At 38.2% G+C, this 288,358-nt stretch overlaps 1 protein-coding gene and 1 long non-coding RNA gene across 2 annotated transcripts; one reads left to right on the top strand and one right to left on the bottom strand.

The window, feature by feature from the left end:
* Window positions 1-124,247: 124,247 nt before the first annotated feature.
* LOC309651899 lies at window positions 124,248-241,010 on the bottom strand. The gene is made up of 3 exons (XR_014258449.1): window positions 236,000-241,010; window positions 130,715-131,877; window positions 124,248-124,800 (listed from the first exon to the last, which is right to left on the bottom strand). It is a non-coding gene; the product is annotated as an uncharacterized lncRNA (long non-coding RNA).
* On the top strand, window positions 139,031-154,443 carry LOC309651847 (zinc finger X-linked protein ZXDB-like). Its single transcript, XM_082444932.1, has one exon. It carries the CDS (start codon window positions 139,237-139,239, stop codon window positions 141,709-141,711), a length of 2,475 nt encoding a protein of 824 aa, XP_082301058.1. The 5' UTR covers window positions 139,031-139,236; the 3' UTR covers window positions 141,712-154,443.
* Window positions 241,011-288,358: the final 47,348 nt, after the last annotated feature.

Raw genomic sequence — 288,358 nt, 5'->3', positions numbered from 1 at the left:
AGCTCCACAAAAGCAAGTACCTCAGGCCCAGGGGGAGCTTCTGCTTTCTCCAACCTCATACCATGTAGACTGCCCTAAGGAATGGGATCCCTTTGATGTCAGCACTCGGAACTATGGTTTCCCGAGAGGTCTTCTTTAGTGACAAGAAGCTATCCCTCGTGTTGGACACATGCTGTGATACTTTCGAAACTTCCAAACCCAGACACTGTAGCTCTTATGACTTTTGAACCTGAGCCAAGCTAACAAAGTGGGCTCAAGTTCCACAGTTGAAAAGGGGCTTATGCCTCTCCACAGAGGGCTTGCTGAGACCTGTTTCTCCTAAAAGGAGTGCAGAAGTCCGTTTATAGGATAGAAACGTGATGCAGGCTGATAGAAATCTCTAGAGTGGTCCAATACTGAAAGTGTCATGCACTGGGTAGTTTTTTCTACATACCTGAAAGGCACGTAATCGTATCAGACATGTGCCCCTGCACCTGGTTGGGTGTGTGAAGCCACGTGTTTGACAAAACCTTACTGATGGCCTGGCAAAAGTGTAACCCTTATGGAAATAGGTATGTGCCCTTCAATCTAGGTGAATTGTATGTTACCCATTTGGCCCTTCCTGGATTTGGAGTTTAGCCACGGAGTTCCAGAGAAGGAGCAAATTATTTGGGAGACCTGAAAATAGCACTTTCGCAGAGGTGCCTTCATGCTGCCCTGATCTCTGTACTCCATATTCGAAATGGAATAAAAGAAAACTTGTGTGGAAAGCACAGCCAGGTTCGTTCCCTAGACGGGATGTACATGGGCAACTGACAAGCCAGAGGAAAGCAATGTGATACCCACGATTCTTTCGGCATTGGCCACTTCTCATCCTGCTTGTTCCATGCAGGTTCTTAAAGGTTTGCTCCCCTTTTCCCAACACTCCAACCACCAGTTCATTCAAACAGTGTTATGCACTGTGTTTCTCAAGGTGATATGGAATGTCAGCCTTTCAGACTGCATAGGAATGAAGTTTCTTCCAGGGCAAATAGGACGTGTACCTGACAGGCTAGATGAAGATAATTTCACATGCATATTATGTTCAGTGTATGCGAAACAGGACCAAGGTCGTGTAAGGACATACTGTCTTTGTCAAAGACATCCTCTGGCACTGTGGTGCATTGGCTCCCTTAAAACGCTTGGCTCACACAGAGCCATCTAAAGAGAATAGCAGGAGAAAGCAGGTTGACGCACATCAAAAAGAAGCTTTGTAGATTTCCAATACGAAGGCCTGTGCCGGCCGATGTGTCTGCAAGCCTTTCGCCCAAATGGGTTCCTTGAACAATGGAAGGTCATATCGAGTGCAGTGGCACCTGCGGTGATGACTGCTGTGAGTTAAAAACCTATCATCTGTACATGCTTCTTGGATGTGGAGCATAGCAAATGGTGCTCAAGAGGACGGGAGGAGAAAGCCTTTCAAAAAGAAGTTGCAAAGTGCTGCTCCTATATTGAAGGCAGGAGTTGATTAATTGCTGCATGCGGGAGAGAAATCCTGGGTTCGTGTTTGTTCCATGAGTGTGAAAGGTCCTTATTCAGTGACGCTTGTGGTGACCTGTGTTCACATAAAGCTGTTCTGATCACAGGGGGGAACACTGCAAAATCTTCTTGGCGCTGTGTCCTCAAGCTCATTGCAAGGGCCACCTTCCCCATGGCATGGGATAAGAGTTTCTCCGCAGCTCAGAAATGCATGTGAGTGTGGTGGGCTGGAGGGTAGCAATGGTAAATGCATGTTGATTTCCATGCAGGAAACACATAGGCCAAGGTTCCAGAATGTAGTGACTTCATGCTGCCCCGAGCTCTGTGTTCCATATTTGAAATGGAATGAAAGAAACCTTGTGCGGAAAGCAAGGCAAGGCTTGTTCCCCAGATGGGATGTGCACGTGCAACTGACGAGACAGAGGAAAGCATTCTGATACCCACGATTCTTTCGGGATTGGCCAGTTCTCATCCAGCTTGCTCCAAGAAGGTTCATAAAGGTTTGCGACCCTTCTCCCTACACACCAACCACCAGTTCATTCAAACAGTTCTCTGCACTGTTTCTCAAGGTGATCTGGAATGACAGCCTTTCAGACTACATAGGAAGGAAGTTTCTCACAGGGCAAAAGGGATGTGTACCTGACAGGGTAGATGAAGAAAATTTCATATGCTGGTTTCTTTCAGTGCATGGGGAACAGGTCGTAGGCCTGGCCAGCACATAGTGTCTTTTGTCACAGACATCCTCTGGCACTGTGGTGCATCAGCTACCTTAAAACTCCTTGCTCACATAGAGCCATCTAAAGAGAATAGCAGGAGAAAGCAGGTTGACGAACATCACAAAGAAGCCTTTCAGATTTCCAATGTGAAGGCCTGTGGAGACAGATGGATCTGCAAGCCTTTCTCCTAAGAAGGTTGCTGCAACAATAGAAGGTCATATGGAGTGGAGTGACACCTTTGGTGATGAGCGCTGTGAGTTAAAAACATATCATCAGTTGCACATGCTTCTTGGAAGTGGAGCGTAGAATAGGGTGCTCAAGTGTCTGGAAGGAGAAAGCCTTTCAAAAACAAGTGGCAGGCAGGCTACGGTTCATTGTTGCGTGCGAGAAAGAAATCCTCCTTTGCGTTTGTTCCATGAGTGTGGGAAGTCCTTATTGAGTGAGGCTTGAGTTGACCTCTTTTCACACAAAGCAGTTCTGATCACAGGAGGAAACACTGCAAACTCATCTTGGCTCTGTGTCCTCAAGTCCATTACAGGGGACACCTTCCTGGCGCCATGGGAGAGGAGTTTATCCCTAGATCAGAAATACATATGACTGAAGTGGGCCATATGGAAGAAATGGTAAATCCATGTTGCTTTCCTTGTGTCTAGAACGTTGTGAAAACTATGTGAGATTGGTGGTCCCGGTTTGACCTGGGGCTACCGTAAGTCACGATACGGGCTCGGTTCTGAAGCCCACACAGTGCAAAAGCTCTTAAATGCACTTGGCCACGAGCTGGTTGCCCACCTCTGCAGCGTATGGTAATTTCACATGTAGGTGGCCGGCCCAGGTAGAACACAAATTTCGTTCACTCCTTGACCCCTGAGCCTAGTGGCAGAGGCAAAATCTGGGTCATTTCAGAGGGTTTTCAAATGAGCTTTTGGTGAGGTGCCCATCATTGACTTGAAGCTCCAAAAAAGCAGGGACCACAGGCCCAGGGGCAGCTTGTGCTTTCTCCACCCTCATACCATGAAACCTGTCCTAAGGAACGGGATCCATTTGATGTCAGCTCTTGGAACCACGGTTTCCCAAGCACGCTCCTTTTCTGACCAAAAACTATCCCTCGTGTGGGACATATGCAGCAATTACTTTCGAATCTTCCAAACCCTGACACTCTATCTCTTAGTTCTCTCCAAGCTGAGTGAAGCTAAAAAAGTGGGTTCAATACCCACAGGTGAAAAGAGGCTCATGCCACTCAACAGTGTGCATGCTGAGATGTGTTGCTCCTAGAAAGAGTGCAGAAGTCCATTACGGGCTGTAGGATAGAATCATGATAGAGGCTGATAGAAATCCCCGGAGTGGTCCCATACTTAATGTGTCATGCACTGGGTGGTCCCTTCTACATACCCGAACCGCACGTATTGGTAATGGACATGTGCCCCTGTGCCTGGCAGGGTGTGTGAAGCCACGTGTTTGGCAAAACCTTACTGATGGCCTGGAAAAGTGTCGCCCTTATGGGAAATAAGTATGGGCCCTTCAAGCTAAGTGGAATGTACGTTACCCATTTGACCCTTTCTGTATTTGGAGTTTAGCCACGGAGTTCCAGACAACAAGCAAATTATTTGGGAAACCTGGAAATAGCACTTTCAAGATGTGCCTTCATGTTGCCCAAAGCTCTGTGTTCCATATTCGAAATGGAATAACAGAAGAATTGTTCGGAAACCACGGCCAGGCTCACTCCACTGATTGGATGTGCACGTGCACCTTACGAGCCAGAGGAAAGCAGTGTGATACCCATGATTCTTTCGGGATTGGCCAGTTCTCATCCAGCTTGTTCCAAGCAGGTCCTGAAAGGTTTGTGCCCCTTTTCCCAACACACCATCCACTAGTTTGTTCAAATAGTGCTACACACTGTGTTTCTCAATGTGATATAGAATGACAGCCTTTCAGACTGCATAGGAAGGAAGTTTATCACAGGTCAAATGGCATGTGTACCTGACAGGATCGATGAAGAAAATTTTATACGCAGGTTTTGTTCAGTGTATGGTGAACAGGAACAAGGTCGGGTGAGCACGTAGTGTCTTTTGTCATAGACATACTCTGGCACTGTGATGCATCAGTTCCCTTAAAACGCTTTTCTCACATAAAGCCATCAAAAGAGAATAGCATGAGAAAGCATGTTGATGCACAGTACAAAGAACCTTGCAGATATCCAATATGAAGTCCTGTGGAGACAGATGTGTCAGCAAGCATTTCACCGAAGAGGGTTCCTTCAACAACGGAAGGTCAACCTGAGGTGATGAGTGCTGTGAGTTAAAAACGTATCATTTGTGCATGCTTCTTGAATGTGGAGCATACCAAAGAGTGCTCAAGTGGGCGGGACGAGAAAGCCTTTCAAAAACATGTTGCAAGATGCTGCTCTTACATTGATGGCAGGGGCTGGTTCACTGCTGCATGTGGGAAAGAAATCCTGGTTTCGTGTTTGTTCCTTGAGGGCGAAAGGTCCTTACTGAATGAGGCTTGTGGTGACCTTTTTTCACAAAAAGTGGTTCCAATCACAGGAGGGAACATTGCAAACTCTTCTGGGCTCTGGGTCCTCAAGACCATTGCAAGGGACACGATCCCCATGGCATGGGAAACGAGTTTCTTGCCAGTTCAGAAATGCATATGACTGAGGTGGGCCGGATGGAAGCAATGGTAAATCCATGCTGTTTTCCATGCAGGAAACACATAGGCAAAGGATCTAGAACACAGTGAAACCTATGCAAGAATTGTGGTACCCGATTTGCATATGGCTCCCATATGTCGCACTAAGCGCTCGGTTCTGAAGCCCACACGGTGCAAAAGCTTTTAAAAGCACTTGGTCACGTGCTGGTTGTCCACCTCTGCCATGTATGGTAATTTCACTCTATAGGTGGACCGCCCAGATGGAACACAAATTTCGTTCACTCCTTGACCCCTGAGCATAGTGGCAGAGGCAAAATCTGGGTCATTTCAGAGGCTTCTCCACCGAGAGTTTTGCGAGGCCCTGAACATTGCTTTGCAGCTACACAAAAGCAGGGATCTCAGGCACAGGGGCAGCTTGTGCTTTCTCCACCCTCATACCATGAAGATATCCTAAGGAACGGGATACCTTTGATGTCAGCTCTCGGGACCACGGTTTCCTGAGATGGCTCATTTAGTGACCAGACGTTATCTCTCATGTGGAACACATGCAGCGATTACTTTTGAAACTTTCAAACCCAGACACTCTATCTCTTAGGTCTTTTGAAGCTAAGCGAAGCTAACAAGCTGGGCTTAAATCCCTCGGGGGAAAATATGCTCATGCCTCACAACAGAGGGCATGCTGAAACGCGTTCCTCCTAGAAGGAGTGCAGAAGTCCGTTACGGGCTATAGGATAGAAACATGATGCAGGCTGATAGAAACCCCTGGAATGGTCAAATACTGAAAGTGTCATTCATTGGGTGGTTTCTTCTACATACCCGTACCACACGTATCCGTAATGGACATGTTCCCCTGCGCCTGGCAGGGTGCGTGAAGTCACGTGTTTGGCAAAACCTTACTGATGGCCTGGCAAAAGTGTCTCCCTTATGGGAAACCAGTATGTGCCCTTCAAGCTAGGTGAAACGTATGTTACACATTTGGCCCTTTCTGGAGTTGGAGTTTAGCCATGGAGTTCCAGACAAGGAGCACATTATTTGGAACATCTGGAAATTGCACTTTTGCAGAGGTGCCTTCATGCTGCCCCGAGTTCAGTCTTCCATATTCGAAAGGGAATAAAAGGAGCCTTTTGTGGAAAGCATGGCCATGCTCATTCCCCAGACGGGATGTGCACGTGCAACTGACGAGCCAGAGGAAAGCAATGTGATACCCATGATTCTTTTGCATTGGCCAGTTCTCATCCAGCTTCTTCAAAAAAGGGTCTGAAAGATTTGCGCCCCTTTTCTCAACACGCTTACCAGCTGTTTGTTCAAACAGTGCTACGCTCCGTGTTTCTGAAGGTGATATGGAATGACAATCTTTCAGACTGCACTGGAAGGAAGTTTCTCACCAGGCAAATGGGATGTGTACTTGACAGACTAGATGAAGAAAATTTCACATGCAGATGTAGTGCAGTGTATGGGGAAATGGACCCAGATCGGGGGAGCCCATTGTGTCTTTTTTCACAGACATCCTCTGGCACTGTCGTGCATCGGCCCCCTTAAAATGCTTTGCTCACGGGCTTCCCTGGTGGCACAGTGGTTGAGAATCTGCCTGCCAATGCAGGGGACGCGGGTTCGAGCCCTGGTCTGGGAAGATCCCACATGCCGTGGAGCAACTCGGCCCGTGAGCCACAATTACTGAGCCTGCGCATCTGGAGCCTGTGCTCGGCAACGAGAGGCCGCGATAGTGAGAGGCCCGCGCACCGCGATAAAGAGTGGCCCCCGCTTGCCACAACTAGAGAAAGCCCTCGCACAGAAACGAAGACCCAACAAAGCCATACATACATACATACATACATAAAAAGAATGTAAGCAGACAAGAATAGCATTAAAAAAATAAAAAAAATTAAAAATTAAAATGCTTTGCTCACATAGAGCCATCTAAAGAGAATAGCAGGAGAAAGCAGGCTGACGCACATCACAAAGAAGCCTTGCAGATTTCCAATATGAAGGCCTGTGGAGACAAATGTGTCTGCAAATGTATCGCCCATGAGAGTTCCTTCAAAAATAGAGGGTCATACCGAGTGCAGTGACACCTGCAGTGATGAGTGCTGTGAGTTAAAAACGTATCATTTGTACATGCTTCTTGGAAGTGGAGTGTAGCAAAGGGTGCTCAAGTGGATGGGACGAGAAAGCCTTTCAACAACAAGTTGCAGGGTTCTGCTCCTACATTGAAAGCAGGGGTTGGCTCATTGCTGCGTTCGAGAAAGAAATCTTGGGTTCGTGTTTGTTCCTTGAATGCGGGAGGTCCTTACTGAGTGAGGCTTGAGGTGAACTTTGTTCACACAAAGTGGTTTCCATCACAGGAGGGAAAATTGCAAACTTTTCTTGGCACTGTGTGCTCAAGTCCATTGCAGAGGATGCCTTCTCTGTCGCATGGGAAACGAGTTTTCCCCAGCTCAGAAATTCATATGACTTTGGTGGGCCGGATGGAAGCAATAGTAAATCTCTGTTGCTTTCCGTGCTGGAAATACATAGGCCAAGTGTCTAGAATGTAGAGAAATCTATGCGAGAATTGTGGTACCCGATTTCAACGGGGCTCCCATAAGTTGCGCTAAGGGCTTGGTTCTGAAGCCCACACAGTGCAAATGCTTTAAAAGGCACTTTGCCACATCCTGGTTGCCCCCCTCTGCAAAGTATGCTAATTTCACTCTGTAGGTGGTCGACCCACGGTGGAACAAAAATTTGATTCACTCCTTGACCCCTGAGCCTAGAGGCAGAGGCTGAAGCTGGGTCATTTCAGAGGCTTCTCCACCAAGCTTTTCGTGAGGCGCCAACCATTGACTTGAATCTCCTCACAAGTAGGGACCTCAGGCCCAGGGGCATCTTTTGCTTTCTCCACCCTCATACCATAAAGACTGTCCTTAGGAAGAGGATCATTTTGATGTCAGCTCTCAAAAGACTGGTTTCTCGAGAGTGCTCCTTTAGTGACCAGAATCTATCCCTCGTATGGGACACATGAGGCAATTACTTTCGAATCTTCCAAACCCAGACACTCTGAAACTGAGCAAATCTAACAAGGTGGGCTCAAGTCCCCCGGGTGAAAAGAGGCTCATGCCTCTCAATAGAGGTCATGTTGAAACATGTTTCTCCTAGAAGGATTGCAGAAGTCCGTTACGGGCTATAGGATAGAAACATGATGCAGGCTTGTAGAAATACCTGGAGTTCTCCCATACTGAAAATGTCATGCACTGGGTGGTTTCTTCTACATACCTGAACCACACGTATTGGAATAGACATGTACCCCTGGGTCTGGCAGGCTGTGTGAAGCCTTGTGTTTGGCAAAACCTTACTGATGCCCTTACAAATGTGTCCCCTTTATGGGAAATTGGTATGTGCCCTTAAAGCTAGGTGAAAGACATGTTATGCATTTAGCCCTTTCTGGATTTGGAGTTTAGCCATGGAGTTCCAGACAAGGATCAAATTATTTGTGAGACCTGGAAATAGCAGTATTGCAGAGGCACCTTCATGCTGCCCTGAGCACTGTGTTCCATATTCAGAATGGAACAAAAGAATCCTTGTGCGGAAAGCACAGCCATTCTCGTTCCCATGATGGGATGTGCACGTGCAACTGACGAAACAGAGGAAAGCAATGTGATACCCACGATTCTTTTGGGATTGACCAGTTCTCATCCAGCTTGTTCCAAGCAGGTTTTGAAAAGTTTTCACCCCTTTTGCCAACACGCCAACCACGAGTTCATTCAAACAGTGCTACGTACCATGTTTCTCAAGGTGATATGGTATGACAGCCTTTCAGACTGCATAGGAAGGAAGTTTCTCACAGAGCAAATTGGATGTGTACCTGACAATCTAGAAGAAGAAAACTTCATATGCAGATTTCGTTCAGTTAATGGCGAATAAGACCCAGGTCGGGCAAGCATGTAGTGTCTTTTGTCACCAATGTCCTCTCTCACAGTGGTGCATTGGTCCCTTAAAACGCTTTGCTCACATAGTGACATCCAAATAGAGTAGGAGGAGAAAGCAGGTTGACACACATCACAAAGAAGACTTGCAGATTTCCAATACGAAGGCCTGTGGAGACAGATTGTTCTGCAAGCTTTTTGCCCAAGCGGGTCCCTTCAACAATAGAAGGTCATACCGAGTGCAGTGACTCCTGCGTTGATGAGTGCTGTGAGTTAAAACTTATCATTTGTACATGCTTCTTGGAAGTGGAGTGTAGCAAATGTTGCTTAAGGGGACAGGTCGAGAAAGCCTTTTAAAAACAAGTTGGAAGGTGCTGCTCCTACATTGAAGAAAGAAATCCTGGGTTCGTGTTTGTTCCTTGAAAGAGATAAGTCCTATGGACTGAGGCTTGAGGTTACTTGTGTTCACACAAATGGTTCTGATCACAGGCGGGAACATTGAAAACTCTTCTTGGCACTGTGTCCTCAAGTCCATTGCGAGGGAGGCCTTTCCCATGGGCTATGGGAAACGATTTTCTCCCCAGCTCAGAAATGCGTATGACTGAGGTCGGCCGTGCAGAAGCAATGGTATACTATCTAGCTTTCCGTGCAGTAAATGCATAGGCCAAGTGTCTAGAATGTAGTGAATCCTATGTGCGAACTGTGGTACCCGGTTTGCACAGAGCATCCCATAGGTCACACTAAGGTCTTGGTTCTGAAGTCCACAGGGTGCTAAAGGTTTTCAAGGTACTTGGCCAGGTGTTGATTGCCCACCTCTGCAAAGTGTGTTTATTTCACTCTATAGGTGGACAGCCCACGTGGAACACAAATTTCGTTCAGTCCTTGACCTCTAAGCCTAGTGACTGAAGCAAAATGTGGGTCATTTCAGAGGTTTCTCCACCGAGCTTTTGGAGATGCGCCTGCCTTTGACTTGAAACCACACAGGCAGGGACCTCAGGCCCAGAGGCAGCTGTGCTTTCTCCACCCTCATACCATGAAAACTTTCCTAAAGAACGGGATTCTTTGATGTCAGCTCTTGGAATCAAGGTTTCCCAAGAGTGCTCTTTTAGTGACCAGAAGCTATCCTTCCTGTGGGACAAATGCAGCGATTACTGTCGAAACTTCCAAACCCAGACACACTATCTCTTAGGGCTTTGGAAACTGATTGAAGTTAACAAAGTGGGCTCTAGTCCAGTGGGCAAAAAGAGTCTCATGCCTTCAACAGAGGGCGTGTTGAAAAGTGTTGCTCGTAGAAGAGTGCAGAAGTCTGTTACGGGCTATAGGAGAGAAAAGTGATGCAGGCTGTTAGAAATACCTGGAGTGCTGCCATACCGAATGTGTCATGCACTGGGTGGTTTCTTCTACATACCCGAACTCCACGTTTGGGTAACCGACATGTGCCCCTGTGCCTGGTGGGGTGTGTGAAGCCACGTGTTTGGCAAAACCTTACTGATGGCCTGGCAAAAGTGTCCTCCTTATGGGAAATGGGTTTGTGCCCTTCGAGCTGGTGAACTGTAGGTTATGCATTTGGCCATTTCTGGATTTGGAGTTTAGCCACAGAGTTCCAGACAAGGAGCCAATTATTTGGGACACCTGGAAATAGCACTTTTTCAGAGGTGCCTTCATGCAGCCCTGAGCTCTGTATTTCATATTTTCTAAATGGATTAAAAGAAGCCATGTGCGCAAAGCCTGGCCAGCCTCATCCCCCTGACGGGATGTGCACGTGCAGCTGATGAGCTAGATGAAAGCAATGTGATACCCACGATTCTTTCGGGATTGTCCAGTTCTTATCCAGCTTGTTCCAAGCAGGTTCTGAAAGGTTTGTGTCCCTTTTCTCTGCATGCCAGTCACCAGTTCGTTCAAATAGTGCTAAGCTCCGTGTTTCTTAAGGTGATATGGAATGAAAGCATTTCAGACTGCATGCAAAGGCATTTTCTCACAGGGTAAATGGTTTGTGTACCTGACAGCCTAGATTAAGGAAATTCCAAATGCTTACTTCGTTCTGTATATAGGGAACTTGACCCTGGTTTGGGGGAACACGTAGTGTCTTCTGTCCAATTCTTCCCCTGCCAATGTAGGGGTATAGCCTCCCTTAAAACACTCTCCACACATGGAGCAATCTCCAGGGACTAGCAGCAATCTAGCAGGTCAATGCACATCACAATTAAGCCTTATCAATTTCCAATATGAAGCCCTATGTAGACAGATATGGGTCTGAAAGCGTTTCTCCCAAGAGGGTTCCGTCAGCAATAGGAGGTCATACCGAGTGTTGTGACACCTGCAGTGATGAGTGGTGTGAGTTTAAAACCTATCGTTTGTACATGCTTTTGTAAGTGGAGCTTAGAGATGCATGTTCAATGTGACGGCTACTTGGAAGATGCTGTTCTTACAAGGAATGCAGGTGTTTGTTTGTTGCAGCGTGTGCTAAGATAATCCTGGATGGAGTTTGTTCCTGGAGTGCAGGAAGTCCTTAAAGACTGAGGTGTGTGGTGACTTGTGCTTATACAATGCTGTTAGATCACAGGAGGGAACCTAGAAACCTGTTCTTGACAGTGAGTTGTCATGTCCTTTGCAAGGGTGACCTTTCAGATGGCCTGACAGATTTTACCCTTCCCAGGTAGCTGTTACTATTCTCATGTCTTTCAAACCTGTTCTTGAGCTGGTAGTAGTATTGTTTGCCGTATCTCCACCCCGCTGAACCAAATCAGTTATCATTTATAAATTTTTGTTAATTTCATTTTGTAAATTATTATGGTCCAATCTGTCTTAGGGACTACCTGAATTGGGAACAAACCACTAATAATTGTTTTGTATAATTAACCCTCCACTCTGGAAGTATGTGTAATGCCCTAAATAATACAAGATGCATACTGACCCATAGACAACTGAGTGAAGATTCCAGGTGAAGGCAAAGATTATACTACCTAAGTCTTAAGGAGAGGCTGGAATAAGCATTTTGTTGAATTTAGTCCATTCAGTAGCAGCCACACTTTTGATGGAATATGTACATGTCCAACAAATACACGTTTTAAAAAATACTTAGAAGAAGTTTTTTTTCACTGATAACATATTCCTAAGATCAGTGAACGCTTAGTGAAGTGCTGAATGAGTATCCTGAAACAGTTTTTCTCTAAAGACTGGAAGATGTGGCTGTTGTATCTCTCTCTCTCATTCTTTCTCTTTCATCTATCTATCTATCATCTATCAATCTCTATGTTGTATTCTTTTCTTTGTTTTCTTTTGTTTTTCTTGATTCCTTACCTCAGGGAAGTATCTGTCAAAAGAGTTGAAGCCAAGCTAATGAAACAGAGATCAGTGATCACCCTGATAAGAAAGTCTGTGTGAAAATGATAAAAATAACTGAGTACTACAGTCTTAAATGATCTAAAAAATATAAGAGTAAACTCAGGGGAAGAGAGAGAATCTTATTTCCAGATTTACCATATTATAATATTCTAATGCCCAATATTCAGGCAAAAAATTAAATTACAGGACATAAAGAATAAAAGAAAAGCATGGTTTACTCTAAAGAATAAAATACCTTTAACCCCATCCTGTATAGGTGGGGAACAGAAGCCCTCATGCGACCTACACGCAGAGGTGGGACCAAATACAAAGCTGAAACCCAGGAGCTGTGGAAACAAAGAAGAGAAAGGGAAATTTCTCCCAGCAGCCTCAGGAGCAGCGGATTAAATCTCCACAATCAACTTGATGTACCTGCATCACTGGAATACCTGAATAGACAATGAATCATCCCAAAATTGAGGTGGTGGAATTTGGGAGCAACTCTAGACTTGGGGTTTGCTTTCTGCATCTAATTTATTTCTGGTTTTATGTTTATCTTAGTTTAGTATTTAGAGTTTATTATCATTGGTAGATTTGTTTATTGATTTGGTTGCTCTCTTCCTTTTCTTATATATAGAGATATATATATATATATTTTCCTTTTTCTCTTTTTGTGAGTGTGTATGTGTACGCTTTTATGTGTGATTTGCCTGAATAGCTTTGCTTTTACCATTTGTCCTAAGGTTCAGTCTGTCGTTCTTTTTTTAATTTTTAGTATAGATTTTAGCCCTTGTTATCATTGGTGGATTTGGTTTTTGATTTGGTTGTTCTCTTCTTTCTTTCTTTCTTTTTTATTACTTTTTAATTTTTTTATTTTAATCATTTTTATTTTAATAAATATATTTTATTCTTTCTTTCTTTCATTCTTTCTTTCTTTTTCTTTCTTTCATTCATTTTTTCTCCCTTGTCTTCTAAGCCGTGTGGCTGACAGGGTCTTTGTGCTCTGGCAGGTGTCAGGCCTGTGCCTCTGAGGTGGGAGAGCTGAGTTCAAGACATTGGTCCATCAGAAACCTCCTGGCTCCATATTATATCAAATGGCAAAAGCTCTCCCAGAGATCTCCATCTCAATGCTAAGACCCAGCTCCACACAATGACCAGCAAGCTACAGTGCTGGACACCCTATGCCAAACAAATAGCAAGACAGAAACACAACATCACCCATTAGCAGAGAGGCATCCTAAAATCATAATAGATCACAGACACCCCAAAACACACCACTGGACGTGGTCCTGCCAACCAGAAAGACAAGATCCAGACTCACCCATCAGAACACAAGCATGAGTCCCGTCCACCAGGAAGCCTACACAACCCACTGAACCAACCTCACCCAATGGGGACATAAACCAAAAACAATGGGAACTATGAACATGCAACCTGTGAAAAGGAGACCACAAACACGGCAAGTTAAGCAAAATGAGAAGACCGAGAAACACACAGAAGATGAAGGAGCACGGTAAAAACCCAGCAGACCAAACAAATGAAGAGGAAATAGGCAGTCTACCTAGAAAATAATTCAGAATAATGATAGTATAGATGATCCAAAATCTTGGAAATAGAACGGAGACAATATAAGAAAAGTTTAACAAAGACACAGAAGAACTAAACAGCAAATAAAAAAGGATGAGCAACACAATAAATGAAATTAAAAATTCCCTAGAAGGAATCAATAGCAGAATAACTAAGGCAGAAGAAAGGGTAAGTTACCTGGAAGATAAAATATTTGAAGTAACTATTGCAGAGCAGAATAAAGAAAAAAGAATGAAAAAATTGAGGACGGTCTCAGAGACCTTTGGGATATCATTAAATGCACCAATATTAGAACTATAGTGGTCCCAGAAGAAGAAGAGAAAAAGAAAGGGACTGAGAAAATATTTGAAGAGATTATAGTTGAAAACTTCCCTAATATGGGAAAGGAAATAGTCAATCAAGTCTAGGAAGAGTAGTGTGTCCCATACAGGAAAAATCCAAGGGGAAACATGGCAAGACACATATTAATCAAACAATCAAAAATTAAATACAAAGAAAAAATACTAAAAGCAGCAAGGGAAAAGCAACAAATAACATAGAAGGGAATCCCCATAAGGTGAACAGCTGATCTTTCAGCAGAAACTCAACAAGCCAGAAGGGAGTGGCTGGAAATATTTAAAGGGATGAAAGGGAGAAACCTACGACCAAGGTTACTGTACCCAGGAAGGATCTCATTCAGATATGATGGAGAAAATAAAACCTTTACAGACAAGCAAAAGCTAAGATAATTCAGCACCACCAAACCAGCTCTACAACAAATGCTAAAGGAACTTCTCTAACTGGGAAACACAAGAGAAGAAAAGGACACACAAAAACAAACCCAAAACAATGAAGAAAATGGTCACAGGAACATACATATCGATAATTACCTTAAAAGTGAATGGATTAAATGCTCCAACCAAAAGACACAGGCTTGCTGGATGGATATAAAAACAAGACCCATATATATGCTGTCTACAAGAGACCCACTTCAGACCTAGGCAAATATACAGACTGAAAGTGAGGGGATGGAAAAAGATATTCCATGTAAATGGAAATCAAAAGAAATCAGGAGTAGCTATACTCACATCAGATAAAATAGACTTTAAAATGAAGACTGTAACAAGAGACAAGGAAGGACACTACATAATGATCAAGGGAACAATCCAATAAGAAGATATAACAATTATAATATATATGCACCCAAAATAGGAACACCCCAATACATAAGGCAACTACTAACAGCTATAAAACAGGAAATTGACAGTAACAAAATAATAGTGGGGGACATTAACACCTCACTTACACCAATGGACAGATCATCCAAAATGAAAATAAATAAGGAAAGCAGAAGTTTTAAATGACACAATAGACCAGACAGATTTAACTGATATTTATAGGACATTCCATTCAAAAACAGCAGCTTACACTTTCTTCTCAAGTGCGCACAGAACATTCTCGAGGATAGATCACATCTTGGGTCACAAATCAGGCCTCTGTAAATTTAAGAAAATTGAAATCATATCAAGCATCTTTTCTGACCACAACGCCATGAGATTAGAAATCAATTACAGGGAAAAAAACGTAAAAAACACAAACACATGGAGGCTAAACAATACGTTACTAAATAACCAAGGGATCGCTGAAGAAATCAAAAAATACCCAGAGACAAATGACAATGAAAACAGGACGATCCAAAACCTATGGGATGCAGCAAAAGCAGTTCCAAAAGGGAAGTTTATAGCTATATAGAAGTCTACCTCAAGAAACAAGAAAAATCTCAAGTAAACAATCTAGCCTTGATCCTAAAGAAACTAGAGAAAGAAGAACAAACAAAACCCAAAGTTAGCAGAAGGAAAGAAATCATAAAGATCAGAGCAGAAATAAATGAAATAGAAACAAAGAAAACAATAGCAAGGATCAATAAAAGTAAAAGCTGGTTCTTTGAGAACATAAACAAAATTGATAAAACATTAACCAGACTCATCAAGAAAAAGAGGGAGAGGACTCAAATCAATAAAATTAGAAATGAAAAAGGAGAAGTTACAACAGACACCGCAGAAATACAAAGCAGCCTAAAAGCGTACTACAAGCAGCTCTATGCCAATTAAATGGACAACCTGGAAGAAATGGACAAATTCTTAGAAAGGTATAACCTTCCAAGACTGAACCAGGAAGAAACAGAAAATAAGAACAGACCAATCACAAGTAATGAAATCGAAACTGTGATTAAAAATCTTCTAAGAAACAAAAGTCCAGGACCAGATGGCTTCACAGGTGAATTCTATCAACCATTTAGAGAAGAGTTAACACCCATTCTTCTCAAACTCTTCCAAAAAATTGCAGAGGAAGGAACACTCCCAAACTCATTCCATGAGGCCACCATCACCCTGATACCAAAACCAGACAAAGACACTACAAAAAAAGAGAATTACGACCAATATCACTGATGAATATAGATGCAAAAATCCTCAACAAAATACTTTCAAAGAGAATCCAACAACACATTAAAAGGATCATATACCATGATCAAGTGGGGTTTATCCCAGGGATGCAAGGATTCTTCAATATACGCAAATCAATCAATGTGATACACCATATTAACAAATTGAAGAATAAAAACCATATGGTCATCTCAATATATGCAGAAAAAGCTTTTGACAAAATTCAACACCCATTTATGATAAAAGCTCTCCAGAAAGTGGGCATAGAGGGAACCTACCTCAACATAATAAAGGCCATATATGACAAACCCACAGCAAACATCATTCTCAACGGTGAAAACCTGAAAGCATTTCCTCTAAGATCAGGAACGACACAAGGATGTCCACTCTCACCACTACTATTCAACATAGTTTTAGAAGTCCAGCCACGGCAATCAGAGAAGAAAAAGAAATAAAAGGAATACAAATTGGAAAAGAAGAAGTAAAACTCTCACTGTTTGCAGATGACATGGTACTATACATAGAGAATCCTAAAAATGCCACCAGAAAACTACTAGAGCTAATCAATGAATTTGGTAAAGTTGCAGGATACAAAATTAATGCGCAGAAATCTCTTGCATTCCTATATACTAATGATGAAAAATCTGGCAGAGAAATTATGGAAACACTCCCACTTACCATTGCAACAAAAAGAATAAAATACCCAGGAATAAACCTACCTAGGGAGACAAAAGACCTTTATGAAGAAGACTATAAGGCAGTGATGATAGAAATTAAAAATGATACCAACAGATGGAGAGAAATACCATGTTCTTGGATTGGAAGAATCAATATTGTGAAAATGACTGTACTTCCCAAAGCAATCTACAGATTCAATGTAATCCCTATCAAATTACCAATGACAATTTTTACGGAACTAGAACAAATCCTCTTAAAATTTGTATGGAGACACAAAAGATCGTGAATAGCCAAAGCAGTCTTGAAGGAGAAAAATGGAGCTGGAGGAATCAGGCTCCCTGACTTCAGACAATACTACAAAGTTACAGTAATCAAGACAGTATGGTACTGGCACAAAAACAGAAACATAGATCAATGGAACAAGATAGAAAGTCCAGAGATAAACCCACACACCTATGGTCACCTAATCTATGACAAAGAAGGCAAAGATATACAATGGAGAAAGGACAGTCTCTTCAATAAGTGGTGCTGGGAAAACTGGACAGCTACAGGTAAAAGAATGAAATTAGAACACTCCCTAACACCATACACAAAAATAAACTCCAAATGGATTCAGGACCTAAATGTAAGAGACACTATAAAACCCTTAGAGGAAAACTTAGGCAGCACACACTTTGACATAAATCACAGCAAGATATATTTTGATCCACCTCCTAGAGTAATGGAAATAAAAACAAAAATAAACAAATGGACCTAAAACTTCAAAGCTTTTGCACAGCAAAGGAAACCATAAACAAGACGAAAAGACCACCCTCAGAATGGGAGAAAATATTTGCAAACGAATCAACGGACAAAGAATTAATCTCCATAATATGTAAACAGCTCATGCAGCTCAATATTAAAGAAACAAACAACCCAATCCAAAAATGGGCAGAAGACCTAAAGACATTTCTCCAAAGAAGACATACAGATGGCCAAGAAGCACATGAAAAGACGTTCAACATCACTAATTATTAGAGAAATGCAAATCAAAACTACAATGAGGTATCACCTCACACTAGTTAGAATGGGCATCATCAGAAAATCTACAAACAACCAATGCTGGAGAGGGTGTGGAGAAAAGGGAACCCTCTTGCACTGTTGGTGGGAATGTAAATTGATACAGCCACTATGGAGAACAGTATGGAGGTTCCTTAAAAACTAAAAATAGAATTACCATATGATCCAGCAATCCCACTGCTCTGCATATACCCAGAGAAAACCATAATTCAAAAATATACATGCACCCCAATGTTCATTGCAGCACTATTTACAATAGCCAGGTGATGGACGCAACCTAAATGCCCATCGAGAGATGAATTGGTGAAGAAGATGTGGTACATATATACAATGGAATATTAGCCATAAAAAGGAACGAAATTGAGTCATTTCTTGAGACGTGGATGGATCTAAAGACTGTCATACAGAGTGAAGTAAGTAGAAAGAGAAAAACAAATATCGTATATTAACGTATGTATGTGGAACCTAGAAAAATGGTACAGATGAACCGGTTTGCAGGGCAGAAGTTGAGACACAGATGTAGGGAACAAACATATGGACACCAAGGGGGGTAAAACCGAGGTGGGGTTGGGATATTGGTGTGCTGAATTGGGCGATTGGGATTGACATGTACACACTGATGTGTATAAAATTGATGACTAATAAGAACCTGCAGTATTAAAAAACAAACAAACAAAATCAACTAATACTAAACTTTCTTTGGGTTATTTGTATGGAAATACATTAATATAAATGTTTCAGACATTACATGAAATTTCTAAAAATCTTATATGTTCTGGTATAATGTTATGTCATAATTCTATTTATTGCTTTAAAATGTATATCTCAAAAATAACTAAATTTCCTTGTCAATTGCATTATTATGAACTTTCCTCAAATCTTTAAGCATGGTCATTTTTAAGTCTTTTGTCATTTACAGACTGTTCTGGGTGTACTCTGATGCTTTTGCAAAAATGTTCCTATAAAAGTGTTTCATCTTCAAGGAATTCATGGAAAAGACTCTGACAAGTACAGGTTTCTGGTAACTGACTATACTGCTGAACTGAATGAATAAGCATTTTTAGAACTCTAATGGAAAACTGATGAATTCATAAAAGTGTTAACAAAAGATCAAGATAAAAAAATTTAATTACATGGGACTGAGTGAATTGATGAGGATGATTATAATTTTTGTGACTTTCTGTTTGAATTTTTAAAAAATCCCACAAGGACTCAGAGGCAAAAAATATACAAATCAATTTTCATTGCAAAGTAAAGGAGCTGTTACAGTGGAGGATTACTGGACTGAATGTTTATATTATGACATAGAAAAAAATATATATGTGTCATCTTGGGCATCTTACTTAACTTCTTGTTTCATATGTAAAATGGGATAGTAGTAGTATTGTTGGGAAATTATGTGAGACAGTATATGTAATCTAGAGCACTTAGAATGGTATATGGTTCAACCAAAGACTATATATGTGTTTGCTTTCTTCATGGTATTTTATTGTGTATATGCAATATAATTAATTTAGCTACTTTCCCATTGATCAATGTATAGCATTTTCAATTCCTCTGCTATTCCAATGTTGCTGTCAATATCCTTACATATCCATTACCATTGGCAAAAAAAAAAGATAGTCTCCTATTTTTCTCCTAAAAGATTAGCTTTTTCTATTTAGATTTCCATTATTCTTATGGTTGTTTGATTTTTGTATTTGGTTTGTATTAGAATCTATGACTATTCCCACTGCCACCCTTAAGTAAAATAAATCACCCTTAAATAAGAAAAAAAAAAGATCTTCCACAAGAATATAATTTTAAGACAGACACTTATCAACATACATTTTTATTATTTCTTGCTAAGGAGTAAGTATGAGAGAAACTTGGTGAGTAAGTAATTAATGTAAAGTAAAACTTAGTACAAGCTCATCTAAAATAACAAGTAAAAAATCATCCAATATTAAGTCAATAAGGATTTAAATAATTCAATGATGAGCTTCTATGACTACAAACCCCCAAATATTGTACTATAATAATTAATTGCAAGGAGAAAAATGATCTAGTAGTCATCATTTTCTTTGAGAGTTTCCCAATTTTTCACAAATTATACAACTAAAAGTAAAAATTTAGGAATTTTATGTTTATAGAATTGATTATAATGGTGGTTTCACAGGTGTATACTTATCTCCAAACTCAACAAGTTGTATACATTAAATGTGTACAGGTTTTTGTATGTCAATTGTAGCCTGAACGAAATTGTTTTTTTAAAAAAAGCAGGTGGTGGTGGTGGAAACATCTAAGCTCTTCCACGCACTTATGAATCACAGACCTATTTTATTCGCTAATAAAAGATTATTTAGAATAAAAAAATTTAAAAAATATGCTAAGAAAACAATTTCTAAAAACTATGGGAATTCAGGAAAAGCAATATATGAACAATATGAGAATATCAACAAAGATATAAATTTTTAAAAATTATATAAAACAAAAATTTTAGAGCTGTACATTTTAATAATGGAAATTATATAGAGAATATTAATAGAAATATGTAAATATACAGAAGAAAGAATCTGCAAACTTGGAATTAGAAAAGTTGAACTTATCAAGTGTGAAGACCAATAAGAAAAAGGAATGAAGTAAAGTGAACAGAGTCTAAGGGTCCTGTGGGGCAACAACAAGCAGAACATAATATACCTTATGGGAATTTCAGAAAGAGAAGAGAGAAAGGGATAGAAAGTAACTTGAAAATGAAATAGCTTCCAGACCCAGATGTGATCAAAGGTGAATTGTACTAAACTTTTAAAGAAGAAATTATACCAATTCTCTACAATTTCTTTCAGAGGATGAAAGCAGAGGGAATATTTCTTAACTCATTCTGTGAGGCCAGCGTTACCCTGACATCAAAACTAGACACAGACATTATGAGAAAAGAAAACTACAAACCGATATCTACTATGAACAAATCCTCAATAAAATGCATAGTAAATCAAATCCAACCATGCACAAAAGAATTATATACACTATGACCAAGTGTATCATGAATTTACAAAGCTATTTCAAGATTTAAAAACCAATTAATGTAATTTTATCACATCAACAGACTAGAACAGAAAAATCACATGATATGTCAATAACTGCAGAAGACGTATTTGATAAAATCCAACACTCATTCACAATCAAAACTTTCATTAATATGGGAATAGAAAGTAACTTCCTGAGGAACTTGACACAGAATATCTATTTTTTAAAAACTACAGGTAACAGCTTCCTTAATGATGAGGAATTAGAAGCTTTTTCTGTAAGATCAGGAAGAAGGCAAGAATGTATCATCTCATCATTCCTTTTAAACATTGCCCTGGAAGTACTAGCTAAGGCAATGTAACAAGAAAAGGAAATAAGGTATACACATTGGGAAGGGTTTGTTTGCAAACTGACCCTTGCACATGGAGGGCAAAGAGAAACTGAAAAAAGAGGCAGACCACTCCCAATGGTAGGTGGCAGACTTATTAAGCAAGAGAACTTACATACAATGTTTATCTTGTGTGGCTAAAGAGGAGTAGATCTCCACATCTGCCTGCCAGAACGTTAAAATTTTATATAGAGGCATTAACTATTTAGTCACATATACAGTACTATCAAGATGGTCTCAACAACACACTGCTCTCTTAAGGTTGCATCCTTGAAAATGTCTCACCCTTTCAGAAAAGTGGGCAGAACATATATTCCAAGGACTGGGGGGAGATGAGGAGTCTCTGATTGCCTGGGTCCAGCTAACAGGTCAAGTGGTGGTCATGTCTCTAGATGACCTCCTTTAACACTTTACCCACATGACTGGCTCTTATAATATTTTTTATATATATCTTTATTGGAGTATAATTGCTTTACAATGTTGTGTTAGTTTCTGCTGTACAACAAAGTGAATCAGCTATATGTATACATATATCCCAATATCCCCTCCTTCCTGAGCTTCCCTCCCATCCTCCTTTTCCCACCCTCTAGGTCATCACAAAGCATCGAGCTGATCTCCCTGTGCTATGCAGCAGCTTCCCACTAACCATCCATTTTACATTTGGTAGTGTATATATGTCAATGCTACTCTGCCACTTTTCCCCAGCTTCCCCTTCCCCCGCTGTGTCCTCAAGTCCGTTCTCTACATCTGCGTCTTTATTCCCACCCTGCCAGTAGGTTCACCAGTACTGTTTTTTTTTCTTTAGATTCCATATATGTGCATTAGCATACAGTATTTGTTTCTCTTTTTCTGACTTACTTCACTCTGTATGACTGTCTCTAGGTCCATCCACCTCACTACAAATAACTCATTTTCGTTTCATTTTATGGCTGAGTAATATTCCATTGTATATATGTGCCACATCTTCTTTATCCATTCATCTGTCAGTGGACACTTAGGTTGCTTCCACGTCCTGACTATTGTAAATAGAGCTGCAATGAACATTGTGGTACATGACTCTTTTTGAATTATGGTTTTCTCAGGGTATATGCCCAGTAGTGGGATTGGTAGTTCATATGGTAGTTCTATTTTTAGTTTTTTAAGGAACCGCCATAATGTTCTCCATATTGGCTGTATCAATTTACATTCCCACCAACAGTGCAAGAGGGTTCCCTTTTCTCCACACCCTCTCCAGCATTTATTGTTTGTAGAGTTTTTGATGATGGCCATTCTGACTGCTGTGAGGTGATACCTCATTGTAGTTTTGATTTGCATTTCTCTAATAATTAGTGATGTTGAGCATCCTTTCATGTGTTTGTTGGCAATCTGTATATCTTCTTTAGAGAAATGCCTATTTAGGTTTTCTGCCCATTTTTTGATTGGGTTGTGTTTTTTTTGATATTGGGCTCTTATAATCTTATACACCTCTCTTTTTCACTGTGCCCTGAGGGATTAGCAAGGGATTTCATTAACATGGAGGTGGCTCATTTGGAGGCTATCTGGCTGTTTGGGAGGCAGATACCATAACAACCATGTAGGTATATGCAAGATCAAAAAATATGAAGTTAATAATTCCCAAAATAAGTAACATTTTTTCTACCAAGAGGCTCATGGTTTGAACTATTGATGTATTAAGGCCCTTAGGCTGAGCTTAGGATTTTCAATTGTGCCTTTATGTGATTTAATAAAGATGATACATTAGCAGACTCATCAGGTATGACTATACAACATTCTATTTGGATAATGGCACAGGTGCCTCCTTTTGAGGCCTTAATAATATCCATCCATCCTATTTTGGAGGACAGCTTTCCTCATTAAAGACATTTCAGTGTTTAGTATGGACAAGCTTTGTCACCTATTATCTAAGGCTTGCTGGGTGAATTTAGTAATGGCTTCTATGTGTGCTATAATGTCCTCCAGGCCAATGGGGGAAACAAAGATAATGGCCAAATAATCATACCAGTGGAAAAGAGAATGTGACCTTGAGGAGTGGGAACTTGGCAATTTTTGTTACCATGGGACAGATTCTTCCCTGTGCCCTGAGAAAACCCAGGCTACTACAGACCAACCACCCAGGTGGAAGTCACAGCCCAAGATTTGTGCCACATAACTATTGGGACCCACTTGGGATTACAAAATAAATACCGGGGTGACGTGACCAGTCAGGGCCAAACCAATTGCTCTCGTTTAAAGTGACAATATGACTACACAGTTACAGTATTATCCACCGTAGTACAATTGGGTTAGTTCTATTTAGAGTAATTTTTCTTTTTCCAACATAAAGGTGCCCTGGTGCTCAAATATCGATAACTCAGGGTGAGCCACATGAACCCACCCCAAATCTGAGTATATCCACCAATGGCTCTGATGATCCTATATTTAGGAACCTTCCTGTCAGCAGTTTGATGGGTTACCTGTACAGTTTGACAGAAAAAGAATATACATGCCCAGTGTTATTGATAGCATGTGCCACAAACCAAGTTTCTGGATCAGTATTTTTAACATCATTTGGAATTAAGAGTACTAGCCCAAGCTTATTCTTTCTCAAAGTATTGCTTTAGTGCCTTCCAATCCCCTCCCTGGATAGGTGATACCTACCATGGTAATTGTCATGAGCCTCTCTTTAAGAGAGGCAGCTTTCCATATACCCAATAGTTGGATTGATTCCTTTTCTGGACTTATGAGTAGCCCCACTGTAGAACGGCACCTCCCTCAGGTGCCTATCCCATGACCAGGCACCATAGGAGCAGCAGGAGTCTAAGGTCTAAAAGGCAGATACTTAGTAGAAAGTTGTATGGAAAGGTCTTCCTTTTTTATGAGAATTATACTTGTGGCCTGATCCTTAGATATTAATGTGGGTACAGATTTAGGAATACGACCTGGTTGTGCATATCATACTTGTTTGTTTGGGGAGCCAACACTGGCAGACATGAGGAGATGGACTGAGGATGAGATAAGACAGGCCAGAATACCCAAATTCTTCCATTTCCAAGGTGCATGTTCCATTCCAAGCATAGTACATTTTAACAGGTCCAACTTGCTGCCGGACAATGGGATCCCAGTGGAGACTGAGTAGTTTCCCCTCACCCAGTGTTGTAACGTAATTTATTCACCTATTGGGAGATAACATTGCAAGTTACAATGGACAATGCCTTTCTCAGGTGTGATGGGACTTGGTGGTCTCAGCATTATAGCACAATGATCCAAAGCAAGAGTAGGGGCAATGGCTATCTCTCACGACTTCCATTCCTTTATGGTATTGGGTGTCTCAGCAGGGGTCCCTAGTCTGGCATATGGGGCAGGACGTTGATCATTCAAATGTATTAAAGCCTGAGATAGTAGTTCCGTCCACCTGGCCAAGGTAGTATTATCTCTTAGTAATTTAACCTGTTGCTTTTATATTCCTTTCTACCAACACTGCTAGGGGAGATAAAACTTTCATTCAGTCATGTTCTTTTGCTGAGTCTTGCATATAATGATCTTTGAAATGTGACCCCTGATCACTGTCTATTTGACAAGAGTATCTGTGCATAGTATTCAGATTCTCTAATCCTGTAGTGGTGGCAGCCTGGTTTGGGTGGTGATAGGGGAAATATTGGGTTAGGCCAGATGCAGTGTCCACACAAGCCAAGGTGTATTTAGAACTTTTACTCAGAGGGGTGGAGCCAATATAATCAATTTGCCAATTCCTCACCGGTTGGGAACTCCAGTGAATGGCTCAAGACTCCTTTAGCAGTTGTCTAGGGCATTGTTTAGAACACCCAGGACACGCTGTTACTGCATTAACCAAGTCACTGTATTTCAAAGGCTACCTGGTATCCTTGGCAATATACCGTTTTATCTAGGCACTACAGTGACTGCTCTTTCTATGTACCCAATATACTATACCTACTGAATGGTCCGTTGCTAGGGCTTATACCCGAGTTAGAGTATCTGCTTCCTGATTACTAAGGGGTGTCATCACCTTAAGAGCCAGGGTGTGGAGGACAGTTGAGAATTGTTTCAGACTCTTGCAGGCAAACCCAAATGTGTTTCCATATATCCCGACCCCATAAGAGCTTCATGATCATCCATCCCTTGGCTTCCTAATGTCCAAGCCATAAGGTTAATCCCTTTAGAACAGCCCAACTGCCAGTGTAAAGGATTAACAGCCAGGGCTCATGAGTAATCATCAGCTAAATCACTCAGAGTTTAACCTACTGGCTGCTGCAGTTAGTTCATTCCTGTTTCCATACAAATTGTGTCAGTGTTGGGCTGAAGAGTAACTGCAGTCCATGATGGATGGATTGCCCTGACTAGACCCATCTGTATACTAGGCATCAGTGGCAATCTCCCCCATTCCCTCTCTACAGGCTGCAGGGGCCATCACAGGAATAGGGGTGTGAGCATTTGGAGGATCTACATACTCTACAGGGTCTAATAGCACCCATATTTCTAAAGATAGTGGGCTGGTGGACAGGGTACTTCTCTGCTGCAAATAGGCATGCCACTTAGTCAAAGTGGAAGTTTAAATCATGGCAGAGATAGGCCAGTGGAACATATTCTCCACCCACCCTTGATATGAAGGGAATTTCTATCTGGAGGAGTGCTGTGTACACTGCTAGGACTTATTGCTCTGTGGGGCTCTGTTGGGTCTCTAATTCCTTCCAGAGCTTGGACCAAAATCCTAGGGGTACTCTCTTCTTTTGTTCTCTCTGCCAGTCCCAAATCTGTACCTGCTGGAGTCACAGACACATCTAACTCAAATGATAGCCCTGCTTGAGGGATGTCCAGGGATCTAATCTGCTTTACTTGTATTTTTGACTTCTCAAAGGCAGCTTGCTGCTCAGATCCCTAGTCACACACATGCCTTTTCTTTCTCAGGTAGTAGAAGAAATACAGGCATTGTGTCATATGGGCAATAAAAGTCCTCCAAAACACCAAAATTCCAACAAAATCTTGCATCTTTTTCATGTTCTTAGGGTTTGTACAGGCTTGCATCTTATCATTCATAGCTTCAGGGAAAATGCCAACTTTCCTGGCCAAAGAACTCCTCAAAACTTTATGGTGATGCCTGGGATTTGGATTTTCTGTAGGTTCACCGTCCATCCTATCCTTCATAGATGTTACAGCAAACTCTGCAGGGTGTCCTGTAGCAGAGGTAATTCTTCAAGTGTTAACATTATATCATCAGTGTAATGGGCCCATTTTACTGATATGGGGAAGGAGAACAGGGACAGCTTTTGGGCTACCGTCCCATGACATATTGTGGGGCAGTGCAGGTAGCCTTGGAGAAGTACTTGAGAAGTCCATTGTTGCTCTTCCTATGGGAAAGCAAATTGATCTTCTGACTAAGTGGCTAAGAGTGTACTGAAAAAGTTGTTGCTAAGTTCAGTATAGCATGGCACACTCCTTAGTACCGTGGTCAAGGTAGGGCACTATCTTGTTCAACTCTCAATACTCCACAATCATCCACTGTGAGCCATCAGTCTTTTTTACCAGCCATACTGGGCTGCTGAAAGCACTATGGACAAGACAATTAATACCCACTTGGTGTAGTTCTTAAATAGTTTCTCCTATTTCCTTATTACCACCCGCCCTCAGTAACTTATATTTTTTGAGAGTTACCACTCTGCATGGGGGCAGTAGACTTACTGGTTCTCAGTTGTCATTTGCCCTCAGCACTGGTTTGATTACTCTAACCTGGAGGTGGAATTCACTGATAGAAGTTTCCAGAGTTTGACTTTGTACGATATCAAAGCCCAATATATTCTCTGGTATTGGAGAGATTAAAACCTTATATTCATGTGGCTGAGAATGCCCAATTTGCAGTGTCAAAGGGACCTTGCTGACCATAACTGTTTGCCCTCCGTAACCATTGATGGAGCAATGGGAACCAGAAACCTTCTGAGTGTTCCTATGTATTAGAGCACATTCAGCCAGAGTCATCACCTTTTGTTTATTTGTGGGAGACAAGTGAATAATGAGCTCAACATGAGACCTCCAATCGCTTCTAAAGGCCCTCATCTGGAAGTAGTCTTTTCCTGCATCTTACACCGGGACACAAGAGAACTGTGTCCTACCCCAAATAGGACTGTATCATTGGGGCTTCTGCTGGAGCAGGTGGGGTATCAGGAATAGTATAGGGCAGGTGGTGCAGGTATGAACTGTTGTTTGTGTTTTAAGGCTGTCCACAAGCCTACCAACACAGTGTTGAGTTGCTGTTCTATATTTCCAGGTGCGGTCTCAGCAGCAAGGAGGTCAAACAACATTTGTTTTCAGGTTACTTTTACCAAACACTTTACAGCTGACAGGGATAGAGTTTTGGATTTTTGATCTCCCTCTCTGTCTCAGATATTTCCCACAGACAAAATTTATTCCTGAGATTTGTTAGTTTCCCCCAGATCAGCAATGGATCTGCGAAACATAAATGTCTTGTCGCATGACTGGGCTCAGAATGAATATCAACATGCCATGTCTGGTTCTGAGGGCTGACTGGAGTATGTTGGCTTTCATTTCTGTAGTGAATGTGGCCTAGTCAGGGACTTTAAAAACAGGAGCATGTCTTAGTTCCAATTTTCTAAGATTTTTTTGTAACTTCTCTATAGATTTCCAGGGTCTCTTGTGTCCAAGGAGATCACTGTCATTGGGTTGAGCCTCCCTGCAGGCAAGAATAATCTAATCTGTAAGGGAGTGAATTCCTTGAAGTTCCCGAACACTATGCAGGTTCTAATGGAAGGCAGGGTGTGTGTGGTGAGGTTCATTCTTTCTCCTTCGTGCCCAGAGAAATGCCATCACCTCCTATATCCTATAGTCGCACTAACCATGCTTGAAATCTTTCCCTGATCTTTTGCTGGAACTTGGCAGCTATATTAATAAACTGAGCAGAGTATATTCTCTCAGCATGAATGCTTCCTGAATTGGAGGCTGCCCTTCTGGCTGAGGGTGTTGTTGCTGTGCGTTTGTGGTCCTTTTTATTAGGGGTTGGATGGCACAGGGTATTTCATCTGTTTCACTGTCAATTACTATGACATCCTACACTTCTCTCTCCTACTTCCCCAGGAATTCAACCTCCTAGCCTAACTCACACTAAGATCTCCAACTTGTTATCCTGCTCTCCTACCTTCTTTGTCAGCTCCAAAGCAGAGTAGTGAACAACTTCACATCCTTCTCTAACCTCAGCATTTCTTCAAACTTTCTAACTCGAGCTTCAGCCTCTAGTTGGGCATCAGTGGCCAGCTGAACTGCCCACAGTAGAGGCCAGCTCACTGCAGTAACCATTATTTTCCCTTCTTTGCCATAGTGTACTATGTGAAATTCCTCAAACAAGTGCCTCAAACCAGGCAGCATTTTGGGTGGCATCCTCATACTCATGCTGTGATCCACATACATCTAACAAACTGGCCACCCGTCCCCACATAAAGAACAATGCCCAAATCAGGACTTTCCCCACAAATGTGTCTTCCTTAAAACCCATTTTCCCAGTCTTCTGGCTGTCTTGTGAATTGTTGGTTCACAAATTGGTCCACATGCATGGAAGGCAAGGAAAGACTGAATAAAGAGGCAGACCACTCCCGATTGGTGGTGGCAGATTTAATCACCCAAGACACACAAGGATTGTCTTGGGTAGCCACAAGATGAGTAGCTCGCCACACTCACCTGCCAGAATCTTAAAAGTTTATAAAAAGTCCTTAACTCGGTTCAGTCATGCCATCAGTTCATCCAGATGGCCTCAACATTCACGTTCACATTCAGTCCTCCAGATGGCCTCAACAACACATTGCTCTTTCAAGGCTGTTTCCTTGAAAACATCTCCTACTGTAGGAATGGTGGGTAGAACTTATATTTCAAGGGCAGGGTAGGTGGTGAGGAGCCTCTGATTGTCCAGGTCCAACTCGCAGGACAACTGGCAGTCATATCCTCTCAATGACCTCTTCCAACAGAAGAAAGATGTAAAATTGTTTTTGTTTATGGATGACATGATCATCTATGCAGAAAATCCAAAAGATTGAAAAAAACCTCCTGGAAACAATAAACGATTATAGCAAGGTTTCTGGATACAAGCTTACTATACAAAAAGTTGATTTGTTTCCTTTAAACCAACAATAAACAAGTGGAATTTGTAATTGAATACACATTGATATTTACAGTATTACCCCCAAGAATGAAGTACCGAAATATAAATCCAACAAAATATCTACAAGATTCATATGAGGATAACTACAAAACTCTGATGAACAAAGTCAAAGAAAAACTAAATGAATGAAGAGTTATTCCTCATTCATGGTTTGCAAGACTCAATATTGTCAAAATATATGGCTAAAAATGTCTCAAATTTGATGAATGTTATGAATCTACAAATCATAGAAGCTCAATGTACTTCAAGTATAGTAAACCCAAAGAGATCAACCATGGGACACATTCTAACAAAACTGCCAAAAAAGGAGAATATTGAAAGCAGCCAGACAAAAGATATTTGTCACATACAAGGGGTCATCAATAACAATATTAACAAATTTCTAAGCAGAAAGCTTATAGGGAAGAAGGCAGTGGGATGATATAACCAAAGTGTCAAATGGAAAAAATGTGTTAGTGAAACTTCTGTATCTAACAACAGTGTCCATCAAAAATGAGAAATCAAGACATTAGCAGATTTTTTAAAAATTTTTTAAAAAGCTAAAAATATTCAATATTATAAGACCTATTCTGCAAGAAATTACAAAGGGAGTCTTTCAGGTTGAAATGAAAGTACACTGTAAATTAATTAATTCTAGGCCATATAAATAAAGATTCTGCTAAAATTAAATACAGGGAGAATTATAAAACTTAGTATTGCAGTAATTTTGGTTTGTAACTCCACTTTTTACTTTCCACATGAGTTAAGAGAAGAAAATGGATAAAAGAACAATTATTAATCTGTGTTATTGGGTACCAAATTTAATTTCTAACATCGATAAGAAAAAGTAAAATGGGAATAGAGCTACATAAAAGCAGAGTTCCTGTATGCTATTGAAGTTGAATTCATGGAAACAATTTATGTTCTTAAAAATTTATGGTGTCAGGGACTTCCCGGGTGGTCCAGTGGCTAAGACTCTGCTCCCCCAATGCAGGGGATTTGGGTTTGATCCCTGGTTAGGGAACTAGATCCCACATGCCACAACTAAGGGTTTTCATGCTGCAACTAAAGATCCCACATGCCACAAATAAGATCCTGTGCAGCCAAATGAATAAATAAATAAATAAATATTTTTTTAAAAATTAGGGAGACGCAAGAGGGAAGAGTTATGGGGACATATGTATATGTACAACTGATTCACTTTGTTATAAAGCAGAAACTAACACACCACTGTAAAGCAATTATACTCCAATAAAGATGTTAAAAGTAAATAAATAAATAAATAAATAAAATACATGAAATGAAAAAAAAATTAGGGTGTCAAAAATAATCCTCATGGTAACTACAAAGAAACTATCAATAGAATATACACGAAATAAAAAGATAAGAGAATCAAAATATGTCACTACAAGAAATCAAACACAAAGGAAGGTAGTAAGGGAGAAAATGAGGGGCAAAACAAAAGTATAAGACCTATAGAAAACAAATGGAAATATGGGAGAAGAAAATCCCACCATATATCAAAATACAAATGTTGGCAGAATGTATTTACAAACATGAAATGAATATATGCTGTCTACAGAAGTCTCACTTTAGGTCCAAATAAAAAAAGTTGATAGTAGAGTAACAGAAAAAGAGACTCCACAAAAATAAAAACCAAAGGAGAATCACAATGGTTACGTTAATATCAGGCAAAGGGCAATTTAAGTAAAGACATCGTTTTGCAGCCAAAAACCTCCACATTATATACTGATAAAGGGTCAATTTACTGAGTGGTATAATAATTATAAACATATATGGGCCAAGCATCAGCATTCCAAAGTATATGAAGAAAATATTGACAGAATTGATAGGAAAAATAGTTCTGCCATAATAGTCAGAGACTTCAGTAACCAACTTTTATTAATGGGTAGCACAATCAAAGATTAGTAAGAAAATAGAGTACTTAACACAATAAATAAACTAGATCTAACAGATATATATACAGAAAAATACAGCCGAATATAGCGGTATACACAGTTTTCTTAGGGGACATTCTCCAAGATTGACCATATGTTAGGCTTCAGAAACAATTTCAATAGATTAAAAACTATGTATATATCATTAAACATCTCAACTACAATAAAATGAGGTTAAAGATATCAATGAAAGAACAAAAATTAGAAAATTAAAAAATATGTTGATATTAATCCACCCAGCTTTTACATTTATTTTATTTTGGTAAGAATACATAGCATGAGACCTAAACTTGTAACAAATTTTAAGTGTACAATACAGTATTGTTGACTATAGGTATAATATTTTACACCAGATTACTAGTACTTATTCATATTGCTTAACTGGAATTTTATGCCAGATGATTAGTAATTCCCTATTTCTTTCTTCCCCTACCCCTGGCCACCACAATTCCACTCACTGATTCTATGATTATGACTATTTTATATACCTCATATAAGTGGAATCATCCACTATTAGTTCTTACTAGATTATTTCATTTAGCATAATGTCCCCAAAGTTCATCCATGATGCATATTACAAAATTTTCCTCTTTTTAGGCTGAATGATATTCCATCATATGTGTATAGTACATTTTCTGTCATCTGTCAATGGGCGTTTAAGTTGCTTCTAAATATAAGCTATTATGAATAGGTTTGCAAGGTACATGGAGTGCAAATAACTCTTCAAGATCCTGATTCCAACTCTCTTCACTAAATAACCAGAAGTCGGATTTCTGGATCATATGGTAGTTCTATTTTTAATTTTTTAAGGAACCTCCATATTGTTTTCCACAGTGACTGCACCATTTTGTATTCCCAGTAACAGTATATATGTTCCAGTTTTTCCACCAACACTTGCTACTTTCAGTTTTAAAAAAAATAATAGTCATATGAAGTGACAGGTAACTCATATATGAAGTGATAGGTATCTCAGTGCGGTCATGATTTGCATTTCCCTAAAAGTTAATGATGTTGAGCACTTTTTCATATACCTGTAGGCAATTTGTATGTCTTCTCTGGAGAAATATTTATTGAAGTCCACTGCTATTTTTAATCAGATTACTTAGTTTTTGGTCATTGAGTTGTTGGAGTTCCTTATATATTTAACCCCTTAGGAGATAACAGTTTGCAAATAATTTCTGCCATTCCATAGATTATCCTCTCACTCTGTTGATCTTTTCCTTTGCTATAGAGAAGCTATAATTTTGATGTACTCCCACTTGTCTATTTTTGTTTTTGTTGCCTGTGCTTTTGGTGCATTTCTGTTTTATGCATCCCACTGTTCGTAGCAACATTATTTACAATAGCCAAGATATGGAAGCAACCTAAGTGTCCATCAACAGATGAATGGATAAAGAAGATGTGATATACATATATATATATAATATAATATATATAATATATATTTTATATTTTGTGATATAATCACCAAATATTACTAAAAGACATAAAAAATAATTAAATTGTACCATTTGCCACAACATGGATGAACCTGGAGAGTATTACGCTTAGTGAAATAAGTCAGACAGAAAGACAAATATTGCATGCTATCACTTATATGTGAAATTAAAAATTAAAACAAATAAACAAATATAACAAACAAGAAACAGACTCATAGATACAGAGAACTAGTGGTTGCCAGTGGGGTGAGAAGTGGAGGGATGTGCATGGTAGAGGAAGGAAATTTAGTGGTACAAATTTCAAGGTATAAAATAAATAAGATACAAAGATGTAATGTATGGTACAGGAATTATAACCAATATTTTATAATAACTTTATATGAGGCATATCTGTTAAAATATTGAATTACTATGTTGTACACCTGAAACATATATTGTAAGTCAACTATACATCAATAGAAAGAAACACGATCTTACTATATGCACTACACAAGAGACATCTTTAAAAACACAAACAATTTGTAGTACAGTAAAAGGATGGAAAAGGTATATCATGCAAGCAGTAACCATGTGAATGCTGAGTAGCTATGCTAATACCAGATAAAATAGACTATCGGACAAAATTTTTTATGAATGACAAAGATGGATATTTTACAATGATAAACCTTTCAATCTATTAATAAATCATAAGTGTTATGAACATATATACACATATAAAGGAGCCACATAATAAAAGAGTTATACATACACATAATAATTATATGCACATAATATAATTCATTAAATAAAACTGACAGCCTTAAGGGGGAGATATAAAATTCCACAGTAGTAGTTGGAGACATCGGTACACCAATTGCAATAATGATTAGAGCAACTAAGCAAAAAATTGACACAGATAGAGAATAATTGAACAGTACTATAAACCAACTAGACCTAATAGCACTTTATTCAACAACAACAGAATACACATTATTCTTATGTGCAAATTGGACATTTTCAGGGTACACTATAACTAAGGCCACAAAACAAGATGAATTATTTTTTAAAAAGAGAAAATATGCAAAGTATAGTTTCTGACCAAAATGAAATTAAATTAGAAACCAATAATATTTAGGAAATTCACAAGTAAGTGGAAAAGAAAAACACTCCTAAATAACTAATAGGTCACAGACAAAATCACAATGTTTTTTTTTTTAATTGAGATAAATAGAAACAAAAACAGACATGCCAAAGCTAATGCAATGCAGGAGTGATGTCATCAGGATAGCAGAATAGGAGTTTTAAGCCACTATCCCTCCATAGAACATCAATTCTCACTACCACCCACAGAGAAAAGTACCTTTGTGGGAGTCTAGGAGTCCAGTGGGTAAGTTTCAGCACACCATTGGAACAAAAATATCTTAAAAAAAAAAGATTCATTGGGGATGATAAGAATTTTCATTTTATCAGTGTCATCCCTCCCACAGGGTGGCACAGCTCAGGGCCAAGAGAAGTTCTCCACCCATGATCTCTCCCAAGGGAAAAGTTAGAACATAGTGAGTGATTGCCTGACTTCCCTTGCTGTGTGGGATACTATGTAAGAGGTCCACTTCTTTCTCACCTGACCTAGAATTATGAAGTGATTGGCATCTCTTATGGGTTGGGAGAGGTTGGGAGCACAGCAATCAGAGCTTGGAACTCATCAAAAGGCCATGAATCTTATTAACTGCTTGGTGGACTTCAACAGGAAACCTCTCCATAAGCAGCTTGGAACAGCTCACCTGCAGACACCCCAAATGGTCCATAACACTCCCAATGTTCCATGTGCCTTACCTCCCCCTCTGAACCATGGTCAGTTCTCTGTGCATACCTTCACAGGTAGCAATTTCAAGCCTTTGCAGATGGCTCATGAGTACATGCAGAAAGCTAGTCTGACTCTGCTGTAGGATTGAGAGAAAGCTCAAAACTGGAGCTTTCCGGACATTACAATAGGGAAAACAAACAGAGGTTCTCAATACCCAGTCTGGTTTCACAGAATTGAAGGAAGGCATAAAACCTTAAAAATCCCCTCCCAGGTCTAAACCTCCTCACAGAAATACGAACTAGCAATTATCCACTGACAAGAATACCTTTGTGAAAAATCCTAGAACACGGAAGTGAGGCTGAAGCACCTGCTCGGAGCACTAAAAAATCAGGAAAGCCATATTAAAAGAGTAAGAGGAGTAGTTTCACTTTGACTGTATTGCCAATATCCCAGGATCATACTGCACCACATAGAGAGGTATCACCTGGGCTTACAGTTCAATCAGTAGGGAAAAGAAGACATTGTGGACACCCAACTTTCCCAGGATTCTGGTGCACTTCCTGGGATGGCAACTTTTGTTTCATGGGGAACACTGGGGAAAATGTAAGGGCTAGACCACCTGAGGTCAGCAGGTAACAAAGAAGGGAGGCTGAATATCACAGCAATCAATGTGCAGATATTGGTAGTGGCACTACATCTCTGCCAGTGGTCTTGTCCAACCAGAGAGCCTTGCTAGTGACACTGATGACTGGTCACATCTGACCAGGAAATACAGTCAGCAGTTGTGCCAGCTTGGGTGTCGAGCCACTGATCTGACCCAGCTGCAGAGCCCACCATTTAGCTGCACCCAGAGGGCACAGTTTGCCATCTAACTTAACCGCAGAGGACATAGAGGCCCCATTCAGGCAGGAAGCCCAACCCGCAGCCTTGCCCAAGTGTAGGGCATAAATTGCAGCCCCACCCAAACAGAAAGACTGGCCAGAAACCACACCAGACTACAAAGCACAGTCAGTAATTCCACCCAAATTTTGGACAAAGCCTGCAGGCCCACAATTACAAGGATCTTAGCCAGCAACCATGCCCAGTCGCAGAGCATAGTCAGTGGCCCTGCCTGAAAATAGAGCACAGCTAGTGACTCCACCCAATTATAGAGCCCAGACAACTGCTGGGAAGACCCTGTGATCTCACACACATGCAAGTCACAGTCTGAGGCCCTTCCTGATGACAGGGCACAGATTGAAGCCCTGCCAACAACAGAGCACAGCCTATAGCCCCACAAAAATATGAAGTCAAGCATGTGGTCCCATCTAAATGCAGATAGTAGCCAGTTGCACCACCTGGCCATGTGAGCATATCCTGTGCCCCCAACTTCAACAGGAGGGATGGTAAAGAACAGTCTACAGTATTGCCCAATCCAAGAGTGCAGTTAGATTAACTGCCAAGCCAGGGAACCCAGCCTGTGACCCTGCCCAACCAAGGATCCCAGCTAGCAAATCCATCTGACTATGAAGCTAGTCAGTAGCTCCACCCAAACTCAGAACAAGGGCAGTGGCCCCACCAAACCAGAGAGACTAACAGCAAGCCCCACCCACAGGCACTTCCAAACTGGCCAGTCCAGAAGAAAATATGGGTTGAATGGTAACAGTCTTTCTCTGTTGATGCAAACCTGTAAAGACTGGAAGAGTTGACCACTTCCTCAAATGCACAGACATTACAGTAGGGGCATAAGTATCACAAAGAATCATGGAAACTTGAAACTACCACTGGAAACAAATAAAGCTGCAATAACTGGCCATAAATTAATACAAGTCAATGAACTGACTGACAAATAATTCAGAATAATCATCTTAAGTAATTTTGGTAAAGCACAAAAAACAGACATAATTTAAAGAAATAAGGAAAAGTACATAAAAATTAGTACAACAAAAACAGAAATCAAACAAATCAAACAGAAATTATAGAGCTGAAGAATAAAAAGAATAAAATAAAAAGTAGAGATCTTCAACAGGAGGCTCTGTCAAGCACAATAATCAGTGAACTCGAAGATAAGTGATTTGAAATTATTTTGTCAGAGAAAAAGAAGAAAAAGAGTAAAAAAGAATGAAGAGGGCTTATGAGACACTATCCAATGAAACCATATATGAATTATAGGAGTAAGAGAGAGAGAAAGTGACAGAAAGTCAATCAAAGAAACTATGGCCTAAATTTTCCCAAACGAGGCTTATTAAATTCAAGAATTAAGTCACATCAAGTATCATTTCCAACCGTAATCGTTTGTAACTAGATAGCAAAAATAGGAGACTATCTGGAAATGTCACATATATGTGGAAATTCAAAAACACACTTCTGAACAACCAGTGGAGCAAAGAAGAAGTCAAAAAGAAAAATTTTCATATGTCTGGAGAACATTATGGGATGCAGTGACAGCAGTTCTAAGAGGAAAGTTTATATAGATAAATGACTACATTAAAATTTCTCAAATAAACAACCTATCTTTACATATCAAAGATCAAAAAAGAGAGGAAACTACGTCCAAATTTAGTAGAAAGAGTGAAGTAGAGATCAGAGCAGAAATAATGGAGACACTAAAAAACAGTTGAAAATATCAATAAAGCTAAGAGCTGGTATTCTGAAAAGATAAAATTTAAAAACCTTTGGACATCCGCTGGTGGCACCGTAGTTAGGAGTCTGTTTGCCAATGCTGGGGACACGGCTTTGAGCCCTGGTCCAGGAGGATCCCACATTCCATGGAGCATCTAAGCCCGTGTGCCACAAGTGCTGAGCCCGCATGCCACACTGCTGAGGTCCATGCACCTATAACCCATACTCCACAACAGGAGAGGCCACCGCAATGGGAGACCCATGCACCATGGCGAGGAGTGGCCCCCGCTTGCCGCAACTCGGCAGGGCCTGTGCACAGCAATGAAGACACAACACAGCCAAAAATAAATAAATTTACCTAAAAAATTTAAAAACCCTTATGTAGGCTAACCTAAAGAGAGGGAAGGAGAGAGAAAGAGAAATGATAAATCAGAAATTAAAAAATGAGTCAGTACTACTGGTACCACAGACATACAAAGAATTATAACAGACTACCTGAACCAATAGGAAAACTTAGAAGAAATAGATGTATTCCTAGAAACATAAACTCTACAAAAACTGAATCTTGAGGAATTACAAAATCTGAATATAATAACTATGAGTTAGGAAATTCAAACCAGTAATCAAAGTACACCACAGAGAAAAGCCCAAGACCAGGTGGCTTCCCTAGTTAATTTCACCAACTATTTAAAGAATTAACACCAATTCTTCTCAAACTAATTCCAACACATGAAGAGGAGGGAACATTTTAAACACATTTTATGAGGCAAGGATTACCTTAATACCGCATCCAGAAGAGGACACTACAAGAAAAGAAATTTACAGGCCAATATCACTAATGAAAATAGTATCAAAAATTCTCAACAAAATATTAGCAAACCAAATTCAGCAGGACATTAGAAGGGCCATACACCGTGAATAAGAAGGTTTTTGTTCCCCCAGGAATGCAACGATGATTTAACATACAAATCAATAAATGTGATACACCACATTTAAAAATGAAGAATTTAAATCATATGACCATCTCAATAGATGTGCAAAATTATTTGACAAAATTCAACATCCCATTATTTTATAAACTCTCAATAAATTTATAGAAAGAATGTACCATACCATCATAAAGGACACATAAGAAAAACCCACAACTAGCATCACACTGAAAAGCTTAAAACTTTCCCCCTAATTTCAGGAATAAGTCATGGGTGCCCACTTTCACCACTTCCATTCATCATAGTTCCAGAAGTCCTAGCCAGAGCAATCAGGGAAGAAAAATAAATAAAAGTCATCCAAATCAAAAAGAAGGATGTAAAATTATCTCTGCAAATGACATGACTTTATATAAAGAAAATCCTAAAGACTCCACTTAAAAACTATTAAAACGAAGTATTTCAGTAAACTGGCAGGATACAAAATCAATATACAAAAATAAGTTGCATTTCTGTACACTACTAATGAACTATTAAAAGTAAAAATTATGGGAAAAAACCCATTTACAATAGCATCAAAAAATGCTTACAAAGAATTTAACCCTTGGTGAAAGAAGTTGAGGAAGACACAAATAAACCAAAGGCTATCCGATTGTATTGTGTCAGTCTTAGCTTATCAATAGTGATGTTTATTGGCTAGAAATGCCAGGGGGCACTAACTTGGGCCTATACTATTTGTAGCGAGCCCACAAAGAGATTTTCCCAATTAGAGCCAATCCTGTGACTTATGGTTCTTATGATTGCAAAATACACCCCAGCAACAATGATCAGGGAGTTCTATTTCTTAAAAAGATTTATTACTCACAAGTCTTGGAGGGTATACAGCACTCCTGGGGTGAAGGTTGCAGATAGAGAGAGTACAGACCTGGGGTTCTGTATTTATTGTGGTCAAGGATGGGTGTCTAGGTTTTCACGGGTTCAGTTTTTTTTTTTTTTGGTGAATATAAAACATAAAAGCATGAATTATAACACAGAAAGGGAAAAGCAGGGCCACAAAATGGTCAATTATCTAAGTCAAACAGAACTTTCTAAAAAGGGGAATTCATGAATGAGATGGCCTGGTTCTTTACTTAGTTGTGTAGCTAATGTGTTTATTTGAGGTGAATGTCTTTGAAGTGGATTCTTCATGACATTCAAATGATTAATATCAGACACTTCTGTTACAATCAAAAAAGCTAATTGTCATGTGTTTACATTACATCAATGTTCATGGATTGGAATAATTGATATTGTCAAAGTATCCATACTACTCAAAGCAATCTACAGATTCAAAGCAATCTCTATCAAAATTCCAAAGGCATCTTTCATAGAAATAGGGAAAATAATTCTAAATTTCATATGGAACCACAAAAAACTCCTGAGAGACAAAGCAATCTTCAGAAAGAACAGAGCTGGAGGCATCACATATTCTGATTTCAAAATATATTACAATATTATAATTATCAAAATGGTAAGATGATGGCATTAAACTAAACACATAAAACAATGCAACAGAATTGAAAATCCAGAAATAAATCCAAGCATATATGGTCAACTAAACTCCCACAAAGATGCCAAGAATATAAGGAAGGGAAAATATCCCTCCTTTAATCTGGGAAGTGCTGGGAAACTGGACAACTACATGCAAAATGATGAAATTTGTCCCTTATATTTACACCACTCAAAAATTAACTCAAAATTGATTAAAAGCTTAAACATAAGATCTGAAATCAAAATATCAGTTTATTTAGAAGAAAACAGGAAAAATGTTTCTTGACATTAGTCTTGGCAATGGTATTTTGGATATGACACCAAAATCACAGGCAATAAAAGTAAAAATAAACAATGGAACCATAAGAAACTAAAAATTTTCTGCACAGCAAAGGAAAAGATTAACAAAATAAAAAGGCAACCTACGGGTTCGGAGAAAATATTTGCAAAACATATATCTGATGAGGAGTTAACACCCAAATAGATAAGGAATTCATACAACTCGAGCAAAAAAAATGGAATAAAGAAAAACAAATATATAATCCAATTTAAAAATAGACAAAAAGCTTGGATAGATGTTTTCCCAAAGAAGACATACAAATGCCCTAGTACATGAAAAGGTGTTTAACATTAAAACTTATTAAGGAAATGCAAATAAAAAACATGAGATGCCACCTCACACATGTTAGGGTGACTATTATCAAAAACAAAAGAAATAACAAGTGTTGGTAAGGATGTTGAGAAATGGAAATTCTTGTAGAGGCATACCTTATTTTATTGCATCTTTATTGAACTTTGTAGATATTGCATTTTTTACAAATTGAAGTTTTGTGGCAACCCTGTGTTGAGTAAGTCTATCACTGCTGTTTTTCTAACAGCATTTGCTCACTATACATGTGTGTTACATTTGGTCATTCTTGTTACATTTCAATTTTTTAATTATTATTACATTTGTTACAGTTGTCTGTGATATTTGACCTTTGATGTTATGACTACAACTCACTAAAGGCTCAGATAATAGTTGGCATTTTTTACAACTGATTTTTTACAGTGATGGTCTGGAACTAAACCTGCAATATATCCAAGATATTCCTGTACACTCTTAGTGGAAATGTAAAATGGTACAACTATTATGAAATGCAGCATGGAGTTTCCTTGAAAAATTTAAAATATATTTACAATATGATCCAGCAGTTCCACTACTGTACATATTCATAGGAAATGAACTCAGTATCTCAAAGAGATATCTGCACCCTCATGTTCATTGAAGCATAATTCACAATAGCTATATATGGAAAAAACATAATTTTTCATTGATAGATGAATGGATAAGGAAAATAAGGTATATGTATACAGTGAAATAACCTGGCATTTGCAAAAGCATTAATGAATCTGGAGGGTATTATGCTAAATGAAATAAACCAGACGTAGAAATAGAAATACTGCATGATCTCACTTATAAGTTGAGTAAAAAATGTCGGACTTACAGACACAAAGTAGAGAATTTGCCTGTGGCTGTTGAATGGGGTAATAGGAAGCTGTTGTTCTAAATAAACAAACTTTTAGTTCTAAGATGAATAAGTTCTGGGGATATAATATATGGCACAGTGATGCTAGTTAATAACACAGTATTGTGTATTTTAAATTTGCTAAGATTATAAATCTTAGGTGTTCTCACATTTAATGGAAACGTGATGAAGCTGTTATTATGACAGTGGTAATCTTTTCACAAAATAAACATATAACAAACCATCACATTGTACACCTTAAATATGTGCAATTTTACTTGAAAATTATACATCCATAAGAGTGAGGGATAAAGGAGTTGAAAAAAAACAGAAATTCTGGAGTTGAAGAACAAAATGAGTAAAATTTAAAATGCAGTTCATATCATCATCATCATCAGACTGAACAAGTAGATTGTATAAAATTGTGAATTTGATTATAGGTTATTTCAAGTTACCTAATCATAAAAAAGGAAAAAAAAGAATAAAAAATAAAGCCTATGAGGTTTGGGGAACTTCCTAAAAATTATAAATATTATGGGAGGAGCTTCAAGATGGGGGAGGAGTAGGACGTGTAGATCACCTTCCTCTCCAAAAATACATCAAAAATATATCTACATGTGGAACAACTCCTACAGAACACCTACTGAACGCTGGCAGAAGACCTCAGACTTCCAAAAAGATATATATATATTTTTCTTTATCTTTTTTTGTGTGTATGTGTATGCTTCTTTGTGTGATTTTGTCTGTATATCTTTGCTTTTTTATTTGTCCTAGTGTTCTGTGTGTCCTTTTTTTCTTAGTATGGATTTTAGCACTTGTTATCATTGGTGGATTAGTTTTTTGGATTAGTTGCTCTCTTCTTTCTTTCTTTTTTTTTCCTTTTCTTTATTACTTTTAATTTTTTTATTTCTAGTATTTTCTCAATTTTTATTTTAATAACTTTTTCTTTCTTTCTTTCTTTCTTTCTTTCTTTCTTTCTTTCTTCCTTCCTTCCTTCCTTCCTTTTTTCTCCCATTTCTTCTGAGCCATGCGCTGACAGGGTCTTGGTGCTTTGGCCAGATGTCAGGCCTGTGCCTCTGAAGGGGGAGAGCCGAGTTCAGGATACTGATCCACAAGAGACCTCTCGGCTCCACGTAATATCAAACGGTGATATCTCCCCCAGATATCTCCATCTCAACATTAAGACCCAGCTCCACTCAAGGATGAGCAAGCTACAGTGCTGGACACCCTATTTCAAACAACAAGCAAGACTGGAACACAACCCCACCCATTAGCAGAGAGGCTGCCTAAAAACATAATAAGGTCACAGACACCCCAAATCACACCACCAGACACGGTCCTACCCACCAGAAAGACAATATCCAGCCACATCCACGAGAACACAGGCACCAGTCCCCAATACCAGGAAGCCTACACAACCCACTGAACCAACCGTACCCAATGGGGACACAAAGCAAAAACAACAGGAACTATGAACGAGAAGCCTGGGAAAAGAAGACACCAAACACAGTAAGTTAAGCAAAATGAGAAGATACAGAAACACACAGCAAATGAAGGAGCAAGGTAAAAACCCAGTAGACCAAACAAATGAAGAGGAAATAGGCAGGCTACCTGAGAAAGAATTCAGAGTAATGATAGTAAAGATGATACAGAATATTGGAAATAGAATGGAGAAAATACAAGAAAAGCTTAAAAAGGACATAGAAAAACTAAAGAGCAAACAAACAATGATGAACAACAAAATAGATGAAATTAAAAATTCTCTAGAAGGAAACAATAGCAGAATAACTGAGGCAGAAGAACAGATAAGTGATCTGGAAGATAAAATAGTGGAAATAACTACTGCAGAGCAGAATACAGAAAAAAGAATGAAAAGAACTGAGGACAGTCTCAGAAACTTCTGGGACATCATTAAACACGTCAACATGCAAATTATAAGGGTCCCAAAAGAAGAAGGGAAAACGAAAGGGACTGAGAAAATATTTGAAGAGATTATAGTTGAAAACTTCACTAATAAGGGAAAGCAAATAATCAATCAAGACCAGGAAGCACAGAGAGTGCTATCAATCAAACTACCAAAATTAAATACAAAGAAAAAATATTAAAAGCAGCAAGGGAAAAACAACAAATAACATAAAAGAGAATCCCCATAAGGGTAACAGCTGATCTTTCAACAGAAACTCTGCAAGCAAGAAGGGAGTGACAGGATATATTTAAAGTGATGAAAGGGAAAAATCTACAACCAAGATTACCCAGCAAGGATCTCATTCAGATTCGAAGGAGAAATTAAAAACTTTACAAACAAGCAAAAGCTAAGAGAATTCAGCACCACCAAACCAGCTTTACAACAAATGCTAAAGGAAATTCTCTAGGCAGGAACACAAGAGAAGGAAAAGACCTACAATAACAAACCCAAAACAATTAAGAAAATGGCAATAGGAACATACATAACAATAACTACCTTAAATGTAAATGGATTAAATGCTCTAACCAAAAGACATAGACTGGCTGAATGGATACAAAGACAAAGGCCATATGTATGCTGTCTACAAGAGACCCACTTCAGACCTAGGGAAACAGGCAGACTGAAAGTGAGGAGATGGAAAAGGATATTCCATGCAAATGGAAATCAAAGGAAAGCTGGAGTAACAATTCTCATATCAGACAAAATAGAGTTGAAAATAAAGACTATTAAAACAGAAAAAGAAGGAAACTAAATAATGATCAAAGGATCAATCCACGAAGAAGATATAACAATTGGAAATATTTATGGACCCAACATATGAGCACCTCAATACATAAGGCAAACGCTAACAGCCATAAAAGGGAAAATAGACAGTAACACAATCATAGTAGTGGACGTTAACAGCCCACTTTAACCAATGGACAGATCATCCAAAATGAAAATAAGTAAACACAAGCTTTAAATGATACACGAAACAGGACAGACCTAATTGATATTTATAGGATATTCCATCCAAAAACAACAGAGTACACATTCTTCTCAAGTGCTCATGGAACATTCTCCAGGACAGATCATATCTTGGGTCATGAAACAAGCCTTGGCAAATTTAAGAAAATTGAAATTGTATCAAGTATCTTTTCCAACCACAACGCTATGAGAGTAGATATCAATTACAGGAAAAAAACTGTAAAAAATACAAACACATGGAGGCTCAACAATACACTACTAAATAACCAAGAGATCCGTGAATAAATCAAAGAGGAAATCAAAAATTACCTAGAAGCAAAGGACAATGAAAACACGATGACCCCAAACCTATAGGACGCAGCAAAAGCAGTTCTAAGAGGAACGTTTATATCAATACAATCCTACCTCAAGAATCATCTCAAATCAACAACCTAACCTTGCACCTAAAGCAGTTAGAGAAAGGAGAACAAAAAAAACCCCAAAGTTAGCGGAAGAAATGGAATCATAAAGATCAGATCAGATCAGAAATAAATGAAAAAGAAATGAAGAAACCAATAGCAAAAATCAATAAAACTAGAAGCTGTTCCTTTGAGAAGAGAAACAAAATTGACAAACCATTAGCCAGACTCATTAAAAAAAAGGAAGAAGACTCAGATCAATAGAGTTAGAAAGGAAAAAGGAGAAGTAACAACTGACACTGCAGAAATACAAAGGATCATGAGAGATTACTACAAGTAACTATGTGCCAATAAAATGGACAAGCTGAAAGAAATGGACAAATTCTTACAAAAGCACAACCATCCAAGACTGAACCAGCAAGAAATAGAAAATATAAACGGACAAATCACAAGCACTGAAATTGAGACTGTGAATAAAGATCTTTCAACAACAACAAAAAATCCCAGTACCAGAAGGCTTCACAGGTGAATTCTATCAAACATTTAGAGAAGAGCTAACACCTATCCTTCTCAAACCTTTCCAAAATATATCAGAGGGAGGAATACTCCTCAACTCATTCTACGAGGCCACCATCACCCTGATACCAAAACCAGACAAAGATGTCACAAAGAAAGAAAACTACAGGTCATTATCACTGATGAACAAAGATGCAGAAATCCTCAACAAAATACAAGCAAACAGAATCTGACAGCACATTAAAAGGATCATACACCATGATCAAGTGGGGTTTATCCCAGGAATAATTCAGTGTGATAAACCATAGTAAGAAACTAAAGAAAAAAACCACATGATCATCTCAATAGATGCAGAAAAACTTTTGGAGAAAATTCAACACCATTTATGATAAAAACCTTCCAGAAAGTAGACATAGAGGGAACTTCACTCAACATAATAAAGGCCATATATGACAAACCCAAAGCCAACATCATTCTCAATGGTGAAAAACTGAAACCATTTCCTCTAAGATCAGGAACAAGACAAGGTTTTCCACTCTCACCACTATTGTTCAACATAGTTTTGGAAGTTTCAGCCACGGCAATCAGAGAAGAAAAAGAAATAAAGAGAATGCAAATCGGAAAAGAAGATGTAAAACTGTCACTGTGTGCAGATGACATGATACTCTACATAGAGAATCCTAATGATGCTACCAGAGAACAACTAGAGTTAAGCAATGAATATGGTACAGTAGCAGGATAGTAAATTAATGCACAGAAATCTCTTGCATTCCTATACACCAATGAAGAAAAATCTGAAAGAGAACTTAAGGAAACACTCCTGTTTACCATTGCAACAAAAAGAATAAAATACCTGGGAATAAACCTACCTAAGGAGACAAAAGACCTGTATGCAGAAAATTATAAGACTCTGATGAAAGAAATTAAAGATGATACAAACAGATGGAGAGATATACCATGTTCTCGGATTGGAAAAATCAACAATGTGAAAATGAATATAGTACCAAAAGCAATCTACAGATTAAATGCAATCCCTATCAAACTACCAGTGGCATTTTTCACAGAACTAGAAGAAAAAAGTTCACAATTTGTATGGAAACACACAAGCCCCTGAATAGCCAAAGCAAAATTGAGAAAGAAAAAAGGAGCTGGAGGAATCAGGCTCCCAGACTTCAGACTATACTACAAAGTGCATTAATAAAGACAGTATGGTACTGACACAAAAACAGAAATATAGATCCATGAAAAAAGATAGAGAGCCCAGAGATAAACCCACACACATATGGTCACCTTATTTTTTATAAGGAGGCAAGAATATACAAAGGAGAAAAGACAGCCTCTACAATAAGTGGTGCTGGGAAAACTAGACAGCTACATGTAAAAGAATGAAATTAGAACAGTCCCTAATACCATAAACAAAAATAAATTCAAAATGGATTAAAGACCTAAATGTAAGGCCAGACACTCTAAAACTCTTAGAGGAAAACATAGGTAGTACACTCTATGACATACATCACAGCAAGATCCTTTTTGACCCATCTCCTAGGGAAATGGAAATAAAAACAAAAATAAACAAATGGGACCTAATGAAACTTAAAAGCTTTTTCACAGCAAAGGAAACATTAAACAAGATGAAAAGACAACCCTCAGAATGGGAGAAAATATTTACAAATGAAGCCAGTGACAATGGATTTATCTCCAACGTTTACAAGCAGCTCGTGCAGCTCAATATCAAAAAAACAAACAACCCAGTCCAAAAATGGGCAGAAGACCTAAATAGACATTTCTCCAAAGAAGATATACAGATTGCCAACAAGCAGTTGAAAGAATGCTCAATGTCACTAATCATTAGAGAAATGCAAATCAAACTACAATGAGGTATCACCTCACACCAGTCAGAATGGACATCATCAAAAAATCTACAAACAATAAATGCTGGAGAGGGTGTGGAGAAAAGGGAACCCTCTTTCACTCTTGGTGGGAATGTAAATTGATACAGCCACTATGGAGAACAGTATGGAGGTTCCTTAAAAAAGTAAAAATAGAACTAACTACCATACGACCCAGCAATCCCACTACTGGGCATATACCCTGAGAAAACCATAATTCAAAAAGAGTCATGTACCACAGTGTTCATTGCAGCGTTATTTACAATAGCCAGGACATGGAAGCCACCTAAGTGTCCATCATCAGATGAAGGGATAAAGAAGATGTGGCACATATGTACAATGGAATATTACTCAGCCATAAAAAGAAACGAAATTGAGTTATTTGTAGTGAGGTGGATGGACCTAGATACTGTCATACAGAGTGAAGTAAGACAGAAAGAGGAAAGCAAATACTGTATGGTAACACATATATATGGAATCTAAAAAGAAAAAAAAAGTCTCTGAAGAACCTCAGGGCAGGACAGGAATAAAGACACAGACACAGGGAATGTACTTTAGGACATGGGGGGGGGGAGTGTAATCTTTGACAAAGTGAGAGAGTGGCATGGACATATATACACTCTCAAATGTAAAATAGATAGCTAGTGGAAAGTAGCCACATAATACAGGAAGATCAGCTTGGTGCTTTCTGACCACCCAGAAAGGTGGGATAGTGAGTGTGGGAGGGAGACGCAAGAGGGAAGAGATATGGTGATATATGTATATGTATAGCTGATTCACTTTGTTTTAAAGTACAAACTAACACACCATTATAAAGAAATTATACTCTAATAAAGATGTTAAAATAAAAAAAAATATCCTAAAAAATAAATAAATAAATAAATAAATATTATGGTAGTCTCAGAAGAAGAAAGAGAGCAAGGGGCAGAAATCTTTTTAAAAGAAATAGTCGCTGAAAATCCATTAGGAAGAGAAATGAGCAACCAGGTATATGAAACTTATAAGTCCCAAACCCATGGAGAACTTCACTGAGACATATTATAATCAAACTGTCAAAAATCAAAGACAAAAATAGAATTTTGAAAGCAGCATGAGAATAGAGAAAGTGCTAAACATAAGTACACCTACAATAATATGTTAATGGAAACACAATATTAAAAGTTGAAAATTGTGATATCAAAAACATAAGAACTGTATGAGGGGAATAAAAGTTAGAGTTTTTGTATGTAATTGAAGTGGTCACATAAAAATAGACAGTTATAACTATAAGATGCTTTTTGTAACCCTCATAATAACCACAAATCAAAAACTTATAGTAAATAAACAAAAAAATAAATAAATGAATCAAAACATAGCACCACAGAAAATTATCAAATTACTAATATGACAACAAGAGAAGAAGAAGGAAATAGGGAATGACAAAGCCAGGAAAAAAGCCTAACAAAATGGCAATATAAATTTCTTAACTATAAATGATTATCTTAAAGGTAAATGAATTAATTCTCCAATCAAAAGTCACAGAGTTGAGATCGATCAAGGTGACAGAGTAGGAGAACATGGAACTCACCTGTCCGCATGAACACTTCAAAAATACATCTACATGTGCAACAATTCCTCCTGAAATCTAACTGGAAACTGGTAGAAAGAAACCTGTATAACCAAGGCTGTAAGAAAAACCCACATGACATTGGTTAAGAAGGTAAAGAGAAGCAATCAATTAGTGACCTGAGCCCCTTGAGGGGGGACTCAGAGGGAAAGGGAGATTACAAGGGTGGAAAGCTCCCCTGTGGAGTGGGCAGTTTGAGCCACATATTGTGTGCCCCAGTCCTGGGGTCTGACACAGTGAAGACGAGCCCTCTTGGCTGGTTGAAGGGCTGCTGGGACTAACAAGAGGGCTGTGAGAAGCCTGGACTTGGCTTGTGAAGAGAATGCACACACTGGCTTTCTCCTGAGGCAGAGCAGAGAGGGCAGATTGAGGACTTCTCAAGTGGATGCCTGGTTTCCTGAAACCACCCTGGCCTGCGCCCCACCCTGAACTGAGCAAACATTCTAGCCTTGCTTACTTCAGGTTGAAGCTTCACACTGGACAGCGGGCTGCCATGATTGGAGAGAGAGCTCAACTATGGACTCAGAGGTGATGTTGACCAGGGATGGCATCTGAGTAGGACAGGGTGGCCATTGCTGGTTGCTTACACAGGCAGCACATCAGTGGTGGTCATAATTTCTGATGGAGGCTGGACTGCCACAGTATGTGCCCCAACACATGATGAGAGCTCATGCAGGCCCTGTCTGCCCTGCAGCATGGCTCCACAACAGGGTGGGGAGTGGAAGAGGCTGTAGAGGAGTGGGATGGGAGATCAGCTGTGAGGTACAAAAGAGACTCAGACCAAAGCTGCATCTTAGCACGGCAGGGGCAGCCATTGCTGGCAATCGCACAGGAACTGCATAGGAGGCAGTCCAGACCTCCTTCTATAACCAGCCATGCATGGCATGAACTGAGAGCTCACATGGGCACCTATTGTTCCATCACTGCCCCCCCTCAAGGGAGCAAAGGTGCCAGTGGTGAAAAAAGGGAGAACACACACTTAAAGAGAGCAAAGCCAACTTGGACTAGACCCTCATAGCTTCTGCAACAGTGTCTTGAGAACTGACCCCACTCCCAAAAGGGCAGTGATGGCCACTGAGCCAAGGGGAAGCACCACTTCACACTAGGCTCTGGTCCTACCCTTCTATCTCCAGCCCCACATCCTAACTAAGTGATAGCTAACAGCACACCCTGAGGAAAGACATCACTTGTGTCCATGTCAAATCCAGCTGTCCCCTCAAAGCCACTGGGCACAGAGTGTATAAGAACACTCCCACATAGGGACACCACTTTACCACATATGGTAACTGCTTCACAGAAATTCATAGAGAGAGAAAAAGTTAAGCAAAATGAGAAAACAGAGGAACAGATCTCAAAAGACAGATGAATAGAAGACCCCTGAACAATTAATAATGAAAGAGAAATTAAAAATTTACCAGATAAAGAATTAAAAACATTAGTACTAAGAATGGTAATTGATTTAGAGAAGAAAATAGATGGACACAGTGATAATTTTAACTAAGAAGTAGAAAATATAAAAAAAGTACCAGTCAGAACTGAGGAATACAATAAGTGAAACAACAACAACAACAAAAAAAAACGAGAAGGTAGTAATAACAGAATAAGTGATACAGTGATCTGGAAGACAGAATAATGGAAATCATCCACTCTGAACAGCAAGAGAAATGCAAATTTTTAAAAATGGGAACAGTTTAAGAGATATCTGGGATAACATGAAGCATACCAACATTCACATTATAAGTGTCCCAGAAGGAAAAGAGAGAGAGAGAAGGGTGTCAAAATGTACTTGAGGAAATTATGACAGAAAACTTCCCAAACCCGAAGAAGGAAACAGATATCCAGGTACAGGAAGCACAGAGGGTCCCAAACAGGATGAACCCAGACACACAACAAGATATATCATAATTAAAATGGCAAAAGTTAAAGATAAAGAGAGATTTCGAAAGACAGCAGGAGAAAAACAAAGAGTCGTATACAAGGGAATCACCATAAAGCTATCATCTGATTTCTCTGCAGGAACTTTGCAGGCCAGAAGGGAGTGGCATGATATATTAAAACTGCTGAAATGGAAAAACTTGCAACCTAGATACTCTACCAAGAGAGTAGTAGCAAGTTATTTAAAATTGAATTGGAGATGATAAAAGAATTTCTCAGAGAGGCAAAAACTACAAGAGTTCATCAATACTAAACCTAATCTAAAGAAATTTTAAAGGGTCTTCTCTAAGTGGAAAAGAAAAAGCTATAAAAAGAAGTAAGATTCCTTGGGAAAAGAAAAATCACAATACTAAAGGCAAATACATAGCAAGGGCTGAGTAACAACCACTTAAGTAAGCTAATAATAAGATCAAAAGACAAAAAATTGTAAAAGAAATTATAACTACAATAAATGGTGAAGGGATAAATATGAAGATGTAAAATATGACATGAAAAACGAAATATGGGGCAAGAGAATAAAAATGCAGATCATTTAGAATGTGTTTGAACTTAAACAACTACCAGTTTAAAACAGGTAGAGATGGTTATAGGTCAACATATATGAACCCCATGGTAACCACAAATCAAAAACCTACAATAGCTACACACAAACTAAAAAGAAAAGAGCACAAGCATACTAGTAAAGAATATAAACAAACCACAAAGATAGAAACAAAAAAGAGAAGAAATAAAGAAGGAGGAAATACAAAAACAACCAGAAAACAAGTAATTAAATGGCAGTAAGTACATACCTATCAATAATTACTTTAAATGTCAGTGAACTAAATGTTCGAATCAAATGTTTCTCAAGAACCTAGGGGCAGGACAGGAATAAAGACACAGATGTAGAGAATGGGCTTGAGGACATGGGGAGGGGGAAGGGTAAGCTGGGACGAAGTGAGAGAGTGGCATTGACATATATACTCTACCAAATGTAAAATAGATAGCTAGTGGGAAGCAGCTGCATAGCACAAGGAGATCAGCTCGGTGCTTTGTGACCACCTAGAGAGGTGGGATAGGGAGGGTGGGAGGGAGATGCAAGAGGGAGGGGATATGGGGATATATGTATACGTATAGCTGATTCACTTTGTTATACAGCAGAAACTAACACACCATTGTAAAGCAATTATACTCCAATAAAGATGTTAAAAAAAAGATATAGGGTGGTTGACTGAATTAAAAAAAAACCTCATCTATATTCTACTTAGAAGAGACTCACTTCAGAGTTAAAGACACACACAGACAGAAAGTGAGAGGAGAGAAAAAAATAGTTCATACAAAAGGAAGTAACAAGGAAGCAGGGGTCACAATACTCATACCAGACAAAATAGGCTTTATAACAATGTATAACAAAAGGGAAAGAAGGTCTCTAAATAATAATAATAGGATAAATAAAAGACGAAAATAACCTATATTAACCTCATTAACCTATATGCAACCACCACAGGAGCACATAAATATATAAAGCAAATATTAACAGACATAAAGAGAGAAATTGACAATAATACAATAATAGTTGTGGGCACTATCACTCAACTTACATCAATGGACAGATCATCCAGACCAAAAAAAAAAAAAAATCAGTAAGACAACAGTGGTCTTAAAAGGCACAATACATCCTTTGGACTTAATACATATCGACAAAACATTTCATCCAGAAACAGCAGAACACATTCTTTTCAGGTGCACATGGAATGTTCTGTAGGATAGATCACATGCTATTCCACAAAACAAGTCTCAAAAAATTTAAGAGGATAAAAACTATACAAAGCAATTTTTATGACCCCCGTTACGAAACTAGAAATCAACAGGAGAAAGAAAATTGGGAAAAACACAAACAGGTGGAGACTAAACAATATGCTACTAAAACCCCAATGGGTCACTGAAGAAATCAAATAAGAATTCAGAAAACACCTAAAGACAAATGAAAATGGAAACACAACTTTCCAAAATATATGGAATGCAGCAAAAGCAGTTCTAAAAGTAAAGTTTATAGTGATAAAGGTCTTTTTCAATAAGCAAAAAACTTCAAATGAACAACTTAACAGACCATCTAAAGGAGTTGGAAAAAGAACAAAACCTGAAGTCAGCAGAAGGAAGGAAATTATAAATATCAGAAAGGAAATAAATGACACCAAAATATTTACAGAGACGATCAATGAAATCAAGAGCTGGTTCTTTGAAAAGACAAACAAATTTGCTAAGCTTTTAGCCAGGCACACCAAGAAGAAAAGAGAGAGGATCCAAATAAACAAAATAAGAAATAAGAGAGGAGAAATAACATCTAATATCACAGAGATACGAAAAATCATAAGAAAATACCACAAACAGTTATACACCTCCAAATTGGGCAACCTATAAGAAATGTGCAAATTTTTAGAAATGTACAACCTGTCACTACTGAACAAAGAAGAAACAAACAATCTGAACAGACTGATCACTAGAAGTGGAACTGAATTTGTAATAAAAATACTCCCAGCAAACAAAGTCCAGGACTGGACAGCTTCTCACAGGAATTCTACCAAATATATAAAGAGGAGCTAATACCTACCCTAGTCAAACTACTCCAAAAAATTGTAAAGGATGGAGCAGTCCAACATTCATTCCACAATGCCACAATTACTTTGATACCAAACACAAAGACACTACAGAAAAAGAAATTACAGGCCAATATCTTTGATGATTATAAATGCAAAAACCCTCTGCAAAATATTAGCAAATCAAATCTGACAATATACAAAAATGATCATACACTATGATCAAGTAGGATTTATTCCATGAATCCAAGGATGGTTCAATATCCACGAATCAATTGATGTGAGAAACCAGATTAACAAAAGGAAGGATAAAAATGACATGATTCTCTCAGTAGACAGAGAAAAATCATTTGACAAAATTCAACATCCATTCATGATAAAAACACTCATCAAATTTGGTAAAGAGGAAACATATCCTAACATAATAAAGGCTATTTATGACAAACCCACACTTAACCTCACACTCAATGGTGAGAGGCTGAAAGTCTTTCCCCTAAAATCAGGTTGGAGAAAAGGGTGTCCACTCTCACCACATCTATTTAACATAGTATTGGAGGTCCTATCCATAGCAATTAGACAAGTAAAAGAACTAAGAAGCATTCATATTGGAAGGGAAGTAGTAAAATTATCACTCTTTGCAGATGACATGAAACTATATAGAGAAAACCATAAAGTGTCCACACAAAAACAATTAGAACTAATAAATGAATTCAGTAAAGTTGCTGGTAGAAGATTAATATACAGAAATTGGTTGCTTTCTTATACACTACTAATGAACCACCAGAAAAAGAAAGTGAAAAATTCCTGTTTAAAATAGCATCAAAGGGGAGACCTTCAAGATGGCGGAGGAGTAAGACGTGGAGATCACCTTCCTCCCCACAAATACATCAGAAATACATCTAAATGTGGAAAAACTCCTACAGAACACCTACTGAATGCTGGCAGAAGACCTCATACTTCCCAAAAGGCAAAAAACTCTCCACGTACCTGGGTAGGGCAAAAGAAAAGGGAAAAAAACAGAGACAAAAGAATAGGGATGGGACCTGCACCTCGGGGAGGGAGCTGTGAAGGTGGAAAAGTTTCCACACACTAGGAAGTCCTTTCACTGGAGGAGATGGGAAGCGGTGGGGGGAAGCATCGGAGCCACGGAGGAGAGGGCAACAATCGGGGTGCAGAGGGCAAAGCGTAGAGATTTCCGCACAGAGGATCATGCTGACCAGCACTCACCAGCCCAAGAGGATTGTCTGCTCACCCTCAGGGTCGGGTGGAGGCTGGGGGGTGAGGCTCAGGCTTCAGAGTTCAGAACCCAGGGAGAGGACTGGGGCTGGCTGTGTGAACACAGCCTGAAGGGGGCTAGTGCACCACAGCTAGCTGGGAGGGAGTACGGGAAAATGTCTGCAACTGCCTAAGAGGCAAGAGACCATTGTTTTAGGGTGCGAGAGGACAGGGGACTCAGGGCTCCGCCTAAATGAGCTTCAGAAATGGGCGTGAGCTGTGGCTATCAGCATGGACACCAGAGATGGGCATGAAAAGCTAAAAGTGCTGCTGCAGCCACCAAGAAGTCTGTGTGCAAGCACAGGTCACTATCCACACCTCCCCTCCCAGGAGCCTGTGCAGCCTGCCACTGCTGGGGTCCCGTGATCCAGGGACAAATTCCCCGGGAGAACACACAGTGCACCTCAGGCTGTTGCAACGTCATGCCGGCCTCTGCCACCGCAGGCTTGCCCTCCATTCCGTACCCCTCCCTCCTCCTGGCCTGAGTGAGACAGAGCCCCCTAATCAGCTGATACTTTAACCCTGTCCTGTCTGAGCGACGAACAGACGCCCTCAGGCGACCTACATGCAGAGGCGGGGCCAAATCCAAAGCTGAATCCCAGGAGATGTGCGAATAAAGAAGAGAAAGGAAAATGTCTCCCATCACCCTCAGGAGCAGCAGATTATATCTCCACAGTCAACTTGATGTTCCCTGCATCTGTGGAATACCTGAAAAGACAACGAATCACCCTAAAATTGAGTTGGTGGACTTGGGGAGCAACTGTGGACTTTGGCTGTGTTTACGGCATCTAATTTATTCCTGGCATTATGTTTATCTTAGTTGAGTATTTATAATTTATTATCATTATTAGATTTGTTTATTAATTTGGTTGCTCTCTTCCTCCAATTTTTTCATATATAAATATATATTTTTTCTCTTTTTTGTGAGTATGTATGTGTATGCTTCTTTGTGTGATTTTGCCTGTATAGCTTTGCTTTTACCATTTGTCCTAGGATTGTGTCTGTCCTTTTTTTTATATAATAGTTTTTAGTGCTTGTTATCATTGGTGGATTATTTTTTTTGGTTTGGTTGCTCTCTTCTTTTTTTAAAATTAATATAAAAAAATTCTAACAATTATTTATTTATTTTTTCCCACTACCTAAAACAGGATAGTTTATTGAAATTGAATAATATTAAAATCATTACTGCAATAATTACAGTGAAACCCACCTTTGCGTTGCCTCAATTTTTGTCCCACATGTCCACCTTGATTCCTGGGAAAAAAAAGTTTTACATGCACCCAGTATATTGATTCCTTATAATTTACAATGTCATATCAGAGTTATTGGTTAGGACTGCAGTGATTGCCATGAAGCTTGCTGAGAAGAGCACGCAGAGGCCTGATGCTTCGAGAAAATGCCTAGCATAGTTTTCTCATGGGCACAGGAGTCCTGGACAGGCATTGCAGGACCCAGGGACCTTCTGAGCCAAAGTACAAGTTCATTCCACAAAGGGATCTATAAAGATTTCCCCCCTTGAGAAGCTTTTGTTGATTGTCACACTTGTAAAATGTCCATGATGATTACAGTCCATATCTTTTTCTTTTAGTTCATTAAAAATGCTATTCTACTGTCTTAGGTTTGCATTGTTTTACTAAGTCATCAGTGGTAATTCTTACCATTGTTTTCCTCTATTGTGGATGTTGTGGGTGCCCTGTTCTCCCATCTTCCAGGAGAATGAGAAGTACTCATTCCTTCAGCTGCTGGGAGTTTCAGCAGCAGATAGCTTTCAGCTCATCCTTCTCTAGGAATTGTCCTCAGCTAAAGGGATGTATCTTGCCAACAGTGACAGCCTCTTCTTGAGAGTGGCCTGCATCTAATGTCTAGAGATTGAAAGGTTATAAAGGGCAGAACACCTTGTCTTAATGCAGGACAATTTCCTCAAAGCCATCTTAGCTCCAGAACTCTCCTTGGGATCACCTGGGGTCTGTATTGTGATTGCATCACAGTTTAACTTCTCCCTCTGCCTACTTCTGCATCCTTTACTACCCCAGAGCTTTTCATTCCAAGCACCCACCAGTAACTGCCAGCACATAGATCTCCATCTTTGCATCTTTTTTCCAGGGAAGGCAGCTGGTAACACCTTGTATGCAATGTCCTTTTTCCCTCTGACTGCTTTCAAGTTTTCCTCTTTATCTTTGTTCTTCAGCAATGATATGCCTAGGTGTGGATTTCTTTATGTTTTTTGTTCTTGGGGTACATTAAGATCCTTGGATCTATATGTTTAATATTTTCATCAATTTTGGACAACTTTTGGCCATTATTTCTTGAAATATATTTTCTAACCCAATTTCTCTCCTTCTGGGCCTCTAATTACACATATATCAGACAGTTTAATGTTGTTCCACAGGTCACTGAGGCCCTTTTCATTATTTTTACCTTATTTTCTCTCTATGCTTCAATTTGAATAATTTCTATTGTCATGGCTTCAAATTCAATGATCTTTTTTTTAAAATCAGTCATCAATTTTATATACATCAGTGTATACATGTCAATCCCAATCGCCCAATTCAGCAAACCACCATCCCCACTCCACCGTGGTCTTCCCCCCTTGATGTCCATACATTTGTTCTCTACATCTGTGTCTCAACTTCTGCCCTGCAAACCGTTTCATCTGTACCATTTTTCTAGGTTCCATATACATGCGTTAATATATGATATTTGTTTTTCTCTTTCTGACTTACTTCACTCTGTATGACAGTCTCTAGATCCAGCCACCTCTCAATAAATGACTCAATTTCGTTCCTTTTTATGTCTGAGTAATATTCCATTGTATATATGTACCACAACTTCTTTATCCATTCGTCTGTTGATGGGCATTTAGGTTGATTCCATGACCTGGCTATTGTAAATAGTGCTGCAATGAACATTCATGTGCACAAGTCTTATTGAATTACGGTTTTCTCTGGGTATATGCCCAGTAGTGGGATTGCTGGATCATATGGTAATTCTATTTTTATTTTAATAACTATTTTATTGTATTTTGTTTATTTATTTATTTATTTATTTCTCCCTTTTCTTCTGAGCCATGTGGCTGACAGGGTCTTGGTGCTCCAGCCAGGTGTCAGGCCTGTGCCACTGAAGTGGGAGAGCCAAGTTCAGGACATTGGACCACCAGAAACCTCATGGCTCCACATAAATTCTAACGGTAAAAGCTCTCCAAGAGATCTCCATTTCAATGCAAAGACCCAGCTCCACTCAATGACCAGCAAGCTACAGTGCTGGACAACCTAGGCTAAACAACTAGCAAGACAGGAAAACAAGCACACCCATTAGCAGAGAGGCTGCCTAAAATCATAATAAGGTCACAGACACCACAAAACACACCACTGGAGGTGGTCCTGCGCACCAGAAAGACAAGATCCCGACTCATCAACCAGAACACAGGTACTAGTCCGCTCCACCAGGAAGCCTACACAACTCACTGAAAAAACCTCACCTAATGGGGGCAGACACCAAAAACAACGGGAACTATGAACCTCCAGACTGAGAAAAGGAGACCCCAAACACAGTAAGTTCAGTGAAATGAGAGGACAGAGAAACACACAGCAGATGAAGGAGCAAGGCAAAAACTCACCAGTCCACACAAATGAAGAAGAAATAGGCAGTCTACCTGAAAAAGAATTCAGAATAATGATAGTAAAGATGATCCAAAATCTTGGAAATAGAATGGAGAAAATACAAGAAACATTTAACAACGACCTAGAAAAACTAAAGAGCAAACACACAATGATGAACAACACAATAAATGAAATTAAAAATTCTCTAGAAGGAATCAATAGCAGAATAACTGAGGCAGAAGAACGGATAAGTGACCTGGAAGATAAAATAGTGGAAATAACTACTGCAAAAAAGAATGAAGAAAAAAGAATGAAAAGAATTGAGGACAGTCTCAGAGACTTTTAGGACAACTTTAAACACAACAGCATTCGAATTATAGGGGTCCCAGAAGAAGAAGGGACAAAGAGAGAGACTGAGAAAATATTTGAAGAGATTATAGTTGAAAACTTCCCTAATATGGGAAAGGAAATAATCAAATCCCAGAAGCGCAGAGTCCCATACAGGATAAATCCAAGGAGAAACACGCCAAGACACATATTAATCAAACTATGAAAAATTAAAAACAAAGAAAAAATATTAAAAGCAGCAAGGTAAAAAAAACAAATAACATACAAGGAAATCCCCATAAGGTGAACAGCTGATCTTTCAGCAGAAACTCTGCAAGCCAGAAGGGATTGGCAGGACATATTTAAAGTGATGAAAGGAAATCCTACAACCAAGATTACTCTACCCAGCAAGGAACTCATTCAGATTCGATGGAGAAATTAAAATTTTTACAGACAAGCAAAAGCTAAGAGAATTCAGCACCACCAAACCAGCTTTATAACAAATGCTAAAGGCACTTCTCTAGGCTGGAAACACAAGAGAAGGAAAGACCTACAATAACAGACCCAAAACAATTAAGAAAATGGTAATAGGAACATACATATTGACAATTACCTTAAATGTGAATGGAATAAATGCTCCAACCAAAAGACATAGCCTGTCTGAATGGGTACAAAAAAACAAGACCCTTATATAAGCTGTCTACAAAAAACCCTCTTCAGACATAGGGACACATAGAGCCTGAAACAGAGGGGATGGAAAAAGATATTCCATGGCAACGGATATTCAAAGAAAGCTGGAGTAGCAATTCTCATATCAGACAAAATAGACTTTAAAAGAAAGACTATTACAGCAGACAAAGAAGGACACTACATAATGGTAAAGGAATCAATCCAAGAAGAAGATATAACAATTGTAAATTTTATGCACCCAACATAGGAGCACGTCAATACACAAAGCAAATGCTAACAGCCATAAAGGAGGAAATTGACAGTAACAAATTACAGTAGGGGACTTTAACACCCCACTTTCACCAATGGACAGATCAACCAAAATGAAAATAAAGAAGGAAACACAAGCTTTAAATGATACATTAAACAAGATGGACTTAATTGATATTTATAGGATATTCCATCCAAAAAGAACAGAATATAATTCTTTTGAAGTGCTCATGGAACATTCTCCAGGAAAGATCATATATTGGGTCACAAATCAAGCCTTGGTAAATTTAAGAAAATTGAAATCATATCAAATATGTTTTCCGACAACAGCCCTATGAGACTCGATATCAATTACAGGAAAATATCTGTAAAAAATACAAAGATATGGATGCTAAAAAGTACAGTACTTAATAACCAAGATATCACCAAAGAAATTAAAGAGGAAATGAAAAAATACCTAGAAACAAATGACAATGAAAACACGACGACCCAAAACCTATGGGATGCTGCAAAAGCAGTTCTAAGAGGGAAGTTTATCGCAATACAATCCTACCTCAAGACACAAGAAACATCTCAAATAAACAACATAAACTTATACCTAAAGCAATTAGAGAAAGGACAAAATAACCCCCAAAGTTAGCAGAAGGAAGAAATCATAAAGATCGGATCAGAAATAAATGAAAAAGAAATGACGGAAACAATAACAAAGATCAATAAAACTAGAAGCTTGTTCTTTGACAAAATAAACAAAATTGACAAATCATTAGCCAGACTCATCAAGAAAATAAGGGAGAAGAGTCAAATCAATATAATTAGAAATGAAAAAGGAGAAGTAATAACTGATATGTCAGAAATACAAAGGATCATGAGAGATTTCTAAAAGCAACTATATGCCAATAAAATGGACAACCTGGAAAAAATGGACAGATTCTTAGAAATGCACAACCTGCCAAGACTGAACCAGGAAGAAATAGAAAATATAAACAGACGAATCACAAGCACTGAAATTGAGACTGTGATTAAAATCTTCAACAAACAAAAGTCCAGGATCCAATGACTTCACAGGCGAATTCTATCAAACATTTAGAGAAGTGTGAACACCTATCTTTCTCAAATTGTTCCAACATAAAGCAGAGGGAGGAACACTCCCAAACTCATTCTACGAGGCCACCATCACCCTGACACCAAAACCAGACAAAGTTGTATCAAAGAAAGAAAATTACAGGCCAATATCACTGATGAATATAGATGCAAAAATTCTCAACAAAATACTAGTAAACAGAATCCAACAGCACATTCCAAGGGTCATACACAATAATGAAGTGGGGTTCGTCCCATGAATGCAAGGATTCTTCAATATACGCAAATCAATCAATGTGATACACCATATTAACTAATTGAAGGAGAAAAACCATATGATCATCTCAGTAGATGCAGAAAAATTTTGCGACAAAATTCGACACCCATTTATGATAAAAAAAAACCTTCAGAAAATAGGCATAGAGGGAAGTTACCTCAACGTAATAAAGGCCATATATGACAAAACTCACAGCCAACATTGTTCTCAATGTTGGAAAACTGAAATCATTTCCACTAAGGTCAGGAACAAGACAAGGTTGTCCACTCTCAGAACTGTTATTCAACATAGTTTCTGAAGTTTTAGCCACAGCAATAAGAGAAGAAAAAGAAAAAAAGGAATCCAAATCGGAAAAGAAGTAAAGCTGTCACTGTTTGCAGTTCACATGATGTTATACATAGAGAATCCTAAAGATGCTACAAGAAAACTCCTAGAGTTAATCAGCGAGTTTGGTAAAGTAGCAGGATACAAAATTAATGCAGAGAAATCTCTCGCATTCCTATACAATAATGATAGAAAATCTGAAAGAGAAATTAAGGAAACACTCCCATTTACCATTGCACCAAAAAGAATAAACTACCTAGAAATAAACCTATCTCAGGAGACCAAAGACCTTAAGTAGGTCTTTTGCAAACTTTATAGAAAACAAGAAGACACTGATGAAAGCGATTAAAGATGATACAAACAGATGGAGAGATATACCATGTTCTTGGATTGGAAGAATCAACATTGTGAAAATGACTATACTACCCAAAGCAATCTACAGATTAAATGCAATCCCTATCAAACTACCAATGGCATTTTTCACAGAACTAGAATAAAAATTTTCACAGTTTGTCTGGAAACACAAAAGACCCGAAATAGCCAAAGCAATCTTGAGAAAGAAAACCGGAGCTGGAGGCATCAGGCTCCCGGACTTCAGACTGCACTACAAAGCTACAGTAATCAAGACAGTATTGTACTGGCAAAAAGACAAAAATATAGATCAATGGAACAGGATAGAAAGCCCAGAGATAAACCCACACATATATGGTCACCTTTTTTTTGATAAAGGAGGCAGGAATATATAATGGAGAAAGACAGCCTCTTCAAAAAGTGGTGCTGGGAAAACTGGACAGCTACATGGAAAAGAATGAAATTAGAACACTCTCTAACACCATACACAAAAATAAACTCAAAATGGATTAAAGACCTAAATGTAAGGCCATGCACTATAAACCACTTAGAGGAAATCAAGGGAGAACACTCTATGACATCAATCACAGCAAGATCCTTTTTGACCCACTTCCTAGAGAAATGTAAATAAAAACAAAAATATACAAATGGGACCTAATGAAACTTAAAAGCTTTTTTACAGCAAAGGAAACCTTAAACTAGGCGAAGAGACAACCCTCAGAATGGGAGAAAATATTTGCAAATGAAGCAAGTGAGAATGGATTTATCTCCAAATTTTATAAGCAGCTCATGCAGCTCAATATCAGAAAATCAAAAAGCCCAGTCCAAAAATGGATAGAAGACCTAAATAGGCATTTCTCCGAAGAAGATATACAGATTGCCAGCTAACACATGAAAGAATGCTCAACATCACTAATCATTAGAGAAATGCACATCAAAACTACCTACCTACTACCTCACACCAGTCAGAATGGTCATCATCAAAAAATCTACAAACAGTAAATGCTGGAGAGGGTGTGGAAAAAAGTGAAAAAGTGAAAAAGTGAACCCTCTTGCACTCTTGGGTGGAATGTAAATTGACACAGCCACTCTGGAGAACAGTATGGAGTCTTGTTAGAAAGGTAAAAATAGAAACTACCATACGACCCAGCACAGAAATCCCATTACTGGGCATATACTCTGAGAAAACCATAATTCAAAGAGTCATGTACATAGGGACACATAGAGCCTGAAAGTGAGGGGATGGAAAAGTCAATAGTTTTCATTTCAGCTCTATTTACAATAGCCAGGACATGGAATCAACCTACGTGTCCATCAACAGATGAATGGATAAAGAAGATGTGACACATATATGCAATGGAATATTACTCAGCCATAAAAAGAAACGAAATTGAGTTTATGTAGTGAGGGGGATGGACTTAGAGTCTATCATACAGAGTGAAGTAAGTCAGAAAGTGTAAAACATATACCATATGCTAACATATATGGAATCTAGAAAAAAAATGCTTCTGAAGAACCTAGGGGCAGGACAGGAATTAAGATGCAGATGTAGAGAATGGACTTGAGGACATGGGGAGTGGGAAGAGTAAGCTGGGATGAAATGAGAGAGTGGCATGTATTTATAAATACTACCAAATGTAAAATAGATAGCTAGTGGGAGGCAGCTGCATAGCACAGGGAGATCGGCTCGGGGCTTTGTGACCACCTAGATGGGTGGGATAGTGAGGATGAGAGGGAGACACAGGAGGGAGGAGATATGGGGATATATGTATATGTATATCTGATTCAAAGTATATTTAAATAAGTTCCTATCAAAATACTCATATTTTTCACAGAACTGGAAAATATAATCCTAAAATTTATATGCAACCACAAAAGAACCTGAATCGCCAATCTTGAGGAAAAAGAACAAAGCTGGACATATTATCCTCCCAGACTTCAGACTATGCTACAACACTACAGTAATGAAAACAGAGTCATACTGGTTCAAAAACAGATACATAGATCAATGGATCAGACTAAATATCTCTGAAACAAACCCACAAACTATGGTTAATTAATCTGTCAAAATGAGGCAAGAATATACAGTGGAGAAAATAGTCTTTTCAATAAGTGGTGCTGGGAATAGTAGACAGCTCCATGTAAAACAATGAGATTAAAACATCTCTTCATACCATATGAAAAAATAAACTCTAAATGTAAGACCCAGAACTCTAAAACTCCTAGAAGAGACATAAACAGATGATTCTGACATAAATCATATCAATATTTTTTATATGTCTCTTAAGGCAAAAGAAATAAAAGCAAAAATAAATAAATGGCACCTAATTAAATTTAAAACTTTTTGCACAGCAAAGGAAAGCATCTACAAAACAAAAAGACAATCTACTGAATAGGAGGAAATATTTGTGAATGATATGACCTATAAGGGGTTAATATCCAAGATTATGAAAAGCTCATAAACAGAACTTCAAAAAGCAATCTACCAGATTAAAAAATGGGCAGAAGACCTGAACAGACACTTTCCCAAAGAAGACATACAGATGGCTGACAGACACATGAAAAACTGCTCAACATCACTTATTATTAGAGAAACGCAAATCAAAACCACAATGAGTTATCACCTCACACTTGTAGAGGATGGCTATCATCCAAAAGTCTACAAATAACAAATGTTGGTGAAAATATGGAGAAAAGGGAACCTTTGTACACTGTTGGTGGGAATGGAAATTGGTGTAATCATTATGGATAAGAGTATGGCGGTTCCTCATAAAATGAAAGTACACACACACACACACACACACACACACACAATGGAATACTACTGAGCCATACAAAGGATGAAATTTTGCCATTTGCAGAAATATGGATGGACTTTAAGGGTATTATGAAGTGAAATAAGTCAGACAGAGAAAGACACTGCATATTATCACTTATATGTGGAATCTAAAAGATAATACAAATAAATATATATAACAAAACAGAAGCAGACTCACAGATATACAAAACAAACTAGTTGATAACAGTAGGGAGAAGAAAGTATGAGGGGCAAGATAGGATTATGAGATTAAGAGATATAAACAACTATGTATATGATAGATAAGCAACAAGGATATATACTGAACATAAGGAAATATAGCTGTTATTTTTTATTAATTTTAAATGGATTATAATCTATAAAACACTGAATCACTATGCTGTGTACCTGAAACTAATATAATTTTTAAATCAACTATACTTCAATTTAAAAAGTCACATAGTTCATATACTAATTAAAAAATAATCCAACTCTATACTACCTACAAGAGCCTTACTTCAGGCTTAAGTATACATGTATGCTGAAATTTAAAGAACTGAAAAATATATTTCATGTTAATTGTAACCAAAGAGCATGGATAGCTATATGTACATGAGACAAATTGTGATTAAATTAAAAACTGTAATTGGAGACTAAGAAAAACATTATGTACAGACAACGGTGTTAATTAATCAGGAGGAATTAAGAACTGTAAATATGTAAGCCATAAATATTGAAGCAAAAATATACAAAGAAAATATTAACAAATATAAAGGAAAAAGTGGAAAGCAATACAATGATAGTAAGAAACTTAAATACCCCCTCTTTCAACAATGGATAGATCAATAAGAAAATATTGAATTTTAACTACACTTTAGGACAGACATAATTCGTATATATATATATACAACATTTCACCCAAGAGCAGCAGAATAGCTATTCTTCTCAATCACATAAGTTATACTCTCCAGTGTATGTTAAGCTACCCAAAAAGTATTAACAATTCAGCATGATTGAAATCATATAATTTCTTTTATGACAAAAATGTTATGAAATCAATAATAGGAGAAAAATTGGAAAATTCCCAAAAATGTATACAGTGCATAACAGTAAACTGAGCACCCAATGAATCAAAGAAAATATCAAAAGAGAAACCAAAAAATGCCTGGAGACAAAAAACAAATAAAAGAATGGAATCACAGCATAACAAAACTTATGGGGCTTCCCTGGTGGCGCAGTGGTTGAGAATCTGCTTGCCAATGCAGGGGACACGGGTTCGAGCCATGGTCTGGGAAGATCCCACATGCCGCGGAGCAACTAGGCCCGTGAGCCACAATTACTGAGCCTGCGTGTCTGGAGCCTGTGCTCTACAACAAGAGGGGCCACGATAATGAGGGGCCCGTGCACCGCGATGAAGAGTGGCCCCCGCTTGCCGCAACTAAAGAAAGCCCTTGCACAGAAACGAAGACACAACACAGCCATTAAAAAAAAAACTTATGGAATGCAGAAAAAGCAGTTGTAAGAGGAAAGTTTATAGCAATAAACATGTACATTACGAAAATGAATGATCTAAAATAACCATCCTAACTTTACATCACAAGTAACTTGAAAAAGTAGAATACACTAAGCCCAAAGTTAACAGAAGGAAGTAGAGAAAATCATATCAGAAAAAAAATGGAATAGAGACTAGAAAATGAATAGAAATGATTAATAGAACAGAGTTTCAGTTCCTCTCTTCATAAAGATATCAAAATTGACAAATCTTTAATTATACTAAGAAAAGACTCAAATAAGTAAAATCAGAAATGAATAAGGAGACATTACAACTGATACCAAAGAAATACAAAGGATCAAAAGAGACTATTATGAACAAACACCAAGAAATAGAAACACCTACAAGAAATGGATAAATTCTCAGAAGCAGACAACTTACAAAAACTGAATCACGAATAAACAGAAAATCTGAGCAGAACAATAATGAGTAAGGAGATATAATCAGTAATTGAAAATCTCCCAACAAGGGAAACACAGGAACTCCTGGCTTCACTAGTGAATCTACTAAACTTTTTATGAAGAATTAACATCAAACCTTTACAAGTTTCTCCAAAATATTAAACAGAAGGGATCTCTTCCAAACTAATTTAATAAGGGCAGAATTACTCCAATAAAAAAAAAAGAAAAGAAAATTACAGGACAATATTCCTGATGAACATAGATGGTAAAGTCCTCAAAAAAATACAAAACAACAAATTCAACAGCACCTGAGAAAGGTTATAAACTATGATCAAGTAGATTTATCACTGGGATGCAGGAATGGTTCAACATATGTAAATCAATAAATGTAATATGCCATATTAAAATACTGAAAGAAAAAATCATATAATTATATACAAGGATGCAGGAAAAGCATACAAGATTCCATGCCCTTTCCTGATGAAAACTCTCAACAAATTAAGTATAGAGGAAAAGTTCCTCAACTTAATAAATTATATGTATAATAAGTCTATAACAAATATCATACTAAACAATGAAAAGCAGAAAGCTTTTCTCCTAAGGTCAGGAACAAGACAAGTGTGTCCACTCTCACCACTTATATTCAACATAATTCTGGAAGTCACAGACAGAGCAATTAGGCTTAAAAGGAAATAAAAGCCACATAAGAAAGAAAAAAGTAAAATTGACTCTATTTTCAGATGACATGAACTTATAAATAGAAATCTTTAAAGATTCTACCAAAAAACTGATAAAACTAATAAACAATTTAAATAAAGTTGCAAGGTAAAACACCAATGTACAAAAGTCAGTTTTACTTCTATACACTAACAATTAACTCTCTGAAATAGAAATTAAGAAAACAATTTCATCTACAATAGCATCCAAAAATAAAATATTAGGAATTAATTTACCAGAAGTGAAAGATTTATACACTGAAATCTATAAATAATTGATAAATAATTTGTAGAAGCCACAAATAAATGTAAGAGTATCTCATGTTTATGATTTGGAAGAAATAATATTGTTAAGATGTCAGTACGACCAAAAGCAATCCATGGATTCAATGCTATCACTACCAAAATCCCAACTGCGTGTATCACAGAAATAGAAAAAAGTCTTAAAATTAGTATGGAACCACAAAATATCCTGAAAGCTAGTGCTATCTTGAGCAAGAGAAACAAAGCTGGAGGCATCAAACTTTCTGATTTCAAACTATATTAAAAAGCTATAGTAATCAAAAGAGTATAAAACTGGCATAAAAATAGACACATAGACTAATGGAACATAATAGAGAGTCTAGATAAAAATGGACACATATATGGTTAACATATCTTAAGTTGCCAAGAATACATAATGAGGAAAGGACCGTCTCTTCAATAAATAGTGCTGGGAAAAGTGGATAGCTACATGCAAAAGAATGAAATTGGAAACTTAAACATAAGACTTAAACAACAAAATTCCTAGAGAAAGTTTTCTTGATACTGGTCTTGGCAATTTTTTTTTTTTTGTATTTGACACAGAAAGCAAAGCAACAAAAGCAAAAGTAAACATTTGGAAGTATGTCAAACTGAAAAGTTTCTGCACATCAGAGGAAATGATCAAAAAGATGAAAAGGCAACATATGGAATGGGAGAAAATTTTAAACTATATGTATAATAGGGTTAATATTCAAAACATATAAGAAACTCACAAAAATCAACAGCAAAATATACCCCCAATAGCCTAATTAAAAAATGGAAATGTAACTGAACAGACATTTTCCCAAAGAAGACATACAAATGGTGAACACACATGGAAACTGCTCAACATTTCTAATCAGGGAAATGCAAAAAAAAAAAAGAGATATCACTTCACATCTGTTATAATGCCTGTAAAAAAGACAAAAGATAATGAATGTTTGTGAATATGTGGAGAAAAGGGAACCTCTGTGCACTATTGGTGGGAATGGAAATTAATAGAGCCATTATGAAAAACAGTACAGAGGTTCCTGGAAATTTTAAAGTAAAATTACTATGTGATGGAGCAATCTCACATCACCATATATGCAAATAAAATCACTCTCTCAAAGTGATATCTCTAGTCCCATGTTCTTTGTAACTTTATTCACAATAACCAAGATATGACAACAACCTAAGTGTCCACTGACAGAGACTGGATAAAGAAAATGTGGTGTGCCCATCCTGGATAAAGAAAATGTGTTATGCCCATCTATAAAATTCCCAAGAGTGAACAAGATATGTGTAGCAAGTACATCCATAGAAAAAGTCTGAGAAAGCCTGAGAATCCCCAGTTAGACTTACATGCAAAGATCATGGCTCTTGAAGCCTGTCAGCAAAAATTGGAGGAGGTGTCTGTTTCTTCATATGTAATGACGGCAATTCAACACATCAATGAACCTTAAACATCAAGGACACAAGTCACCAGCAGAAGAACACAATAATTTTCCAGTAACCAATCCCAAACAATTGAAGATCTATGAATTTCCTGACATAAAATTTAAAATAATTGTTTTAAGGAAACTCCGTGAGCTTAAAGAGAATACAGATAAAGAACTCAACAAATTCAAGAAAAAAATATACAGGGAAAAAATAAGGCATTCAACAGAGACAGAAATTTGAAAAAAAATAAAAAGAGAGAGAGAACCAAACAGAAATTATGGGGTTGAAATACAAAGAATGAAATGAAATATGCAATAGAGTACATCAACATGTGGCTCAGTCGAGCAGAAGAAAGAACCAGTGAACTTGAAGATGGGTTATTTAATCAAATGAGAGGAGGAAAAAGAAAAAGAGAATGAAAAAGAAGAAGAAAGGACTATGTGAATTAGGACATCAAGTTAAATAATATTCCCAGTATGGGAGTCCCAGAAGAAGAGAGAAAGGAGGAGAAAGCTTAAACAAATATAGGCTGAAAAAGTCCCAAATCTGGAAAGAGATTGGACATTCAGGTATATGAAGCCCCTAGGTCCCCATACAGAGTCAACCCAAAAAGGATTTCAACAAGATGCATTAAAATAAAATTGTGAAAATTCAAAGACAAAGAAAGAAGTTTGATAGCAGCAAGAGAAAAATAATCTCATCTTATCCAAGGGAAAATCCATAAGGTAACCAGCAGATTTTCAGCTCAAACCACGTATCGGAAGAGACTAGGATGATATATATTTACAGTGCTACAAGGGAAAAAAAATCTGTCAACAAACATTTTACCTAGCAAAGCTGTCCTTTAGAAATGGAGAGATAAATACTTTTCTAGACAAACAAAAACTGAGATAGTTCATATTTTTGATATTGAGCTCCATGAGCTGCTTGTATATTTTGGAGATTAATCCTTTGTCAGTTGCTTTGTTTACAAATATTTTCTCCAATTCTGAGAGTTGTCTTTTCGTCTTGTTTATGGTTTCCTTTGCTGTGCAAAAGCACATGAAAGAATGCTCAACATCACTAATCATTAGAGAAATGCAAATCAAAACTACAATGAGGTATCATCTCACACCAGTCAGAATGGCCATCATCAAAAAATCTACAAAGAATAAATGCTGGAGAGGGTGTGGAGAAAAGGTAACACTCTTCCACTGTTGGTGGGAATGTAAATTGATACAGCCACTATGGAGAACAGTATGGAAGTTCCTTAAAAAACTAAAAATAGAACTACCATATGACCCAGCAATCCCACTACTGGGCATATACCCCGAGAAAACTAGAATTCAAAAGGAGACATGTACCACAATGTTCATTGCAGCACTATTTACAATAGCCAGGACATGGATGCAACCTAAGTGTCCATTTACAGATGAATGGATAAAGAAGATGTGGCACATATATACAATGGAATATTATTCAGCCATAAAAAAAATGAAATCGAACTCTTTGTAGCGAGGTGGATGGACTTAGAGTCTGTCATACAGAGTGAAGTAAGTCAGAAAGAGAAAAACAAGTACTGTATATTAAACATATATATGGAATCTAAAAAAAAAAGGGTTCTGATGAACCTAGGGGCAGGACAGGAATAAAGACGCAGACGTAGAAAATGGGCTTGAGGACACAGGGAGGGGGAAGGGTAAGCTGGGACGAAGTGAGAGAGTAGCATTGACATATATACACCTCCAAAGGTAAAATAGATAGCCAGGGGGAAGCAGCTGCATAGCACAGGGAGATCAGCTCGGTGCTTTGTGACCACCTAGAGGGGTGGGATAGGGAGGGTGGGAGGGAGATGCAAGAGGGAGGGGATATGGGGATATATGTATACGTATACCTGATTCACTTTGTTATACAGCAGAAACTAACACACCATTGTAAAGCAATTATACTCCAATAAAGATGTTTAAAAAAAATACTGAGGTAGCTCATCATGACTAGATTGTCCTTAAAAGAAATGCTATGGGAAGTTCTTCAAGCTGAAATGAAACAATGCTAATTAATAGCATGAAAACATATGGAAATATAAAACTCACTGGTGACTGTAGTAAACAGGTAAATTCAGAATACTCTATATAAAAGAGAATGGACTTGAGGATATGGGGAGGGGGAAGTGTAAGCTGGCACCAAGTGAGAGAGTGGCATGGACATATATACACTACCAAATGTTAAATAGATAGCTAGTGGGAAGCAGCCACATAGCACAAGGAGATCAGCTCAGTGCTTTGTGACCAGCTAGAAGGGTGGGATAGGGAGGGTGGGAGGGAGGGAGATGCGAGAGGGAAGAGATATGGGAATATATGTATATGTATAACTGATTCACTTTGTTATAAAGCAGAAACTAACACACCATTGTAAAGCAGTTATACTCCAATAAAGATGTTAAAAAAAAGATCATAACCAGCTAAAAAAAAAGTGGTATATCAACAATAAATATAGTTACAATAATTTGTTTATATAAAAAGTGTGTACGTTTGTAAGATTGTGGAGAAACTGAAGCCTCTATGAGAATATAAAATGATGCAACTGCTCTGGAAAATATTTTCCTAGTTCCTCATGGAGTTCATGGAGTTACGTATTACCCAGTAATTCCTCTCTTAAGAGAAAGAGAGAATAGAAAACATAAATCCACACCAAAATTTATACATGAATGTGCTTATTAGCATTATTCATATTTGCCAAAACCTGGAAATAACCCAAATAGTCAATCAACTGATGAATAGATTGAAAAGTATATTCTTACATATTATGATTTTTTGACAATAAAAAGAACTAAAATATAGATACATGCTACACTATGAATGAACCCTGAAGTTATACTAAAATTTTCTAAAACCCACTGAGTTTTACACTTTAAATAAGGTAAAGCTTAAGTATATGAATTATATCTCTTTAAAGCTGTAATAAAATTAAAGTGGTGTGTGTGTGTGTGTGTGTGTGTGTGTGTGTGTGTGTGTGTGTGTGTGTCTATGTACCACTTACCAAAAGAATGCTGGAATATGTATATTCAAATGAAGATAATTTGACAAGAGAAAAGATATTACAGAAATAACAAGACTGTCTCATGGAAGTAAAGTTGTCAATTTATCAAGAGGTCATACAATTCCTAAAAGTATGCACCTAATAATAGCTTTCAAAATACATGAAATAATGATAGAATTGAAAGGAGAAATGAACAAACGTAAAATTTCATTAGATCCCTCAAAACCATTCTCAATAATTGATAGAACAAGTAGTCAATGTGTAATTGTATGGAAGATTCGACTCACACTAGAAACCAATTGAAGTATTGTAATTGAAATTTATAAAATACATAGTGAAAACAAAATACATATTCTTTACAATGCACTTGAAACAGATGATCATGTTCTGGGGCTTAAAAGAAGTCATACCAAAATGAAAAGTATTCAAATAATACAATACATATTCTCTGTTTTGATTAATATTGTTCAACTTATCTATTAAAGCATTTAAGGCTACTATCAATAGGATTCCAAGCAGCAAGATGAAGCCAACATGCAATATTAACTGCAACAATTCACCCCAGGATTCAGCTGAACAAATCTTACAAACCATCAATGTCCACCTTTAACTTTCTTAAGCTGCCTTAAGTTTCTCTTTAAATTTCCACTTGACCCAAGGCATTAATACAGGTACAACAGTATATATAAGCAATTGCACATACTCCACCTTGGCCCACAAGTAGGAAGTTTAGTGCAATTCTATCATCCATAATAACTCATGCCATTTAGATGAGTGTGACATGCATGCTTTCTAAGGACAAAGTAGTGTTTCCTTAAGCACTTAAGAGTCTCATTACCAAGTTTATGAGACAAATCAGTGTTTAGGAGAAGGATGTATATTATGCATGGCTTCTGTACAATAAGTAAAATCTCTAGGGTATACATGGTGCCCCTGGAAGGAAAGTGTTTGCAATTTTGGTGCCCCCCTATTAGAAGTTATTGGGTTGGCCAAAAAGTTCTTTTGGTGTTTTCGCAAACGAACTTTTTTGCCAACCCAGTGTATCAGTTGGAGGACACAGGTTGACTACCTCCAGTGTAGACTCCAAGTCTTAAGATTCCCCATTTATTTGAATAATTGCCTCTAGTCCTTGTTTTGGGAAGGACTGCCTGAGCATAGTTAGTCCAATCTGTCTTGTTTGTCCACACCATCAGATGCATAATATTTGTCTTCCCCATGGGGTAACTAAGATTTGGAATGGAAAGAGTTCTGGAGGTGTTTTATATGGAAGATATAGCTGAAACTATCCCCTTTTGCTTCTGACAGGATTCTTGGTAAGGTTAAGGGGAATGATGGTCAAATTTGGGAACAGCCTTCTGGAAGAGAATGACAGATCTGACAGATTGTTAAATTTAAGGTACTTACAACAGTTTGAGAGCCGCACCAGGATGGTTTTGTTGTTGTGGTGGTGGTGGTTTTGTTTTGTTTTGTTCTGGGATTTTTTTTTTTTGGGTGAGGAAGACTCCAGGGGTAGTTTTGAAAGGCAAAAGAGCAGTTCTTTCCCATATATTTCTGGTGTTCTAAGGTGTTTGTGCCCAAGTGCTGGGTTGTTGTTCTTCTTCCACCTCCATAAAATTTGGATGTCCCTTTCCAAAAACTATAACTCCAACTTTACCCCAAGCATTCTCTACTCAGCCCCAGACTTTTTATCTGGTAGGACCAAGTACAAGAGAGACAATTTTATCTATATAACCTTAACTAGCAAGTCTGAATTCTTCATTTGGCCAGACCTGCAGGTCTGTTGATTGCTGTTAGGGGAAAGTAAAAAACATCATGCCCAGGAATGATCAGGAAGGAAACCTAAATTTTCAAAATAAGTCTATATAACTTATCTGCTCTTTTTCATTCTGGTTACTACCCTGGAAGCAGACAAGAGGAGATGCTCTCTTTCTTGGAGCAACAACATCTAATGACCAAGCTGCTTTACTGAGGTGAGTAGACCAAGAGGAAGTGAGGGAGATGGAGTCAGAAACATGTGATTCAATTTTTGAGAAGGCAATACTAAAGCTCAATATTACTAGATGCTCATGGATAGTAGGATGCAAGGGAGTTCCATCAAATGTCTTGATCCTTAACTCATTGTTAAGTGACATTTGCAATAAAAAGCACACCATTGGCAGAATATAAGTAGTTTGGAAAGCCAAGAACATGACACAGATTAGTTTTAAGTAACACAATTATGTGTTTGGGGTCAGCTGTTCAGAATAGAACAGCAACATTGCAACCTGTGAATATCAACAGTAGTGAGACCCATTCAAAAGCCCCAAGAGGAGAGTCAAAGAATCAAAGGTTGGATATAGTCAATCCATCAGTTATGTGTATGCCACAGTTAATGCAGTGTGAGACAAATGAGGCAAATATATTGACTTTTGTTAAGAGTTACAAATCTGGCATGCACTAGTAGACTCTGCAAAAGAATGAGCCCTTACCATGAGTATCTATATGAGAGATCCTGATATATATTTTAATATTTTAATCAGTAACTAAGATTTGTATCTACATTTTGTGGCCCTAAAGAAGGGTGTCTTTAATCTGCCAGACTATAGTTTCCCAAGTGCCATACGAAAATGCTAGACCAGGGGTCTCCAACCCCTGGGCCATGGACCAGTACCAGTCCGTGGCCTGTTAGGAACCGGGCCGCACAGCAGGAGGTGAGTGGCAGGCAAGCGAGTGAAGCTTCATCTGTATTTACAGCCAGTCCTCATCGCTCACATTATGGCCTGAGCTCCGCCTCCTGTTAGATCAGCAGCGACATTAGATTCTCATAGGAGCACAAACCCTACTGTGAACTGCTCATGCAAGGGATCTAGGTTGTGCACTCCTTATGAGAATATAATGCCTGATGATCTGAGGTGGAGCTGAGGCAGTGATGCTAGTGCTGGGGAGCAGCTGCAAATACAGATTATCATTAGCAGAGTGGTTTGACTGCACGGAGACCATAAGAAATCGATTGCTTGCAGACTCATATCAAAACCCTATCAGTGTGTGGCAAGTAACAATTAAGCTTCATCTTATGGAGTAGACTGGACATAAGCAACACACTTTGGGTGTCACTGTCTATTGTCACCCCCCAGATGGGACCATCTAGTTGCAGGGAAACAAACTCAGGGCTCCCACAGATTCTGCATTATGGTGAGTTGTATAATTATTTCATTATGTATTACAATGTAGTAATAATAGAAATAAAGTGCACAATAAATGTAATGCGCTTGAATCATCCCCAAACCATCTCCTCCCCCACCCCCGGAAAAATAATTTTTCCACGAAATAGGTCTCTGGTTCCAAAAATTTTGGGGACCCCTGGGCTAGAGCATTGGTAATTTCTCCAAAGTAAGTTCTGCCCACTAACCAGAGAAGCCACACTACTTTCATTTCTGCATAGCTGATTCTGAGCCTAAACAGCCATACCAGCCAGTGAATACCATCAGTTTTCAGCTTAAGCAACTCTTTGTTGAGCCAGGCCCAAATACCTAGGGAAATCTTGTGAATATAGAGCCTTCACTGAGCTAGAAGGCTTTTTTTTTAAGATTTTTTTTTGATGTGAACAATTTTTAAAGTCATTATTGAATTTATTACAATATTGCTTCTGTTTTATGTTTTGTTTTTTTGGCCACGAGGCATGTGGGATCTTAGCTCCCAGACCAGGGATCAAACCTTCACCCACTGCATTAGAAGGCGAAGTCTTAACCACTGGACCACTAGGGAAGTCCCTGAGTTAGTGGTTTTACTTCAAGCAGTAGAGTGAGTGAAAGGTAAAGTTTCCACCAGGGAGATAGCTGCCACTCTTACATGTAAAGAAGAGATGGTTCTAGAACCAGATAAATATGTTCTTGACTTAGCCATTTCCATTTGATAAGTGAAGCTTGTTGTACCATTGCCACCTTGATAGTCATTGAATCTGAGTTGACCAACGCAAAGATGTGATTATAAGGCCAGATATGTGCAGGTCCTCCATGAATCTATTTAGTCAACAGAGTGAGTGATATTATGGCCCCTTTGATATATGGCCCTGGCTATCTGTAAAACTTGGTTTTATCTACCCATATGTAGCAAGATATGTCAGCAAGGATTTAGCCCTCTCCTTCAGCAGTCAATAAGTAATCTAGGGCTATCCAGTTATTTAGCAGCATGGCCTCTAAAGTACAGTGAGATTCATCCCAGAGTTCCTATCCTTGGACTATCTGTTTAATTTGTGTGGATAATTCCTTGGCCATAGCTTCTTTTAATAGTTGTGGATATATTGCACATATGTTGTTCTTACTGCTCCCCTAGTGATCCTTAGGTACTTATTACCAAGGAGATTATTGAGAAAGCCCATTTGTAACATGGGAGGGTTGGAGCTTCTGTAGTTTCATGGGGCAATTACTTGGGGAGGCTTCCACTCGTGACTAAAATTCTACTGCAATTTTAAGTCAAACCCAAGTGCAGGAAATATTCAGGATTAAATGAGAAGATTGTGATAGGGAAACCATTTGATTCCCTTACAGGACCATATGGCTCTCTCTGATGTCTGTATTCTTTTTGTTCCTGTGAAGGTAAGTTTGTGCGGCTTAATGTAATTCTGGGCCGTGTTAACAGGAGGACAAAATTTTATAATCAGACAGGCTTGTGTGTTATTTGTTTTGCATTCAGTTCCTGGATTACTTCATTATGGGCTCAGGTCACCATTGCCTATATATTTGTGTGAGATTAACCTTTGGATATCGTTGTTGGATGTCAGAGGTTAGGGGAATAGGCTCATCCTGATAAGTGAGGTTTTTAGGGGAACTTGCCCATGGGAGAAGTATTTGAAAATCTGGTAGTCAGAAGCAAGCCCAGCATATGGTTAGACTTATCATCTTATGTATTTCTCTTGCTAACGCTTTATACAGACTTGGTTTGGAGGTAATTGTATTCTCCTCTTTGCTCAGATTGATATACATTGTTCTCGAGTTTCCTGCAAATTGCCAATAATAAATATCATCGCTGTGTTCCCATGGGCATAGGATAGGTGTTATCGGTGCAGTTCAAAAAAAAGTTGTTAGTTTAGCCACTTACCAAATTAGATCCTTAACTATGGGGCACTCACCTATGAGATCCTCACAAGAGGACCAAGTTATTTCCAAAATAAACATCAATTGTATTATATGTTTGGCCCAATTTTGTCCCTTTATGTTGTGCCATTGCTATATTTCAGTGGGGAACCACCCACTCCACCAACTCCATTCTAGAGGAAACTTTTATAGGGAAGTCATTTGTATAGCTTTAATAGCCTCAGGGGTATCCCCTTTGAAGGTGGTGGCGTAACTACACCAATAATTTTCCTCCCAGGTTACATTCCCTACTAGGTTTCTCATTACTGTTTTTAGTTTCTGTAGGTTGGGATGTGTATATTTTTAAAGGGGTATCCAGAAATATAACACTGGGCAGCATCTCCCCTTAAATATTTTCAAAGTCCTTAATAATTGTGGTTTTGGCAGGCCTGGGAAATTTTATAATAGCTCTAAGTAAGTAGTTGTCAATTTGGGTGGAGCAACACTCATGCAGGGAGCATTAACGTAGAAACATGGGATAAAATTGGTTTTCTTAAGAATTTTTTTTTTACTATAGCCCTAACTATGTAACAGAGCTATGATAGTTCACTGTGGGCAACTGGCAATGTGGTTGCTGTAGAATCCTCTTCCATTGACTGTTATGTAAAACTTGCAGTTGGTATTTGTGAGATTAGGTTAGGGAAGAATTCCCAAGCTGGTTGCAGTCCCTGTTTTTTTGCACATGCCTTGGCTCAGGTAACATTATGTAGTATATATTGCCTTCCTTTTTTTGTTTCTCTTATTATTATTTTAATAGAATAGCCATCCATATATTTAAGTATACATTTTGGAATATCCACCCTGAATGTTACATGGAAATATGCACAAAGACTCCTTAGAAAAGTAACCTGTTCACTTTCCAACTCTTAGAAAAACTTGCTCTTTAACCTCATATACTAATAGTGCTTACACTGTGCTGGGCACCATTCTTTCTATAGATATGAACTCATTTAATCCTCGTCCTTAGCATTTGAGCTGAGAATCTCACACTACAGCTTGAGAAACTAAGGCCAAGAGAAACTAAGTACCTTGCCAATTCGAACTTGGGAGGCAGGCTACAGAGGCTAAGTTCTATTTATCCAATTTTTTTTTATTGTGGAAAAATATATGAAGCAAAAAATTTATAGTTTTAACCGTTTTAAAGTTTACAGTTTAGTGGTATTATGTATATTCATATTCTGCAACAATTATAACATCCATCTCCAAAATTCTTTCCTCTTATGAAACTTAAAACTCTGTACTCATTAAACAATAATTCACTACGATTCCTTCCCTCCACTACCTGGCAACATCCCTTCTGCTTTCTTTTTCTTTTATCTACTCTTTTCTCCCGTGCACCAGTCGCTGGTAACCAACATTCTACTCTCTTTTGCTATGAGTTCAGCCTTTTTCCCTCCCACAGATAAGTGATAGCATTCAATATTTGTCCATCAGTGTCTGGCTTATTTCACATAACATAATTTCCTCTGTGGTTCATACATGTTCTTGTAAATGGTGGGACTTCCTTATTTTTAAAGGCTGAATAATAATTCATTAGGTATACAATTTGAAAATATTTGCTCTTATTTTGTAGGTTGCCTTTTCATTTTGTTGATTGTTTCCTTGGTTCGGCAGGAACTTTTTGGTTTGATGTAATCCCATTTGTTTATTTTTGCTTATGTTACCTCTGCCTTTTGTGTCAAATCCAAATCAGACAGAAAACATTGCCAAGACAGATGTCAAGGATCTGTTCCCTGATGTTTTCATCTAGGTTTTATAATGTCAGGTTTTATGTTTAAGTCTTTAATCCATTTTGAGTTGATTTTTTTGTATGGTGTGAGATAAGAATTCAATTTCATTATTTTGCATATGAATATCTAGTTTTCCCAACATGTTTTATTAAGGAGACAATATATTCCCCATTGTGTATTCTTGCCACCTCTGACAAAATTTAGTTGACCATATATGTGTGGGTTTATTTCTGGTCTCTCTATTCTATTCCATTGATATATGAGTGTCTTTTTATTATAGTACCATACTGTTTTGATTACTATAGCTTTGTAATATAGTTTGAAAACAGGAAGTGCCTCCAGCTATGTTCTTCTTGCTCAAGATAGCCTTAGCTCTTCAGGGTCTTTTGTACTTCTATACAAATTTTAGTATAGTTTTTCCTATTTCTGTGAAAAAAGAGTCATTGGAATTTTTATAGCTATGGTATTGAATCTGTGTATCACTTTGGGTAGTATGGACACTTTAACAATTATAATTCTTCCAATCCATAAACACAGGACAGATTTCCACTTATTTTAGTTTCTTCAATTTATTTCATTATTGTTTTATAGATTTCAGTGTACAGATATTTTACTTACTAGGTTAAATTTAATCCTATGTATCTTATTGCTTTTAATGCTATTGTAAATGGGATTGTTTTCTTTATTTTTTTCAGATAGGTCATTGTTAGTGTATAGAAGTGCAACTGCTTTTGGTATGTTGATTTTGTATCCTACAACTTTACTGAATTTGTGTATTGGCTTTAACAATATTTTGGTGGCATTTTAAGGGGATATATATATATATATATATATATATATATATATATATACACAATCATGTCATCTGAAAACAGAGGCAATATTTTTTCCTATTTGGTTGCCTTTTATTTCTTTTTCTTGCCAAGTTGTTCTGTGTAGGACTTCCAGGACTATGTTAAATAAAGTAGCAACAGTAGTCACCCTTGTCTTGTTTGAGAACCTAGAAGAAAAACTTTCAACTTTTCAAGGATTAACATGATATTTGCTATGGACTTGTCATATATGGCTTTTATGACATTGAGGTACATTCCTTCTAAACATACTTGATAATTTTTATCATTAATGATGTCAAATATTGTCAAATGATTTTTATGCATCTATTGAGATAATCATATGATTTTTATCCCTTAGTTTGTTAATAGGGTGTATCACATTTATCAATTTGTATATATTGAACCATGTTTGCATTCCAGGGGTAAATCCCACGTGATCATGTTGTATGATCCTTTTAATGTGCTGTTGAATTTGTTTTCCTAGTAATTTTTGAGAATTTTAAATCTATGTTCATCATGGATATTACCCTGTCATTTTTATTTCTTCTTTTTTCTTGTCTGTTTTGATATTAAGACAATGTTGTCCTCAAGAAATTAGCTCAGAGGTGTTCCCTCATTTTTAATTTTGGAAGTGTTTGAGAATAATTGGTATTAATATTATTTAAGCGTTTGGTAGATTTCACCAGTAAACCTATGAGATCCTGCACTTTGTTGAGAGATTTTTGATTCCATCTTCTCACTAGTTATACGTCTATTCAGATTTTCTATTTCTTCATGATTCAGTGTCAGTGAGTTGTATTTTTTAGGGAGAGATCCATTTCTTTGTCCAATCTGTTGGCATATAACTGTTCACAGTACTCTCTTATAATCCTTTGTATTTCTGTGGTAACAATTGTAATGTCTGTCTTCCTTTATATTTCTTATTTTATTTAAATATTCTCCTTTTTTCTTAGTCTAGGTAAGTGTTTGTTATGTCTAAAAATCCTTTCAAAAAACCAGCTCCTAGTTTTGTTGATTTTTTTTTTATTGTTTATCTATTTCATTTATTTCTGCTCTAACCTTTGTTATTTCCTTTCTTCTACTAAGTTTGTTCCTAGTTTATTCTTCTTTGCTTATTTCCTTGAGATGTAAATTTAGGTCATTTATTGAGATCTTTCTCTTCTCTTAAATGTATGTGTTTGCTACTGTAAATTTCCCTCCTAGAACTACTATTGATATACCCCATAAATTTGTGTTTTGTGTTTCAATTACATTTGTTTCACGACATTTTTTGATTTATCTTTTGATTTCTTCTTTGATCCATAAATTTCTAAGGAGTGTGTAGTTTAATTTTCACATGTTTGCAAATTTTCCTGCTTTTTCCCTGTTATTTATTTCTAGTTTCTACTGCTGCAGTCAGAAAAGATACTTGATACGGCTTCTGTCTTCTTAAATTTGCTAAGATTTGTTTTGTGACTAACATATGATCTATCCTGGAGAATGTTCTATGTACACTTGAGAAGAATTTGTATTTTGCTGTTGTTGGATGGAATGCTCTCAATATGTTTGTTAGGTCAGTTATCAAACATGTAGTTCAAGTCCAGTGTTTGCTTATTTATTTTGCCTGTATGATTTATCCACTGTTGAAAATGAAGTATTAAAATCCCATACTATTTTTGTATTGATGTCTATGCCTTATGATCTGTTATTTGCTTTATAAATTTAGGTGCTCTGATGTTGGGTGCAAAAACATTTACAATTGTTATAGCATCATTGCACTGCCTTGTTTGTCTTACCACATCTTCTTTACCCATTAATCTGTCGATGAACATTTAGGTTTTAGGTTGCTTCCATGTCCTGGCTATTGTAAATAGTGCTGCAATGAACATTGGGGTACATGAATCTCTTCGAATTATGGTTTTCTCCAGACATATGCTCAAGAGTGGGATTGCTGGATCATATGGTAACTCTATTTTTAAGGAACCTCCATACTGTTCTCCATAGTGACTGCACCAATTTACATTCCCACCAACAGTGTAGGAAGATTGCTTTTTCTCCACACCATCTCCAGCATTTATTATTCATAGACTTTTTGATGATGGCCATTCTGACCAGTGTGAGGTGATACCTCATTGTCATTTTGATCTGCATTTCTCTAACAATTAGCAGTGTTGAGCGTCTTTTCATATGCCTCTTGGCCATCTGTATGTCTTCTTTGGAGAAATATCTGTTTAGATCTTCTGCCCATTTTCTGATTGGGTTGTTCATTTTTTTGATATTGAGTATGAACTATTAGAGGAAAAGAGGCAGAACACTCTTTGACATAAATAGCACCAATATTTTTTTGGATCCATCTCCTAGAGTAATGGGAAAAAAAACAAAAATAAACAGTTGTGACCTAATTAAACTTGAAAGTTTTTGCAGAGGAAACCATAAACAAAAAGAAAAGACAACCTACAGAATGGGAGAAAATATTTGCAAACAATGCAAAGGGATTACTTTCCTACATATACAATTGCCATTTTGTTTCCAGCTGTTTTGTAGGTCTTTTGTTACTTTATCTCATCCTGTCTTCCTTTGTGATTTGATGATTTTGTACATTTATTCCTTTCTCTTTGCTTTCACATCTATTATAGGTTTTTGTTTTGTAGTTATGAAGAGATTCACTAAAAATATCTTATAGATATTAGAGTCAATTTAAGCTGATTACTTAACTTCAACCACATACAAAACGTCTACATTTTTACTCTCTTCCCCCTAACATTTCATGTACTTGGTGTCACAATTTACATCTTTTCATATTGTGTATCCACTAACATATTATTGTATATAGTCATTTTAATGCTTTTTTCTTTTAATCTTTATGCTAGAGTTAAAAGTGCTTTATACTCCCCATTAAAATGATATTCTGAATTTCACTATATACGGACCTTTACCAGTCCGTTTTATATTTTATATGTTTTCCCATTATTAATTAGCATCCCTTTTATTTCAGCTTAAAGCACTCCCTTTAACATTTCTTATATGACAGGTCTAGATGTGATTAACTTCTTCATCTTCTGCTTGTTTGTGAAAATCATTATCTCTCCTTTAATTTTGAAGGACAACTTTGCCAGGTCAAGTATTCTTGGTCGGGAGATTTTTTTCTTTCAGCACTTTGAATATATCATCACACTTCCTTCTGGCATGCAAAGTTGTGGTTGTGTGAGCAAAAAATTTTCTCAAAGTTTTGTGGAGGTTTCTTTTTATGTAATGTCGCTTTTCTCTTGTTGCTGTCAAGGTTCTTTGTCTTTAACTTTTGAAATACTTTTCTTGCCTTGGGTCTCTGGATGTATCTTATTTGGTATTTGGGGGGACATCCTGGGCCCAGACGTCTGCTTATTTCCCCATTCTTGGGAAGTTTACAACCATTATATCTTTTAAAAAAATTATTATTGGCATACAGTTGATTTACAATGTTGTGTTAGCTTCAGGTGTACAGCAAAATGATTCAGTTATACATATACATATGTCCCCCCCCCTTTTTTAAGATTCTTTTCCCATATAAGCCATTACAGGGTATTGAGTAGAGTTCCCTGTGCTATACAGCAGGATTTTATTAGTTATTTATTTTATATATAGTATTGTGTAGTCAATCCCAATCTCCAAATTTATCCCTCCACCCCTTTACCCCCTGGTAACCATAAATTTGTTGTCTACATCCATAACTCTACTTCTAGTGTGTAAATAAGTTCATTTGTACCCTTTTTTTTAAAGATTCCACACATAAGTGATATTGTATGATACTTGTCTTCCTCTGTCTGATTTACTTCACTCGGTATGGCAATCTATAGTTCCATCCATGTTGTGGCAAATGGCATTATTTCATTCTTTCTAATGGCTGAGTAATATTCCATTGTATATATGTACCACATCTTCTTTATCCATATCTCTGTTGATGGACATTTACGTTGCTTCCATATCCTGGCAATTGTAAATAGTGTTGCAAGGAAAATTGGGGTGCATGTATCTTTTTAAATTATGGTTTTCATTGGATATATGCCCAGGAGTGGGATTGCTGGATCATATGGTAGCTCTATTTTTAGTTTTTTAAGGAACTGCCATACTGTTCTCCATAGTGTCTGCACCAGCTTACATTCCCACCAACAGTGCAGGAGAGTTCCCTTTCCTCCACACCCTCTCCAGCATTTATTGTTTGTAGATTTTTTGCTGATGCCCATTCTGACTGGTGTGAGGTGATACCTCATTGTAGTTTTGATTTGCATTTCTCTAATAAGTAGTGATGAACATCTTTTCATGTGCTTTTTGGCCATCTGTATGTCTTCTTTGGAGAAATGTCTATTTAGATCTTTTACCCACTTTTGGATTGGGTTATTTGTTTTTTTTGACATTGAGCTGTATGAGCTGTTTGTACAGTATAATTTGGAGATTAATCCCCCTGTCAGTTGCTTCATTTAGAAATATTTTCTCCCATTCTGACGGTTGTCTTTTTGTTTTCTTTATGGTTTCCTTTGTTGTGCAAAAGATTTTAAGTTTAATTAGATTCCATTTGTATATTTTTGTTTTTATTTTCATAATTCTAGGAAGTGCATCAAAAAAGATCTTGCTGCCATTTATGTCCAAGAGTGTTCTGCCTATGTTTTCCTCTAAGAATTTTATAGTGTCTGGCATTACATTTAGGCCTTTAATCCATTTTGAGTTTATTGTTGTGTATGGTGTTAGAGAGTGTTCTAATTTCATTCTTTTACCTGTAGCTGTCCAGTTTTCCCAGCACCACTTTTTGAAGAGGCTGTCATTCCTCCACTGTATATTCTTACCCCCTTTGTCATAGATTAGGTGACCATAGGTGTGTGGGCTTATCTATGGGTTTTCTATCTTGTTCCATTGATCTATATTTCTATTTTTGTGCCAGTACCATACTGTCTGATTACTGTAGCTTTGTTGTAAAGTTTGAAGTCAGGGAACCTGATTCCTCAAGGTACGTTTTTCTTCTGCAAGATTGCTTTGGCTATTTGGGGTCTTTTGTGTTTCCATACATATTGTAAAAATTTTGTTCTAATTCTGAGAAAAATGCCATTGGTAATTTGATAGAGATTGCACTGAATCTGTAGATTGCTTTGGGCTGTATAGTCATTTTCACAATATTGATTCTTCCAATCTAAGAACATGGTATATCTCTCCATCAGTTTGTGTCATCTTTGATGACTTTCATCAGTATCTTATAGTTTTCTCAGTATAGGTCTATTGCCTCCTTAGGTAGGTTTATTCCTAGGTATTTTCTTCTTTTTGTTGAGATTGTAAATGGGATTATTTCCTTAATTTCTCTTTCTGATCTTTCGTTGTTAGTTTATTGGAATGCAAGAGATTTCTGTGTATTAATTTTGTATCTTGCTACTTTACCAAATTCACTAATGAGCTCTTGTAGTCTTCTAGTAGTATTTTAGGATTTTTCTACGGATATTAGAAAAATGGTATGATAGATAGTATCATGTCATCTGTAAACAATGACAGGTTTACTTTTTCTTTTCCAATTTGGATTCCTTTTATATCTTTTTCTTCTCTGATTTCCATGGCTAGGACTTCCAAAACTATGTTAAATAATAGTGGCAAGAGTGGACATCCTTGTCTTTTTCCTGGTGTTAGAGGAAAACCTTTCAGGTTTTCATCATTAAGAATGATGTTTGCTGTGGGTTTGTCATATATGGCCTTTATTATGTTGAGGTAGGTGCCCTCTATGCCCACTTTCTGGAGAGTTTTTATCATACATGGATGTTGAATTTTGTCAAAAGCTTTTCCTGCATCTATTGAGATGGTCATATGGTTTTTTTTTCAATTTGTTAATATGGTGTATCACATTGATTGATTTGCATATATTGAAGAATCCTTGCATCCCTGGGATAAATTCCACTTGATCAGGTTGTATGATCCTTTCCATGTGTTGTTGGATTCTGCTAGTATTTTGTTGAGGATTTTTGCGTCTATGTTCATCAGTGATATTGGCCTGTAATTTTCTTTTTTTGTAATATTTGTGTCTGGTTTTGATATCAAGGTGATGGTGGGCTCGTAGAATGAGCTTGAGATTTTTCCTCCCTCTGCTATATTTTGGAAGAGTTTGAGAAGGATAGGTGTTAACTCTTCTCTGAATATTTGATAGAATTCTCCTGTGAAGCCATCTGGTCCTTAAATTTGTTTGCTGGAAGATATTTAATCACAGTTTCAATTTCATTACTTGTGACTGGTCTGTTCATATTCTCTATTTCTCCTTGGTTCAGTCTTATAAGTTTGTACCTTTCTAAGAATTTGTTCATTTCTTCTAGGTTTTCCTTTTTATTAGCATATAGTTGCTTGTGGTAGTCCCTTATGATCCTTTGTATTTCTGTGGTGTCCGTTGTAACTTCTTTTTCATTTCTGATTCAATTGATTTGAGTCCTCTCCATTTATATTGTAATGAATCTGGCTAAAGGGTTACCAATTTTATCTTCCCAAAGAACCAGCTTCTGGATCTTTGCTTTTGTTTTCTTTGTTTCTATTTCATTTATTTTTGTTCTGATCTTTATGATTTCTTTCCTTCTATGAACATTGGGTTTTCTTTTTTTTCTTCTTTCATTAGTTGCTTTAGGTGTAGTGTTAGGCTGTTTACTCGAGATTTTTCTTGTTTCTTGAGGTGAGATTGCATTGCTATAAAGTGTCCTCTTAGAACTGCTCTTGCTGTGTCCCATAGGTTTTGAATCATTGTGTTTTCTTTGTCATTTGTCTCTAGGTATTTTTTGATTTCCTCTTTGGTTTCTTCAGTGTTGTTTATTAACATATTGTTTAGCTTCCATGTGTTTGTGTTTTTTACAGTGTTTATTTTTTTAACTGTAGTTTATTTCTAATTTCTAATCTCATAGAATTGTGGTCGGGAAAGATGCTTGATATGATTTCAATTTTCATAAATTTACCGAGGCTTGACTTGTGACCAAAAATGTGATCTATCTTGGAGAATGTTCCATGTGCATTTGAGAAAAAGTGTACTCTGTTGCTTTTGGATGGAATGTCCTATAAATATCAATGAAATCTATCGGGTCTATTGTGTCATTTAAGGCTGTGTTTCCATCTGAATTTTCTGCCTGGATGATCTGTCCATTGGTGTAAGTGGGGTGTTAAGGTCCTTCACTATTATTGTATTACTATTGATTTTCCCTTTTATGGCTGTTAGAATTTTCCTTATGTACTGAGGTGCTCCTATGTTGGGTGCGTAAATATTTACAATTGTTATATCTCCTTCTTGGATTGATCCCTTGATCATTATGTAGTGTCCCTCCTTGTCTTTTGTAACAGTCTTTATTTTAAAGTCTATTTTGTCTGATATGAGAATTGCTACTCCAGTTTTCTTTTGATTTCCATTTTCATGGAATATCTTTTTCCATCCCCTCAATTTCAGTCTGTATGTGTCCCTAGGTGTGAAGTGGGTCTCTTGTAGACAGCGTATATACAGGTCTTGTTTTTGTATCCATTCAGCCAGTCTATGTCTTTTGTTCAGAGCATTTAATCCATTTACATTTAAGGTAATTATTATTCAAAAAAATTTTTTTAATTATTTATTTTATTTGTTTATTTTTGGCTGTGTTGTGTCTTCGTTGCTGTGCATGGGCTTTCTCTAATTGCGGCGAGCGGAGGCTATTCTTCGTTGAGGTGCGCAGGCTTCTCATTGTGGTGGCTTCTCTTGTTGCAGAGCATGGGCTCTAAGTGTGCGGGCTTCAGTAGTTTTGGCACACAGGTTCAGTAGTTGTGGCTCACAGGCTCTAGAGCACAGGCTCAGTAGTTGTGGTGCATGGGCTTAGTTGCTCTGTGTCATGTGGGATCTTTCTGGAGCAAGGGCTCGAACCTGTCTCCCTTGCATTGGCAGGCAGATTCTTAACCACTATGCCATGAGGGAAGCCCTTAAGGTAATTATTGATATGTGTGTTCCTATTGCCATTTTCCTAATTGTTTTGGGTTTGTTTTTATAGGTCTTTTTTCTTTCCTTCCTCTTTTGTTCTCTTCTTTTTCTTGCCTAGAGAAGTTCCTTTAGCATTTGTTGTAGAGCTGGTTTGGTGATGCTGAATTCTCTTAGCTTTTGCTTGTCTATAAAGCTTTTGGTTTCTCCATTGAATCTGAATGAGAGCTTTGTTGGGTAGAGTATTCTTGGTTGTCGGTTTTTCCCTTTCATCACTTTAAATATATCTTGCTACTCCCTTCTGGCCTGCAGAATTTATGCTGAAAGTTCAGCTGATAATCTTATGGGTATTCCCTTGTGTGTTATTTGTTGCTTTTCCCTCGTTGCTTTTAATAATTTTTCTTTGTCTTTAATTTTTGTTAAATTGATTAATATGTGTCATGGTGTGTTCCTTTTTGAGTTTATCCTGTATGGGACTCTCTGCACTTCCTGGACTTTGTGTGACTATTTCCTTTCCCGTGTTAGGGAAGTTTTTGGCTATAATCTCTTCAAATAATTTCTCAGCCCCTTTCTCTTTTTCTTCCTCTTCTGGGACTCCTATAATTCGAATGTTGTTGCATTCAATTTTGTCCATAGTTCTCTGAGACTATCCTCAGTTCTTTTCAGTCTTTTTTCTTTATTCTGTTCCATGGCTGAGATTTCCATCATTCTGTCTTCCAGATCACTTATCCATTCTTCTGCCTCAGTTATTGTGCTATTGTTCCCTTCTAGTGTGTTTTTCATTTCAGTTATTGTCTTCTTTGTCTCTGTTTGTTTTTTTAGTTTTCTAGTTTTTGTTAAACTTTTCTTGTATCTTCTTGATCTGTGTCACCACTCTTTTTTTGAGGTCTTGGATCATTTTTATTATCATTACTCTGAATTCTTTTTCATGCAGATTGCCTATCTCCTCTTCATTTAGTTGTTCTTGTAGGTTTTTATCGTGCTCTTTTGTCTGCAACATATTTCCTTGTCATCTCATTTTGTCTAAATTACTGTGTTTGTGGCCTCCTTTCTATAAGCTGCTGGATAGTAGCTCCTCTTGCTTCTTGTGTTAGCCCCCTGGTGGGTGAGGTTGGTCCAGATGCTTGTGCCATTATCCCCTTTATAGGGTGTTTGATTGGTGTTGTAGTGATCAGGGCCTGCCCTAGATAATGAGTGGGGCCTCCCCTTTGCTCTGTGTTTTTCACCGCCTTTTCAGGGGTGGGGTCTGCTCCTATTGAATATAATTTCCTTAGTTGTTGGTAGAGGCACCCAGATCTCTTTCTTAGCTTTGATTCTGATCTGCGTTTGAGGTAGGTGGGATTGGAGCACTCCTTCTGGGAGAGAAGCTACTGAGTATTCCTCCTCTGGAGCTGTTCACCTGTGATTGTGCTCTGTTGTGTCTCCTTTGGCCTGTTGTGCAGGCTCACAAAGTATATTGTTGTTGACACAGCTCTTGGTCCTACCTTAACTGTGGGTATGCCAGAAATTGGCCCTGGTGACTCTCAGGTTTTATTTTCACCCAGCTACCAGTGCAGGTCCACTGAGGTCAGGTCCCAGGACTGCAGTAGTCATGCACCTGGATCCGCTGTGGGGAATATGGAGGCAGCTCAGACTGTGGTCTGGCCCAACACCCACATTGACATGCTCAAAGAGCCCACAGCTGCTACAGCCAGACTCAGACTCATCTCAGCTGCAAGAGCACTTGTTGTCTTTTCGGATGTGTTACAGTGAATTCAGGAAGCCATGAATGAAGGTATAAATCCACAATTCTTGCAGCCACAAGGAGAAATTTCAGCTCTTCTTCCTTAGTCACACAGCCCCTTGGCCTCAGCTGTTTCAGCCCCTCCCCTGGGCAGATTTCCTAGTGGGATGTCCTGAGACCCACTCTCGGATTTTCTAGTGGGGGATGTATCCGTACCCTCCTGGGACAGTGGGGCAGGTCCTGGCACCTGCTGATGGATTTCCTAGCCTTGGAAGCTATCTGCCCCCTCCTGGGACAGCGTTGTGTGTCCCGGCACCTACTGGCAAATTTCCTAGTAGCAAGAGGTTTCTGTGAGCTCCTGGGACAGCGGGGCAGGTCCTGGCAGCCACTGTCAGATTTCCTAGCAGCGAGAGCTATCCTTGCACTCCCAGGACAGTAGGGTGCGTTCTGGCACCCACTGACAGATTTTGTAGCTGTGGAAGCTATTCTCACCTTCCTGGGACAGAATGGGCATGTCCTGGGGCCCACTGGCAGAATTCCTAGAGTGGGAAGCTGTACTCACCCTTCTGGGTCAGCAGGGGTGGGGCCTGGCTTCTGCCTGTCTAGAAGAGGCAGTCAGTGCCTGCCTCTGGAGCCCAAGATGACGGTGGGGGTGACTCACGCCCATGCCCGCAGCTCCTGTAGGCAGTGTCGTTTTCCGGGAGCACTCACAGGGAAAGGACTTCTTATGGTTGTCCCGCCTCTCTCCTCCTGTGCCTCCCAATAATGGTGCCTTGCCTCCCTGGCAGGCCCAGGCTTCTTCCCAGTACACCTCAGTTGCCATGGCCCAACCTCTTCAGGCTGTTTCTGCACCTAACCTGGTCCTCTCCTTGGGACTGAACTTTGGAGTCTGAGCTTCAGCACTCGACCCCCACCCTCACCAACAGAGGAGTGTCTCAGGTTGGCAGGCAGTGCTGACCCTCTGTGCAGTTTATTCTACATTTTGCCTTCCACAAACATGTTGCTGCTCTCCCCTCTTAGGCTCCAAAACTCCCCCTCCATCTCATCTAATTTCTCTGTTGGTGAGGAGCCTTCCCAAGGTGTGGGAACTTTTCCTCCTTACAGCTCCCTGCCCGGGGCACAGACCCTGTCCTGATTCCTTCTTTTTCCTTTTCTTTTTGTCCCACCCAGTTACATGGAGGTTTTCTTGTCTTTTTGGACATCTGGGATCTTCTGTCAGTGCTCAGTAGCTGTTCTGTGTGAATTGTTCCACTTGTAGGTGTATCTTCAATGTTTCTGTGTAGGGACGTGAATTCTGCCTCCTATTCCTCTGCCATCTTGATCCCGACCCCTCACTATTCTTATTAATAACACATTTAATGGAGGGAGGAATAGGAGAGCAAAAGTGCAATACAAACTTCACCCCAGACTTATGGTCTGCCTCAATCATGCATGGTCCACAGTCCTTCACATGGGGAAAGTGTAATGGGCAATTAAGAATCCAAAGAGTACAGCTTAGCAGTTAAGAAAGCCAAGCTCATTTTGTGAAATTCTCTGGATTCAGATTTCAGCTCTGCCACTTATTGGCTTCAAAACCTTTAATGAGATTCTAAATCCTTCTGTCTCTTCATGAGGCTTGCTTAGGTGGCCACAAGGCAAGTAGATCTTCATATCCTCCCACCAGAATCTTAAGTTTCTATAGAGGTCTTAACAGCATTCAACCACAAAGTCAGTTCAGATAGTCTTAACAACACAGTGCTCTCTCAAGGCTGTGTCCTTGAAAATGGGTTCCACTCGCAAACATTATCTTTTTGAATAGCCTTTCTGTCCTTTTCTCACTCTCTTTTCCTTCTAAGACTCCCATAATATGTATTTAATTTAATTGTGTCCTATAATTAAATTAATTTAATTAAATTCAATTTAATTGTGTCCCTTAAGCTATCTTCAGTCCTTTTCATTCTTTTTTTTTTCTCCTCTGATTGGATGATTTTCACTGTCCTATCTTTGAGTTCACTGATCTTCTTTTCTGTTTGATGTAGTCTGCTATTGAAATCTTCTATTGAATTGTTCAATTCTGTTATTGTATTCTTCAGCTCTATGATTTCTGTTTGGTGCTCTTTTATCATTTTTATCTCTTTGTTGAAATTTTCACTTTGTTCATGCATTTTTATCTTGACCATGGAGAATGTCTTTATGACCTTTATTTTGAATCATCTGTTGGGGAAATCATTTGCCTATATTTCATTGGGATTGTTTTCTTGAGATGTGTCATGTTCTTTTGTTTGGAACATATTCCCCTGTTTATTCATTTTCTTTGATTCCCTGTGCTGGGTTTGTGCATTAGATAAAACATTCACCCTTCTCAGTCTTGGTAGACTAGCCTCATGTAAGAGATGAACCTCATCAATCAGTCTGGCCCAAGATTCTGGGTGCCTCTCAAATCCTTGTTCTTGTTCAAACTTCTGTCTTTGTTCTTGGTAGTGTCCAGTAGATTAGGATGTTCCAAGTCCCATCAGTGTCCTGAAAACAGGGTAAATGCTCACACACCCTTTCACGTTCCCAGAAGACTATGTATTGCCTGCTTTTTCATCTCCCAGATGCAGGATAATTGGAATCCCAACCTTCAGGCAGCAGTTGGGAAAGTTGGGATGTTAAATATGCAGTCTATCCCCTGTCAGAGAAAAACTGGGAGCTCTTTGTTTTTTGCCTAATTGCTCTGTCTTGAGCCAGGGACAATAGCCATTGGAAGTGCTTGTGTGCCCACATCGAACCATATCTTTGTTCTCTGTGGTCCTGGGGACCCACAAATACCTAGCCCCATCAACTTCTAGAGCTAGGTGATCTGTGAGCTATTCCTTTGGTTGGCAGCCATAAAAGTTGAGGCAATGGATGTGTGGACAAGATCCTTCCAGAGGGGCAGCTGGAGGCTTGGTTTTGCTGTTGGGGAGAGCCACGGTATATGTCTTGGGAAGCGCCCACAAGCCCTTTCAGGTTCTGGATAAACCCAGTCATCTTCCAGATGTAAGCTAATTAGAAGTCCAACCCTCAGGCAACAGTTGAAAAAGTATGCAGTCAAACCCTTCTCGGGAGAAACTGAGCGCATTACTTTTTCTGCCTACTCTCTCTGCATTATGCGTGGGTGATAGATATGGGAAGTGTTCATACACCCCTTTAAAGACACCTTCATTGTTTATCCTGGGGTACTTGTGACTGTCAAGCCCTTTAGGTTCTCAGAGCTGTATGATTTCAGAGCCAGTCCCTTGGGTAGCAGCTCTGAAGGGCTCTAGATGTGTGTTCCAAACCTTTGCTCTTCAGGAATTTGTAGTTTGTAGTTTCTTCTTGATTGGAAGGTGCTGTGCCAGTGGTGGGGTTTATGATGTGAGTGTGTCTCAGCTTTTCCTACCTGTATAAATATGGGTATTTTCTCAGTTTCCTGATTAGTCACTCAACTAATTTCTCTCAGTCTGAGTTGATTCATGTGTAGCTATTTATTAAGTGCACCCCTGGGAGGAAGGAAAGTCAGGAGCCTTCTATTCTGCCATCTTACCTGCTTCCTTGTTTATATGGATTAGCAGACATGGAGGAGGTGTCCTTGCCACTGGGTTAATGTAATTTATTTTCACCTCAAATTGGGCTTCTCCTAGAGAGGGAGAAAAATAATTATAATTAATAGGAAAATGGTCCATAGTTGTAAGGATATACATTGTTGGCAGGGTTTAAATTTATCATATTTCCAGAGATTAGTAAGACCTGTAATTTTATCTGCACAATCTCTTAAGATTTGTTGGTATTGGATCTGGATTACAGCATTTTTAATCTGATTGCACTAATCACGAGCATCCTGGTTCGTAATATTTGGTACATACTATCTCTGGGTATTCCTTAAATGTGATTCAATAGATAGTGGTCCACTGATATATTTGTTCAGTGACACCAGTTGATAATAGTTGGTTTCATTTGATTTGAAGTAAGAGATGGCTAATAGAGCTTAGATGTCATCTATGAGTCAGAAATGATGTTATAGAGAGTAACCTAGATGAAAGGATGTTGCTAGTGGTAGTAAAATTAAGAGGAGTGCTAACTTTGCTGTTATTGTATGTGGATAGTAAGTATTGTCTGTGTGTTAGTAGGACTGACCAACTGAAACAACTATCAGCATGGTTCCCATTGTCCAAAATGTAACCTGTGTTGTGTCTCCCTGTGGTGTACATGTGGCATGCTACTTCCATACATACATTTTCTGCAGTATTGTGTGGATTACCTAGTGTGTAGATTACCATGGCTAGGTTGATCTATTGTTGGATGTATTATCAACATTAGTGAGAGTAGAAACTTCTCAGGTAAGAAAAATGCAGAACAACAGAGTAGTGGTTAAAGTTGGAGGTCATGTATGGCTAGCAGTAGGGGACCTGATCTTCCCCTGAGTATTACCTAAATGGTGCTACTCAGTCCAGGAGCAATTAGTTCCACCTGCTGGGTGACAGGAGCTGGTCATTGTTCGCTCCACAGTGCCCTTGATGGAGTGAAGTACATGGGTGGAAAAAGAGGACTGTTCTCTCTCCACAAAGTGGTGTGTGATTTGTGGATCAGATTATACTGGATGATGAGTAGATGCAGACTGAGAATGGACCCACAGTTAGTGGTCCATGCCAGATGCTTGTCAGGACTGATGAAGAAATGGCTATGCTCTGGATTTTCTATGAGGTAGAAGGAAAATGTGAAAGTACCAGGTAGATATTCCTTTGCACTGGGTGGTTATGTCAGGACTCCCATATACATAAAACTGGGTAATCATGTTGTGTCCAGTGTGCAGAAATTTCTGCACCAATATTTTGGTGATTTCCTCGTTTATGTGAATTTAATATGGTATAGCTATGGCATAGGAGTGTGGATTTAATGTAATCCTGACTATAAGCAGTATTTTTGGCCACTTGGGATGCTATTGTTCTAAAAATTCTCCCAATTGCCCTTGTTTTAAAAGCCCGTTATGTCATTCTATAATACCAGCTACTATATGACCACAGAATAGGTAGAAATATCCAAGCAATGTCCTTTTATAATGTCCATTGCTGTGTTTGCTTTGCAGAGAATTGGGAGTCTTGATTTGACTGTATAATTTTGTGTAACTTTGGTTCTCCTAAAGGCTGTAAAAGACATTTTGGTAACTCCTCAATAACATTAGCATAGGCTGGTGCCTTGCATGGATAAGCTGATAGTAGGTCTGTGTATGTATCTACCATAGTTAAATCATATTTAATAGCTTCTGCTGCTTCAGAGAGGTCCAATGAAGTTGATTTGACTGTTCAGATATGACCCTTCTCTGTAAATTTCTCTTCCATGTAACACTAGAGTCAGTGTCTAGATTTCTGGCATGTGGTAGATACCCTAATAGCTTTATGTAAATGTCTCTGCTGGGTTGATTCCTCTATGAACAACCAATTTTCATAATCCCATGATGCCCAAATGCCCTGAACTTTAATATGTCCACTGATAGGAAAGGTAGGGTGGCTCATTCCAAAGTTTTGAGAACTTCCCCTCCTTCAAGGGGCTTAACTTTGGTGGCTTAGTTTGTCAGTTTTGTTGTTGTATTGTGCCCCCTCCATGCCTTGTTTGGTATGAGCTGAGGTATGGTGTGCCAAGATGAGCAGAGTGGGGGCTAAGATGGCAACTTTTCTATATCTCCTTACCCCAAATGTCTCAGCCTTCTATTTACAGCCATAATTTGTTAAACTTTTGATCAGATAGTCAGCCCACTGAACAGGAGTCAATGAAAATACAAACATTAGAAAAATGTTGTCAAAGCCTTTCTCAATTTCTAGGATTATTGCACACAACGTGGCCCATTGGGAACATTGGTCTATCCCCTTTATGGAAATTGGAGTATTTGCATAAAGGTGAGAGGCTGTAGCTGTCCATTCTCAAGCCCCTTTATTCTCTGCGCTCACTCCATTGGTCAAGGAAACCATTGCTTTCCTTGTTTTGAAAGTACTAACCATTATCCCTCTGGTTCTTATTGAGAAAGAGCCAGAGGCATTTCTGGGGGTTTTGTCAACTTAACCTCAGTAGCAGGGCATTTCTTCATGGAGTAATAACACTTCAGTAGGGTCAGGTTTATCTATCCTATAGATACCATTTTAATAAAGAGGCTTCTGTGGTCAATTAAATTTTATGGGGAGCTTTTTCCACCACTTAGGTCATAATAAGAATATTGGTCCTTAGGGTAATTGGCTCTGTCTCAGTAAAGACTTCAGTTTCAATAAGTGCCCCATAAGCTGCCAGGAGGTGCCTCTCTAGTAGTGAATGCTTTAAGCTGAGTCTGGAAGCTACTTACAGCAAAAGCCCATGGGTAGACATCTACCTGTCCCTTTGGTCCAGAGGCTCCAGAAAGCAAATTTGGAGGTGACAGAACTTCTAATTGTATGTTTATCCTTGAAGACACTGGTGGGAGAGCCAAAGTAATAACCTCTTTTAGTTTATCTACTGCCTGTTGTTGCTCAGCTCCCCACTGAAAAGTGGATTTACAGGTGTCTCAAGAGACACCTTAATAGTGTTAGCAAATATTGGATGTGAGGAATGTGTTGGTGTCAGAATCAGATCATTCCTATCAAATGTTGGTGCTTCTTTGCCAATGTGGATGTTTGAGAACTAGGAACTTGTCTTTTAACAGACAGAATAGTTCACCCTTTTGTATTCCAGATGTAGCCACAAAATTTAAGAGAGTGGTAGGGGCCTTGTGTCACATGCAGTGTAATAGCTTATCTCTTCTAGTGAGATGTTTACTCAGGGTAGTTGTAATGAGAAAAGAACCATTTTGAGTTGCTGCCTTGGCATTTAACATTATGACAACCCTGATCACATCCAAAGTCTGGAAGTTTATGTAAGGACCTAAGCAGGAGTTCCGCCACAAGTTTCACCTTACTTTTCCTGGGTCATCTTTTAAGATGACCACTAAGTACTTGCCTTTACTAGTGGGATTTTTCTTTTCCTATAGATTCTTACTTCCTTTCCACTTAGAGAAGCCCCTTTACATTTCTTTTAGGGTAGGATTAGTATTGATGAAGTCTTTTATTTTTTGCTTGTCTGAGAAGTTCTTTACCTCTCCTTCTATTCTAAATGATAGTCTTGCTGGGTAGAGTATCCTAGATTGCAGGTTTTCCCTTTTCAGAACTTTTAATATACCATGCCAATCCCTTCTGACCTGCAAATTTCTGCAGAGAAATCTGCTGATAGCCTTATGGGGGTTCCTTTTTATATGACTGTTTTTCTCTTGCTGCCTTTAGAATTCTCTCTTGATCTTTAAATTTTGTCGTTTTAATTATGATATGTGGGTCTGTTTGTGTTCATCTTTTATGGGAAACTACCATATGATCCAGCAATTCCACTCCTGGGTATATATCTAGAAAACATTAAAAGAATAATTCAAAAGATACATGCACCTCAATGTTCATAGCAGCAGTATTTACAAAGTCAAAGGTAAGAAAGCAACCCAAGTGTGAATCAAAATACGAATGGAGATATATATGTGTATCTATCTATCTATCTATCTATCTCTATATATATAAAATGGAATATTACTCAACCATAGAAAAGAATGAAAGTCTGCCATTTGAAGCAATGGGGATGGACATACACAATATTATGCTTAGTGAAATGTCAGAAAGAGAAAGAAAAATATTGTATGATATCACTTATATGTGCAATCTAGAAAATAATGCAAATGGATGTATGTAGCAAAATAGACTCACAAATATAGAAAAGAAACTAGTGGTTATTGGTGGGGAGAGGGAAGGGGGAGGGTTACATTAGAGGCCTAGGATTAAGAGATACAAACTACTATGTATAAAATAGATAAGCAACAAGAATATATTGTATAGCACAGGGAATTTATAGCCAGTATCTTGTAATAAATTTTAATAAAGTATAATCTGTAAAATACTAAATCTTTATGCTGTACACCTGAAACTAATATAATATAGTAAATCAAGTATACCTCAATTTAAAAAATGACCAGTAAGAGTTAAGTCTGTGAAAATTAGTGACCATTACTACAACCACTTTATAAATAATAGGTGCTTGCTATTATGCTCGTTTGCTCTCTCTTTTCTGCTTGCTTGTGACCTGGGACAGAGGACTGACCACCCCTTGACTCACTGTACCCCAATTTGGCAACTGTATGTAATAAACCTTGTGACTTTATTTCTTTTATGTGACTGTGTGGAAACTGCACTTTTAATCAAAACATCCTATGGGTTTTCACTTCCTTAAATTGGGAGCCGAGATGCTGGTGGTGCCAACTGCCAGCCCCTTGTGTGTGGCTTTGTACATTCTCATTCAGCAGGTCATAACCTGCATGATTTTTGTTGAGGTATATTGGCATATAAATTTCAGTTGTGTGGGACTTCCCTGGTGGGCACAGTGGTTAAGAATCCGCCTGCCAATGCAGGGGACATGGGTTTGATCCCTAGGCCTGTATGATCCCACATGCCGCAGAGCAACTAAGCCCGTGAGCCACAAATACTGAGCCCACATACCACAACTACTGAAGCCCGCGTGCCTAGAGCCTGTGCTCCACAACAAGAGAAGCCACCACAATGAGAAGCCCACGCACCACAATGAAGAGTAGCCCCCACTCACCGCAAATAGAGAAAGCCCTTGCACAACAAAGAAGACCCAATGCAGCCAAAAATAAATAAATAAAAAATAAAATAAATTTATTAAAAAAATTTCAGTTGTGTAACATGATTTGTTTTATATATATATGTATATATATATATATATATATATATAAATGATTACCACAATAAGTCTAGTTAACATCTGTGAACATATATAGTGACAAAATTTTTTCTTGTGATGAGGACATTTAAGATATACTATTTTAGCAACATTCAAGTATGCAATACAGTATTATTGAATATAGTCACCATGTTGTACATTATTACATCCCCATGACTTATTTATTTTATAATTAGAAGTCTGTACGTTTGACCCCCTTCACAAATTTTGCCCATCCTCCTGCCTCTGGAAGCCACCAATATGTTCTCTGTATTGATGAGCTTGGTTTTTGTTTCTTAATTCCAGATAAAAGTGAGAAGTGAGATCATACGGTATTTGTCTTTCTCTGTCTGACTTATTTCACTTTGCATAATGCTCTCAAGGTCCATCCACATTGTCACAAATGGCAAAATTTCTTTCTTATGGGTGAATAGAATTCCTTTGTATATATGTAATGTCCACTGTCTATATAATATCCAGTATATATATATCCCACACCTTCTTAATCCATTCATCTGTTGATGGATATCTGTTATTTCCATATCTTGGCTATTGAAAAAAATGTGATGAACAGGGGGTTGCATATATCTTTTTTTTTTTTAGAAATTCACGTTCTTTTATTTATTTATTTATTTATTTATTTATTTATTTATTTATTTATTTATTTATGACTGTTGAGTCTTCGTTTCTGTGCGAGGGCTTTCTCTAGTTGCGGCAAGTGGGGACCACTCTTCATCGCAGTGCACGGGTCTCTCACCATCACGGCCTCTCTTGTTGCGGAGCACAGGCTCCAGTCGCGCAGGCTCAGTAATTGTGGCTCACGGGCCCAGTTGCTCCGTGGCATGTGGGATCTTCCCAGACCAGGGCTCGAACCCGTGTCCCCTGCATTGGCAGGCAGATTCTCAACCACTGCGCCACCAGGGAAGCCCTGCATATATCTTTTTGGATTAGTGTTTTCATATTCTTCGGATAAATACCCAGAAGTGGAATAGGTGGATCATATCATAGTTCTATTCTTAATTTTTGTGGAGCCTCCATAGTGTTTTCCATAGAGGTAGCACCAATTTATTTTATCATCAACAGTGTACAAGGGTTGCCTTCCCTCCACATCCTCACCAACACTCATTTCTTATCTTTTTGATAATAGCCATTCTAACTGGTGTGAGATGATATCTCATTGTGGTTTTGATTTGCATTTCCATCATGATTAGAGATGTTGAGCATCTTTTTACCTACCTGTTGGCCAACTATGTCTTTTTTGGAAACATATCTATTCAGATTCTCTGATCATTTTTAAATCAGAAATTGGATTTCTTTTTTTTTGCTATTGAGTTGTGAATTTTTTATATATTTTGGATATAAACTGCTTATCAGATATCTGATTTGCAAATATTTTCTCCCACTCAGTAGGTTGCCTTTTCATTTTATTGATGATTTTCTTCACTGTGCATAGCTTTTTAGTTCGATGTAATCCTACTTGTTTATTACTGCTTTTGTTGCGTTTGCTTTTGGAGTCAGATACAAAACACCATTGCCAAGACGTATGCCAAGGAGCTTACCACCTATGATTTCTTCTAAGAGTTTTATGGTTTCAGGTTTTACATTCTAGTCTTTAACCCATTTTGATTTAATTTTTGTGTGTGGTGTAAGATAGTGGTCCAGTTTCATTCTTTTGCATGTGGCTGTCAATTTTTTTCTGACATCACTTATTGAAGAAACTGTTCTTTCCCCATTGTATATTCTTGGCTCCTTTGTGGAAAATTACTTGAACATACATATGTGGGTTTATTTTCTGGATTCTCTATTCTGTCCTATTGATCTATGTATATATTTTTATGCCAATACCATGCTGTTTTGATTACTATAGCTTTGTAATATAGATTGAAATCAGAAAAAATGATAGTGCCAGCTTTGTAGTTCTTTCTCAAGATTGCTGTGGTCATTCAGGGTCTTTTCTAGTTATGTACAAATTTTAGGATGTTTTCTTCTATTTTGGGGAAAAAATGCCATTGGAATTTTGATAGGGATTGCATTGAACATATAGATTGTTCTGGATAGAATGGATATTTTAACAATATTGACTCTTCCAATCCGTAAACATGAACTATCGTTCCATTTATTTGTGTTTTCTTCAATTTCTTTAGTCAATGACATAGTTTTCAGTGTACAGGTCTTTCCCCTTCTTGGTTAAATTTATTCCTAGGGTTTTCTTTTTTTTGGATGCAATTGTAAACAGGATTTTTTTCTTAATTTCTCTTTCTGATAGTTTGTTACTGTGTTCTGAAATGCAACATATTTCTGTATATTGAATATTTATTCTGAAACTTTACTGAATTTATTAATTCTAACAGTTTTTTTGGTGGAGTCTTCAGAGCCTTTATAGATAATATTATGTCATCTACAAAGTGTGACAGTTTTACTTCTTCCTTTCCAGAATAAACGCCTTTCATGTCATTCTCTTGCCTAACTGCTCTGGTTAGGACTTCCAATACCATGTTGAATAAAAATGGTGAATGTGAGCATCCTTGACTTGTTTGTGATCTTAGAGAAAAAGATTTCAGCTTTTCACTGTTAAGTACGATGATAGCTGTGGACTTGTCATATATGGCCATTAGTATGAGATGTATGTTCTCGCTATACCTCACTTTGTTGAGAGTTCTTTTTTTTTAAATCATGAATGGATGTTGAATTTTGTCAAATGCTTTTTTTCTTCATCTATTAGGATCATCATATTATTTTATCCTTCATTTTGTTAGGTTTGTGTACCACGTTGATTCATTTGCTAACTTAGAACCATTCTTGTATCCCTGGCAAAAATCCCACTTGATCATGGTGTATGATCCTTTTAATGTATTGTTGAATTCAGTTTGTTAACATTCTGTTGAACATTTTTGTGTCTTTGTTCATTAGGGATATTGGTCTGTAATTTTCTTTTCTTGTGGTGTCCTTGTCTGGTTCTTGTATCACGGTAATGCTTGCATGGCAAAATTACTTAGGAAGTATTCTTTCCTCTTACTTTTTGAAAAATCTTGAGAAAGATTGGCATAAATCTTTCTTTGGAATTTGGTAGAATTCACCATTGAGACCATCTGGTCCTGGAGTTTTCTTTGTTAGGAGGTTTCTGATTACTGATTCAATCTCCTTACTAGTAAATGGGCTATTCAGATGGTTTTTTTCATGATTCAGTCTCAGAAGATTGCATATTTCTAAGATTTCATCCATTTTTTTCGAGATTGTCCAATTTGTTGGAGTATAATTATCTATAATAGTCTCTTATTCTTCATTGTAGTTATGTGGCATCAATTGTAATGTACCCTCTTTCATTTCTTATATTATCTGCTTGAGACCTCTCTCTGTCTTTTCGTGGCGAGTCTAGCTAAAGGGTCATCAAATTTGTTTATATTTTCGAAGAAACAGAACTTAGTTTGATTGATTTTTCTATTGTTTTTAGTTTCTATTTTATTTATTTCTGCTCTCATCTTTATTATTTCCTTCATTCTACTACCTTTGGGCATTGTTTCCTTTTCTTCTTTTTATAGTTCCTTGAAGTGTAAAGGTAGGTTGCTTATTTGAGATTTCTTTGTTTCTTGAAGTAGGCATTTGTTGTTTTAACTTTCTTCTTACACAGGTTTTGTTGTATCTCATAATTTTGGTATGTTGAGTTTCCACTTTGATTTGTCTCAAGGTATTTATTGATCTCTCTTTTGATTTATTGATTGACCAATTTTGGTTTAGTAGCATCTGATTGTCTCCACAGATTTGTGAAATTTGAAGTTTTCTTTCTATAATTGATTTCTAGCATTATGCCATCATGGTCAGAAAAGATGCTTGATATGAATTCAATCTTAGTAAATATATTAAGAATTGTTTTATGGTCTAACAGAAAATATATCCTGAAGAATATTCCATGTGAACTTGAAAATAAGATGTATTATGCTGCTTTTGGATGGAATGTTCTTTATATATATGTTCAGTACCCGTTGTCTAACCTGTCATTTAAGGGCAATATTTTCTTATTGATTTTCTGTCTGGAAGATGATACATCCATTGATGTAAGTTGGCATTAACGTACCCTACTATAATTGCATTCCTGTCAGTTTCTCCCTATAGGTCTGTAATAATTGCTTTCTATATTTAGATTCTTCTATGTTGGGTGCATAAATATTTACAAATTATATGTCCTTTTGTTACATTGACCTTTGTCATGATATAATGAACTTTCTTGGCTTTTTATAACAGTCTTTGGCTTAAACTTAATTTTGTATTCCATATGTATATATATATATATATATATATATATATATATATATATATATATATATATATATGAAGCTACCCCATCTTTCTTTCGTATCTACTTGCATGGAACATATTTTTCCTTCTCTTTCAGTTTGTGGGTATTCTTATATTTAAAGTGGGTCTCTTGTAAGCAACATATAGATGGTTTTTTGTGTTTTATTTTATTTTATTTTGTTCTGTGACTTTAATTTTTTTACATCTTTATTGGAGTATAATTGCTTTAAAATGTTGTGTTAGTTTCTGCTGTACAAAAAATGAATCAGCTATATGAGTACAGATATCGGTATATCCTCTCTCTCTTGAGCTTCCCTCCCACACTCCCTATCTCACTCCTCTAGGTCATGACAAAGCACTGAGCTGATCTCCCTGTGTTATGCAGCAGCTTCTCACTAGCTATCTTTTTTACATTTGGTACTGTATATATATATATATATATATATATATATATATATATATATATATATATATGACTCTCTCAATTTGGCCCAGCCTCCTCTTCCCCTCTGTGTCCTCAAGTCCATTTTCTACATGTGACTGTTTATTTCTGCCCTGCCACTAGGTTCATCAGTACCATTTTTCTAGATTCCATACATATGTGTTAGCATATAGTATTTGTTTTTCATTTTCTGACTTACTTCACTCTGTATGATAGACTCTAGGCCCATCCATCTCATTACAAATAACTCAATTTCGTTCCTTTCCATAGCTGAGTAATATTCTATTGTATATATGTGCCACATCTTCTTTATCCATTCATCTGCCAATGAACCTTTAGGTTGCTTCCATGTCCGGGCTAAAGTAAATAGTGTTGCAATGAACATTGTGGTACATATCTCTTTATGAATTGTGGTTTTCTCAGTGTATATGCACAGTAGTGGGATTGCTGGGTAGTTCTCTTTTTGGTTTTTTAAGGAACCTCCATAGTGTTCTCCATAGTAGCTGTATCAATTTACAACCCCACCAACAGTGCGAGAGGGTTCCCTTTTCTCCACAACCACGCCAGCATTTATTGCATAGAGATTTTTTGATTATGACCATTTGACTGGTGTGAGGTGATACCTCATTGTAGTTTTCATTGCATTTCTCTAATAATTAGTGACGTTGAGCATCCTTTCATGTGTTTGTTGGCTGTCTGTATATCTTCTTTGGAGAAATGTCTATTTAGGTCTTCTGCCCATTTTTGCACTGGGTTGTTTGTTTTTTTTAATACTGAGCTGCATGAGCTGCTTGTAAATTTTGGATATGAGTCCTTTCTCAGTTGCTTCATTTGCATATATTTTCTACCATTCTGAGGGGTTTCTTTTCATGTTGTTTATGGTTTCCTTTGCTGTGCAAAATCTTTTAAGTTTCATTAGGTCCCATTTGTTTATTTTTGATTTTATTTCCATTTCTCTAGGAGGTGGGTCAAAAAGAATCTTGCTGTGATTTATGTCATAGAGGGTTCTGCCTATGTTTTCCTCTAAGAGTTTTAGAGTGTCTGGCCTTATATTTATGTCTTTAATATATTTGGAGTTTATTTTTGTGTATGGTATTAGAGAATGTTCTAATTTCATTCTTTTACATGTAGCTGTCCAGTTTTCCCAGCACCACTTATTGAACATGGCTGTCTTTTCTCCATTGTATAGTCTTGCCTCCTTTATCAAAGATAAGGTGACCATATGTGCATGAGTTTATCTCTGTGCTTTCTATCCTGGTCCATTGATCTATATTTCTGTTTTTGTGGCAGTAGCATACTGTCTTGATTACTGTAGCTTTGCAGTATAGTCTGAACTCCAGAAGCCTGATTCCTCCAGCTCCGTTTTTCCTTCTCAAGATTGCTTTGGTTATTCAGGGTCTTTTGTGTTTCCATACAAATTGTGAAATTTTTTGTTCTAGTTCTGTGAAAACGTCCATTGGTAGTTTGATAGGGATTGCATTGAATCTGTAGATTGCTTTGGGTAGTATAGTCATTTTCACAATTTTGATTCTTCCCATGCAAGAACATGGTATATGTCTCCATCTGTTTGCAACATCTTTGATTTCTTTCATCAGTGTCTTATAGTTTTCTGCATACAGGTCTTTTGGCTACTTAGGTAGGTTTATTCCTAGGTATTTTATTCGTTTTGTTGCAATGGTAAATGGGAGTGTTTCCTTAATTACTCTTTCAGAATTTTCATCATTGGTGTATAGGAATGCTAGAGATTTCTGTGCATTAATTTTGTATCCTGCTACTTTACCAAATTCGTTGATTAGCTCTAGGAGATTTCTGGTAATGTATTTAGGATTTTCTATGTATAGTATCATGTCATCTGCAAACAGTGACAGCTTTACTTCTTCTTTTCTGATTTGAATTGCTTTTATTTCTTTTTCTTCTCTGATTGCTGTGGCTGAAACTTCCAAAACTATGTTGAATGATATTGGTGATACGGGGCAACTTTGTCTTGTTCCTGATCTTAGTGGAAATGTTTTCAGTTTTTCACCATTGAGAATGATGTTGGCTGTGCGTTTGTCATATATGGCCTTTATTATGTTGAGATAAGTTCCCTCTATGCTTACTTTCTGGAGGGTTTTTATCGTAATTGGGTGTTGAATTTTGTTGAAAGCTTTTTCTGTAGCTATTGAGATGATCATATGGTTTTATCCTACAATTTGTTAACGTCTATCACATTGGTTGATCTGCATATACTGAAGAATCCTTGCATTCCTGGGATAAACCCCACTTGATCATGGTGTATGATGCTTTTAATATGCTGTTGGATTCTGTTTGCTAGTATTTTGTTGAGGATTTTTACATCTATGTTCATGAGGGATATTGGCCTATAGTTTTATTTCTTTGTGACATCTTTGTCTGGTTTTGTTATCATGGTGATAGTGGCCTATTAGTATGAGTTTGGAAGTGTTTGTCTCTCTGCTATATTTTGGTAGAGTTTGAGCAGGATAGGTGTTAGCTCTTTTCTAAATGTTTGATAGAATTCGTCTGTGAAGCCCTCTGTTCCTGAGCTTCTGTTTGTTGGAAGATTTTTAATCACAGTCTCAATTTCAGTGCTTGTGATTGGTCTGTTTATATGTTCTATTTCTTCCTGGTTCAGTCTCAGAAGGTTGTACTTTCCTCAGAATTTGTCCATTTCTTCCAGATTGTCCATTTCATTTGCATACAGATGCCTGTGCCAATCTCTCATGATCCTTTGTATTTCTGCAGTGTCAGTTGTTACTTCCGCTTTTTCACTTCCAATTCTATTGATCTGAGTCTTCCCCTTATTTTTTTGATAAGTCTGGCTAATGGTTTATCAATTTTGTTTATCTTCTCAAAGAACGGGTTTCTAGTTTTATTGATCTTTGTTATTGTTTTCTTCATTCTTTTTCATTTATTTCTGAACTGATCTTTATGATATCTTTCCTTCTGCTAACTTAGGTTTTTTTGTTGTTCTTCTTCTTCTTTCTCTAATAATTGCTTTAGGTGTAAGTTAGGTTGTTTATTTGAGATGTTTCTTGTTTCTTGAGGTAGGGCGGTATTGCTATAAGCGTCCCTTTTATAACTTCTTTTCCTGCATCCCATAGGTTTTGGGTCGTTTTGTTTCCACTGTCATTTGTTTCTAGATATTTTTTGATTTCCACTTTGATTTCTTGAGTGACCTCTTGGTTATTAAGTAGAGTATTGTTTAGCCTCCATGTGTTTATATGTTTTACAGATTTTTTCCTGTAATTTATATCGAGTCTGATAGCATTGTTGTCAGAAAAGATATTTGATATGATTTCAATTTTCTTATATTTACCGAGGCTTGATTTGTGACCCAACATATGATCTATCCTGGAGAATGTTCCATGAGCACTTGAGAAGAATGTGTGTTCTGTTGTTTTTGGATGGAATGTCCTATAAATATCAATTAAGTCCATCTTGTTTAACGTGTCATTTAAAGCTTGTGTTTCGTTATTTATTTTTACTTTGGATGATCTGTCCACTGGTGAAAGTGGGGTGTTAAAGTCCCCTAGTGTAATTGTGTTACTCTCGATTTCCCCTTTTATGGCTCTTACCATTTGCCGTAGGTATTGAGGTGCTCCTATGTTGGGTCCATAAATACGAACAGTTGTTATATCTTCTTCTTGGATTGATCCCTTGATCATTATGTAGTGTCCCTCTTTGTCTCTTGTAGCAGTGTTTGTTTTAAAGTCTATTTTGTCTGATATGAGATTTCCTACTCCAGCTTTCTTTTGATTTCCATTTGCATGGAATACCTTTTTCCATCCCATCGCTTTTAGTCTTTATGTTTCCCAAGTCAGAAGTGGGTCTCTTGTAGACAGCTTATATACGGGTCTTGTTTTTGTATCCATTCAACCAGTCTATGTCTTTTTGTTGGAGCATTTAATCCATTTACATGTAAGGTAATTATCAATATGTATTTTCCTATTACCATTTTCTTAATTGTTTTGGGTTTGTTATTGTAGGTGTTTTCCTTCTCTTGTTTCCAGCCTAGAGACATTCCTTTAGAATATGTTGTAAAGGTGGTTTCGTGGGATGAAATCTCCTAGCTTTAGCCTGTCTGTAAAGGTTTTAATTTCTCCATTGAATCTGAATGAGTTCCTTGCTGGGTAGAGTCAACTTGGTTTAGGTTTTTCCATTTCATCACTTTAAATATCTCCTGCCACTCCCTTCTGGCTTGCAGAGTTTCTGCTAAAACATCAACTGTTAACCTGATGGGGATTCCCTTGTATATTATTTGTTGTATTTTCTTAGCTGATTTTTTTTAAACATCTTTATTGAAGTATAATTGCTTTACAATGGTGTGTTAGTTTCCACTTTATAACAAAGTGAATCAGTTATACATATACATATGTTCCCATATCTCTTCCCTCTTGCAGCTCCCTCCATCCCACCCTCCCTATCCCACCCCTCTAGGTGGTCACAAAGCATTGAGCTGATCTCCCTGTGCTATGCGGCTGCTTCCCACTAGCTATCTATTTTACATTTGGTAGTATATATATGTCCATGACACTCTCTCACCCTGTCACATCTCACCCCTCCTCCTCCCCATATCCTCAAGTCCATTGTCTAGTAGATCTGTGTCTTTATTCCTGTCTTGCCACTAGGTTCTTCATAACCTTTTTTTCCCCCTTAGATTCCATATATATGTGTTAGCATACTGTATTTGTTTTTCTCTTTCTGACTCACTTCACTCTGTATGACAGACTCTAACTCCATCCACCTCATTACAAATACCTCCATTTCATTTCTTTTTATGGCTGAGTAATATTGCATTGTATATATGTGCCACATTGTCTTTATCCATTAATCTGATGATGGACACTTAGGTTGCTTCCATGTCCTGGCTATTGTAAATAGAGCTGCAATGAACATTGTGGTACATGACTCTTTTTGAATTATGGTTCTCTCAGGGTATATGCCCAGTAGTGGGATTGCTGGGTCGTACGGTAGTTCTATTTTTAGTTTTTTAAGGAACCTCCATACTGTTCTCCATAGTGGCTCTATCAATTTACATTCCCACCAACAGTGCAAGAGAGTTCCCTTTTCTCCACACCCTCTCCAGCATTTATTGTTTTTAGATTTTTTGATGATGGCCATTCTGACCGGTGTGAGATGATATTTCATTGTAGTTTTGATTTGAATTTCTCTAATGATTAATGATGTTGAGCATTCTTTCATGTGTCTGTAGGCCATCTGTATATCTTCTTTGGAGAAATGTCTATTTAGGTCTTCTGCCCATATTTGGATTGGGTTGTTCGTTTTCTTGTTATTGAGCTTCATGAGCTGCTTGTAAATCTTGGAGATTAATCCTTTGTCAGTTGCTTCATTTGTAAATATTTTCTCCCATTCTGAGGGTTGTCTTTTGGTCTTGTTTATGGTTTCCTTGCTGTGCAATAGCTTTTACGTTTCATTAGGTCCTATTTGTTTAGTTTTGCTTTTATTTCCATTTCTCTAGGAGGTGTGTCAAAAAGGGTCTTGCTGTGATTTATGTCATAGAGTGTTCTGCCTATGTTTTCCTCTAAGAGTTTGATAGTGTCTGGATTTACACTTAGGTCTTTAATCCATTTTGAGTTTATTTTTATGTATGGTGTCAGGGAGTGTTCTAATTTCATACTTTTACATGTACCTGTCCAATTTTCCCAGCACCACTTATTGAAGAGGCTGTCTTTTCTCCACTGTATATGCTTGCCTCCTTTATCAAAGATAAGGTGACCAAATGTGCGTGGGTTTATCTCTGTGCTTTCTATCCTGTTCCATTGATCTATATTTCTGTTTTTGTGCCAGTACCAAACTGTCTTGATTACCGTAGCTTTGTAATATAGCCTGAGGTCAGGGAGCCTGATTCCTCCAGCTCCATTTTTCGTTCTCAAGATTGCTTTGGCTATTCGGGGTCTTTTGTGTTTCCATAGAAATTGTGAAATTTTTTGTTCTAGTTCTGTGAAAAATGCCAGTGGTAGTTTGATAGGGATTGCATTGAATCTGTAGAATGCTTTGGGTAGTAGAGTCATTTTCACAATGATGATTCTTCCAATCCAAGATCATGGTATATCTCTCCATCTATTTGTATCATCTTTAATTTCTTTCATCAGTGTCCTATAATTTTCTGCATACAGGTCTTTTGTTTCCTTAGGTAGGTTTATACCTAGATATTTTATTCTTTTTTCTGCAATGGTAAACGGGAGTGTTTTCTTAATTTCACTTTCATATTTTTCATCATTAGTATATAGGAATGCAAGAGATTTCTGTGCATTGATTTTGTATCCTGCTACCTTACCAAATTCATTGATTAACTCTAGTAGTTTTCTGGTAGCATCTTTAGGATTCTCTATGTATAGTATCATATCATCTGCAAACAGTGACAGCTTTACTTCTTCTTTTCCGATTTGGATTCCTTTTATTTCTTTTTCTTCTCTGATTGCTGTGGCTAACACTTCCAAAACTATGTTCAATAATAGTGGTGAGAGTGGGCAACCTTGTCTTGCTCCTGAACTTAGTGGAAATGGTTTCAGTTTTTCACCATTGAGGACAATGTTGGCTGTGGGTTTGACATATACGGCCTGTATTATGTTGAGGAAAGTTCCCTCTATGCCTACTTTCTGCAGGGCTTTTATCATAAATGGGTGTTGAATTTTGTCGAAAGCTTTCTCTGCATCTATTGAGAGGATCATATGGTTTTTCTCCTTCAATTTGTTAATATGATGTATCACGTTGATTGATTTGCGTATATTGAAGACTCCTTGCATTCCTGGAATAAACTCTACTTGATCATGGTGTATAATCCTTTTAATGTGCTGTTGGCTTCTGTTTGCTAGTATTTTGTTGAGGATTTTTGCATGTCTGTTCATCAGTGATATTGGCCTGTAGTTTTCTTTCTTTGCAACATCTTTGTCTGGTTTTGGTATCAGGGTGATGGTGGCCTCGTAGAATGAGTTGGGGAGTGTTCCTCCCTCTGCAATATTTTGGAAGAGTTTGAGAAAGATAGGTATTAGCTCTTCTCTAAATGTTTGATAGAATTCGGCTGCGAAGCCATCTGGTCCTGGGCTTTTGTTGTTGGAAGATTTTTAATCACAATTTCAATTTCAGTGCTTGTGATTGGTCTGTTCATATATTCTATTTCTTCCTGGTTCAGTCTCGGCAGGTTGTGCATTTATAAGAATCTGTCCATTTCTTCCAGGTTGTCCATTTTATTGGCATAGAGTTGCTTGTAGTAATCTCTCATGATCGTTTGTATTTCTGCAGTGTCATTGGTTACTTCTCCTTTTTCATTTCTAATTCTATTGATTTGAGTCTTCTCCCTTTTTCTCTTGATGAGTCTGGCTAATGGTTTATCAATTTTGTTTATCTTCTCGAAGAAACAGCTTTTAGTTTCATTGATCTTTGCTATTGTTTCCTTCATCTCTTTTTCATTTATTTCTGATCTGATCTTTATGATTTCTTTCCTTCTGCTAGCTTTGGGGTTTTTTTGTTCTTCTTTCTCTAATTGCTTTAGGTGCAACGTTATGTTGTTTATTCGAGATGTTTCCTGTTTCTTGAGGTAGGCTTGTATTGCTATAAACTTCCCTCTTAGCACTGCTTTTGCTGCGTCCCATAGGTTTTGGGTCGTCGTGTCTCCATTGTCATTTATTTCTAGGGAGTTTTTGATTTCCCCTTTGATTTTGTCAGTGATTACTTCATTATTAAGTAGTGTATTGTGTAGCCTCCATGTGTTTGTATTTTTTACAGATCTTTACCTGTAATTGATATCTAGTCTCATAGCGTTGTGGTCGGAAAAGATACTTGATATGATTTCAATTTTGTGAAATTTACCAAGGCTTGATTTGTGACCCAAGTTATGATCTACCCTGGAGAATGTTCCATGAGCCCTTGAGAAAAATGTGTATTCTGTTGTTTTTGGGTGGAATGTCCTATAAATATCAATTAAGTCCATCTTGTTTAATGTATCATTTAAAGCTTGTGTTTCCTTATTTATTTTCATTTTGGATGATCTGTCCATTGGTGAAAGTGGTGTGTAAAAGTCCCCTAGTATGATTGTGTTGCTGTTGTTGATTTCCCCTTTTACGGCTGTTAGGATTTGCCTTATGTATTGAGGTGCTCCTATGTTGGGTGCATAAATATTTACAATTGTTATACCTTCCTCTTGGATCGATCCCTTGATCATTATATAGTGTCCTTCTTTGTCTCTTGTAATAGTCTTTATTTTAAAGTCTATTTTGTCTGATATGAGAATTGCTACTCCAGCTTTCTTTTGATTTCCATTTGCATGGAATATCTTTTTCCATCCCCTCACTTTCAGTCTGTATGTGTCTCTAGGTCTGAAGTGGGTCTCTTGTAGACAGCATATATATGGGTCTTGTTTTTGTATCCATTCAGCCAGTCTGTGTCTTTTGGTGGGAGCATTTAATCCATTTACATTTAAGGTAATTATCTATATGTATGTTCCTATTCCCATTTTCTTAAATGTTTTGGGTTTGTTATTGTAGGTGTTTTCCTTCTCTTGTGTTTCTTGCCTAGAGAAGTTCCTTTAGCATTTGTTGTAAAGCTGGTTTGGTGGTGCTGACCTCTCTCAGCTTTTGCTTGTCTGTAAAGGTTTTAATTTCTCCTTCAAATCTGAATGAGATACTTGCTGGGTATTTTAATCTTGGTCGTATGTTTTTCTCCTTCATCACTTTAAGTATATCCTGCCACTCCCTTCAGGCTTGCAGAGTTTCTGCTGAAAGAGCAGCTATTCACCTTATGGGGATTCCCTTGGGTGTTATTTGTTGTTTTTCCCTTGCTGCTTTTAATATGTTTTCTTTATACTTAATTTTTGACAGTTTGATGTGTCTTGGCGTGTTTCTCCTTGGATTTATCCTGTATGGGACTCTCTGTGCTTCCAGGACTTGATTAACTATTTCCTTTCCCATATTAGGGAAGTTTTCAACTATAATCTCTTCAAATATTTTCTCAGTCCCTTTCTTTTTCTCTTCTTCTTCTGGGACCCCTCTAATTCGAATGTTGGTGCGTTTAACATTGTCCCAGAGTTCTCTGAGACTGTCCTCAGTTCTTTTCCTTCTTTTTTCTTTATTCTGCTCTGCACTAGGTATTTCCACTGTTTTATCTTCCAGGTCACTTATCCGTTCTTCTGCCTCAGTTATTCTGCTATTGATCCCGTCTAGAGTATTTTTAATTTCATTTATTGTGTTTTTCATCGTTGCTTGGTTCCTCTTTAGTTCTTCTACGTCCTTGTTAAACGTTTCTTGCATTTTGTCTATTCTATTTCCAAGATTTTGGATCATCCTTACTATCATTATTCTGAATTCTTTTTCAGGTAGACTACCTATTTCCTCTTCATTTGTTAGGTCTGGTGTGTTTTTACCTTGCTCCCTCATCTGCTGTGTGTTTTTTTGTCATCTCATTTTGCTTATCTTACTGTGTTTGGAGTCTCCTTTTCACAGGCTGCAGGTTCATAGTTCCCGTTGTTTTTGGTATCTGTCCCCAGTGGCTAAGGTTGGTTCAGTGGGTTGTGTAGGCTTCCTGGTGGAGGTGACTAATGCCTGTGTTCTAGTGGATGAGGCTGGATCTTGTCTTTCTGGTGGGCACATCCACGTCTGGTGGTGTGTTTTGGGGTGTCTGTGGCCTTATTATGATTTTAGGCAGCCTCTCTGCTAATGGATGGGGCTGTGTTCCTGTCTTGCTAGTTGTTTGGGATAGGGTGTCCAGCCCTGTAGCTTGCTGGTCGTTGAGTGAAACTGGGTCTTGATGTTGAGATGGAGATCTCTGGAAAGCTTTTGCCACTTGATATTAGGTGTAGCCAGGAACTCTCTGGTGGACCAATGTCCTGATCTTGACTGTGCCACCTAAGAAGCTCAGGACTGACATCTGGCCGGAAGACCAAGACCCTGTCAGCCACATGGCTCAGAAGAAAAGGCAGAAAAAAAGAAAGAAAGATAAATAAAATAAAGTTTGTAAAATAAAAAATATATTAAATATTAAAAATTTAAAAGTAATAAAGAAAAGAAAAGGAAAGAAAGAAAAAAAGAGAGCAACGAAACCAAAAACCAAATCCCACAATGATAAGAGGCACTAAAATCTATACTAAAAAAAAAAAAAAAAAGGACAGACAGAACCGTAAGACAAATGGTAAAAGCCATGCTCTAGAAACAAAATCACACAAAGAAGCATACACATATACACTCACAAAAAGAGAAAAAGGAAAAATATATATATATCTTTGCTCTGAAAGTCCACTGTCTCAATTTTGGGATTATTCTTTGCCTATTCAGGTATTCCACAGATACAGGGTACATCAAGTTGATTGTGGAGATTTAATCTGCTGCTCCTGAGGCTGCTGGGGGAAATTTCCCTTTCTCTTCCTTGTTTGCACAGTTCCTGGGGTTCAGCTTTGGATTTGGCCCTCCTCTGCATGTAGGTTGCCTGAGGGCATCTGTTCTTCACTCAGACACGACGGGGTTAAAGTTGCAGCTGATTGGGCGCCCTGGCTCACTCAGGCCAGAGGAGGGAAGGGTACGGAATGTGGTGGGTTGTCTGAGGCAGCAGAGGCTGGTGTGACATTGCACCAGCCTGAGGCACGCCCTGTGTTCTCCCGTGGAAGTTGTCCCTGGATAACAGCACCCTGGCAGTGGTGGGCTGCACAGGCTCCCGGGCATGGAGGTGTGGATGGTGACCTTTGCTTGCAAACAAGCTTCTTGGTGTCTGCAACAGCAACCTTAGAGTTTCATGGCTGTTTCTGGTGTCCGTGCTGATTGCTGAGCCTTGCGTCTATCTCTGGAGCTCCTTTAGGTGTTGCTCTGAATCCCCTCTCCTCGTGCACCTTGAAACAATGTTCTCTTTCCTCTTTGGCAGTTCCAGACTTTTCCCAGACTCCCTCCCAACTAGCTGTGGTGCACTAGCCCCCTTTAAGCTGTGTTTACCTAGCCAACCCTGGTCCTCTCCCTGGGGTCTGAACTCTGAAGCCCGAGCCTCAGCCCGCAGTCCACATCTGCCCCGGCGGGTGAGCAGACAAGCCTCTTGGGCTGGTGAGTGCCGGTCGGCATGATCCTCTGTGCTGGAATCTCTCCACTTTGCCCTCTGCACCCCTGTTGCTGCCCTCTCCTCCATGGCGCCGAAGCATCCCCCGCCACCGCCCCCCCTCCTCCAGTGAAGGCGCTTCCTAGTGTGTGGAAACTTTTCCTCCTTCACAGCTCCCTCCCCAATGTGCAGGTCCCATCCCTATTCTTTTGTCTTTGTTTTTTCTTTTGCTCTTTCCAGGTACGTGGGGAGTTTCTTGCCTTTTGGGAAGTCTGAGGTCTTCTGCCAGAGTTCAGTAGGTGTTCTGTAGGAGTTGTTCCACATGAAGATGTATTTCTGATGTATTTGTGGGGAGGAAGGTGATCTCCACTTCTTACTCTTCGCCATCTTGAAGGTCTTCTCCATATTGTATATTTTTCAGTTCAGTTACTATATTCTCCAGCTCTGTGACTTCTATTTGGTACTTTCTTATATTTTCTTTCTTATTCTTGAAGTTCTCCCTGTGTTCATCCATTCTTCTCTCAAGTTCGATTAACATTTTTATGACCATTACTTTAAACTCTTTATCAGATAATTACTTTCCTCTATGGCATTAAATTTTTTCTGAGGTTTTATCATGTTCTTTTGGGGGGACATATCCCTAGGTTTTCTCATTTTTCTTGACTCTCTGTGTTTGTTTCTATGTGTTAGATAAAAGAGCTACCTCTCCCAGTCTTGGAAGGGTGGCCTTGTATAGGATATAAAATATATCATTCAACCTTGCCCAACTATTTGTTGTCTTTCAAACCTTGGTGATTGTCCAAGTAGCCTATTTTGTTTTTAATATATCTCACTTGTTGAGGGTGTTCCAAGACTGTCAGAGTCGCAAAGGGAGGGATTTCTGCCGGAACTTAGTTTCAGGCTTTATGGAAGCTCGACTCTCATGAAGCAATGTTTAAAGTATGAAAATATATATAGTCCTCTGGGACCACAAGCACAAGTCCTGCTGACCACCAGACCAGGTGATCGGGACGTGTCATCTGTGGCTGCAGATGAGTGTATAAGCTACTTTCTGGGAGATACCAATGAGTTATAGCTAGGCATATGTATAGTGCAGAGATAGTGTCCTGTAACTTACATTCCCCAAGAGCATACCTGTAGGCCTCTAGATTTGTGCTAATTCTGAAGCCTGCCCCTCAGGCCAAAACATCAGGACAAGCAAATAGGCCTCTGTCACAGAAAAACTGTGGGGTGTGTTTCAGTCTGTTGTCTGTGTAGTACCCTGGGGGTGGTAACCTGACAAGAACTGTCTCTTCAATTGTTACAGTACTGTGAGACGCAGGAACACAAGCTGCCCTGACCATCAGAGCCAGGCATTAAAGGGGTGTCCGTTGGGTAGCAGTCACAAAAACCAGGGCACCAGTCATTAAAAACCAAAGCAGCAGATGTGTGTAAAACCTTTCCTCTGGGAGATACTGGCACCGTGAAGCATGGCAGAAGGAGAGTGTGAAGATGTCACCCACCAGGGTGGAAAAATCTAGTCAAAGAAAGGTGTTGGAAGGCAGAGGGAGGGCACAAAAATTGTGTCTGCCATCACCTCCATCCTCAGAGAGTATCCCTACAGGTCCCTGCCCTTCCAAGTGATGATTTAATTCTAGCGAATAAATATCTTCACATAAAGTCAGGGATCTTTTCAAAAGGTTGCTTCCGTTTTGGGGCCTGGGGTAAGTTAGTCTACATGCAAGCTTTTTAAGAGCAGTTTTCCAGTTCCCTACAACTCTCCGTGTCTCATGGACAGGAACCTCATTGGTTTTCAAAGTCAAATGTTTTGGGTGCTTGTCCTTCAGGTGCAGGTCTTAACATTTGGGTGTCTGATGTGGGATATAAACGCTTCATTCTTCGGAGATCCTTAGGATTTGTGAATTCCCTCTTAATTGGGGATTGCTACACTGAGGATGGGGTTTATGGCAAGAAAACACCCAGCCTCCCTTACCCATCTCAGTGTGGCCCTTTTCTCATTTGTTCATGTGAAGGAGCCACTCAGCTACTTTTCAGCTCTTTCTCAGAAGAAATTGTTCCATGTGTATCTGTAGATTTGGTATGTACATGGGAGGCAGTGAGTTCAAAATCTTCCTATATCAACATTTTAAACAGCTTTATGTAATCTACATATTCTTAAGATACCACCTCAGGGCTCTCCAACACATTAGTGATAGCCTCTGAAATATTCTTGGTCAGGTCTAATGAGGAGGAGGTCACTGACATAATTCCAAAACCTAGTTTCTGGTGAAATTGCAGGGCAGCTGTCTTTGTCTGTCCACAAAGCCCATGTGCAATTGGAGGGCTATTGAAGTATCTAAAAAGCAATTGGGTAAAGGGGTATTATAGATGCTCAAAGGTGAAGACAATGTGTGGTTGAGTCACCTACACATTTTACAGAAGAGCATATGCTAGCTAAGTTTATAACTCCAAATTCAAGAGGCCATAGATGTCCTGGATTTAATAAAAATTTGTTGTTGTTTTTAATGGCATCCATTAAGGCAACAATCTCTGATAAAGGTGCTCTAACAATGGGAACAGCATTGCTGAAGTCTCTATAGTCTGTAGTTAGGTTTCACTTATTATTGGTGACTTTTTTAGCACAGGCCATATAGGGGAATTGAAAGGTGAGATGGTGGGAATCAGTACTCCTTCTTTATCTAAGTCTCCTATGACAGACTGTACATTTTTAGTGCCTTGCCTTAGCTGGTACTGTGGTGTATTTATCACCAGCACTAGTAGAGGAAGGTTAACTGGTACCCAACAGGAAGTGCTCACCAGTAGTATAAAAGCCTTAATTTTGCTCCATGAATTTACCTCCGTATTGAGGAAGTCCATTCAAATAATAAGAAAATGGATACTCCTGGGGAGGGTCAACCAGGATAGCAGCATCATTTTAGCAAAACCTGGCTGATATTTTAAATTTGCACATTAGAGCAAAATGGTGACATAGGAATTTCTAGCTCTCTTTGCCCCCTTCCAAGAAACATCAATTTGAACAACTATCCATGCATAACAATACGTTAAAAGACTCGACAGGTTACAGTACCTGGGTGAGGCACAGAAATGAGAAAATAAAAGATGCATAGAAGAGAGTAAGAAATATAGATTCACTGTCCCCCTTTACCCTCCCCCAAGCCCAAGCAATCCAGTGCAGAGAGACACCTTCTCTATGGGAGGAGAGGGAAGTGAGCACCCAGCTTCACCATGGATGACGGATCCCGTCTGCCACAACACTTGGTTAACTCCTGCAATCCTAGGTAGCTCCCTGTGGGTTCCTGTTAAACAAGGTTCCTAGCTCACCTCAGCACCCTCGCTTCAGCAGCTCTAAGCAGTTCCATGGCCCTACCTGGCTACTGCAGCACCAGGCTCCTGGTAGGCTCTATGAATGCAGTCTCTCAGCTTAGTTTGGTACCTGCTGACTCTGGCAGTCCCAGACATCTCCTACAGCCCCAGGTGGCCTCATGGCACCAGGCAACTCCTGTGGGACCAGTCTCTCAGTGGAATCCCACAGCCCCAGGGTCTGGACCCACCCTGACGCTTGCTGACTCTCACAGCCCTGGGCAGTTCCCATGGCACCAGGCTCAAGGAAGGCTCTCAAGAACCCAGGTTTTTGGTTCAACCTATTTCCAGTCAGCTCCCATGGCCATTAGGTACTCTTATGGCAGTAGACTCCAGGTGGAAACCCTTGAATTCAGGCTCCTAGCTGATTGCAGCAACAGGCTGACTACCACAGACCCAATCTTTTGACCTATCTCAGTACCAGGCAACCTTGGGACCCGAGTGCACTCCAGTACCAAGCTGGCCCCTGCAGACCTAGACTCCAGACTAGCTCCCATGGAACCAGGTTCCCATCATGCCCCAGCATTAAGCTAGCTTCCAAGGCCCCAGACTTGAGGCTAGATCCCAAATAACCAGGTTCTCAACATGCCATGGCATCAGACCAGCCTCAAAGGATCCAACCTCTCAGCTGTCCCCTGAGGCCCCAGGTTACAAGTTAACTACTGTAGCTCCAGCCTCCAGGCTCACCCTACCACCAACTCCCATAGGCCCAGCCTCCAGGCCTGCTCCTGCTAAATCAGGCTCCTGTCCCATCCCACTAACAGACTGGCCCTTTAAGCTTTAAGAACCAGATGCCAGGCCCACTCCAGTGGTCCCTGGCACTGGGTTGGCCTCTGTAGACTCAGGATCCAGGTCTGCCCATGCAGAACCAGGTGTTCTAGGCTCATTAATGCAGACCAGGTGCCAGGCTCACCTCCAGTGAACCAAGGCTACAGGCCCAACCCTGTGGACACAAGCAGCAGGTTGATCCTCATGTGCCCAAGCACCAGGCCTCCCCATCAAAAGACTGGCAGTATTTTTGCTTGAAGACACCATTAGATGGTCCTCTCAGGATTTCTGGACAGGCTGACTGGTGAAGGGCTTTGCCTGCCAAACCAGTGTGTAAAGACTGGAAGAGCCGTCTACTTCCTCAAGTGTGCAGATATCTACAAAGGGCCAAACAGATCATGGATAATCAATGAAGCATGACATAACCAAAGGAAAATAGTAAAACTCCAATGACTAAGTCTTAAAGAAATGGAGATCTATGAACTATAAGAAAAAGAATTCATAATAATCGTCTTTTCAAAATTCAGTTAATTACCAGAAAACACTGGTGATTAAATAAAATTAGAAAAACAATGCATGAACAAAATGAGTGTTCAACAAAGAAATAGTAAAACATTAAAAATAAATTAATACTAAAGTTGAAGAATAAAATGACTGAAGAATTCAATAGAGAACTTCAACAGCAGACTCAATCAAAGAGTGAAAAGAATTAGTGAAGTAGCAGATGGGTCACTGGAATTACCCAGTCTTAGGAGCAAAAAGAAAAAAAAAGAATGAAAAGAGTAAAGAAAATTTATGTGAATTATGGGATACCATAAAAAGGAACAATCTGCTCATTATTGGAGTCCCAGAAGGAGAAGAGAGGGGGAAAGGGACAGAAAGCTTATTTTTTAAAAAAATGGCTAAGACCTTCCTAAATCTAGGGAAAGATGTGGACATCCAAGTTCATGCAGCTAATAGGTCCTCTCAAAATTTCAACCCAAAACAATATTTTCCAGGACAAACTATACTAAAACTGTATAACATAAAAAGAATTGTAAAAGCAGCAAGAAAAAAATTTTTACATATAGATAACCCCATAAGCTATAAGTATATTTCTTAGCAGAAATCTTGCAAGCCAAGAGTGTGGTGATATATTCAAAGTGCTGAAAGAAAGAAAAAAACACGGCCAACCAAGAAACAAAAGCAAAAATAAACATGCCAGATCTAATTAAAATTAAAAACTTTTGTACAGCAAAGGAAACCATTGACAAAACAAAAAGAAAACCTACAGACTGGGAGAAAATGTTTGCAAATGATGTGACCAACAAGTGGTTAATATCCAAAATATACAAATAACTCCTAGAACTCAATGTAAAAAACAAAAACCAAAGCAAAACAAAACAAAAATGATAAAACAATGGTCAAAAGACCTGAGTAGACATTTTTCCAATAAGTTGTACAGATGGCTAAGAGGCACATGAAAAGATGCTCAGTATCACTAATGATAATGATTAGATAAATGCAAATCAAAACAACAAATGAAAAAAAAATAAAAATAAAAATAGATCTACCATATGATCCAACAATTCCACTCCTGTGTACATACTTTGAAAAAATGAAAACACTACTTTGAAAAGTTACATGACCCCCAGTGTTCATAACACTATTTAAAATAGCCAAGACTGGAAACAACCCAAGTGCCTATCAACAGATGTTTGGATTAAGAAATGTGGTATATATATATATATATATATATATATATATATATAAAATGTGGTAGATATATTATATATAGATATGATGTGGTATATATATATTAAATATATATGTATATAATGTGGTATATATATATATACCACATTTCTTAATCCAAACATCTGTTGCTATATATATATATATATATATATACACACACACACACAGACACACACACACACACACACACACACATACACACAATGGAATATTATTCAACCTTAAAAATAGAATGAAATTCTGTGATTTGCAGCAACCTGGATGGAACTAGAGATTATGCTTACTGAAATAAGTCAAAGTAAAGCAAAAACTGTATGTATCACTTACATGTGGAATCTAAAGAATAACACAAGTGAATGTATATGCAAAACAGAAACAGACTCACAGGCATAGAAAACAAACTTGTGGTCATCCAAGGGGTGAATGGAAGTGGGAGGGACAAATCAGGAGCATGGGATTACAGATATAAACTAAACTGTGTAATATAAAGTTGATAAGCAAGTAGGATACACTGTATAGCACAAGGAATTATAGCCATTATCTTCTAATTACCTATAATGGAGTATAATCTGCAAAATACTGAATTGCTATGCTGTATACCTGAAACTAATATAATATTTAAATCAGCTATACTTCAATTAAAAATAAACATTAAAACGTATTTAAAACACTGACCATATGAAGGCTTCCTGAACATGTGATGGGAGTACATTTGGTTACAGATATTTGGAAACAGTTGGGCAGTTTCTTTTTTTTAAATTATTTTATTATTATTTATTTATTTATTAAAAAAATTTTTTTAACATCTTTATTGGAGTATAATTGCCTTACAATGGTGTGTTAGTTTCTGCTTTAAAACAAAGTGAATCAGTTATACATATACATATGTTCCCATATCTCTTCCCTCTTGCATCTCCCTCCCTCGCACCCTCCTTATCCCACCCCTCTAGGTGGTCACAAAGCACAGAGCTGATCTCCCTGTGCTATGCGGCTGCTTCCCACTAGCTATCTATTTTACATTTGGTAGTGTATATATGTCCATACCACTCTCTCACTTTGTCACATCTTACCCTTCCCCCTCCCCATATCCTCAAGTCCATTCTCGAGTAGGTCTGTGTCTTTATTCCCGTCTTGCCACTAGGTTCTTCATGACCTTTTTTTTTTTTCTTTGATTCCACATATATGTATTAGCATACTGTATTTGCTTTTCTCTTTCTGACTTACTGGGCAGTTTCTTTTAACGTTAAACATACACTTACCATATTGCTACTCTTAAGATTTTAACTAAGAGACATGAAAGCATAGTTTCACACAAAGACTTGTACATCAATATTAATAGCAGTTTTATGTGTAATAGTCAAGAACTGAAAACATCTCAAATAGCCATACAAAGAAACACTACACAACAAGAAAAAAAATGTTCATTGCTTTAAATAACAGCATGAAAAAAATCTGAAAATAATTATGCTGAGTTAAAAAAGACAAAAAGAGTATCTGGTGTATGAGTCTATTTATATAAAGTTCAATAAAATTCAAACTACTTTATAGTGAGAGAAAGCAGATCAGTGGTTGCCTAGGTGTAGGGATGGGGAGGTGTAGAGAGGAAAGCAGTAAAAAGGGGTATAAAGAAACTTTTGGAGGTGATAGATATGGTCACTCTTATGATTGTGGTAAGGGCTTCATGAAAATTTACGTAAGGATTGTCTTTATTTTATTTATTTATATATTTATTTATTTATTTAATTTTAAAAATTGAGTTATAGTTGATTTACAAAGTTGTGTTAGTTTCAGGTGTATAGAAAAGTGGTTTAGTTATATATATATATATATATGTATATATGTATATATGTATATATATTACTTTTCAGATTCTTTTCCTTTATAGGTTATTACAAAATATTGAGTATAGTTCCCTGTGCTACACAGTAGGTTCTTGTTGGTTATTTCATATATAGTAGTGTGCATATGTTAATGTCAAACCCCTAATTTGTCCCTCCCCCCTTTCCTCTTTGGTAACCATAAGTTTGTTTTCTATGTCTGTGGGTCTATTTCTGTTTTGTACATAAGTACACTTGTATCATTTTTTTTGTAGATTCCACATATAAGTGATATCAAATGATATTTGTCTTTGTCTGGCTTACTTCACTCAGTATGATTATCTCTGGGTTCATCCATGTTGCTGCAAATGGCATTATTTCATTCTTTTATATGGCTGAGTAATATTCCATCATATATATGTACCACATCTTCTTTATCCATTCATCTGTTGATGGACATTTAGGTTGCTTTCATGTCTTGGCTATGGTAAATAGTGCTGCAATGAACATTGGGGGACATGATACTTTTCGAATTATGGTTTTCTCTGGATATATGCCCAGGAGTAGGATTGCAGGATCGTATGGTAGTTCTACTTTTAGAATTTTTAAGGAACTTACATACTGTTCTCCATAGTGGCTGTACCAATTTACATTCCCACCAACAGTGTAGGAAGGTTCCTTTTTCTGAACACCCTCTACAGCATTTATTATTTGTAGAATTTTTCATGATGGCCATTCTAACCAGTGTGAGGTGATACCTCATTGTAGTTTTGATTTGCATTTGTCTAATAATTAGTGATATTGAGCACCTTTTTATTTGTCTCTTGGCCATCTGTATGTATTCTTTGGAGGAATGCCTATTTAGCTCTTCTGCTCATTTTTTTTATTAGTTTTTTTTTTTTTTTGCTATTGATCTGCATGAGCTGTTTTTATATTTTGGAGATTAATCCCTTGCCAGTCGCATCATTTGCAAATATGTTCTCTCATTCTGTAGGTTGTCTTTTCATTTTGTTTATGGTTTCCTTTGCTGTGCAAAAAGCTTTTAAGTTTAATTAGGTACCATTTTTTAATTTTTGTTTTTATTTCCATTACTCAAGGAGATGGATCCAAAAAGATATCACTGTGATTTATGTCAAAGAGTGCTCTGACTATGTTTTCCTCCAGGAGTTTTATAGTATCTGGCCTTACATTTAGGTCATTAATCCATTTTGAGTTTATTTTTGTGTATGGTGTTAGAAGATGTTCTAATTTCATTCTTTTACTTGTAGTAGTCCAGTTTTCCCAGTACCACTTATTGAAGAGACTGTCTTTTCTCCACTGTATATCCTTGCCTCCTTTGTCATAGATTAATTGACCACAGGTGTGTGAGTGTATTTCTGGGCTTTCTATCCTGTTCCATTCATCTATATTTCTTGGTTGTAGGTTTTTTCTTTTTATCACTTTAAGTATATTGTGCCACCCCCTTCTGGCCTGCAGAGTTACTGCTGAAAAATCAGCTGATAACCTTATGGGGATTCCATTGTATATTATTCGTTGCTTTTCCCTTGCTGCTTTTAATATTTTCTCTTTGTCTTTAATTTTTGTCAATTTGATTACTATATGTCTCAGTGTTTTACTCCTTGGGTTAATCCTGCCTGGGACTCTCTGTGCTTCCTGGACTTGGGTGACTATTTCCTTTCCCATGTTATGGACGTTTTCATCTATTATCATTTCAAATACGTTTTCTCAGGACCTTTCTCTATCTCTTCTCTTCCTGGGACCCCTATAATGCGAATGTCGGAGCATTTGACATTGTTCCAGAGGTCTCTTAAACTGTTCTCATTTCTCATCATCCTTTTTTCATTTATTCTGTTTTGCAGCAGTGATTCCCACCACTCTGTCTTCCAGCTCACTTATCTGTTCTTCTGCCTCGTTTATGCTGCTATTGATTCCTTCTGGTGTATTTTTCATTTCAGTTATTGTATTCATCAATATTGTTTCCTTATTCTTTATATTTTGTAACTCTTTGTTGAAAACTTCTTGTAACTTCTCTCTCTGTGCATCCATTCTTTTCCCAAGTTCTTGGATCATCATTATGATCATTACTCTGGACTGTTTCTCCAGTAGATTGCCTATCTCCATGTCACTTGGCTGTTCTTCTGGGGTTTTATCTTGCTCCTCCATCTTGAACATCTTCATCTGCTGTCTCATTTTGTCTAAATTTCTATTTGTATTTTTATGTATGTGGAAGATTAGTTATGTTTCTTGACATTGGTGAAGTGGCCCTATATAGGGGATGTCTTATGTGTCCCAGCAGTACACTGCCCCCTCGTCACCCAAGGGCCAGGGACCAGATGGCCTGAGGTTAGGTTCTGACCTGCATTTGTGTCCTTGGTTCTGCAGGCTGCTGGATCACAGTTTTCATGCTTCTGGTGTCTGCCCCCTGGTGGGTGAGGTGTGTCTGGAGGCTTGTGCAGGTTTCTTGGTGGAAGGGTCCAGTGCCTGCACACAGGTGGGTGGAGTTGGTTCCTGGCCCTCTGGTGGGCAGGGCTTCGTCAAGGGTTGTGTCTAAAGGTGGCTGTAGGTTCAGGAAGTCCTTAGGCAGCCTGTCTTCTGATGGGTGGGGTTGTGCTCCTGTCCTGTCAGTTGTTTGGCCTGAGGAGACCCAGCAGTGGCACTTACAGGCTATTGGATGGGGCCAGGTCTAGGTGCTAATTACCCAAGCAAGATGTCTGCCTCCAGCAAGAGTTCAAGTAGATGAACACTCCCCAATACTTCCACCACCAGCTTTTATGACCCTATAGAGAACCATAGCCACCCACTGCCTCCCCAGGAGCCCCTCCAAGACCAGTAGGTAGGTCTGGCCCAGGAACCTATGAAGTCACTGCATTTGCCCTGAGTCCCAGTGCATATGAGACCTTGTGTGCACCCTCCAAGAGTGGAGTCTCTGTTTCTCCCATTCCTATGGAGGTCCTGCAATGAAGCAATACTGGCCTTCAAAGTCAAATACTCTGGGAGCTTCTCTTCTTGATGCCAGACCCCCAGGCTGGGGAGACTGGGAGAATTTCTGTGATATAATCATTTTCCTGTTTGTGGGTCACCTACCCGGGGGGTATGGTATTTGATTATATTGCGAGTGCACCCCTCCTACCATCTCATTGGGTATCTTCTTTATGTCTTTGGTTGTAGGAGATAATTTTTGGTAGGTTCCAGTCTTTTTATTGATGGTTGGTCAGCAGTTAGTTGTGATTTTGGTGTTCTTATGAGAGGAGGTGAGCTCAAGGTGCTTTTACTCTGCCATATTTTCTCAAATCCCTAAGGGATTATTTTTAAATTTAAGGAATGTAAAAACATGTTTGGAGTCAAAGAACCTTCAAATAATTTAAGGCCTGCAAAGTGCTTGTCAACTTATTAGCCAATTAGCTTTCCTCTAAAGTGAACAATAAATCAAAATATTCAAGACTTTTTTCTATTTTTATTAATGTGATGTTGTTTTTTTGCATTCTCAGTCATATTTTACAAATATAAATAAATAAATACACTATAAATACACTTTTTTTCTTCACTATTAGTAATGTGCATCTCAAGTACGGTCCTGCTTTTCAGTTTGATGGTCCAGGAGCCTGTCCGATTTTGATGTGAACCACTTCTAGCCACAATTATGGGTCAGAAGTCTGATATTTAAGGAACACTCTGGACTAGGAACCTGCTGTTGGGAAAAAAAAGCGATGAGCAGTTATTGCAAATATCACCTGATAAGTCAACTACTCAAACACACTAACTGGGTTCTGTTACCAGAAAATTACAACCAATTCCTGTCCTCAGTTCTTTTTCCCAATATCTCTTCATCCCTTGAAATCCCACTCTAAGGTTGCATACCAGCCCAGAGTAGAATGTGGGGAAGTGCTTCTTCTTGGAAAGGTAAGTCATGTGCAAGACTTGCTGAGGCAAAATGCAGCCAGTGGTTGGGAACAATCCTCGGCCTGGGCATGGAGAGCCTGGGAGATGCTGAGGAGGAAGAAAACTTTTATTTTAGCATTTTTTACCAATAAAGTATTATTTATTTAAGGTATGTATATTTTTTAAGGCATATGCTATTGCACACTTAATAGACTACAGTATAGCATAAACATAACTTTTATAAGCACTGGGAAACCAACAAATTCGTGTGACTCACTTTATTAATATTTGCATTATTGTGGTAGTCTGGAACAGAACCTGCAATACCTCTAAGGTACACCTGTATATGGTAAGATAGATAGGTTTGCTCCCTGTTGAGTCAAAGATGGTCAGTGGCAGCTCTAGCCTCAGTAAAATTGTCACACATTACTCTGGAGATTCACTATATGAGTCCACTGAGCTTTGAAGCAAGCACGTTACGTCTGCATGTGGAGGATAAATGATGAGAAAACCAGTGACCCTCCTGCTGAGCAGGCTGCAAGGAAAAGTTTTCTTTTGACCAAAGTAGCAATCTGGCTTGTGAACCTCTTTTCACTCTAGGCCCTGCCCTCTGTGCTGAGCCTGAGTCCGAAGTTTACTTCACAGAGAACTCAAAGCCAAAGCCCAGACTCATGTGAGGCTGTCTAACTGTGTTGTGGGGTCCTGGGGAACAAACTCCTAAAAGAGGGATGAAGGAGGTGAGGACAACAGTGAAATGAACAGAAGTTGAAATAAATGTGGATAGATGGCGATTTCTTTTTTCTTTCCTATCGTCACCAGATCACGAGTGATATATAGCATGTATCGTTCTGAGAAGCTAAACCATCGTCAGGATATGAAGAGGGTTAAACTTCCAACAGATAAGGAAGGCAGAGGGTCAGGTCCTCAATGTTCCCTGCTGAGCAGATGACTAGGTCCCTCTCAGCCATGTCCTCTGTTGGCAGACAGTGAAAATTTTTCCAGAGGACCACTCAGGCCATCAGTCCCTGGTTCATTTTCTGGTCCCAGAGAGATCCTCTCTAGGGAGAGGATTGCCCCCATGAGTACTTTTCTTGAGATCAAATTCCTCTGAGACAGTCAGAATGCGCCAAGCTTGCAGATGGCAGAGAATCGGGACCTGGGCCAAGTCTTGGAGTGGCCATGCAATCCCTGAGTGTGGTTTGGGGTGTTTGTAGTAAGAAGAAAGGGAGAATGAATGAAAACTCTCTCACCCATACAATTCTTGAGGGGAAACTGGAGCTTAATGTAAGGAAGCCTGGGCATCCTCAGAAACTGTATTGTATTCTGAGAGCAGATGCAGGGCATGGGGAAGGTTTCTGTGGTTAAGTAGTTTTCAAGTTCGCCCAAAGCACAGCTGGCCCCCAGGAGTAAACACAGAGTTTACCCTGGCACCAACCTCTCTTCTCTCAGTTGAACCAGGGAGAAACAACTACGTGAATTTTCAGGAACTACTAAAACTCAGTTCTCGCTCTGCATCCTCTGCCAGAGCACGGCAGGTTGAAGCGAGGTACAAAGCGAATAAGAATGTATCTTTGTGCGGTTGACACAACAGGGGGACTTTTTTGCTGGGGTTCAGAAGTGGGGTCATTCTGGTTGTCAGTGGGAAGATGTGAGCCTTGATGGGTCCCTCCCAGCCTATGCCTCGTGGGGGAGCTCCCAAGTTCACCTTCCTCCTGCAGGGAGAGACACAGCAGCTTCAGCTACACAGCCTACCTTCAGAAACCTCAGGCTAGAGGTGTGTATCTCCACAAAACCTGGTTCTCAGTGATTTCTACCGAGAGAGTGCCTGTTTGGATGCCTGGTGCTGACAACTTCCCAAGTGGCAGGCCTAGAGAGCTGCTCCTCTTGTTAGTGAGCAGGTTTCAGATTTCACATTTGTGTCTCATCATTGTCAGGGTGGCAGTTAAGAGAGCCCGGGCAGCAGGTCTAACCAGCATTTAAAGGATAAACTTGCTGTTCATATTCAGGTCCTCTTGTTCAAGGTCTCAGGGTGCCTGGGATAGGAAGCCAGCCCAGTCCTGTGTGAGAACAGAAGGCTGTGGGTTAATTTGTCTTGTGTGGCTTCTGAACAGAAGTGAATATGCTTTTTACATTGGAAATACTAGGAGGAGAGTACAAGATTCCAAGGATGAGCAACTATTATTAGAAAAAATAATTATTATTAAAAAAATATTTTTTCCTCTGGATTTAGTGGTATCTTATTCTATCTATTGAATATGGACACACTGAAAGAAAAAGTTTTTTAAAAAATTAAATTGTCTCTCCTTCCCAGTATAAGATGCCAGTTCAACCACTAAAGAATAGATCATCTGTCACTTAAGAATGGCAAAATGATGTGCCATTTTCCCCCATCAATATTTGTCCATTTTGGAGCCTAAAGGCAATCGAGAAAAGTGCAATTAAAGCACTCAAATTGCCGACACTGGTAAACACATACACTTTGTAAGACTAACACAGGAATCTTTTGCCCTGCTCCTCCATGGACAGGGCTCTGATGAGCATGGCTTTAAATGGAATCCAAGTATCTTCATCTTGGTAGGTGCAGCTACCAAGAGAGTAGAGCAACATCTCAGGTATAAACTAGTCTATTCCTGAGGAGAACATGTGATATTCACACTCATGGTGGAAGATTCCCGAGGAGAACATGTGATATTCACACTCATGGTGGAAGAGGCAATCTCAACACACACCAAGGCTCTCCTTGCAGGTAGAGCAGACAAGCCCTGGGTAGGACTAGAATGCAGAGTTCACAGGCTCTCTCCCCTACCCCCATGACACCCTTTTGTGCCAGAGCCTGGGTTTTGCAGCAAAACTCATTTCAGGCCAGGGAACCATGGGTCCAACAAGAATTGTAAGCAGTCTATTAAAACTCTGGAAGTGGCCAGTCCTGCTGCTTTAATCATTAATTCACCAGAGAAACAATATGATGATAGATAGGGTACCTACTATTCATGCAAGGTAACAATAGAAGGGACCCCCCTAAATTGATAAAAGATATGAAGCCAGTTGTTAATGTTCTCCCTGTTCTAAATTCACCCTTTAATATATTCTCTCTGATAGTGGATGAATTACTTTAAGCATCTCTCCTTCAAAGTGATCAATGTTACTGAAGGAGAAAGTGGCTCTCCTGTGACTTCTGGCTGTCAGAAGTGTGGGTGTAAGGATATCCTAGGTGCTCGGCCCCAAGCACGTGCCCAGAACAACTGTCCTATCGAGTGTGCCATCCCAGTGTGGCCTGGTCATTGGCTTTCTGTGGCCCTCTTCATAGGGACATCCTGTGCTCCAAGCCAGCCACCTACCCGCTGATTTCCTCTACTTGATTGCTCTCCTGACCCACCCCACCTCACCACTAACGTTACCTCCTGTACTTCTCCCAAGGCTGCAGCCCTTACAACACCAAGGCCCTCAGGATCCTATGTATAGGACATTGTTAGCTCCAGGCCTCCAACTCCACCAGGACACTTGCTCCTACTACACGTCTACATGCTGGCCGCCAGCAGTGGCTTGTCCACACTGATGTGCTCCAGAGGGTACCTTCCTGCTTACCTTGCAACTGTAGACCAGCTCTGGTTCTGCAGACCTGCTCTGGCGCTGGCAAATCAGCAAACTTCTCTGCCATCCAGTAGGTTCTCCTACACCTTCTCCAATGAGGTGTGACCTCCAGTCCTGGGGAGGGGCCCATATTTCAAGTTTGTCTTTCCTTGGGTATGCTCCCTCAGGCCCAGGATACCATATAGAGTTTTCCTATATCTTATATATTCTACATTTGTCATAGTTTAATAAATCTTTATGTTAAACATTATGCTTCACTTTATGTTAAAATTCCCCTGTCCACTGTGTACTTTCCATCTCCTGATTGGATCCAGATTGCTACAGAACACAACACCTACAGCAAATATCATTCCTGGAATTACTGAAAGCCTTCTTTTGAGAGCTGCATCAAGTAAGAATGTCCACTATCACCCGGAAAGAGGAGTAAGGGGAAAAAGAAGGAACAAAATGCTTGGAATGGAAGAAGTAAGACTGCCATTGTTTGCAGATGACATGATTGTGTACACTATATTCTACAGGTATTTACAAATTGGTAGAATCAATAAAAGAGTTTAGATAGCTGTTTGTAGGATAAAATATCAACATACAGAAGCCAATTGTATTCTATTTACCAGCAACAAATTTACAAAATGAAAGTTTCAAAGGCAGTATTTGCGAAATATGAAGTACCTAGGATAAAATGTCCTCTTATAGGAAAATTATGAAATATTATTGGGACACATTAAGGAAGTTCTTATTAAAAGGAGAGATAGACCATATCTATTCAATAACATTCCATATTATTGACAAGAAGTCAAATCTAAAAGTTCAAAGCAATCCTAATTAAAACCTCAAACAAGATTTTGGTTGAACCTTTTCTGATGAATTGATAATTTAAGTGGAGTTGAGACAGGCCAAAAATAACCTAGACATTCTTGAAGAACAAGGCAGAATTGAGTGGCCTTATTCAAAGATCAGAATTGTTTATAGATCTGTAGTAATTAATATTGATATGTGGTATTTTAAATGGACAGATAAATAGAACCATGGTACTTAATAGAGAGTACACAAACTATCCCATACATAGGTAGATGCTTGATTTATGACACATGTGGCACTGCAAATCAATAGTAAAAGGGCAGACTTTTCAATAAGTGGTTCACTGAGACAATCAGATATCCACATGAAGAAAAAGAATGAAACCCTACTCAACACTATACACAAACATCAGTTGTAGGTGGATTATGACCTAACTGTGAAAGGCAAAACCACAAATATTTCAGAAGGAAATATAGAGAATATTTTCATGGCCCCAGGGCAGGGACAGATTTCTTGAAACAGAAAAGCACTAACCACAAGGAAAAGAATGACAAATTTGACTATGTTATAATTAAGTATGTTATATAATTAAGTATGTTATAATTAAGATTTGTTCACAAAGCACAGCATAAAACAAGAGAAAATACAAACAACAAAGCAAAGGACTATTTTGGCCACACATATAACCACCAATGGACTGGTATTTAAAACATATTAAAAACTCATTGGATCAGTAAGGACAAGATGGAAAATAGAAGAGAAAAATGGTGGAAGAGTTGAACATGAACAGGCTTTTCACAGAAGAGAAAATCCAAGAGGTTCATAAACATGAGAATGTGCCCAAACATAATAGTAGTGGTAAAAAACAGTAAATTAAATTCTGGCAATACTTGGTGTAGATGAAGACGTGCAGGAGCAGGAATTCTCTGTGTTATTGGTGGGATTGTAAATTGGTACAACCACTATAGAAAACAATTTGGCTTCGTGTAGAAAAGCTGAAGATACGCATATTCTGTGGGCCAGTGATTCTGTTCTTGCATGTATACCCAAGACTTTTAAACATGAGTCCCATGAAAAATGCCCAAGGATGTTCATTGCACCATTGTTCATAATAAAAAGCTAAAAACAACCCTGGATGAACCCAGTGTTCATCCAGTGTAGAATGATATAATCATATCATAATCATTTTGCTAAAATCATGCACTGCAATGCTAGTCAACAATGGAGACAGAGAGAGGAGAAGATGGCGGAAGAGTAAGACATGGAGATCACCTTCCTCCCCAAAGATACATCAGAAATACATCTACACGTGGAACTGCTCCTATAGAACACCCACTGAATGCTGTCAGAAGACGTCAGACCTCCCAAAAGGCAAGAAACTCCCCACGTACCTGGGTAGGGCAAAAGGAAAAAGAAATAACAGAGACAAAAGAACAGGGACGGGACCAGCACCAGCGGGAGGTAGCTGTGAACGAGGAAAGGTTTCCACACACTAGGAAGCCCCTTCACGGGTGGAGACTGCAGGTGGCAGGGGGAGGAGCTTTGGAGCCACGGAGGACAGAGCAGCCACAGGGGTGCGGAGGGCAAAGCAGAGAGATTCCCGCACAGAGGATTGGAGCTGACCAGCACTCACCAGTCCGAGAGGCTTGTCTGCTCACCCACCGGGCGGGCGAGAGCTAGGAGCTGAGGCTCTGGTTTCCGAGGTCGGATCCCAGGGAGAGGACTGGGGTTGGCTGCGTGAACACAGACTGAAGGGGTTAGTGCACCACAGCAAGCTGGGAGGGAGTCCAGGAAAAGGTTTGGAGCTGCCGAACAGGCAAGAGACTTTTTCTTGCCTGTTTCCTGGTGCACGAGGATAGAGGATTCAGATCACCACCTAAACGAGCTCCAGAGACGGGCGTGAGCCGTGGCTATCAGTGCCGACCCCAGAGACGGGCATGAGACACTAAGGCTGCTGCTGCCACCACCAAGAAACCTGTGTGCAAGCACAGGTCACTATCCACAGCTCCCCACCCAGGAGCCTCTGCAGCCCACCACTGCCAGGGTCCCGTGATCGAGGGACAACTTCCCCGGGAGATTGCACAGTGCGCCTCAGGCTGCTGCAACGTCACACTGGCCTCTGCTGCTGCAGGCACGCCCTGCATCCGTACCCATCCCTCCCCATGGCCAGAGTGAGCCAGAGCCCCCAAAGCAGCTGTTCCATTAACCCCGTCCTGTGTGAGTGAGGAACAGACGCCCTCAGGTGACCTACATGCAGAGGCAGGTCCAAATCCAAAGCTGAACCCTGGGAGCTGTGTGAACAAAAAAGAGAAAGGGAAATTTCTCCCATCAGCCTCAGAAGCAGCGGATTAACGCTCCACAAACAACTTGATGTAACTGCATCTGTGGAATATCTGAATAGACAACGAATCATCCCAAATTGAGGAGGTGGACTTTGGGGGCAAGATATATTATTTTTTTTCATTTTCCTCTTTTTGTGAATGTGAATGTGTATGCTTCTGTGTGAGATTTTGTCTGTATATCTTTGCTTTAACCATTTGTCCTAGGGTTCTGTCCGTCCATTTTTCTTTTTTACGTAAAAATTTTTTTTCTTAATAATTATTTTTTATTTTAAAACTTTATTTTATTTTATCTTACTTTATTTTATTTTATTTTATCTGCTTTCTTTCTTTCTTTCTTTCTTCCTTTCTTTCTTTCTTTCTATTTTTTCTCCCTTTTGTTGGGAGCCGTATGGATGAAAGGCACTCGGTGATCCAGCCAGGCATCAGGGCTGTGCCTCTGAGGTGGGAGAGCCAACTTCAGGACACTGGTCCACAAGAGACATCCCACCTCCACGTAATACCAAATGGTGAAAATCTCCCAGAGATCTCCATCTCAACACCAAGACCCAGCTTCACTCAACGACCAGCAAGCTACAGGGCTGGACACCCTATGACAAACAACTAGAAAGACAGGAACACAGCCCCATCCATTAGCAGAGAGGCTGCCTAAAATCATAATAAGGCCAGAGACACCACAAATCACACCACCAGACGTGGACCTGCCCACCAGAAAGACAAGATCCAGCCTCATCTACCAGAACACAGGCACTAGTCCCCTCCACCAGGAAGCCTACACAACCCACTGAACCAACCTTAGCCACTGGGGACAGATACCGAAAACAACAGGAACTACGAACCTGCAGCCTGCAAAATGTAGACCCCAAACACAGTAAGATAAGAAAATGACAAGACAGAAAAACACACAGCAGATGAGGGAGCAAGGTAAAAACACACCAGACCTAACAAATGAAGAGGAATTAGGCAGTCTACCTGAAAAAGAATTCAGGATCATGATAGTAAAGATGATCCAAAATCTTGGAAATTGAATGGAGAAAATAAAAGAAACTTTTAACAAAGACCTAGAAGAACTATACAGCAAACAAACAGTGATGAACAACACAATAAATGAAATTTAAAATACTCTAGAAGGGATCAATAGCAGAATAACGGAGGCAGAAGAACGGATAAGTGACTTGGAAGGTAAAATAGTGGAAATAACTACTGCAGAGCAGAATAAAGTAAAAAAAAGAAAAGAATTGAGGACACTTTCAGACATGTCTAGGATGATATTAAATGCACCAACATTCGAATTATAGGGGTCCCAGAAGAAAAAGAGAAAAAGAAAGGGACTGAGAAAATATTTGAAGAGATTATAGTTGAAAAATTCCCTAATACAGGAAAGGAAAAAGTTAATCAAGTCCTGGAAGCACAGAAAGTCCCATACAGGATAAACCCAAGGAGAAACACGCCAAGACACATATTAATCAAACTATCAAAAATTGAAAATAAAGAAAACATATTAAAAGCAGCAAGGGAAAAACAACAAATAACACATAAGGGAATCCCCATAAGATTAACAGCTGATCTTTCAGCAGAAACTCTGCAAGCCAGAAGGCAGTGGCAGGACATATTTAAAGTGATGAAGGAGAAAAATCTACAACCAAGATTACACTACCCAGCAAGGATCTCATTCAGGTTTGATGGAGAAATTAAAACGTTTACAGACAAGCAAAAGCTGAGAGAGTTCACCACCACCAAACCAGCTTTACAACAAATGCTAAAGGAACTTCTCTAGGCAAGAAACACAAGAGAAGGAAAACACCTATAACAACAAACCCAAAACATTTAAGAAAATGGGAATAGGAACATACATATCGATAATTACCTTGAATGTAAACGGATTAAATGCTCCCACCAAAAGACACAGGCTGGCTGAATGGATACAAAAACAAGACCCATATATATGCTGTCTACAAGAGACCCACTTCAGACCTAGAGACACATACAGACTGAAAGTGAGGGGATGGAAAAGATATTCCATGCAAATGGAAATCGAAAGAAAGCTGGAGTAGCAATTCTCATATCAGACAAAATAGACTTTAAAATAAAGACTATTACAAGAGACAAAGAAGGACACTATATAATGATCAAGGGATCGATCCAAGAGGAAGGTATAACAATTGTAAATATTTATGCACCCAACATAGGAGCACCTCAATACATAAGGCAAATCCTAACAGCCATAAAATGGGAAATCGACAGCAACACAATCATAGTAGGGGACTTTAACACACCACTTTCACCAATGGACAGATCATCCAAAATGAAAATAAATAAGGAAACACAAGCTTTAAATGATACATTAAACAAGATGGACTTAATTGATATTTATAGGACAGTCTACCCAAAAAGAACAGAATACACATTTTTCTCAAGTGCTCATGGAACATTCTCCAGGATAGATCATATCTTGGGTCACAAATCAAGCCTTGGTAAATTTCAGAAAATTGAAATCGTATCAAGTATTTGTTCCGACCACAACGCTATGAGACTAGATATTAATAACAGGAAAAGAACTGTAAAAAATACAAACACATGGAGGCTACACAATACACTACTTAATAACGAAGTGATCACTGACAAAATCAAAGGGGAAATCAAAAACTACCTAGAAATAAATGACAATGGAGACACGACGACCCAAAATCTATGGGATGCAGCAAAAGCAATTCTAAGAGGGAAGTTTATAGCAATACAAGCCTACCTCAAGAAACAGGAAACATCTCGAACAAACAACATAACGTTGCACCTAAAGCAATTAGAGAAAGAAGAAGAAAGAAAACCCAAAGCTAGCAGAAGGAAAAAAATCATGAAGATCAGATCAGAAATAAATGAAAAAGAGATGAAGGAAACAATAGCAAAGATCAATGAAACTAAAAGCTGGTTCTTTGAGAAGACAAAATAAAATTGATAAACCATTAGCCAGACTCATCAAGAGAAAAAGGGAGAAGACTCAAATCAATAGAATTAGAAATGAAAAAGAAGAAGTAACCAATGACACTGCAGAAATACAAACGATCATGAGAGATTACTACAAGCAACTCTATGCCAATAAAATGGACAACCTGGAAGAAATGGACAGATTCTTAGAAATGCACAACCTGCCGAGACTGAACCAGGAAGAAATAGAATATATGAACAGACCAATCACAAGCACTGAAATTGAAATTGTGATTAAAAATCTTCCAACAAACAAAAGCCCAGGACCAGATGGCTTCACAGGTGAATTCTATCAAACATTTAGAGAAGAGCTAATACCTATCCTTCTCAAACTCTTCTAAAATATTGCAGGGGAGGAACACTCCCCAACTCATTCTACGAGGCCACCATCACCCTGATACCAAAACCAGACAAAGATGTCACAAAGAAAGAAAACTACAGGCCAATATCACTGATGAACAGAGATGCAAAAATCCTCAACAAAATACTAGCAAGCAGAATCCAACAGCACATTAAAAGGATCATACACCATGATCAAGTGGGGTTGATCCCAGGAATGCAAGGATTCTTCAATATATGCAAATCAATCAACGTGATACATCATATTAACAAATTGAAGGAGAAAAACCATATGATCATCTCAATAGATGCAGAGAAAGCTTTCGACAAAATTCAACACCCATTTATGATAGAAGCCCTACAGAAAGTAGGCATAGAGGGAACTTTCCTCAACATAATAAAGGCCATATATGACAAACCCACAGCCAACATTGTCCTCAATGGTGAAAAACTGAAACCATTTCCACTAAGATCAGGAGCAAGACAAGGTTGCCCACTCTCACCACTATTATTGAACATAGTTTTGGAAGTGTTAGCCACAGCAATCAGAGAAGACAAAGAAATAAAAGGAATCCAAATCGGAAAAGAAGAAGTAAAGCTGTCACTGTTTGCAGATGATATGATACTATACATAGAGAATCCTAAAGATGCTACCAGAAAACTACTAGAGCTAATCAATGAATTTGGTAGAGTAGCAGGATACAAAATCAATGCACAGAAATCTCTTGCATTCCTATATACTAATTATGAAAAATCTGAAAGTGAAATTAAGAAAACACTCCCGTTTACCATTGCAACAAAAAGAATAAAATATCTAGGAATAAACCTACCTAAGGAGACAAAAGACCTGTATGCAGAAAATTATAAGACACTGATGAAAGAAATTAAAGATGATACAAATAGATGGAGAGATATACCATGTTCTTGGATTGGAAGAATCATCATTGTGAAAATGACTCTACTACCCAAAGCATTCTACAGATTCAATGCAATCCCTATCAAACTACCACTGGCATTTTTCACAGAACTAGAACAAAAAATTTCACAATTTCTCTGGAAACACAAAAGACCCCGAATAGCCAAAGCAATCTTGAGAACGAAAAATGGAGGTGGAGGAATCAGGCTCCCTGACTTCAGACTATATTACAAAGCTACGGTAATCAAGACAGTTTGGTACTGGCACAAAAACAGAAATATAGATCAATGGAACAGGATAGAAAACACAGAGATAAACCCACGCACATTTGGTCACCTTATCTTTGATAAAGGAGGCAAGCATATACAGTGGAGAAAAGACAGCCTCTTCAATAAGTGGTCCTGGGAAAATTGGACAGGTACACGTACAAGTATGGAATTAGAACACTCCCTGACACCATACATAAAAATAAACTCAAAATGGATTAAAGACCTAAGTGTAAAGCCAGACACTATCCAACTCTTAGTGGAAAACCTAGGCAGAACACTCTTATGACATAAATCACAGCAAGATCCTTTTTGATACACCTCCTAGAGTAATGGAAATAAAAGCAAAACTAAACAAATGGGACCTAATGAAACGTAAAAGCTATTTCACAGCACAGGAAACCATAAACAAGACCAAAAGACAACCCTCAGAATGGGAGAAAATATTTGCAAATGAAGCAACTGACAAAGGATTAATCTCCAAGATTTACAAGCAGCTCATGCAGCTCAATAACAAAAAAACAAACAACCCAATCCAAAAATGGGCAGAAGACCTAAATAGACATTTCTCCAAAGAAGATATACAGATGGCCTACAGACACATGAAAGAATGCTCAACATCAGTAATCATTAGAGAAATGCAAATCAAAACTACAATGAAATATCATCTCACACCGGTCAGAATGGCCATCATTAAAAAATCTACAAAGAATAAATGCTGGAGAGGGTGTGGAGAAAAGGTAACACTCTTCCACTGTTGGTGGGAATGTAAATTGATAGAGCCACTATGGAGAACAGTATGGAGGTTCCTTAAAAAACTAAAAATAGAACTACCGTACGACCAAGCAATCCCACTACTGGACATATACCCTGAGAGAACCATAATTCAAAAAGAGTCATGTACCACAATGTTCATTGCAGCTCTATTTACAATAGCCAGGACATGGAAGCAACCTAAGTGTCCATCATCGGATGAATGGATATAGAAGATGTGGCACATATATACAATGGAATATTACTCAGCCATAAAAATAAACGAAATGGAGTTATTTGTAGTGAGGTGGACGTAGTTAGAGTCTGTCATACAGAGTGAAGTAAGTGAGAAAGAGAAAAACAAATACAGTATGCTAACACATATATATGGAATCTAAGGAAAAAAAAAAGGTCATGAAGAACCTAGTGGCAAGACAGGAATAAAGACAGAGTCATAGTTGAGAATGGACTTGAGGATATGGGGAGGGGGAAGGGTAAGATGTGACAAAGTGAGATAGTGGTATGGACATATATACACTACCAAACGTAAAATAGATAGCAAGTGGGAAGCAACCGCATAGCACAGGGAGATCAGCTCTGTGCTTTGTGACCACCTAGAAGGGTGGGATAAGGATGGTGTGAGGGAGGGAGATGCAAGAGGGAAGAGGTATGGGAACATATGTATATGTATAACTGATTCACTTTGTTATAAAGCAGAAACTAACACACCATTGTAAAGTGATTATACTCCAATAAAGATGTTAAAATATATATATATATAAATAAAAACAAACAAACAAAAGACAATGGAGAGAAAAGATCTACGGCTACAAGGAACAACATGGATGAGTCTCTCAAATAAATATGATACACAGTGAAAGAAGCAGGCCATAAAAGGGAGCATGCAGCATGATTCTGTTGATATAACTTCATATAAACTCTATTGTTTAGGGATGCATACAAAAGTTGTAAAGTCATATTAAAAAAACAAAAGCACTGAAATGATTATCACAAAGTCAAGATAACGACTATATCCATAGGGGAGGGTATGGTTTGTGATTGGGAGGAATCCGGTGGATGTATTCTGGAAGGCTGGCAATGGTCTATTTCTTGACATTGGTGCTGGTTACACGGGTGTTTGCTTTTATAAATTATCTAAACCTGGCAGATATGTTTTATGCATTCTACTATACCTCAGATTTTAAAAAAATGTTTCCTCCAAAAAATGTAATAGAAAGAAAAATATGTGATGTAGAAATTTTGATGAGGTTTGAATTGTTATGGATGAAAAACTTATCTTTTAATCAAGAGATCAGCAAGTGTCCATTATCATTAAAAGAGGGGAAAGAAGGGATTACTTAAACTATAGGTATCCCATAATCTAGTCATCACTCTAATCCTTTCTCTTGCCAGATTAATTCACCCTGTATTTATATCAATTCCCAACTCACTGATGACAGACAAATTGGAGGATCACCATCAACATTAATAAGATCATTAGGCATCACAGGCCAAATCCATTACAGTGAGACTAGGCCACCACACTTAAATGCAAGCAGGCACATTGGGGCTATTGGGCATGCAAAAGGCATCTGTGCCTTGTTCTCAGGAGAGTCCACTGCAGTAACTTAGTGTTTAACCTTATCACATTTAACTAGTACTCTTGTCCAGAGACTTCCATGTGCTGGAGAATCTAGAGTAAGCTGAGGAATGTCCTCATCATGCTGTGAGATTGGACATAAAATTTACCATGGTGCAACCAATGGTGGAAGAGCAAAGAGTTGGTTTAGGTTGTGCACCTTATAGGGAGAACCCAGGAGTAGGTTGGGTTCTTCAGATTTCAGTATAAATTGTTTCATCCTCCAGGCTTTGCATTTCTAGGCTGAACAGTGCTAATCTGCTTTGGCCCCACCTCTTACTCATTCTAGTCTCTGCACCAGCAGGACAAAAAATTTAACAATGCGACAAATTTTCCTGAAGACATTGCTCAAGACAGTTCTGGATATGGAAGCTGTCCAGGAAATTTTTTTAAAAGACAACCTTTTCAGTAGGAATTGCTAGCACTATGGTTGTTTAATCTTGACACATAGCGTATTCTCTCAGGAATTTTCTGGCATCCATTAATCCAGCCAGCCACCCAGTAAACAATGTTTAATACAGGATAAGTGCTAACCACCATGTTTAGCACTGGGAGGGGCTGGGGGTGTGCTTATTTTGGTACATAAATCGGTAGTGAGGTACCGATTTATGTTGCATTTAGCAGATAGATACCTAAGGTATTCATTCCAGCACCATTTCCCCTGTATCTGGGAAGACCTCCTTGATTTCCTACTGTGGAACTTATTTATGTATACGAGGCTCTGCCCCTGGGCTTTCTATTCTGTTCTAGAGACCCAGTACCAGAATATTTAAATCACGGTGGCGTTAAACACGTTTTAATATCTGATAGGGCCAGTTTCTGCGCATTGCACATTTTTTTTTTCCTTTCAGGAACGTGTTCGGGCCCGCGGCAGGGGGCGGGGTCGCGCCTCCTCCGCGACTCTGGTTCCAGCGGAGCCTCATGGACGCGGAGATGGAAATCCCGAGGCTGCTCCCGGCTCGCGGGTCGCGACAGGGCGGCGGCGCTGGCAGCCCCGGGGGCGGCGGCCGGATCCACGGAGGTCCTGACCCGCGGGCCGGCCAGGCCCCCGCGCGCCGCCTCCTGCTGCTCCGGGGCCCCCAAGATGGCGGGCCCGGGCGGCAGCGTGAGGAGGACCGCGCGGCCTCCCCGGGCCCGGGCCCTAGCCCGTTGGTGCCGAGGCCCGATCACGCTGGTGGCGGCGGCGGCGGCGGCGGCGGCGGCGGCGGCGGCGGCGGCGGCGGCGGCGGCGATGACTTCTTCCTGGTGCTGCTGGACCCGGTGGGTGGAGACGTAGATTCCACGGGCGCCGGCCAGGCCGCAGGGCCCCTATGGAGGGAGGAGGCCGGGCTGGGCCCACGGTTCCAGGGGCACGAAAGCGGCGCGAACCCCGAGGGCCGCCCTTCGCTGGGCCCCAGCTGCCTGTCCGCTATCCGCGCCCCAGTCCCGGCCCTGGCCCCGATCCCCGCCCCAGGCATGGGCCCCGCCGCGGCCTTCGCGGGCACTGTCACCATTCACAACCAAAACCTGCTGTTGCGCTTCGAGAACGGCGTCCTCACCCTGGCCACGCCCCCGCCGCCAGCCTGGGCGCCTGGGGTCGCCCCTGCCCCGCAGCCCGGGGGTCTGATCGCCCCGCAGGCGGGGATCCTACACGCCGCGCAGCCTGGAGACTGTCCCGAGCTGCCGCCCGACCTCCTGCTGGCCGAGCGGGCCGAACCCGCGCCCACCCCAGCGCCCGAGGAGGAGGCGGAGGGCCCGGTTGCTGCTGAGAGCCCCCGCGGGCCGCTAGGCCCGGGCCAGGGCCTGGTGCTGTACCTGTGTCCTGAGGCGCAGTGCGGACAAACCTTTGCCAAGAAGCACCAGCTGAAGGTGCACCTGCTGACGCACAGCAGCAGCCAGGGCCAGCGGCCCTTCAAGTGCCCCCTGGGTGGTTGCGGCTGGACCTTCACTACCTCGTACAAGCTCAAGAGGCACCTGCAGTCACACGACAAACTGAGGCCCTTTGGCTGCCCGGCAGAGGGCTGTGGCAAGAGCTTCACCACGGTGTATAACCTCAAAGCGCACATGAAGGGCCATGAGCAGGAGAACTCATTCAAATGCGAGGTGTGTGAGGAGACCTTCCCCACGCAGGCCAAACTCAGCGCCCACCAGCGCAGCCACTTCGAGCCTGAGAGACCCTACCAGTGCGCGTTTTCGGGCTGCAAGAAGACGTTTATCACAGTGAGTGCCCTGTTTTCCCATAACCGCGCCCACTTCAGGGAACAGGAACTCTTTTCCTGCTCCTTTCCTGGCTGCAGCAAACAGTACGACAAGGCTTGTAGGTTGAAAATTCACCTTCGGAGCCACACTGGTGAGAGACCATTCCTTTGTGACTTCGAGGGCTGTGGCTGGAACTTCACCAGCATGTCCAAACTCCTAAGACACAAAAGGAAGCACGACGATGACCGGAGGTTCATGTGTCCTGTAGAAGGCTGTGGGAAATCTTTCACGAGGGCCGAACATCTGAAAGGCCACAGCATAACCCACCTGGGCACAAAGCCTTTTGTGTGCCCCGTGGAAGGCTGCTGTGCCAGGTTCTCTGCTCGCAGTAGTCTCTACATTCACTCCAAGAAACACTTGCAGGATGTGGACACTGGTAAAATCCGATGCCCAGTCTCCACTTGTAATAAACTCTTCACATCCAAGCACAGCATGAAGACCCACATGGCCAAAAGGCACAACCTGCGCCAGGATCTCTTAGCTCAGCTAGAAGCTGCAAATTCTCTTACGCCCAGCAGTGAACTTACCAGCCAGGGGCAGAATGACCTCGGTGATGCAGAGCTTGTGTCTCTCTTCTCTGATGTGCCCGGTAATAGTTCTGCTGCAGTATTGGACACCGCATTGGTGAACTCTGGGATCTTGACTATTGATGTGGCTTCTGTGAACTCAACTCTGGCAGGGAACCTCCCTGCTAATAATAATAATAATTCCTTAGGGCAGGCGGTGGACCCTCAGGCCTTGATGGCCACCAGTGACCTTCCTCAAAGTGTGGATACCTCACTCTTCTTTGGAACGACAGCCGCTGGTTTTCAGCAGAGTCCCTTAGATACGGATGATGTCTCAAGTCTAAGTGCGGGGCCATTGGGATCTCTGAGCTCTTTGGCTATGAAAACCTCGAGTCAAGAGCCCCAAGCTTTGACCCCCAGCAGTAAGCTAACAGTAGACACAGATGCTCTGACTCCTTCGAGCACCCTTTGTGAAAACAGTGTCTCGGAACTACTGCCGCCAACCAAAACGGAATGGAACGTACATCCGGACTCTGACTTCTTTGGACAGGAGGAAGAAACCCAGTTTGCATTCTCCAATTCAGCAGGAAACCATGGGTCTCAGAAAGAAACAGATCTTATCACAGTGACTGGCAGCTCTTTTTTGGTATGAACTAAACTCTATTCATTCCTTGCCACATGGCTTACTTTTATTGATGACACTCAATTTTAAGAGTATTCTGGACTAAATATTTAAATGCAGTCATTTCTTATAGGTTTGAAAAAGAACAGAGCCCTGGACTACAAGTTTGGAGATTTAAATTCTGATCTTGAGTCTGGAACTGACAGGTTGTGTGACCCTGAGCAAGTCACTTATCCTATCTGAGCCTTAATTTCCTTATTTATAAAATGTGGTGGTTTGAATAGATTGTTTCTAAGGTCATTTCAGCTCTATTTTCATCATTTTGTGCTCTTTCTTGAAAATTTTAGGACCTTTTACAATGATTAACAATTTCATGTGCTCCTAATGTAGCGAAAAATGCATTGAGAGTTAATGATCTGAGAACATGGAACTGGTGTTTAACTTTCAAAATTTAATGGAAATTTTACGCAGTGCTAAAATATTTCTAAAATCTTGTGGTGAGCTTTAAAAAGAAGAAAGCTGAAAATCTGGGTTGGTTCTTTTTACCTATTTATCTTTGTAGCCTCTTTTTTTTTTTTTTTTTTTTGATGGAAGGCTGTGTTGGGGAAAGTTCCAGGAATTTGATTAGACTCAGACTCAGAAATACTGATGACTTTGTGGTGTTGAATAAGTGGCCTTATTAAGTCATTTCCTCTCACTAACCCTCAGTTCCCTAGGTGTAAAGCTGTCATTGTAATTTACACATACCTGATGCATTGTAGACATCTTCTATCCTAGTAGTTAGGTATGGAGGGAAAAATGTTTTGTATTTTGGCATGTTTTATTGAATTTTTACACCTTTCCTGCCCCTCTTATTCCCTTCCTCAAAGAAATTAGCATAATTTAACACCATGTTCGTGTGCAGGCAGTAATGCTTTATGCAGGTTAAGAAACAGAAAAGGGAATCTCTTTCTTCCACAGATTAAGGATTTTTCTCCACACAATTCTGTGACTTTGCCAACCTGTCCATTAGACCTGGACAGTGTCTTTACTCTTGCATTCAAAGCCATCCTATAGTGTCCGGAGAGCCTGTGGTTCCAAGGAAATCTGGGACTAGGCCAGAGTAAGGTTCTTCTACCCTCTGTGCCCTGGAGAGCTCATTGTTTGCCTTCTCCCAGAGTTGGAATGAGAGTTTTACTTTGCATTTTGAGTAAATATTGTCTGTCTTACTTGAGTATAGCATTTTACAGTTTATGTAGCACTTTCACAACTGTTATTTTGATCCTTACAATATTTTGAGATAGTTATGGCAAAATTTCAACTATAAGACATATTAAAATTTACCTAACTCTTGCTTAGTAACTCTTAATTGTGTGTGTGTGTATGCACATCAACTTTCATTCTACTCTTCTGAGTTTCATAATGACTTTTGTTTATAACCACTTGTTCCATTCCACATTAATATATGTCTCTTATCTTCTGCCAGCTCTGCTCCCTCTCCAACCTATTCTCTAGCATGTCCACTCCATTCCTTGCCATGATCTCTTTTTTTTTTTAATTAGGTAAGTCTTTTTCATGGTCATCATCTCTCAGCCATTCAGAACATGGCCCATGTTTCAGTCCCAATATTTACTGCAAGTCTGAGTGTGCATTAAGAAATTATTTTCTGGATTTAGAGGTCAGTGTGTTTATATATGAATCAAATTATAATGGAAATGTTTTATATAAGGTTTTATGAGACATGTAGTTCTTCTATTCTTCTAAAATTTTTCAACATGTAGTTCTGCTAGCAAACACTATTAGTTGCTGTGAAACATTCTAATCCAGTACTGTTTGTATGTACATTTGTCGATAACAATTATAGCACTTTGGCAGTGCACTTTATAATTTGCTATTTTTAAATGCATCTGTACTGTCTAATTTTTAAATTGGTTGTACTCATTCAGTGAAAAAGCAAAAAGTATACATAAATTTGTAATCCAAAGAAATGGTCAGAGTGTGATTGTTTGTTACCATTTAACAATTCTCCCTCAGCATTTTGGAAGGATTTTTAAGCCCATTTTAGAAATGTGTTGTCATTAGTTAAGTCCTCTTAAATAAGTTATTCTTCCTTTCCTACAGATAGGAATGCAGAGATCCCAGGTGAACATGCAGGTCTTAAGCATCTGTTAATATATATAACCATAAGAATATTTTAAAATCCTGTCATTTTGTTTCTTCAATCCCTCATTAAAAACAATCATAAAATATGCTTTTGTTCTATTCTGTGGAATTGTCAAAGGACAGATTTTACTTTTCTTGAAGATAAAAATCTTTTAATTATTTATGGGCCCACATGGTTTCTTTCAGTCAATTTGTTCAAAAGATTTCTCATTCAATACCATTTTTCCAACATGATGGTGAAAATAGCATGAAATTACAGTCAAAAGTATCAGTACAAACATAATGGTTACATTTTTGTTAGTGTTGGCATAAATTTGCCATTTAAAAAAATGGGATATGATTTAATGTTATCTCATTTGCTTTTTGTGCTTCTTCAGTCCTTGGTTTTTTAAAATTTTGCCAATTGAAAACACAGTAACAAAATACTTTTTTTTTTATAAACATGGCCCCTTTATCTTTTATTTATTTATTTATTTATTTATTTATTTATTTATTTATTTATTTATGGCTGTGTTGGGTCTTCGTTTCTGTGCGAGGGCTTTCTCTAGTTGTGGCAAGCGGGGGCCACTCTTCATCGCGGTGCGCGGGCCTCTCACTACTGCAGCCTCTCTTGTTGCGGAGCACAGGCTCCAGACGCGCAGGCTCAGTAATTGTGGCTCACGGGCCCAGCCGCTCCGTGGCACGTGGGATCTTCCCAGACCAGGGCTCAAACCCGTGTCCCCTGCATTGGCAGGCAGATTCTCAACCACTGCGCCACCAGAGAAGCCCCAGTAACAAAATACTTTGCAGGAAGGTTTGCATCCAGGGGACTCTGTTGAACATATTCACCATGAGTTAAAATACGTTTATTTTGACATTTTTATCCTGGTCTCATTATAGTATTACATAATTGAAAGGCTTGAGTAGTAGAAGTGAAACTTGATAGAATATGAGGGTCATTTTTCTCTGGATTAAATACTTCATATTCCCATCCAGGAAAAATAAGAAAAGGGTATTTATGACTATTCCTTGATTCCAGATAAAGCATTGATTAATTGCCAGTTTTGGGAATATCCATAATCCCTTAGTAATTACTGATATCAAACAGATCCATTTGATGATTCGGTAATAATAAAACCTAATTTAGATGCAGCTCTTTCAAAATATTGATAATAGTGATAATTGAAATATAAGGCTGAGCTGAAATTTATGTAATTTACACTTTTGAACAAAAGATTTGTTTAACAATTTTTTAGAAAGTGAAATGTGTTTTGCACATTTAGAGAACAGGTTATCAAGTACTTTGTAAGACCACAACTAAATATTAAAAGCAAAGCACTCATTACAAATGAATTTTTTATATTTTTCAAATCTGATTTGATTTGGTAACAGTTTTTAAGCTAGGGACCTCATTGTATATTTCGAGTTAATTTACTGACTATATACAAAAATACAAGGTAGAAGAGTACTAGGGATGTAGATTAGAGGTATAAAATATGAGCTACTTCTTAATTTTGGAGAGGACATAGGAATTAAATATTTCACATCTAAACAATATCAACAAGCATGTTTTTAGACACTAAATTAATGGCTTGGAGGGAAAGGAGGGGCAGTAGCTATGCTTTAATGGATGGTTAGATTTAGTTACATAGATAAGAGACTAGGTGAATTCCAGCCTGGAAAAAAAGCACAAGGAAAGAATTTGAAATGGAATTGGCCACACAACACGGAAAGACAACCTAGCTCAAATGCAGGACGCATGTTTGATAAGTGCTAAGTGTTAGGGTTAGACTGCCAATATGGAGCCAATCTGAAGAGCTAAGAAAACCAGTCACAGTGGATAGGACTTTATTCTGGACATGGTTAAGAGTCAGTGAAAATATTTAAAAAGAGAAGTCAAATGATGAATATATAGAAAGTTTAATATAGTAGACATGTACAATGTGAATTTGATGAGGGGAGATGATAGGAAAATCATTTAGGAGTCTATTGTAATAATTTCAGGGTTCTGTGATGAAGGCTTGGACTAGGGTTGTGGCAGAAAAGGACAGATTGGAGATGTTTCTAAATTGGAGAAACAAATATAACTTGGTGACTGAAACATCCATGAGAAAAAGGAAGATCAGAAATGACTAAGGATTTTTTTTTTGAAACTAAAAATTACATTTCATTAACATGAAAAAGAGATTGGGTATTGAAGTCTTTTCAGGAATATATATTGAAAGATAATTAGTTCAGGGCATGTTTAATTTATTGGGAAGTGATAAATCAGTTATCCCTGAATAAACTATACATATTGTGGATTATACACACCACTAGACAGTGAGTGCCATTTCATCTCCCTTGGCTCCCTCATGTATTCTCAGATTTATATTCAACGTTTGTACTCTTGTTTGCCTTTGAGTATTTACAGGCCTCTTCAACCTCATACAATATCCTCCCAGAATACACTGCATCAAAATGAGCTATGTCACCTTTGTCTGACAGTTCTTTCTTACTACTACTCTCTTCCCTACTATGGATATTCAACGGATGTTTTATGTGGTACTTAGTAATATAATAAATCATTTCTCCAGAATTTGGGAGATGCTGCTTAGTCATTAATTTCAATAGTTCCTCAATATAAACTCTGCAAAATTGAATTTTACCTGTATTTTTCTCAGATTGGAAGTGATAGGACTAGAATCGTCCAAAAATAACTTCCATGTGATCCTTGGGTCTCCTTACTCATAATCCCCTCTGTGACTAAGTAATGTGGTGTGGGAACTCAGTCACAGGGATCACATCCTCTCTTATTTACATATCTTAGCATATTTTCTCCTTTTTCTTGTTACCCTTACCACTAATGGTGATAACTCAGGAGGAATGGAGTCCAAAGAAAGAGTGAGAGAGTAAATAAGTAGCATAAATAACTACCTAACAATTACATTTTGTTTGATGGTGAATTTTGCTGTCCTGCATTGTCAACAGAAGACTTCATCTCATTCTAATTTTCTGCTGACATTTATGGACCTGAAAAACACTTGGCCTACAGAAAACAATTCATTGTTTTAAACAAAGCAAGACAATGATTCTTAAGAACACTAACAAAGTGTGAATCCCTTAGGAATATCTCGTATTGTTATCGGCTTATTAAGAAGCTAGTAATTATTGAGTGCCTACTCTGTGTGAGATACTATAAGGTTTAAAACAAAAGCATATTTTATCAATTCATTCAAACAAACATTTTTGAGCACATATTTGACAATTTCTGTTGTTATGCTCACAAACATTATTATCCAGACAGAGAAAGAAAAACTCAAGCAATGAAAAATAATATATAATCAAGTTCTAAATGGTTACATTTTGGAATAATAAAGGATTAAATATCAGCTGTCATTCATAGAGTATGGACTAAAAATCGTGATAAGGAAAAATTCAATGCACAGATTATCAAAGGTATTTCCAAAAATTCTAAGAATCTAAAATTTAATCTGGCATACAGCAGTTAGATTAAACTATCTTAAATTAAAATTTAAACAAAAATTTGAGTGGTAGCTTAAATAATTATCGCAAAATTCTTTGGTAAATAACTTTTAAATTATGCTTTATTTTTATTTATTCTAAATTGGAATCCTGGATGTAGTGTTATATATGAAAGTGATCTTTTGTAAATCGTATAAAATAAATATGTTATTTTGAAAGAGAAAGCTATAGAATATAAATAAATGGTATTAAGATAAATAAAATTTCCTTTCCTTATATTAGACATAATAGCAAATTTTAATTTTCTGAAATAAAAAAACAATGACTTTAATTTGAATGTAACTATTTCATATAGATACACTAGTTGAAAAGAAGAGTATATACATTTCATGTGATATTTAGGACTGAGAACTGTAATTTAGCATGGCGAATCCTGAGAATTCACCAATTATGTGGTGAGGGTCAGGTTAGTCATCAAGCAAGAATTTAAGAATATGAATAAAATATAAGTAGCTTAACATATTTGGAAAGGGGAACAAAGTTCACCATAGCAAAATAAAACTCTCTTTAGTGACAAGCAACACTACATTTCCACGACGCAAAGCAATTACAAATGGTAGTAAAAACAAAGATATTTCAACTCTAGGCATTCTCACTTTGGAATGAAACCAAGAAATTATTAATCTTTATCAGGACCTACTTCCCTTTCCTGTTTACACAATACAATGGAGGGATATAACTGCAGTGTGAGACTACATTACACTGGATGTGGAAGAAGGAAGCTGGTCACATATCTGTTTGTGGGGAAATTAGCCAAAACAGAGAGCTGAAGTGGAAATTCCTCAGGCAATGACTCAGTGAATAGAGCAGCAGTTCATTCCAGGCTAGTTCCAATTTTAGAATGTGTGCTGCTGGACAGATATTTTTTCCTCCTGATTCATGTTGGCATTAATTAATTAATGCCAAACATAGCACTTGGTGTTTCTAAAGAAATGCAACATTTTTCCCCCTTAAAGTCACCTTATGTTCCTGTGCTTCTTAGAGCTAATTATTTTTTTTGTTAATTATCAATAATAGCAATAAGAAGTGTCGTCAGATGCCATGACATACTAATAGAAAAAAAATGTCATATATTTATTATTTTTGCCTCACTTTCCAAAATGTTGATTAAGTAAAACTTTTTTCTATTTTTTTTTTTCTTTGAAGATTCACTTTCCCATGGGTATGTCATTGTTTATGTACTTAGAAAGCAATAAGACTTGGGAGCATTGTTAAATAAGTGTTTGCAATTATAACCTCAGTAATTTGACTACCTTGAAAATGGATAAGCCTAGGCTAGATGTACTACTTTCCTAAATAACAGAGAGGGCTTATGGAAAGAAATGAAGGACAAATTCATTGAGAAAAAAAGAGATTCATTTCTGTTATTAAATCAGACTTTGTATTTATCAATCTTACTGATTAATCTTGTACATTTTACAGCATATTATAGTCTGCTTTTAGAAGACTCCATATACAGCACTGAGTCTTTCTTTAGATGAGACCTTAAAAAATTGATTTGTTTTATATTTAATTTTTATCGAATTATATTTGACATAACAATATAATGTTGGTTTCAGGTGTACGGCATAGTGATTTGATACTTTTATACATTATGAAATGATTACCACAATAAGTCTAGTTATCATCTGTCACCATACAAAGTTGTTACAATATTATTGACCATATTCGCTATGCTGTGCATTACATCCCCATGACTTATAGTTAGAAGTTTGTACCTCTTAATCCCCTTCACCCATTTCGCCTGTTCCCCCAACCGCCTCCCCTCTGGCAACCACCAGTTTGTTTTCTGGATCTATAGTAAGCATTGGATAGTCCTTTTCACTACTAAATCTATGTACCAAATCTACTGACTATTGTAAAGACTTGCTGCATAGGATCTTGTTTGCAAAGTGATTCTGGTTGTCCTTCACTTTAGACTCTTTTAGGGCAAAAAATTCCTCAAAGATAAAATGTTACCTGGATTTACACAAATTGTTAAGGATTCTTCCCCAAAACAGAAATGAAAATAAAATTTAAACAACAAAAAAAGAAGATAAGTTTTCTCTATAGCCAAGTGTTTTGGCTTTTCCTAAGTGTCTCTGGTCTCCAACATCTGTAAAAAAGCACAATGGCGATTTTAAAATATGCCCAGTATTTTCCAGTTACAGTTAGCAATATAAAACCTTCAAATAGATGTTATTGTAACATTGGTCATCTGTCTATCTAATACTATCTGGCTTTCAGAAATTCCATGAGGATAGTAAGAAGTGAAGAGAAAAGTTTTCCAAATTTAGGCTTGCCTATTGAAATGCCAAAATATGGTCAAATTAGATGCTGTTTATTTTACAAGTTTGACGTTTTAGTGTTTGGTGCTTTCAACTATTTCTACTCCAAATAGTTGAAAAAGTATTTTAAAACTAAATGTGAGTATTTGATTCATGACATTAAAATTGATAATTCATTTTTATTGATTTTACTTTGCAAGATTGATGCATTGTTGAATTCAGTAAACATTCAGATAACAAACTATAGGTTATCTTTTTTGAAACTGCATTATATATTTTAATCATTCCTTGCTTTAAATTTTAAGCTACGATATATTAAATCACAACTGGGTCTATGAAGCATTTTATTTGTAAAATTTATTGTTTTTTATATTTTAATTGAAACAACATATATTACAAACAGATCATAAGAATATGTAGCTACATGAATTTTCACAGAGTGAGTACATCCATGTAACCACTACCCAGATCAAGAACTAGAACACTACCGGAATCTAAAGTTCCTTCATGTCCTCTTCCAGACACTATTATCCTGAACCAAAAAATATCTTGGCTTCTAAAACCATAAATTCAGGCCTTTGTTTGTTTTTTTGTTATTATTTATTATTATTATTGAGATAAAATTCATGCAACATAACATTCACTATTTTAACCATCTTAATGTGTACCATTCAGTGGGTTTTAGTACATTCACAATGTTGTGGAATCATCACGGATGGCCATTTCCAGGATATTTCATTATTCAAAAAGAAACCCTATACCCACTAAACAGCAATCCCCCATTCCTCCCACCCCCTAGAAACTATGAATTTACTTTCTGTATCTATGGATTTGCCTATTCTGCATATTTCATCTGAATGGAATTATACAATATGTGACCTATTGTGTCTGGATTATTTTACTTACTATAATACTGTTTTCAATGTTTGTCTGTGTTGTAGCATGTACCAGTAATTCATTCTCTTTGTGGCTGAATACTGCTCCATTGTATGGGTATACCACATTTTGTTTATTCATTCATCAGTTGATAGATTTTTGGGTTGTCTCCACTTTTGGGGTATTATGAATAATGCTGCTATGAACATTTGTGTACAAATTTTTGTATGAATATATTAAAACGATAGATTAGTTTTGCTTATTTTTAAGCTTTATGGTGTGTATTCCTTTTGTGTTTGACTAATAAGTCAAAATAAGTAAAATATTACTCAACAGTTTGTAAGATTCAGCCATACTTTTGCATGTAGAAATAGTTCATTTTTTTCTTGTACAGAGTTTTATTGTATGCCTATATCATAATTACGTTTACATTCTGTTTATGGGCATTAATGTTGTTTTCAGGTTTGGGCAAGTATTAATTATGCTGCTATGAACATTCAAATATACCTTTTTTGGTGAGGACATGTATTCATTTCTATGAGTTATATACCAAAAAGTGAAGCTTGATATGTCTAGTTTTAGTAACTACTGTCAAACAGTTTTCAAAGGTTCTTGTACTAATTTACACTCCTACCAGCAGTTATGAATGGTCTACTTATTCCTCAACCTGACCAGGACCTGGTAATGTTTGACTTTTTCATTTAACCATTCTAGAGTGTGTTTACTGGAATAGCATTGTAGTTTTAATTTACATTTCTCAACTAAAATCAGGAATTGTTGCATAGGTAATTACAGAAGAAAGCTTAAGCATATTTTAATTTATTTATAGTGAATTTTCTGGAAGTTTCTGTGTTTGAGAGAAATAGAATGTCAAAGAAATGCATATTATGTACCTTTAGTAATTAATAAAAATCACGTTGTAAATTGACATAGTGACTTTTTATCTGTATCTCTGTATATTGCTGCTATTAATTCATATTGGTAAAGTGTTTAGACACAAATTATTGGAAAAATATGGAGATAAAATTGAATTTGGCTTGTGATTTTAAATTTACTTCTCAGATTAGGAGAAAAACAGCAATTTTTATAGAATGGTTGAAATATGCGCATAGGTCACACATGTTTCTTTGTGATGGAAATGTTTCCCTGTTAGTATACAGCACATAGTTTGCCTGAAAACATTCTATGCCATCTATAGATGAAAGCCCCTAAAAATACAGCAAGGTAGAAACCAAACACAGTCATAAATTGTAAGACAGATGTGAAACAACTTCAGACGTCAACTTTTAAAAAAGAAACGTAACCTAAAAGTTGAAAGTTATGTTTTATTCAGGACTTACTGAGGACTATAGCCCAGGATACAGCTGCTCATATATTTCTGAGAGGTTGTTCAAAAGAGTTATAGGAGGAGCCAGGATATATAGTTTATGCTGAAAAACAAACCCGTAGATGAAGATCAAGACTACTGCTAATCACAGAAAACAGACATCTCAAGTTAATGATTTTAGTGCCTGTTTATGTATAGTAAGATGCGAGAGTCTGGGGTCATTGAAATTATTCCTTTTATTTGCATCTTTACTATCTAGGGCCATCCTGAATTCCTCTCAGGTCACACCTTCAAGGTTGGCTGCAGTGGCTGATGGCTTGATGACAGGCAACATTTGTTGTTTACCAGAATGGCAGGCAGCATTCTTTGTTTACTGAAATGGCAGGCAACACTTTTTTGTCCACAGCAACTCCTCTTGGTCACAAATTCAACCAAGGTTTGAGACATTTCCTGTCCCATTTGCCCCACAGCACTAGGAAGGCTTATTCTTAGATCAGGTGAGGCTTCTTTTGATAGACACTATGTGCTAATCATTGGATTAGGCCCTATTGATAACCTAAAATTCTCTGGATTGCCAGTTTTACTAGCCTATTATGATCCAGAAAATGTTTTCCCTTGTTGCTTCTTCTCAAATCTAGAGTTGCACTATTATAATTATTCTATGTAGAGTTATATATATAATTGACTGCCTCAAGATGTTTAGCCATCAATAATTTTGTTGGAGGCCTGGTTACACATTGGGTAATGCAAGAGGTAATAATCATAAAATAGACAGGATATAAGTAATACAGCTGGTAACATTAATAAAGTCATAGTACAGCAGAGAGAGGCACAAAGCATAAATAATTTGAAAACAAGAGAGAACAAACTAAAACAATGATTAGTATAACTAGTTGTAATCTAGTCACAATAAGCCATTAAGTCCACAGGGGAGCCAGGTGCAGAAGCCAAATTATGGAGGGATCAGGTCAAGAGAAAGAGGTAAATGTTCCATCTTCATTTACAAAGGCATACTTTATCAACTTGTTGTAGGTTGGTACATTACCTAAGGTTGGATGGGCCAGATGGACACACTATTGGTCCCCAAGGTTAAAGGGCCCCAAACAAGTCCACTCTATCTACCCCAGTTTAATATATATATTTTCAAAGGGTGGAAGAAAATTACACTGAGATACCTGACTAACAAGAGTATCTTCTTGAAGATACTCATTTTATAAAAGCATCAGAGTAAAATAATGATTGTATATAAAGTAAAAACTTAAAATGCCATGGTTAAAGATCTGATTACAATGCAATTGACAAGAAACTTGGTTATTTCTGTAACATATAACATTTTAAGATACTAACTAGAGTGATGACTGATAACATTATACCAGTACATATCAGATTTTTAGGAATTCCATATAACTTTTGGAATATCTGTATTAATGACATTTACCCATACGATATAACCTAAGAAGGTTTTATCACTCTTTATTTGACAATGTTTTCCATGTAATTTAACATACCCAATAAACCTAATTAGTTTAATATTTCTCTTTGGGATGTTTCAGGGGCCCTTTGAAGCATCCCAAAGTTAGTTGGAGGTCAAAATAACCTTAATTAGAATTTGATATTTGGGAAATTTGTCAAAGGTATAAAAATGTTTTAAAACACTTGGTCAAATAGGATCATGGGTCCTTGTGAAACAATCCAATACTTATTCATTCAACCAAAGTGACAATAAAATATTTTTTAAGGCAGATACAGATCATTTAGAAGGCAAAGAAATTCACAATCTGTTATTAAAAGTAGCTTAACATTCCAAGAAAACTTTGTTCTTGTAACAGAGAGCGAAAACCAAACTCCAATCCTGCACCAGTTCACCCTCAATAACAAAAATCATTTACCTAATTAAATTCAATCCAATCCCAGCTTGACTTTGTACAAAGCTTTTTTCAGGGTTCCCTTTTACAAACCTTCTACAACTTTCTGTATCTGTATTAGTTTATCCCTTATTTTCTTTCCCATCCAGAAACAACAAGCTTTAAGACAAAATCATTTTCCTTTCCCTTAACAAAGTTCATTTCCATTCTTTATACCTTCTTTTGATGAAAATACACATCCTACTTTCCTTGCACACTTAAATGTTTCCCTTATTATCCCAGTAGCTTTAATTATTGGGTTGGCCAAAAGTTCCTCTGGGTTTTTCTGTAAGATGTTACAGAAAAACCCGAACTAACTTTTTGGTCAACCCAATACCTATATCACAATTTAATTTCTTAAAAACCTTAATCTCCAGTGAAAACTGACTAGCAAGTAATTGTGAACTCTTTGTCATATCAGAATTTCCTGATTGGCAAACATAGGACTATTCCACAACCTGTAGAAACATATATTTTCTCATAGCACATTTTTCCCTCGGTGTGGTACAAACTATGGGTTTAATAAACCCAAACATCTTTACTTTCCCTCTCATAAGGAGACAAAAGTAGGTAAACTTAGACGTGTTTAGCAGTCAATGTTTCAGTGTCTTATCTTATTTGAAATGAACTGATATTTAATGAATTCCATAATTTAACTTAGCAAAACTCTAAAGTTTCAAGTTACCAAAAATCTTGAGAAACTATTTTAGATAGACATACCCAAAACATAATTATTCCTAAAGAGTTCACTTGAAAACTCTTATCTCACTTACTTTTTTTAATAACTTATGAAAATATCATCATACCAAGTTGATTTTCCTTGCTTACAGTCTACAACACAAATAACATAAACTTATTGACCTTCAGTAAACCTAGTTACAATAAAAGACATGTCTGTACTGATTAAACCAAAAAACTTAAGCTAGCTTTAATACCAGATATTAATTTAATATTGAATATTTCCTAGATCATGTGAACCTGAAATTCATTCTTGCCAGTTTTCTTTATATTTAGAAATATTTAATTAGTAAGTGCTTGTTTTTCAGTCAATTAAATGGAGCTTTTTCATAAATTTAATTTTGATAATACTATCCAGAGGTAGAGACGTATTATATGTATAATGTACACACAGACATATAAACAGACAAAACTAAGGATCTCATGGCTTCAATTTAAGACTTAGTTATGAATCAGGTATTACAATATAAACTTACTAGTTTATAAATAACAGTTGGAATAAGTTAAATTTATTTGCTTAGATGATTAAGGCTTTACTATTTGTGGAAAAGACTTCAAGATTTGTATTTGTCCTTGAAAAATCCTTAAGGAAGCTGTGAATTAGATTTTAGGTGAAGGAGCCTATCCAGTGGTTTGAGGGTTAAAAGGCCACTTTATTCCTTTATTCCCCCCTCCCCATTTTGATTTCAGATTTTACTTGATTGGGCTAATTAGGCACAGTCTCAGGTCATTATCGGCTGTTAGTTACATTTCTGGTTTGTAGAGATTTGTAAGACACAGACATTTGCTTTGAATTCCCCAATTGTACAATCCTACCTCAAGAAACAAGAAACAATCCTACCTCAAGGAACAAGAAACATCTCAAATAAACAACCTAACCTTACACCTAAACCCATTACAGAAGAAGAAGAAGAACAACAAAAAACCCCGAAGTTAGCAGAATGAAAGAAATCATAAAGATCAGATCAAAAATAAATGAAAAAGAAATGAAGGAAATAATAGATAAGATCAATAAAACTAAAAGCTGGTTCTTTGAGAAGATAAACAATATTGATAAACCACTAGCCAGACTCATCAAGAAAATAAGGGAGAAGACTTAAATCAATAGAATTAGAAATGAAAAAGGAGAAGTAACAACTGACACTGCAGAAATACAAAGGATATTGAGAGATTGCTATAAGCAACTCTATGCGAATAAAATGGACAACCTGGAAGAAATGGACAAATTCTTAGAAAAGCATAACCTTCCGAGACTGAACCAGGAAGAAATAGAAAATATAAACACACAAATCACAAGCACTGAAATTGAAACTATGATTTAAAATCTTCCAACAAAAAAAGCCCAGGACCATATGGCTGACAGGCGAATTCTATCAAACATTCAGAGAAGAGATAACACCTAACCTTCTCAAACTCTTCCAAAATATAGCAGAGGGAGGAACACTCCCAAACTCATTCTACGAGGCCACCATCACCCTGATACCAAAACCTGACAAAGATGTCACAAAGAAAGAAAACTACAGGCCAATATCCCTGATGAACATAGATGTGAAAATCCTCAACAAAATACTAGCAAACAGAATCCAATAGCATATTAAAAGCATCATACAACATGATCAAGTGGGGTTTAGCCCAGGAATGCAAGGATTCAGTATATGCAAATCAATTAATGTGATAAACCATAGAAACAGACTGAAGGAGAAAAACCATATGATCATCTCAATAGATGCAGCAAAAGCTCTTGACAAAATTCAACACCCATTTATGATAAAAACTCTCCAGAATGTTGGCAAAGAGGAAACTTGCCTCAACATAATAAAGGCCATATATGACAAACCCACAGCCAACATCGTCCTCAATAGTGAAAAACTGAAACCATTTCCACTAAGATCAGGAACAAGACAAGGTTGCCCACTCTCACCACTATTATTCAACATAGTTTTGGAAGTTTTAGCCACAGCAATCAGAGAAGAAAAAGAAATAAAAAGAATCCAAATCGGAAAAGAAGAATAAAACTGTCACTGTTTGCAGATGGCATGATATTATACAAAGAGAATTTCAAAGATGGTACCAGAAAACTACTAGACCTAATCAATGAATTTGGTAAAGTAGCAGGATATAAAATTAATGCACAGAAATCTCTTGCATTCCTATACACTAATGATGAAAAATCTGAAAGAGAAATTAAGGAAACACTCCCATTTACCATTGCAATAAAAAGAATAAAATACGTAGGAATAAACCTACCTAAGGAAACAAAGGACCTGTATACAGAAATCTATAAGACACTGATGAAACAAATTAAAGATGGTACAAAAAATGGAGAGATATACCATGTTCTTGGATAGGAACAATGAACATTGTGAAAATGACTTTACTACCCAAAGCCATCTGCAGATTCAGTGCAATACTTATCAAACTACCAATGGCATTTTTCACAGAACTAGAATAAAAAATTTCACAATTTTTATGGAAACACAAAGACTCCAAATAGCGAACGCAATCTTGAGAAAGAAAAACAGAGCTGGAGGAATCAGCCTCACTGACTTCAGAATATACTACAAACTAAACTAATCAAGACAGTATGGTACTGGCACAAAAACAGAAATATAGATCAATGGAACAGGATAGAAAGCCCAGAGGTAAACCCACCCACATATGGTCACCTTATCTTTGGTAAAGGATGCAAGAATATACAATAGAGAGAAGACCTTCTCTTCAATAAACGGTGCTGGGGAAACTGGACAGCTACATGTAAAAAATGAAAATAGCACACTAACTCCATACACAAAAATAAACTCAAAATGGATTAAAGAACAAAATGTGAGGACGGACAGTATAAAACTCTTAGAGGAAAACATAGGCACAGCACTCTGTGATATACATCACAGCAAGATCCTTTTTGACCCACCTCCTAGAGAAATGGAAATAAAAACAAAAACAAACAAATGGGACCTAAGGAAACTGAAAAGTAGTTGCACAGCAAAGGAAACCATAAAGAAGATGAAAAGACAACCTTCAAGAAGGGAGAAAATATTTGCAAACGAAGCAACTGACAAAGGCTTAACCTACAAAATATACAGGCATCTCATGCAGCTCAATATCAAAAAACCAACAACACCATCCAGAAATGGGAAGAAGATCTAACTAGACATTTCTCCAAAGAAGACATGTAGATGGTTTAAAAGCACATAAAAAGATGCTTAACATCACTAATTATTAGAGAAATGCAAATCAAAGCTACAATGAGGTATGACCTCATACCTGTCAGAATGGCCATCATCAGAAAATCTAAGGACAGCCTTTAACACTTGGCCAGCCCTTTTGCCTTCCTCAATAAACTTCAAAGAGACTTCCTTCTATCTCGGTACTTTTCAAAAAAGGGTTTATATAAACTCTAAAATGCAAATCCATAGGAAAATTATTTCCAGAATCCTAGCTAGCTTCCAATAAAACGTATTTTCTATGTGGTACCCATGCTTATTGGTATCTGCCTGTTAACTGGATTGTATCATTTTATTGATCTAATCTTATTAGCCCTTACCATATATTTAATCTAGTGCCTCCCTTTTCTCACCTTAACTACTCTATTAACCCTGATTTAAGTTTTTCAGATACTAGATGACCCAAAAGTTCTGGTAAAGCATGGTATGACAAGTTCAGGTACAGAATACTAGCACAGGAAGGAGGTTGTGATCTTTATTTCTCACAAGGTTCTCAAGAAACTTTGAACAAGAGTTTAAAATATTGGAAGTAGACCAAAAATATTTGACTGGTTCAACAGATCATGTCTGGGCAACCGCTATGCCTAAAGCTGGTGATTTGTAAGCCACTCAAAAATTTCTCTAGAACTCCCACAATTTCTATGCTCTGCTCCAGAAAATAACCAGGACTGTGGACCATCACGCCAAAATCACCAACATTACTGTCAAAGGACTACAGAAATTGCAGTGAGCAGTTCTCTAGTATTATGTGACATTGGACATGATCTTGGTTTCCAGAGGGGGTACAGTAGTCTAAAGTGATTGCTGTGCATATGTTCTCAGAAACCTCTCTAATATGTATACCACCACCAAAAGTTTTCAGATTTCAGAACAATAAATCCATCAGATCACCACTTCTGTCTTTATTCTACCATGTAAGGATTCTTCAAGTCCAGTGTCCAGGAATCTCCTCGATTGACTCATTTAAACCTCAAATCTTGGTTTAACTCCTTTAGTCAACCTTTAATAATTATTATTTTACTATATTCGAATGTATACTTCTCATTAAATGTCTGGTCTCTAGGACTCTCCAACAGCTGTCAGTCTAACAGCACACTCAAAGATAACAAAGCTAGTTCTTTAAGGTCAATAAGGACTTGAAGGCTAATCCACTGCTGAAAACTACTTGCACAAACCTCAAATTTGCAATGACTCTTATTCCACCCCAAATAGTGTTTAAGGGTAGACTTTACCTGTCTTAACAACAGGGGAACTAACCACGTGTTTACAATTACTCATTTCTTACCCTCTGCTTTGTCTTGACCAAACTTGAGTCAATCTTCTCTCCTTCTTTCAGACTCCTGAGCTCTGCTTGCTCTCAAGGCTGAGCAAGCACTAAAAAGTAGAATATTCTCCCTTATAAGTTTATCCTAATAATCAGCTGACTACAGTGAGACACTTCCTGTCAGATCCCACTGGTCATTTCCCCTTGTTTGCTCAAATTTTCTTTAAAACTTTCTACTAATCTTTGTTTACTCTTCCTTAACCTATAAAAGGAAAATATTTTTCTGTTTGATTTTGAGACACTTTTAGATTTCTGAGATTGGAACATTCCTCTTATTACCATAGACATTCTTCTGAATAAAGTAACTCCCTATCAAAGTCTAAATTTCTTTTATTTGACAAATTACAGGCCATCTGACTTCTTGGAAGCACAAGCTCATCAAGTTGTGCTCATAGACTTATTTTAGATCAGTGGCTGGTATAAATAGAGTCTTAAGATAGAGATGGTTCCTATAACCTACATGAAGTTAAATATCCAACCTCTGAGTTTGTTTCAATGTTAACATTCAATATTATCTCAAGTAATTAAAAGATAATTCTATGTAGAAAAGTATGAATCAAAGTATAGGGGAGTAGGGTGAGCCATCTTCAATTAAACTTTGCAGATTTACAAAGCTGTTTTCACTTTGAGATACCAAAGAAATATGTCATCCTTAAGAATAATCTATTTAAAAGATGCCAACGATTATTCTGAGTACAGTTGTTGACTAAAATAATGATAGCTTGAGAATTTGTGTTGTGTTCAATCCCTGCTTTCACTCTCTCTCTCTCCTCTACCTTTATTTTATCTCTCCCTCTTTCTCTATCTGTCTGTTTTGTCTGTTTCCTTCTTTCTCTACCTTCCTCTGTCTCTCCTCCCTCCCTCCCTCCTCTCCCTCTCTTCCTCCTCTCCCCTCCTTCCCTCTCTTCCTTCCTTCTTCCTTCATTCCTTCCTTTCAGTTAGTTTGGGAATTCTCTCATGAACAATTACATGTTTTCTCAAATATAGCAATGAACATCACATGTGGAAGCTAATGATCTAAGAAAAAGATTACTTGAAATGGCCCAATACCCCACAGAAGTTTAGAAAATGCTATTTTAACCATTATTTTCTTGAATTGTCCATGAGGAAACATCAAATTACAAACAATCCTCTAAAAAATTATGGTCTTGCACTCTCCAAAAGTGACAACATTAATTAAAGACAAGGAAAGACTGTGTCACAGACTGGGAGAGAATAAGGAGGCATAACAACTCTCATTTTAGCCTCAGACCTGAGGAGAATCCATCTGTAAATTCATATGAATCTTAATCTTTATTTTATGACAAGAGTTATTTTCAGGTCATAATCACATCACTGGTGTGTTAAAGTATTTTTTTCTTATTTTTTGTTTGTTTTTGTCTGCAAGAAGCTGACTTTACATTTTTTGTGGGGTTATTTTTGACAAAAAATTGTATATATTTAAGGTGCACAATGTGAAGTTTTAAAAATATGTAGATATTGTAAAATGATAAACACAAACTAATTAGAATAGCCATTATATACCATAGTCTATAATAATTTATATAAAAATATACAAATAATTGTTATATAAATTATTATAGACTATAGTCATCTTCTGTACTTCTGTACTGTACACTTCTGTACTGTACTGTCTACAGTATTTGTTAATCTTATAATTGAAAATTTGTACCATTTGATTAATACCTCCACATTTTCCCACGCTACCCCCAGACTAAGGTAACCACCACTCTGTTAGTATGAAGATCCCTCATGAGATCATGTGATATTTATCTTTCTGTGTGTGGCTTATCTCATCTAGCATGATGTCTTCTAGGTTTATCCATATTGTCACAAAGGCAAGAGTTCCTTTTTATGGCTGAATAATATTCCTGTATATGTGTGTGTGTGTTTATATATATATTCTTTATTTGTTCATTGCTTGATGGACATTTAGCTGTTTCCAAATCTTTTCTACTGTGAATAATGCTGCAATGAACATGGATGTGCAGATACCTCTTGGAGATGGTGATTTTATTTCATTTGGATATACACACAAAAGTGGGATTACTAGATCATATGGTAGTTCTATTTTTAATTTTCTGAGGCCCCTCCATACTGTTTTCCATACAGGCTATACCTTTTCCATCCTCACCAACAGTGTATAATGGTTCACTTTTCTACACATTCTCTCCATCATTTGTTATCTCTTGACTTTTTGATAATAGCAATCTTAACAGGTGTGAGGTGATTGCTAACTGTGGTTTAGAGTTGAATTTCCCTAAATATTAGTGATGTTGAGCATATTTTCAAATACTTGTTGGCAATTTGGATATCTTCTTTGTTTATTGTTGTTGTTGTTGTTGTTTTACATTTTTATTTTTAACATTTTTTTAACATCTTGATTGGTGTATAATTGCTTTACAATGTTGTGTTAGTTTCTGCTGTATAACAAAGTGAATCAGCTATAGGTATACATATATCCCCATATCCCCTCCCTCTTGTGCCTCCCTCCCACCCTCCCTATCCCACCCCTCTAGGTGGTCACAAAACACCGAGCTGATCTCCCTGTGCTATGCAGCTGCTTCACATTAGCTATCTATTTTACATTTGGTAGTGTATATATGTCAATGCTACTCTCTCACTTTGTCCCAGCTTCCCCTTCCACCTCCCTGTGTCCTCAAGTCCCTACTTTATGTTTGCATCATTATTCCTGTCCTGCCACTAGGTTCATCTGACCATTTTTTTTTTAAGATTCCATATATATGTGTTAGCATATGGTATTTGTTTTTCTTTTTCTGAATTACTTCACTCTGTATGACAGACTCTAGATCCATCCACCTCACTACAAATAACTCAGTTTCCTTTCTTTTTATGGTTGAGTAATATTCCATTGTATATATGTACCACATTTTCTTTATCCATTCCTCTGTTGATGGACATTTAGGTTGTTTCCATGTCCTGGCTATTGTAAATAGTGCTGCAGTGAACATTGGGATGCATGTGTCTTTTTGATTATGGTTTCCTCTGGCTATATGCCCAGTAGTGGGATTGCTGGGTCACATGGTTGTACTATTTTTAGTTTTTTAAGGAACCTCCATACTGTTCTCCATAGTGGCTGTATCAATTTACATTCCCACCAACAGTACAAAAGGGTTGCCTTTCCTCCGTACCCTCTCCAGCATTTATTGTTTGTAGATTTTTTGGTGATAGCCATTCTGATTGGTGTGAAGTGATATCTCATTGTAGTTTTGACTTGCATTTCTAATAATTAGTGATGTTGAGCTTTTTTTTTTTATGTGTTTGTTGGCCATCTCTGTCTTCTTTGGAGATATGTCTATTTAGGTCTTCTATCCATTTTTCGATTGGGTTATTTGTTTTTCTGATATTGAGCTGCATGATCTGTTTATAAATTTTGGAGATCAATCATTTGTCAGTTGCTTCGTTTGCAACAAAAAGCATAAAATACCTAAGCATAAACCTACCTAAGGAGGTGAAAGACCTGGATGCAGAAAACTATAAAATACTGATGAAAGAAATCAAAGGTGACACAAACAGATGGACAGATCTACTATGTTCTTGGATTGGAAGAATCCAAGTCATTGTGAAAATGGCTATACTACCCAAAGCAATCTACAGATTCAATGCAATCTCTATCAAACTACCAATGGCATTTTTCACAGAACTAGAACAAAAAATTTTACAATTTGTATGGAAACACAAAAGACCTTGAATAGCGAAAGAAATCTTGAGAAAAAAAAAGAAAAAATAAATAAACGGAGCTGGAGGAATCAGCCTCCCTGACTTCAGACTATACTACAGGGCTACAGTAATCAAGACAGTATGGTACTGGCACAAAAACAGAAATATCGATCAATGGAAGAGGATAGAAAGCCCAGAGATAAACCCATGCACCAATGGTCACCTGATCTATGACAAAGGAGGCCAGAATATACCATGGAGCAAAGACAGCCTCTTCATTAAGTGGTGCTGGGAAAACGGGAGAGGTACACATAAAAGAATGAAATTAGAACACTGCCTAACACCGTGCACAAAAATAGACTAAAAACAGATTAAAGACCTAAGTGTAAGGCCAGACACTATAAAACTCTTAGAGGAAAACATAGGCAGAACACTGTTTGACATAAATTACAGCAAGATCTTTTTTGACCCGCTTCCTACAGTAATGAGAATAAAAGCGAAAATAAACAAACAGGACCTAATTAAGCTTAAAAGCTTTTGCACAGCCAAGGAAACTATAAACAAGGTGAAAAGACAACTCTCAGAATGTGAGAAAATATTTGTACTTTTCCTTTTTTTTATAGTGTCTTTGTCTGGTTTTGATATCACGGTGGTGGAGACCGCATAGAATGTATTTGGGAGTGTTCTCTCTTCAATTTTTGGGAATAGTTTGAGAATGATTGGTAAGGTTTTCTTAAATATGTTTGTTATAATTCCCCTGTGAGGCCAATTTACTCCTGGACTTTTGTTTGCTAAGAGTTTTCTTAAACTAAAAATTCAATTTCAGTTCTAGTGATCAGTGTGTTCAAAGTGTCTGTTTCTTCTTCTTCTTTTTTTTTTTAAATCAGTCATCAATTTTATACACATCAGTGTATACATGTCAATCCCAATCGACTAATTCAGCAAACCACCATCCCCACCCGGCTGTGGTTTTTCCCCCTTGATATCCATACGTTTCTTCTCTACATCTGTATCTCAACCTCTGCCCTGCAAACCGGTTCATCTGTACCATTTTTCTAGATTCCACATACATGTGTTAATATACGATATTTGTTTTCCTCTTTCTGACTTACTTCACTCTGTATGACAGTCTCTAGATCCATCCACGTCTCAACAAATGACTCAATTTCATTCCTTTTTATGGCTGAGTAATAGTCCATTGTATATATGTACCACATTTTCTTTATCCATTCGTCTGTCGATGGTCATTTAGGTTGCTTCCATGACATGGCTTTTGTAAATAGTGCTGCAATGAACATTGGGGTGCATGTGTCTTTTTGAATTATGGTTTTCTCTGGGTATATGCCCAGTAGTGGGATTGCTGGATCATATGATAATTCTATTTTTAGTTTTTTAAGGAACCTCCATACTGTTCTCCATAGTGGCTGTATCAATTTACATTCCCACCAACAGTGCAAGAGGGTTCTCCTTTCTCCACACCCTCTCCAGCATTTGTTGTTTGTAGATTTTCTGATGCTGCCCATTCTAACTGGTGTGAGGTGATACCTCATTGTAGGTTTATTTATTTATTTATTTATTTATTTATTTATTTATTTATGACTGTGTTGAGTCTTCGTTTCTGTGCGAGGGCTTTCTCTAGTTGCGGCAAGTGGGGACGACTCTTCATCGTGGTGCGCAGGCCTCTCACCATCGCGGCCTCTCTTGTTGTGGAGCACAGGCTCCAGACGCGCAGGCTCAGTAATTGTGGCTCACGGGCCCAATTGCTCCATGACATGTGGGATCTTCCCAGACCAGGGCTCGAACCCGTGTCCCCTGCATTGGCAGGCAGATTCTCAACCACTGCGCCACCAGGGAAGCCCTCATTGTAGTTTTGATTAGCATTTCTCTAGTAATTAGTGATGTTGAGCATCTTTTCATGTGCTTCTTGGCCATCTGTACGTCTTCTTTGGAGAAATGTCTATTTAGGTCTTCTGCCCATTTTTGGATTGGGTTGTTTGTTTCTTTAATATTGAGCTGAATGAGCTGTTCATATATTTTGGAGATTAATCCTTTGTCCGTTGATTCGTTTGCAAATATTTTCTCCCATTCTGAGGGTTCTCTTTTCGTCTTGTTTATGGTTTCCTTTGCTGAGCAAAAGCTTTGAAGTTACATTAGGTCCCATTTGTTTATTTTTGTTTTTATTTCCATTACTCTAGGAGGTGGATCAAAAAATATCTTGCTGTGATTGATGTCAAAGAGTGTTCTTCCTATGTTTTCCTCTAAGAGTTTTATAGTGTCCGGTCTTACATTTAGGTCTTGAATCCATTTTGAGTTTATTTTTGTATATGGTGTTAGGGAGCGTTCTAATTTCATTCTTTTACATGTAACTGTCCAGGTTTCACAGCACCACTTATCCAAGAGGCTGTCTTTTCTACATTGTATATTTTTGCCTCCTTTGTCATAGATTAGTTGACCATAGAGGCGTGGGTTTATCTCTGGGCTTTCTATCTTGTTCCATTGATCTATATTTCTGTTTTTGTGCCAGTACCATATTGTCTTGATTACTATAGCTTTGTAGTATAGTCTGAAGTCAGGGAGTCTGATTCCTCCAGCTCCGTTTTTTTCCCTCAAGATTGCTTTGGCTATTCGGGGTTTTTTGTGTTTCCATACAAATTTTAAGATGATTTGTTCTAGTTCCAAAAAAAATGCCATTGGTAGTTTGATAGGGATTGCATTGAATCTGTAGATTGCTTTGGGTAGTAGAGTCATTTTCACAATATTGTTTCTTCCAATCCAAGAACATGGTCTATCTCTCCATCTGTTGGTATCATCTTTAATTTCTTTCATCAGTGTCTTATAATTTTCTGCATGCAGGTCTTTTTTCTCCCTAGGTAGGTTTATTCCTAGGTATTTTATTCTTTTTGTTGTAATGGTAAATGGCAGTGTTTCCATAATTTCTCTTTCAGATTTTTCAGCATTAGTGTAGAGGAATGCAGGAGATTTCTGTGCATTAATTTTGTATCCTGCAACTTTACCAAATTCATTGTTTAGCTCTAGTAGTTTTCTGGTGGCATTTTAAGGATTCTCTATGTATAGTATCATGTCATCTGCAAACAGTGACAGTTTTACTTACTTCTTCTTTTCCAATTTGTATTCCTTTTATTTCTTTTTCTTCTCTGATTGCCGTGGCTAGGACTTCCAAAACTATGTTGAAGAATAGTGGTGAGAGTGGACATCCTTGTGTCATTCCTGATCTTAGAGGAAATGCTTTCAGTTTTTCACCATTGAGAATGATGTTTGCTGTGGGTTTGCAGAATATGGCCTTTATTATGTTGAGGTAGGTTCCCTCTATTCCCATTTTCTGGAGAGTTTTTATCATAAATGGGTGTTGAATTTTGTCAAAACTTTTTCTGCATCTATTGAGATGATCATATGGTTTTTATTCTTCAATTTGTTAATATGGTGTATCACTTTGATTGATTTGCGTATATTGACGAATCCTTGCATCTCTGGGTTAAATCCCACTTGATCGTGGTGTATGTTCCTTTTAATGTGTTGTTGGATTCTGTTTGCTAGTATTCTGTTGAGGATTTTTCATCTATATTCATCAGTGATATTGGTCTGTAATTTTCCTTTTTTGTAGTATCTTTGTCTGGTTTTGGTATCAGGGTGATGGTGGCCTCATAGAAAGAGTTTGGGAGTGTTCCTTCCTCTGAAATTTTTTGAAGAGTTTGAGAAGGATGGGTGTTAGCTCTTCTCTAAATGTTTGATAGAATTCACCCGTGAAGCCATCTGGTCCTGGACTTCTGTTTGTTGGAAGATTTTTTTTTTTAAATGGTAGGAGCAGAATGAGCTCACAGTTGTTTTTTTAAATTTTTATTTATTTATTTATTTATGGCTGTGTTGGCCTTCGTTTCTGTGTGAGGGCTTTCTCTAGTTGTGGCAAGTGGGGGCCACTCTTCATCGCAGTGCGCGGGCCTCTCACCATCGTGGCCTCTCTTGTTGCGGAGCACAGGCTCCAGACGCACAGGCTCAGCAATTGTGGCTCACGGGCCTAGTTGCTCCGCGGCATGTGGGATCTTCCCAGACCAGGGCTCGAACCCGTGTCCCCTGCATTAGCAGGCAGAATCCCAACCACTGCGCTACCAGGGAAGCCCCTGTTGGAAGATTTTTAATCACAGTTTCAATTTCATTACTTGTGATTAGTCTGTTCATATTTTCTGCTACTTCCTGGTTCAGTCTTGGAAGGTTATACCTTTCTAAGAATATGTCCATTTCTTCCAGGTTGTCCATTTTATTGGCATAGAGTTGCTTGTAGTAGTCTCTTAGGATGCTTTGTATTTCTGTGGTGTCATAACTTCTCCTTGTTCATTTCTAATTTTATTGATTTTAGTCCTCTCCCTCTTTTTCTTGATGAGTCTGGCTAATGGCTTATCAATTTTGTTTATCTTCTCAAAGAACCAGCTTTATTTTTATTGATCTTTGCTATTGTTTTCTTTGTTTCTATTTCATTTATTTCTGCTCTGATCTTTATGATTTTGTTCCTTCTGCTAACTGTGGGTTTTGTTTGTTCTTCTTTCTCTAGTTCCTTTAGGTGTAAGGTTAGATTGTTTACTTGAGATTTTTCTTGTTTCTTTAGGTAGGCTTGTATAGCTATGAACTTCCCTCTTAGAACTGCTTTTGCTGCATCTCATAGGTTTTGGATCGTTGTGTTTTCATTGTCATTTGTCTCTAGGTATTTTTTGATTTCCTCTTTGATTTCTTCAGTGATCTCTTGTTTATGTAGTAACGTATTGTTTAGCCTCCATGTGTTTGTGCTTTTTACGTTTTTATCCCTGTAATTGATTTCTAATCTCATAGCTTTGTGGTCAGAAAAGATGCTTGATATGATTTCAATTTTCTTAAATTTACTGAGGCTTGATTTGTGACCCAAGATATGATCTATCCTGGAGAATGTTCCGTGCGCACTTGAGAAGAAAGTGTATTTGATTTCTGTTTTCAAACTTTTTGTAGTTCTTCCGTGTTTATTTTTCGTATTCTTTTTTTCTACCACCGTGTTTTGATGATTTTCTTTAGTTGTATGCTAGAGTTACTTTCTTTTTAGTTTTTGTGTGTCTATTGTTGTTTATTGATTTGTGGTTACCATGAGGTTGGTTTCTGTTGACCCATAAATATATCTACTTGGATTTTTTCCATATGCTTGAGATCATACATCACATTTTTATTTTATTATTTTCTAATATTTTTTATTTTATGAAAACATAATTTTTAATTGAAGTATAATTGATGCACAACATTATGTAAGTTATAGGAGTACAGTATAGTGATTCACAATTTTTAAAGGTTTTATATTTACAGTTATGATAAAATAGTTATTATAGTTTTATAGTTATTATAAAATATTGGCTAGAGTCCCTGTGTTGTATAATATATCCTTGTAGGTTATTTTTACATAAAAGTTTTACCTTTAATCCCCTACACTTATATTGCCCTTCTGCTTTCTGTCTCCCCATGGGTAGCCTCTAGTTTGTTCTTTATATCTGTGAGTGTGCTTGTTTTTTGTTATATTCACTAGTTTGTTTTATTTTTTAGATTCCACGTATAAGTGATATCGTACAGTATGTGTCTTTCTCTGTCTGACTTATTTCACTTAGCATAAGACCCTCCAAGTCCATCCATGTTGTTCCAAATGGCAAAATTTCATTCTCTTTTATGGCTGAGTAGTGGAAATTGTATTATAATTGTATTCAGCAATGTTGCAGTTTAAGAAATGGGAAAGTCCGTGTAATCCTCTAATACTAATATAAAATATTGCACTTCGTCAAATTGTACTTGACATTAAAATAACAGTTGTAGCAAAATATATCTCAGTAAAAATATGAGAGTGCTGAATGTAATGCATCTTTTGTCCTGTATAGGAAATTTTTGCCTAATAAATGACATGGCTTGTTTGGATGAAACCTTCCAGAACATTCCATCCTTGGGAGGAAAAATAACTACAGTGAGGAATGACTCTCAGATGGTGAGATCTAGGATTCTGTCACTGAGTTCTACCCAGAAGTCTACAGTGACCACCCCCTCATCACTGTCTTGTAGACAGCATATATACTGGTCATGTTTTTGTATCCATTCAACCAGTCTATGTCATTTGGTTGGAGCATTTAATCCATTTACATTTAACACATTATTGACTGCGGGATTTTTTTGCAGAAACTACCACCTGTGGCAGGTGATTTGTTATGTAAGTGAATATTGATAGACCCGTGTTTTGGTATATATCAACAACTTTTTTTGCACTTAATGCATTTATTTGAAACTTTGTACATGTCTTACTAAAGGATTCTAATATTTCGTTTGAGTGTGATAGGCAGTATAGCAGGCACCTATGTGCAGGGGAACAGAATATCTACTACAAATATATCATGTTTCATGGTGCTTTCCCCAGAAAGAGCAGATTCTACACTTTCTGGCGGATTTTTTTTTTTTTTGTCCTTTGGGCATTAATTCTTCTAGAATACGTTTTTTATTTTACCTGATAGCAAACAAGATGGACCTTTGAGGGGGCTCTTTTAGATGTCACAAGAAGGACCAGGTGGGGAACTACCACTACATTCACCAGAAAGGTCAGTTACCCATTCTTTACTACTGCTAACAAAAATTGCTTGTAAGTTATTTTATGCTGTGCATTAAGGATAAAATAAATGTTATTTTATTTTATTTTATTTTTAACACATTTAATGGAGTAAAATTGCTTTACAATGTTGTGTTAGTTTCTGCTGTATAACAAAGTGAATCAGCTATATGTAAACATATATCTCCATATCCACTCCCTCTTACGTCTCCCTCCCACCTTCCCTATCCCACCCCTCTAGGTGCTCACAAAGCACCAAGCAGATCTCCCTGTGCTAAGTGGCTGCTTCCCACTAGCTATTTTACATTTCGTAGTGTATATATATAAAAGCCACTCTCTCACTTCGTCCCAACTTACATTTCCCCCTCCCAGCATCCTCAAGTGCATTCTCTATGTCTATGTCTTTATTCCTGTCCTGCTCCTAGGTTCTTCAAAACAATTTTTTAAAAAAACATTTTTACATTCCATATATATGTGTTAACATATGGTATTTGTTTTTCTCTTTCTGACTTACTTCACTCTGTGTGACAGACTCTAGGTCCATCCACCTCACTACAGATAACTCAATTTCGTTTCCTTTTATGGCTGAGTAATATTCCATTGTATATATATGCCACAACTTCTTTATCCATTCATCTGTCAATGGAGACGTAGGTTGCATCCATGTCCTGGCCATTGTAAATTGTACTACAATGAACAATGTTGTACATGACTCTTTTGGAATTATGGTCTTCTCAGGGAATATGTTCAGTAGTGGGAAGGCTGGATCGTATAGTAGCTCTGTTTTTAGTTTTATAAGAAACCTCCATTGTGTTCTCCATAGTGGCTGTGTCAATTTACATTCCCACCAACAGTGTAAAAGGGTTCCCTTTTCTCCACAAACTCTCCAGCATTTATTGCTTGAAGAGTTTTTGATGATGGCCATTCTGACTGGTGTGAGGTGATACTTCATTGTAGTTTTGATTTGCATTTCTTTAATGATTAGTGATGTTGAGCATCCTTTCATGTGTTCATTGGCAATCTTTATATCCTTTTTCGAGAAATGTCTATTTAAGTCTTCTTCCCTTTTTTGGATTGGGATGCTTGTTTTTTTGATAGTGAGTGGCATGAGCTGCTTGTATATTTTGGAGATTAAGCCTTTGTCAGTTGCTCCGTTTGCAAATATTTTCTCCCATTTTGAGGGTTGTCTTTCATCTTGTTTATGGTTTCCTTTGCTGTGCAAATGCTTTAAACTTTCATTAGGTCCAATTTATTTATTTTTATTTTTATTTCAAGTTCTCTAGGAGGTGGGTCATAAAGGATATTGCTGTGATTTATGTCATAGAGTGTTCTGCCTATGTTTTCCTCTAAGAGCTTTATAGTGTCTGGCCTTACATTTAGGTCTTTAATCCATTTTGAGTTTATTTTTGTGTATGGTGTTAGGGAGTGTTCTAATTTCATTCTTTTACATGTAACTGTCCAGTTTTCACAGCACCACTTATCCAAGAGGCTGTCTTTTCTACATTGTATATTCTCGCACACTTTATCAAAGATAAGGTGACTATGTGTGCATGGCTTTATCTCTGGGCTTTCTGTACTGTTCCATTGACAGTATTTCTGTTTTTGTGCCAGTACCATACTGTCTTCATTACTGTAGCTTTGTAGTATAGTCTGAAGACAGGGAGGCTGATTCCTCTAGCTCCGTTTTTCTTTCTCAAGATTGCTTTTTGGTATCCGGATTCTTTCGTGTTTCCATACAAATTGTGAAATTTTTTGTTCTCGTTCTGTGAAAAATGCCGATGGTAGTTTGATAGAGATTGCATTGAATCTGTAGATTGCTTTGGGTAGTAGAGTCATTTTCACAATGTTGATTCTTCCAAACCAAGAACATGGTATATCTCTCCATCTGTTTGTATCATCTTTAATTTCTTTCATCAGTGTCTTATAGTTTTCTGCATATGGGTCTTCTGTCTCCTTAGGTAGGTTTATTCCTAGGTTTCTTTTTCTTTCTGTTGCAGTTGTAAATGGGAGCATTTCCTTAATTTCTCTTTCAGATTTTTCATCACTAGTGTATAGGAATGCAAGAGATTTCTGTGCTTTAATTTTGTATTCTGCTACTTTACCAAATTCATTGATTAGCTCTAGTGGTTTTCTGGTAACATCTTTAGGATTCTCTATGTATAGTATCATGTCATATACAAACAGTGACAGCTTTACTTCTTTTCCGAATTGGATTCCTTTTGTTTCTTTTTCTTCTCTGATTGATGTTTTTAAAACTTCCAAAATTATGTTGAATAATAGTGGTGACAGAGTGCTCTTGTCTTGTTCCTGATCTTAGTGGAAATGGTTTCAGTTTCTCACCACTGAGAAGGATGTTGGCTGTGGGTTTGTCAAATATGGCATTAATTAGGTTGAGGTAAGTTCCCTCTATGCCAACTTTCTGGAGGGTTTTTATCATAAATCATTGTTGAATTTTGTCGAATGCTTTTTCTGCATCTACTGCAATGATCATATGGTTTTTCTCCTTCAATTTGTTAATGTGGTTTATCGCATTGATTGATTTGCATATATTGAAGAATCGTTGCATTCCTGGGATAAACCCCACTTGATCATGTTGTATGATCCTTTTAATGTGCTATTGGATTCTGTTTGGTAGTATTGAGTTGAGGATTTATGCATCTACGTTCATCAGTGATATTGGCCTGTAGTTTTCTTTCTTTGTGACATCTTTGTCTGTTTTGGTATCAGGGTGATGGTGATCTCGAAGAATGAGGTGGGAGTGTTCCTCCCTCTGCTATATTTTGGAAGAGTTTGAGAAGGCTAGGTGTTAGCTCTTCTCTAAATGTTTGATAGAATTCGCCTGTGAAGCCATCTGATCCTGGCCTTTGTTTGTTGGAAGATTTTTAATCACAGTTTCAATTTCAGTGCTTGTGATTGGTCTGTTCATATTTTCTATTTCTTCCCAGTTAAGTCTTGGAAGGTTGTGCTTTCCTAAGAAGTTTTCCATTTCTTCCAGGATGTCCATTTTATTCGCATATAGTTGCTTGTAGTAATCTCTCATGATCCTTTGTATTTCTGCAGTGTCAGTTGTTACTTCTTTTTCATTTCTAATTCTATTGATTTGAGTCTCTTTCCTGTTTTTCTTGATGAGTCTGGCTAGTGGTTTACCAATTTTAACTTTTGAAAGAACAAGCTTTCAGTTTTATTGATCTTTGCTATTGTTTCCTTCATTTCTTTTTCATTTATTTCTGATCTGATATTTACGATTTCTTTCTTTCTGCTAACTTTGGTGGGTTTTTTGTTCTTCTTTCTCTAATTGCTTTAGGTGTAGGGTTACGTTGTTTATTTGAGATATTTCTTGTTTCTTAAGGTAGGATTGTATTGCTATAAACTTCCCTCTTAGAACTGCTTTTGCTGCATCCCTTAGGTTTTGGGTCATCGTGTTTTCATTGTCATTTGTTTCTACATATTTTTTGGTTTCCTCTTTGGTTTCTTAAGTGATCTCTTGGTTTTTTAGTAGTGTATTGTTTTGCCTCCATGTGTTTTCTTTTTTCATAAAATTTTTTTCCTGTAATTGATATCTAGTCTTATAGCATTGTGGATGGAAAGACACTTCATACGGTTTCAATTTTCTTAAATTTACCAAGGCATGATTTGTGACCCAAGGTATGATCAGTCCTGCAGAATGTTCCATGAGCACTTGAGAAGAAATTGTAATCTGTTTTTTTGGATGGAATGTCCTATAAATATCAATTAAGTCCCTCTTGTTTAATGTGTCGTTTAAAGCTTGTGTCTCCTTTTTTATTTTCACTTAGGATGAGATGTCCATTGGTGAAAGTGGAGTGTTAAAGTCCCCTACTATGATTGTGTTACTGTCATTTTCCCCTTTTATGGCTGTTAGCATTTGCCTTATGTATTGAGGTGCTCCTAAGGTGGGTGCATAAATATTTAAAAGTGTTATACCTTCTTCTTCAATTGATCACTTGATCATTATTAAGTGGAATTTGTTGTCTCTTGTAATATTCTTTATTTTAGAGTCTATTTTGCCTGATATGAGAATTGGTACTCCAGCTTTCTTTTGATTTCCATTTGCATTGAATATCTTATTCCATCCCGTCACTTTCAGTCTGTATGTTTCCCTAGGTTTGAAGTGAGTCTCTTCTAGACAACATACATACAGGTCTTGTTTCTCTATCCACTCAGCCAGCCTATGTCTTTTGGTTGGAGAATTTAATCCATTTACATTTAAGGTTATTATCAATATGTATGATCCTATTACCATTTTCTTAATTGTTTTGTCTGTGTTTTTGTAGGTCTTTTCCTTCTATTGTGTTTCCTGCCCAGAGAAGTTCGTTTAGCATATGTTGTAATGCTGGTTTGGTGCTGCAGAATTCTCTTAGCTTTTGCTTGTCTGGAAAGATTTTAATTTCTCCATCAAATGTGAATGAGATCCTTGCTGGGTAGGGTAATCTTCATTGTAGGATTTTCCCCTTTCATCCCTTTAAGTATGTCCTGGCAATCCCTTCTGGCTTGGAGAATTTCTGCTGAAAGATCAGCTGTTAACCTTATGGGGATTCCATTTTATGTTATTTGTTGCTTTTCCCTTTCTGCTTTTAATATTTTTTCTTTGTACTTAATTTTTGATAGTTTGATTAACATGTGTCTTGGCATGTTTCTCCCTGGAAATATCTTGCATGGGACTCTCTGTGCTTCCCTGACTTGATTAACTATTTCCTTTCCCATGTTAGGGAAGTTTTCAACTATAATCTCTTCAAATATTTTCTCAGTCCATTTCTTTTTCTCTTCTTCTTCTGGGACCCCTATAATTCGAATGTTGGTGTATTTAACGTTGTCCCATAGGTCTCTGAGACTGTCCTCAAATCTTTTAATTCTTTTTTCTTTATTCTGCTCTGTGGTAGTTATTTCCACTATTTTATCTTCCAGGTCACTTATCCTTTCTTCTGCCTCAGTTATTCTGCTATTGATTCCTTCTAGAGAATTTTTAATTGCATTTATTGTGTTATTCCTCATTGTTTATTTGCCCTTTAGTTTTTCTCGGTCCTTGTTAAACATTTTTTGTATTTTCTCCATTCTATTTCCAAGATAATTGTATTTTAGGTAGGCTGCCTATTTCCTCTTCATTTGTTTGTTCTCATGGGTTTTTACTGTGCTCCTTCATCTGCTCCATATTTCTCCATTCTTATTTTGCTTAACTTACTGTGTTTAGTGTCTTCTTCTCACAGGCTGAAAGTTCGTAGTTCCCTTTGTTCTTGGTTTCTGCCCCCAGTGGGTAAAGTTTGTTCAGTGGGTTGTGTAGACTTCCTGGTGGAAGGGACTGGTGCCTGTGTTCTGTTGGATGAGGCTGGATCTTGTCTTTCTGGTAGACAGGGCTGCATCTGTTCATGTGTTTTGGGGTGTCTGTGAACTTATTATGATTTTAGGCAGCCCCTCTGCTAATGGGTGGGTTTGTGTTCATGTCTTCCTTGTTGTTTGTCATGGGGTGTCCAGGACTGGAGATTGCTGGTCATTGAGTGGAGCTGGGTGTTAGCATTGAGATGGTGATCTCTGAGATAGCTGTCGCCGATTGATATTACATGGGGCCGGGAGGTCTCAGTGGTCCAATATCCTGAACTCGGCTCTCCCACCTCAGCATCTCAGGCCTGACACCTGGCTATAGCACCAAGACCTTGTCAGCCACACAGCTCAGAAGAAAAGGGAGAAAAACAAACAAAAATAATTAAATTAAATTAATTAAAATAAAAAATGAAAGATTATTAAAATAAAAAATTTAAAAATAATTAAAAAAAGAGGAGTACAACCAAACCAATAAAGAAATCCACCAATTATAACAAGCGCTAAAAACTATACTAAGATAAACATAAAAATCAGAAACTAGTCAGCCGCATACAGCAAACTCCATGTCTACAGTTGCTTCCAAAGTCCACTGCCTCAATTTTGGGATAATTCGTTGTCTATTCAGGTATTCCACAGATGCAGGGTACATCAAGTTGATTGTTGGGATTTAATCTGCCACTCCTGAGGCTGCACTGGGAAATTTCCCTTTCTCTTCTTTGTTTGCATGGCTCCTGGGGTTCAGCTTTGGATTTGGCCCCACCTCTGCATATTGGTCGCCCTCTGGCATCTGTTCTTCACCCAGACAGGATGAGGTTAAAGGAAAGGCTGATTAAGGGGCTCTGGGTCACTCAGGCCTGGGTGAGGGAGGGGTAGAGTACGTGGGGCGAGCCTGCAGTGGCAGAGGCTGGCGTGACATTGCAACAGCCTGAAACATGCTTTGTCTACTCCCAGGGAAGTTTTCCATGGATCACAGGACACTGGCAGTGGCGGGCTGCACAGGCTCCCAGGAGGGGAGGTGCGGATAGTGACCTGTGCTTGCACACAGGATTCTTGGTGGCTGCAGCAGCAGTCTTAGCCTTTCATACCCGTCACTGGTGTCCATGCTCATAGCCGCAGCTTGTGCCAGTCTCTGAAGCTCGTTTAAGCAGTGTTCTGAATTTCCTCTCCTTGCACACCCTGAAACAATGGTCTCTTGACTCTTAGGCATTTCCAGACTTTTCCACAGACACGCTCCCAGTTAGCTGTGGTGCAGTAGCCCCCTTCAAGCTGTGTTCATGCAGCCAACCCAGTCCTCTCCCTGGGATCTGAACTCCAAAGCCTGAGTGTCAGCTTCCAGCCCTTGCCAGCCCCAGCAGGTGAGCAGAGAAGCCTCTCAGGCTAGTGAGTGCTGGTCGGGCTTGATCCTCTGTGCAGGAATCTCTCCACTTTGCCTTCTGCACCACTGTTGCTGCACTGTCCTCTGTGGCTCCAAAGCTTCCCGCATGCCCACTCCATGTTTCCCCCAGGGAAGGGGCTTCCTAGTGTGTGGAAACTTTTCCTCCTTCACAGCTCCCTCCCAGAGGTACAGGTCCTATCCCTATTCTTTGGTCTCTGTGTTTTCTTTTTCCCTATCCATGTACTTTGGGAGTTTCTTGCCTTTTGGGAGGTCTGAGGTCTTCTGCCAGCATTCAGTAGGTGTTCTATAGGAGTTGTTCCACATGTAGATGTAGTTTTGATGTATTTGTGGGGAGGAAGGTGATCTCCACATCTTACTCCTTCGCTGCCTTGAAGATCCTTCACTTGGGGTAGAATAAATTTTAAATGCATTGATAAACCACAATTAGTTAAATAGAAACCCACTTTCTTATACCATTGTAACAGGGAAGAGCCAACTCTGACTACATGTTCAATCTGTTTCTCTTACTTTAACCTTTGCTTCCCGTTGCTTTTGTTCACTAAAAGGATACTGTCTATACATAATGGCCTGCATCGGGGAACACTGCCCCTCTGCCTGAATGTTAAACCAAAGTGTCTTTGTTCTGGGAAACATCCAGACCCTGCCCACCTGTGGATGGCTCCAAGAAAGAAGAAATTTGCCACATCCCCTCCCCAAGGCTGGCCATTCCAGGGGGTATTTGCAAAATGTATGCACTTTTTACTTTACTTCCTCATCTTCTCCCCCTCTCTGTGCTATAAAAGAAACTGGCATCCAAACCCCAATAAGATCGTTTTTCAGAGACACTAGTCTGCCATCTTCTCAGTCTGCCAGCTTTCCAATATAGTCGTATTCCTTGCCTCAACATCTCGTCTCCAATTCATTAGCCTGTCATGCAGTGAGCAGAGCAAGCTTGGACTCAGTAACACTATCATGAGTTTTCTGGAGGATATTGAAGTTTGCCAGGTATTGATCGGACTGACCAACTCCTTTCCTATATTTATTATACTGTAATATACAAGTGGGCTTAGCTATCTGATGGCCCGTCTTCTTGTCTTCCTTTCCTGTACATGCTAAGGAAGTGTCATGAATAGTTGTCACCACACAGACTAGCCTTTTGATGAAATTGTAAATGAGATTGTTTTCTTAATTTCTCTTTCTGATAGTTCTTAATATTATGTAGAAAAACATAGTTTTTCTGTATATTGAATTTCTATCCTGCAACTTAATTAGTTGATTAGTTCGAACGCTTTTTTTGGTGGAGTCTTTAGGGTTTCTATCATGTCATCTACAGTGACAGTTTTACTTCTTCTTTTCCAAATGGGAATATTTCATTTCTTTTTCTTGCCCAATTACTCTGGCTGGGACTGCCAATATTATGGTGAATAAAATGGTGAGAACAGGCATTTTTGTTTTGATCCTTATACTAGAGGAAATTTATCAGCTGTTCACCTTTGTGTATGATGTTAGCTGTGGGATTGTCATATATTGCTTTTATTATGTTGAAGTACATTTTCTCTATGTCCATTTTGTTGAGAGTTTTCATTATAAATGGATGTTGAATTTTATGTAATTCTTTTTCTACATTTATTGAGATGATCATATGATAGTTTATATTCATTGTGTTCATGTGGTGTATTATTACATTGATTGATTTGTAAATGTTGAAACATTCTTGCATCCCCAGAATAAAACCTATTTGATCATGGTGTCTGATTCTTTTAAGATATTGTTGAATTTGGTTTGATAATATGTTGTTCAGAATTTTGCATCTATATTCATCAGGAAAAGTGATGTGTAATTTTATTTTCTTGTAGTGTTCTTGTCTGGTTTTTGTAGCTGGGTAATGCTGACTTCATAAAATGCGTTTCAAAGTATTCCTTCCTCTTCTATTATTTGGAAGAGTTTAAAAGGATTGATGTTAACTGTTTAAATGATTGGTAGAATATAACAATGATGCTATCTGTTCCTGTATTTTGTTTTGTTGTGAGGTTTTTTTATTACATGTTTAATCTTCTAAGTAGTGATTGTTGTATTCAGATTTTCTATTTCTTTGTAAGTTGTATGTTTCTAAAAGTTTGTCAATTACTTCTACTTTGTTCAATTTATTTGCATATACTTGTTCACAGTATTATCTTATAATCCTTTGTATTTCTCTGGTATCAGTTTTAATACCTCCTTTTTCATTTCTGATTTTAATTTTTATTTTTTGACTTTTTAAAAATATCTTATATTGGAGCATAGTTGATTAACAATGTTCTGTTAGTTTCAGGTGTACAGCAAAGGGATTCAGTTATACATATACATGTATCTATTCTTTTTCAAATTCCTTTCCCATTTAGGTTATTACAGAATATAGGGCAGAGTTACCTTTGCTATAAAGTAGGTTCTTGTGGGTTATCTATTTTAAATATAGTAGTGTGTACATGTCAATCCCAAACTACCAATCTATCCCTCCCCTCCCCTGTTATCCCACTGGTAACCATAAATTCGTTCTCTAAGTCTGTGAGTCTGTTTCCGTTTTGAAAATAAGTTCATTTGTATAATTTTTTTTTAGATTCCACATATAAGCGATGTCATATGATATTTGTTTTACTCTGTCTGATTAACTTCACTTAGTTTGATAATCTCCATGTTGCTGCAAATGGAATTATTTAATTTTGGAATGGCTGAATAATATTCCATTGTGTATATTATCACGTCTTCTTTATCCATTCATCTGTTGATGAACTTTTAGGTTGCATACATGTCTTGGTTATTGTAAACAGCACTGCAATGAAGAGTCGGGTGCATGTATCCTTTTGAACCATGTTTTTGTCTGAATATACGCTCAGGAGTGGGATTGCTGGATCATATGGTAGATCTCTTTTTAGTTTCTTAAGAAAACTCCATACTCTTCACTGTAGTGGCTGTGCAAATGTACATTCCCACCAATGCCTAGGAGGGTCCCCTTTTCTTCACACCCTCTCCAGCATTTACTGTTTGTAGATATTTTGATGATGGCCATTCTGACTGGTGTGAGGTGAAATCTCACTGCGGTTTTGATTTGCATTTCTTTGATAATTAGCGATGTTGAGCATCTTTTCATGTCTCTCCTGGCCATCTGTATGTCTTCTTCAGAGAAATGTTGACTTAGGTCTTCTGCCAATGTTCTGAAATGGGTTGTTTGCTTTTTTGATATTGAGCCACATGAGCTGTTTGTAAATTTTGGAGACTAATCCCTTGTTTGTCGCATCATTTGTAAATGTTTTCTCACAATCTGTGGGTTGTGTTTTTGTTTTGTTTATAGTTTCATTTGCTGTGCAAAAGCCTTTGAATTCAATTAGGTCCCATTTGTTTATTTTTGGTTTTATTTCCATTATTGTAGGAGACGTCTCGGAAAAGGTATTGCTGTGATTTGTATATAAGAGTGTTCTGACTATGTTTTTCTCTAAGAGTTTTATAGTATCTGGTCTTACATTTAGGTCTTTTATCCATTTTGAGTTATTTTTGTGTACAGTGTTAAAGAATGTTCTAATTTCATTTTTAAACATGTAGCTGTCCAGTTTTCCCAGCACCATTTATTGAACAGACTGTCTTCCCTCCACTGTGTATTGTTGCCTCCTTTGTCATAGATTAATTGACCATAGATGCATGGGTTTACTTCTGGGCTTTCTACCCTGTTCCATTGATCTATATTTCTGTTTTTGTGTGAGTACCATACTGTTTTGATGACTTTGCAGTATAATCTGATGCCAGGGAGCCCAATTCCACCCTCTCCGTTTTTCTTTCTAAAGATTGTTATTGAGACACAGAAGGGGTCTTTTGTGTCTCCATACAAATTTTAAGATTTTTTGTTCTATCTCTGTGAAAAATGCCATTGGTAATTTGATAGGGATTGTGCCTTGGGTAATACAGTCATTTTGACAATAACGAATCTCAAATGAATGAATAATTTGACAATCCAAGAACAGGATATATCTTTCTATCTGTTGCTGTCATCTTAGATTTCTTTCATCAGCGTCTTATAGTTTTTGGAGTACAGGTCTTTTGTCTCCTTAGGTAGGTTTATTTCTAGGTATGACTATGATGCAATGGTAAATTGGATTGTTTCTTGAATTTCTATTCCTGATCTTTCATAGTTAGTGTATAGAAATGCAACAGATTTCCGCATATTAATTTTGTATGCTGCCACTTTCCTGAATTCATTGATGAACTCTAGTAGTTTTCTGGTAGCATCTTTAGGATTTTCTATGTATAGTATCATATCATGTGCAAACAGTGACAGTTTTACTTCTTCTTCTCCAATTTGGATTCCTTTTATTTCTTTTTCTTCTCTGATTGCCATGGCTAGGACTTCCAAAACTATGTTGAAAAATAGTGATGAGAGTGGACATCCTTGTCTTGTTCCTGATCTTAGAGGAAATGTTTCCAGTTTTTCACCATTGAGAATGATGTTTGCTGTGGATTTGTTGTATATGGCCTTTATTATGTGGAAGTAGGTTCCCTCTATGTCCACTTTCCGGAGAGTCTTTATCATAAATGGGTGCTGAATTTTGTCAAAGCTTTTTCTGCGTCTACTGAGATGAACATATGGTTTTTATTCTTCTTTTTTTTTTGATGCCATGTGTCACCCTGAATGATTTGCAAATATTGAAAAATCCTTGCATCCTTGGGATAAATCCCACTTGATCATGGCTTATGGTCCTTTTAATGTATGTTGGATTCAGATTGCTAGCATTTTGTTGAGGAGTTTTGCGTCTATGTTCATCAGTGATATTGGCCTGTAATTTTCTTTCTTTCTTTTTTTTTTTTTTTAGTTATACCTTTGTCTGCTTTTGGTATTAGGGTGATCGTGGCCTCATAGAATGAGCTTGGGAGTGTTCTTTCCTATGCAATTTTTTGGAAGAGTTTCAGAAGGATAAGTGTTAACTCTTCTCTGAATGTTTGCTAGAATTCGACTATGAAGCCATCTGACCCTGAACTTTTGTTTATTGGGAGTTTTTAAATCAGAGTTTCAATTTCATTACTTGTGATTGGTCTGTTCATATTTTCTGTTTCTTCTTGGTTCAGACTTGGGAGATTGTACCTTTCTAAGAATTCGTGCATTTCTTCTACGGTTTCCATTTTATTGACATATAGTTGCTTGTAGTAGTCTCTTATGATCCTTTGTATTTCTGTGGTGTCCATATTATCTTCTCCTTTTTCATTTCTAATTTTATTGATTGGAGTCCTCTCTGTTTTTTTCTTGATGACTCTGGCTAAAAGTTTATCAATTTTGTTTATCTTTTCACGAACCAGCTTTTATTTCATTGATCTTTTCTATTTTTTTATTTATTTCTATTTTATTTATTTCTGCTCTGATCTTTATGATTTCTTTCTTTATAAAAATTTTAAGTTTTGTTTGTTCTTCTTTCTCTAGTTGCATTAGGTGTAAGTTTAGGTTGTTTATTTGTGATTTTTATCATTTCTTAAGGTAAGATTGTATTGCTCTAAACTACCCTCTTAGAACATATTTTTACATGTCCCATAGATTTTGGATCATTGTGCTTTCATTTTCATTTGTCTCTAGGTATTTTTTATTTCCTCTTTGATTTCTTCAGTCATCCATTGGCTGTTTAGTAGCATATAGTTTTCCCTCCTTGTGTTTGTGTTTCTTACAGTTTTTTCTAGTAGTTATCTAATCTCGCAACGTTGTGGTTGGAAAAGATGCTTGATATGATTTCAATTTGTTTAAATTTACAAAGGCTTGCTTTGTGGCCCAGAATGTGATCAATCCTGGAGAATGTTCCATCTGCATTTGAGAAGAATGTATATTCTGCTGCTGTTGGATGGAATGCTCTGTAAATGTCAGTTAAGTTGATCTGGCTTAATGTGTCATTTAAGGCCTGTGTTTCCTTATTGATCTACTGTCTTGATGATCTGTCCATTGATGAAAGTTTAGCGTTAAAGGCCCCTACTATTATTGTGTTACTGTTAATTTCTCCTTTTATGTCTGTTAGTGTTTGCCTTATATACTGGGGTGCTCTATGTTTGGTGCTTATATATTTACAATTGTTTTCTCTTCTTCTTGGATTGTTCCCTTGATCATTTTGTAGTGTCCTTCTTTGTTTCTTGTAACTGTCTTTATTTTAAAGTCTATTTTGTCTGATATACGTATTGCTACTCCAGCTTCCTTTTGATTTCCATTTGCATGGAGTACTTTTTTCCATCCCCAAACTTTCAGTCTGTATGTGTCCCTAGATCTGAAGTGGGTATCTTGTAGACAGCATATACACAGGTCTTGTTTTTTTATCCATCCAGCCAGTCTATATCTTTTGGTTGGAGCATTTAATTCATTTACATTTGAGGTAATTATAGATATGTATATTCCTATTGCTATTTTCTTAATTGTTTTGGATTTGTTTTTGTCAGTTTTTTTCTTCCCTTCCTCTTTGGTATTTTCTTTTGTGATTTGATGACAAAATTTAGTGTTGTGTTTGGCTTCCTTTTTCTTTTTTCTGTGTGTATGTACTGTAGATTTTCGATTTGCAGTTATCATGAGGTTTTGATATAGCAGTCTATATATAAACAAGATTATTTTAAGTAGCTGGTCCTTTAATTTTAAATGTGTTTACAATATCCTACATTTCCGCTCTCCTCTTCACACAGTAGCTGGTTTTGATATCATATTTTTGTGCAGATGATTTTCTACATTCACTTTATATGTGCATTTACTGGTGAGCTTTTCCATTGGAAATTTTCCTGTTTCTAGTAGTGGCTTTTTCTTTTCCAGTTAGAAGCCTTCCTTTAGCATTTGTTGCCAAGCTGGTCAGTTGGTGCTGAATTCTCTTAGCTTTCGCTTGTCTGTAAAGCTTTCAATTTCTCCATCAAATCTGAATAAGAGACTTGCTGGGTAGATTATTCTTGGTTGTAAGTTCTTCCCTTTCATCACTTTAAATATATCATGCCACTCCCTTCTGGCCTGCAGAGTTTCTGCTGAGGAATCAGCTGATAGCCTTATTGGAGTTCTCTTGTATGTTATTTGTTCCTTTTCCCTTGTTGCTTTTAATATTTTTTTGTCTTTAATTTTTTTGTTTGATTACTTATGTTTCTTGGCTCTTCCTCCTTGAGTTTATCCTGCCTGGGATTCTCTGAATTTCCTGGATTGGGTAACTGTTTTCTTTCCTATGTTAGGGAAGTTTCAACTATTATCTCTTCAAATATTTTCTCAGGTTCTTTCTCTCTCTGTTCTCCTTCTGGGACTCCTATAATGCGAACGTTGGTGCATTTAATGTCTTCCCAGAGGTCGCTTAGACTGTTTTCATTTCTTTTCATTCTTTTTTCTTTAATCTGCTCTGTGGCAGTGAGTTTCACCATTCTGTCTTCCAGCTCACTTATCCTTTCTTCTGCCTCAGTTACTCTGCTATTGATTTCTTCTAGTGTATTTTTCATTTCAGTTATTGTATTGTTCATCTCTGTTTGTTTGTTAGTTCTTCTAGCTCTTTGTTAAACATTTGTTGCATCCTCTCCATCTGTGCCTCCATCCTTTTCTGAGATCTTGGATCAGATTCAGTATCATTACTCTGAATTCTTTTTCTAGTAGATTGTCTATTTCCACATCACTTAGTTGTTCTTCTTGGGTTGATCCTTCATCTGGGACATATTCCTCTGCTGTCTCATTTTGTCTTCCTTACTGTGATTGTGGTTTCTGTTCCATAGGCTGCAGGATTGTAGTTCTTCTTCCTTCTGTTGTCTGCCCTCTGGTAGATGAAGCTGTCTATGTGGCTTGTGCTGGCTTCCTGGTGGGAGGATTTTTGCCTACTGGTGGGTGGAGCTGCATCTTGCCCCTCTGGTGGGCAGGGCTGTGCCCAGAAAGAGTTTTAGTGCCCTGTCTGCTGATGGGTGGGGCTGTGTTTCCGCCCTGTTGGTTGTTTAGCCTGAGGCTACAGACTGTTGGGTGCAGCTAGGTCTTGGGAAGTAAATGGAGGCCCCCTGGAAGGCTCACACCAATGAGTACACTGCAGAACTGCCACTGCCAATGTCTTTGTCCCAGCAGTGACCCACAGTGGGTGGACCCACTCCCCACCTCTGCAAGTGACCCTCCAATACTAGCATGTAGGTGTGGCCCAGTCTTTTATGAGGTCACTGCTTTTTTCCCTGGGTCCTTGTTCACATGGGACCTTATGTGCACCCTCTGAGAATGGAGTTTCTTTTCCCTTCAGTCCTGTGGAATTTCTGCCATCAAATCCTGCTGACTTTCAAAGCCAGATTCCCTGGGAGCTCCTCCTCCTTTTGTCAGACCCCCAGGCTGGGAAGCCTGACATGGGGCTCAGGACTTTCACTTCTGTGGCAGAACTTCTATTGTATAATTATTTTCCAGTTTGTGTGTCACCCACCCAGCAAGTATGAGATTTGATTTTATCATGATTGTGACCCTCCTACCAACTCGTTGTGGTTTCTTCTTTGTCTTTGGGGGTAGGGAACACTTTTTGGTAGGTTCCAGTGTTGTTTTCGTTTTTGTTTTTGCTTTTTGTCAGTGGTTGTTCAGCAGTTAGTTGTGATTTTGGTGATTTTGTAAGAAAGGGTGAGCTCATGTCCTTCTACTCCACCATCTCACCAGCCAATTTTATTTTATTTTTTGAGTCCTCTCTTTTTTTCTTGATGAGTTTATCTAAAGATTTGTCTATTTTTTTCCTACTTTTCAAAAAAGCAGCTTTTCTGAAAATTAAAAGTAAAAATTTTATTCATCCTTTCTATTGTTTTCTGGTCTCTATTTCATTTATATCTGCTCTGATTGTTTCTTTGATTTACTAACTTTGGGCTTAGTTTATTCTTTTTTCTAGTTCCTTGAGATGTTAATTTAGGGTGGTTATTTGAGATCTTTTGTATTCCTTAATGTAGGTATTTATTTATTTATTTATTTATTTATTTATTTATTTATTTATGGCTGTGTTGGGTCTTTGTTGCTGTGTGCGGGCTTTATCTAGTTGCGGCAAGTGGGTGCACAGGCTTCTCACTGCGGTGCCTTCTCTTCATTGTGGTGCACAGGCTTCTCATTGCAGTGCCTTCTCTTGTTGTGGAGTATGGGCTCTAGGCATGTGGGCTCCAGTAGTTGTGGCTTGTGGGCTCTAGAGCTCAGGCTCAGTAGTTGTGGCGCATGGGCTTAGTTGCTTCCCTGCATGTAGGATCTTCCTGGACCAGGGCTCAAACTCATGTCCCCTGCATTGGCAGATGGATTCTTAACCACTGTGCCACCAGGGAAACCCCAAATGTAAGTACTTATTACTATGATCTTCCCTCATATTGTAACAGGGAAGAACAACTCTAATTCCATATTGAACCTATTTTATTTCTAATCTTTGTGTTCTATTGTTACTTGCCTTTGCTAGTCATGCTAGCTCGGCATATAGCCACATCACTCACTGAAGAAATTTTGCTGCAGCTTGGGGTTTTTGTAATAAGCTCCTTTTAAAGGAAATCTACTTGTCCTTTGGTGATAAGGAACATGAACAACAACAAAAAAATAACATTTGTGTTATTGAGTTCTTTAGGAACATCATGACCAGGTCAGATTAACATCAACCAAAGTCAACTGACTAAGAACAAAGATCTTTTGTAACCTCCCTCAGACCAGGGCTGGCACACAGCTGCTTGCAGCTATTTGTCACCTGCTGACCTCAGCTCCTTCCACTTCCACCTTTCTTGGTGTAAAAGAAGCTTGAATTCTAACCTAAGCAATAAAATTCTTTAAGACATTAGTCTTCTCACTTTTCTGGTTTCCTGAATAAGTCACTTTTCCTTGTCACAGCACCTTGTCTCCTGATGTGTTGGTCTTCATGTGATGAGTGTTATGAATTTAGACTTGGGTACAAAATTTGGTGTACCAGCCAGGATCTGACTGCTTGTGGCCAGCTGGCTCCAATGAGCTGGGGTGGGGGGCGGGGGTGGGGGTGGGAATTCCCTATCAGCAGCCAGGACCATTTGTTCTGAGAACTTTCTCTTTAATTGCCTGGAGTGGCACCAGCTGCCCTAAAGCCTGGCTGTTGGTGCAAAGAATAGACAAACCTCTGTGTGTAGATGACTGGCTTGACTTCTGACATAGGATGTCACTCTGATGTGTACACCTGGAAACTCCCTTTCCTTCTCTTTGGGCTTTTCCTCTCTGGAATAAGCCAGTTGGTTTTGTACTTGTGTGGGCTTCCATATTGGAGAAGGTAATAGTTGTTGGACTTCCACCTGATTTGTGAACTGGTTCATTTGCATTTGTTTGCTTTTGCTTGCCTTTGTTGTGCTTTGTTTGTCTTTGTGCTTCTTGTGTTCTCTTTGTACTTTCATCTTATAAATGGGAAAAACTTCATCTATCCCAAAGAGATTCCCTTGGGATGAATCTTAAATAAATGGTCAGAGTACAGATAAAAACCAATGACTAAGAAAAATATGATATTTTATTGCAATACTGTATGCTGTCAGTACATGGTAGGGTCAAAAGAGTGGTGGCCTTTAAATGGCTCACTAAATTACTATACCATTTTACAGCTAGAATAATTTTGTTAAAAAGTAGGAAAGTATGATGAATTCTTATATATACAGGTTCTCATGGACCAAGATGAAAAGAAACAGGGTGGATGCCATTTTATGGTACAAATAGCTAAAAGGTAACCAGAGGGAAAGCCTGTATTGCAAGAGGGAAAGTTGGAGGATGGAGATAAGGGCATGTTACTTCAAACTTTAAATCTATCTCTGGCTTTGCCTATGAAACTACATTTGCAGCCTCCTCCTCTTCCTCTGCTTCCTTCCATCCCTGCACTGCCATCAGGTACACTGGCACGTCTAACTCTTACCCCTGTTCTCACAGTCAGGACACAGGAAGTGTCCCAAGAGATCTGGCCTGTTCCCTTATATGGGGAACAGTGATTCTCCCTGAATTCCCCTGTAGGACACAGGGACGTGGTTTGGAATCACTACCCAGGATCTGCCAGTGTATTGAATTTGGTCTGGGAGCCACCCCTTGAGCAGAACAATTCCCATTAAGCTGATATCCCATAGGGAGCCTGAATGCATATAGCTAGCCAGTCAGTTATCTATGGATGCACGATCTCTTTTAACTTCAGATTTGTTCAATTGGGAGAACCATAATTCCTCTGTCAGAGAGGACTGCCTTTGCATGACTGAGCTGTTCACTTCCATTTTTGTCATGCAGTACTCCTTATGGGCAGACATACACATTCTCATGAATATGATGCCTGCTGGGGATGAGAGAAGAATGGTTATAGACAGAATTTGAGAGCAAGCTCATCACATTCATCTGGCAGATACAAATGGAGTCCCAGGTGAAAACCAGGCTGTTCCAAAAGCAGAGTTCAATTGGGATTCCAGTGAAAGGGGAATGCCTTTTCTAGAACACTATTGAAAGTGTATATTGGCTATTTTTCAAAAGTGGATGCCTTGGACAGTGGCCAAGCGTGGAGTAGAAAGACCCTGAGCTCACTTCCTCTCATAAGCAAACAAAACCACAACTATCTGCAGAACAACAATTGACAAAAGAGACTGGAAACTACTAGAAAAAATTTTCTACAACTAAAGATATAAGGAAGGAACCACAATGAGACAAATAGGAGGGGTGGAATTGTGATATCACAATCAAATCACATACCCCCTGGGTGTGTGACCCACAACCTGGGGTGTAATTATATTTCAATGGCTCTCCCAGAGGAGTGAGAGTTCTGAACCCCAAATCAGGGTCCCCAGCCCAGGGTCCTGCATTAGGAAGATGAGCCCCCAAAAGATTTGGCTTTGAAGGCCAGAGGGGCTTAATATGAGAAGCCCCAAAATAATGGGGGAAATAGAGATTTCACTCTTAAAGGGTGCACACAAAAGCTCTTGCACACTGGAACCCCGGACAAAAGCAGTAATTTGATAGGATCCTGGACCAGACCTACCTGCTGGTGTTGGAAAGGCTCCTGGAGAGTCAGGGAACAGATGCAGCTCACCCTAGGGACATAGACTGGTGGCAGCCATATTTAGAAACATTCAACTAAATGAAAACTGCTGTTGGTGACTTCCATTTTGGTTCAATAAAGCAAAGACTTGGCCCCACCCAACAGCCTGTAAGCACCACTTCTGGGACGCCTCAGGTCAAAACCCTAACTGGGCAGGCACACAACCCCACCTATCAGCAGTCAGGCTGCTTAAAGAATTCCTGAGCCCACATTCACCACTAGACATGCCCCTAGACACAGCTCTGCCCAACTGAGGGCCAAAAACCAGCTTTACCCGCCAGTGGGCAGGCAAAATCCCTTATTTCCAGGAAGCCTGCATTAGCCCCTAGGTCAGCTACACCCACTAAGGAGCAGACACCAAAACAAAAAAACTATGATCCCACAGCCTGGGTACCCAGCCTGCCCACAACAGGTCAGACCCTACTCTTGGACTAACTGGGACCAGACCCTGCCAACTAGCAGACCAACACAATCAGTGGGACACACCAAATCCCTTACAGAACTTTGTCAGGGACCAGCCCCCCCACCAACCATCTGAAAAGTGCTCTGAGATCCTTGGGCCTTGCAGCCAGACTCCAAGAAACAGCTTTGCCTGCCAGTAGTCCAGGACTAATCCCAGGACATGGCTTCACCTGTCAGTGGTGCAGGAACAACCCCAGAGTCTTTGGGACCATGACTCCACTCACTGTTGAGCCTCACTAGCCACAGGGCCACGTAAGATTCTGCAACCAGCCACCTTGTGACCAGTCTTCACTAAACAACAGCCAGCAGCATCCACATGAGGCAGGACCTGGCAACCAACTGGGCTAAAGGCCAACCAAACCTAGCTGACCACTCCCATAGTCAACTTGCCAGAACAGAAGGACCCACACAGAACTCTTAGGGGGAATCCCTAGAGAATATAATTTCAGTGATGAGAGGGAAGTGCACTGCTGGGACATATAGAACATCTCATATAGAAGACCACTTCTCCAAGGTCGAGAAACATAACTAACCTACCACATACATAAAAATACAAATAGCAACTTAGACAAAATGAGGCAGCAGAGAAATATGTTCCAGATGAAGGAACAAGATAAAACCTCAGAAGAAGAACAATGCCAAGTGGAGATAGGCAATCTACCCAAGAAAGAGTTTAGAGTAATGATCATAAAGATGATCAAAGAAGTTGGGGGAGAAATGGATGTGCAGAGAGAGTAAGTTAGAAGCTTTAACAGAGAGTTAGAAAACATAAGAACAGAGATGAAGAATACAATAACTGACATGAAAAATACAATAGAAGAAGTTAATAGTATGATAAATGATACAGAGGAATGGATCAGTGAGCTGGAAGACAGAACAGTGGAAAGCACTGCCACTGATCAGAAAAAAGAATGAAACGAAATGAGGACAGTTTCAAAGACCTCTGGGACAACATTACTATATTGGAATTATAGGGGTCCCAGAAGGAGAAGAAGGAAAGGTCCTGAGAAAATATGTGAGGACATAATAGTTAAAAACTTCCCTAACCTGGGAAAGGAAACAGTCACCCAAATCCAGGAAGCATAGAGAGTGCTTAACCCAAAAAGGAACACACCAAGACACATTGCAATCAAAATGACAAAAATTAAAGAGAAAATAATAAAAGCAACAAGGGAAAAGCAACAAATAGCATACAAGGGAACTTCCATAATGCTATCAGCAGATTTTTCAGCAGAAACTCTGCAGGCCAGAAGGAAGTGGCACAAAATATTTAAAGTGATGAAAGGGGAAAACCTACAACCAAGAATATACTACCCAGCAAGGCCCTCATTCAGACTTGATGGAGAAATCATAAATTTTACACACAAGCAAAAGCTAAAAGAGTTCAGCACCACTAAACCAACTTTACAACAAATGTTAAAGGAATTTTTCTAGGCCCAAAAAAAGTTCACAGCAATAAACAAGAAAAGTATAAAATGAAAAATCTCACCAGTAAAGGCAAAAATACAGTAAAGGTAGAAAATCATCCACACAATTCTAGTACAGAGGTTAAAAGACAAAAGTAGTAAAATCAATATTCACTATAAGCAGTTAAGGGATACTCAAAACAGTTAGTTGTAATTTATGATATCAAAAACAGTAATCGTGAAAGGAGGAGAGTAACAATGCAGAGTTTATTACATGCATTTGAAATTAAGAGATCAGCAACTTAAAACAATCGTATATATATATATATACATATATATATATATGTATATATAGTTTGGCCAACCCAATATATTGCAAAACAAAAATCTATAATAGATATACACACAAAAAAGGAAGAGGGAAACAAACATAACACTAAAGATAATAATCAAATCCCAAGAAAAGAGAATAAAAGACGGGAAAAAAAAAAGACCTGCAAAAACAAATCGAAATCAAATAGCACAATGTTAGTAAGAACATATATATCAATTATTACCTTAAATGTAAGCGGACTAAATGCTCTAACCAAAATACATAGAGTGGCTGACTGGATACAAAAACAAGACCCGTACATATGTTGCCTACAAGAGACTCACTTCGAATCTCGAGACAAATCCAGACTGAAAGTGAGGGGATGAGAAAAGTTATTCCATGCAAATGGAAGCCAAAAGAAAGTCGAGTAGCAATACTTATATCACACGAAATTAGACTTTGAAATAAAGACTGTTACAAGAGATAAAGAAGAACACTACAAAATGATCAAGGGATCAATCAAAAAAGAAGATACAATAATTGTGAATATATCTGCATCCAATATAGGAGCACCTCAAAATATAAGGCAAATATTAACAGACATAAAAGGAGAAATATACAGTAACACAATAATAAGGGGACTTTAACACCTCACTTACATTAGTTAGACAGATCATCCAGAAAGAAAATCAATAAGGAAGGAAACATTGGCCTTAAATAACACATTAGACCAAATGGACTTAATTGATATGTAGATAGATAGATAGATAGATAGATAGATAGATAGATAGTATCCTATTCTCAATCAGAAGAATGTGCATTCTTTTCAAGTGCCCATGGAACATTCTCCAGGATGGGTCACATGCTAGACCACAAAACTAGCATCAGTTAATTTAAGAAAATGGAAATTATATCAAGCATCTTTCCCAAGAGCAATGGTATGAGACTAGAAATCCACTACAAGAATAAAACTGCAAAAAATACAAACACATGGAGGCTAAAAAATATGCTACTTAAAAACCAATGGAACACTGAAGAAATCAAAGAGAAAATCAAAAATACCTAGAGACAAATGAAAAGGAAAATATGATGATCCAAAACCTGTGGGACACAGCAAAAGCAGTTCTAAAAGGGAAGTTTATAGTGATATAAGCATACCTCAGGAAACAAGAACAATCTCAAATAAACAAACTTTCCTTATACCTAAAGTCACTAGAGAAACAAGAACAAACAAAACCCAAAGTAGGTAGAAAGAAATCATAAAGATCAGAGCAGAAATAAATGAAATAGAGACTAAAAAAACAATGAAAAAATCAATAACACTAAAAGCTGGTTATCTGAAAAGATATACAAAATTGATAAAATATTAGCCAGACTCACCAGGTAAAAAAGGGAAAAGGCCCAAATCAATAAAATCAGAAATGAAAAAGAAGTTACAAGCAACACCACAGAAATAAGAAGGATCTTAAGAGATTGCTATGAACAACTATGTGCCAATAAAATGGACAACCTAGAGAAAATGGACAAACTATTAGATAGGTTCAATCTCCCAAGGCTGAACCAGAAAGAAGTAGAAAATATGAACAGACTAATTATCAGTAATGAAATTGAATCAGTAATTTTAAAACTCCCAACAACTAAAAGTCCAGGATGAGATGGCTTCATGGGTGAATTCTACCAAATATTTAGAGAAGAGTTAACACCTACACGTCTGAAACTGTTGAAAAAAATTGCAGAGGATGGAACACTTTCAAACCCATTCTCTGAGCCCACCATCACCCTCATGACAAAACCAGATGAAAATATCACAAAATAAGAAAATTACAGGTCAATAGCACTGATGAATATAGATGAAAAAATCCTCAACAAATACTAGCAAATGGAATCCAACAATATATTAAAGGGCACATACACAATGGTCAAGTGGGATTTATCCCAGGGATGCAAGGGTTTTTCAATATTCACAAATAAATCCATATGATACACCAAATTAACAAATTGAAGAATAAAAACTATGTGATCATCTCAATACATGCAGAGAAACCTTTCAACAAAATTCAACATCCATTTATGATAAAAGCTCTCCAGAAAGTGGTCATAGAGGGAATGTACCTTGAAATTGTAAAGGCCATATATCACAAACCCACATCTAATATCATACTCAATGGTGAAAATATGAAAGCATTTCCTTTAAGATCAGGGGGAAAAAATCAGGAAAAAGACAAGGATGTCCACTCTCACCACTTTTATTCAACACAGTTTTGGAAGTCCTAGCCACAGCAATCAGAGTAGAAAAATACATAAATGGAATTTAAATTGGAAAGGAAGAAGCAAAACTGTCACTATTTGCTGATGACATGACACTATACAGAGAAAAATCCTAAAAAGGCCACCAGAAAACTACTAAATCACATCAATTAATTCAGTAAAATGCAGGATACAAAATTCATATACAGAAATCTGTCTCATTTCTATACATTAACAACAAAATACCAGAAAGAGAAATTAAACAATTCCATTTACCATCACATAAAAAGAATAAAACACCTAAGAATAAACCTACCTAAGGAGGCAAAAGACCTGTACTCTGAAAACTATAAGACATCCATGAAAGAAATTGAAGATAACATAAACAGATGGAAAGGTATACCATGTTCTTGGAATGGAAGAATCAATATTGTATAAATGACCATACTATCCAAGGCAATCTACAGATTCAATGCAATCTCTATCAAAATACCAATGGCATTTTTCACAGAACTAGAACAAATAATTTAAAAATTTGTATTGAAACACAAAAGACCTCAAATAGCCAGAGCAATCTTGAGAAAGAAGAATAGAGATGGATGAATCACGCTTCCTGAATTCAGACAATAATACAATGCTACAGTCATCAAAACTGTGTGATATTGACACAAAATTGGACATGTAGATCAATGGAATAGGATAGAAAGCTCAGAAATAAACCCACACGTTTATGGTCAATTAATCTGACAAAGGAGGCAAGAATATACAATGGAGAAAAGACAGTCTCTTCAGCAAGTAGAGCTGGGAATTCTGGACAGGTACATTTAGAAGAATAAAATTAAGACATTCTATAAAACCATACACAAAAATAAGATCAAAATGGATTAAAGACCCAAATGTAAGACTGGATACTGTTCATAAAGCTCCTAGAGGAAAACATAGGCAGAACACACTTTGACGTTATTGCAGCAATATTTTTTTGGATCTGTCTCCTAAAGTAAAGGAAATAAAAGCAAAAATAAACAAATGGGACCTAATTAAAGTTAAAACTTTTGCACAGCAAAAGAAATCATCAACAAAAAGAAAAGACAACCTACTGCATGGGAGAAAATATTTGCAAATGATAAGACCTATAGAGATGAATATCCAACATATATAAATAGCTCATACAACTCAACGTCAAGAAAACAACCCAATCAAAAAATGGGCAGAAGAACTGAATAGACATCTTTCCAAAGAGGAAATGCAGATGGGCACATGCAAAGAAGCTCAAGATCACTAATCATCAGGGAAATGCAAATCAAAACCACAATGACATATCACCTCACACCTGTCAGAATGGCTACCATCAAAATGTCTGCAAATAACAATTGTTGGTAAGGATATGGAGAAAAGTGAACGCTTGTACACTCTTGGTAGGAATGTAAATTGGTGCAGCCAATGCGGAAGAGAGTATGGAGGTTTCTCAGAAAACTACAAATAGCGCTACAATATAATGCAGCAATTTCACTATTGGGTATATACCCCCCAAAAACAAAAACATTAATTTGAAAAGATACATGAACCCCGGTATTCACAGCAACATTATTTATATACAATTGTCGAGACATAGAAACAACCTAAGTGTCCATCAACAGATGAGTGGGTAAAGAATATATGCTGTATATATATATACAACAGAATACTACTCAGCCATAAAAAAGAATGAAATTTTGCCATTTGCAGTGACATGGATGGACTTGGAGGGCATTATGCTAAGTGAAATAAGTCAGACAGAGAAAGACAAACAGTATTATATCACTTCTATGTGGAATTTAAAAAATACAGCAAACTAGTGAATATAACTGAAAAAGAAGCAGACTCACAGATATAGAGAACAAATTAGTGGTTACCATTGAGGGGGTAGGGACAAACTATTGGGTGTAGATTCACTCAAGGATGTATTGTACAACACGACAAATATAGCCAATATTTTGTAATAACTGTAAATCAAAAGTAACCTTTAAAATTGCATAAAAAATAAAATAAAATAAAACATTTCCAACAATGTTAAAAAATAAACTTTCCAAATATCAGAATATTATACTTTTGCTGTATCTTTTTAAAAAATATTTATGTATTTATTTATTTGGCTGTGCCGGGTCTTAGTTGCAGCATGTGGGATCTTCGTTACTGCATATGGGATCTACTTTGTGGAATGTGGACTCTTAGTTGTGGCATGTGAACTCTTAGTTGTGGCTTGTGTGTGGGCTCTAGTTCCCTGACCAGGGATCAAACCCCAGCCATCTGTATTGGGAGCATGGAGTCTTAACCACTGGACCACCAGGGAAGTCCCTCTGCTGTATCTTAAGAAAAGGAAACAAGATAACTAAGCTAAACATAATTAAAGAAATAAAATAAATACTAATATGTTTTATGCACTGTCAAAAAAAAACACTATGACAAAAATCAATAAGCATCAGTCAAGAAATTAGATACCAAGTATTTTTGTTGATTTATGTTAAAAAAATTTTTCATAATAAATGAAAGCTCTGATTCAAAAAAATAAAGAATAAAAGGTGGTGCCTAAACAAAAGAGTTTGAACAAAATTTAGGAGATACAACAAAAATCTAATGAGGACCCATCAGAATTTTTAGAAAGAATTTATCAGTCTTACAAAAGTTACATTGATGCAAATCTTGAGGCCCCCAAAATGTAATAATAATAAATATGATATATTTATACTATATAATAGTAAATATTGGACAAAGTGCCTGAGATATAAAAATAAAATTATAGAAATTGGATGGAGTTTTTGAATTAATCCTCTCAATTGGTATATATTGCTTTTAAGTTGTTAAATAATAGGAAACAGAGACTGAAAATGCCAAATGAAATTCCATCTTTTTGACTGCAGCCTTAGAATCCCAGAAGACAGATAACCTGGAAAAAGGTAAGCCATCACTGAGGAAAAAACAGTGTGCTTACCGCAAGGAGAAAGGGCACTGGGAAAAGGATTGCCCTAAACTAGAAAACAAAAGAAAGGAAAACAAGAAGGTGAAAGTTTCCCAGATGGTAGAGAGAGAGAGGAACACTCAGATGATGAAGGAAGAAGCCTAAGGGCTTCCCTAGATTTAAAACACACAATTCAAATTTCCTCACTGGAGCCCAAGGTAAAATTGACAATAGGGAACATGTTAATTGACTTCTTGGTGGATACAGGTGCAACTTATTCTGTGATAAATACTAAACTGGCATGAAAAACCTCCCAATCTACTCCAGTCACTGGCATGTCTGGGGAAGTAAAGAACAGTTCTTTTTTACAAACTTTGGAACGTCAATCGGGTGACATAAAAATATAGCTTTCTTTACATGTCAGAGTCCCCAATCCCTCTTTGGGGCTGAGATTTTCTTTGCAAATTAAATGTTCAAGTGACTTTTTCACCAGGACAAGACTTTAGCGTCTCACCAGAACACACTTTGAACCTACAGATAGCCCTCATGGAAACCCCTGGAAAGGAAGGTGAAATCTTTCATCCTAGAGTCTGCAAAGAGTTAAAATCAACAGTGTGGGCTTATGGTATGCATGGGAGGGTTAAGAATGCAATATTGATCCCACTAGAAAAAGATGCTGGGACCCCTAATTTGAAACAATATCTACTGAGACAAGAAGCTCAAAAAAGAACATAGCTAATTCTTGGAAAATTCCTAAAAACAGGACTAATCAGGCCTGTCAGATCTCCCTATAACACCCCCATTCTCCTGTTGAAAAAACCAAACTGAGAATATCTCTTCGTTCAAGATGTGAGAGCTATAAACAAAATAGTACAACTTGCACCCCATGGTGCCCAACCCATATACTTTGTTCACAAATATTCCAAAAGAATATGGCTGACTTTCAGTATTAGATCTGAAAGACTTTTTTCCTGTCTCCCCATTGTAGAAGATTCACAACAGCTATTTGCTTTTGAGTGGCAGGATCCAGAGATACAGGTGACCCAGCAATATTGTTGGATGGTCCTGCCCCAAGGATTTAAGAACTCTTCCACCCTGTTTGGAGAAATTTTGGCCAGAGACTTCAGGAATTTGATGTTAGATGAAAGACTTTTACTCCAGTATATGGATGACTTACTCATAGCGAGCACCACCTATGACAAATGTCTACATAATACCATCAGGACCCTGAACTATTTGGCTGAGTCTGGATATAAGACCTCCTAGAAAAAGGTCAAAATAGGCAAGGAACAAGTCACATATATGGGTTTTACTCTCTCTCAAGGATGCTGAGACCTACTGCCTGGTAGGAAACAGGCAATTGCAGGCTTAGGTGTACCTACAACCCAGAAGCAACTGAGGGGGTTTCTGAGAATGGCAGAATTCTGTCAGATTTGGATCTCAAACTATGAGCTTATAGTAAAACCCCTGTATGAGGCTTTGAAGGTGCATGACCTCGAGCCCCTTACTTGGACTAAAGAATGTCAAACAGCATTTGAGACGATAAAAACAAAGTTAATATCAGCCCCAGCTTTGAGACTGCCTATCTCAAGAAACCTTTTAAATTGTATGTCCATGAAAGACAAGCCATAAGTCTGGGAGTATTAATCCAAACTCTGGGAAATATTCCTTGGCTTGTCTACTTCTCAAAGCAACTAGACATACCCTTGCCTTTAAGCTGTAGCTGCTACTTGTTACATACTTCAGGAAGCCAAGAAATTCACCCTGGAGTAACCCACCACCATATGTGTCCCTCACCATGTCCTTTTCTTACTGGAGCAAAAAGAGGGTTATTGGCTGACCTCTGATAGAATGGGAAAATATCAAACCATTCTTCTGGACAATCCCAACATAAGACTTCAAGTCACTTCAACCCTAAGTCTGGCCACACTGCTCCCGATTGACGTTGTGCAATCCCCAGAGCATGATTTCCTGCATGCCATTGAGCTAGTGTACTCTAGCAGACAGGACTTAGCTGAGCCAGATTTGGAACTATTTCCCAATGGCAGCAGCTTCATGGACCAAGGAAGGACATGTGCTGGGTACCCAGTTGTAACCCTAGAAAAACCATTGAGGCAAAAGTCTTGCCCCAGGGAACTCAGCTGAAAAGGAAGAAAACATTGTTCTGACACGGGTTCTTCTTCTAACTGAAGAGAAGTGAGTAAATATATACATAGACTCTTGCTCTGCATTCTTCATGGTGCACACTCATGGGGCAATCTGGAAAGAAATCGTCCTCCTTGCTTCAAATAATGACATAAATCATGCTTCTGAAATCTTGTCTCTGCTAGAAGCAGTCCCTAAGCCCTCACAAGTGGCTAAAATACATTTACCAGGCCATAAAAAGGGCAAAACTCATATAATAAAAGGCAATCAATTATCTGACCAAGATGCAAAGAGGGAAGCAAAGGAAGGTGACTACCAAGCCATGATAGAATAACTTTTCCCACAGATTGACCTGTCAAAATACCAACCAGAGTATTTAGAAAATGACCAAGAAAGGGCTAAAGGGTGGGGTTTTACCTTTTATAACCTCTTACCTGGCTGGAAATGTAACATGCAAGGAATTGTTTTGATCCCTGAGATACTCTTGGTCACTGTGTTATGACGCATTCACACTCACCCATTCTGGGAGAGTTACCACTTTACAATGGATTCAAAAAGTATATAATGGGGCCCAATCTATAAAAGGCCATCTGACAAGTCACTCAGAATTACATGACTTGTGTTAAAAATAACCCAAAGGCTGCTACTAGACACCCCCTCAAGGTGGGGAGTCAGCACTTAGGAACCTACCCTACTGAGAATTGGCAGATAGGTATGTGCTAGTGTTCATGGAAACTTTTTCAGGATGGGTGGAAGCATATCTCACCAGGACAGAAAAGCCTCCGAGGTGGTTAAAGCCCTCCTTAAGGAAATTATTCCCCATTTTGGATTGCCTAACACCCTTCAAATTGATAATGGGCCTGTACTTTCACATAACACAAAATTGTTCAAAGTGTTACATATTAATTGGAAACTATATTCATCCTGGAGGCCACAATCAGTGGGAAAAACAGACAATGAATCATATATTGAAAAAGAGCATTGCTAAAATATATCAGGAGACTAATTTAACTTGGTATAAGGCCTTGCTGGTTGCCCTGCTACAGATTAGAGTGGCTCCCCAAAGCAGGTCTTTTGAAATATGGTATGGTAGGTATTCCAAGTGTCTGCTCGAATGGGAGAGTCTATAGATGCTTTTAAAGACCTGGAAATTGCCAACTATGTTAAAACTTTAGACACTATACTAACTTCTGTTCATAAATTTGATTCTAACAAGTCTGTCTATCCCATTGAAATATCCCTACACCCTTTTTGACCCAGGAATTGAATCCTCCTCAAAACCTGGAAAGACACCTAAACATCAACTTGTTACTAAGTGGATAAGACCATACGAGATGCTGCTGAACACTCACTCCCCTGTCAAATTCGCCAGGATAAAACCATCTGTGGGTTCACCACTTGAATAAAACTCACTCCTCCAGATATTGGGCAAGATGAGAAAAAAACAACTTGGTTTTGTGAGCCATAAGAGGATCTTTAGCTGCTGTTTCAAACAAGGCCTCCTACCAAATAAGTAATAATGACGTTTTTTTCTCCTCTTTTTTCTCACTGCACAGATGACAGCCAATTCCTGGCAAGAAAACACTTTAATCAAACTATCCCAAAGTATGGCCACAGGGCAAAACTTAAGTGATTGTTGTATATGTCATATGCTTCCCAAAACCTTTCATGGACAATATTTCCCCTGAGTGGTTCCAATAGTTCATTTTGACATAGTACCAGAACCTGAGACTTCACATAGTGTTGTTCCCACGAACCTCACTTTTTAGGTTCAGTTAACTGGGGGATCTCAAATTGCTGCAGTTCCTTGCCTTAATCTATCTGAAATAATCTCCACTGTGGGACAGTAGACTACTGGTCCCCCACAATCACTTGCCTTTCTCATGAATAAATATGCTGCATCAAATCTCCCAAAATGTATGCTCTATAAATGTACAAGAAGTAAAAATGACACCAGATTGTGCCAAAAAGTTAATCAGGTCAGGTATCATGTTAATGGAATATGGAAAGCCTGCAATGGATCCCACCCCTGGCTGGAGAAAGTAATATCTGCACTCTCTAAAAATGAAGATATTAATGATATTACCATGGGAGGATAACTTGTCCTCCTCCAGGTTATATTTTTGTCTGTGGTATAGGAAGTGACCCACCAACACGAGGGTGTGCACACCAATGTCTAGATAGCTGGAAACTTGAAGAATCTTGCCTATTGGGACATTTTATAAACCCCCTTTCTGTACATAGCTCAGGAAATCACACTTATCTCTCTAGGAATTATGTGTGTCTTAAAAGAGAGATGTTGGCAGGCTACCAGGACAGCATAGTACAAAGCATTCTTGGTATCCTCATCCCAAATGCTGGAGTTTATGTCAACTGAGATATACAAAATCTGTCTGTGACAATTGAACAGATCGCTGAAGACACTGAAAAAAGGATCATGACCCAACAGACATCTCTAGATTCCTTGGCTTGGGTTGCCTTTGATAATAAGGTTTCCCTGGATTTTCTCCAGGTAAAACAAGGAGGGGCATGTACAGTGGCCAATGCCATGTGCTACCCCTATATAAGTACTTCAGGAGAAGTCTAAACTCAGGTAGATAGAAAATTCCAAAAAGCCACTTGTTTACAGGTACAAAAGGAGAATCCACTACAAGATATGTATTCATGGTTACTGTCCTGGGTAGGGGGAATTTTCTGGGGAACTCTACAAGAGTGCATTTTAATCCTCATCCTTATTACTGTATGTCTACTAGTTTTCAAGTGCTTATCTAAGTGTTGTGACAGGGACATCAAAAAGGGGAGCAATGTCCTCACAATGCAAAATGTTTATGCCCAGCTTGGAACTCAAGAATACTTCCAGTCCCAGGTTGATCAATTCCATTCCACAACCACCCCTTCTTTGACTCATCCAGCCGGAAGTAGCCAGAACAGTCATATCCCCTTTCCCCACAAGACTGTGGAATGGGTATTGACAGTGGGGAATTGTAACAGGGAAGAACTACTCTGACTCCATATTGAACCTATTTTAATTCTAACCTTTGTATTCTGTTGTTAGTTGCTTTTGCTTAGTCATGCTAGCTCCGCACATAAGCACATAGCCCCATTTTGAAGAAACCTTGCCTCTCCCATGTTGATAAAAAAACATGAACAAGAAAATTTAACATTTGTCTTGTTGAGTTCTGCAGGAACTCATGACCAGACCAGATTAATGTCAACCAGAGTCAACTGATCAAGAACAAAGAACTTGTAACCTCCCTCCTACTGCAGCTGGAGCCCAGTTGCTTACCTCCTGACTTTACCTCCTTCTGCTTCCCCCATTTCTTAGCATAAAGGAAGCTTGAATTCTAACCTGAGCAAGATGTTTCTTTAGGACATTAATCCTCCATCTACTCAGTTTGCTGGCTTTCTGAATAAAGTCACTTTTCCTTGCCACAACATCTTTTCTCTCAACGTATTAGCCTCTCATGTGGCAAGTGATACGAGCTTGGACTCGGTTCAATATGACTGCTTTAGCTGCATCCCATATATTGGTATGTTGCATTTCTATTTGTTTCAAGGTATTTTTAATTTCAGTTTCAATTTCTTCTTTGACTCATTTGGTTGTTCAGTAGCATGTTGCTTAATCTCTGCATATTTGTGAATTTTCAAGTTTTCTTTTTGTAATTGATTTCTAGTTTCATACTGTTTTGGTTGGAAAAAATGCTTGATATGAATTCAGTCTTCTTATTAAGACTTGTTTAGTTGCCTAATATATGATTATCCAGGATAATATTTCATGTGCTCTTGAGAAGAATATGTATTCTTTTGCTTTTGGATAGAATGTTCTGTATATGTCTAAGTCCATTTGGTCTAACATGTTGTTTAAGGCCAATGTTTACTTACTGATTTTCTGTCTCATTGATCTATCTATTGATGTAAGTGTAGTATTAAAGTCCCCTACTGTTTTTGTTTTGCAATCTATCTCTCCTTTTAGGTCTGTTAATATATGCTTTATATATTTAGGTACTCCTTTGTTGGTTGCATAAAGATTTACAAATGTGATATACTCTTGTTGTATTTTTCCCCTTTATAATTATGTAATGACCTCCTTTATCTCTTACTACAGTTTTTATCTTAAGGTCTATATTGTCTGATATAAGTATAAGTACCCCTGCTTTCTTTTGGTTTCCATTTGCATGGAATATCTTTTTCCACCCCGTCACTTTCAGTCAGTGTATGTCCTTACATACGAAGAAGGCAGCATATAGATATGTCTTGTTTTTTATCCATTCATCCTCTCTATCATTTGGAGAATTTAGTCATTTTATATTTAAAGTAATTATTGATAAGTATGTATTTATTGCCATTTTCTTAATTGATTTTTGGCTCTTTTGTAATTCCTTTGTTTTTACTTTTCTTCTCTTGTCCTCTTCCTATATGATTTGATGATTTTCTGCAGTGGTGTGCAAAAATTTCATTCTCCTTATCTTTTGCATACCCACCATAGGTGTTTCCTTTGTGATTACCATGATTCTTACATAAAACAACTTATATTTTAAGTGACAATAATGTAACTTTGAACACATTAGAAACATAGGTTTATGTTTTTAATATCTCAATTTATATATTTTAATTGTGTATATCCATTAACAAATTATTATAGTTTTAGTTATTTTACACCTTTTGTTCTTTTAACTTTCCTTCTAGATTTATAAGTGATTAACGCAACACATTTTCAACATTAGGATATTCTGAATTTAAATATATATTTACACTTGCCAGTGAGATTTATACTTTTATATGTGTTCCTGTTACTAATTAATGCCCTTTTGTCTCAGCTGAAAGAAGTCTCTTTAAAATTTCTTGTAAGATCAGTCTGTTGGTGATAAACTTGTCTGGAAAACACTATTTCTTCTTTCTGAGGAAAGCTTTGCTAGATAGAGTATTCTTGGTTGGCAGTTTTTTTTCCTTTCAGCACTTTAAGTGTATGTGCTACTCTCTCTGGCCTGAAGTATTTCTGTTGAAAAAATCTGTTGATAATCTTATGGGGGTTCCCTTGTATGAAACAAGTTGTTTTTCTCTTGCCACTTTTAAGATTTCATTATAACGTGTCTTGATGTGGGTCTCTTTGGCTTCATCTTCTTTGGAACTCTCTGGTCTTCCTGGATCTGGATTTCTGTTTCCTTCACTAGGTTAGGGAAGATTTCAGTCATTAATTCTTTAAATAAGTTTTATGCCCCTTTCTCTTTCTTCTCTTTTTGGGACTCCTCATCTGCAAATATTGGTCCTCTTGATGTTTTTCCATAAATTCCCTAACTTGTTTTTACTTTTTTTTTTTTCATTTTGCTGCTTTGATTGGATGAGTTCTACTGCCTTGTACTCCAGTTCACTGATCCTTTCTTCCACTTCAATTAGTCTGCTACTGTATTCCTCTATTGTATTTTTTCAGTTATGTTATTTTATTAATCCTCTGTGTGACTTTTTTTTGGTATTTTTGATCTCTCTGTTGCAATTCTTAGTTCATGCATTGTTCTCCTGAGTTCTGAACATCTTTGTGATCATTATCTTTGAACTCGTTTGAACTCTTGTCCTTTTGTTTGAAACATATTTCTCTGCTTTTTCATTTTCCTTGATTCTCTGGGTTGGTTTCTATGCATTAGATAAAATACCCCTTTCTAGCATTGAAAGAGTGGTCTCATGTTGCAGATAAATCTTATCATTCAACCTTGCCCTAGCTCTTTGTTGTCTTTCAAATCTTTTTGATTTTACAAACAGCTTACTTTATTCTTAGTTGCTCACAGTAGTTAGGGTTGAGCCAAGACCCATTTTGATGTGTTTTTTTCTTGTTTTCCTGATGTGTAGGAGTCTCTCAGCTAGTTTTTAGGTTTCTTTCAGAGATAATTGTTTCCAGTTTGGCTGCAGATTTGGTATATATGTGGGAAGAGGTTAGTTCAGGATCCTTCTACATTATCATTCTGAACCAGAATTCTTAACTATTCTTAATGTTAACATTTCTTAATTTGTTATTTGCAGTTAATCTGAAGATAGCAACTACATTGGAACTGTTTTTATCAGAATCATCACTAATTGCCTGATTGATTGCCAAATATAGTGGAAAAAATATAATCCTCATCACTCTGTGCCCAGTGTCATGTGACCTTATAGCCAGTCTTTTCTGTTTATAACTTTTCTCCTTTGGATTTCTCTGACACCAATTTCTCTTTTATGGAAGTCATTAAACCGAGATGATGGCAGGCAGATCAGGATATTGGATTTTTCAGAGGGGGAGAACCTGAATCTGATTACCATAATCTCATCACTATTGGTCAAAGCCTCTGATTCATATGCCTGGGAGCACAATTATATCAGGGCATGCAGAGGTGAATAAGTAGACCTATTCATGAAAACCAATACTCAATATCTGATGATTAAACTGAGAGTAAATTTACTTTTATAGAATATCCAACTCAGTTATTCTTGGAGGCCAGATTTTCAATCAGACAATTTCTTGGAAATCAATTTTAATGCAAATGGATATACTTGAGGACGGTTTTATCAAAATACATTGGCACCAATAAGGTATCCCAGCTTCCATACTAGAGTATGCCTCTCTACTGCCTGCCTAAGTCAGTGAATATAGCACTATCCAGTGCTAGATAAATCACAAAATGCTCTTTTTATAGATGCCTTACAGACCTTTTTCATAATTTGGTTAATACTTTTTGCAAATTTCCTCTACTCTTTTTATGCTTTCCTAGCTATAATCAAATCCTTCTTAAGCTTTCTTGAGATCATGGCCAAGCATTCTCAATTGCATTGTTTATGGACAACCTTACACTTGGTTTCTAATTATATTTACAGGAAGTAACATAACTTCAATTGAGCAGATACTCTGTGTCTGTCTCCATGAATTTCTGATTCTGTCATGATCAGATTGGAATTTTTAGAAGAAAAAAAAGAAATGGATTAAGAGAAAAAGGAAAGTCTAAAGACAAAGAAAAACCTCTGTGGGGAGCAGCAAAAATAAATGAGAGGGGAGTAAATCAGGAGATATATAAAGGAATAGAATATCTGGACATAATAAAGGAAGGAGCAGTCTAGGGTGATTTCTAGTTTTCTAACAGTGGTGCCACTTAAATAAGATAAGGACAATACTGCAAAAGAATTGGATGGTGACGGGAAAGGGAGGATTTCAGGGTTAGTTTGTTTTTCATAGCCATAGTATAGTTCACATACCATGAAATTCAATGATTTTTAGTAAGTTTATAGTGTTATTCAACCATTAGCACAATCAAGTTTTAGAACATTTATGTTATCCACAAAGTTGTAATTTAACCCTGATGCCTGATCTCAGCCCTAGGCTACCCCTGCTTTGATTTCTGTTTCTATTAATTTGTCTTTTGTGGACATTCGTGTATATAGAACTATACAACATGTAATATTTTGCATCTGGCTTCTTTCATTTATGATCATTCATGTTGTGGCATGTATCAGTATTTCATTCCTTTTAATTGCTGATTAGTATTTGTATTAGTTTTACATTGCTGATGTAAAAAAACCCCACAAACTTAATGCCTTAAAACAATATCCACTTATGCTCTTACAGTTCTGGAAGTCAGAAGTGCAAAATTGGTTTTAACTGGGCCAAAATCAAGATGTTGGCAGGGCTACTCACCCTCTGAAAGGTCTAACAGGGAATCTATTTCCTTGCTTTTTCCAACTTCTGGAGTTGCATTACTTGGCTCATGGACTGTTCCTCTATCATGAAAGCCAGCAGAGTAGTATCTTGCTTTAATCTTCACATTGCCTTCTTCTTCTGTGTCAAAGCTTCCTCTGCCTTCCTCTTATAAGGATACTTGTGATTACATTTAAGGCTCAATTTAGATTCAGAATAATCTAAGTTGGGCGATTTAGAATAATCTCCCATCTGGAGAACTTTAACATCACATTTGCAAAGTCCATTTTGACATATAAGGTGACCTGGATATTCTTGGTAGCCATTATTCAGCCTTACACATTATTGCACTATATGGATATACCACATTTTGTTTATCCATTCTCCAGTTGATGTACTTTTGGATTATTTTCTAGTTTTTGGCTATTATGAAATATACAGCTATGCACATTTGCATATATATCTTTGTTTAGAAATGTTTGAATTTCTCTTGGGTATATGCCTAGAAATACAATTGCTGGGTAATATAGTAATCATATATTAAATATTTAAGAAAGTGCCAAACTATTTTCCAAAGTGGGTGAAACATTTAATTTGGTAACAGCAGTTTATAAAATATACATAAGGTAGATTTACCATTTTAATTATTTTCAACTGTAAAATTCAATGGCATTAAATACTTTACTTCTTTATGAAACCATATGCACTATTCATATTTAGAACGTTTTCATCATCACAAGCTGTAACTCTATACCCATTAAACAATAACTCCACATTCCCTCCTCCCCCAGGCACTGGTTACCACGACTCTACTTTCTGTCTCTATAAATTTACTTATTCTTGGTACCTCATATAAGTGTAGTAATACAATATTTGTCGTTTTTTGTCTGACTTAGGGTACTTTAAAGTTTCATCCATGTTATATCATATATCAGAATCTCATTTCATTTTAAGGCTGAATAATTTTTGATTTTCTGTTTTATTTACATTTTGTATATCCTTGTCTACATTGTGTTTATCCATTTATCTGTTGACAGATTTAGATTGTTCCCACATTTTGGCTATTGTGACTATTTGGATTTTGGCTATTTGGATTCTATGAAGATTGATGTACAAATATTTGAGTTCCTGCTTTCAAAATTTTGAGTATATACTTAGAAGTAGAATTTTTATATAATGTAATTCTATGTTTAATTATTTTTGAGGAGCCACCGTACTGTTTCCACAGCAGATGCACCATTGGCCAGCAATGCACAAGGGTTTCAATTTCTCCACATCCTCACAAACACATTTTTAAAATAATAGATGTGATAACAGGTGTGATGCTTTTAATTGTAGTTTTGATTTGCATTTCCCTAGTAATTACTGATGTTGAGTATCTTTTCCTGTGCTTAGTTACCATTTCTATATTTCTTTGTAAAAATGTCATTGATGTGCTTTGGCCACTTTTTAGTTGGGTTGTCTGGTTTTAGTTGTTATTGTTGAGTTATACCTGTTCTTTAAATATTCTGGATATTAATCCCTTTTCAAATATAGGATTTTCAAATATTATTTCCATTCTGTGGGTTTCCTTTTCAAGCTCATAGTATTGCTCTTATTTACACAAAAGGTTTCAATTTGGAGAGAAGTTGAATCTTTATTTTTCTTTTGTTGCCTATGCAACAAGATTAGGAAAGAAATATAATAATTGCCAAATCCAACATCATGAAAACTTCTTCCTATGCTTTCTTCTAAGAATTTTATAGTTGTAGCCCTTACATTTAGGTCTTTGATCCATTTTTGGTTAATTTTTCAATATGTTGTAAGATAAAGAGGCAACATCACTCCTTCCCATGAAGATATTCAATATTCATAGCACCTTTTATTGAAAAGATTGCTTTTTTTCCCCATTCAATGTTCTTGGCACCATTGTCAAAACTCATTTGACCATATAATTGTTTGGTACTGTACTCTCTTTCCTGTCCCATTGGTTTACATGTCTGTACTTTAGCCAGTACTGTTTTTATTGCTGTAGATCCATAGTAAGTTTTAAAATCAGGAAGTGTGAATCTTCCAACTTTGTTTTTATTTTTCAAGATATTTTTGACTATTTAGTGTCCCATGAGATTCCATGTGAACTTTTAGATGGGTTTTTTTCTGATTCTGGAAAAGATGTTGTGATTTTGACAGGGATTACATTGAATGTTTAGATTTCTTTGGGTAGTATTGTCATTTTAACAATATGAAGTCTTCCAATCCACAAACACAAGATGTGTCCCCATATATTTGTGTCTTTAATTTCTTTTAGCAATGTTTGGTAGTTTTTATTGTACAATTCTTTACCTCCTTGATTGTTTATTCCTATTAATTTTATTCTCTTGATATAATTGTAAGTGTAATTGTTTTTAATTTTTTTCAATTTATCCATAGTCACTGCATAAGAACGTAACTGATTTTTGTGTGTTGATACTGTATTGTACAAATTTGCTGAACTCCTTCATTCTAAAATTATTTTGTGTGTGGAATCTTCAGGATTTTCTACATAAAATATTGTGCTATCTATGAACAGAGATAATTTAACTACTTCTTTTCAAATTCTATGTCATTAATTTCTTTTTCTTACCTAGTTTCTCTGGCTAGAACTTCCAATATTATTTGGATTAGAAGTGATGAAAGCAAACACCTGTGTCTTGTTCCTGATCTTAGAGAAAAATCTTTCAGTTTTTCTTCATTAACTATAATTGAATAAAATATTAGTTGTGAGCTTTTCATATATGAACATATTATGTTTATGAAGTCTCCTTTTGCTAGTTTGTTGAGTGTTTTTGTTATGAAAGTCTGTTGAATTTTGTCAAATGCTTCTCCTCATTCAATTGAGATGATTATGTGGTGTTTTCATACCTACTATGAACGTAGTGTACTGCATTGCTTTTCATAGGTTGAAACATTTTTGAATTCCAGGAATAAATCCTATTTTTCATGGTATACGATCCCTTTTTTCTAGTCCAGATTAGCAAGATTTTATTTTATTTATTATTGTTTTTTAAAAAGTTATATATTTCAGGTATAACATTATAGTTCAATATCTGTATGCACCACAGAGTGACACCACCACAATGCTGTTACCATCCATCACCATACAGTTGATCCCCGTCAAAACCATTTCACCTGAAACCAACCCCCTTCCCCTCTGGTAACCAACAATCTGTTCTCTGCATCTATGAGGTTATTTTGTTTGTTCTGGGTTTTTTTTTGTGCTGTTGTTCATTGGTTTTGTTTAATGTTTATTTGTTCCTTAGATTCTGTATATAAGTGAAATCATACAGTACTTGTCTATCTCTGTCTGACTTATTTCATTTAGCATAACCCACTCAAGGTTCATCCATGTTGTTTATAATGACAGGATTTTATTCTTTTTTATGGCTGAGTAATATATATATATTTATCATATCTTCTTTAACCATTCACCCATCAATGGCCAGTTAAGTGTTTCCATATCTTGACTATTGTAAATAATGCTGCAATAAACAAAGGGGTGTACATATCTTTTAAAATTAGTGTTTTCCTGTTCTTTGGATAAATACCCCAAAATGGAATAGCTGGATCATATAAGAGTTCTATAATTTTTGAGGAATCACCATATTGTTTCTGTGAATGTACAAGGGTTCCCTTTTTTCCACATTCTCTCCAAATTTGTTATTCCTTGTCTCTTTGATGATAGCCATTCTAACAGGTGTGAGATCATATCCCACTGTGGTTGTCATTGGAATTTACCTGATAATCAGTGATGTTGAGCATCTTTTCATGTGCCTGTTGGCCATTTGTATATTTTCTTTGGAAAATGTCTATTCAGACCCTCTGCCCATTTTTTAATCTGGTTGTTAGTTTTGTTGTTGTTGTTGGGTTGTATGAGTTTTTTATATATGTTGGATATTAACCCTTTATGAGATATATGATTTGAAAATATCTTCTCTCATTAAATAGGTTGCTTTTTCATTTGATAATGGTTTCCTTCACTGTGCAGAAGCTTTTTAGTTTGTTATAGTCCCATTTGTTTATTTTGCTTTAGTTTCTCTTACCTTTGAAGTCAGATCCACAAAAACATTGCTAAGACAGACTGATTTCACTGACATTACTGTCTATGTTTTCTTCCAGGAATTTTATGATTTCAGATCTTATAGTCAACTATTTAAACAATTTTGAGTTAATTTTGTGTATGGGATAAGATAGTGGTCTAGTCACATTCTTTTGCATGTGTCTTTCCAGTTCTCCCAAAATCATTTGTTGAAGAGACTATCCTTTCTCCATTTATATTCTGTGCTCCTTTGTGAGTTCTTTCACCTCCTTGGATAAATTCATTTCTGGTCATTTATTTCTTTTTGATGCAACTCTAATTGGGATTGTTTTCTTAGTTTTTATTTCTCAGAGTTTATTACTGTACAGAAAAGCCAAATGTTTATGCATATTAATTTTGTATCCTGTCATTTTACTGAATTCACTTATCAGTTACAACAGTTATTTTTAAATTTGTCTTTAAGATTTTCTATACATGGTATTACTTAAATCTGCACATACAGTTTTACATTTTCTTTTCCGACTTAGGTGCCTTTTATTTCTTTTTCTTCCTTAATTACTGTGGCTAAGACTTACAATACCATGGTGAATAAGAGTGGTGAGAGTAGGCATCCTTGTCTTGTTTCTGATCTTAGGTAAAAAGCTTTCAGTTTTTCATCATTAAATACAACGTTAGCTATAAGTTTGTCATATATGTCCTTTATTATGTTGAGGTACATTCCCTCTGTACCAATTTGTTGAGAGTTTTTTATCATAAATTGGTGTTAAATTTTGTCAGATGCTTTTTCTGCATCTATTGAGATAATCACGAAATGTTTATCCTTCATTTTGTTAATGTGGTGAATTTTAGCTGAGAACAACTTAAGTTCAATTACATACAAAAACTCTACACTTTTACACCCCCTCCACTTTTTGATATTGATGTCACAATTTACATCTTGTCATATTGTATATATAAACATAGTTTTGTAGTTATAGATATTTTAATAGTTTTAACTTTAATACCATTACTGCATTACAGTATTCTGTATTTGTCTATATATTTACCTTTACTAGTGAGTTTTATACTTTAATATGCTTTTATGTTTCTTTTTAATATTATTTAACTTGAAGAATTCCCTGTATTATGTCTTGTATGACTGGTTTACTGATAATGAACTCCCTTAGCTTTTGTTTGTCTGGAAAATTCTTTATTCCTCTTTCATTTATGAAGGAGAATTTTCCTGAATACAATATCCTTTTTTTTCAGGTTTTGAATATATAATTGCATTCTCTCCTGCTCTACAAGGTTTCTGCAGAGAAATGTACTGCTAGTATTACGGGCGTTTCCTTTTTCATGACAAGTTGCTTTGCTCCTGCTTATTTCAAAATTATTTTTTAACCCCTCCCTCTATCTTGTCCCTCCCCCTTTCCCTCTTGCTACTGGTAACTAAGAGTTTGTTTCTCTATCTGTGAGTCTGTTTCTTTTTTTGTTATATTCACTAGTTTCTTTTATTTTTCAGATTCCATATATAAGTGATATCATACAGTATTTGTATTTCTCTGACTTATTTCACTTAGCATAATACCCTCCAAGTCCATGCATGTTATTAAAAATGGCAAATTTTTGTTCTTTATTATGGTTGAGTAGTATCCTTTTGTGTGTGTGTGTGTGTGTGTGTGTACCCATAAGTATATATCCGTATATCATTATCCATTCATATGTTGAAGAACACTTACGTTGCTTCTGTATCTCGGCAATTGTAAATAATGCTGCTATAAACATTGGGGTGCATGTATCTTTCAAATTAGATTTTCATTCTTTTTGGATATATAACCAGGAGTGGAATGGCTGTGTCATATGGTAGTTCTTTTTTTAGTTTTCTGAGAAACCTCCATACTGTTTTCCACAGTGGCATCACCAATTTACGTTCCCACCAACAGTATACGAGTGTTTAATTTTCTCCTCATACTCACCAATTTTTGTGCTCAATTTGATGATAGCCATTCTGACAGGTGTGAGGTGACATCTCACTGTGGTTTTGATTTGCACTTGCCTGATGATTAGTGATGTTGAGCATCTTTTCATGTGCCTGTTGGCCATCTGCATTTCCTCTTTGGAAAAATGTCTATTCAGTTCTTCTGCCCATTTTTTAACTGGGTTGTTTGTTTTTTTATGTTAGGTTGTATGAGCTATTTGTAAATGCTGGATATAAATTCCTTATTGGTCATATCATTTGCAAATATTTTCTCCCATTCTGTAGGTTGTCTTTTCATTTTGTTGATAGTTTCCTTCGCTGTGCAAAAGCTTTTTAGTTTAATTAGGTCCCATTTGTTTATTTTTGCTTTTATTTCCTTTGCTTTGGGAGAGAGATCCAAAAAATATTGTTATAATTTATGTCAAAGAGTGTTCTGCCTATGTTTTCCTCTAGGAGTTTTATGGTTTCCAGTCTTATATTTAGGTATTTAATCCATTTTGGTTTTATTTTTGTATATGGTGTTAGAGAATGTTCTCATCTCATTGCTTTACATGTAGCTGTCCAGTTTTCCCAGCACCACTTATTGAAGAGAATGTCTTTTCTTCATTGTATATTCTTGCCTCCTTTGTCATAAGTTAATTGACCATAAGCATGAGGTTTTAGTTCTGGCCTATCTATTCTGTTCCAGTGATCTATGTGTCTGTTTTTGTGCCAGTGCCATACTGTTTTGATTACTATAACTTTGTAGTATAGTCTGAAGTTGGAGACCGTGATTCCTCTAGCTCTGTTCTTCTTTTTCAAGATTGGTTTGTCTATTTGGACATAACACATCTTCTTAATCCACTCGTCTGTTAATGAGCACTTGGATTGTTTCCATGTCTTCATTATTGTAAATAGTGCTGTTATGAACATTGTGGTGCATGTATCTTTTGAATTAGAGTTTTTGTTTTTTCTGCTATCTACCCAGGAGTAAGATTGCTGGATCATATGGTAGCTCTATTTTTAGTTTTTAAAGGAACCCCCATACAGTTTTCCATAGATGTTCTCCATACATGTTCTCTTACTATTATTGTAATTCTTGTCAATTTCTCCTTTTAGGTCTGATAGTATTTGTTTTATATATTTAGGTGATCCTATTCTGGATGCATATATGCTAATGAGTCTGAAAACCTCTTCTTGTATTGATCTCTTTATTATTATATAATGCCCTTCTTTGTCTTTCTTTATAGCCTTTGTTTTAAAGACTATTTTGTCTGCTATGAACATTGTTACCCTAGCTTTCTTGTCATTTCCATTTGCATGATATATCTTTTTCCATCCCCTCAGTTTCAAACTGTGTGTTTCTTTCATTGTGAAGTGAATTTCTTGTAGGCAGCATATTGTAGGTTCTTGTTGTTGTTGTTGTTGTTTTTAATCCAATCTGTCACTCTATGTCTTTTAATTAGAGCATTTACTCCATTGACATTTAAGGTAATTATTGATAAATGTGTACTTTTTGCCATTTTAATCCTTGATTTCCAGGAATTTTTTTAGTTCTTCTTATTTTTGTTTTTCCTTTTGTGATTTGATAATTTTTTTGTATATCACTGAGTTCCTTTCTTTTTGGTTTTTGTGAATCTATTGTAAGTTTTTGATTTGTGGTTGCCATAGAGTTCAAGTATGTTGACCCATAACTCTATCTATTTACTTTAAACTGATAGTCATTCAAGTATAAACACATTCTAAAAGATCTACATTCCCTCACCCACATTTTGTGATTTTGATGTCCTATTTTACATCTTCATGCTTATCCTTTTACTGTTAATTGTAGTTATGATCACTTGTACAATTTTTAATTGTTTTTTAATCTATGCACTGGCATGTTTAAGTGATATTCAATCATTTTATATATTTGCCTTTCCTACTGTGGTTTTTCCCTTTCCTATATATTTTTGCTTTCTTTCTGTTGAGAGAAGACCCTACAAATTTCTTTTAGCATAGGTTTTGTATTGCTGAATTCTTTTAGTTTTTGCTTGTCTGAGAAATTCTTTATCTCACCTTCTATTTTAAATGATAATCTTGCTGGATCGAGTATCCTAGGTTACAGCGTTTTTTCCTTTCATGACTTTGGACATATCATGCTACTACTTTCTGTTGTGCAATGCTTCTGCAGAGAAATCAGATGATAACCTTGTAACTGACTGTTTTTTTCTTGCTGTCTTTAGAATTGTCTAGTTTTCACTTTTGTCATTTTAATTATGATATGTCTTGGCATGGTTCTGATGGGTTCATCTTGTTTGGAACCGTCTGTGTTTCCTGTACCTGGATATCTGTTTCTTTCTTTAGGTTTGGGAAATTTTCAGCCATAATGTTTTCAAATACATTTTGAACACTTTCTCTTTCTCTTCTCCTTCTGGAACTCCTATTAAGCATAGATTGGCACACTTTTTATTTTCCCATAGATCTCATATTTTGCTTCCTGGTTTTAAAATTTGTTTTCCTGTCTGCTGTTCTGATTGGGTGATTTTTATTATTTTACCTTCTAGATCACTTATTGGTTCTTCTGCATTGTTTACTCTGCTATTCATTAACTCTAAATTGGTTTTTTTTTAACTTTTGGGTTTTATTTATTTATTTATTTATTTATTTATGGCTGTGTTGGGTCTTCGTTTCTGTGCGAGGGCTTTCTCTAGTTGTGGCAAGCGGGGGCCACTCTTCATCGCGGTGCGCGGGCCTCTCATTATCAAGGCCTCTCTTGTTGCGGAGCACAGGCTCCAGAAGCTCAGGCTCAGTAATTGTGACTCACGGGCCCAGTTGCTCCGCAGCATATGGGATCTTCCCAGACCAGGGCTCGAACCCGTGTCCCCTGCATTGGCAGGCAGATTCTCAACCACTGCGCCAACAGGGAAGCCCTCTAAATTGGTTTTTATCTCAGCAATATAATTGTCTATTTTTGATTGGTTTATCTTTATAGTTTCTATTTCCTTGTTATAGTGATCTGCATTTCTATCAATAATCTCTCTTATTCCTTTAGCATTTTCATTACCTCCTTTTTGAACTAGGGGTCTAGTAGACTGTTGAGCTCTGTTTCATCATTTGTTCTTTCAGGGAATTCCTCTTATTCTTTTAATTCAGAGTAGTTCCTCTGCCTTTTCATTTTACTTAAATTTCTCTGTCGTTATGAATTTAGGAGAAACCATTATCTACTGTGGTCTTGAAGGGGTGTTCTTGTGTGGGAGCTTTTCTGTGTAGACTATGTGTGTCAATGTTCTTGGTGTGAGGGCTGGTTTTGGGTTGGTCACCAGTCACGTCTTTCCTCAGGGTGTGCTAGCTGATATTCACTTGATAGTGATGTGGTTGGTGTTGTAGTATCTAAAGCCTGTGTGGATGTGAGGTGGGGCTTCCTGTTTTCTCTATGGCAGTCACCACTATGTTGGGGGCAAGTCTGCTCCCCAGTTGTTGGAGTAGAAGCCCTGAGGTTCTGGCTCCATCAGGCTCTGCTTCCCTTAAGTGCATGCTATCTCCCAATTGAGGTGACTCCTGAAGCAAGTGAGGCCTGTGAGGTCACAGAGGACCTATATGCACCCTGTGTAGACATCCGTGGTTCCACTCAGAAGCAGCCCAGGGTTATGTTTCTTTCTCTGTTGTGTTCATCCCAGGTCTAGTGCAAGGCTGTGATGTGGGGTAGGCTGGGGTTGGGGCATTGTGACTTCAAGAATTAGGGTTGTTGTGTTGCCACCTGAGATCTGGGCTGCCTCTGTGGCAGACTTCTCCCAGGACTTGTCTGCCCTAGATCTAGCACTTAGCTCTGGTGTGGAGTGAGAGAGCCAGGACACTCTCACTGGTAGATGAAGTGCTGTATACGCCTGCCCAGGGAAAGTTTGCCTGAGATTCCATGATTAGCTGCCACATACTCTTGTGGTGTCACCTGGTGAGCATGCTGACAGTGTTCACTACAGGTCCATCTGCTGCCTCATTTAGACACTGACAATGGGCTCTGTGGCTCCACCCAGATTACATCCCATGCCCTTGGGGCTGTCTCTGCATAGCTAGATTGAGTCCTCTCTCAGGGTCTGTCTGCCATAGATTCAGTGTTTAGTTGCATCGTGTTCTTGTTGCACTGCCCCATGTGGTGCAACAAGATTGACCATGTCTGCTATGGCTAGACCCACCACCCCATACGTGTGCTGACAATGGTCTCTGCGGTTCCACCCAGATCACTCCCCAGATACCCTAGTCTGTCTCTGCATAGGTAGACTGAATCTTTGTCCAGATCTCACATGAGGCTGTGGTGTATAGTGAGTGGGACCGAGGTGTTTGCCCCTTTGGATTAGGAAGTCTGGCAAGGCAGCAGCTGCCAGTGCAAGGATCTCACCATCCTGACTGTTAGCAAGTCACCACACACGCATTCTTTGTGAGTAGAGTCTAGGCTTCTCAAGCTTTTCTATCTCTCTCAGCGGATTTCTCTGCAGACAAAGGGACCTGTCTCCTCTATGCATTAAGCCCCAGGAATGGGATGCCCAAGTTGTGGCTTGACCTGCTCACTCCCTAGGGTGAGAGTCTGTCTGTGTAAACATTCCTTCCTTACAGATCTCTCCCAGGGGCACAGGTCCTTACCTGATGCCTTTTTTCCCCATCCTACCCAGTTACATGGAAATCTTTCTTGAAGCACTGGCTGTGTAGGAGTTCTTCTGCCATTTTCCAGTTAGTTTTCCATGAGAATTTTTCTACATGTAGATATATTTTTGATGTGTTTGTGGGGAGAGATGAGCTCCACATACTTATACTCTGCCATTTGATGCCCCTCTAACAAGTTTGGCTTTTTTAGATTCCACATATAATTGATATCTTACACTATTTTTCTTTTCCCTAATTTATTTAGCAAAATGCTCTCAAGGTCATCCATGTTTTCACAAAAGAAAGGATTTCCTTCTTTCTGAGGACAAATAATATTCCATTGTATATATATGACACGTCTTCTTTATCCATTCATCCATTGATGGACACTTAGGCTATTTTTATATCTTGGATATTGTGAATAATGCTGCAATAAACATAAAATACACATAACTCCTTTGAATCTGTTTTTATTTCCTTTAGGCATATGCAGTGAAGAGTAATTTCTGTGTCACATAATAGTTCTATATTTAATTTATAAGAAAATTTTATACTGTTTCCATAGTGCCTGAACCAATTTACATTGCCTTCAAGTGTGCACAAGTATTCCCGATTCTCCATATTTTTGCCAACACATGTTATCTACTGTCTTGCTGAAGACAAGTCATTTCAACAGGTGTGAGGTGGTATCTCATTGTGGTTTTGATTCCATTTCTCTGATGATTAGTGATGTTGGGCCTCTTTTCATGTACCTTTGGTCATTTGGATGTCTTTGGAAAAATGTTTGTTTAGTTCCTCTGCCTATGTTCAAATTGGATTTTGTTTTGTTATTGGGTTGTATAAGTTTTTGTATGTTGTGGATATTAAATCTTTATCTAATATATGGTTTGTAAATATCTCTCATTCTGTAGGTGTCCTTTTCATTATGTTGACTGTTTCTTTTGCTGTTCTTAAGCTTTTAAGTTTAATGTAGTTCTACTTGTTGATTTTTGCTTTCCTTATGTGTGCTTTTGGTGTCATATCCAAAATCATTGTCAACACCAATGTTGATAAGCTTCTTTTCTATGTTTCCTTCTAAGCATTTTGTAGTATCAGGTCTTATATTAGGTCTTTGATCCATCTCAAGACAATTTTTGTGAGAGATGTAAGGTAGAGCTTCAATTTTATTTTTTCTCCAGGTGTTTATACAGTTTTCTCCACACCATTTATTGAAGAGTCTATCTTTTCCCCATTTTGTATTCTTGGATCCCTTGTCAAAAGTTAGTTGAAAATATATGTTAGGGATTAATTCTGGACTCTCTACTCTGTTCCGTTTGTCTTTGTATCTATTTTAGATAGTTTTAATTACTATAACTTGGTAAGATAATTTGAAATCAGAAAGTGTTATGCCTCCATTTTTTTTAGGATTGTTTTAAGTATTTGTGGTGTTTTGTAGTTCCATAAAGATTTTAGAATTGCTTTTTCTATTTCGATGAATCATTTTATAATGTACTTCTTTCCTCTTGTTACCATTTTTTGCTTAATGTCTATTTTGTCTAAGTATAGATACTCTTGCTTTCCTTTGGCTTCCACTTGCTATATATATATAATATATATCTCCAGATATACTTATGTATAAAGATATATATATATATATATATATATATATATATATATATATATACTTACATATCTTATTTACACTGACAAAAATTTTTGATCTCGTGCATAGACTACCTTTTTTCTCTCTCCTTTTATGTTTTCCTTTTATGCTATACATCTTTTTGTATTGTGTATCCATTAATAAATTGTTGTAGCTACAGCTATTTTTAATACTTTTGTTCTTATCATTTTACTAGAGTTAAGTTTTTAAAATACTACCATAGTGCAGCATTAGAGTTTCCTGAATCTATTTGCTTACATTTACCAGTGTGTATTGCATATTTTCAATTTTTATTGGGTTAGTTTATTTACAATGTTATGTTAGTTTCAGGTGTACAACAAAATGAATCTGTTATGCATATACATATATTCACTCTCTTTTAGATTCTTTTCCCATATAGGCCATTACGGAATACTGAGTAGAGCTCCCTGTGTTATACAGTAGGTCCTCTTTAGTTAACAATTTTATATTTAGGAGTGTATATGTTTCACTCCTAATCTTCCAAATTATCCCTCCCCTCCCCTTACCCCCAGTAACCATAAGTTTATTTTCTACATCTGTAACTCTATTTCTCTTTTGTAGATAAGTTCATTTGTAGCCCTTTTAAGATTCCACACATAAGTGATATTGTTTGATATTTGTCTTTCTCTGTCTGACCTACTTCACTCAGTATGACAATCTCTAGGTCCATCCATGTTGCTGCAAATGGCATTATTTCGGGGTTTTTTTATGGCTGAGTAATATTCCTTTATACATATGCACCACAACTTCTTTATCCATATCTCTGTTGATGGACATTTATGTTGCTTCCATGTCTTGGCTATTGTAAATAGTGTTGCAATGAACATGGGGGTTAGGCATTTATCTTTTTGAATTATGGTTTTCTCCAGATATGTGCCCAGGAGTGGGATTGCTGGATCATATGGTAGCTGTATTTTTAGTTTTTTAAGGCACCTCCATACTATTCTCCATAGTGGCTGTACCAATTTACATTCCCACCAACAGTGTAGGAGGGTTCCCTTTTCTCAACACCCTCTCCAGCATTTATTGTTTGTAGACTTTTTGATGATGGCTATTCTGACTGGTGTGAGGTGACATCTCATTGTAGTTTTGATTTGCATTTCCTTAATAATTAGTGATGTTGAGTATCTTTTCATGTGCTTTTTAACCATCTGTATGTCTTTTTGGAGAAATGTCTGTTGAGGGCTTCTGCCCATATTTTGATTGGGTTTTTTTTAATATTGAGTTGCATAAACTGTTTATATTTTGGAGATTAATCCCTTTTTGGTTGCTTAATTTGCAAATATTTTCTCCCATTCTGAGGGTTGTCTTTTTGTTTTTTCATGGTTTCCTTTGCTGTGCAAAAGCTTTTAAGTTTAATTAGGTCCCACTTTTATATTTTTGGTTTTATTTTCGTTACTCTAGTAGGTGGATCAAAAAAGATCTTTTTGCGATTTATGTCAGAGAGTGTTCTGCCTATGTTTTTCTCTAAGAGATTTGTAGTATCCGGGCTTACATTTAAGTCTTTAATTCATTTTGAGTTTATTTTTGTGTATCTGTTAGTGTGTGTTCTAATTTCACTCCTTTACTTATAGCTGTCCAATTTTCCCAACACCACTTATTGAAGACACTGTCTTCCATTGTATATTCTTGCCTCCTTTGTCATAGATTATGTGACAATAGGTGCATGGGTTTATCTCTGTACTTTGTATCCTGTTCCTTTGATTTATATTTCTGCTTTTGTGCCTGTACCATACCATATTGATGGCTGTAGCTTGAAGTCTGAAGTCACGGAGCCTGATTCCTCCAGCTCCATTTTTCTTTCTTAAGATTGCTTTGGCTATTTATGGTCTTTTGTGTTTCTATACGATTGTAAAGTTTTTTGTCTAATCCTGTGAAAAATACCATTGGTAATTTGATAGAGATTGCATTGAATCTGTAGATTGCTTTGGGTAGTATAGTCATTTTCACAATATTGAATCTTCCAATCCAAGAATATGGTATATCTTTCCATCTATATGTGTAATATTTTATTCCTTTCATCAGCATCGTATAGTTTTCTGAGTATAGGTCTTTTGCCTTCTTAGGTAGGTTTATTCCTAGGTATTTTATTCTTTATGATGTGATGGTAAATGAGATTGTTTCCTTGATTTCTTTTTCGTAAATTTTGTTGTTATTGTATAGAAATGCAAGAGACTTCTATGTATTAATTTTGTATCCTGCAACTTTACCAAATTCATTGATGAGCTCTAGTAGTTTCCTGGTAGTATCTTTACGGTTTTCTATGTTTAGGGTTTTCTATGTTTCTATGTTATTGGGAAACACTGACAGTTTACTTCTTCTTTTCCAATTTGGATTCATTTTATTTATTTTTCTTCTCTGATTGTCATGGCTAGGACTTCCAAAACTATGTTGAATAATAGTGGCGAGAGTGGACATCTTTGTCTTGGTCCTGATCTTAGAGGAAATGCTTTCAGTCTTTCACCATTGAGAATGATGTTTCCTGTGGATTTGTCATATATGGCCTTTATTATGTTGAGCTAAGTTCCCTCTATGCCCACTTTCTGGGAAGTTTTTATAATAAGTGGATGTGGAAATTTGTCAAAATCTTTTTCTGCATCTATTGAGATGATCATATGATTTTTATTCCTCAATTTGTTGATGAGGAGTAGATTTGAAGATATTAAAAAATCCTTGCATCCCTGGGATAAGTCCCACTTGATCATGGTTGGGATGATCCTATTAATGTGTTGCTGGATTTGGTTTGATAGTATTTGGTTTATGGTCATCAGTGATGTTAGCCTGTAACTTTCTTTTCTTGTGATAACTTTGTCTGGTTTTGGTGTCAGGGTGATGCTGGCTTCATAGAATGACCTTGGGTGTGTTTCTTCCTCTGCAATTTTTTGGAAGAGTTTCAAAGGGGTAGGTGTTAACTCTTTTCTACAAGTTTAATTGAATTTGCCTGTAAAGACATTTGGCCCTGGACTTTTGTTTTTTGGAAGATTTTTAATCACAGTTTCAATTTCAGTACTTGTGATTTTTCTGTCCATATTTTCTATTTCTTCTTGGTTCAGTCTTGGAAGGTTGTATCTTTCTAAGAATTTGTCCATTTGTTCTAGGTTGTCCATTTTATTGGTGTATAGTTGCTTGCAGTAATCTCTTATGATTCTTTGTATTTCTGTGGTGTCTGTTGTAACTTCTTCTTCATTTCTAATCTTTTGATTGAAGCCCCCTCTCTTTTTCTTTTGATGAGTCTGGCTAAAAGTTTATCAATTTTGTTTATCTTCTGAAATATACAGCTTTTAGTTTCATTGATCTTTGTTGTTGTTTGCTTTGTCTCTATTTCATTCATTTATGCTCTGATCTTTATGATTTCTTTTCTTCTACTAACTTTGGCATTTGCTTGTTCTTCCTTCTCTAGTTGCTTTAGGTGTAAGGATAGGTTGTTTGAGATTTCTCTTCTTTCTTGAGGTAAGGTTGTATTGCTATAAACGTTCCTCATATAACTGCTTTTGCTGCATCCCATAGGTTTTGGATCATGGTATTTTTGTTCTCATTTGTCTCTGGTTATTTTTTGATTTCCTCTTTGTTTTCTTCATTGATCCATTGATTATTTAATAACATATTGCCCATGTGTTTTTGTTTTTTACGGGTTTTTTCCCCTATAATTGATTTCTAAGCTCATAACATTGTGGTCAGAAAAGATGCTTGATATGGTTTCAATTTTCTTAAATTTTCTGAGGCTTGATTTGTGACCCAAGATATGATCTATTGTAGAAAATGTTCCACGTGCACTTGACAAGAAAGTGTATTCTGCTGCTTTCAGATGGAATGTCCTATAAATATCAATTAAGTCTACCTGGTCTAATGTGTCATTTAAATCTTCTGTTCCCTTTTTAATTTTCTGTTTGGGTGATCTATCCATTGGTGTAACTGGGGTGTTAAAGTTCCCCACTCTTATTGTGTTACTACTGCTTTACCTTTTTATGGCTGTTAGCATTTGCCTTATATATTGAGGTGCTAGTATGTTGGGTGCATATATATTTACAATTGTTATGTCTTCTTCTTGGCTTGATCTCTTGATCGTTATATAATCTCCTTCCTTGTCTCATGTAACAGTGTTTATTTTAAAGTCTATTTTGTCTGATATGAGTATTGCTACTCCAGCTTCATTTTGATTTCCATCTGCATGGAATATCTTTTTCCATCCCTTCACTTTCAGTCTGCATGTGTCCCTAGGACTGAAGTGGGTCTCTTGTAGACAGCATATTTACAGGTCTTGTTTTTGTATCCATTCGGCCAGTCTGTGCCTTTTGTTTGGAGCATTTAATGCATTTACATTTAAGGTAATTATCAATGCGTATGTTCCTATTACCATTTTCCTAATTGTTTTGGGTTTGTTTTTGTAGGTCTTTTCCTTCTCTTGTGTTTCCTGCCTAGAGAAGTTCCTTTAGCATTTATTGTAAAGCTGGTTTGGTGGTGCTGAATTCTCTTAGCTTTTGCTTGTCTGTAAAGGTTTTAATTTCTCCGTCGAATCTGAATGAGATCCTTCCTGGGTAGAGTAATCTTGCTTGTGCCTTCTTCCATATCAAAGCAATCTACAGATTCAGTGCAATCCCTATCAAACTACCAATGGCATTTTCACAGAACTAGAACAAAAAATTTCGCAGTTTGTATTGAAACACAAAAGACCCCGAATTGCCAAAGCAATCTTGAGAAAGAAAAACGGAGCTGGAGGAATCAGTTTCCCTGACTTCAAACTGTACCACAAAGCTACAGTAATCCAGACAGTATGGTACTGGCACAAGAACAAAAATATAGATCAATGGAACAGGATTGAAAGCCCAGAGATAATCCCACCAAATATGGTCTACTTTTCTTTGACAAAGGAGGCAAGAATATACAATGGAGAAAAGACAGCCTGCCAATAAGTGGTGCTGGGAAAACTAGACAGCTACACGTAAAAGAATGAAATTAGAACACTTCCTAACACCACACACAAAAGTAAACTCAAAATGGATTAAAGACCTATATGTAAGACCAGACGCTATAAAACTCTTGGAGGAAAACATAGGCAGAACACTCTATGACATAAATCACAGCAAGATCCTTTTTGACCCACCTCCTAGAGAAATGGAAATAAAAACAAAAATAAACAAATGGGACCTAATGAAACATTATAGGTTTTTGATGTCTGGTTACCATGGAGTTTATGTATGTTGATCTATAGCTATATCTACCTGTTTTAAACTGTTGGCCTTTTAAGTTCAAATACATTTGAAAATATCTACCTTTTTTACTTGCTTCCCCACATTTTGTTTTTTTGATGTCATATTTTACATCTTTCATGTTTATCACCTGCTATAGTCACTTTTACAATTTTAAAAATCTTTTAGTTGTTATACTGTCTTATTTAAGTTGTTGATCCTCAGTTCTTACTACATCTTTGCCTTTCCTAGTGGGACTTTCTCTTTCATATATGTTATTACTTCTTGTCAACTTAGAGGAGACCATTCAACATCACTTTTAAGGTAGGTTTAGAATTGATGAACTCTTCCAGTTTTTTCTTGTCTGAGAAGTTCTTTATCTCTCCTTCTACTCTAAATGGTATCTTGCTGAATAGAGTATTCTAGGTTGCAGGTTTTCACCTTTCACCACTTTGAATATATCATGTCACTCACTCTGGCCTGCAAAGTTTCTTCAGATAAATCAGTTGATAGCCTTTTGGGGATTCCCTTGTATATGACTCTTTGTATTTGCCTTGATGGCGTTATCTTTAACTGTTGTCATTTTAATTTTGATATGTCTTTGGGTCTGTTTTGGTTCATCTTGCTTGGGACCCTCTGAGTTTCTTGTACCTGAAGGATGTCTGTTTCCTTCTTCAGGTTAGGGAAGTTTTCAGCACAGATTTTTTAAAATACGTTTTTGATCCCTTTCTCTCTCTTTTCCTTCTGTGACCCTATAATATATGAATGTTGTACGCTTAATGTTACCCAAGAGATCTCTTAACTTCCTTCCATTTTTTTAAAATTTGTTTTTCCTTTTGCTGTTCTGATTTGGTGATTTCCATTATTCTTTCTTCTAGATTTTATGTGTTTTTCTGTTGTTTAGTCTGCTATTCAATCTTTCTATTGTGTTTTTCTTTTTATTTTTCAGCTATTGAATTCTTTATTTCTGATTGGGTCTTTTTTATTTTTTAGTTCCTTGTTAAAGGGTTCACTGTGTACTTCAATTCCTGTCCCTAATTAAGTTAACATTTTTATTTCTAATGTTTTGAAGTTTTACCTGGTAAGTTATTTATTACTGCTGCATTATTTTTTCAAGGGTTTTCTATTGCTCTTTCAATTGAGAATAGTTCCTCTGCCTTTTCATTTTGCTTAAGTTTATCTCCCTCTGTGAGCTTAGATGAAACTGTTCCTTATTGTGGTCTTGAAGGAGTGTTTTTATGTTGGAGCATTCCTGTACAGATTGCATATGCCTAATATCTTTGGTGGGAGAGCTGGATTTGACATGGATGCAAGTCATGTATTCCTTCAAGGTATGCTGGCAGCTATCCACTTGGTATGGGATGGGGCTGGAGAAGGAATGACTAAAACTGGTGCCAGGTGTGAGGTGGGACTTACTTACCCTCTGGTCAGTGGCTGTCACTGCCCTATCATGTGTGAGATGTGATCCCAAGTTGCTGGAGAAGAAATCCTGATGGTCAGTCTTGAGCTGGCTTTGTTCCCATTAAGTGTGTGTTTTCCTCTCTCTTTGAACTGTGACCCTTGCCCCAGAGTGAAGAAGAGCTTAAGCAAGTGGGGCTCTCCACAAACAGAAGTCTGATGCTCTGCCTGTGAAGTTGCCCACTGCTCTGCTCAAATGCTGCCTCAAGCTCCCTTTTTCCTTTATATCCAATCACTGCCACCTACCTCTGCAGCCCTCACCCTGTTGGGGAACCACTCAGCAGGGCAGGCAAAGCTCGCATGTCTTCTTGGTGCATAGGGGGTGATGAGCTGTGGTGGAGTGGGCTGCTGTCAGAAATCTGGGATGCTTCTGAAGCACTGTTTGAGTAAGCACAATGGCTGCTGCTGCCCCCACAGGTTCTGCCTCAGGCCTGGGTAGCCTCTTTGTCCCACTGTTGAGTCTTTTCCCTGGTGGTGACCACACCAGATTCAGTGCTACGCTGTGACATGAAGTGAGTGGGGCTGTAGTGTTCACTCAGCTTGTGCTGGACCACTCAGTGAGGTGGTTTCAGGATACCCAGCAGCTGTTAGTGCAGACCTCTCTCTGCTCTGCCTTGTGGAATAGCCAGTGTGCGCAGGCTCCTCACTAGCAGAGTACAGGCTTTCCACAGTCCTTCTTTTACCCTAGTGCTCCTCCAACCAGCCAAGTGGGCTTGTCACTTCTGTGTAGGACCCCAGGACTGAGGTGCCCAATCTGTGGCTCAAACAACTCACTTCCCAGGGCAGGTGTCCACCCATGTAATCTTCCTTTTTCTCTGAGCCCCCGGCCAGGCGCCCAGTTAACATCCAATCACTTTTCTTCTCTCCTACCCAATTACTTGTGTATCTTTCTTACAGACTTGTTTCTACAGTAGTCATTCTGACAGCTTCCAGTTAGTTTTAAATGAGAATTGTTTCACATGTAGATGTATTTTTGATGTATTTGTGGTGGGAGGTGAGTTCCACATCCTCTTACTCTGCCATTTTGATCCCACTTCCTTCTTAAAATATTATTTTGAAACTTCCTTTATTAATGATAGAATTTCGTTATAATGTTTCCTCTCAGCCTTGTTTTATCTTATTCTACGAATTTTTATATATTGTATTTCACTTACATTTAATTCAAATTTTATTTTATGTTTACCATTAGACTTTCTTTTCAAACCATGGATTATTTAGAAGTATAATGTTTAGTTTCCATGTGTCTGAATATATTCTTTTTATCTTTATTTTATTGATTTTTAGTTATACTCTATTGCAGTCAGATAACAGTGTGTATGATTTCAATTCTTTTAAATTTGTTTTGGTTTATTTCATTACACATGATGTCTTCATATATTTTTTGTAGGAGCTTGAAATTATGTGCAGTTTTGACAGGGATACCACAGGAGGGTTATATATTAATTTTAGCATTGAGATCAGTAAATATGTTATGTATACTGAAAGACAGGCTTCTTTCTGTTAGAGTAAGAGTTTATCAATATGGAAAGGAGGAATGTTAGAACAAACCCTGTGGTCTTGGATTGAAATAAAAGGTATCAGCATAAACTGCTTTTTAAATATATAAAAATTGATATAGAAATATATATGTGTGTGTGTTTAAATGTCTATTTCCTAGCCTTGGGTTCTAAGAGAGCCCAGAAGCACTTACATCTTAGGGACAATGAATGAAAGTAGCAACCAAAATTTTGTTTCTAAAAGTCATTTTCCACTAAAAGGAAAAAGAGATCTTTGGACAAATGCCTAATTTGAGGTTTCTGAGTGGTCCTGGCACACTTTTCTGTGCCAGAACTCACCTGAAATTTCCTCTGAACAGTTCAGAAACAAATTATGCGTGTGTGTGTGTGTGTATGTGTGTGTGTGTGGCGGGTAAACGGGTGCTTATAAGAGATAAAGCAAATGTAGTAAAATGTTCACATTTGGGGGATGTGGATAAAGAGTGGCCATGATTTTTTTTTCTATTTTTGTAACATTTTTGTAAATTTTGATATAATTTTAAAATAAAACCAATATATAAACATTCTATTGATACCCATTTCTAACAGTAATTTGGAGTGTGTGTGTGTGTGTGTGTGTGTGTGTGTGTGTGTGTGAGTGAGAAAGAGAGAGAAGAGAGAATCAACAACCTACCAATCCTTATGGTGCTTATTGTAATCTCTGTCATAGTAGGAGGACATAGATTGAAAAAAAAGTATGCAATATATCTTTTTTGGCTTTAATACAAACTGTAGGGAAAAAACCTTGATAAATATATATTTTTTTACCAGTAGAGAGGTGCTGAAAAAATTGCTAATAAGCAGTAGAGAAGGTGTTTAGCACTGCACTATAAGATAAATTGTTAAATTTTTATCTGAATTAGTCTAAAATTTACTTTTCTAGAAATACTAACCACTTGTCCTTAGCAGAGGTTGCAAACTGACATTCTGTGGGCCAAACATAACACTTAGGTATGTTTTATTTGGCCTGTAAATTGATGGCTTATTCACTGTTCTTTGTAGAAATGAGAAAACTATGGACAGAGAGGTGAAAGTTACTTGCCAAAAGTCACAATGCAGTAAGTGGAAAAGTTAAGGTTTGAACTCTGGTGGTCTAGCTCCAGAATTTGTTCTTTTAACCATTATTCTAGAATGCTAGAATCAAGTTGTTTATTTGCCAAACTCCCATTTACCTACGTTAACCAGCTTTCACATTCGTTTAATTTTTATTTTGAAATAATTCCTAAAACGAGCACATAGGATGTTGTAAAAATAGCACATAGAGCTCTGCAAACACTTCCTTGAGCTTCCCTCAGTGGTGACATATAACTTGTAATACAATATAAAAACCTAGAAATTGACATTGACACAATGTCATTAGCTACACTGAAACCTTTACTCAGTTTTCATACTTTTTTCATACACTTGTGTGTGTGTGTATGTGTAGTTGTGTGTAATTTGGTTACATGTATAATTTGTGTAACCACCATAGCAATCAAGACACAAAAAGATACAGAACTGGTCAGTCACTACAAAGGAATTGGCTCATGTTACTCTTTTTATAGTCACGCTCACTTCCCCACATCAATCTCTATCCTGTGGTATCCACTAATGTACTCTCCATTTCCACAATTCTGCCATTAAGAATGTTATATAAATGTTCTTATATACTATGTAATGTTTTTAAATTAAACTTAAAAGTATTTTGAGATAATTACGGTTTCACATGCAGTTGTAAGAAATGATACAGAGTCCCAATTCACTCTTTGCCCAGTTTCACCAGTGATAATATCTTGCAAAACTGCAATACAATATCACAATCAGGATTTTGACATTGATACAGTCCAGATACACAATATTTCCGTCATCACAAGGAACCCTCCTGTTGCCCTTTTATACTCAATCACTTCCCTGTTTCCTCCACAACCCTCCTTTCTACCAATGGCACTACTAATCTGTTCTTCATTTCTATTATTTTGTAATTTCTTAGATGTTTTGTAAATGCAACCACAGAGCATATAAATTTTTTGGATTGCATTTTTTCACTCAACATAATTCCATGGATATTCATCCAAGTTGTTGCATGCACCAAAATCTTGCTCCTTTGCACTGTCATTATTACATGGTACATATATATACACATTACAGTTTGCTTAAACCATTCATCTATTAAAGGGCATCTAGGGAATTTCCAATTTGGGGTTATTAAAAAATAACAATTCATTGACAACAAGGCCTTTATTACCCCCTCTGGTACCAGCAAGTCACACATTGAATGGGGGCCACTCTCCCCACAGCCATCTCTGAGCTGGTGAGTAAGGGATGGTAGGTGAGTAAGTTAAAGTGACACAACACTATCTTACTGAAATTTAACAGTTTCTATCTTCAGTAAGCATTGTTGCAAGGCTTTGAGTATATTCTAGGGCTCCAAAACTTTTTATTCTGATTGGTTTTTCCAGCATTGGGCAGATGGAAATTTGGATTCCCCTACACCACCATTTTCCATTTTCAACATTACTCCCCTTGTTCATGTCTTTTGACTATTTGCTATTTGTTTTTTGGTTTTTTCTTTGATTTTTTAACTTTTGTGTTTGGAGAGTTCTTTATATATTCTATATACTAGTCCTTTGTCAGATATGTGGTTTACAAAAATTTCCCCAAGTTTGTAGCTTGTCTTTTCATCCTCATAACTTGATCTCTCACAGAGCAAAAGTTTTTATTTTGATGTCCAAATTCTCAAATTTTCCTTTTAAGGGCTGTAGGTTGCATTGGTGTCTTATGTAAGAACTTTTCACTTTGTTCTAAGTTAGTAAGATTTTCTCTTATTTAAAAAAGTGTTTTATAGCTTTACATTTATACATAAACCTATGATCCATTTGATAGTTAAATTTTGAATAAGACAAAGATTTTTTTTTCTTGCCTATGGTTATTTACTTGTAATTCCTTAAGTTGAAAAAAAAACTGTCTTTAATAAATTGCTTTTTGCACCTTTGCAAAATCAGGTGGGCATATTTATGTGGGTCTATTTTTTGGTTAGTGTGTTTTATTCATCCTTGTGTTTATTCATCCTCCAATACCTAAGTGTCTTGATTGTTGCAGCTATAGAATAAGCCTATCATTGATAAGAGTGATTCCTTACACTTTATTCTTTTTCAAAATTATTTTAGCTATGTTGCATTTCTCTATATATTTTAGAATAAACTTTTCTATATCTACAAAAATTTTGGTTGGGATTTTGGTAGAAACTGAACTTAAATATATAGATCAATTTGGAGAATATTAACTTTTTTTATAATATTGACCATTCCAATCCTTGACCACAGTGCATGTCTCTATTTATTTATCAATATATGTTCTTTGTTTTACTTCATCAGTATTTTGTAGTTCTCAGCTTACATATTCCGTATGTGGTTTGCTAGACTCATACCTAATATTTTATTTTTGTGCATTTTATAGTATTGTTTTCCATTTTAATTTAATTTTAATTTCCACATATGTAATTCTGGTAAACAGAAATATGACATTTTTGTATGTTAATAATATATTGTTGATTATCTTAATACTAGTTCTAACAATTGTTGAGAGGGCGGTTTTGAGGTCAGTGACAATACTTTTGGACTTGTCTCTTTCCCTAAGTTCCATGAGTCTTTACATCTTATAATATAAATCCCTGTTGATTTTTGGTCTATTTTTAATCAAGGTGTTTGTTTGTTTTCTTATTGCTTGGTTTTAAGAGTTCTTTGTGTACTTTGGATAATAGTCCTTTATAAAATGTGTCTTTTGCTAATATTCTTACTTAACCTGTGGTTATTCTCTAGTTCTCTTGATAGTGTCATTTGCAGAGCAGAAGCTTTTAATTTTAACAAAGTACAGCTTATCAATTATTTTGTTTATCTATTGTCTCTTTGGTATTGTATCCAAAAAGGCATCACCATACACAAGATCATTTTGGTTTTCTCCTATATTATCTTTTAGGAGTTTTATAATTTTGTATTTCACACTTAAGTCTACAATCTATTTTGAGTTAATTTTTGTGAAATGTATAATATCTGTTTCTAGATTATTTTTTCTTTTTGCATGTGGATGTCTAGTTGTTCCAGTACAATTATAATTCCTTTTTCTCCTTTATATTGCCTTTGCTCCTTTGTCAAAGATCAGCTGACCATATTTATGGGGTTTATTTCTGGGCTTTCTATTTTGTTCCACAGATTTCTTTGCCTATTTTTCCCCAATACCATATTGTCATAAATACTTTTGCTTTATTGTAATCTTTAAGTCAGGAATATCAGCACTCTAACTTTGTATTTCTTTAATAAGGTGTTGGCTATTTTGTGTCTTTTACCTTTCTGTGTAAACTTTAGATTAAGCTTGTCAAAATCCATAAAATAATTTGCTGAGATTTGGATTGGGGATACACTGAATATATAGGGCCAGTTGAAAAGCAATAACATATTGATAATAGTGTCTTCCTATCCTTGAACATGGAATATCTCTCCATTTATTTAGTTCTTTTTTATTTTCTTTGTCAGACTTTTGTAGTTTTCCTCATATAGATCTTGTACATATTATGTTAGATTTATACCTCAGTATCTCATTTTTGTGTGTATCAATGTAAATGGTATCTTGTTTTAATTTCAAATTTCGCTTGTTCTTAATTGGTATATACGAAAGCAATTTAGTTTTATATAATAACCTTGTATCCTGCAAGCTTTCTGTAATTGTTTATTATTTCCTGTCTCTTTTGTATATTCTTATAGATGAACTTATCATCTGTGATCAAAGACAATTTTTATCTTCCTTTCCAATCTGTATAACATTTATTTCATTTTCTTCCTTTATTTCATTACCAAGGTCATAAAGTGCAGTATTGAAAAGACATGGTAAGGGGACATCCTTTTCTTGTATGTGATCTTAGTGGGAAAGCTTCCAGTTTCTCACCATTAAGTATAGTGTTAGTTGTGTGTATTTTGTAGTCTTTATCAAGCTGTGAAAGCTCTATTCTGATCTTACTTTACTGAGAGTTTTATCATATATGGGTATGGAATCTGCTCAAATGTTTTTTTCTTCCTCTATTGATATGATCATATGATTATTCTTGCTTAGTCTGTTGATATGGTAGATTACATTAATTGATTTTAGAATGTTGAACCAGCTTTGCATACCTGGGACAAATTCCACTTGGTCTTGGTGTATAATTCTTTTTAGACTCTTTTGGATTTGACTTGCTAATATTTTGCTGAGAATTTCATGTTCGTGAAAAATATTGGTTTGTAGTTTTCTTTACTTCTAATATCTTTGTCTGATTTTGGGGTTAGGATAATGTTGTTCTCCTAAAATTAGTAAAAATATATATTCCCTCAGCTTCTATACTCTGAAAGAGATTTAAGAGACTCAGTATAATTTCTTTCTTAAATGTTCGGTAGAATTCACCAGTGAACCTGTCTGGTCCAGGTGCTTTCTGTATTGGAAATTTATTAGTTATTTATTTTATTCATTAATAGATATAGGCCTATTCAGATTGTTTAATCTTTTTGAATTTTGGTAAATTACATCCTTTAAAATATTGGTCCATTTCATCTAAGTTATAATTGTGGGCATAAAGTTGTGCATAGTATTTTTTCTCCTTTTAATGCCCATACCTTTAGCATTTATGTCCTTTTCGTTTCTGATACTAATAATTTGTGTTCTAGCTTTTTTTATTAGTTGACCTGACTAGAGGCTTATCAGTTTTATTGATCTTTTCAAAGACCAAGCTTCTTATTTCTTTGATTTTATCTATTGATTTCTTGCTTTGAATTTCATTGATTTCTACTCTAATTCTTATTTCTAATCCTAACTTTGAGTTAATTTATCCTTCTTTTTCTAGTCATACAAGATAGAAACTTAGATTATTGATTGTAGATCTTCCTTCCTTTCTCATACATGCCTTCAATGCTGTAAATTTCCTTCTAGGTACCACTGTCACTGCATGCCACTAATTTTGATAAGTTGTGTTTTTATTTTCATGTGGTTCAAAATATAATTACATTTCTTTTGATATTTCCACTTTAATTCATTTTTTTTGAAGTGTGTTGTTTAATCTCCACATGCTCTGGAATTTTCCACCTATCTTTATGTTTTTGTTTATAGTTTAGCTCCCTTGTTAACGTCTGCTCCCTGGTAGTCTGAGAGCAGAGATTGTATGATTTCTATTATTTTAAATTTGTTAAGATGTGTTTTATAGCTGAGAATTTGTTCTATATTGATGAGTTTTCCATGTGAGCTTGAGAAAAATGTGTATTGTGTTTTCGGATGAAGTGTTCTAAAGATGTCCATTATCTCTAGTTGATTAACAGTGTTGAGTTCAACTATCTCCTTACTGATTTTCTGCTGGATCTGTCCATTTCTGAGAAAGAGGTGTTAAAGTTTCTAACTATAATAGTGGATTTATGTATCTCTACTATCAGATTTTGCCTCATGTAGTTTTATGCTGTGTTTTTAGGTGTATACATATTGAAAACTATACTCTTGGAGAATTGGTCCTTTTTCTGTACGTAATGCCCCTTCTTAATCCTGATAATTCTCCTTACTTTGAAGTCTGCTGTGTCTGAAATTAATCTAGCCACTCTTGCATTCTTTTGACTAGTGTTATTATGGAATATTTTCCTTATCCATTTATTTGTATCTGTATGTGCCTTTATATGTATATATATATATATATATTTTAACATCTTTAATGGCGTATAATTGCTTTACAATGGTGTGTTAGTTTCAGCTTTTTAACAAAGTGGATCAGTTACACATATACATGTGTCTCCACATCTCTTCCCTCTTGCGTCTCCTTCCCTCTCACCCTCCCTATCCCACCCCTCTAGTGGTCACAAAGCACCGAGCTAATCTCCCTGTGCTATGCAGTTGCTTCCCACTAGCTATCTATTTTACATTTGGTAGTGTATATATGTCCATGCCACTTTCTCACTTTGTCCCAGCTTACCCTTCCCCCTCCCCATATCCTCAAGTCAATTCTCTAGTAGGTCTGTTTCTTTATTCCTGTCTTGCCCCTGGTTCTTCATGACCATTTTTTTCTTTTTTCTTTTGATTCCATATATATGTGTTAGCATAAGGAGTGTTCTAATTTCATACTTTTACATGTAGCTGTCCAGTTTTCCCAGCATGACTTATGGAAGAGGCTGTCTTTTCTCTATTGTATATTCTTGCATCCTTTGTCATAAATTAGATGACCATATGTGTGTGGGTTTATCTCTGGAGTTTCTATCCTGTACCATTGATCTATATTTCTGTTTTTGTGCCAGTACCATACTGCCTTGATTACTGTAGATTTGTAGTATAATATGAAGTCAAGGAGTCTGATTCTCCAGCTCCGTTTTTCTTTTTCAAGATTGCTTTGGCTATTTGGGGTCTTTGTGTTTCCATACAAATTGTAAATTTGTTTGTTCTAATTCTGTGAAGAATGTCATTGGTAATTTGATAGAGATTGCATTGAATCTGTAGATTGCTTTGGGTAGTATAGTCATTTTCACAATGTTGATTCATCCAATCCAAGAACATGGTATATTTCTCCATCTGTTTGTGTCATTTTTTATTTCTTTCATCGGTGTTTTATAGCTTTCTGAGTACAGGTTTTTTACCTCCATAGGCAGGTTTATTCCTAGGTATTTTATTCTTTCCATTGCAATTGTAAATGGGATTGTTTCCTTAATTTCTCTTTCTGATTTTTCGTTGTTAATGTGTAGAAATGCAAGAGATTACTTTGCATTAATTTTGTATCCTGCAACCATACCAAATTCATTGATTCTAGTAGTTTTCTGGTGGCATCTTTAGAATATTCTATGTATAGTATCATGTAATCTGCAAACAGTGACAGTTTTACTTCTTTTCCCATTTGATTCCTTTTATTTCGTTTTCTTCTCTGATTGCTGTGGCTAGGTCTTCCAAAACTATATTGAATAATAGTGGTGAGAATGGACATCTTTGTCTTGTTCCTGGCCTTATAGGAAATGCTTTCAGTTTTTCACCATTGAGAATGATGTTTGCTGTTGGTTTGTCATATATGTCTTTTATTATATTGAGGTAGGTTCCCTCTATGCCCATTTTCTCGAGAGTTTTTAGCATAAATGGTGTTGAATTTTGTCAAAAGATTTTTCGGCATCTATTGAGATGATCATATGGTTTTATTCCTTAATTTTTTAATATGGTGTATCACATTGTTTGATTTGCATATATTGAAGAATCCTTGCATTTCTGGGATACCTCCCAATTGATCATGGTATATGATCCTTTTAATGTGTTGTTGGATTCTGTTTGCTAGTTTTTTGTTGAGGATTTTTGCGTCTATGTTCATCAATGATACTGGTCTGTAAGTTTCTTTCCTTGTGATAACTTTGTGCCTTTATATTTAAAGAGGGTTTCTTGTAGACAACATATAGTTGGGTTATGGATTTGAACCACTCTAAAAATCTCTTTTCTATTTATATTTAATTTTTATCCTTATGACAGTCCCTCTTTATTTCCAGTGATATTTTTATTTTTTATTTTTATTGAAGTATAGTTGATTAACAATGTTTTGTTAGTTTCTGCTGTACAGCAACGTGAATCAGTTATACATTACATATGTCAACTTTTTAAAAATTCTTTCCCCATATAGGTCATTACAGAGTATTGAATACATTTCCCTGTGCTATATGGTAGGTCATTACTAGTTATCTATTTTATATATAATAGTATGTATATGTCAATACCAAGCTCGCAATTTATCCCTACCCCCAATACCTGGTACCATAAGTTTGTTTGCTACATCTGTAACTCTATTTCTGCTTTATAGATAAGTTCATGTTTATATTGCACATATAAGAGATATCATGGAAAGAGGAAAAGATGGCGGAAGAGTAAGACCCAGAGATCACCTTCCTCCTCAGAGATACATCAGAAATACATCTACACGTGGAACTGCTCCTATAGAACACTCACTGAATGCTGGCAGAAGACGTCAGACCTCCCAAAAGGCAAGAAACTCCCTCACGTACCTGGGTAGGGCAAAAGAAAAAAGACAAAACACAGACAAAAGAATAGGGACGGGACCTGCACCAGGTGGAGGGAGCTGTGAAGGAGGAAAGGTTTCCAAACACTAGGAAGCCCCTTTGCAGTTGGAGACTGTGGGTGGTGGAGGGGGGAAGCTTCGGAGCCATGGAGGACAGCACAAAAACAGGGGTGTGGAGGGCAAGCTAAGAGATTCCCGCACAGAACATCGGTGCCGAGCAGCACTCACCAGCCTGAGAGGCTTGTCTGCTCACCTGCCGGGGTGGGCAGGGGCTGGGAGCTGAGGCTCGGGCTTCCTTCAGATTGCAGGGAGAGGACTGGGGTTGGCAGTGTGAACACAGCCTGAAGGGGTTCGTGCACCACAGCTAGCCGAGAGGAAGACTGGGAAAAGGTCTGGAGCTGCTGAACAGGCAAGAGAGTTTTTCTTGCCTCTTTGTTTCCTGGTGCGTGAGGAGAGAGGATTCAGAGCGCCACCTAAACGAGCTCCAGAGACGGGCTCAAGCCGAGGCTATCAGTGCAGACCACAGAGACGGGCATGAGATGCTAAGTCTGCTGCTGCCGCCACCAAGAAGCCTGTGTGCAAGAACAGGTCACTATCCACACCGCCACTCCCGGGAGCCTGTGCAGCCTGCCAATGCCAGGGTCCCGTGATCCAGAGACAACTTCCCCTGGAGAACGCACGGCGCACCTCAGGCTGCTGCAACGTCACGCCGGTCTCTGCCTCTGCAGGCTCACCCCGCATCTGTACCCCTCCCTCCCCCTGGCATGAGTGAGCCAGAGCCCCCGAAGCAGCTACTCCTTTAACCCCGCCTGTGTGAGTGAAGAACAGACACCCTCAGGCGACCTACACGCAGAGGAATGGCCAGATGCAAAGCTGAACCCCGGGAGCTGTGCAAACAAAGAAGAGAAACGGAAATTTCTCCAAGCAGCCTCAGAAACAGCGGATGAAAGCTCCACAAACAATTTGATGTGCCTGCATCTGTGGAATACCTGAATAGACAACAAATCATCCCAAATTGATGATGTGGACTTTGGGAGAAAGATATATTATTTTTTCCCCTTTTCCTCTTTTTGTGAGTGTGTATGTGTATGTTTCTGTGGGAGATTTTGTCTGTATAACTTTGTTTTCACCATTTGTCTTAGGGTTCTATCCGTCCGTATTTGTTTTTAATTCAAAAATATTTTTTCTTAATAATTATTTGTTATTTTTTATGTTTTATTTTAATAACTTTATATTATTTTATCTTATTTTATTTTATCCTCTTTCTTTCTTTCTTTCTTTCTATTTTTTCCCTTTTATTCTAAGCCGTGTGGATAAAAGGCTCTTGGTGCTCCAGCCAGGCATCAGGGCTGTGCCTCTGAGTTGGGAGAGTCAACTTCAGGACACTGGTCCACAAGAGACCTCCCAGATCCACGTAACACCAAATGGCGAAAATCTCCCAGAGATCTCCATCTCAACACCAAGACACAGCTTCACTCAATGACGAGCAAGTTACAGTGCTGGACACCCTATGCCAAACAACTAGCAAGACAGGAACACAGCCCCATCCATTAACAGAGAGGCTGCCTAAAATCATAATAAGTCCACACACACACCCCAAAACACACCACCAGACATGGACCTGCCCACTAGAAAGACAAGATCAAGCCTCATCCACCAGAACACAAGTACTAGTCCCCTCCACCAGGAAGCCTACACAACCCACTGAACCAACCTTAGCCACTGGGGACAGATACCAAAACAAAAGGAACTACGAACCTGAAGCCTGCAAAAAGGAGACCCCAAATACAGTAAGATAAGCAAAATAAGAATACAGAAAAACACACAGCAGATGAAGGAGCAAGGTAAAAATACACCAGACCTAACAAATGAAGAGGAAATAGGCAGTCTACCTGGAAAAGAATTCAGAATAATGATAGTAAAGATGATCCAGAATCTTGGAAATAGAATAGACAAAATGCAGGAAACATTTAACAAGGATATGGAAGAAGTAAAGAGGAACCAAGCAATGATGAACAACAGAATAAATGAAATTAAAAGTACTCTAGAAGGGATCAATAGCAGAATAACTGAGGCAGAAGCACGGATAAGTGACCTGGAAGATAAAATAGTGGAAATAACTACTGCAGAGTAGAATAAAGAAACAAGAATGAAAAGAACTGAGGAGAGTCTCAGAGACCTCTGGGACAATATTAAATGCACCAACATTCGAATTATAGGGGTCCCAGAAGAAGAAGAGAAAAAGAAAGGGCCTGAGAAAATATTTGAAGAGATTATAGTTGAAAACTTCCCTAATATGGGAAAGGAAATAGTAAATCAAGTCCTGGAAGCACAGACAGCCCCATACAGGATAAATCCAAGAAGCAACACGCCAAGATACATATTAATCAAACTATCAAAAATTAAATATAAACAAAATAAATTAAAAGCAGCAAGGGAAAAACAACAAATAACACACAAGGGAATCCCCATAAGGTTAACAGCTGATATTTCAGCAGAAACTCTGCAAGCCAGAAGGGAGTAGCAGGATATATTTAAAGTGAATCAGTTATACATATACATATATTCCCACGTCTCTTCCCTCTTGCATCTCCGTCCCTCCCACCCTCCCTATCCCACCCCTCTAGGTGGTCACAAAGCACCGAGCTGATCTCCCTGTGCTATGCGGCTGCTTCCCACTAGCTATCTATTTTACATTTGGTAGTGTGTATATGTCCATGTCACTCTCTCACATTGTCACATCTTACCCTTCTCCCTCACCATATCCTCAAGTCCATTCTGTAGTAGGACTGTGTCTTTATTCCTGTCTTGCCACTAGGTTCTTCATGACTTTTTTTTCCCCTTAGGTTCCGTATATATGTGTTAGCATACTGTATTTGTTTTTCTCTTTCTGACTTACTTCACTCTGTATTACAGACTCTAACTCCATCCACCTCCCTACAAATAACTCCATTTCATTTCTTTTTATGGCTGCGTTATATTCCATTGTATATGTGTGCCACATCTTCGTTATCCATTCATCCAATGATGGATGCTTAGGTTGCTTCCTTGTCCTGGCTATTGTAAATAGAGCTGCAATGAACATTTTGGTGCATGTCTCTTTTTGAATTATCGTTTTCTCAGGGTATATACTCAGTAGTGGGATTGCTGGGTCGTATGGTAGTTCTATTTTTAGTTTTTTAATAAATCCCCATACTGCTCTCCATAGTGGCTGTATCAATTACATTCCCACCAACAGTGCAAGAGGATTCCCTTTTCTCCACACCCTTCTCAGCATTTATTGCTTCTAGATTTTTTGATGATGGCCATTCTGACTGGTGTGAGATGATATCTCTTGGTAGTTTTGATTTGCATTTCTCTAATGATTAATGATGTTGAGCATTCTTTCCTGTGTTTGTTGGCAATCTGTATATCTTATTTGGAGAAATGACTATTTAGGTCTTCTGCCCATTTTTTCATTGGGTTGTTTGTTTTTTTGTTATTGAGCTGCATGAGCTGCTTGTAAATTTTGGAGATTAATCCTTTGTCAGTTGCTTAATTTGCAAATATTTTCTCCCATTCTGAGGGTTGTCTTTTGGTCTTGTTTATGGTTTCCTTTGCTGTGCAAAAGCTTTTAAGTTTCATTAGGTCCCATTTGTTTATTTTTGTTTTTATTTCCATCTCTCTAGGGGCTGTGTCAAAAGGTATCTTGCTGTGATTTATGTCATAGAGTGTTCTGCCTATGTTTTCCTCTAAGAGTTTGATAGTGTCTGGCCTTATATTTAGGTCTTTAATCCATTTTGAGTTTATTTTTGTGTATGGTGTTAGGGAGTGCTCTAATTTCATACTTTTACATGTACCGGTTCAGTTTTCCCAGCACCACTTATTGAAGAGGCTGTCTTTTCTCCACTGTATACGCTTGACTCCTTTATCAAAGATAAGGTGACCATATGTGTGTGGGTTTATCTCTGGGCTTTCTATTCTGTTCTATTGATCTATGTTTCTGTTTTTGTGCCAGTACCATACTGTCTTGATTACTGTAGCTTTGTAGTATAGGCTGAAGTCAGGGAGCCTGATTCCTCCTGCTCCATTTTTTGTTCTGAAAATTGCTTTGGCTATTCGGGATCTTTTGTGTTTCCATACAAATTGTGAAATTCTTTGTTCTAGTTCCGTGAAAATTGCCAGTGGTAGTTATATAGGGATTGCATTGAATCTGTAGATTGCTTTGGGTAGTAGAGTCATTTTCACAATGTTTATTCTTTAAATCTAAGAACATGGTATATCTCTCCATCTATTTGTATCATCTTTAATCTCTTTCATCCTTGTCTTATAATTTTCTGCATACAGGTCTTTTGTCTCTTTAGGTAGGATTATTCGTAGATATTTTATTCTTTTTGTTACAATGGTAAATGGGAGTGTTTTCTTAATTTCACCTTTAGATTTTTCATCCTTAGTGTATAGGAATGCAAGAGATTTCTGTGCCTTAATTTTGTATCCTGCTACTTTACCAAACTCATTGATTAGCTCTAGTAGTTTTCTTTACGAAGAAAACTACTACTACTACTAGTAGCATCTTTAGGATTCTCTATGTATAGTATCATGTTATCTGCAATCAGTAACAGCATTATTTCTTCTCTTCCAATTTGGATTCCTTTTATTTCTTTTTCTTTTCTGATTGTTGTGGTTAAAACTTCCAAATCTATGTTGAATAATAGTGGTGAGAGTGGGCAACCTTGTCTTTTTCCTGATATTAGTGGAACTGGTTTCCGTTTTTCACCATTGAAGACGATGTTGCTGTGGTTTGTCATATATGGCCTGTATTATGTTGAGGACAGTTCGCTCTATGCCTACTTTCTGCAGGGCTTTTATCATAAATGGGTGTTGAATTTTGTCAAAAGCTTTCTCTGTATCTATTGAGATGATCATATGGTTTTTCTCCTTCAATTTGTTACATGGTGTATCACGTTGATTAATTTGCATATATTGAAGAATCCTTGCAATCCTGGAATAAACCCCACTTGATCATGTTGTATGATCCTTTTAATGTGCTGTTGGATTCTGTTTGCTAGTATTTTGTTGAGGATTTTTGCATCTATGTTCATCAGGGATATTGGCCTGTAGTTTTCTTTCTTTGTGACATCTTTTTCTGGTTTTAGTATCAGGGTGATGGTGGCCTTGTAGAATGAGTTGGGGAGTGTTCCTCCCTCTGCAATATTTTGGAAGAGATTGAGAAGGATAGGTGTTAGCTCTTCTCTAAATGTTTGGTAGAATTCGCCTGTGAAGCCACCTCGTCCTGGGCTTTGTTTGTTTTAAGATTTATAATCACAGATTCAATTTTAGTGCTATTGATTGGTCTGTTCATACTTTCTATTTCTTCCTGTTTCAGTCTCGGCAGGTTGTACATTTCTAATAATTTTTCCATTACTTCCAGGATGTCCAATTTATTGGCATAGAGTTGCTTGTAGTAATCTCTCATGATCTTTTGTATTTCTGCAGTGTCAGTTGTTACTTCTCCTTTTTCATTTCTAATTCTATTGATTTGAGGCATCTCTCCTTTTTTTGATCCCTCTGGCTAATGGTTTATCAATTTTCTTTACCTTATCAAAGAACCACCTTTTAGTTTTTTTTAATTTTTTAACATCTTTATTAGAGTATAATTGCTTTACAATGGTGTCTCAATTTCTGTTTTAAAATAAAGTGAATCAGTTATACATATATATATGCCCCCATAACTCTATCCTCATGCAGCTCCCTCCCTGCCACCCTCCCTATCCCACCCCACTAGTTGTTCACAAAGCACTGAGCTCATCTCCCTGTGCTATGCGGCTGCTTCCCACTAGCTATCTATTTTATGCCTGGTAGTGTATATATGTCCATGCCACTCTCTCACTTTGGCCCAGTTTACCCATCCCCCTCCCCATATCCTCAATTCCATTCTCTAGTAGGTCTTCATCTTTATTCCCGTATTACCCCTGGTTCTTCTGGCCGTTTTCTTTTTCAAAGAAGCAGTGTTTAGTTTTACTGATCTTTGCTATCATTTCCTTCATTTCTTTGTAGTTTATTTCTCATCTGATCTTTATGACTTCTTTCCTTCTGCTAACGTTGGGGGTTTTTGGTTCTTCTTTCTCTAATTGCTTTAGGTGTAAGGTTAGGTTGTTTATTTGAGATGTTTCTTGTTTCTTAAGTTAGGATTGTATTCCGATAAACTTCCCTCTTAGAACTGCTTTTGCTGCATCCCATAGGTTTTGGGTCTTCGTGTTTTCATTGTGATTTTTTTCTAGGTATTTTTTGATTTCCTCTTTGAATTCCTCAGTAATCTCTTGCTTATTAAGTAGTGTGTTGTTCGGCCTCCATGTGTTTGTATTTCTTACAGATTTTTTCCTGTAATTGATATCTAGTCTCATAGCGTTGTTTTCGGAAAAGACACTTGATATGATTTCAATTTTCTTAAAATTACCAAGGCCTGATTTGTGACCCAAGATATGACCTATTCTGGAGAATGTTCCATGAGCACTTGAGAAGAATGTGTATTTTGTTGTTTTTGGATGGAATGTCCTATAAATATTATTTAAGTCCATCTTGTTTAACGTATCATTTAAAGCTTGTGTTTCCTCATTTATTTTCATTTTGGATCATCTGTCCATTGGTGAAAGTGGGGTGTTAAAGTCCCCTACTATGACTGCGATACTGTCGATTTCCCCTTTTATGGCTGTTAGTATTTGCCTTATGTATTAAGGTGCTCCTATGTTGGGTGCATAAATACTTACATTTGTTATCTCTTCTTCTTGGATTGATCCCTTGAACATTATGTAGTGTCCTTCTTTGTCTCTTGTAATAGTCTTTGTTTCAAAGTCTATTTTGAATGATATGAGAATTGATACTCCAGGTTGCTTTTGATTTCCATTTGCATGGGATATCTTTTTCCATCCACTCAATTTCTGTCTGCATGTGTCCCTAGATATGAATTGGGTCTCTTGTAAACAGCATATATACGTGCCTTGTTTTTGTATCCATTCCGCCAATCTATGTCTTTTGGTTGGACCATTTAAGCCATTTACATTTAATGTAATTATCAATATATATGTTCCTCTTACCATTTTCTTAATTGTTTTGGGTCTTTTCCTTTCCTTGTGTTTCCTGCCCAGAGAAGTTCCTTTAGCCTTTGCTGTAAAGCTGGTTTGGTGGTGCTGACTTCTCTTAGCTTTTGTTAGCTCTAAAGGTTTTAATTTCTCCATCAAATCTGAATGACATCCTTGCTGGGTAGAGTAATCTTGGTTGTAGGTTTTTCTCCTTCATCACTTTAAGTATTTCCTGCCACTCCCTTCTGGCTTGCAGACTTTCTGTTGAAAGATCAGCTGTTAACCTTATGGAGGTTCCCTTAAGTGTTATTTGTTGTTTTTCCCTTGCTGCTTTTAATATTGGTTGTTTGTATTTAATTTTTGATAGTTGGATTAATATGTGTCTTGGCGTGTTTCTCCTGGGATTTATCCTGTATGGGACTCTCTGTGATTCCTGCACTTGATTAACTATTTCCTTTTCCATATTAAGGAAGTTTTCAACTATAATCTCTTCAAATATTTTCTCAGTTCCTTTCTTTTTCTTCTGGGATCCCTATAATTTGAATGCTGGTGCATTTAATGTTGTCCTAGAGGTGTCTGAAAGTGTCCTCAATTCTTTTCATTTTTTTCAATTTTTTCTGCTCTGCAGTAGTTATTTCCACTCTTTTATCTTCCAGGTCACTTATCCGTTCTTCTGCCTCTGTTATTCTGCTATTGATCCCTTCTAGAGAATTTTTAATTTCATTTATTGTGCTGTTCATCACTGTTTGTTTGCTGTATAGTTCTTCTAGGTCCTTGTTAAAAGTTTCTTTTATTTTCTCCATTCAATTTCCAAGATTTTGGATCATCTTTACTACCATGATTCTGAATTCTTTTTCAGGTAGACTGCCTATTTCCTCTTCATTTGTTACGTCTGGTGGATTTTTGCCTTGCTCCTTCATCTGTGTTTTTCTCTGTCTTCTCATTTTGCTTAACTTACTGTGTTTGCGGTCTCCTTATCGCAGGCTGCAGGGTCGTAGCTCCCATTGTTTTTGGTGTCTGTCCCCAGTGGCTGGGGTTGGTTGAGTGGGTTGTGTAGGCTTCCTGATGGAGGGGACCAGTGCCTGTGTTCTGGTGCATGACACTGGATCTTGTCCTTCTGGTGTGCAGGTCCACGTCTGGTGGTGTGTTTTGTGGTGTCTGTGGCCTTTCTATAATTTTAGGCTGCCTATTTGCTAATGGATGGGGTTGAGTTCCTGTCTTGCTAGTTTTTTGACATAGGTTGTCCAACACTGTAGCTTGCTGGTTGTTGAGTGGAGCTGGGTCTTGGCTTTGAGATGTACATCTCGGGGAGATTTTCGCCATTTGATATTACATGGAGCTGGTAGGTCTCTTGTGGACCAGTGTCCTGAACTTGGCTGTCACACCTCAGTGGCACAGCACTGATGTCTGTCTGGAGCAACAAGAGCCTGTCCTCCACATGGCTCAGAATAAAAGGGAGGAAAAATAGAAAGAAAGAAATAAGAAGATAAAATAAAATAAAATAAAGTTATTAAGTAAAATATAATTATTAAGAAAAAGAATTAGTTAAGTAATTAAAAAAAAAAACGTTCAGAGAGAAACCAGGACAAATGGTAAAAGCAAAGCTATTCAGACAAAATCACACACATAAGCATACACATACCCACCCACAAAAACAGAAAAACGAAAATATATATATATATCGTTGTTACCAAAGTCCACCTCCTCAATTTGGGATAATTCATTGTCTGTTCAGGTATTCCACATATGCACATCAAGTTGATTGTGGAGATTTAATACAGGGCTCCTGAGGCTGCTTGGAGAGATTTCCCATTCTCTTTTTGTTTGCACACCTCCTGGGTTTCAGCTTTGTATTGGGACCCGCCTCTGCATATAGGTCGCCTGAGAGCATCTGTTCTTCGCTCAGAAAGGACGCCGTTAAGGAAGCAGCTGATTCAGGAGCTCTGGCTCACTCAGATCGGGGGTAGGGAGGGGAACGGATGTGGGGCAAGCCTGCAGCGGCAGAGGCCAGAGTGACATTGCAGCAGCCCGAGTTTGCCGTGTGTTCTCCTGGGGAAGTTTTCCCTAGATCACGGGACCCTGGCAGTGGCAGGCTGCACAGGCTCCTGGGAGGCGATGTGTGGATAGTGACCTGTGCTTGCACACAGACTTCTTGATGGCTACAGCAGCTGCCTTAGCATCTCATGCTCGTCTCTGGGATCCGTGCTGATAGCCGCAGCTTGCGCCTGTCTCTGACGCTCTTTTATGTGGCTCTCTGTATCCCCTCTCCTCATGCACGAGGAAACAGACAGGCAAGTAAAAGTCTCTTGCCTCTTTAGCAGCTCCAGAGTTTTTCCCGGACACCCTCCCAGCTAGCTGTGGTGCAGTCACCACCTTCAGGCTGTGTTCACGCAGCCAACCCCAGTCCTCTCCCTGGGATCCGACCTCAGATGCCCAAGCCTCAGCTCCAGGCCCCCACCCGTCCCAGTGAGACAGCAGACAAGCCTCTCTGGCTGCTGAGTGCTGGTCAGCACCAATCATCTGTGCAGGAATCTCTCCGCTTTGGCCTCTGCACCCCTGTTTCTGTGCTCTCTTCCATAGCTCCGAAGCTTCTCCCCTCCGCCACCTGCAGTCTCTGACTGCAATGGGGCTTCCTAGTGAATGGAAACCTTTCCTCCTCCACTGCACCCTCCCACTGGTGCAGGTCCCGTCCCTATTCTTTTGTCTCTGTTTTTTCTTTTTTCTTTTGCCCTACCCAGGAACCTGAGGGAGTTTCTTGCGTTTTGGGAGGTCTGAGGTCTTCTGCCAGAGTTCATGAGGTGTTCTGTAGGAGTTGTTCCACATGTAGATGTATTTCTTACGTATTTGTGGGGAGGAACGTGATCTCCACGTCTCACTCTTCCGCCATCTTGAAGCTCCTCCCTCAGTGTAGTTTTGATTTGCATTTCTCTAATGATTAGTGACATTGAGCATCCTTTCATGTGTTTGTTGGCAATCTGTATATCTTCTTTGGAGAAATGTCTATTTAGGTTTTCTGCCCGTTTTTCGATTGGGTTGTTTGTTTTTTTGATATTAAGCTGCATGAGCTGCTTGTAAATGTCAGAGATTAATCCTTTGTCAGTTGTTTCATCTGCAAATGTTTTCTACCATTCTGAGGGCTGTCTTTTCATGTGTTTTATGTTTTCCTTTGCTGTGCAAAAGTTTTTAAGTTTCATTAGTTCCCATTTGTTTATTTTTGTTTTAATTCCATTTCGCTAGGAGGTGTGTCAAAAAGGATCTTGCTGTGATTTATGTCATAGTGTGTTCTGCCTATGTTTTCCTCTAAGAGTTTCATAGCGTCCTCCCTTACATTTAGGTCTTTAATCCATTTTGAGTTTATTTTTGGGTATGGTGTTAGGGAGTGTTCTAATTTCATTCTTTTACATGTAGCTGTCCTGTTTTCCCAGCACCACTTATTGAAGAGGCTGTCTTTTCTCCATTGTATATCCTTGCCTCCTTTATCAAAGTTAACGTGACCATATGTCTTTTTTCTCCTTAGGTAGGTTTATTCCTAGATATTTTATTCTTTTGGTTGCAAAGGTAAATGGGAGTGTTTTCTTAATATCACTTTCAGATTTTCATGATTAGTGTATAGAAATGCAAGAGATTACTGCACATTAATTTTGTATCCTGCTACTTTACCAGATTCATTGATTAGCTCTAGTAGTTTTCTGGTAGCATCTTTAGGATTCTCTATCTATAGTACCATGTCATATGCAAGCAGTGACAGCTTTACTTGTTCTTTTCAAATTTGTATTCCTCTTATTTTTTTTCTTCTCTGATCGCTGTGGCTAAAACGTCCAAAAGTATGTTTAATAATAGTGGTGAGAGTGGGCAACCTTGTCTTGTTCCTGATCTTAGTGGAAATGGTTTCATTTTTTCACCATTGAGGACAATATTTGCTGTGGGTTTGTCATATATGGCCTGTATTATGTTGAGGAAAGTTCCCTCTATGCCTACTTTCTGGAGGGTTTTTATCAAAAATGAGTGTTGAATTTTGTCAAAAGCTTTCTTTGCATGTATTGATATGATCATATGGTTTTTCTCTTTCAATTTGTTAATATGGTGTGTCACTTTGATTGATTTGCATATATTGAAGAAGCCTTGCATTCCTGGGATAAACCCAACTTGTTCATAATGTATGATCCCTTTAATGTGCTGTAGGATTCTGTTTGTTAGTATTTTGTTGAGGATTTCTGCGTCTAGGTTCATCAGTGATATCGGCCTGTAGTTTACTTTCTTTGTGACATCTTTTTCTGGTTTTGGTATCACAGTGATGGTGGCCTCGTAGAATGAGTTTGGGAGTGTTCCCACTCTGCTATATTTTGGAAGAGTTTGAGAAGGATAGGTGATAGCTCTTCTCTCAATGTTTGATAGAATTCAACTGTGAAGCCATCTGGTCTTGGGGTGTTGTCTGCTGGAAGAATTTTTTCTTAAACATCTTTACTGAAGTATAATTGCTTTACAATGGTGTGTTAGCTTCTGCTTTATAACAAAGTGAGTCAGTTATACATATACATATATTCCCATATCTCTTCCCTCTTGCATCTCCCTTCCTCCCACCCTCCCTATCCCACCCCTCTAGGTGATCAGAAAGCAACAAGCTGATCTCACTGTGCTATGCGGCTGCTTCCCACTAGCTGTCTATTTTACATTTGGTAGTGTATATATGTCCATGACACTCTCTCGCCCTGTCACATCTCACCCCACCCCCTCCCCATATCCTCAAGTCTATTCGCTAGTAGGTCTGTGTCTTTATTTCTGTCTTGCCACTAGGTTCTTCATGACCTTTTTTTCCCCCTTAGATTCCATATATATGTGTTAGCATGCTGTATTTGTTTTTCTCTTTCTGACTTACTTTACTCTGTATGACAGACTCTAACTCCATCCACCTCATTACAAATACCTCCATTTCATTTCTTTTTATGGCTGAGTAATATTCCATTGTATATATGTGCCACATTGTCTTTATCCATTCATCCGATGATGGACACTTTGGTTGCTTCCATGTCCTGGTTATTGTAAATAGAGATGCAATGAACATTTTGGTACATGACTCTTTTTGAACTATGGTTTTCTCAGGGTATATGCCAAGTAGTGGGATTGCTGGGTCGTATGGTAGTTCTATTTGTAGTTTTTTAAGGAACCTCCATACTGTTCTCCATAGTGGCTGTATCAATTTACATTCCCACCAGCAGTGCAAGAGGATTCCCTTTCCTCCACACCCTCTCCAGCATTTATTGTTTCCAGATTTTTTGATGATGGCCATTCTGACCGGTGTGAGATGATATCTCATTGTAGTTTTGATTTGCATTTCTCTAATGATTAATGATGTTGAGCATTCTTTCATGTGTCTGTTGTCAATCTGTATACCTTCTTTGCAGAAATGTCTATTTAGGTCTTCTGCCCATTTTTGGATTGGGTTGTTCGTTTTTTTGTTATTCAGCTGCATGAGCTGCTTGTAAATTTTGGAGATTAATCCTTTGTCAGTTGCTTCATTTGCAAATATTTTCTCCCATTCTGAGGGTTGTCTTTTGGTCTTGTTAATGGTTTCCTTTGCTGTGCAAAAGCTTTTAAGTTTCATTAGGTCCCATTTGTTTATTTTTGTTTTTATTTCCATTTCTCTAGAAGCTGGGTCAAAAAGAATCTTGCTGTGATTTATGTCATAGAGTGTTCTGCCCATGTTTTCCTCTAAGAATTTGATAGTGTCTGGCCTTACACTTAGGTCTTTAATCCATTTTGAGTTTATTTTTGTGTATGGTGTCAGGGAGTGTTCTAATTTCATACTTTTACATGTATCTGTCCAATTTTCCAAGCACCACTTATTGAAGAGGCTGTCTTTTCTCCACTGTATATGCTTGCCTCCTTTATCAAAGATAAGGTGACCGTATATGCGTGGGTTTATCTCTGGGCTTTCTATCCTGTTCCATTGATCTATATTTCAGTTTTTGTGCCAGTACCAAACTGTGTTGATTACTGTAGCTGTGTAATATAGTCTGAAGTCAGGGAGCCTGATTCCTCCAGCTCCATTTTTCGTTCTCAAGATTGCTTTGGCTATTCGGGGTCTTTTTTGTTTCCATAGAAATTGTGAAATTTTTTGTTCTAGTTCTGTGAAAAATGCCAGTGGTAGTTTGATAGGGATTGCATTGAATCTGTAGATTGCTATGGGTAGTAGAGTCATTTTCACAATGTTGATTCTTCCAATCCAAGAACATGGTATATCTCTCCATCTATTTGTATCATCTTTAATTTCTTTCATCAGTGTTTTATAATTTTCTGCACACAGGTCTTTTGTCTTCTTAGGTAGGTTTATTCCTAGATACTTTATTCTTTTTGTTGAAATGGTAAATGGGAGTGTTTTCTTAATTTCACTTTCATATTTTTTGTCATCAGTGTATAGAAATGCAAGAGATTTCTGTGCATTAATTTTGTATCCTACTACTTTACCAAATTAATTGATTAGCTCTAGTAGTTTTCTGGTAGCATCTTTAGGATTCTCTATGTATAATATCATTTCATCTGCAAACAGTGACAGCTTTACTTCTTCTTTTCCGATTTGGATTCCTTTTATTTCTTTTTCTCCTCTGATTGCTGTGGCTAACACTTGAAAAACTATGTTGAATAATAGTGGTGAGAGTGGGCAACCTTGTCTTGTTCCTCATATTACTGGAAATAGTTTCAGTTTTTCTCCATTGAGGATGATGTTGGCTGTGGGTTTGTCATATATGGCCTTTATTATGTTGAGGAATGTTCCCTCTATGCCTACTTTCTGCAGGACGTTTATCATAAATCGGTGTTGAATTTTGTTGAAAACTTTCTCTGCATCTATTGAGATGATCGTATTGTTTTTCCCCTTCAATTTGTTAATATGGTGTGTCACGTTGTTTGATTTGCATATATTGAAGAATCCTTGCATTCCTGGAATAAACCCTACTTGTTCATGGTGTATGATCTGTTTAATGTGCTGTTGGATTCTGTTTACTAGTATTTTGTTGAGGATTTTTGCATCTATGTTCATCAGTGATATAGGCTTGTAGTTTTCTTTCTTTGTGACATCTTTGTCTGGTTTTCATATCAGGGTCATGGTGGCCTCGATGAATGAGTTGTGGAGTATTCCTCCCTCTGCAATATTTTGGAAGAGTTTGAGAAGGATAGGTGTTAACTCTTCACTAATGGTTTGGTAGAATTCGCCTGTGAAGCCATCTGGTCCTGGGCTTTTGTTTGTTGGAAGGTTTTAATTACAATTTCAAATTCAGTGCTTGTGATTGGTCTGTTCATATTTTCTATTTCTTCCTGGTTTAGTCTTGGTACGTTGTGCATTTCTAAGAATCTGTCCATTTCTTGCAGGTTGTCCATTTTATTGGCATAGAGTTGCTTGTAGTAATCTCTCATGATCGTTTGTATTTCTGCAGTGTCAGTGGTTACTTCTCCTTTTTCACTTCTAATTCTATTGATTTGAGTCTTCTCCCTTTTTCTCTTGATGCGTCTGGCTAATGGTTTATCAATTTGGTTTATCTTATCAAAGAACCAGCTTTTAGTTGTCTTTGTGTTTTAACATCTTTATTATTAAGCAATTAAGTATAATTGCTTTACAATGGTGTCACTGTTTCTGCTATAGCACGAAGTGAATCAGTTATACATATACCTATGTCCCCATATCTCTACCCTCGTGACTCTCCCTCCCTCCCACCCTCTCTATCCCACCCCTCTAGGTGTTCACAAAGCACCGAGCTCATCTCCCTGTGCTATGCGGCTCCTTCCCACTAGCTATGTTTTTTATGTTTGGTAGTGTATATATGTCCATGCCACTCTCTCACTTTGTCCCAGCTTACCCTTCCCCCTCCCTGTATCCTTAAGTCGATTCTCGAGTAGGTCTTCATCTTTATTCCCGTCTTTCCCCTGGTTCTTCTGACCATTTTCTTTTTCAAAGAAGCAGCTTTTGGTTTTATTGATGTTTGCTGTCGTGTTCTTCATTTCTTTGCCATTTATTTGTGATGTGATTTTTATGACTTCTTTCCTTCTGCTAACTTTGCGGGGTTTTTGTTCTTCTTTCTCTAATTGCATTAGTTGTAAGTTTAGGTTGTTTATTTGAGACGTTTCTTCTTTCTTAAGGTAGGATAGTATTGTTATAGACTTCCCTCTTAGGACTGCTTTTGCTGCATCCCATAGGTTTTGGGTGATCGTGTTTTCATTGTCATTTGTTTCTAGGTATTTTTTGATTTCCTCTTTGATTTCTGCAGTGATCTCTTGGTTATTAAGTAGTGTGTTGTTCGGGCTCCATGTGTTTGTATTTCTTACAGATTTTTTCCTCTAATTGATATCTAGTCTCATAGCGTTGTTTTCGGAAAAGATACTTGATATGATTTCAATTTTCTTAAATTTACCATGGCTTGGTTTGTGACCCACGATATGGTCTATCCTGGAGAATGTTCCATGAGCACTTGAGAAGAATGTGTATTCTGTTGTTTTTGGATGGAATGTCCTATAAATATTATTTAAGTCCATCTCGTTTAACGTATCATTTAAAGCTTGTGTTTCCTCATTTATTTTCATTTTGGATCATCTGTCCATTGGTGAAAGTGGGGTGTTAAAGTCCCCTACTATGACTGTGATACTGTCAATTTCCCCTTTTATGGCTGTTAGTATTTGCCTTATGTAGTGAGGTACTCCTATGTTGGGTGCATAAGTACTTACAATTGTTATATCTTCTTCTTGGATTGATCCCTTGAGCATTATGTAGTGTCCTTCTTTGTCTCTTGTAATAGTCTTTGTTTCAAAGTGTATTTTGTCTGATATGAGAATTGCTACTCCAGCTTGCTTTTGATTTCCATTTGCATGGGCTATCTTTTTCCATCCCCTCACTTTCAGTCTGTATGTGTCCCTAGGTATGAAGTGGGTCTCTTGTAGGCAGCATATATACGGGGCTTGTTTTTGTATCCATTCCGCCAATCTATGCCTTTTGGTTGGAGCATTTAATCCATTTACATTTAATGTAATTATCAATATGTATGTTCCTATTACCATTTTCTTAATTGCTTTGGGTCTTTTCCTTCTCTTGTGTTTCTTGCGTAGAGAAGGTCCTTTAGCATTTGTTGTAAAGCTGGTTTGGTGGTGCTGAATTCTCTTAGCTTTTGCTTATCTGTAAAGGTTTTAACTTCTCCATCAAATCTGAATGAGATCCCTGCTGGGTAGAGTAATCTTGCTTGTAGGTTTTTCTCCTTCATCACTTTAAATATTTCCTGCCACTCCCTTCTGGCTTGCAGAGTTTCTGCTGAAAGGTCAGCTGTTAACCTTATGGAGGTTCCCTTATGTGTGATTTGTTGTTTTTCCCTTGCTGCTTTTAATATTTGTTCTTTGTATTTAATTTTTGATAGTTTGATTAATATGTGTCTTGGCGTGTTTCTCCTGGGATTTAACCTGTATGGGACTCTCTGTGATTCCTACACTTGATTAGCTATTTCCTTTTCCATATTAGGGAAGTTTTCACCTATAATTTCTCAGTCCCTTTCTTTTCCTCTTTTTCTTCTGGGACCCCTATAATTCGAATGTTGGTGCGTTTAATGTTGTCCTAGAAGTGTCTGAAAGTGTCCTCAATTCTTTTCATTTTTTTCCCTTTATTCTGCTCTGCAGTAGTTATTTCCACTCTTTTATCTTCCAGGTCACTTATCCGTTCTTCTGCCTCCGTTATTCTGCTATTGATCCCTTCTAGAGAATTTTTAATTTCATTTATTGTGTTGTTTATCACTGTTTGTTTGCTGTATAGTTTTTCTAGGTTCTTGTAAAAAGATTCTTTTATTTTCTCCATTGAGTTTCCAAGATTTTGGATCATCTTTAATATCATGGTTATGAATTCTTTTTCAGGTAGACTGCCTATTTCCTGTTCATTTGATAGGTCTGGTGGGTTTTTGCCTTGCTCCCTCATCTGCTGTGTGTTTCTCTGTCTTCTCATTTTGCTTAACTTACTGTGTTTGGGGTCTCCTTATCACAGGCCGCAGGGTCATAGCTCCCGTTGCCTTTGGTGTCTGTCCCCAGTGGCTGAGGTTGGTTGAGTGAGTTGTGTAGGCTTCCTGGTGGAGGGGACTAGTGCCTGTGTTCTGGTGCATGACACTGGATCTTGTCCTTCTGGTGTACAGGTCCACGTCTGGTGGTGTGTTTTGGGGTGTCTGTGGCCTTTCTATGATTTTAGGCAGCCTTTGTGCTAGTGGATGGGGTTGTGTTCCTGTCTTGTTACTTGTTTGGCATTGGGTGTCCAGCACTGTAGCTTGCTGGCCGTTGAATGGAGCTGAGTCTTGACGTTGAGATGGAGATCTCTGGGAGATTTTCACTGTTTCATATTACATGGAGTTGGTCGGTCTCTTGTGGACCAATGTCCTGAGCTTGGCTGTCCCACCTCAGTGGCACAGCGCTGATGCCTGACTGGAGCACCAAGAGCCTGTCCTCCACACTGCTCAGAATTAAAGGGAGGAAAAATAGAAAGAAAGAAGAAGAAGGTAAAATAAAATGCAATAAAATATAGTTATTAAAATAAAATATAATTACTAAGAAAAATATTATTTAAGTAATAAATTATAAAAAGGACAGAGAGAACCCCAGGAAAAATGATAAAAGCAAAGCTATACAGACCAAATCACACACAGAAGCATACGCATACATGCTCACAAAAATAGAAAAACGGAATTATATATGTATATATCATTGCTCCCAAAGTCCACCTCCTCAATTTGGGATGATACATTGTCTATTCAGGTATTCCACATATGCAGGGTACATCAAGTTGATTGTGGACATTTAATCCACTGCTCCTGAGGCGGCTGGGAGAGATTTCCCTTTCTCTTCATTGTTTGCACAGCTCCCAGTTTCAGCTTTGGATTTGGAACCGCCACTGCGTGTAGGTCACCTGAGTGCGTCTGCTCTTCACTCAGACAGGACGGGGTTAAAGAAGCAGCTGACTCGAGAGCTCTGGCTCGCTCAGGTCGTGCGGAGGGAGGGGTACAGATGTGGGGTGAGCCTGCAGCGGCAGAGGGGCAAGCGTGACGTTGCAACAGCCCGCGGCATGCCTTGTGTTCACCTGGGGAAGTTTTCCCTAGATCATTTGACACTGGCAGTGGCAGGCTGCACAGGCTCCTGGGAGGGGAGGTGTGGGTATTGTCCTGTGCTTGCACACAGACTTCTTGGTGGCTGCAGCAGCAGCCTTAGCGTCTCATGCCCGTCTTTGAGGTCCTTGATGATAGCCGCGACTCGCGCCCATCTCTGGAGCTCTTTAAGTGGCACTCTGAATCCCTCTCCCCGTGTACCAGGAAACAAAGAGGCAAGAAAAAGTCCCTTGCCTCTTTGGCAGCTCCAGATATTTTCCCAGACTCCCTCCCAGCTAGCTGTAGCGCACTAGCCCCCTTCAGGCTGTGTTCACGCAGCCAACCCCAGTCCTCTCCCTGGGATCCGAACTCGGATGCCCAAGCCTCAGCTCCAGGACCCCACCCGTCCCAGCAAGAGAGCAGACAAGCCTCTCTGTCTGGTGAGTGCTGGTCAGCACCGATCCTCTGTGCGGGAATCTCTCCGCTTTGCCCTTCGCACCCCTGTTTCTGCGCTCTCCTCTGTGGCTCCGAAGTTTCCCCCTCCGCCACCCACAGTCTCCGACTGCAAAGGGGCTTCCTAGTGTGTGGAAACCTTTCCTCCTTCACAGCTCCCTCCCACTGGTGCAGGTCTGTTCCCTATTCTTTTGTCTCTTTATTTTCTTTTTTATTTTGCAGTACCCAGGTACGTGGGGGAGTTTCTTGCGTTTTGGGAGGTCTGAGGTCTTCTGCCAGCGTTCAGTAGGTGTTCTGTAGGAGTTGTTTCACATGTAGATGTATTTCCGATGTATTTGTGGGGAGGAAGGTGATCTCCACGTCTTACTCTTCCGCCATCTTGAAGCTCCTCCTTCACTGTAGTTTTGATTTGCCTTTCTCTAATGATTAGTGATGTTGAGCATCCTTTCATGTGTCTGTTGGCAGTCTGTATATCTTCTTTTGAGAAATGTCTATTTAGATTTTCTGCCCGTTTTTCGATTGGGTTGTTTGTTTTTTTTGATATTAAGCTGCATGAGCTGCTTGTAAATGTTGGAGATTAATCCTTTGTCATTTGTTTCATCTGCAAATATTTTCTACCATTCTGAGGGTTGTCTTTTCATCTTTTTTATGTTTTCCTTTGCTGTGCCAAGTTTTTAAGTTTCATTAAGTCCCATTTGTTTATTTCTGCTTTTATTTCCATTTCTCTAGGAGGTGTGTCAAAAAGGATCTTGCTGTGATTTATGTCATAGCGTGTTCTGCCTATGTTTTCCTCTAAGAGTTTGATAGCATCTGGCTTTACATTTAGGTCTTTAATCCATTTTGAGGTTACTTTTGTGTATGCTGTTAGGGAGTGTTCTAATTTCATTGTTTTACATGTAGCTGTCCAGCTTTCCCAGCACCACTTATTGAAGAGGCTGTCTTTTCTCCATTGTATATCCTTGCCTCCGTTATCAATGATGAGTTTATGATATGTGTGTGGGTTTACCTCTGGGCTTTCTATCCTGTTCCATTGATCTATATTTCTGTTTCTGTGCCAGTACCATACTGTCATCATTAATGAAGCTTTGTAATATCGTCTGAAGTCAGGGAGCCTGATTCCTCCAGCTCCGTTATGCTTTCTCCAGGTTGCTTTGGCTATTTCGGGATCTTTTGGTTTGCATAAAAACTGTGAAATTACTGTTCTAGTTCTGTGAAAAGTGCCAGTGGTAGTTTTATAGGGATTGCATTGAATCAGTAGATTGTTTTGGGTAGTACAGTCATTTTAACAGTGTTGATTCTTCCAATCCAAGAACATGGTATATCTCTCCATCTATTTGTATCATCTTTAATTTCTTTCATCAGTGTCATCATTTTCTGCATATGGGGCTTTTTCTCCTTAGGTAGGTTTATTCCTAGATAGTTTATTCTTTTGGTTGCAATGGTAAATGGGAGTGTTTTCTTTATTTCACTTTCAGATTTTTCATGATTAGTGTATAGGAATGCAAGACATTTCTGCGCATTAATTTTGTATCCTCCTACTTTAACAAATTCATTGATTAGCTCTAGCAGTTTTCTGGTAGCATCTTTAGGATTCTCTATGTATAGTATCATGCCTTCTGCAAGCAGTGACAGCGTTACTTGTTCTTTTCCAATTTGGATTCCTTTTATTTTTTTTCTTCTCTGATCACTGTGGCTAAAACTTCCAAAACTATGTTGAATAATAGTGGTGAGAGTGGGCAACCTTGTCTTGTTCCTGATCTTAGTGGAAACGGTTTCATATTGTCACCATTGAGGACAATGTTTGCTGTGGGTTTGTCATATATGGCCTGTATTATGTTGAGGAAAGTTCCCTCTATGCCTACTTTCTGGAGGGTTTTTATGAAAAATGAGTGTTGAATTTTGTCGAAAGCTTTCTTTGCGTCTATTGAGATGATCATATGGTTTTTCTCCTTCAATTCTTTAATATGGTGTATCAGGTTGATTGACTTGCATATATTGAAGAAGTCTTGCATTCCTGGGATAAACCCCACTTGATCATAGTGTATGATCCTTTTAATGCGCTGTAGGGTTCTGTTTGTTAGTATTTTGTTGAGGATTTGTGCATCTATATTCAACAGTGATATTGGCCTATAGTTTTCTAATTTATTTATTTATTTATTTATTTATTTATTTATTTATTTATTTATTTATTTTGGGCTGTGTTGGGTCTTCGTTTCTGTGCGATGGCTTTCTCTAGTTGTGGCAAGTGGGGGCCACTCTTTATCGCGGTGCGCGGGCCTCTCACTGTCGCGGCCTCTCTTGTTGCGGAGCACAAGCTGCAGACGCGCGGGCTCAGTAGTTGTGGCTCACGGGCCAGTCGCTCCGCGGCATGTTGGATCCTCCCAGACCAGGGCTCGAACCCGTGTCCCCCGCATTGGCAGGCAGACTCTCAACCACTGCGTCACAAGGGAAGCCCTATAGTTTTCTTTCTTTGTGACACCTTTGTCTGGTTTTGGTATCACAGTGATGGTGGCCTCGTAGAATGAGTTTGGGAGTGTTCCCACTCTGCTATATTTTGGAAGAGTTTGAGAAGGATAGGTGATAGCTCTTCTCTAAATGTTTGATAAAATTCGCCTGTGAAGCCATCTGGTCCTGGGCTTTTGTCTGTTGGAAGAATTGTAATCACAGTTTCAATTTCAGTGCTAGTGATTGTTTTTTTTTAATATTTTCTATTTCTTCCTGGTTCAGTCTCGGAAGGTTGTGCATTTCTAAGAATTTCTCCATTTCTTCCAGGTGGTTCATTTTATTGGCCTATAGTTGCTTGTAGTAATCTCTCATGATCCTTTGTATTTCTGCAGTGTCAGTTGTTACTTCTTCTTTTTCATTTCTAATTCTATTGATTTGAGTCTTCTCTCTTTTTCTTTGATGCGTCTGGCTAATGGTTTATCAATTTGGTTTATCTTATCAAAGAACCAGCTTTTAGTTGTCTTTGTGTTTTAACATCTTTATTAGAGTATAATTGCTTTACAATGGTGTCTCTGTTTCTGCTATAGCACGAAGTGAATCAGTTATACATATACCTATGTCCCCATATCTCTACCCTCGTGACTCTCCCTCCCTCCCACCCTCTCTATCCCACCCCTCTAGGTGTTCACAAAGCACCGAGCTCATCTCCCTGTGCTATGCGGCTCCTTCCCACTAGCTATGTTTTTTATGTTTGGTAGTGTATATATGTCCATGCCACTCTCTCACTTTGTCCCAGCTTACCCTTCCCCCTCCCTGTATCCTTAAGTCGATTCTCGAGTAGGTCTTCATCTTTATTCCCGTCTTTCCCCTGGTTCTTCTGACCATTTTCTTTTTCAAAGAAGCAGCTTTTGGTTTTATTGATCTTTGCTGTCGTGTTCTTCATTTCTTTGCCATTTATTTGTGATGTGATTTTTATGACTTCTTTCCTTCTGCTAACTTTGCGGGGTTTTTGTTCTTCTTTCTCTAATTGCATTAGTTGTAAGTTTAGGTTGTTTATTTGAGACGTTTCTTCTTTCTTAAGGTAGGATAGTATTGTTATAGACTTCCCTCTTAGGACTGCTTTTGCTGCATCCCATAGGTTTTGGGTCTTCGTGTTTTCATTGTCATTTGTTTCTAGGTATTTTTTGATTTCCTCTTTGATTTCTGCAGTGATCTCTTGGTTATTAAGTAGTGTGTTGTTCGGGCTCCATGTGTTTGTATTTCTTACAGATTTTTTCCTCTAATTGATATCTAGTCTCATAGCGTTGTTTTCGGAAAAGATACTTGATATGATTTCAATTTTCTTAAATTTACCATGGCTTGGTTTGTGACCCACGATATGGTCTACCCTGGAGAATGTTCCATGAGCACTTGAGAAGAATGTGTATTCTGTTGTTTTTGGATGGAATGTCCTATAAATATTATTTAAGTCCATCTCGTTTAACGTATCATTTAAAGCTTGTGTTTCCTCATTTATTTTCATTTTGGATCATCTGTTCATTGGTGAAAGTGGGGTGTTAAAGTCCCCTACTATGACTGTGATACTGTCGATTTCCCCTTTTATGGCTGTTAGTATTTGCCTTATGTAGTGAGGTACTCCTATGTTGGGTGCATAAGTACTTACAATTGTTATATCTTCTTCTTGGATTGATCCCTTGAGCATTATGTAGTGTCCTTCTTTGTCTCTTGTAATAGTCTTTGTTTCAAAGTGTATTTTGTCTGATATGAGAATTGCTAATCCAGCTTGCTTTTGATTTCCATTTGCATGGGCTATCTTTTTCCATCCCCTCACTTTCAGTCTGTATGTGTCCCTAGGTATGAAGTGGGTCTCCTGTAGACAGCATATATACGGGGCTTGTTTTTGTATCCATTCCGCCAATCTATGCCTTTTGGTTGGAGCATTTAATCCATTTACATTTAATGTAATTATCAATATGTATGTTCCTATTACCATTTTCTTAGTTGCTTCGGGTCTTTTCCTTCTCTTGTGTTTCCTGTGTAGAGAAGTTCCTTTAGCATTTGTTGTAAAGCTGGTTTGGTGGTGCTGAATTCTCTTAGCTTTTGCTTATCTGTAAAGGTTTTAACTTCTCCATCAAATCTGAATGAGATCCCTGCTGGGTAGAGTAATCTTGCTTGTAGGTTTTTCTCCTTCATCACTTTAAATATTTCCTGCCACTCCCTTCTGGCTTGCAGAGTTTCTGCTGAAAGGTCAGCTGTTAACCTTATGGAGGTTCCCTTATGTGTGATTTGTTGTGTTTCCCTTGCTGCTTTTAATATTTGTTCTTTGTATGTACTTTTTAATAGTTTGATTAATATGTGTCTTGGCATGTTTCTCCTGGGATTTAACCTGTATGGGACTCTCTGTGATTCCTGCACTTGATTAGCTATTTCCTTTTCCATATTAGGGAAGTTTTCAACTATAATTTCTCAGTCCCTTTCTTTTCCTCTTTTTCTTCTGGGACCCCTATAATTCGGATGTTGGTGCGTTTAATGTTGTCCTAGAAGTGTCTGAAAGTGTCCTCAATTCTTTTCATTTTTTTCCCTTTATTCTGCTCTGCAGTAGTTATTTCCACTCTTTTATCTTCCAGGTCACTTATCCGTTCTTCTGCCTCCGTTATTCTGCTATTGATCCCTTCTAGAGAATTTTTAATTTCATTTATTGTGTTGTTCATCACTGTTTGTTTGCTGTATAGTTTTTCTAGGTTCTTGTAAAAAGTTTCTTTTATTTTCTCCATTCAGTTTCCAAGATTTTGGATCATCTTTAATATCATGGTTATGAATTCTTTTTCAGGTAGACTGCCTATTTCCTGTTCATTTGATAGGTCTGGTGGGTTTTTGCCTTGCTCCCTCATCTGCTGTGTGTTTCTCTGTCTTCTCATTTTGCTTAACTTACTGTGTTTGGGGTCTCCTTATCACAGGCTGCAGGGTCATAGCTCCCGTTGCCTTTGGTGTCTGTCCCCAGTGGCTGAGGTTGGTTGAGTGAGTTGTGTAGGCTTCCTGGTGGAGGGGACTAGTGCCTGTGTTCTGGTGCATGACACTGGATCTTGTCCTTCTGGTGTACAGGTCCACGTCTGGTGGTGTGTTTTGGGGTGTCTGTGGCCTTTCTATGATTTTAGGCAGCCTTTGTGCTAGTGGATGGGGTTGTGTTCCTGTCTTGTTACTTGTTTGGCATTGGGTGTCCAGCACTGTAGCTTGCTGGCCGTTGAATGGAGCTGAGTCTTGGCGTTGAGATGGAGATCTCTGGGAGATTTTCACTGTTTCATATTACATGGAGTTGGTAGGTCTCTTGTGGACCAATGTCCTGAGCTTGGCTGTCCCACCTCAGTGGCACAGCGCTGATGCCTGACTGGAGCACCAAGAGCCTGTCCTCCACACTGCTCAGAATTAAAGGGAGGAAAAATAGAAAGAAAGAAGAAAAAGGTAAAATAAAATGCAATAAAATATAGTTATTAAAATAAAATATAATTACTAAGAAAAATATTATTTAAGTAATAAATTAAAAAAAGGACAGAGAGAACCCCAGGAAAAATGATAAAAGCAAAGCTATACAGACCAAATCACACACAGAAGCATACGCATACATGCTCACAAAAATAGAAAAACGGAATTATATATGTATATATCGTTGCTCCCAAAGTCCACCTCCTCAATTTGGGATGATACATTGTCTATTCAGGTATTCCACATATGCAGGGTACATCAAGTTGATTGTGGACATTTAATCCACTGCTCCTGAGGCGGCTGGGAGAGATTTCCCTTTCTCTTCATTGTTTGCACAGCTCCCAGTTTCAGCTTTGGATTTGGAACCGCCACTGCGTGTAGGTCACCTGAGTGCGTCTGCTCTTCACTCAGACAGGACGGGGTTAAAGAAGCAGCTGACTCGAGAGCTCTGGCTCGCTCAGGTCGTGCGGAGGGAGGGGTACAGATGTGGGGTGAGCCTGCAGCGGCAGAGGGGCAAGCGTGACGTTGCAACAGCCCGAGGCATGCCTTGTGTTCACCTGGGGAAGCTTTCCCTAGATCATTTGACACTGGCAGTGGCAGGCTGCACAGGCTCCTGGGAGGGGAGGTGTGGGTATTGTCCTGTGCTTGCACACAGACTTCTTGGTGGCTGCAGCAGCAGCCTTAGTGTCTCATGCCCGTCTTTGAGGTCCTTGATGATAGCCGCGACTCGCGCCCATCTCTGGAGCTCTTTAAGTGGCACTCTGAATCCCTCTCCTCGTGTACCAGGAAACAAAGAGGCAAGAAAAAGTCCCTTGCCTCTTTGGCAGCTCCAGATATTTTCCCAGACTCCCTCCCAGCTAGCTGTAGCGCACTAGCCCCCTTCAGGCTGTGTTCACGCAGCCAACCCCAGTCCTCTCCCTGGGATCCGAACTCGGATGCCCAAGCCTCAGCTCCAGGACCCCACCCGTCCCAGCAAGAGAGCAGACAAGCCTCTCTGTCTGGTGAGTGCTGGTCAGCACCGATCCTCTGTGCGGGAATCTCTCCGCTTTGCCCTTCGCACCCCTGTTTCTGCGCTCTCCTCTGTGGCTCCGAAGTTTCCCCCTCCGCCTCCCACAGTCTCCGACTGCAAAGGGGCTTCCTAGTGTGTGGAAACCTTTCCTCCTTCACAGCTCCCTCCCACTGGTGCAGGTCTGTTCCCTATTCTTTTGTCTCTGTATTTTCTTTTTTATTTTGCAGTACCCAGGTACGTGGGGGAGTTTCTTGCGTTTTGGGAGGTCTGAGGTCTTCTGCCAGCGTTCAGTAGGTGTTCTGTAGGAGTTGTTTCACATGTAGATGTATTTCCGATGTATTTGTGGGGAGGAAGGTGATCTCCACGTCTTACTCTTCCGCCATCTTGAAGCTCCTCCTTCACTGTAGTTTTGATTTGCCTTTCTCTAATGATTAGTGATGTTGAGCATCCTTTCATGTGTCTGTTGGCAGTCTGTATATCTTCTTTTGAGAAATGTCTATTTAGATTTTCTGCCCGTTTTTCGATTGGGTTGTTTGTTTTTTTTGATATTAAGCTGCATGAGCTGCTTGTAAATGTTGGAGATTAATCCTTTGTCATTTGTTTCATCTGCAAATATTTTCTACCATTCTGAGGGTTGTCTTTTCATCTTTTTTATGTTTTCCTTTGCTGTGCAAAGTTTTTAAGTTTCATTAAGTCCCATTTGTTTATTTCTGCTTTTATTTCCATTTCTCTAGGAGGTGTGTCAAAAAGGATCTTGCTGTGATTTATGTCATAGCGTGTTCTGCCTATGTTTTCCTCTAAGAGTTTGATAGCATCTGGCTTTACATTTAGGTCTTTAATCCATTTTGAGGTTACTTTTGTGTATGCTGTTAGGGAGTGTTCTAATTTCATTGTTTTACATGTAGCTGTCCAGTTTTCCCAGCACCACTTATTGAAGAGGCTGTCTTTTCTCCATTGTATATCCTTGCCTCCGTTATCAATGATGAGTTTATGATATGTGTGTGGGTTTACCTCTGGGCTTTCTATCCTGTTCCATTGATCTATATTTCTGTTTCTGTGCCAGTACCATACTGTCATCATTAATGAAGCTTTGTAATATCGTCTGAAGTCAGGGAGCCTGATTCCTCCAGCTCCGTTATGCTTTCTCCAGGTTGCTTTGGCTATTTCGGGATCTTTTGGTTTGCATAAAAACTGTGAAATTACTGTTCTAGTTCTGTGAAAAGTGCCAGTGGTAGTTTTATAGGGATTGCATTGAATCAGTAGATTGTTTTGGGTAGTACAGTCATTTTAACAGTGTTGATTCTTCCAATCCAAGAACATGGTATATCTCTCCATCTATTTGTATCATCTTTAATTTCTTTCATCAGTGTCATCATTTTCTGCATATGGGGCTTTTTCTCCTTAGGTAGGTTTATTCCTAGATAGTTTATTCTTTTGGTTGCAATGGTAAATGGGAGTGTTTTCTTTATTTCACTTTCAGATTTTTCATGATTAGTGTATAGGAATGCAAGACATTTCTGCGCATTAATTTTGTATCCTCCTACTTTAACAAATTCATTGATTAGCTCTAGCAGTTTTCTGGTAGCATCTTTAGGATTCTCTATGTATAGTATCATGCCTTCTGCAAGCAGTGACAGCGTTACTTGTTCTTTTCCAATTTGGATTCCTTTTATTTTTTTTCTTCTCTGATCACTGTGGCTAAAACTTCCAAAACTATGTTGAATAATAGTGGTGAGAGTGGGCAGCCTTGTCTTGTTCCTGATCTTAGTGGAAACGGTTTCATATTGTCACCATTGAGGACAATGTTTGCTGTGGGTTTGTCATATATGGCCTGTATTATGTTGAGGAAAGTTCCCTCTATGCCTACTTTCTGGAGAGTTTTTATGAAAAATGAGTGTTGAATTTTGTCGAAAGCTTTCTTTGCGTCTATTGAGATGATCATATGGTTTTTCTCCTTCAATTCTTTAATATGGTGTATCAGGTTGATTGACTTGCATATATTGAAGAAGTCTTGCATTCCTGGGATAAACCCCACTTGATCATAGTGTATGATCCTTTTAATGCACTGTAGGGTTCTGTTTGTTAGTATTTTGTTGAGGATTTGTGCATCTATATTCAACAGTGATATTGGCCTATAGTTTTCTAATTTATTTATTTATTTATTTATTTATTTATTTATTTATTTATTTATTTATTTATTTATTTATTTTGGGCTGTGTTGGGTCTTCGTTTCTGTGCGATGGCTTTCTCTAGTTGTGGCAAGTGGGGGCCACTCTTTATCGCGGTGCGCGGGCCTCTCACTGTCGCGGCCTCTCTTGTTGCGGAGCACAAGCTGCAGACGCGCGGGCTCAGTAGTTGTGGCTCACGGGCCAGTCGCTCCGCGGCATGTTGGATCCTCCCAGACCAGGGCTCGAACCCGTGTCCCCCGCATTGGCAGGCAGACTCTCAACCACTGCGCCACAAGGGAAGCCCTATAGTTTTCTTTCTTTGTGACACCTTTGTCTGGTTTTGGTATCACAGTGATGGTGACCTCGTAGAATGAGTTTGGGAGTGTTCCCACTCTGCTATATTTTGGAAGAGTTTGAGAAGGATAGGTGATAGCTCTTCTCTAAATGTTTGATAAAATTCGCCTGTGAAGCCATCTGGTCCTGGGCTTTTGTCTGTTGGAAGAATTGTAATCACAGTTTCAATTTCAGTGCTAGTGATTGTTTTTTTTAAATATTTTCTATTTCTTCCTGGTTCAGTCTCGGAAGGTTGTGCATTTCTAAGAATTTCTCCATTTCTTCCAGGTGGTTCATTTTATTGGCCTATAGTTGCTTGTAGTAATCTCTCATGATCCTTTGTATTTCTGCAGTGTCAGTTGTTACTTCTTCTTTTTCATTTCTAATTCTATTGATTTGAGTCTTCTCTCTTTTTCTTTGATGCGTCTGGCTAATGGTTTATCAATTTGGTTTATCTTATCAAAGAACCAGCTTTTAGTTGTCTTTGTGTTTTAACATCTTTATTAGAGTATAATTGCTTTACAATGGTGTCTCTGTTTCTGCTATAGCACGAAGTGAATCAGTTATACATATACCTATGTCCCCATATCTCTACCCTCGTGACTCTCCCTCCCTCCCACCCTCTCTATCCCACCCCTCTAGGTGTTCACAAAGCACCGAGCTCATCTCCCTGTGCTATGCGGCTCCTTCCCACTAGCTATGTTTTTTATGTTTGGTAGTGTATATATGTCCATGCCACTCTCTCACTTTGTCCCAGCTTACCCTTCCCCCTCCCTGTATCCTTAAGTCGATTCTCGAGTAGGTCTTCATCTTTATTCCCGTCTTTCCCCTGGTTCTTCTGACCATTTTCTTTTTCAAAGAAGCAGCTTTTGGTTTTATTGATCTTTGCTGTCGTGTTCTTCATTTCTTTGCCATTTATTTGTGATGTGATTTTTATGACTTCTTTCCTTCTGCTAACTTTGCGGGGTTTTTGTTCTTCTTTCTCTAATTGCATTAGTTGTAAGTTTAGGTTGTTTATTTGAGACGTTTCTTCTTTCTTAAGGTAGGATAGTATTGTTATAGACTTCCCTCTTAGGACTGCTTTTGCTGCATCCCATAGGTTTTGGGTCTTCGTGTTTTCATTGTCATTTGTTTCTAGGTATTTTTTGATTTCCTCTTTGATTTCTGCAGTGATCTCTTGGTTATTAAGTAGTGTGTTGTTCGGGCTCCATGTGTTTGTATTTCTTACAGATTTTTTCCTCTAATTGATATCTAGTCTCATAGCGTTGTTTTCGGAAAAGATACTTGATATGATTTCAATTTTCTTAAATTTACCATGGCTTGGTTTGTGACCCACGATATGGTCTACCCTGGAGAATGTTCCATGAGCACTTGAGAAGAATGTGTATTCTGTTGTTTTTGGATGGAATGTCCTATAAATATTATTTAAGTCCATCTCGTTTAACGTATCATTTAAAGCTTGTGTTTCCTCATTTATTTTCATTTTGGATCATCTGTCCATTGGTGAAAGTGGGGTGTTAAAGTCCCCTACTATGACTGTGATACTGTCGATTTCCCCTTTTATGGCTGTTAGTATTTGCCTTATGTAGTGAGGTACTCCTATGTTGGGTGCATAAGTACTTACAATTGTTATATCTTCTTCTTGGATTGATCCCTTGAGCATTATGTAGTGTCCTTCTTTGTCTCTTGTAATAGTCTTTGTTTCAAAGTGTATTTTGTCTGATATGAGAATTGCTAATCCAGCTTGCTTTTGATTTCCATTTGCATGGGCTATCTTTTTCCATCCCCTCACTTTCAGTCTGTATGTGTCCCTAGGTATGAAGTGGGTCTCCTGTAGACAGCATATATACGGGGCTTGTTTTTGTATCCATTCCGCCAATCTATGCCTTTTGGTTGGAGCATTTAATCCATTTACATTTAATGTAATTATCAATATGTATGTTCCTATTACCATTTTCTTAGTTGCTTCGGGTCTTTTCCTTCTCTTGTGTTTCCTGTGTAGAGAAGTTCCTTTAGCATTTGTTGTAAAGCTGGTTTGGTGGTGCTGAATTCTCTTAGCTTTTGCTTATCTGTAAAGGTTTTAACTTCTCCATCAAATCTGAATGAGATCCCTGCTGGGTAGAGTAATCTTGCTTGTAGGTTTTTCTCCTTCATCACTTTAAATATTTCCTGCCACTCCCTTCTGGCTTGCAGAGTTTCTGCTGAAAGGTCAGCTGTTAACCTTATGGAGGTTCCCTTATGTGTGATTTGTTGTGTTTCCCTTGCTGCTTTTAATATTTGTTCTTTGTATGTACTTTTTAATAGTTTGATTAATATGTGTCTTGGCATGTTTCTCCTGGGATTTAACCTGTATGGGACTCTCTGTGATTCCTGCACTTGATTAGCTATTTCCTTTTCCATATTAGGGAAGTTTTCAACTATAATTTCTCAGTCCCTTTCTTTTCCTCTTTTTCTTCTGGGACCCCTATAATTCGGATGTTGGTGCGTTTAATGTTGTCCTAGAAGTGTCTGAAAGTGTCCTCAATTCTTTTCATTTTTTTCCCTTTATTCTGCTCTGCAGTAGTTATTTCCACTCTTTTATCTTCCAGGTCACTTATCCGTTCTTCTGCCTCCGTTATTCTGCTATTGATCCCTTCTAGAGAATTTTTAATTTCATTTATTGTGTTGTTCATCACTGTTTGTTTGCTGTATAGTTTTTCTAGGTTCTTGTAAAAAGTTTCTTTTATTTTCTCCATTCAGTTTCCAAGATTTTGGATCATCTTTAATATCATGGTTATGAATTCTTTTTCAGGTAGACTGCCTATTTCCTGTTCATTTGATAGGTCTGGTGGGTTTTTGCCTTGCTCCCTCATCTGCTGTGTGTTTCTCTGTCTTCTCATTTTGCTTAACTTACTGTGTTTGGGGTCTCCTTATCACAGGCTGCAGGGTCATAGCTCCCGTTGCCTTTGGTGTCTGTCCCCAGTGGCTGAGGTTGGTTGAGTGAGTTGTGTAGGCTTCCTGGTGGAGGGGACTAGTGCCTGTGTTCTGGTGCATGACACTGGATCTTGTCCTTCTGGTGTACAGGTCCACGTCTGGTGGTGTGTTTTGGGGTGTCTGTGGCCTTTCTATGATTTTAGGCAGCCTTTGTGCTAGTGGATGGGGTTGTGTTCCTGTCTTGTTACTTGTTTGGCATTGGGTGTCCAGCACTGTAGCTTGCTGGCCGTTGAATGGAGCTGAGTCTTGGCGTTGAGATGGAGATCTCTGGGAGATTTTCACTGTTTCATATTACATGGAGTTGGTAGGTCTCTTGTGGACCAATGTCCTGAGCTTGGCTGTCCCACCTCAGTGGCACAGCGCTGATGCCTGACTGGAGCACCAAGAGCCTGTCCTCCACACTGCTCAGAATTAAAGGGAGGAAAAATAGAAAGAAAGAAGAAAAAGGTAAAATAAAATGCAATAAAATATAGTTATTAAAATAAAATATAATTACTAAGAAAAATATTATTTAAGTAATAAATTAAAAAAAGGACAGAGAGAACCCCAGGAAAAATGATAAAAGCAAAGCTATACAGACCAAATCACACACAGAAGCATACGCATACATGCTCACAAAAATAGAAAAACGGAATTATATATGTATATATCGTTGCTCCCAAAGTCCACCTCCTCAATTTGGGATGATACATTGTCTATTCAGGTATTCCACATATGCAGGGTACATCAAGTTGATTGTGGACATTTAATCCACTGCTCCTGAGGCGGCTGGGAGAGATTTCCCTTTCTCTTCATTGTTTGCACAGCTCCCAGTTTCAGCTTTGGATTTGGAACCGCCACTGCGTGTAGGTCACCTGAGTGCGTCTGCTCTTCACTCAGACAGGACGGGGTTAAAGAAGCAGCTGACTCGAGAGCTCTGGCTCGCTCAGGTCGGGCGGAGGGAGGGGTACAGATGTGGGGTGAGCCTGCAGCGGCAGAGGGGCAAGCGTGACGTTGCAACAGCCCGAGGCATGCCTTGTGTTCACCTGGGGAAGCTTTCCCTAGATCATTTGACACTGGCAGTGGCAGGCTGCACAGGCTCCTGGGAGGGGAGGTGTGGGTATTGTCCTGTGCTTGCACACAGACTTCTTGGTGGCTGCAGCAGCAGCCTTAGCGTCTCATGCCCGTCTTTGAGGTCCTTGATGATAGCCGCGACTCGCGCCCATCTCTGGAGCTCTTTAAGTGGCACTCTGAATCCCTCTCCTCGTGTACCAGGAAACAAAGAGGCAAGAAAAAGTCCCTTGCCTCTTTGGCAGCTCCAGATATTTTCCCAGACTCCCTCCCAGCTAGCTGTAGCGCACTAGCCCCCTTCAGGCTGTGTTCACGCAGCCAACCCCAGTCCTCTCCCTGGGATCCGAACTCGGATGCCCAAGCCTCAGCTCCAGGACCCCACCCGTCCCAGCAAGAGAGCAGACAAGCCTCTCTGTCTGGTGAGTGCTGGTCAGCACCGATCCTCTGTGCGGGAATCTCTCCGCTTTGCCCTTCGCACCCCTGTTTCTGCGCTCTCCTCTGTGGCTCCGAAGTTTCCCCCTCCGCCTCCCACAGTCTCCGACTGCAAAGGGGCTTCCTAGTGTGTGGAAACCTTTCCTCCTTCACAGCTCCCTCCCACTGGTGCAGGTCTGTTCCCTATTCTTTTGTCTCTGTATTTTCTTTTTTATTTTGCAGTACCCAGGTACGTGGGGGAGTTTCTTGCGTTTTGGGAGGTCTGAGGTCTTCTGCCAGCGTTCAGTAGGTGTTCTGTAGGAGTTGTTTCACATGTAGATGTATTTCCGATGTATTTGTGGGGAGGAAGGTGATCTCCACGTCTTACTCTTCCGCCATCTTGAAGCTCCTCCTTCACTGTAGTTTTGATTTGCCTTTCTCTAATGATTAGTGATGTTGAGCATCCTTTCATGTGTCTGTTGGCAGTCTGTATATCTTCTTTTGAGAAATGTCTATTTAGATTTTCTGCCCGTTTTTCGATTGGGTTGTTTGTTTTTTTTGATATTAAGCTGCATGAGCTGCTTGTAAATGTTGGAGATTAATCCTTTGTCATTTGTTTCATCTGCAAATATTTTCTACCATTCTGAGGGTTGTCTTTTCATCTTTTTTATGTTTTCCTTTGCTGTGCCAAGTTTTTAAGTTTCATTAAGTCCCATTTGTTTATTTCTGCTTTTATTTCCATTTCTCTAGGAGGTGTGTCAAAAAGGATCTTGCTGTGATTTATGTCATAGCGTGTTCTGCCTATGTTTTCCTCTAAGAGTTTGATAGCATCTGGCTTTACATTTAGGTCTTTAATCCATTTTGAGGTTACTTTTGTGTATGCTGTTAGGGAGTGTTCTAATTTCATTGTTTTACATGTAGCTGTCCAGTTTTCCCAGCACCACTTATTGAAGAGGCTGTCTTTTCTCCATTGTATATCCTTGCCTCCGTTATCAATGATGAGTTTATGATATGTGTGTGGGTTTACCTCTGGGCTTTCTATCCTGTTCCATTGATCTATATTTCTGTTTCTGTGCCAGTACCATACTGTCATCATTAATGAAGCTTTGTAATATCGTCTGAAGTCAGGGAGCCTGATTCCTCCAGCTCCGTTATGCTTTCTCCAGGTTGCTTTGGCTATTTCGGGATCTTTTGGTTTGCATAAAAACTGTGAAATTACTGTTCTAGTTCTGTGAAAAGTGCCAGTGGTAGTTTTATAGGGATTGCATTGAATCAGTAGATTGTTTTGGGTAGTACAGTCATTTTAACAGTGTTGATTCTTCCAATCCAAGAACATGGTATATCTCTCCATCTATTTGTATCATCTTTAATTTCTTTCATCAGTGTCATCATTTTCTGCATATGGGGCTTTTTCTCCTTAGGTAGGTTTATTCCTAGATAGTTTATTCTTTTGGTTGCAATGGTAAATGGGAGTGTTTTCTTTATTTCACTTTCAGATTTTTCATGATTAGTGTATAGGAATGCAAGACATTTCTGCGCATTAATTTTGTATCCTCCTACTTTAACAAATTCATTGATTAGCTCTAGCAGTTTTCTGGTAGCATCTTTAGGATTCTCTATGTATAGTATCATGCCTTCTGCAAGCAGTGACAGCGTTACTTGTTCTTTTCCAATTTGGATTCCTTTTATTTTTTTTCTTCTCTGATCACTGTGGCTAAAACTTCCAAAACTATGTTGAATAATAGTGGTGAGAGTGGGCAACCTTGTCTTGTTCCTGATCTTAGTGGAAACGGTTTCATATTGTCACCATTGAGGACAATGTTTGCTGTGGGTTTGTCATATATGGCCTGTATTATGTTGAGGAAAGTTCCCTCTATGCCTACTTTCTGGAGGGTTTTTATGAAAAATGAGTGTTGAATTTTGTCGAAAGCTTTCTTTGCGTCTATTGAGATGATCATATGGTTTTTCTCCTTCAATTCTTTAATATGGTGTATCAGGTTGATTGACTTGCATATATTGAAGAAGTCTTGCATTCCTGGGATAAACCCCACTTGATCATAGTGTATGATCCTTTTAATGCGCTGTAGGGTTCTGTTTGTTAGTATTTTGTTGAGGATTTGTGCATCTATATTCAACAGTGATATTGGCCTATAGTTTTCTAATTTATTTATTTATTTATTTATTTATTTATTTATTTATTTATTTATTTATTTTGGGCTGTGTTGGGTCTTCGTTTCTGTGCGATGGCTTTCTCTAGTTGTGGCAAGTGGGGGCCACTCTTTATCGCGGTGCGCGGGCCTCTCACTGTCGCGGCCTCTCTTGTTGTGGAGCACAAGCTGCAGACGCGTGGGCTCAGTAGTTGTGGCTCACGGGCCAGTCGCTCCGCGGCATGTTGGATCCTCCCAGACCAGGGCTCGAACCCGTGTCCCCCGCATTGGCAGGCAGACTCTCAACCACTGCGTCACAAGGGAAGCCCTATAGTTTTCTTTCTTTGTGACACCTTTGTCTGGTTTTGGTATCACAGTGATGGTGGCCTCGTAGAATGAGTTTGGGAGTGTTCCCACTCTGCTATATTTTGGAAGAGTTTGAGAAGGATAGGTGATAGCTCTTCTCTAAATGTTTGATAAAATTCGCCTGTGAAGCCATCTGGTCCTGGGCTTTTGTCTGTTGGAAGAATTGTAATCACAGTTTCAATTTCAGTGCTAGTGATTGTTTTTTTTTAATATTTTCTATTTCTTCCTGGTTCAGTCTCGGAAGGTTGTGCATTTCTAAGAATTTCTCCATTTCTTCCAGGTGGTTCATTTTATTGGCCTATAGTTGCTTGTAGTAATCTCTCATGATCCTTTGTATTTCTGCAGTGTCAGTTGTTACTTCTTCTTTTTCATTTCTAATTCTATTGATTTGAGTCTTCTCTCTTTTTCTTTGATGCGTCTGGCTAATGGTTTATCAATTTGGTTTATCTTATCAAAGAACCAGCTTTTAGTTGTCTTTGTGTTTTAACATCTTTATTAGAGTATAATTGCTTTACAATGGTGTCTCTGTTTCTGCTATAGCACGAAGTGAATCAGTTATACATATACCTATGTCCCCATATCTCTACCCTCGTGACTCTCCCTCCCTCCCACCCTCTCTATCCCACCCCTCTAGGTGTTCACAAAGCACCGAGCTCATCTCCCTGTGCTATGCGGCTCCTTCCCACTAGCTATGTTTTTTATGTTTGGTAGTGTATATATGTCCATGCCACTCTCTCACTTTGTCCCAGCTTACCCTTCCCCCTCCCTGTATCCTTAAGTCGATTCTCGAGTAGGTCTTCATCTTTATTCCCGTCTTTCCCCTGGTTCTTCTGACCATTTTCTTTTTCAAAGAAGCAGCTTTTGGTTTTATTGATCTTTGCTGTCGTGTTCTTCATTTCTTTGCCATTTATTTGTGATGTGATTTTTATGACTTCTTTCCTTCTGCTAACTTTGCGGGGTTTTTGTTCTTCTTTCTCTAATTGCATTAGTTGTAAGTTTAGGTTGTTTATTTGAGACGTTTCTTCTTTCTTAAGGTAGGATAGTATTGTTATAGACTTCCCTCTTAGGACTGCTTTTGCTGCATCCCATAGGTTTTGGGTGTTCGTGTTTTCATTGTCATTTGTTTCTAGGTATTTTTTGATTTCCTCTTTGATTTCTGCAGTGATCTCTTGGTTATTAAGTAGTGTGTTGTTCGGGCTCCATGTGTTTGTATTTCTTACAGATTTTTTCCTGTAATTGATATCTAGTCTCATAGCGTTGTTTTCGGAAAAGATACTTGATATGATTTCAATTTTCTTAAATTTACCATGGCTTGGTTTGTGACCCACGATATGGTCTACCCTGGAGAATGTTCCATGAGCACTTGAGAAGAATGTGTATTCTGTTGTTTTTGGATGGAATGTCCTATAAATATTATTTAAGTCCATCTCGTTTAACGTATCATTTAAAGCTTGTGTTTCCTCATTTATTTTCATTTTGGATCATCTGTCCATTGGTGAAAGTGGGGTGTTAAAGTCCCCTACTATGACTGTGATACTGTCGATTTCCCCTTTTATGGCTGTTAGTATTTGCCTTATGTAGTGAGGTACTCCTATGTTGGGTGCATAAGTACTTACAATTGTTATATCTTCTTCTTGGATTGATCCCTTGAGCATTATGTAGTGTCCTTCTTTGTCTCTTGTAATAGTCTTTGTTTCAAAGTGTATTTTGTCTGATATGAGAATTGCTAATCCAGCTTGCTTTTGATTTCCATTTGCATGGGCTATCTTTTTCCATCCCCTCACTTTCAGTCTGTATGTGTCCCTAGGTATGAAGTGGGTCTCCTGTAGACAGCATATATACGGGGCTTGTTTTTGTATCCATTCCGCCAATCTATGCCTTTTGGTTGGAGCATTTAATCCATTTACATTTAATGTAATTATCAATATGTATGTTCCTATTACCATTTTCTTAGTTGCTTCGGGTCTTTTCCTTCTCTTGTGTTTCCTGTGTAGAGAAGTTCCTTTAGCATTTGTTGTAAAGCTGGTTTGGTGGTGCTGAATTCTCTTAGCTTTTGCTTATCTGTAAAGGTTTTAACTTCTCCATCAAATCTGAATGAGATCCCTGCTGGGTAGAGTAATCTTGCTTGTAGGTTTTTCTCCTTCATCACTTTAAATATTTCCTGCCACTCCCTTCTGGCTTGCAGAGTTTCTGCTGAAAGGTCAGCTGTTAACCTTATGGAGGTTCCCTTATGTGTGATTTGTTGTGTTTCCCTTGCTGCTTTTAATATTTGTTCTTTGTATGTACTTTTTAATAGTTTGATTAATATGTGTCTTGGCATGTTTCTCCTGGGATTTAACCTGTATGGGACTCTCTGTGATTCCTGCACTTGATTAGCTATTTCCTTTTCCATATTAGGGAAGTTTTCAACTATAATTTCTCAGTCCCTTTCTTTTCCTCTTTTTCTTCTGGGACCCCTATAATTCGGATGTTGGTGCGTTTAATGTTGTCCTAGAAGTGTCTGAAAGTGTCCTCAATTCTTTTCATTTTTTTCCCTTTATTCTGCTCTGCAGTAGTTATTTCCACTCTTTTATCTTCCAGGTCACTTATCCGTTCTTCTGCCTCCGTTATTCTGCTATTGATCCCTTCTAGAGAATTTTTAATTTCATTTATTGTGTTGTTCATCACTGTTTGTTTGCTGTATAGTTTTTCTAGGTTCTTGTAAAAAGTTTCTTTTATTTTCTCCATTCAGTTTCCAAGATTTTGGATCATCTTTAATATCATGGTTATGAATTCTTTTTCAGGTAGACTGCCTATTTCCTGTTCATTTGATAGGTCTGGTGGGTTTTTGCCTTGCTCCCTCATCTGCTGTGTGTTTCTCTGTCTTCTCATTTTGCTTAACTTACTGTGTTTGGGGTCTCCTTATCACAGGCTGCAGGGTCATAGCTCCCGTTGCCTTTGGTGTCTGTCCCCAGTGGCTGAGGTTGGTTGAGTGAGTTGTGTAGGCTTCCTGGAGGAGGGGACTAGTGCCTGTGTTCTGGTGCATGACACTGGATCTTGTCCTTCTGGTGTACAGGTCCACGTCTGGTGGTGTGTTTTGGGGTGTCTGTGGCCTTTCTATGATTTTAGGCAGCCTTTGTGCTAGTGGATGGGGTTGTGTTCCTGTCTTGTTACTTGTTTGGCATTGGGTGTCCAGCACTGTAGCTTGCTGGCCGTTGAATGGAGCTGAGTCTTGGCGTTGAGATGGAGATCTCTGGGAGATTTTCACTGTTTCATATTACATGGAGTTGGTAGGTCTCTTGTGGACCAATGTCCTGAGCTTGGCTGTCCCACCTCAGTGGCACAGCGCTGATGCCTGACTGGAGCACCAAGAGCCTGTCCTCCACACTGCTCAGAATTAAAGGGAGGAAAAATAGAAAGAAAGAAGAAAAAGGTAAAATAAAATGCAATAAAATATAGTTATTAAAATAAAATATAATTACTAAGAAAAATATTATTTAAGTAATAAATTAAAAAAAGGACAGAGAGAACCCCAGGAAAAATGATAAAAGCAAAGCTATACAGACCAAATCACACACAGAAGCATACGCATACATGCTCACAAAAATAGAAAAACGGAATTATATATGTATATATCGTTGCTCCCAAAGTCCACCTCCTCAATTTGGGATGATACATTGTCTATTCAGGTATTCCACATATGCAGGGTACATCAAGTTGATTGTGGACATTTAATCCACTGCTCCTGAGGCGGCTGGGAGAGATTTCCCTTTCTCTTCATTGTTTGCACAGCTCCCAGTTTCAGCTTTGGATTTGGAACCGCCACTGCGTGTAGGTCACCTGAGTGCGTCTGCTCTTCACTCAGACAGGACGGGGTTAAAGAAGCAGCTGACTCGAGAGCTCTGGCTCGCTCAGGTCGGGCGGAGGGAGGGGTACAGATGTGGGGTGAGCCTGCAGCGGCAGAGGGGCAAGCGTGACGTTGCAACAGCCCGAGGCATGCCTTGTGTTCACCTGGGGAAGCTTTCCCTAGATCATTTGACACTGGCAGTGGCAGGCTGCACAGGCTCCTGGGAGGGGAGGTGTGGGTATTGTCCTGTGCTTGCACACAGACTTCTTGGTGGCTGCAGCAGCAGCCTTAGCGTCTCATGCCCGTCTTTGAGGTCCTTGATGATAGCCGCGACTCGCGCCCATCTCTGGAGCTCTTTAAGTGGCACTCTGAATCCCTCTCCTCGTGTACCAGGAAACAAAGAGGCAAGAAAAAGACCCTTGCCTCTTTGGCAGCTCCAGATATTTTCCCAGACTCCCTCCCAGCTAGCTGTAGCGCACTAGCCCCCTTCAGGCTGTGTTCACGCAGCCAACCCCAGTCCTCTCCCTGGGATCCGAACTCGGATGCCCAAGCCTCAGCTCCAGGACCCCACCCGTCCCAGCAAGAGAGCAGACAAGCCTCTCTGTCTGGTGAGTGCTGGTCAGCACCGATCCTCTGTGCGGGAATCTCTCCGCTTTGCCCTTCGCACCCCTGTTTCTGCGCTCTCCTCTGTGGCTCCGAAGTTTCCCCCTCCGCCTCCCACAGTCTCCGACTGCAAAGGGGCTTCCTAGTGTGTGGAAACCTTTCCTCCTTCACAGCTCCCTCCCACTGGTGCAGGTCTGTTCCCTATTCTTTTGTCTCTGTATTTTCTTTTTTATTTTGCAGTACCCAGGTACGTGGGGGAGTTTCTTGCGTTTTGGGAGGTCTGAGGTCTTCTGCCAGCGTTCAGTAGGTGTTCTGTAGGAGTTGTTTCACATGTAGGTGTATTTCCGATGTATTTGTGGGGAGGAAGGTGATCTCCACGTCTTACTCTTCCACCATCTTGAAGCTCCTCCTTCACTGTAGTTTTGATTTGCCTTTCTCTAATGATTAGTGATGTTGAGCATCCTTTCATGTGTCTGTTGGCAGTCTGTATATCTTCTTTTGAGAAATGTCTATTTAGATTTTCTGCCCGTTTTTCGATTGGGTTGTTTGTTTTTTTTGATATTAAGCTGCATGAGCTGCTTGTAAATGTTGGAGATTAATCCTTTGTCATTTGTTTCATCTGCAAATATTTTCTACCATTCTGAGGGTTGTCTTTTCATCTTTTTTATGTTTTCCTTTGCTGTGCAAAGTTTTTAAGTTTCATTAAGTCCCATTTGTTTATTTCTGCTTTTATTTCCATTTCTCTAGGAGGTGTGCCAAAAAGGATCTTGCTGTGATTTATGTCATAGCGTGTTCTGCCTATGTTTTCCTCTAAGAGTTTGATAGCATCTGGCTTTACATTTAGGTCTTTAATCCATTTTGAGGTTACTTTTGTGTATGCTGTTAGGGAGTGTTCTAATTTCATTGTTTTACATGTAGCTGTCCAGTTTTCCCAGCACCACTTATTGAAGAGGCTGTCTTTTCTCCATTGTATATCCTTGCCTCCGTTATCAATGATGAGTTTATGATATGTGTGTGGGTTTACCTCTGGGCTTTCTATCCTGTTCCATTGATCTATATTTCTGTTTCTGTGCCAGTACCATACTGTCATCATTAATGAAGCTTTGTAATATCGTCTGAAGTCAGGGAGCCTGATTCCTCCAGCTCCGTTATGCTTTCTCCAGGTTGCTTTGGCTATTTCGGGATCTTTTGGTTTGCATAAAAACTGTGAAATTACTGTTCTAGTTCTGTGAAAAGTGCCAGTGGTAGTTTTATAGGGATTGCATTGAATCAGTAGATTGTTTTGGGTAGTACAGTCATTTTAACAGTGTTGATTCTTCCAATCCAAGAACATGGTATATCTCTCCATCTATTTGTATCATCTTTAATTTCTTTCATCAGTGTCATCATTTTCTGCATATGGGGCTTTTTCTCCTTAGGTAGGTTTATTCCTAGATAGTTTATTCTTTTGGTTGCAATGGTAAATGGGAGTGTTTTCTTTATTTCACTTTCAGATTTTTCATGATTAGTGTATAGGAATGCAAGACATTTCTGCGCATTAATTTTGTATCCTCCTACTTTAACAAATTCATTGATTAGCTCTAGCAGTTTTCTGGTAGCATCTTTAGGATTCTCTATGTATAGTATCATGCCTTCTGCAAGCAGTGACAGCATTACTTGTTCTTTTCCAATTTGGATTCCTTTTATTTTTTTTCTTCTCTGATCACTGTGGCTAAAACTTCCAAAACTATGTTGAATAATAGTGGTGAGAGTGGGCAACCTTGTCTTGTTCCTGATCTTAGTGGAAACGGTTTCATTTTGTCACCATTGAGGACAATGTTTGCTGTGGGTTTGTCATATATGGCCTGTATTATGTTGAGGAAAGTTCCCTCTATGCCTACTTTCTGGAGGGTTTTTATGAAAAATGAGTGTTGAATTTTGTCGAAAGCTTTCTTTGCGTCTATTGAGATGATCATATGGTTTTTCTCCTTCAATTCTTTAATATGGTGTATCAGGTTGATTGACTTGCATATATTGAAGAAGTCTTGCATTCCTGGGATAAACCCCACTTGATCATAGTGTATGATCCTTTTAATGCGCTGTAGGGTTCTGTTTGTTAGTATTTTGTTGAGGATTTGTGCATCTATATTCAACAGTGATATTGGCCTATAGTTTTCTTATTTATTTATTTATTTATTTATTTATTTATTTATTTATTTATTTATTTATTTATTTATTTATTTATTTATTTTGGGCTGTGTTGGGTCTTCGTTTCTGTGCGATGGCTTTCTCTAGTTGTGGCAAGTGGGGGCCACTCTTTATCGCGGTGCGCGGGCCTCTCACTGTCGCGGCCTCTCTTGTTGCGGAGCACAAGCTGCAGACGCGCGGGCTCAGTAGTTGTGGCTCACGGGCCAGTCGCTCCGCGGCATGTTGGATCCTCTCAGACCAGGGCTCGAACCCGTGTCCCCCGCATTGGCAGGCAGATTCTCAACCACTGCGTCACAAGGGAAGCCCTATAGTTTTCTTTCTTTGTGACACCTTTGTCTGGTTTTGGTATCACAGTGATGGTGGCCTCGTAGAATGAGTTTGGGAGTGTTCCCACTCTGCTATATTTTGGAAGAGTTTGAGAAGGATAGGTGATAGCTCTTCTCTAAATGTTTGATAAAATTCGCCTGTGAAGCCATCTGGTCCTGGGCTTTTGTCTGTTGGAAGAATTGTAATCACAGTTTCAATTTCAGTGCTAGTGATTGTTTTTTTTTTAATATTTTCTATTTCTTCCTGGTTCAGTCTCGGAAGGTTGTGCATTTCTAAGAATTTCTCCATTTCTTCCAGGTGGTTCATTTTATTGGCCTATAGTTGCTTGTAGTAATCTCTCATGATCCTTTGTATTTCTGCAGTGTCAGTTGTTACTTCTTCTTTTTCATTTCTAATTCTATTGATTTGAGTCTTCTCTCTTTTTCTTTGATGCGTCTGGCTAATGGTTTATCAATTTGGTTTATCTTATCAAAGAACCAGCTTTTAGTTGTCTTTGTGTTTTAACATCTTTATTAGAGTATAATTGCTTTACAATGGTGTCTCTGTTTCTGCTATAGCACGAAGTGAATCAGTTATACATATACCTATGTCCCCATATCTCTACCCTCGTGACTCTCCCTCCCTCCCACCCTCTCTATCCCACCCCTCTAGGTGTTCACAAAGCACCGAGCTCATCTCCCTGTGCTATGCGGCTCCTTCCCACTAGCTATGTTTTTTATGTTTGGTAGTGTATATATGTCCATGCCACTCTCTCACTTTGTCCCAGCTTACCCTTCACCCTCCCTGTATCCTTAAGTCGATTCTCGAGTAGGTCTTCATCTTTATTCCCGTCTTTCCCCTGGTTCTTCTGACCATTTTCTTTTTCAAAGAAGCAGCTTTTGGTTTTATTGATCTTTGCTGTCGTGTTCTTCATTTCTTTGCCATTTATTTGTGATGTGATTTTTATGACTTCTTTCCTTCTGCTAACTTTGCGGGGTTTTTGTTCTTCTTTCTCTAATTGCATGAGTTGTAAGTTTAGGTTGTTTATTTGAGACATTTCTTCTTTCTTAAGGTAGGATAGTATTGTTATAGACTTCCCTCTTAGGACTGCTTTTGCTGCATCCCATAGGTTTTGGGTGTTCGTGTTTTCATTGTCATTTGTTTCTAGGTATTTTTTGATTTCCTCTTTGATTTCTGCAGTGATCTCTTGGTTATTAAGTAGTGTGTTGTTCGGGCTCCATGTGTTTGTATTTCTTACAGATTTTTTCCTGTAATTGATATCTAGTCTCATAGCGTTGTTTTCGGAAAAGATACTTGATATGATTTCAATTTTCTTAAATTTACCATGGCTTGGTTTGTGACCCACGATATGGTCTACCCTGGAGAATGTTCCATGAGCACTTGAGAAGAATGTGTATTCTGTTGTTTTTGGATGGAATGTCCTATAAATATTATTTAAGTCCATCTCGTTTAACGTATCATTTAAAGCTTGTGTTTCCTCATTTATTTTCATTTTGGATCATCTGTCCATTGGTGAAAGTGGGGTGTTAAAGTCCCCTACTATGACTGTGATACTGTCGATTTCCCCTTTTATGGCTGTTAGTATTTGCCTTATGTAGTGAGGTACTCCTATGTTGGGTGCATAAGTACTTACAATTGTTATATCTTCTTCTTGGATTGATCCCTTGAGCATTATGTAGTGTCCTTCTTTGTCTCTTGTAATAGTCTTTGTTTCAAAGTGTATTTTGTCTGATATGAGAATTGCTAATCCAGCTTGCTTTTGATTTCCATTTGCATGGGCTATCTTTTTCCATCCCCTCACTTTCAGTCTGTATGTGTCCCTAGGTATGAAGTGGGTCTCCTGTAGACAGCATATATACGGGGCTTGTTTTTGTATCCATTCCGCCAATCTATGCCTTTTGGTTGGAGCATTTAATCCATTTACATTTAATGTAATTATCAATATGTATGTTCCTATTACCATTTTCTTAGTTGCTTCGGGTCTTTTCCTTCTCTTGTGTTTCCTGTGTAGAGAAGTTCCTTTAGCATTTGTTGTAAAGCTGGTTTGGTGGTGCTGAATTCTCTTAGCTTTTGCTTATCTGTAAAGGTTTTAACTTCTCCATCAAATCTGAATGAGATCCCTGCTGGGTAGAGTAATCTTGCTTGTAGGTTTTTCTCCTTCATCACTTTAAATATTTCCTGCCACTCCCTTCTGGCTTGCAGAGTTTCTGCTGAAAGGTCAGCTGTTAACCTTATGGAGGTTCCCTTATGTGTGATTTGTTGTGTTTCCCTTGCTGCTTTTAATATTTGTTCTTTGTATGTACTTTTTAATAGTTTGATTAATATGTGTCTTGGCATGTTTCTCCTGGGATTTAACCTGTATGGGACTCTCTGTGATTCCTGCACTTGATTAGCTATTTCCTTTTCCATATTAGGGAAGTTTTCAACTATAATTTCTCAGTCCCTTTCTTTTCCTCTTTTTCTTCTGGGACCCCTATAATTCGGATGTTGGTGCGTTTAATGTTGTCCTAGAAGTGTCTGAAAGTGTCCTCAATTCTTTTCATTTTTTTCCCTTTATTCTGCTCTGCAGTAGTTATTTCCACTCTTTTATCTTCCAGGTCACTTATCCGTTCTTCTGCCTCCGTTATTCTGCTATTGATCCCTTCTAGAGAATTTTTAATTTCATTTATTGTGTTGTTCATCACTGTTTGTTTGCTGTATAGTTTTTCTAGGTTCTTGTAAAAAGTTTCTTTTATTTTCTCCATTCAGTTTCCAAGATTTTGGATCATCTTTAATATCATGGTTATGAATTCTTTTTCAGGTAGACTGCCTATTTCCTGTTCATTTGATAGGTCTGGTGGGTTTTTGCCTTGCTCCCTCATCTGCTGTGTGTTTCTCTGTCTTCTCATTTTGCTTAACTTACTGTGTTTGGGGTCTCCTTATCACAGGCTGCAGGGTCATAGCTCCCGTTGCCTTTGGTGTCTGTCCCCAGTGGCTGAGGTTGGTTGAGTGAGTTGTGTAGGCTTCCTGGAGGAGGGGACTAGTGCCTGTGTTCTGGTGCATGACACTGGATCTTGTCCTTCTGGTGTACAGGTCCACGTCTGGTGGTGTGTTTTGGGGTGTCTGTGGCCTTTCTATGATTTTAGGCAGCCTTTGTGCTAGTGGATGGGGTTGTGTTCCTGTCTTGTTACTTGTTTGGCATTGGGTGTCCAGCACTGTAGCTTGCTGGCCGTTGAATGGAGCTGAGTCTTGGCGTTGAGATGGAGATCTCTGGGAGATTTTCACTGTTTCATATTACATGGAGTTGGTAGGTCTCTTGTGGACCAATGTCCTGAGCTTGGCTGTCCCACCTCAGTGGCACAGCGCTGATGCCTGACTGGAGCACCAAGAGCCTGTCCTCCACACTGCTCAGAATTAAAGGGAGGAAAAATAGAAAGAAAGAAGAAAAAGGTAAAATAAAATGCAATAAAATATAGTTATTAAAATAAAATATAATTACTAAGAAAAATATTATTTAAGTAATAAATTAAAAAAAGGACAGAGAGAACCCCAGGAAAAATGATAAAAGCAAAGCTATACAGACCAAATCACACACAGAAGCATACGCATACATGCTCACAAAAATAGAAAAACGGAATTATATATGTATATATCGTTGCTCCCAAAGTCCACCTCCTCAATTTGGGATGATACATTGTCTATTCAGGTATTCCACATATGCAGGGTACATCAAGTTGATTGTGGACATTTAATCCACTGCTCCTGAGGCGGCTGGGAGAGATTTCCCTTTCTCTTCATTGTTTGCACAGCTCCCAGTTTCAGCTTTGGATTTGGAACCGCCACTGCGTGTAGGTCACCTGAGTGCGTCTGCTCTTCACTCAGACAGGACGGGGTTAAAGAAGCAGCTGACTCGAGAGCTCTGGCTCGCTCAGGTCGGGCGGAGGGAGGGGTACAGATGTGGGGTGAGCCTGCAGCGGCAGAGGGGCAAGCGTGACGTTGCAACAGCCCGAGGCATGCCTTGTGTTCACCTGGGGAAGCTTTCCCTAGATCATTTGACACTGGCAGTGGCAGGCTGCACAGGCTCCTGGGAGGGGAGGTGTGGGTATTGTCCTGTGCTTGCACACAGACTTCTTGGTGGCTGCAGCAGCAGCCTTAGCGTCTCATGCCCGTCTTTGAGGTCCTTGATGATAGCCGCGACTCGCGCCCATCTCTGGAGCTCTTTAAGTGGCACTCTGAATCCCTCTCCTCGTGTACCAGGAAACAAAGAGGCAAGAAAAAGACCCTTGCCTCTTTGGCAGCTCCAGATATTTTCCCAGACTCCCTCCCAGCTAGCTGTAGCGCACTAGCCCCCTTCAGGCTGTGTTCACGCAGCCAACCCCAGTCCTCTCCCTGGGATCCGAACTCGGATGCCCAAGCCTCAGCTCCAGGACCCCACCCGTCCCAGCAAGAGAGCAGACAAGCCTCTCTGTCTGGTGAGTGCTGGTCAGCACCGATCCTCTGTGCGGGAATCTCTCCGCTTTGCCCTTCGCACCCCTGTTTCTGCGCTCTCCTCTGTGGCTCCGAAGTTTCCCCCTCCGCCTCCCACAGTCTCCGACTGCAAAGGGGCTTCCTAGTGTGTGGAAACCTTTCCTCCTTCACAGCTCCCTCCCACTGGTGCAGGTCTGTTCCCTATTCTTTTGTCTCTGTATTTTCTTTTTTATTTTGCAGTACCCAGGTACGTGGGGGAGTTTCTTGCGTTTTGGGAGGTCTGAGGTCTTCTGCCAGCGTTCAGTAGGTGTTCTGTAGGAGTTGTTTCACATGTAGATGTATTTCCGATGTATTTGTGGGGAGGAAGGTGATCTCCACGTCTTACTCTTCCACCATCTTGAAGCTCCTCCTTCACTGTAGTTTTGATTTGCCTTTCTCTAATGATTAGTGATGTTGAGCATCCTTTCATGTGTCTGTTGGCAGTCTGTATATCTTCTTTTGAGAAATGTCTATTTAGATTTTCTGCCCGTTTTTCGATTGGGTTGTTTGTTTTTTTTGATATTAAGCTGCATGAGCTGCTTGTAAATGTTGGAGATTAATCCTTTGTCATTTGTTTCATCTGCAAATATTTTCTACCATTCTGAGGGTTGTCTTTTCATCTTTTTTATGTTTTCCTTTGCTGTGCAAAGTTTTTAAGTTTCATTAAGTCCCATTTGTTTATTTCTGCTTTTATTTCCATTTCTCTAGGAGGTGTGCCAAAAAGGATCTTGCTGTGATTTATGTCATAGCGTGTTCTGCCTATGTTTTCCTCTAAGAGTTTGATAGCATCTGGCTTTACATTTAGGTCTTTAATCCATTTTGAGGTTACTTTTGTGTATGCTGTTAGGGAGTGTTCTAATTTCATTGTTTTACATGTAGCTGTCCAGTTTTCCCAGCACCACTTATTGAAGAGGCTGTCTTTTCTCCATTGTATATCCTTGCCTCCGTTATCAATGATGAGTTTATGATATGTGTGTGGGTTTACCTCTGGGCTTTCTATCCTGTTCCATTGATCTATATTTCTGTTTCTGTGCCAGTACCATACTGTCATCATTAATGAAGCTTTGTAATATCGTCTGAAGTCAGGGAGCCTGATTCCTCCAGCTCCGTTATGCTTTCTCCAGGTTGCTTTGGCTATTTCGGGATCTTTTGGTTTGCATAAAAACTGTGAAATTACTGTTCTAGTTCTGTGAAAAGTGCCAGTGGTAGTTTTATAGGGATTGCATTGAATCAGTAGATTGTTTTGGGTAGTACAGTCATTTTAACAGTGTTGATTCTTCCAATCCAAGAACATGGTATATCTCTCCATCTATTTGTATCATCTTTAATTTCTTTCATCAGTGTCATCATTTTCTGCATATGGGGCTTTTTCTCCTTAGGTAGGTTTATTCCTAGATAGTTTATTCTTTTGGTTGCAATGGTAAATGGGAGTGTTTTCTTTATTTCACTTTCAGATTTTTCATGATTAGTGTATAGGAATGCAAGACATTTCTGCGCATTAATTTTGTATCCTCCTACTTTAACAAATTCATTGATTAGCTCTAGCAGTTTTCTGGTAGCATCTTTAGGATTCTCTATGTATAGTATCATGCCTTCTGCAAGCAGTGACAGCGTTACTTGTTCTTTTCCAATTTGGATTCCTTTTATTTTTTTTCTTCTCTGATCACTGTGGCTAAAACTTCCAAAACTATGTTGAATAATAGTGGTGAGAGTGGGCAACCTTGTCTTGTTCCTGATCTTAGTGGAAACGGTTTCATTTTGTCACCATTGAGGACAATGTTTGCTGTGGGTTTGTCATATATGGCCTGTATTATGTTGAGGAAAGTTCCCTCTATGCCTACTTTCTGGAGGGTTTTTATGAAAAATGAGTGTTGAATTTTGTCGAAAGCTTTCTTTGCGTCTATTGAGATGATCATATGGTTTTTCTCCTTCAATTCTTTAATATGGTGTATCAGGTTGATTGACTTGCATATATTGAAGAAGTCTTGCATTCCTGGGATAAACCCCACTTGATCATAGTGTATGATCCTTTTAATGCGCTGTAGGGTTCTGTTTGTTAGTATTGTGTTGAGGATTTGTGCATCTATGTTCATCAGTGATATTGGCCTATAGTTTTCTTATTTATTTATTTATTTATTTATTTATTTATTTATTTATTTATTTATTTATTTATTTATTTTGGGCTGTGTTGGGTCTTCGTTTCTGTGCGATGGCTTTCTCTAGTTGTGGCAAGTGGGGGCCACTCTTTATCACGGTGCGCGGGCCTCTCACTGTCGCGGCCTCTCTTGTTGCGGAGCACAAGCTGCAGACGCGCGGGCTCAGTAGTTGTGGCTCACGGGCCAGTCGCTCCGCGGCATGTTGGATCCTCCCAGACCAGGGCTCGAACCCGTGTCCCCCGCATTGGCAGGCAGACTCTCAACCACTGCGTCACAAGGGAAGCCCTATAGTTTTCTTTCTTTGTGACACCTTTGTCTGGTTTTGGTATCACAGTGATGGTGGCCTCGTAGAATGAGTTTGGGAGTGTTCCCACTCTGCTATATTTTGGAAGAGTTTGAGAAGGATAGGTGATAGCTCTTCTCTAAATGTTTGATAAAATTCGCCTGTGAAGCCATCTGGTCCTGGGCTTTTGTCTGTTGGAAGAATTGTAATCACAGTTTCAATTTCAGTGCTAGTGATTGTTTTTTTTAAATATTTTCTATTTCTTCCTGGTTCAGTCTCGGAAGGTTGTGCATTTCTAAGAATTTCTCCATTTCTTCCAGGTGGTTCATTTTATTGGCCTATAGTTGCTTGTAGTAATCTCTCATGATCCTTTGTATTTCTGCAGTGTCAGTTGTTACTTCTTCTTTTTCATTTCTAATTCTATTGATTTGAGTCTTCTCTCTTTTTCTTTGATGCGTCTGGCTAATGGTTTATCAATTTGGTTTATCTTATCAAAGAACCAGCTTTTAGTTGTCTTTGTGTTTTAACATCTTTATTAGAGTATAATTGCTTTACAATGGTGTCTCTGTTTCTGCTATAGCACGAAGTGAATCAGTTATACATATACCTATGTCCCCATATCTCTACCCTCGTGACTCTCCCTCCCTCCCACCCTCTCTATCCCACCCCTCTAGGTGTTCACAAAGCACCGAGCTCATCTCCCTGTGCTATGCGGCTCCTTCCCACTAGCTATGTTTTTTATGTTTGGTAGTGTATATATGTCCATGCCACTCTCTCACTTTGTCCCAGCTTACCCTTCCCCCTCCCTGTATCCTTAAGTCGATTCTCGAGTAGGTCTTCATCTTTATTCCCGTCTTTCCCCTGGTTCTTCTGACCATTTTCTTTTTCAAAGAAGCAGCTTTTGGTTTTATTGATCTTTGCTGTCGTGTTCTTCATTTCTTTGCCATTTATTTGTGATGTGATTTTTATGACTTCTTTCCTTCTGCTAACTTTGCGGGGTTTTTGTTCTTCTTTCTCTAATTGCATTAGTTGTAAGTTTAGGTTGTTTATTTGAGACGTTTCTTCTTTCTTAAGGTAGGATAGTATTGTTATAGACTTCCCTCTTAGGACTGCTTTTGCTGCATCCCATAGGTTTTGGGTGTTCGTGTTTTCATTGTCATTTGTTTCTAGGTATTTTTTGATTTCCTCTTTGATTTCTGCAGTGATCTCTTGGTTATTAAGTAGTGTGTTGTTCGGGCTCCATGTGTTTGTATTTCTTACAGATTTTTTCCTGTAATTGATATCTAGTCTCATAGCGTTGTTTTCGGAAAAGATACTTGATATGATTTCAATTTTCTTAAATTTACCATGGCTTGGTTTGTGACCCACGATATGGTCTACCCTGGAGAATGTTCCATGAGCACTTGAGAAGAATGTGTATTCTGTTGTTTTTGGATGGAATGTCCTATAAATATTATTTAAGTCCATCTCGTTTAACGTATCATTTAAAGCTTGTGTTTCCTCATTTATTTTCATTTTGGATCATCTGTCCATTGGTGAAAGTGGGGTGTTAAAGTCCCCTACTATGACTGTGATACTGTCGATTTCCCCTTTTATGGCTGTTAGTATTTGCCTTATGTAGTGAGGTACTCCTATGTTGGGTGCATAAGTACTTACAATTGTTATATCTTCTTCTTGGATTGATCCCTTGAGCATTATGTAGTGTCCTTCTTTGTCTCTTGTAATAGTCTTTGTTTCAAAGTGTATTTTGTCTGATATGAGAATTGCTACTCCAGCTTGCTTTTGATTTCCATTTGCATGGGCTATCTTTTTCCATCCCCTCACTTTCAGTCTGTATGTGTCCCTAGGTATGAAGTGGGTCTCCTGTAGACAGCATATATACGGGGCTTGTTTTTGTATCCATTCCGCCAATCTATGCCTTTTGGTTGGAGCATTTAATCCATTTACATTTAATGTAATTATCAATATGTATGTTCCTATTACCATTTTCTTAGTTGCTTCGGGTCTTTTCCTTCTCTTGTGTTTCCTGTGTAGAGAAGTTCCTTTAGCATTTGTTGTAAAGCTGGTTTGGTGGTGCTGAATTCTCTTAGCTTTTGCTTATCTGTAAAGGTTTTAACTTCTCCATCAAATCTGAATGAGATACCTGCTGGGTAGAGTAATCTTGCTTGTAGGTTTTTCTCCTTCATCACTTTAAATATTTCCTGCCACTCCCTTCTGGCTTGCAGAGTTTCTGCTGAAAGGTCAGCTGTTAACCTTATGGAGGTTCCCTTATGTGTGATTTGTTGTGTTTCCCTTGCTGCTTTTAATATTTGTTCTTTGTATGTACTTTTTAATAGTTTGATTAATATGTGTCTTGGCATGTTTCTCCTGGGATTTAACCTGTATGGGACTCTCTGTGATTCCTGCACTTGATTAGCTATTTCCTTTTCCATATTAGGGAAGTTTTCACCTATAATTTCTCAGTCCCTTTCTTTTCCTCTTTTTCTTCTGGGACCCCTATAATTCGGATGTTGGTGCGTTTAATGTTGTCCTAGAAGTGTCTGAAAGTGTCCTCAATTCTTTTCATTTTTTTCCCTTTATTCTGCTCTGCAGTAGTTATTTCCACTCTTTTATCTTCCAGGTCACTTATCCGTTCTTCTGCCTCCGTTATTCTGCTATTGATCCCTTCTAGAGAATTTTTAATTTCATTTATTGTGTTGTTCATCACTGTTTGTTTGCTGTATAGTTTTTCTAGGTTCTTGTAAAAAGTTTCTTTTATTTTCTCCATTCAGTTTCCAAGATTTTGGATCATCTTTAATATCATGGTTATGAATTCTTTTTCAGGTAGACTGCCTATTTCCTGTTCATTTGATAGGTCTGGTGGGTTTTTGCCTTGCTCCCTCATCTGCTGTGTGTTTCTCTGTCTTCTCATTTTGCTTAACTTACTGTGTTTGGGGTCTCCTTATCACAGGCTGCAGGGTCATAGCTCCCGTTGCCTTTGGTGTCTGTCCCCAGTGGCTGAGGTTGGTTGAGTGAGTTGTGTAGGCTTCCTGGTGGAGGGGACTAGTGCCTGTGTTCTGGTGCATGACACTGGATCTTGTCCTTCTGGTGTACAGGTCCACGTCTGGTGGTGTGTTTTGGGGTGTCTGTGGCCTTTCTATGATTTTAGGCAGCCTTTGTGCTAGTGGATGGGGTTGTGTTCCTGTCTTGTTACTTGTTTGGCATTGGGTGTCCAGCACTGTAGCTTGCTGGCCGTTGAATGGAGCTGAGTCTTGGCGTTGAGATGGAGATCTCTGGGAGATTTTCACTGTTTCATATTACATGGAGTTGGTAGGTCTCTTGTGGACCAATGTCCTGAGCTTGGCTGTCCCACCTCAGTGGCACAGCGCTGATGCCTGACTGGAGCACCAAGAGCCTGTCCTCCACACTGCTCAGAATTAAAGGGAGGAAAAATAGAAAGAAAGAAGAAAAAGGTAAAATAAAATGCAATAAAATATAGTTATTAAAATAAAATATAATTACTAAGAAAAATATTATTTAAGTAATAAATTAAAAAAAGGACAGAGAGAACCCCAGGAAAAATGATAAAAGCAAAGCTATACAGACCAAATCACACACAGAAGCATACGCATACATGCTCACAAAAATAGAAAAACGGAATTATATATGTATATATCGTTGCTCCCAAAGTCCACCTCCTCAATTTGGGATGATACATTGTCTATTCAGGTATTCCACATATGCAGGGTACATCAAGTTGATTGTGGACATTTAATCCACTGCTCCTGAGGCGGCTGGGAGAGATTTCCCTTTCTCTTCATTGTTTGCACAGCTCCCAGTTTCAGCTTTGGATTTGGAACCGCCACTGCGTGTAGGTCACCTGAGTGCGTCTGCTCTTCACTCAGACAGGACGGGGTTAAAGAAGCAGCTGACTCGAGAGCTCTGGCTCGCTCAGGTCGTGCGGAGGGAGGGGTACAGATGTGGGGTGAGCCTGCAGCGGCAGAGGGGCAAGCGTGACGTTGCAACAGCCCGCGGCATGCCTTGTGTTCACCTGGGGAAGTTTTCCCTAGATCATTTGACACTGGCAGTGGCAGGCTGCACAGGCTCCTGGGAGGGGAGGTGTGGGTATTGTCCTGTGCTTGCACACAGACTTCTTGGTGGCTGCAGCAGCAGCCTTAGCGTCTCATGCCCGTCTTTGAGGTCCTTGATGATAGCCGCGACTCGCGCCCATCTCTGGAGCTCTTTAAGTGGCACTCTGAATCCCTCTCCTCGTGTACCAGGAAACAAAGAGGCAAGAAAAAGTCCCTTGCCTCTTTGGCAGCTCCAGATATTTTCCCAGACTCCCTCCCAGCTAGCTGTAGTGCACTAGCCCCCTTCAGGCTGTGTTCACGCAGCCAACCCCAGTCCTCTCCCTGGGATCCGAACTCGGATGCCCAAGCCTCAGCTCCAGGACCCCACCCGTCCCAGCAAGAGAGCAGACAAGCCTCTCTGTCTGGTGAGTGCTGGTCAGCACCGATCCTCTGTGTGGGAATCTCTCCGCTTTGCCCTTCGCACCCCTGTTTCTGCGCTCTCCTCTGTGGCTCCGAAGTTTCCCCCTCCGCCACCCACAGTCTCCGACTGCAAAGGGGTTTCCTAGTGTGTGGAAACCTTTCCTCCTTCACAGCTCCCTCCCACTGGTGCAGGTCTGTTCCCTATTCTTTTGTCTCTGTATTTTCTTTTTTATTTTGCAGTACCCAGGTACGTGGGGGAGTTTCTTGCGTTTTGGGAGGTCTGAGGTCTTCTGCCAGCGTTCAGTAGGTGTTCTGTAGGAGTTGTTTCACATGTAGATGTATTTCCGATGTATTTGTGGGGAGGAAGGTGATCTCCACGTCTTACTCTTCCGCCATCTTGAAGCTCCTCCTTCACTGTAGTTTTGA

Source organism: Balaenoptera physalus, assembly GCF_965194825.1.
Source record: "Balaenoptera physalus genome assembly, chromosome: X".
NCBI classification, from domain to species: Eukaryota; Metazoa; Chordata; class Mammalia; order Artiodactyla; family Balaenopteridae; genus Balaenoptera; species Balaenoptera physalus.
Note: the sequence above shows the minus strand (reverse complement) of the source record. Positions and strands in the feature narration are given on the sequence as shown.

What these genes read in the sequence shown, in the direction of transcription:
- LOC309651847 (XM_082444932.1), top strand. Translation starts at nt 139,237, where the DNA reads ATGGACGCGGAGATGGAAATCCCGAGGCTGCTCCCGGCTCGCGGGTCG.